This window comes from Barbus barbus, assembly GCF_936440315.1.
Source record: "Barbus barbus genome assembly, chromosome: 12".
Classification (NCBI taxonomy): Eukaryota; Metazoa; Chordata; class Actinopteri; order Cypriniformes; family Cyprinidae; genus Barbus; species Barbus barbus.
This window is the reverse complement of record NC_136740.1, coordinates 8,199,864-8,444,975: the sequence shown is the minus strand read 5'-3', so window position 1 is coordinate 8,444,975 and position 245,112 is coordinate 8,199,864. Positions and strand designations below refer to the sequence as shown.

General features: G+C 38.9%; 2 protein-coding genes across 2 annotated transcripts; one reads left to right on the top strand and one right to left on the bottom strand.

Annotated features, from left to right (window-relative positions):
* Positions 1-2,480: 2,480 nt before the first annotated feature.
* Positions 2,481-142,274, top strand: dnah5 (dynein, axonemal, heavy chain 5; the record flags this gene model as incomplete). Its single annotated transcript, XM_079429461.1, has 79 exons — positions 2,481-2,573; positions 11,997-12,131; positions 12,239-12,323; positions 12,491-12,630; positions 13,584-13,802; positions 14,171-14,308; positions 14,464-14,640; positions 14,890-15,003; positions 16,529-16,636; positions 16,728-16,850; positions 17,731-17,946; positions 20,887-20,994; positions 21,069-21,154; positions 21,694-22,015; positions 22,312-22,518; positions 23,245-23,416; positions 23,733-23,878; positions 24,612-24,780; positions 25,129-25,374; positions 35,116-35,312; positions 36,109-36,202; positions 36,710-36,852; positions 37,056-37,257; positions 37,613-37,848; positions 38,114-38,332; positions 38,599-38,661; positions 38,813-39,051; positions 39,562-39,802; positions 40,538-40,737; positions 41,355-41,508; positions 42,056-42,219; positions 42,449-42,605; positions 42,787-42,999; positions 43,087-43,311; positions 43,638-43,810; positions 44,067-44,245; positions 44,512-44,699; positions 45,125-45,319; positions 45,816-45,950; positions 46,289-46,396; positions 46,482-46,635; positions 46,739-46,885; positions 47,461-47,702; positions 48,525-48,701; positions 50,252-50,456; positions 51,096-51,238; positions 52,242-52,376; positions 54,065-54,187; positions 54,723-54,936; positions 55,747-55,970; positions 56,422-56,620; positions 58,982-59,154; positions 59,569-59,699; positions 64,016-64,169; positions 78,146-78,413; positions 79,339-79,570; positions 80,258-80,372; positions 82,733-82,909; positions 85,331-85,534; positions 86,284-86,463; positions 87,888-88,025; positions 89,098-89,233; positions 93,056-93,372; positions 94,039-94,194; positions 98,460-98,642; positions 109,636-109,879; positions 111,703-111,817; positions 112,276-112,466; positions 119,959-120,080; positions 120,535-120,684; positions 121,444-121,689; positions 121,813-122,032; positions 122,343-122,548; positions 122,963-123,166; positions 126,441-126,656; positions 127,619-127,831; positions 135,636-135,788; positions 139,027-139,258; positions 142,123-142,274. The coding sequence occupies 79 exons, from the start codon at positions 2,481-2,483 to the stop codon at positions 142,272-142,274; spliced, it is 13,920 nt and encodes a 4,639-aa protein (XP_079285587.1).
* A 1,241-nt stretch (positions 142,275-143,515) lies between these two features.
* LOC306877913 (adenylate cyclase type 2-like) lies at positions 143,516-181,323 on the bottom strand. The gene is made up of 22 exons (XM_079429952.1): positions 181,180-181,323; positions 159,741-159,889; positions 158,928-159,039; positions 158,628-158,755; positions 157,019-157,177; positions 156,746-156,878; positions 156,363-156,539; positions 155,370-155,413; positions 154,424-154,504; positions 154,254-154,323; positions 153,954-154,051; positions 153,582-153,666; positions 150,877-151,014; positions 150,307-150,426; positions 149,134-149,318; positions 148,100-148,184; positions 145,803-145,961; positions 145,215-145,361; positions 144,847-144,954; positions 144,550-144,664; positions 144,167-144,291; positions 143,516-143,905 (listed from the first exon to the last, which is right to left on the bottom strand). Exons 1-22 carry the CDS (start codon positions 181,264-181,266, stop codon positions 143,753-143,755), a joined length of 2,658 nt encoding a protein of 885 aa, XP_079286078.1. The 5' UTR covers positions 181,267-181,323; the 3' UTR covers positions 143,516-143,752.
* Between the last annotated feature and the right edge of the window lie 63,789 nt (positions 181,324-245,112).

Genomic DNA, 245,112 nt, shown 5'->3' with positions numbered 1-245,112 from the left:
GAAGGGGGTCTCCTGGAATCCCCTACTACCCCCCCCCCCCCCACACACACTCCCCACAGCTCACCTCAGCAGCAATATCACAATTACAAAACGTCAAGAAGCACATATAGGATTAAGATGCTTTTTCCATTAATTTACAAAAAAAAAAAAAAAAGTATAAACATCCCTTTATTTACAAGATTTGACTTAATAAAATGAAATAGGCTACTAACAGTGTTGGGGGTAACGCATTACAAGTAACGCGAGTTACTAATCAGATTAAGTAACTAGTAAAGTAATGCATTACTTTCAAAAAAGTAACGCGAGTTACTTTGTTTTCCCATTTATTGACTAACAAGTCTCCTGTCCCCATATTGGGAGAAATCAGAAGTACAGAGGCGTTGTGTGAACATGATGTTACACTAGTTCTAGACTAAATGTGAATGTGCCTTAATTCATCTCACTCGCAAAAAAACAACAACAAAAAAACAGATTTAGTATTCATCAAAATGAATTAAAACAGTGAAATGCAAACTCAGAGTATGACGCAAACCTGCAATAATTAAATATGTTAAATAACACAAATGTATCTAATCTCATTTTATTAACCGATGTCTTTGCTGCTGACCTTTGATGATCCAGTTCAACCATACTAATAACACTTTTTGGTGTGAAAGGGCTTTTACATTTGCTATAAATATAAATTTTTACATGAAAAACAAACAATCAAGCCCTAGTCATATTTAAAAAGTAACGCAAAAGTAACGTAACGCATTACTTTCCATAAAAAGTAACTAAGTAACGCAATTAGTTACTTTTTTAGGGAGTAACGCAATATTGTAATGCATTACTTTTAAAAGTATTTTTCCTCAACACTGGCTACTAAATACTTGCAGTTTGAATAGCCTACATGTGAGTAAAATTTTATTTAAAAAAATAAAAATAAATACACATTTCCACGCATCTAATGCATACGTTGTGCTAACTTTCTTAAAAAGGTTGATATAGGTGAGCTTGGCAGTCAAGGGTCTCATTACAATATACGGATCAACAAAATGATATATTTTATTACAAATTCAGCAGTCATTTATAAATTTTGGCTACACATTTGCTGATATATTTTTGATCAATTCACTAGGCTACTATATAAAATCTAACAAATTACCAGATTTTAAATTTGCCAGACACACAAATGACTGGATGTGGCTTTTTAAGCACTGATTATCAACATCCTTAAATGTTTCCTGAACCCACTCATGTGTAATTAATGCATAATTTACGTGCGAATACAATGAAATTACTGCGTAATATTCATCATTATCATCACCATCTTATTTTGGTCATCACAGACACCTTTTCACACATTTTTTTATAAATAAACAGAATTACCAACAACAACAAAAAAAGGTGAAGGCCGAAGCCTTTGCATCATGCCTATACATATTTAACTGATGAACGTCATTTTTTCGCTAGATTTGATACTACAAGATTAACAAAAGTTAAATAAGACATTTCCCAAAATGTACATAGGCTACATAATTACAAAAATACACATTTTAACTATTACTTGAATATTTTAAATAATACATAGCCTACACACATTATTCATATTGAGTCATATAATTATGTATCACCTTGTTTTTATACATTTTTTTACATTTGCAAAGTTAAATACATCATTTTAATTCCTTATCAAAATTATTCCATAGATGTACCCCTTTGACAGATATACTCTTACATTTTTAAACACATTCCTCTTAGTTTATACTGCCTTTCTCTTATTTCAAACAGCCTCTTGCTACAAATTGGAAGTGAATTATATATTATACACTGCATCAATGTTTCAACATTGACCCATCTGTTCAGTGACATGTTACAATGTATCATGACATGCTGTGAGAACTGAAACAATTGTGTCCTCTAGTGAAAGTGCTCAGGAATTACAGTGGAATTAAAATAGCGCCCTCTGTTATGAAAACCTAAGGAAGAGCACGACCTCGGGGCAGACGCTTCACAATCACACCGCGCTACTTTTAGTTGTTAATGGCACATTTCTAAAACAGGACTAAATCTGATGACCTGCGTTTGAGTAGCTTTATATAAATCTGCTACCTTTAGATGATTCGCCCCTCACATTCCTGAACATAACGTTGTTAACATTATGTATATTTATGCTATAAACTTTAGGAACCGTTCATGCAGCTAGTTGTTTAAATAGCAAAAAGTCGTGTGTGTGTGTATGGGATCAGTGAAATGAACGTGAGGTCTTGCTGCATCGGGGCACTTTCATTTCATTTTACCCCCCAAACATTACCCCTGCATCTCCATGGCAACTGCCAACAACAGTTTATAGTGGAGAAAGTAAAGTGTTGTCTGGGAGGCGCGTTCACAGCATGGGCAACACTAAAATCCTTCTGGACGCCGACAAGACAGCGTGGAAAATATGCGTTTAGCTTTAAGATGAGATTTACATACCTATAAACTTTTTAAAAGGTCAGATCATGGCTTTGAGTTACCGGTCAGTGAAGTCAAACATCAGGTCCAGAGGATCTCATCAGCCCTCTGCTCCAGTGGACAACATGAAGGAGATGCAGGTCTGCTTGATTTCAGTTAACACTTCATCTCTGACATTTATCACCTCACACGTGTTTGTGTGTGATCTCAATAATAAAAACATGCTCAGGATCAATTATGTTTGTCTTTCTTTCTGATCTTTTTGTTGTTATTTTAACATGTTTGTGAGTAAATGCACACTAGTTAGGGCTTCTAATACTTGTGGGATTTAAATTCGTGATTTTTAAGTGTTTAAATGCTGCTTAATGAAGTTTGAATGAGAAAAAAAAAAAAGTATGTTCATGTTGTTGTTTAAAATAGCAGTAATAGTGAAGTGATCATAACTCATAGACTACTAATAATGATGTCAGATTCGAACAAACTATCAAAACCCTGTTATGGCATTTGGAAGTATCGTTCAGATTCCAAATATATAATTTATTTATGCATTTATTTTTCCAAATGTTTTACAAAACACCAGATGACGGCAAAACTCGAATCGATTAGAATAGAATCTTTACTTGCTATTGTTACTGGTTTGGTGGAAAATGTACCGCTTAAGACACACATAATATAAGTACTGTGTGTAACGTACATGCAATATGATATTAACAAAATAATAGGCTGCATTGTAAAATATACAATACCGTCCTTCACAGTCATTCAGCAGAAATTAAGCTCTATATACCATGACATGCAATACAGTTTTGTTTTGCTTTGTTGCGATATATATATATATATATATATATATATATATATATTTGCTGTTTCTTTTATAGTTGGGTGGAATTCCCATTTATGTTTCGTATCAGCATGTATCAACATTTTCTCAGATATTTCACCTGAAATTGCAGGGGGGAAATACACAAGACAACTGACACATTACAGAACTGTAAAATTCATTTGGACCGCATATAGCTCTTATAATCTGGTTTTGGAAGAATTCATATTCATACTTTATATAACAAATGTGTGGATACACACTACTGCAAAAAAAAGCTAGAAGTTGAATTATCAGGAATGGCATTGTATGATGGTTACTAGCAGAGCTGTCACACTCTCGTGGCAATTTGTAACTATTTTATGTTTTGGCAAATTTGTTGGGAATTTGTATACAGTTTCATATTATCTGCTTACACCCCACTGATGACTACGTTTAGGGGTGGACCTTCAGGCTTAGACTTCGAGCCAAACCTGTTAATTAGAAGGGGATGTACTTTTGAACATAATTTGTAGCGTTCATATTGAATTCTCCAATTGTGACATTGCTGAGATCTCATTACTGTTTAGAGGAAGAGACAAGTATATATCCTTCGATGGTGGCCTGAAAAGAATTTATTCTGGCATCTAATGGTGTAGAAAATGAAGAAAACCAAGAACAGTCCAGTCAGCAATTTTTACATATTCAGGATCTGCAGACCCATATATCCCAATTAATGAATGCCTAAGCATCAGCCCCTATGGATTTTAGGATTGCAGCTATGGAAGTTTTATATGCAGCAAGCAAGTTCTCCTTATTAAATGACAAATGACCTTTGATTGCTTACAGCTGTGCAGTTAGAGGTATCTTAGAAACGATCGATTTGATGTAAATGTTCTTTACCTTGGTTCTTGTTTGTGCTGATGGAAAGCATTATTGGATTTTGCACAAAAGTTTTTCTTTTAGAGAGTGGCTGTTAATGAGACATATAGAGCCTGACTCAGTACTTGTACAAGTGGACTGAACTCTGCCTGTGTGTGCAAGTAAAAGTGTGTTTGATGGGGTTCATATGTATGTTGTCCACTTTGAAAGCCAGTTTGCAGATCCTCTGCATAATGCAGCAGGAAGATCTTGTTATGTAAGCCTGTTGTAATAAGAAGATCCTGTTAAAAAAATCAGTCAAAGCCACAGTGAAATATTAATGACCTAACTGCTTTTAAATGCAAACCTTCGGAATCATTTTTCTGGTATCCATGTGGGCATACAGTCATCTGTGATCATGAACAGATAGTACCGTACGAGTTTGATGGTTGTATGGTGTGGAAAGGCAGGCACTGGATTCAGAGAGTAATGAATAATAACAGACTTACTGTTCTCAGAAATCATTTGAATGCACATTGAGAGAGATTCAAGGGCTTTTTCTCTGTATCTAAAGTGATGTCTTGTATTACTGCACATTCAATGTATAATCAACCTTTAATGACTGTAAAGAAGATAGATCGGAAATTGATTACAATAGTTATGTCTGGTACCTCATGAATCATTATTAATATTACACATACATACGCTTAAGGATTTGTACAAAATATAAAGCATTGCATTTAGGCGCATTAGTCACCCCACATCATTTGTGTTATAAATATAAATCTAGCATTTCTTTTCTGTGCAATCAAACTTAAGGGCAAAAAACATAGACTGACATAGAGAACCAAGCCATATCTACCAACCAGAACATTATTGGCTTTGTTAATGTGCAGGGGGCATCCGGTTTTATTAGCCGGATCTGATTTTGTCAGGTCACAATGGTTATGCAAGAACGTCCGCATTGATTGCCAGCGTGCGCAGGTTTACCGTGAGACTGGTGCTAGATGATTGATTCACTTGAATTTTTCTTCAAATCTGAAAACTACATTAATAATTATAATAATATAACTGCAGATAACATAATATTAATGAAAAAAAATCCACTTAAGTGTACTCAAAGAGAGTACATATTCATAACTATGGGGTGTCAAACTCCACTCCTGGAGGGCCACAGCCCTGCATAGTTTATTTGCCTTTATTTAGTCTCAAAATGCACACCAGTAATGTTTTTTCTAAGGCACTTTTATAAAAATGACTTAAAAGTCGTAATTGAACTATGGCCTAATCCTGGTTTAGTCTAAACCCCGTCTGTGAAACCAGGCCTATGTTTTAATATTTTTTTAGCATGCTTAACTAAAAGCATGCTTATTTTAATGTCTTAACTGAATGATGTTACATTTAAAGTTAAATTTACATTTAAAGTTAATAGTTTAAATGTACTAAATTATAAAGTATATTTAAATACATGACATACAAGGGAAGTCGTGGCCTAATGGTTAGAGAGTCGGACTCGTAATCCAAAGGTTGCGGGTTCAAGTCTCGGGCCAGCAGGGATTGTAGGTGGGGGGAGTGAATGTCCAGCGCTCTCTCCACCCTGAGGTGCCCTTGAGCAAGGCACCGAACACCCAACTGCTCCCCGGGTGCCGCAGCATAAATGGCTGCCCACTGCTCCGGGTGTGTGTTCACTGCTGTGTGTGTGCACGTTGGATGGGTTAAGTGCAGAGTATGGGTCATCATACTTGGCAGTATGTCACTTCACTTACACATTTCAATAGAAATTAAAGTATATTTTAGGTTACTATAAATGTGTGTCAGTACATGTAAAACACTTTAATCATATTCCTAAGACGATAGAAGTAATTATACAATTAGAAATACAGATGTACTTAAGTCCTGCTTAAGCCATGGAAATTTGAGGGCTGACTATTTTTGACCTGGGCCTGTAAACAGCCACCTAACAACCAACAACACTTCCTAACAATGCATTAATCAACCACCCAGAACACCCTAGTAACGGCATAGAACCTTAGCATGTGGTTCACATAATTACGGTTGTCAAGATTCTAACCCAGTTTCTATCTGATTATAATACAGTTCATTTACTGTCATGAGCCTGTGGGTCAGTTCAACAAGCTGTGAATGGTCACTGGGGCATCCCATTATGTAGATGCTCCTTCACAATACGAATGAATAGCTGACTTGTATTGTCATTGTTTGACTGATGAATAAAGTGTTAGATTGTGAGGAAGTGTAAATATTTCCTCTCATCCTTCAGAGGGCCGGCGTTCTGTCTGTAACTGTAGACTTAACAACAATGGTCTATTTAGCCTCCTAGTTGATATCTGAGAAGCTACAAGACCTCTTCTGTTAACCACCCAGAGCACAGGTGGTTAGACAACACCAGAGAACTGCATAGAGAGCCAATGAAGGGGAAAACTATTTTAGAGCAAAATTTCAGGTGTTTGGCATACCACACAGCTCTATGATCTCATGCAGTATTTAATTAAATTGGAAATTATTTGAGCACTTGGCTGCACTTGTGGTAAAAATGCTACCCACTACACCCGACTTTCAAAACAAGGTAAGTTGAACCTTTGCTTTTCAGGTTTAAAGTGTCTGTCAGATATCACAACAGGGCAGAGCAGCATCCATAGTTAGTGCTACTTAGAATGTATTATTGTTTAACAGTTTTTTTTTCTTTCCCATTTATAAACACATAATTGATGATAACAAACCCAAAAACAAATTAATCTGAAGGCATAAAGCTTCTCAAGCTAAATGGAAAATGTTTGGAAAATGTGGAAGTGCATGTGTAGAGGATCCTCTAGTGTTCAAATGCAAGTAGCAAGTAGATTTTTTTAGGTATAGTTAATAATTGTTTTAACTTGTCTTCCATTGTGGCACTTCATGATCACAAAATTCCAGAGGCATTACATCCAGAATTCACAAACTCTCAAAAGAGGTGAAATGATTCCGATTATGTTGTATTTGCTTTGAAATCACTTGAACATGAGTAGCGTGCCGCTCTGTGTTGGCATGAAATGTCATATTTGTTAGGAGATTGATGGAAAATCTTCCTCCACTAAGGTTATCTTTTTATTTGTCTTGTGTGTTACGTTGCTAGGTGACGGCTGGCGTTCAGGCCTTATCATTTATTTACAGTTGTTTTGGCAGTCATGGTTGAGGAAACACTGATCTGTCATTCCCACGCTAAATGATCACTCCCATTAGCTACACAGGTCGATTGCTAATATGCTTCTGCTTGCCCAGGCTTGTTAGTCCCTGTTTGCTGTGGCATTTGACCCTACACTGGACTATAAATCTTCACACATTTCCCCTAATGTCATCCAGATGGCTTCACTTGACTTCAGAGTCTGTTACCTGTGTCAGACGTGTTTCTTTGGCAGTCATTTATCTCACAGTTTTGGCCAAAGCAACAGCACATTAATTGGGTAACACTTTACTTAAAACCTTTATTAATGCATTAATAATTAATGCATTAAAACTATTTTTATAATGCATTACATGTACCCTCATAAGCCCTGGGCCATAAGCATCAGAGCCTCTTGGCTAAAGACCTCTTTGCCTGAAGGACAGTCCACAGATCCGGCTTAGGCTTTGAGGCCCCCAACCGAGAGCCTCGCTTACCCACCGCAGGGGAGCACGGGCGGTGACACTCTCTTCTGGGCCTCCCTATATGAGGAGCCAGCACGCTGCAGGGGGTGCTCTCGCCCAGCAGGCCCTTTAGCTAGAGAGCGGCGAGGGAGAAACCGCTGGAATGTCGCCGCTTGCTTCCTGGCCTCCTGGTGCCTGTCGATGACGGCACCGACAGCGTCGCCATACAGGCCAGAAGAAGGAAGACAGGGTCAACCAGAGATGCCTCTCCGCCACCACCAGAGCTTCCATAGACCGCCCAATAGCACGGAGCACCAACGCCCTCGCCCGTGACGTCTCGCCCATCTATTGGACAGATTACACTTGTATTCAGAGCCGGTCATGCTGAAGGCGTTCCCCTAGCGTTTGTGGACGCAGCTCGAGTTCCTGAAGAGGAACTTTTATTTTGGATGCGATTAATCGTTTGACAGCACTAATTATAATGCATTATATGATCTCATGAATAATTGCAGTCTTTGAATCATTGTTTTGTTGCATTGTTGCTTGTATTGTTTCACTTTTGATGCCATGGACTATCAAAATATAATGATACCCTTGTGAGTGGGACCACTTTCTGAAATATAAAAGGCAGCTGTATACAGTATAAAAACCTGGTTTATACAATAAAAATAAAAATTATTATTAATATGAATTTGTGTGAATATTATAAGTATCGGTAAAAGTGAATATCTGTCAGTAGAATAAAATAATTGTGTTTAATCTCATGATTTATGACCACTCTTTAAAAAGCAAATATGTAACCCTGGACCACAAAACCAGTCACTAAGGTATATTTATAGCAATAGCCAAAAATACATTGTATGGGTCAAAATTATTTATTTTTCTTTTATGTCTGGTTTTGTGGTCCAGGGTCACATATAATGTTACATGTAGGCCTACATATGTAATGTTACGTATATGTAAATTATAACTTTTACATTTATTTGATTTAATATGATAATAAAAATAAATAAAAATTCTCTAAACTTGAGCTTTCTGTCACTGGCCATCATGCTGCCATTATACCAACACAAATAACACTGCAAAACCTCCATTTGTGTGAAATGCAAACACTGCAAAAACTGATATGACAAAAAGTGATGTGTTTTCACATATGAGAATACTGACGTAGGCATGATATTTGTTGCATGCTGCATCGGTCAAATAATTTGCAAGCAATTATGGCCGTATCATGCTGACATATCAGATAAGCAACAGCTGTCAATGCTTAATCTATGGACTTCATTATATGTATGGCTCCTAGACCTGAAATGCTGATTGTGTCCAATAAGTGAGACATCTAAAAGGTAGTATCGCGGGTTTGGAATTGATATTCAAAGCAAGCTCACCACTGCCGGGATAAAATGCATGAAAAATTCTGTGCTAAGCTGAGCTCTTATCTGCCACCTCTACAGCTGAAGAGTTGTGGTAGATGAGAACAGCATAGGGACAGTAAGATGTAAGGGAGATTCAATGGGCTGAATGCTGGTATCTCTTTTCTAGTAGTTATTTATCTGTCTCCTGGGCTCCTATCTCACCTGCAGTCTCTTAAACAATGTTGTAAATGAACAGCTTTGAAGGCATAAGAGGTGCTTTACTTAGACTTTACTTTGATCTTAATTATTGATATAGCCAAGGAGTGGACATAACTAAATATTCAACTACTATTTAGGAGTGTGCAATATTTTCTGGGATTTTGTTGATAATGATAATTAGACAATATTTTGCTTAGTGTGTTTATGTGCTGGTACCAGTTGTTGACAGCTGACTCCCGAAGCTTTTCATATTCTTCGTATTCTGTGTTGGTTAATTCAAAGCAGTGACTGAATCAAATTACTCCATAAAGGAGTAATATTTTCCCACTTAAACTGATTAACAGGTGCATTTTAGTATGCTTATCTCCTAAATCAGTACTGTCAAAATACTTGGTACTGATTCGATATGTATTGTGATTCTTAAAAATCAATGTTGTGATTCGATATTGCAATTTCTGTTAACTTTTTTTTAAACAGACCATGGGGAAGCGTTTAATCATGCAGACTGTATGATTAACAGGGGTCTCCAACCCTTCTTCTGGAGAGCTACCTTTCTGCAGAGTTCAGCTCCAAATCAAACACACCTAAACCAGCTAATTAACAAGGTGTTCAGGGTTACTTGATAATTACAGGCGGCTGTGTTCGAACAGGGTTTAAACTTAAGTCTGCAGGGTTAAAGATCCCTACTGTACACGATGTAGGCCTATAAAATGAGTCATATTTGCAAAAACTGTTTTTTCATTCTATTTTTTTTTTTTTTTTCCAGAAGCAATAATAGTATAGTGGTGCACTGAAGTTAATGTTTTACCTGTTGTCTCTTATCTAGAGGTTATGTGTCCGAAAATAGACACCGACAGCCATTTTTTAAAATTATTTATTATTTTTGGAAGCAAGGATTAAAATTCTGGAAATAAAAAAAAAATGGTTAGTTGAATCAATTATGTAAATCAATGTAATTGTCTTTGTTCAAATGACTACTTCATTCAGGAATGAAGCAAGCACTGTCTTTATGACTGACTTTCAATAACAGAGATATTGAAATTCTTTTAATAATTTGGCTGTGTCTATCTATCTGTCTGTCTGTCTGTGCTAGGATACGGTTAGTTGCTTTAAGCTGGTGAAATGAGTTACAGTATCTTGTTGTTTATAGGTTTCTGATTATTGAAATGTATTTGGTTTGATAGCAATGTTTTTTGTATAAATGAAATCTATATTGTATCAGAACAGAATAAATGCCCTGGAATGAAGATTGCATCAAATCCTCAGAAAGACCAAAAAACAAACATGTTTTTTTTGTGCATCTGTATCCGGCCCACAAAATGGCTCTTAGTTTATTGGCTCATTTTTGTGTTTTACAGTGTTACCTAGCACCCCAGCGAAGCAACTTTTACTGTCTCTCACTGCTTTGACGAGGGGCCCAGTCTGCTCTGCCCATTTAAGTCTTTGTTCAGTCCTCTTTCTTTTATTCTTTACAAAGACCCTAAAAGATTTCAGCTTTTACGGTCATGAGAAAAGTAGCGATACATCAAAGATACTGTGATTGTCAGTTGGATAGATGATTAGAGTAGTCCAGTCTGGACGACGATTTTCTCACTTCGAGATAATCTAATCAAAACTTTTACTTGATATTATTCTACACTTGGATGTATTTGCTTATGTGGGTTGGGACTGATACTCATTGTCTGCTTGGATGAAGATAAAGCTTGCTAGTCTGGCAGTTTTCATACATAAGATCTCATGGATAACATGCATGAAAAGAAGCCTGGAAGATATAAGCCTGAAGTGCAGTCATCAATAATCTCGAACAGTCAGATCACTGCTTTTAAAGTATGTATGACTCTGTATTCTAATGCTGATTTGTTTGCTTGCCTTTTCCTGAAGTGCTGTTTTTTTTCTTTATTTTTCTCATAATGCTCCAAACTATTTAGCAATGCTCTTGCTCAGATTTAAAAACAAAGTTGATAATTCAAAGACTTCTAAGCTGTGAAAGAGTCAGTTCATAGTTTATGTACATGAGGATACTGAGGTAACTTATTTTATTGATGTAATTATTAGGTGGGGTCCTTCCATTCATTCCTGTCTCATGAATAAATAAATAATAATGATAATATTTTAAAGGGTATATTAAAATAGTTTTACAAAAAAATCTTTTTTTTTTTTTCTAAAGGTTCTAAAAGATGACAAAGTTATTTTCAACAAATAATCACTGTCACCAATACAGCTGTCAATACTATATTTCCAAACATTTTAGTGATTTCTTTTTTGTTTGGTTATCATGGAAATATAAAGTGATAGGAAGTCATCTCTGCCAGTGATTAACTGTAGATCTCATTCATTTTATAATTGTTTGTTATGTTCTGATTTATTAGAGGAGGTATAACAGAATTCATTTTTTTTATTATTGTTTAATTATTTATTTATTGCTAGTTAATTTCTATAGTTGCAGGGTTATCAAATTTATATATCAAATCTTTATCAAATGTTCTAATATCTATTATAGAACATGTGATACATGTTTTACTAAGCATTAATAAACTTAGTTTGAAGGTGTTTGATTTTTCAACAATTCAAGAAGTTAAAAATTCTCCTGCAGTACTACAGTGTCCAGCTAAACCTATTCTATTTGATATTAATAGACCATGTATAAAAGCATGTCGAAACAAAATAATCAAATGTTGATGCTAAAGTGGGCACATCTTCTTATCACACAGCAAAAGCTGAAGGAAGAGCGTGAGGCCAAGAGAGCACAGCTGGACAGCAGACATGACTATATCCTCAGCATTGTGTCCTCTTGTGTGGGCCTGGAGAAAGCTGAAGTGGAAGATGCGATACTGGAGGGCACACAGGTTAACAATATTCCATATACACACTTCTAACAGTCTTTATTTGGATTTGGAGAACATTGGAGAATTGTTAATATTGTTATTTAACAATATTATGACTGATGTTTCAGATCGAGCGGATAGAGCAGTTCTTTGCTGCCAATGGCCTTCCTCACCTCATTTTATACTACCAGGACACAGAGCCTGTGGACACAGGTTAGTAAAGCCTGGGAATCATATTGTGAATCATAAAAAATAAATACATAAATGCTGTAATTATCTGAATGTAATTCTCAATATTCTCGATGATGATTCTCACAACTATTACACTGCACCCAAACAATACATGCGATGAGATCAATTTGTCTTTGTCTCTTTGGCAGCCGTATCCTCCTCAGTGATTCGCAGTAAGAAAGCCAAGGTCTTTGTGACGGAAGGCACAGATGTGGCCCTCAATGGCATTTGTGTATTTTTCACCCGCGAAAACACCTCCAGGCCTATCACATCAGAGAATATCCACAGGGTAAATTAAATCAAGAGAAATGTGTGAAAAGCAGCCCCTAATGTTTTTCCAGGAAAATCTCACCGTCTGTTAACCATGTCAATAACAAGATCTCTATTTGATTTTTTTCCTGTAAATATTTCTTGCCCTGGTGATATCTTTTATTTGATGGTAGATGTTTGGTTTCCTGTTTTAAAACTCTTTTAAAGCAAACTCTTTTCAGCAGACCAAGCTAAAATAATGCAGTTTGGTGCAATTGCTGATATTTATGTGGCCAAAGAGTGTGTGATTTTGATAGCTTGTAATGTAAATCAGTTATATTTTTATAACAGTACACCAGACTGCATCCAAAAAAAAATTAAAAAACCACACAAATATGAGTTGTGAGTCTATATCTCCTAATACAGGGCCAGATTTACTAAACAATTAACATTAGAGCGCAATTCCATAAAAGCACCAATGGGAGAGGAACAGTCTGTGGGTGATTCAGAGACACAGATTCAGCCAGATCATTTCCATAATGACCAGTGCAATCTACCAAGAGCAACGCAAATTACCGCTGCTTTAAGACATGCTTTTTTGGGGCCGTTAAATAATGATGCAAATACCAGTCATTTGACGAGCACAAATGTTAATAAATTGCGTTGCCTGATTCATTTTAATATTTTCCTCCCATAAATTTTGCGTCTGAAACGGAAACTCCTACAAATGCATAGGCTATTCAGTAAGGTCAGGCGCAAAAAAAAACTGTGCTAGTTCTTCACTTAGTAAATCCTGACAGTACTGTTTTAACGCAAAAAGACTGTTTGCGCTGGTGCAAGCTGTTAGTAAATCTGGCCCACCATGTCTTAGTTTTTTTTACTGACCATTTGCTGTGTGTGAGATCTTGTGCTTCGGTTAAAACAAACTGAAAACAACAACAGAAGTGTCTTGTGTATGTTTTCATCCTGTCCCCTTTGTTTGCTCTCTCATAGGATGTGAACTTTAACATGTTGGACACCACGGGTGTTGGTCTGCTGAAGAGTGTGGAGCAGCTGCTGTCAGAGATCTTCATCCCCACTCTGAGGAAGATGAACCACGGCTGGGGAGAGCTAGCAAGCCCGCAGGCTCAGGCTGTCAAGCAAGACTTTATTAGCTCTCTGGACAGCTTTGTCTCCGTGTTAGCTGGGGCACAGGAGAGCCTGCAGGAAAAGGTCTCACAAATACAAACACAAACTACTACAGTAACATAAACACACTAAAGGATGCACACACTCACACACTCCATTCTAGTGATATATTGATCCATAGCCTCTCAAAAATGAATTGGAAGGTAGATTTGGTCAGGCAGATGTAATATTGGAAATTTAAAGCTAGTTTTCTAATTTCTTTCAAGGTTTCAGCCGTCAAGGTCCTTTTTCTGGATTTATGAGATCTTGGATTGTGTTGGGGAGGGGGTTGACAATTTTTAAAGAAATTTGGGGGTTTTAGTTTCCCAAAAAAAAAAAGTTTCAGTGTCATCCAAGATGCTAAAATATCTCTGACTCAAAGTAACATCTCTCAAAACTGTTTGATATTTCAGGTGAACCTCAAAGAGTGTGAAACGTTTGACTTGAAGACATTGAAAGGTCCTTCAGATTACACTGCTGTGGCCAATAGCACCGAAGCTCTGGAGAAGATTGAAGCCTGCATGAAAACTTGGATCAAACAGATCGAACAGGTTTCAAATTGTTACTTTGTGGTGTAGAATCTATTATATGAGATGGTGTGCTTGTGAATAATGTTAGACTTTTCTCAAAATTTTAACTTCTTTGTGATGTCTTTTATACAGTATGTTGTATTAAAATTTTAACCACCCTGTCTTGTGCTCTGAAGGTCCTTGCAGAGAGTGACCAGCTAAGGAAAGAGGCAGATGACCTGGGCCCCCGTGCAGAGCTTGATCACTGGAAGAAACGCATGTCCCGTTTCAACTACCTGCTGGACCAGTTGAAGAGCCCTGAGGTCAAAGCTGTGCTGGGGGTTCTAATTATAGCCAAGTCCAAACTGATTAAGGTTAGTTGATGATTTATATATCATTATTAGCTGTTGAGTGAATGAGACAAAAGCTGGGGCATTTATCTTGCCACATAAATGTGAATGTACATTTGTTTTATAATTGAATTTTCTTGAAACGATGAGGTAAATATTCCTTCCTTTTTCACAATGACTTTTTAATTTCAGTCAAGTAATGTCCTTGATCGAGCTTGTTTTACCAGCCGGTTTGAGTCTAATTTTCAGCCCCTAAATTATTTGTCTCCCCAGGTTTGGCGAGAACTAGACATCAGAATCACTGATGCTGCAAATGAGTCCAAAGACAATGTGAAGTACCTGTACACCCTTGAGAAGTTCTGTGACCCACTGTACAACAGCAACCCTGTAAGGCTTATTCTGCAGTTACTATATTTGTGCCATTTAAAAATAGGAAATAAAATCATACTGCTCAGCATCTTGTGTGGATAATATAGAATGTTAGTGTACTTGACAATATTAATGTAGTTGGTCTTGGTAGACTAGATTTGCTATGCACATTGCCGTTGCCAAGCAATTATGGAATTTCAACTGCCAATAGATACAAACACACATTCCTGTGAGCTTGTACGATATGCTGCTGCTGAATGAATAAGCAAACATAAGCCGCTTTTCCACTATCAGGCCAGTGCGAGCCAGTGCTTTCAATGGGCTGGGCAGGGCTAATAGCCTCAGACCTGTAGCACAGAGCCCAAAATCATGCTGTGTTTCCACCGTCAGCCCAGAAGCTCTGCTGCGCATCACTAAATTCTGCCCTTTACACGCCTCTTTGGAACAACGTCATTCAACCCCATCATTTCACCAACAAAAAGAAGTTACCAAAAAAAAAAATCACTGGAACTAGCACAGTCACAAAACTAACATGATAAAAGCGGACATTTGTTTGTATGTTTTATTGTTTACAATAAATAAGCAAAAGCACCGAAGTTTTACTAGTTTTACAATAATAAGTGATACATTGATCATACTGAATTAATTTGTCAGGATTGACAATTAGTCACACAGAAATAAAGTGGTATTTACCTTTATTTCACAAAAGAAAGAGGACATTTATTCAGTCACGTCTGTTTCTGTTTATTTGTAGTCACAGTAACTTATACATCACAGTTAGAAAGAATTATTATTTCTATAATTTTCCATCAAAAATTTGACATGAGTAGCAGAGGGAGCTCCCGAACAAAAACTATGATTATGATATATTTTATGACATATGTGGAGCTAAATATGAACATCAGACAGTCAAAAACCCTGTGCGTTGGCTCAGAGGAAGCCCCGATGAGGCACGATTAAGCCCTGGAAGTGACAGTGGAAATGCGACTGGCCCTGGCACGCACTAGCACACCTGCTTTTGGCCCGACAGTGGAAACGTAACCATAAATGCCTTAGCAGGTCTAGACAGGTGGATCTGGGGGAGGTGGAGGGTTTCAGAGGGTTTCAGCGTGCTGCATGATGAGCTATATATATTCTGATCGACCACAACAATAAAACCACGGACAGGTGAAGTGAATAACATGGATTATATCATTATAGTGGGGTGGGATATACTGGGTAGCAAGTGAACAGTCAGTTGCTGAATTTTATGTGAGGAAAACTAGGCAAGTAAAAAGATCTGAGTGATTTTGACAAGGGCTAAATAGTTATGGATTGACGACTGGCTCAGAGCATCTTCAAAATGGCAAGACTTGTTGATGGTTCCCAGTATTCAGTGGTTAGTAGCTACCAAAATTGGTACAAGAAAGGACTGTTATAATATCACAGAAAAAATGGACGTATATAATGCTACATAGTCTATAGTAGTGTTATAACTAGTTTATAAAGAGTATATTATACAGAGTTTATTACGCCCTGTGATATTACTGTGTTCTTTATATAGGTGTCCATGGTAGAAGCTATTCCTGGGCTCATAAACGCAATACGTATGATCCATAGAATCTCTCGTTACTACAACACCTCAGAGAAGATCACCTCCCTTTTTGTCAAGGTAAGAGTGAGGTGACACCCAAGATAACAAAATTTCATTTCACAAACTTATACTTAATACTTTAAACTGGAAATATTATCTTTCTCCTTAGGTGACAAATCAAATGATCACCGCCTGTAAGGCTTATATCACAAATAACGGCTCAGCAACCATATGGGATCAGCCGCAGGAAGTGGTATCTGAGAAGCTTAAAGCTGCCATTCGCTTGAATCAGGTACAATGTGACATTTAGCTGGAGGATGGGCTTATATATGCTGATCAAGGGCTAGATACCACAGCATTTTTTAAAAGGCAAAATGTGTCACATTTTCCTTGGCATTTAATACGAGAATTAAAAAGATGTAAGTGACAAATAGGGGAAAAACTCTATGAGCATATCTGCTGAACACTGTCTTTGAACACAATGCTTAACCTTCATCCACAGCTTCATTCTTCTACATCTGTCTATCCCATTTTGCCAAGACACAGATTGTTCTAAGCTTTAAGGCTCTGATGTTGTAGGCAAAGATAAACACAAGAAGAACACATAACCAGATGACATAAATATTATACAGTATGTGCTAGCATGAAGACTAGAATGACTTTTAGTTCAACTTCAATGTCATGACCTTGTAAAGTCAAACTCTAATAACTCCAATAAACTCTGTAACTTTAGCTGCAAGATTACCAGAAATGGACATGACAGATGTTATACCTCAATATGGATAATTTAAACAATTCCACAGCTCAAATGATAAAGTTTTTTCTACTAATTTAATTATTTAAAATACAAGCTTCACATAAAGTTGTTCCATTTATTTATTTATTTGTTTGTTTGTATGTATGTATGTATGTGTGTGTGTGTATTTATTTATTTATGTTTTAGTGTTCATATCCTAAACACTGCATTTGAACACAATACTTAAATTGTATACCTTTTATAAATTTAAAAATTTAAAAATAATACAAGAAAACAACAAATAAGTTGTGGAACGGTAGATGAATATTACATTTAAAATATTTTGATATGTTGGAAATATTGATTGTTGCTTTAGAAAGAAAGTGATACCAGATGAATAACTCGTAAACACAAATCTTTCTGTTCAATATTTTAGGAATACCAGAAGTATTTCCAAAAAACCAAGCAGAAACTGGAGGAGAATCCATCAGAGCACCAGTTTGACTTTAGCGAGATGTACATCTTTGGCAAGTTTGACACATTTCAGCGACGGCTGAACAAAATTCTAAATATGTTTAGCACCATTACCACCTACAATGCCCTGCAGGACTCCAAAATTGAGGGACTGGAAACCATGGCAACCAGATTTCAGGTATCATGACCATGACGTAGTAATCAGAGTGGTCTATTTTTAGATTTGCACAGAAGACAAAAGAACATACCCAGAAGATAATAGTGTAATTACTGAAGTAAGAATAGGTTGCCTTCTTTAGCGGCACATAAATGTTTAATTTGGATGAGGCATTTGTTAGTGAACTAAAAGAACTGTATAAGCTGAGATTTAATGAAAGGTTGTCAAACACCTCTGTGTTTCTGCAGTCATTGTAAGATATTCACAAGAACCATATTATACACTGGGGGTATAATTAGAATTTATTAAGATCATTGTAATGTACTGTTCATAATGGTAATGTGTAAGTCTCATACGGTGAATACTGGTAAAGTAGGTTTGGATAATTCGCTATTGCTGGAGATCTACAAATGGTTACATGTTAGTCCATTATATTTTAGGGATAGTCCACCCAAAAATGAACATTCTGTCATCATTTACTCATCCTCATGTTGTTCCAAAGCTTTATGCATTTTCTTTGTCTGCTGAACACAATAGAAGATATTTTATGAAGAATGTTGATAACCAAACACCATTAACTTCCACTGCATTTTTTCAATGGGAAGTCAATGGCAACTGCAACTGTTCATTTTTTCAAAATATCTTTTTTCACAGAAGAAGGTTATTACCAATTTGTAACAATACGAAGGTAAGTAAATGATGACAGAATTTACATGTTTGGATGGACTATCCCTTTAATCCTGATGTCCAGTATTGGAAGAATATACACATAATGATACATATTAATTTATATTAATATTGTCTCACTTTACTTGTATCTTCATACATGTATACAAATGCTTTTGCATAAAAAAGTAACATTTTAATGGAGATTTGATTCAATGTATAACAATTTTCTGGCTAGAGTATAGCATTGTTGACATGGACTAAGTGCTATTTGTTCTTTCTGCTGCCTACCATGGACAGACTGCAGATATGCTGGGGAAATGGGAGGTAACTGTAAAGGAATAACCTGTTTTTAACACAATGCATGTCTCATCATGAAGCATTAATCAGCATGGGAACTAAAGCCATATATTTAAATTATAAGTAAAACTTGCCCTTTTACGCTGATCTGACATCAGTATTGTGGTTTATTTTTAAATCACAAAGGCTCTGATTTCAGTTGGCAGGCCGGTCCTGGATTTGCATTAAAGGGCAAATGTTACCTGTAGCTTTAACCTAGTATTGTCGTACTGTGAGTCCATTAACATTCATTGCATCTCTTTATTCCAGTCGCAAGTTTATTTATTCACTCTCATTTTTGTGTCCATAGAAACAAAGTTCAGACCTAGAGAACCCCATGCTCCAGGAGTACTGAATAATTGAACAAAAGCTGATAAAGATCTATCACTAACTCCTGTTCTTTGTGAAAGTTGACAGACAATGAATATTTTACAGCAAACTGCTCCTCTGGGCATTTAAGGTGTTCTGGTACACACAGCTTAGTGCTGGCTAGCAAACGACTGAATATTTATCTTTCCGACTGGGAATGCATTTGGTACAAGATCTGTTCATGGTTGTTCTATCAAAAGGCCTTGCAGGAACCCCTCACTCAATAATGAATATTCTATCATAATTTACCTACTCTCATGTTATTCCAAGCCTGTGATACTTTAATACTTTTGGGGAACACATGGCTTCAGAAGACTTATAGCAACCAAGCTGTATGGACTACTTTTATGGACTTTTTATTATCCATACATGAGCATGGCAGCCACTGGTTACTGTATTTGTTATATCAAAATAGCAGTGTGAACATTCTTAAACATTTCTTTTGTGATCCATATGCAAATTAACAAACAATCCAGAACAACATGAGGTTGAATAAACTATTGCACATTTCGGCATGTAATAAATATTCGGAGTGTCTATTTACACCAAGTGCAAATAGCCTGTCTTGTTGGCAAAGGCTATTTACACTAACTCCACCCACCGACATGTGATTGGAATAGTCAACACAAAAAAAAGACACACATTCAATAGCAATTTCAGTGGCGTAGATGGTATGGTGTGTGCTTTTTGACGCGATCGACCCGAGTTCAAATCTGCCTTTTGCCAAACTTTTTTTTTTCCCCCTTTTCAAATCTCATATCGCATTGGAAAGGCATTTATTTTTAATAAAAATGAAGGAAATAATCAAAAAGTTGAAAATAAAGTGTCCCAAGAAGGTGGCTGTCACGGTGCACACAGCGGGGAGGAACACGGAGACGAGGAGTAAACTCAAATCAACAGTCTTTAATACAAATCCAACAGGGTAAAACAAGGCAGGGCTGAGACACACAGGGAATGTAATGAGTAGGACCAGACGAAAAAGAACTAAACAGGCAGGAACTATATACACAGGATAAAACTAGATAATTAATAAAATACAGCTGAAGACTAATGAACTAATAAATCACACTAAACGAGGACAGGAAACAGGAAGGACCAAATAAGGGCATAAAGAAACACAGGGAAAACCTAGAACATAGAACACATGGAAAACAAATCCAAAACAGACCATAAACGTGACAGTGGCATCCATTTAATAATTTGAATTAAAACTATAATTTACACTCAAAATGTTATTATTGAGTACTGTTTTATAATGTACTACAATACTGAGGTGTAGATAATTGCCACTATTTGCAATTAGTTATTTTATAGCTATTTTAACATAGTGTAAATGGAATCTATAGCTATTTGCACATAGTGTAAATAGCATATCCTTAAAAAATACAGCTATTTTCACTTAGTGTAAATAGAATCCATTGCTATTTGCACTTAGTGTATATAGCATCCATCGCTATTTTGCACTTAGTGCTAATAGCATATCTCGCTAAGAAAATATGCTATTTACACAGTGTAAATAGCCGCTTCCATAAATATTTATGTGATTTATGTGTGTGTATTAGTGATTATATTGTCTTCTGTATCCAGGCCATTGTGTTGACCATGAAGAAAAAACAGTACAGTTTCCTGGACCAAAGAAGGACAGACTTTGATCAGGACTATGATGAATTTTGTAAACAAACAAGTGAACTTCATGTAAGTATGTTTTCAGTTTTGTAATGTTTATTTATTGCTATAAAATTGCTTATACTTTATATATTTCTTTCTAGAACCAACTAAAAAGTTTCATGGACAAGACCTTTGACAGAATTCAAAATACTGAGCGGGCTTTATATGTGCTCAAGAAATTTGAAAGGTAATATTTGAGTTTTTTTTCCTCCCTTTATTTTAAGGTTCAGTTCTAACTGTTAACTAACTATTAACTGTGACTTTTGCCTTAATAAACTTCTAATTACTACCTACTAATAGTCAGTAAGGTAGTTGTTACGTTTAGGCATTGGGTAGGATTAAGGATGTAGAATATGGTCATGTAGAATATGTGCTTTATAAGTATTAATGAACAGCCAATATGCAAGTAATATGCATGCTAATAAGCAGCTAGTTATAGTGAGAATGGGTCCCTATACAAAAGTGTTCGTGGTCACATGATCCTTCACAGATTCTAATATGTTGATTTGATGCTCAAGAAACATTTATTATTATAATGGTTTAAAATGGTTGTGCCACTTAATATTTTTGTAGAAATTATATATTTTTATGGTTTATTTGATTTGTTTCCTTGAATGTTTGAAAGAAAAACATTTAGTTGGAATTTTAAAATCTATTTATTTATTTATTTTCCACATTTTGCACAGCATACTCATATCTGTATTATAACTGTATTCATATCGCCAGGCTTGGCATCCCAGACTTGGGCATCAGTGAGAAGTACCAGAAAATTCTACAAAACTTTGGAAGGGACATTGACATGATCTCTCGAATTTACACCAAGCAAAAGACAGACCCCCCCATTGCTCCAGATCTCCCTCCGATCTCAGGGAAGATCCTCTGGGCTCAGCAGCTGTATAGCTGCATCCAGGAGCCCATGGATCTCTTCCAGCAGATGCCTGGGCTACTCAGCTCCCCAGATGCCAAACCCATCATTCGAAATTACAACCGGGTGGCCAAGGTGCTGCTGGAGTTTGAGGTGCTTTATCATCAGAACTGGATGGCACAGGTCAGTTGTCTTGTAGAATCAAAACAAGGTACTGTTGACTACTTGCTTCAGATGCGTTCGGCTCTTTGCTCATGTGCCACATGTGTTTTAAATAATTCATTTTCTTACACTGTAATTGTTAATTTATTTACTTTACTCTCTTTTTAGATTGTAGACATTTTGTTATTAATATTTGATAGATTTAATAGAAATCAATTCTGGTCATCTTTACAGATATACAATAATTAAATGAATTCAATAAAATGTTATCTTTCTTTTAACAAAACAACCAATCGTATTTATCTATTTGTCTGTAGGTTGAAGCAGTTAAAGTGGGCCTGCAAGCCTCTTTGCTCATCAAGAGTCCAGAAACTGGGGAGCTGTACGTCAACTTTGACCCCCAGATCCTGACCCAGATTCGAGAAACAGACTGCATTTTAGGAATGGGGCTGGAGATTCCACCCTTTGCAGCCATCTTGCAGCAGAAAAAGGATGTTTTAAAAAAGAACTACAATAAACTTCAGGTATATCTATTTGTAGCCCTTTTTTATTTGTGGCAGATCTATGTGGGTGGAGCTGGGTGAGGTGGAGGATTTCTGAACCAATCTACTAAGTTAAGTAGCAAGCTCACCAGCAGCAGAATCATCACAGAAAAATCTACTCGTGCCATGCTAGAGGATGTCATTGTTTGCAGATTGCATTAAGAGCCTATAAGCCTGCGCCATGTAGAGTTTCATGAATGAAATAGATATTTCACCCCCCATTTTTTTCCCAAACCTGTAAGACTTTTGTTCATTTTCAGAACACAAATGAAGATATTTTTATATCTCTCATCATTTTTGTCGATCTTTTGAAATTTTCAGACTTCAAAAGTTAAAGACATCATAAAAGTAATTCATATGAATAAAGTGGTTTAATCCAAGTATTCCGAAGAGACACAATCTTTACATTAAGTAAAGTAATTTTGGCTTTTATTCACAAATAAACATTGATCAACACACATACAGTGTGCCAGTGTTATTTTAGTTTATTTTTTATATTTGGTTTCAGTTGAATCTTCACATGATAATATTTATAATAATGTTATGTGTCATTTAAAGTTAAGTTATTTTATTTTTCATGATGATTTTTGTTTTTTCAAACCATTCAAGTAACCCCATCAGGTCAATGTACATACTGTGATTTGTAGCTTCATTAACAAGGTCATTTCCTTTGCTTGTGTGCTGTTGCATTGTTTGTTCCTTGCTTAGTTGATGGTGAGAGAGAACTCCAGGGTGCGGTCTAAGATCCAGCCAGCCTTTGAACAACTGCTCATGCCACATGTGGCTAAAGTAGATGATGCCATCCTGCCCGGTCTGACCTCCCTCAGTTGGACCTCTCTAAACATAGAGAAATACCTTAATCGAATCACTACTGCACTTGGTGAGAGACTCCACTTTACAGCAGATTTCCATGATCACATTAGGAACATACAATACAGTAAATGGCCACAAGTTCAGAATGTGGACACCCAATTATATACTTGCTGAACATTTAATGTCAAGGCCACTGCCAATTATTGGAAACTGGTCTATACAATGTCATTAAAACAGAATTTGCTGCCATGCAGAAACAAGCATTAGTGTGGACAAAGGGGTGCCCACATACTTACAGCCTTGTTGTGTACATGAGACATTTGTAAATGTGCCCTGTATGATTAGATATTTGAAATGAAAGGGTTCTTTCACCTGGTTCACAGAGGACCTTGAACTTCTGCTGCAAAGAGTGAATGACCTGGTGGAGTTTAGAATCGATGCTGTTCTCCAGGAAATGAGCACGACTACGCTGTGTGTGTTGCCTGAAGATGAGCCATGCACCTGTGAGGAGTTTGTACAGACCACCAAGGTACACATATACATAAAATATTTCACATTCCGTATTCATAGCAACATGCTGTTATTTCTCAAAGGATATTGAGGCAGAACCAGTTCCACTTGCTAAAATATGTTAATTCAGATCAGTAAAATTATAGGGCTCTTACAACCCGATCTCATCAGAAAACTATTTGACGAGGTTGTGATTTTGTATGAATTTGTATGATTTGTATGGAAACAAAATATGATTTTAATAAAGAAGCATAAACGTTTACCCCTAAACTGTCAGTGGAGCATCAGCAAATTGTACGAATGAGATGTAAGAATGAGATATTTCTACAAATTCATATGAATTAGATACCAGTTCACTTAACTGGTGTCAGTTTGACTCTCAATTTCAATGTGACAGCAGAAATTGTTCTTATTCACTTTCAGTCTTCTTTTAGTTTCATGAGGGCCGTTGTCAGGCAGGTAGAGCTTTTTATTTTGTCAGAATGCACACCAGATTTTTAGGGAGATCTGTTTGGGAACTGTATTGAGTCAGTACTGCAGATAAAGTATAAAGACTGGCATTTTTACTTTTTTCAATACATTTTAGTATAGCAATGGTACCAAAATACAATTTATTTTTTGGTGTCTTGTTACTGCTGCCATTTGCTATTACATCTTTTTAAAAACCTAATTTCTTGTTGTAACTACACCAGTAAAGTTTTCGGAATGAAGAAATAATCAGTTGTGCACACTCAATTTATTTCCCATTTTAGGAGCTTTGCATCAAAGGAGCCCAAATGCTGCATACTAAAAGCTCATTGGTGGAGGAGGCAGCCAATGAGCTGATTAATATGTTACTAGAATTTGAGCAGAAGGAGGAAGAAGAGAGAAACCGGGATGAGAGCAGGACAGAGAGCAAAGTGGAACAGATGGACAGTGATGGTAAGAACTGCTGTTCGTCATCCATTCAGTTGGCAGCGGAAATTAACTTTTTTAATGAAATGCAATTTTCTTTGGATGAAAGCATCTGCCAAATGCATATATTCAAATGAAAAGAAAAATAAAATCACAATTAATCGTCCTTGAGCATCAGTGAATGCATCTTTTTGAATGACTCCCTGAGTGGTCCTCAGTGTGAAAGGATAGATCTCGAAATCTTACTATCACTGTTAAAAAGTGTTCAGAAAATGCTAAAAAAACCAAAGCATGTGCAGGACTAGGCCTCATCAATTCATTGTAGCTTCTCAAATAATATTTTGTGATCATTTCTGTTATATTTATCCAAAGGAGAGGAGGAATGTAAATCTGAGGGCCGTCTCTTGTCACGTAGCACCATGGCCCCTAGTGTCGGCCCCTCTTCTCCAATGATTAGAAAGAAGAAGAAGAAGGATCTAATGAAGGTGATGGAGGAGGAGGCAAAGGAGCTACTGTCTCATTTTAACCATCGGAACGTGGATGCATTACTGCGCCTCACCCGTAACATGCTGGAGACTCTGCGCAAACGCATCCATGCGACATCACTGATCCATTTCCTGGGTTTGTGAAATCACTTCCTTCAGTGTTTACATTTATTTTTGGTTTATTTTTATTTAATTAAGTCAAAAAGTTTTTCTTACATTGTGTTCACATTAAGTCAAGTCAAGTCAATATTATTTGTATAGCGCTTTTAACAATGCAAATTGTGTCAAAGCAGCTTTACATCGGCTTGATATAAAGCTGGGTGGCTGCAGTGACCATCTGATCTGGATACAGTCTGGATCTGGGTGGCTACGATGACCTCGGAATAAGAAAGAAACAGACTAATATTAGCGTAGATGCAATTCTTCTAACGATATAACAAGTACATTGGGTGTTTTGGGAAGTGTTCCCGGTTCCGGTTGACCTAAATAATGCAGCCTAACAATCCTTTAACGGATTTGAATTATAGAAATGCGATAGTGTATTATGTGTAAGCCAGGTTAAAGAGATGGGTCTTTAATCTATATTTAAACTGACAGAGTGTGTCTGTTTCCCGAACAGTGTTAGGTAGATTGTTCCAGAGTTTGGGTGCTAAATAGTAAAACGATCCCCCGCCCGCAGTTGATTTTGATATTCTAGTTATCAAATCTGAACAGCTGATATCCCGGCAAATGAAGCATGTTATCCGGGATGTTTTCACTCAGCCAGGTTTCAGTGAAGCACAATGCAGCAGAGTTTGTAAAGTCCTTATTTGTGTGGGTGAGGAGAAGTAGTTCATCCATTTTGTTAGGAAGGGATCGGAGATTCGCTAGATGAATGCTTGGGAGCGCAGTTCGGAAGCCGCGTTCGCGGAGTTTAACCAGCGCGCCGGCGCGCTTCCCTCTTTTCCGTCTGAGCGCGCGTTTGACTAGGACCGCTGCCCCTCCGACCAATACATCCAACAAAGCGTCTGAATAATCAAAAACCGGAAAAAAATTGTCCGGTGTGTGTTGCCTTATGTCCAGTAGTTCGTCTCTGGTAAAACTGACAGTAGGAGAATAACTAAACACAGAACAAACAAACAAAAACAACAAAAGTACGGGAGCGTTCCACACCACAGCAGCCATACTCGGCGCCATCTTGGAGATTTTAATAAAGCAAATCTCTCCCGCGAACTGCCAAAATACAGACAGCACGTTACATGTCCCACCAGAGACAGTAATATATTGGATCATTGTTACACAATAATTAAAGATGCATATCACTCTGTCCCACGGGCAGCTCTGGGGCTCTCTGATCACTGTTTGGTTCATCTCATACCGACCTATAGGCAAAAACTCAAATCTTCGAAGCCTGTATTAAGAACTGTTAAGAGATGGACTAATGAAGCAGAGCAAGATTTAAAAGCTTGTTTTGACCTCACTGATTGGAGTGTTTTTGAAGCCGCTGCCACCGATCTGGATGAACTCACAGAGACTGTAACATCATATATCAGTTTCTGTGAGGATATATGCATCCCCACCAGGACATTCTTATCATTCAATAATGATAAACCGTGGTTTACTGGGAAACTCAAACAACTTCGTCAGGCCAAAGAGGATGCTTACAGAAGTGGGGATAAAATCTTGTATAACCAGGCCAGGAACAGACTAACAAAGGAGATCAGAGTGGCTAAAAAGAACTACTCTGAGAAGTTGAAAAAAGAACTTTCAGCCAACGATCCGGCGTCGGTATGGACTGGTCTGAGGAACATCACCATGTACAAGACACCACCCCCACAGTCTGTGGAGAATCAACAACTGGCTGACGATCTCAATGTGTTCTACTGCAGATTTGAAAAGGCCAGACTGACACCCAACACCCGCTCTGATCTGCACTTCACACATTCACCTTCCCCCCCTGCAACCCCCCTTACTCCCTCCCCCACCATTCTACCTGCGTTTAAAGTCTGTGTAGAGGATGTGAACCGGGTCTTCAGAAAACAGAAATCTAGGAAAGCTTCAGGACCAGACGGTATTTCACCTGCCTGTCTAAAAGTCTGTGCTGACCAATTGGCCCCCATCTTTACACAAATCTTCAACAGATCTCTGGAGCTGTGTGAAGTTCCCCGCTGCTTCAAACGCTCCACCATCATTCCCGTCCCCAAAAAGCCCAAAATCACTGGACTTAATGACTACAGACCTGTCGCACTCACGTCTGTGGTCATGAAGTCACTTGAGAGACTGGTCCTGGCCTACCTGAAGGACATCACTAGACCCTTGCTGGATCCTCTTCAGTTTGCCTACAGAGCAAACAGGTCTGTGGATGACGCTGTCAATATGGGACTGCATTACATCCTGCAACACCTCGACAAACCTGGGAATTATGCAAGGATCTTATTTGTGGACTTCAGCTCGGCCTTCAATACCATCATACCTGACCTTCTCTCAGACAAACTGAGACAGCTCTCTGTGCCCTCCTCCATCTGTCAGTGGATCACCAGCTTCCTGACAGACAGGCAGCAGCTAGTGAGGCTGGGCAAACTCACATCCAGGACTCTCACCATCAGCACTGGCGCCCCTCAGGGTTGCGTTCTCTCCCCACTGCTCTTCTCGCTCTACACGAATGACTGCACATCAAAGGACCCCTCTGTCAAGCTCCTGAAGTTTGCGGACGACACTACAGTCATAGGCCTCATCAAGGACGGTGACGAGTCTGCTTACAGACAGGAGGTTGAGCAGCTGGCTGTCTGGTGCAGCCTTAACAACCTGGAGCTGACCACGCTCAAAACTGTGGAGATGATAGTGGACTTCAGGAGAAACCCCCCTGCTCTCCCCCCACTCACCATCATGAACAGCACTGTGACTTCAGTAGAGTCATTCAGATTCCTGGGCACCACCATCTCCCAGGACCTGAAGTGGGACAATCACATTGACTCTATTGCGAAAAAGGCCCAGCAGAGGCTGTATTTCCTCCGCCAGCTAAGGAAGTTCAACCTGCCTCAGGAGCTGCTGAAACAGTTCTACTCCGCAATCATCGAGTCTGTCCTATGTTCTTCTATAACTGTTTGGTTTGGTTCAGCTACCAAAACAGACATCAGAAGACTACAACGGACAGTTAGGACTGCTGAGAGGATTATCGGTGCCCCTCTGCCCAGCCTCCAAGAACTTTACACCTCCAGAGTGAGGAAAAGGGCTAAGAAAGTCACTCTGGACCCCTCACACCCAGCTCACGCTCTCTTTGTACTGTTGCCCTCTGGCCGGCGCTACAGATCACTGAGCACCAGAACAGCCAGACACAAAAACAGTTTTTTCCCCCAGGCCGTATCCCACCTGAACAACACATAACACACCCCGGTACTGTACATCTGTAAATAACCCATCAAACCGTCATCTGTACATAGGACACATGCACATTCACAGTTCTGTCTATGGTCATGTCTCTTTTCTGTATATTTTTATTTTTATTACTATTGTTATCCTTAATTATTGTATATTCTCTTCATTAGTGTTCTTTATCACCTTAATTATATGTTGTCTGCACTATGTTTGTACTTTCTGTACTGGAAGCTCATAACACCAAGACAAATTCCTTGTGTGTGCAAACACACTTGGCAATAAAGCTCTTTCTGATTCTGATTCTGATTCTGATTCTGAAATGGCCAGAATTTTGAGTTCGCAGCGGACGTGAAGGATTATAATGCGATAAGAGCTCACTCAAATACTGAGGTGACAAACCATTCAGGGCCTTATAGGTAATTAGCAAGATCTTAAAATGTATACGATGTTTAATAGGGAGCCAGTGCAGTGTTGACAGAACCGGGCTAATGTGGTCATACTTCCTGGTTCTAGTAAGAACTCTAGCTGCTGCATTTTGAACCAGCTGGAGTTTGTTTATTAAATGTGTAGAGCAACCACCCATAAAGTATTACAATAATCTAGCCTTGAGGTCATGAACGCATGAATTAATGTTTCTGCATTAGACATTGAGAGCATAGGTGATAATTTAGATATATTTTTAAGATAGAAAAATGCAGTTTTACAAATGCTAGAAATATGTTTTTCGAAAGAAAGATCGCTATCAAAAAGTACGCCTAGAGCTGATGATGAAGAATTTGCAGAACAGTCATCAAGTATTAGACAGTGATTTAGGTTATTACATGCAAAAGTTTTTGGTCCAAAAATTAACACCTGTTTTTTCAGAATTTATCAGTAAGAAATTGCTAGTCATCCAGTTCCCTATCGATACTTCACTCGTACTGCGTCGCTAGACGCTATGGGAAAAACTAATTTTTCTCAGAGGACTGAAGACTTTTTCAATCACACAGTGTGACTGCACGGCCATTGGTTCGTGCAGTAATTAAAAACGAACCAATGGCTTGTCAGCGTCGCTGTACGAACCTATGGCGGCAAAGCCCGCCAGAAAGGGCGGGGCCATCTGGCTATATAAGCGGGTGCTTCGCCATAGGAAATCAGATAAATTCTCCTTCAGCGACGATGATCATCCCTTCGCTGACACTCGGGACCGAAGACGTTCCCGTAGACACGCCTCGCTACGGATAGAAGCTACCTTTTCCTCTGCGCCCTCTCGCTGTTCTGCATGCTCTTCGAGCTGCTCCAGCGACCTGTGCAGATGCCAGCCTCGTCCCCTGCGGCCATCCGGTGAGTCTAAAATCTAATTTCTCTGAAAGAGCAAATTTCAAGTGACGTTGTTGCAACTGTAGAAACAGTTCCTCCAGCTCAGAGCGAGTCAGGCTTCTACAGCCGTTATTTCCTCGTGCCCAAAAGTATGGCAGCCTCCGGCCCATCCTCAATCTCAGGCATCTGAACCGTGCCCTCATGAAACGGCCATTCAGAATGACTACAGTGACGCAGATTTTCTCGCAAATTCGCTCAGGGGACTGGTTCTTTTCGCTAGATCTGGAAGATGCTTACTTTCACATCCAGATAGCCCCCCCGTCACAGACAATTCTGGAGATTCACCTTCGAGGGAGTGGCTTATCAATACATGGTCCTGCCCTTTGGGCTGGCTCTGGCTCCTCGCACTTTTACAAAGTGCATGGAGAGAGTGCCCTCTCCCCTCTGAGACAGATGGGAGTCCGTGTCCTGAATTACCTTGACGATTGGCTTATTCTAGCGCAGTCGACGCCCGAGCTAATAGCCCACAGGTCCCTCCTCCTCAGTCACTTTAGAGTGCCTGGGACTCAGGATCAATTTTGCCAAGAGCTCTCTGTCCCAAAGCCAACGAACTGCGTTCCTGGGGACAGTTTTCAACTCAGCCCGCATGAGGGTAATAGTCGCGCCAGATTGTGCTCTGGCTATACAGCAGCTCGTGGCTTCCTTCAGAATTGGAGCCTCCTACCCTCTCAAAGCGTTTCAAAGGATGCTGGGCCTCATGGCCTCTGCATCACCAGTGCTTCGGTTGGGCCTTCTCAGAATGAGACCCCTTCAGTACTGGTTGAAACCTCTAAATTCCGCCCCATGCGTAGCATCATGGACGCATCCGCATCAGGGTGGACCAGGCCTGCGTGACAGCCCTGGCCACCTGGAAGGACCTACGGTGGTTCGAGTGGGGCGTGAGGATGGGTTTAGTTCACAGAAGAAAGGTTGTCATGACATACGCTTCCAACTCAGGTTGGGGAGCTCTGTGCGAAGGCAGACCGACCTTCAGCTCCTGGACAAATGCGGAAGGCCGGCTGCACATCAACTGCCAAGAAATGTCGGCAGTATGTCAAGCTAATTTGGTTCTTCCTGCCAGTCCTGAAGGGACACCATGTGCTAGTCCATTCAGACAGCATAACGGTGGTGTCGTATATAAATCGCCAGGGCGGACTCACCTCGAAACGCCTTTTCGAGATGGTAGAATGCCTCTTGGAGTGGGCACATCTCAACCTGCGTTCATTGAGAGCCCGGTGTACTGAACCAAGGAGCAGATATGCTCTCTCAGAACAACGTCCCCTCAGAGGAGTGGATGCTCCACCCACAGTCGGTTCAGAAAATCTGGCAGATCTTTGGCAGGGCAGAGGCCGACCTATTCGCCTCAAAAGACAACTCTCACTGCCAAACTTACTTTTCGAAGAGCGAGGACGCGTTGGCCCATGAATGGCCCAACCTCCTACTGTATGCTTTTCCCCCGATCGCTCTGGCCACGTACACACTGCAGTTCAATTCGGTTGTCAGTTCACCTTTTACTCCTTAACTTTATTTCATCAACAAAATAGTTCTCAACAGATCAGACAAGTGTTCCTAAAATGCAAGTCGCTTTATATTAACTTTTGAATAAAATCAATAATGTGTAAATCTGTTGTATTAATTAAATTTCACATTTGCAAACTCTTTATAATCATTAAGTTCATCGCGATCTCACAAACTTCTATTTTAGTGAATGAAGCTCTCTACACTGCAAACTGAATCTATTATTTCTACACTTTGTTTGTTACAATGAATGACAAACTGCAGTCTGCTTTCACGATCTGTGCTGTGAGGAGCAGCATGTGCAGCAATAGAGAAGCATTTCCATTGGCTGCAGTCTGCTCTTGATGGCCAATCAAAGACGGCATTGCCCAGAAAACCATAGACACAAATATCCCGCTACATTTTGTTTAGTCTGCACTGCACTACGGTTTATGCAGAACTGGGATCGCTTTTGTAGTCTTTTGAATGGATATAATATAGAAATCATTTTAATTTTCAAATAAATCTAACCAGTTGGAAATGAAACGCCGTCCCCCCTCGAAATTCACTCCCAGGACTCCGTCCCCCCCCCCCCATTTCCACCACTGGGTAGAAGTGATTGTTCTACCATATTTGTAACAAGTAGTTGGCTTTACAGCTTTAGCTATATGGAATATACACAAAACTAGATAATGATCTGAGATTTCATCTCTCTGCTGCAATATTTCAACGCCACTGACATCAATTCCACATGACAGTATTAAATCTAGAGTATGATTTCGACAATGAGTAGGTCGTGAAACGTGTTGTTTAACACCAATGGAGTTTAGAATGTCTGTAAATGCTGATCCAACGAATCTCTTTCATTAGCAACATGGATATTAAAATCACCAGCAATTAGGACTTTATCTGCAGCCAGCACTACCTCAGCAATCAGAATCAGCAAATTCTTTAATAAAGTCTGTATGGTGCCCTGGTGACCTGTATACAGTAGCCAGTACAAACATCACAGGGGATTTATCATTAACACTTAACGTAATATGAAGCACCATTACTTCGAACAAATTATACTTGAAACCCGACCTCTGAGAAATACTGAAAATATTGCTATAAATAGTAGCATCACTTACCCCTTTGCCTTTTAGACGCGATTCATGGGGTAATCATGATCAACAGTAATCATGGGGGGTAGACTCGTATAAAGTAATGTAGTCATCTGGTTTTAACCAGGTTTCTGTCAAACAAAGCACATCTAGTTTATGGTCAGTGATCATATCATTTACAAAAAGCCAAGCTTTATCATTTGTTTATCTGTATTATATCTATTTTTATTTGTTGAACATCAATTAAATTGTTACTCTTACTTTGGTTTGGACGTTTTCTGTATTTTCTAGTTCGGGGAACAGACACACTCTCTATAGTGTGATATCTAGGTGAAAGAGTCTCTATGTGCTGAGAATTAACTGATTTCTGTGATGTGAGGCAGCTAGCTGACGGTCTGTCTGCTTCCTGACCTGGGCCCCAGTTAGTCAAGTACAAACTCTTATTCTCAACACTTATTTTTTTGCATGTTTGTCACACTTTAATGTTTCAGATCATCAAACTAATTTAAATATTAATCAAAGATAACACAAGTAAACACAACATGCAGTTTTTAAATGAAGGTTTTTTTTTATGAAGGGAAAAAAAAATCCAAACCCACATGGCCCTGTGTGAAAAAGTGTTGGTTACACTTTATTTCGATAGTCCACTTTAGACATTCTACTAACTATAAGTAACTTTGTAACTACATGTCAACTACATTTTAACTAATTCTCATTAATTTGCAACTACATGTCTACTAACTCTCAGTAGGGTAGGTTTAGGGTTAGTAGAATAAGTTGACATATACTTGCAAAGATTCTAATACTAAGTATGTTGCATGTTGTGGACCCATCAAAATAAAGTGTTCGAAGATATTAAGCAGACAGTCTACTAATACTCTAATGACTGCTAGTTGACATATAGTTGCAAAGTTACTTACTATTAGGAGAATGTCTAAAGTGGACTATCAAAATAAAGTGTTACCAAAGTGTTTGTGAAAAAGTGTCGAACTTTTTGGAAGGTGTGTGTCCCATTACAGCTGGCGTAAAAGTAACACAGCATTTCAGAAAAAGAACATTATACCAACAGTAAAATATGGTGGTGGTAGTGTGATGGTCTGGCGTGTTTTGCTGCTTCAGGACCTGGAAGACTTGCTGTGATAAATGGAACCATGAATTCAGCTGTCTACCAAAAAATCCTGTAGGACAATGTCCGGCCATCTGTTCGTGGCCTCAAGCTGAAGCGAACTTGGGTTCTGCAGCAGGACAATGATCCAAAACACACCAGTAAATCCACCTCTGAATGGCCGAAGAAAAACAAAATGAAGACTTTGGAGTGGCCTAGTCAAAGTCCTGACCTGAATCCTATTGAGATGCTGTGGCATGACCTTAAAAAGGCAGTTCATGTGGCTGATTTACAACAATTCTGCCAAGATGAGTGGGCCAAAATTCCTCCACAGCGCTGTAACAGACTCGACAGACAGGGACAGACAGAAGCAATCGATCAGGATCAGGATTTCAGTGTAATTTTGCGTGCACATAGGCCTATTGACTATTGTCAATTAAAGGCGCACTGTTTACACAGAAGTTACTTTCAAACAAGGCAGCCTAATGTTGTTTAGCATGACAAATTCACTGATTTGAAAAATGTGCAAAATCAGTGTTGGAACTTTTTTGCCCTCACACCAAACTCTTGATCTTGTGGATTCTTATTAGAATGATTGATTTGGCCAAATAACAGTAAATTTAAATGCACCTTTTATATATTTTTTTTCCAAGCATGAAGCTTCATATAATGAAGCTACAACAACTATAACTCATTGTTATTACAGGGATAGTTCACCCCGAAAATGAAAATTCTGTCATTAATTACTCACCCTCATGTCGTTCCAAACCCGTAAGACCTTCGTTCATCTTCGGAACACAAATTAAGATAATTTTGATGAAATTTGAGAGCTCTCTGACCTTGAACTGCAATGTTCCCATTCCAAGAAACGTAGCAAGGACATTAGTAAAATAGTCCATGTGACATCAGTGGCTCAACTTCAATTTTGCGAAGCTACGAGAATACTTTTTGTGTGCAAAGAAAACAAAAATAACAATTTATTCTACAATTCTTTTGGAGAATACCATGGAGCATGTGCACACTTTCCCCAGTAGGTAATCGACGTAATCAGTGTTTTTCACGTTTTCTTCTGAACGTAAACAATGCTGATTACATTCTGGGGAAAGCGCGCACATGCGTCATGGTACTCTCCAAAATGGCAGAAGACGGTAACTTGGGGAGAAGAATTGTTGAATAAATTGTCACTTTTGTTTTCTTTGCGCACAAAAAGTCTTCTCATAACTTCGCAAAACTGAAGTTGAGCCACTAATGTCACATGGACAGTTTTACCGATGTTCTTGCTATGTTTCTGGGAACATTACAGTTGCATTGATGTCTATGGAGGGTATGAGAGCTCTCAGATTTCAGCATAAATATCTTAATTTGTGTTCCGAAGATGAGCGAAAGTCTTACGGGATTGGAACCACATGAGGGTGAGTAATTAATGACAGAATTTTCATTTTTGGGTGAACTAACCCTTTAAATTTCACTTCCCATTCAGCAGAAGCAGACGCCTCAAGTCGGCAGAAGGGAAGTGGGCAGCAGCCAATCATTAGGGTGGGAGTGTGTTTAGCCATCCCCAACATCATCATGGTTCCAGGGCTAGAAGAGGTTCAGCAAGCCTTGAACAGAGCTGTGGACTGTGTGGTCAGCGTCAGTAAAGGAGTTGGACAGTGGAGCAAGGAAAGAATTTCCAAGGTTTGTATTCATTCATTAAGACCATCTGACTCAATTAACTTTTAAGAGATAATACACATTAAAAGCAGACAGTGTCTATTTATACTGAATGGCCAACCTTGATGGCAAAGACAATTTTTCATTAACTATGCACACCATTAGTACAAATAGCATATTACTTCTATTTACACTTTTTGTGGATAGCATCTTTCACTGCTTACACTTAAACAAGATGCTGTTTGTTCATATTTACTCTATACTTGGTTTGAACACTATATACTCTAAATAGGCACTTAGGCTAAATAGCCATTCAGGAGAATGAAACAACATTAAAAATAGAATAAATGAAAGAATATAGTCAAAAGAATGTGTCTGAAGTAAGACATTTCATGAGGAAAATCTTCACTGCCATTCAAAATTGTTTAAGAATACTATGTAATGCATGTTATTCCTAACATATTCATGAATGTTGCTCTTCATAGTCTTTCATCAAAATGCAGTGCCCTGAAACACGTCCTTTTCAGCTGAGGTCACCAAGGCCTCTTATTTTTTTAACCAATCCTCTTGATAAAAAGTCCCACCTGCCATTCATTTTTGTGAAAAATCCTGCTTCGCTTCAAAATGTCACATTATATAAGTAAGTTTAAGTAGCCTATAGTGTACCTTACCTAGTATTTTATTCTCATACTCTGTAATTATTTTGTTTTCTTGAACTGACATGAACTAAAAAGTTGCTAGAAGCCTACAAAATCTATGTAGTTCTTGTTTGATTGTAATGTATGCAGAATGTCAGACTTGAGTATTTTTGCTGTCACAGAGGAAAATGAGTGAGCGACGCATGGCTGCTCTGAAACAGAACAGCCAAGAGAGTGAATCAGAAGACGGCGAATCAACCTATCGCAGCTTAGCCGGTACGACTCTTACTTACCCTCTGTAATTACACAGCTCAGCAGAGCAAATCAAGAACTAACGAGAAGTAACAAGAACTCCTTATAATGGTTGAAAATTGAAGCTCTGGATGGATAAGTTCATCTCCAATCATTTGATAAATAAAACTGGGGAATAAAGATGATGAATGCAGACAGTGGATGTGATTTTGCGAAGTGGTGACATGTCACGGTAACAATCTTATCCACATCATTTATTCTCTCTCTATCGCTTGGTCTCAGAATAGGGAAACTGACACAAAATTGACAGAGTACAGCAGTGTCACAACGACATATCTCTTCTTACTGTAATGAAGCAGCTCTGCCTGTAAACCCTTCATCTTCTGAAACAGATTAGAGATAAAGGGTCCTTCATATAACTGATTTGAGGCAAAACGATAATATTACTGAATCCTTCTCCCACAGCTCTCCTCTGCTCTTGTTTATTAACTTTGATTTCTCATCTTTGAATTGAATGTTTTGTTCCTCTAGAAGGCAGTACCTCAGATATATCGGCATCTGCAAACCAGACCATTCCTGTCCAAATTAAGAACCATCACAAAAGCATCTCAGAGAACAAAGAGATTGTCAAGCTGGTCTCTGTGCTTAGTACGTCCATCAATTCCACCAAGAAGGTCTGTTTCAGTTTGTTATTTTTTTAATTACTTGGGAGTTTAACTTATTTTGAATCTGGATATTCAAATCAGAAAAATGATTGTCCCATGGGAGCAAGTCTGTGTAGCTTTAACTGAATATGTTTTTTTTTTTATTTGGTTGTGTTTATAATGGGACTGTGATATTTTATGTAATGTATGATATTTTCATGTACTGTACACAGGAAATAATGCACGCTCTGGATCGCTTCAGCCGTTATCACCACATCTGGAAGAAAGATCGAGAGGAAACCATCCAGAAATTCATCCAAGGGAACCCTCTTCTTTCTGAATTTGAGTCTCAGATTCTGTACTACAGGGATCTGGAGCTAGAAATTAATACAGAGCCTGAGTTTATCTCAGTAGGAGCTCTGGCATTATATACAGGTAGACAGACTCTGAATCAGTAGAAACAAAGAAAGCTAATAGGGAAAGAGAGGTTACAGATAACAGGTTTGTTTATTTAAATGGCACAAATAATTATTGCAGCAATAGTGTGAACATGTTTAATATTACTGTTCTTGTTTCTAGGTTAGAATATATGCATATTACATTTATTTAAATTTGATTTAGGTTAATTATTTATTATTTCAATTATTTATTAATGTATACGTAAGTAGCAGTGTACTTATGACAGGTTTCTGGAGGAAAGAGTTGGTTATTTAATTTGATTATTATTATTATTATCTTTGTTATCTTAAAGACCTCTTTATTCTTTGTGTGTTGCTGAACTTACCTACAGCGGATATGAAATTAGCTCTTACTGCTGAGACAAAGAGTTGGATGGTGGATTTTGGTCACCACTGCAACAGGAAGTATCGCATGGAGATGGAACAGATCTTCACTTTTATAGATGAGGCGAGCAAGAAACTCAACAGGCAGATTAAGGACTTGGATGATATTCGTATCACCATGGCAACGCTTAAAGAGATTAGAGAACACCAGATCTCCATAGACTTTCAAGTTGGTCCAATTGAGGTACATACAAATATAAAGAAAAATAAAGCATGTGAGTTCTTTATTTTAGTTTAAAAATTTTGAAGAATATTAACACAGCTGTGTATTTACACTATAACTGACACCTGTCAAACTCCTATTAGGATAAAAATAATTATAAAAGGATTCCATACGACTTGCACAGAAGACTTGAAATACATTGAGAAAGTAAATAGGAACAGAATAAAACTTATATATTGTCCTGTGGTGTAAATTCAATGTCTTTTTCCCTGGCTTTGGCCTGCAGGAATCATACAGCATGCTACATAAATATGGATTGTTGATTGCCAAAGAGGAAGCAGACAAAGTGGACACACTCCGGTACACCTGGGAGAAACTGCTTTTCCGTAGCACAGAGGTGCAGAATGAACTGGTGTCCCTTCAACCAAACTTCAGGGGAGAACTCATCAGAAACGTTGAGATCTTTGTAGAGGACTGCCAACTCTTCTACCACAACTATGACAGGGTGAGTCTTGAGGAGCAGGTAAACTCTATCCATGCACTTTGAGATGTTTCCTCAGGCAATTACAGTTACAAGCCCAAGCACAGTTGTTTTCCTGCATTTATATTCCTGTGGGTGTTCTGTAACAAAACATGCCAGAAATCAAACCACACAAAAATCAAAGTGATTCTTTGAAGCTTCCACTGCACAGGGAAAACAAAGTGGTTGTTTATCATAAATTAACAATATGTGCATGTGTTTTTCTGGTTCTGTGCACTACAAATTCTCAGGATGGTCCCATGGTGGTTGGATTGGCTCCCCAGGATGCCAGTGACAGGCTTATTATGTTTCAGGTAAATATCCTGTAATTTATCATGTCTATTTCCATAAACATAATTTGATTATCATATTTTTTTTTTGCATTATGTTATGTAGTTTGTTTTATGTTCATAAAAATGAATTCTTGTTTGAAGTTATTTACTAAAATGGTCTGGTGCTCCACAGAATCGCTTTGACAACCTTTTCCGCAAGTACATCACATACACAGGTGGGGAGGAGCTCTTTGGCCTACCCGTCACCCAGCATCCTCAGTTGCTTGAGATCAGAAAACAGTTGACACTTCTCCAAAAGCTCTATGGACTTTACAACAGTGTCATTGACACAGTCAACGGCTACTATGATATTTCATGGGCTGACATCAATATTGACAGAATCAACAATGAACTACTTGAGTTTCAGTCGAGGTGAGAAGGTTACAGAAGTCAAACTAAATTTCTGAATATCCACTTTCTGGCAATCATATAATAAGTTACACTGAAAAGCATGAAAGCACCAGGGGATGCTGCTCTGTTCATAGTAATCGCAGAAGCTTCTCAGAGAATAGAATCATTCTCCATGCCTGTCAAGGGCTGAAATTAAAGTCAGCTGTGTTGGAGCAAGTACCAGTGTAACACAATAATCTTTGCAGAATAATAGGACGAATGAAGAGTTTTCTGTCTGATTCAATTTAAAGTATGCTTGAGTTCTATACAACAGGAATAAAGTTATGGTTTACAACAAAGTAATTTGCTGTCAGCAAGATTTACTTTATATGCAGTCACACAACATTATAGTGGACCAAATTTTACAAATCTAAAAATAGTTATCTTTAAACATGAAGCAGGCGCAACAATTAACTTTCAACCTCACAGCCAGTGCAATATTCAGCATATGCATTACCCTACTGAGGTAAATTGTTTCGTTTTGTTTTGCAGGTGCCGTAAGCTGCCAAGGGCCCTTAAAGAATGGCAGGCATTTCTGGACCTCAAAAAAACTATTGACGACTTTAGTGAGTGCTGCCCCCTGTTGGATCTAATGACTAACAAAGCCATGATGACCCGTCACTGGAAGAGGATTACTGAGGTCACAGGTCACACATTTGAGGTCGAAACTGATAACTTCAAGCTCCGCAACATCATGGAAGCCCCACTGCTAAAGTACAAAGAAGAAATTGAGGTCAGAATTTAGTTTTATAGATACTAGATAGATTCGATCAAAAAATCGAGTTTTGACCTTAAAGGGATAGTTCACCCAAAAATTTTAATTCTGTCATCATTTACTCACCCTCAAGTAGGTCCAAACCTGTATGAATGTTTTTGTTCTGCTGAACACAAATGAAGATATTCTGAAGAATGTGGGAAACAGAGCAGTTCTGGGGCACCATTGACTTCCATAGTATTTTTTTCTTCCTACTATGGAAGTCAATGGTGCCCCAAAACAGCCTGGTTACAAACTTTCTTCAAAATATCTTCCTTTGTGTTCGGCAGAACAAAGAAATTCATACAGGTTTGGAACTACTTGAGGGTGAGTAAATGACGACAGAGTTTTCATTTTTGGGTGAACTATCCCTTTAACCCTGATAGCACACGTACATCTCCGAGACGTCTATTTGATGTCTGCATTTACATCTGCAAGACGTATTTTTTAGGGTGTTTGCTCATCTGCAATACTTCTATAGGACGTTTCCTTTTAGATGTCAAATAGACGTCTATTAGATGTCTTTAAGATGTTTATGATTTAGAATGTATGTAAAACTGACATCTGAAAGATGTCTGCCAGACGTTTGTAGACAGCAGATGCTTTCCAGATCAAGAGATCTTTAACAGAAATCTTGCAGACGTACGTGTGCTATCTGGGAAAGTTCTTTATTTCACAAAATTGTGTTATAACTTTTACAACCCATTGGTGCAGGACATCTGTATTAGTGCTGTGAAGGAGCGTGACATCGAGCAGAAACTCAAGCAAGTAATTGCGGAATGGGACAACAAGACCTTTACTTTTGCTCACTTTAAAACCAGAGGTGAGCTCCTTCTGAGAGGCGACAGCACATCGGAGATCATTACTAACATGGAGGATAGCCTGATGGTGCTTGGCTCACTTATGAGCAACAGGTGAGCCATTAGACCAACATTTAATTTCTCTGGAACATTTTACTATCCATGCAGCCGTAGTTTATTTCTAGTAACATGACTATGAAAATATCCACAGCAGTTTTATAATAGTCTGTTAGGTAGTACTTTACTTTACACTTTAGATTTTCTACTAACTATAAGTAACTTTGACCTACATGTCAACTACAGGTCATTAGAGTATTAGTAGACTGTCTGTGTAATATCTACTAACACTTTATATTGATGCTCCCCCAACAGACGTTCTGCTGACTGTAAGTAACTTTGCAAGTACATGTCAACTTATTCTACTAACACTAACTATAGCCCTAACCTCTACAGTCTACTAATAATTCTCTGTGAGTTAGTTGAGATGTGGTTGCAAAGTTACTTATAGCTAATAGAATGTCTAAAGTGGACTATAGTAAAAAAGTGTAACATTATTCATTGTGAATTTTGCAAATTGACTGTGTTGTGGCATTGCAATTAAATGTACATGTCGTGACTTATGTCTTGTGTTCAGTACACTTAATAAAGTATAGGTCTATCAAATGGAATGAATCAATACCAATTATTTTGCATATCCTCTCTGATGTCCCTGACCTTGTGTCTCTCTATAGATACAACACACCGTTCAAAGCTCAGATCCAGAAGTGGGTTCAGAACCTCTCCAACACAACAGATATTATTGAGAACTGGATGACTGTGCAGAACCTCTGGATTTACCTTGAGGCTGTTTTTGTTGGTGGAGACATAGCCAAACAGCTGCCGAAGGTAATATCAGTAATTCGGTGTCACTCCCAAACACTGACACCTGGTTTTTAGTCATTATATCGGAAGTGAAGAAGCAATGGGGAAAAGAGTGCAAGAAACAAGACTAGGCCAAGACTGATGATTAATTTTAAATCCACATATCCCATATGAGCATCATAGCTCAATGTGAAAATGAATATCGTTCAGTTTTCTGCATATTTAAATGTGTTTTATTTAATAGGTTGTCTTAAACTCTATATATTTAAAAATAAGATATCATTAGATGAATTTTACAATTTGACGTTTCTCCCCAAAATAGAAAAACAAACTTATAATTACATACTTAAAATGGTTTACAAGTGCACTTTATGATTGAAATAATATATCCTTACACTGAAATAATTATATTGTTTTTGCATTACAGTTATGACATTTTTAACTTTTATTTTCAGCTCAGTGGTTTTTTTTTGTTTTGTGAAATGCCACAGATATGTTTTGACAGTTTTGAAAAATTCTATATTTAATGTGAAATCTTATTAACAAAGTCAAATGAATATTTCTGTTTTAGGAGGCAAAGCGATTCTCCAACATCGATAAAGCTTGGGTGAAAATAATGACTCGAGCTCATGAAATGCCTAATGTAGTCCAGTCGTGTGTTGGAGATGAGACTATGGGTCAGCTGCTGCCTCACTTGCTGGAACAGCTAGAGATGTGTCAAAAATCCCTCACAGGGTACGTCACACAACTGTTTATCAGTCAAGTCCTTATCAGGATTCAGCAATTTCTATAGCAAGATGCACCTGGGACTTGGGAACTAGGTTGAGGGGGAAAAAAAATCTGTGGTAAACAACTTTGTATGTGACTTTTGAAATCTCATATTTTTGAGTTGCATTTTTTGTCAGGTGGAGTAGAGCTCTTCATAATGCAGCTGATTGAAGCAATTTCTTTTTCTGCTTTACAGGTATCTGGAGAAGAAGCGATTGCTCTTTCCACGTTTCTTCTTTGTGTCAGATCCTGCCCTGCTGGAGATTTTGGGCCAAGCGTCTGATTCACACACCATCCAGGCTCACTTACTCAACATCTTTGACAACATCAAATGTGTCCGCTTCCATGAAAAGGTGATCACTACTTAAAATAAGCAGATATAACTGACCTTATGTTCCAATAATATAGACATGCTGAAACAGTTTCATGTCATTGTCATGTTTTCAGATCATTATTTTATAAAATATTTGCTTTATCAGTATAATATCTGCTTTTTGATATTAAACCAACTTTTCGCAACAAATTGCTTTTAAGATGTATGATAAGATTCTGGCGATATCATCACGAGAAGGTGAGACAGTTGAGCTGGACAGGCCCGTCATGGCAGAGGGCAATGTGGAGGTCTGGCTTAATGCGCTACTGAAAGAATCCCAGAGGTCTTTGCACCTTGTCATCCGTCAGGCTGCACTTGCCATTCAAGACTCTGGCTTTGAGTTGATTGAATTTTTGGACTCCTTTCCTGCGCAGGTATTCAAGACAGTGATAGCACATTGAACTGTAAATTAACCAACATGCTACAGTATATTAATCGGATTGCTGCTTTCTGTGGTTTAGGTTGGTTTACTGGGAATCCAGATGATCTGGACAAAGGATTCTGAGGATGCTTTGAGCAATGCCAGATATGACCGTAAAATCATGGCTAAAACCAACCATTTTTTTCTTGAGCTCCTCAACAATTTGATTGACATGACTACAAAGGACCTTGGAGCTGTTGAACGAACAAAGTATGAGACACTAATCACCATTCATGTACACCAGAGGGACATCTTTGATGATTTGGTGAGTACCTTAATCCAGATTCTGTTAATCCAGTTTATATGCTACATGCTACAATTGTTCAGGAAAAACCTAGTTAGTAAACAAACCTCAATTTTTTTTTAAAGCTTTATAATAGCCAGAGGCAATTTAGCTAATGACAGTCACCCAAATGATTTGTTTCTTAAGGTTTTTAATTTGGATATGTCAACCGGCCAACCTTGCCGAGTTGAGTGCCAAACAATTCCCAGGCAGTTTTAAGCATTCGTAGACATGTCTTTGAGGCAAACCCAAAAGATAACCACCCAGCAAAAATTTATCTCAGTGCAATGTCTGTTCTTGTCACACAGTGTCGTTTGCACATTAAAAGTCCCACAGACTTTGAATGGCTGAAGCAATGTCGCTTTTACTTTAATGAAGACTCGGATAAGATGATGATCAACATCACTGATGTGGGTTTCGTGTACCAGAATGAGTTTCTAGGCTGTACCGACAGGCTGGTCATCACTCCTCTCACTGACAGGTGCTGCTGGCAATTACAAGCTTGTTTACCTCAATTTTTGCACTGTGGGGCCATTTATGTATAATTACAAGGCAGATGTGATTTCGGTAACACTTTATTTCACAATGTCCTTGTTACACGTTATGTGTACTTACTATTATAATAACAATAAATGGCAACACTTTAGAATAGGGAACACTTATTCACTATTAACTAAGACATTTCCTTCAATAAATTCCTAATTTAAATCCTAAAACATTTTCAATACATTTCCCAGATGCTACATTACTTTAGCTCAAGCTCTGGGAATGAGCATGGGTGGAGCCCCAGCTGGGCCGGCAGGAACAGGAAAGACAGAAACCACTAAGGACATGGGCCGCTGCCTGGGCAAATATGTGGTGGTATTCAACTGCTCCGATCAGATGGACTTCAGAGGCTTGGGCAGAATTTTCAAAGGTGAGACGTGTGTGCTCAATGCACATTATAAAAACTAATGTAACTTTATTCTGCCAAGTTAAAACAAAAATCATATCCATGTAATATAATCATGAATGACAATATATGTGAGTTTGTAAGCATATGTATTTTCATTCATTGTAACTTGTAAGCAATCATCTCTAATGCATTACCAATTTCTTTGATTTTTCTCATTTTATTAGGATGTTCATGTTCTTATTGCACTCTTGAAGAAGATTTTTTTCTTTTCTTTTTTGTGTCTCTAGGTCTTGCTCAGTCTGGCTCCTGGGGTTGTTTTGATGAGTTTAACCGTATCGACCTGCCAGTGCTTTCTGTAGCGGCTCAGCAAATCGCAATTGTACTCACCTGCAAGAAAGAACGGAGGAAGAACTTCATCTTTACAGATGGAGATAACGTGGAGATGAACCCAGAATTTGGCATCTTCCTCACCATGGTGGGCTGGTGTCTTTATGTCTTCTTTAAAATATCACACATCTCGCAAAGATTTACCCTAACACTAGGAATCGGGAAGTAATAAATGGTATACATCAAAAGTATTGCAGTGGTTTGCACATTTTATTCACTGTAAGTTTAAACACATAATACACACAACGATTGCATATCATCATTATGAATTGGTGCTTTTTATCATATCTTAAAATAAACAATTAAATACAATTTTAACATTTCTAAAACAGTACAATGAGATGCAGAGATGATTTACTTTTGGTCAATTCCACCTATTTTCTATTTCATATTATATAGAACACGTGAAACATTACCGTTACTTACAGATATCTCATTTAGATACAGTTACTTATATCATTACTGCTTGTGAAAATTTGTAAAAGTTTAAACTTTTTTTTCCCCTCCGTACAGAATCCTGGATATGCAGGGAGGCAGGAACTTCCAGAGAATCTTAAAATTAACTTCCGCTCAGTGGCGATGATGGTTCCTGACAGACAGATAATTATCAGAGTGAAACTGGCAAGCTGTGGCTTTATTGACAATATTGAACTAGCCAGGAAATTCTTCACTCTATACAAACTGTGCGAGGAGCAGCTTTCTAAACAGGTGACTATCATTAGTAGCAATGTACTATTCAGTTATTCACTGAGCTCTGCCCCACTCATTGTGAACTAGATTAACAAATAATGCTAGGAAATACAGTACACTGTTGTTGCTGAGGAACTTGAGACAATGACAGTATCCAGGTTCCCAGAGGATAAACATTATTTTTTCCTTGCTTCCAAATCTTGAACTAAATCTTGACAAGTGTATGCTCTGGATTAAATGTGTCAGCCTTCATTCTTGAATAAATGTATACATAATTATGCATAACTTAATTAACATTTTGAATAAGGTTGTTGTAGAGGTGAAGTTTACTAAAGTAAAAAGTGCCATTGTGAGTATGTTAACAATGTTAATAATAGATCTGATCAGCAATTTTAGGTCATTTTAGTCAATTTTGGTCATTTTAGACCAGAGCTATAATGTTTTTTTGGATTGATTGATTGATTCGTTTATTTATTGCTGAGCTTGATTTGGGTTTCTTTTTCTTCCCTCTTAGGTCCACTATGACTTTGGTCTCCGCAATATCCTGTCTGTCCTACGCACACTTGGGGCAGCAAAACGGGCCAATCCTAATGACACAGAGTCCACCATTGTGATGAGAGTTCTACGAGACATGAACCTGTCCAAACTGGTAAGACTGCCATACATACATACAGTGGTGTGAAAAAGTGTTGGCCACGTTCCTGATTTTTTATTTTAATGCATGTTTGTCACACTTTAATGTTTCAGATCATCAAACAATTTTAAATATTAATCAAAGATAACACAAGTAAACACAACATGCAGTTTTTAAATGAAGGGTTTTTTTATGAAGGAAAAACAAAATCCAAACCCACATGGCCCTGTGTGAAAAAGTGTTTGCTATATCTTTGATTATAGATTCTCTCTCATATCAATTTGCAGTTCCGTATCAGAATTCCTTTCTAAAATCATCTGTCATAAAAATGAAATGTGTCTCTGTCATTTAAGATTGATGAGGATGAGCCATTGTTCCTGAGTTTGATTGAGGATCTTTTCCCTGGAATTCAGTTGGATAAAGCTGGATACCCTGATTTGGAGTCAGCCATAGACAAACAGGTTATTTGGTTGATAATTAAAAATTACACCAAAATTTGAATGAAGTGGGAATCAAAATTTTGTCTTTATGTTTTTGTTCTACTAGGTGACTGAGGCTGGTCTGATCAATCACCCACCATGGAGGTTAAAGGTCATTCAGCTATATGAGACTCAAAGAGTCCGTCACGGGATGATGGCACTAGGACCCAGCGGAGCAGGAAAAACAACCTGCATTCATACTCTAATGAAGGCCATGACCGGTGAGAATTAGACATTAGGCACAGAAACCAGGCCATTACCATTATTATTTCATTATTGATGTTTAATTAATTTGTGATTTTGATTGTAAAAAAATATGTCTAGATTGCGGCCAGCCTCACAGAGAGATGCGTATGAACCCTAAAGCTATAACTGCACCTCAAATGTTTGGTCGACTTGACGTGGCAACCAATGACTGGACTGATGGAATCTTCTCCACTCTTTGGAGGAAAACACTTAGAGCAAAGAAAGGTAGATCACCTTTTTAAAAAAAGGGAATAGAATATGCATGAAGCTTTTTCAACTCTGATATGAATAATCTCAGGAAATACAGTTTTCAAAGTAACTTCAAAGTTTAAAGCCCTGAACATTAAAACTATTAAGCAGACTTGACATGTCTGGTCTGAAATGTACAAAAACACTGCTATATTTAAGGGAGTAAATGTTTTAATATATGTGAGCAGAGCCCCTCAGGGCTTTTTTGTCTGGTCAGTTGTGCAAGAAAGCCTATGGTTTCCAAAGTGGTTGAAAAACCTCTCAAACAGGCAAGAGTGTACTATTCCCTCCCATTGCATAAAAGGCAGTGAGATCTATAACACATGAAAGAGAATGGTTCATTTAAATGGAAAAAACATCAAAAAGCCTATCGACTAGGGTTTTCAAATCAGTGAACAAGTGCAGACATCAAACAGGCCTTTAGATACTAATGGGCAAAGCAATCGGCCATAAGATGTCAAATGTCAATCATTGATCATAATGATTGATGGAAGCCACAGCATTATGCTTTTGTGTATGTGTTACATTTGTACTTCATGTTTTGTTTATAGGGGAACACATATGGATTGTCCTTGATGGACCAGTTGATGCTATATGGATTGAGAACCTAAACTCCGTCCTGGATGATAACCGCACACTGACATTGGCCAATGGTGACCGCATTCCCATGGCCCCCAATTGCAAGATTGTGTTTGAGCCACACAACATCGATAATGCCTCCCCAGCCACAGTGTCCCGTAATGGGATGGTGTTTATGAGCTCTTCTGTACTTAACTGGAGCCCTATTTTGGAGGTGGGTGATGAGGAACAAGTACCGAATTATATAGTATATTATTACATATAGTATATAATATATTACATATGATACATAATTTGATATAATGTACTTATTGTGTACATACATGTTTTTACAGTGTACTTATATTTGAAAATACTGTCCTTTAATTTACTCCATTGTTTGAGTTTTTTCCCTTTACATGTAACAAAATGAGATATTTAGCATATTTTCAAGTCTAAGTGAATGTATAGCTCTAAAAAGGAAATAAATTAACTATTCCATTCTGTTCTGTGTTTGACCTAATGGTTAGTTCAACCAAAAAGGTAAATTATCTCATAATTTACTCACCCTCATGTCAATCCAAACCCATAAAGCTTTCAGTCATTGATTTCATCATATGATTCAGTAATGCCTCTTATATTAAATCGCTAGATTTCAATGTATTTTGAAGCATCAAAGTTTTAGGGGCAATTGACTTTCAGTGGAGGGACAAAAATCTAAAAATATGTCCCTCCACATTTGCATCATAGAAGTGAAGAAAGGCATCTGCAGAACCCTGAATGTAGAAACCAGTGGTTCTGCTTGTTATTCCTTATACTCTACTCTCTATTAATGGAGTCTAAAATCCCCAAGGCATTTCTCTCTGTCTTTATAACAGACTTCAAAGTGTTCAACTGTTCAAGAGATGAAGAGTAAATGAGGGAGAGCCAGAAAAAGACTATTTTTGAGCTCTAAAGGATACTTCATTTAATTTCCGTGTGCGGATGTCTATCTCCCACTCTGTGTGTGTCCTTCCTAACAGGTTTTACATTTGTGTGTTTGTGTGTGTGCTTTTAGGGCTGGCTGAAGAATCGTTCCCCTCAGGAAGGGGTGGTCCTGAGGGAGCTCTTCTCCTCCTCTTTTCCTGAGCTCTATCGGTTCAGCGCCCAATCTTTGCAGTATAAAATGGACATGCTGGAGGCCTTCATCATCATGCAGTGCATAAACATGCTGCAAGGACTCATTCAGCCCAAGGTTGTGATTGTAGTCCTCATTAACCCAGATTTTGCAACAGTGAAAGACTGCCTACTAAATTGCCAATCAAAATTAAGTGTTTTAAACTTCAGCTTCTGTCATTGAAGAACAGAGCTGTAGTCCAGTGGTTCATTGCATACAGTATATACCAGGAGTCACCAACTAGCAGCATAACTGCAGTTATGACCTATTGGCACTATATCCTAAAATATTTTAATCTAACCCCAAACATTTTACACCCCTAGCACCTAGCAACCTTGTTTCCCACACAACTGCAAAATAATACCATTTCACTACATTTCATGCAGTGAGATTTGACTTATCTTGACTTATCTTCATCAAATTTAAATATTTAATTTGAAATATTTTTTGATCAGCTTAAGAAAATTAAATTTGTCAACTAATTATTGTTATAGTATGATGCAGAAAAATCATAAATCTGTCTACAAATATGAATATAATAAATTCCTGACCAATTTTAATCAGTACATGTCTTTTTGATATTCGGCCTATGCAGATTTTCCCTTATCTGAAAGTCATGAATATGATTATGAATTGTTCCCTGGAAATGTCACACATTATCCCTTGCACTGTCATTCGTAAAGCATTTAGTTAGAGATACACATTATAGAGCCCTATTGTCACCACACTATCATTCTGTGAGAATTCTAGCTCAATTATACATGAGCTGAATATACATTATACCCACTGGCTCTATAGAAAAGGACCTGTAACCTTCAGAAACGTTCTGGGCTTGATGTAATTTATTTTTGCACAATGTGTATGGAGCCCCAACAATGCAACCTACAAATGATTATGTGACATTTCTGTCAAGGACCATAACAAAGACAGAGTCAAAATATTGTTATGAATTGAATGTTGAAGAATATTAACACTTCGGGCTGTCGAACAGAAACATTTATGCCTAACTGCATGGCAACTGCATTGCATGCACCTTCTCTTTGACCTTTAGAAATAAACAGGCTTTTATTTATTACAGGTGTGATAAGTATAGTGAAATCATCTGTTATGATTGGCTAGCCTTCTTGCATGTGAAGTAGCTTAACCCAGTCTTGTCAAATGTATTATTGTAGTTTGCAGATACTAGCTAAGCTGCTATGGATAAAATAAGCTTTATTGGTGATGGTGTAGGTCACATTAACATAAACTACCGTTCAAAAGTTTGTCAATAAGTGTTTTTTTTTTTATAAATTAATACATTAATACATTTATTCACCGTGGACACATTAAATTGATCAAATATTACAGTAAAGATTTACATTTTCTACAACATTTTCTCTCAAATAAATGCCATGTTTTGAATGTTATATTAATGAAAATATTCTAAAAATTGTATTACATTTATTAAACTTGTATTACTGCTTACAGTAATAAATTACTGTTTAAAATATATTAGAAAAGTAGAAAAACATGAACTTAGTATAGTTTTTTTTTTTTTTTTTTTGGGGGGGGGGGGGGGGGGGGGGTATGCTTGATTAATGTGTGTGCTCTGACAGACTTTTGATGATGTCTTTGATGTATCCCATCAGGAGCAGGGAGGGGAGCTGTCTCGTGAGCACATGGAGCGTCTGTATGTCTTTGCTCTGATGTGGAGTGTGGGAGCCCTATTGGAACTGGATGATCGAATGAAATTAGAGAGATGGCTCCGTCACCATGACAACATTCGCCTGGACCTTCCCAACATCCCTCCCCACAGCGAGGACACTATGTTCGACTTTTACGTCACTAATGATGGTATCTAATACACTTACACACCTCCTTCTCCCCAGTGTTACATTTGCTTTATTTTTGCAACCATCAATCAATACATTTATCTTTGTCAATTATGGTTCCGTTGACTATAGCTTTTCCATTTATCTAAAGTAATTAGGCCAATTATTAACTAATCAATATAGAAACTTCAGCAGAGTATCTCTGATATTTTTGTGTAGAGAGGTGAATTTGGACTTATGGAGAATAGTGAAGTCTGTAGTCTCAGACAGAATCAATTTTAAACAGTTTTTTGTTGGGCCATAATATACATTCCAGGTTGACTTGTTGTTTTCACAGCTGAAGAATATAACAACATAGCTTAGACCCAAAAGTCTCTGGTTCACAAGGTCATTTAGAAATTTTGTCAGCAAAATGTTGTACACTTTGCAATTCAAATAGACCGCTAATTGGCAGCATTCATGTCTAAACAAGATAAAGTTTCCCAGCCTTGCATTTTCGTGCCAAAAACAAAAACAACGCTTGTGAGTCAGAACCAGGGCTAATAACCCTATTTAATTATAGAACACATTGGCTTTTCATTCTGGAATTTTAATGAAGGCGCTTGCATGATGCTCTATTCAGAGTGCTGACAATGGAATTTAGCTATTGTCTCTTTTGCAGGCCACTGGGTTCACTGGAATACCAGAGTGGAAGAGTATATTTACCCACCTGACTCCACACCGGAGTATGGATCCATACTGGTGCCCAATGTAGACAATGTTCGCACTGACTTTCTTATCCAGACCATTGCAAAGCAGGGCAAGGTGAGAGCCATTTAAAATTCTATGTGATTTCTTGTACTGCATCGTTACTTGTTTTGAGGGATTACATCATTTTACTAAAGTATGAATAAAGTATGAGTCATAAATTAAGCATCGCCTATTTTGTTTCCTGTGGGACAGATGCGCACCATAAACCGATCGTTGTCGTCGTCCACTGTTTTGTGCATTTGATTCCAATCTTCAGAATAAATGATAAAACTATGTGAGGAAAAGGTCCATAATGTATTCATTATGCATGGATAATTGTCCCTATCTGATATTACATTCAATATTGCTTTTGTTTAACATTCAAAATTGGGTGCATCAAGCAATTTACAACACAGATTTGCAGCAGTGATGCTAATTGACAACGACTCTCTTGAGAGGTGCATTCTGAAACTCATACAAATTGAACCTTTGTTGTCAGAGCACTGACAGAGTCATCATTTGGTGTATATTGATAAAGCTTTTTGCAATGTCTCGCATGTCACATTTATCTGCCTGTTACGTATTTCATATTGTCAAGAAATGGTGACAAGCAATGTGTTACGGTATGTACAACTGGGAGCATGTAGTATGATAAAGATGCTGATTCATTTATTTAGGATGCTAAAATATGTTCTCAAAACTAGCATTAAGATACCGCAATGTGCTATGTTTGTTAGAATACATAGTTCCCAACACCCACTATCACCAGCTCTGACATATGAACAAGCATCATTTCAGTGGACTAGGGTTATCTGTGTTTTTGAGAACTGGACTGCAATTGTAGATAATATTATAAAAGCCTTTGGATCTTATAAAAGCATTATAAAGTGTAGGTTCTCAACAACGAGACCCTGTAGCGCTGCATTATTGATTGTTCTGTGTGAGGCTTGTTTAAATGGACAGCTACTTTGTTTGTCATCAAGACTTTTCCTGTGCTGCCAGCACTACGATTAGCTGTACACAAGGACAGATGGTCGCCCTCTCTGGAGTCTACTCGTGTTTTCTTCATGTGTTTCAGGCTGTGCTTTTGATAGGCGAGCAGGGCACTGCCAAAACCGTCATCATCAAAGGCTACTTGTCTAAATATGACCCAGAGTCCCACACTGCCAAGAGTCTCAACTTCTCTTCTGCCACCACACCTCTTATGTTTCAGGTACATAAAGACAATGCCCCCCCCCCTCCCCCCCAAAAAAACCATGTTCAGTATTTTGCTGTCTTTTATCAGCAGGTATTGGGGTAACACTTTCTATGAAGTCTGCACATGCATGCACAGTGTTGTAATGCATTTATAATGAAATATAAATTTAAACCATTATCACTATTGGGGTCTTACTAACTAAAAGTAACTACATTTTAGTACCAAGAAAGTAGCTCAATTCTTTTTACAGTATGTAGCTTTTTTTAGGAATATGCCTTTTTTAATACATAAATAACAATGTAGCATGTCACTGGTTTTTATTTGTACACAAAGCATAAAAAATCCTAAACGGCCTAAACGTCCACTGAAATCTAATACATTATAATTTTAAAAACAATTAAAAGAGTCCCTGCACTGTATTTTACAACGTTTTGGTAGAATTTATGAATATACTGTATAAATTAAAAATGTAGGAAATTTATACTTTAATTCAGCAAGGATGCATTAAATTTATCAAAAGTGACAGTAAAGACTAAAATAAATGCTTTTGAACTTTCAACTATCAAATAATCCAGAAAAAGCATAACAGTTTCCACAAAAATGCATCATAATACAACCATTTTCAATTCTAAGTTACTTGAGCACCAATTTATCATACACTGATGAAAAAAACTAAATGTTAACTTAATGGTCTAAGTTAACTGGCTTTTACTAAACTGTATGGGTTAAATTGGGTAGAAATAGCTACAAGAAATAACAGTTGCAGGTTATCACTGTATATTAGAACTATTTCTGAAGGGTCATGTGTACAGTAGGGTCTGAAGGGTCATGTTAGTACAGTAACTAACATTACTGTATTTTGATCAGCATTCGTATAGTTTGTATTTTTTATCTTCTATTTTTTAGTTTGTATAGGGTAATATTTATGTGAAGCATTCGTATAGTTGTATTTTTTATCCTTTTAGTTTGTATAGGGTAAATACTTATATATATATAGTATACTTATAGTTAAATCTGTTAGTAGTGTATAGGTTTATAGTGTTTTTTTACTTCATTGTTGTAATGTCTGTATTTATGTAGCACCGTGGTCCTGCGAGACACGACATTTCGTTCCACTGCATGTCCCCACATGTAGCGGAATGACAATAAAGCTCAACTTGACTTGACTTGACTTGATGTGACGCTGACTGGATTAATGGCGGCTGAAAGTTCAGGCTTGCCATCACAGGAATGCATTATTTAGGAATAAAGGCTATTTTTTAAATAAATTAAAACAGAAAACTGAATTGTATATTTACAATATTATTATTTTGGATTGTATATATATAATATTTCATAATATCTACTGTATTTTGATCAAATAAATGCAGCCCAAAAGCACACATAAAAAAAAAAAAAACTTAACGACCACAATTTTGAATGGTAGTGTGAAATATATGTGTAAACTCACAGCATTTTGGCCAAATGTAACACCAAGAAACCCAACAGGACCTGAAAGCATCAGTGTGCATAGCATTCCACAGGCTCAGATGTTAAGGGTTATTCAGCCTGGCTAATGGTTCCATCACATTCCCTGCTTCATTATTGACTATTGCGTTATTGATCCAAATCTCATCTGTGCTTTCTGATTTATGAGCAGCTGTTGGATGTATTTGTGAGTAATCTTCATGTAAATGATTGTTTTGGTGTCTGGGACTTTTTAGCGTTCTGTGGAGAGTTATGTAGATAAACGAATGGGGACCACTTACGGCCCTCCGGCAGGGAAGAAGATGTCCATCTTTATTGACGACATCAATATGCCTGTGGTCAATGAGTGGGGTGACCAGGTAAGAAATTGCATACGATAAAGCTGCCTAAATAGTTGCTTTTAACTGCAGGATGGAACAACCACTATTTGTGTGTTTGTACTATTCTTTATGTGGTAAAGTTTCATTCCCAAGAAGCACAGGTGAATGTACAGCAATACACAAAGCGCTATATAAATGCCTCTTCATTCATTAAACAGTTTCAAGATGAACACCTGCACCCTATTCACTAACCACTGAAAATACAGCCCCCCCCCCCCCCAAATTATTCCCAAAATTCAGCATTATTTGCCTTGTACAATTTATGTACAATTTATATACGTATTTCCCCCTTGCAAAGCAGGTGGTAGACATTATTTGGTTTAAAGGAGACAGATGTGTAAATTTTTACCTCAGTCATTTATCAAATGATGATATAATAAATTGTGATTATAAATCAAAATGCTTGATTTGCATAATTAATTTGTGCTAAAACATCTACTCTCTCAATGTGGACTCTGTTTGCAAAGTTTGAACAAAGAAACATATTCACAGAATCCATTTACTTTCTTCACAGGTCACTAATGAGATAGTTCGGCAGCTGATGGAGCAAAATGGCTTCTTTAACCTGGAGAAACCAGGAGAGTTCACCAACATTGTTGATATCCAATTCTTGGCGGCTATGATCCACCCTGGAGGGGGACGAAATGACATCCCCCAGAGACTGAAGAGGCAGTTTTCTATTTTCAACTGTACTCTTCCTTCCAATGCCTCCATAGACAAGATCTTTGGTTAGTATCATTGTCTGCCAAGATCTGAAGGTCAATTTGAGGCACAATTGTTTCACCCCTTTCTGTCAAAATTGTAGCAATAACATACAATCACAGACAGTCTTTATGCATCAATATTAAGCACACTGCAAAATTCAGTCCAACTTGATATGTTATTCTAAATATGGCAGTATTTTGCTCTTTGTGGTTGTGTCATTGCTTCCTTCTAATCTTTGCAGTTCTTTAACTATAGAGCTGTAGGACATGCATCAAGTATGTTTTAAAATTTCACAATTTTACCATTGTTTGGTGAATTTTCACAGATGGTTTGATGACAGGTAGTATAGATATATTTTAAAATAATCCATCAAATGATCCATTTAGACATGCATTTTAATATGTTATAAAAGGCAGAAAAACAAAAGAAGTATGTGGAACATGCTTCGTGGCTTGGCTCAGAGAAATATTATTTATCACATCTCATTTAATTCGGTCAAGGTTGTCAACAGCTTTGCTTAAGCAGAACTGATTTTGTAATTGCATATTGATTCTGACTATGGGTTGCTGTTAGTGGTTCTCTCTCTGCCTGAAGGTCTGCATCTTTATATTGACCATTAAATGATATTTCATGCTCAGGTTAGCCTGCAATTGCGATATGTGTAATATTGTCATTTGTGTAAATTATTGTCATTCTTATTCAGCTCAGTATTCTGTCATTCATAAAGGCCACATTTTCTCATTCTGTCCTTCACTTTTGTGAATTTCCTGTCTGCTAAACGCAGTCCTTTCTCATTCACGTTCACATGTCGTATGTATCTTTTTGTGCTCCAGGCGTGATAGGCTCTGGTCATTACTGTTCCCATCGGGGATTTTCAGAAGAAGTACGCAACACAGTGGTCAGGCTTGTTCCACTGACCCGAAGACTATGGCAATTGACAAAGGTTAAAATGCTGCCCACTCCCGCCAACTTCCACTACATTTTTAACCTGCGTGACCTCTCCCGCATCTGGCAGGGAATGCTCAGCGTGACTGCAGAGGTCATCAGCTCATCAGATGTGAGTGGAACTGTATTTCAGCTCTTATTCAGACACTTAGTGAACAATCTGAGTAAAATTACATAATTACAGTTATTACACCATATTAAGCAATTTAACACACATCTAGCAATGGAAATTCTAAAGAATTTAATTACTTTAATTGCCATCCATCCATCCTTGCATGGTTTTTGATTGTGATTCCACTTAATAATTCTGATTCCTTAACAGATTCCTTAATTTCATTAATGATTCTACTTGGAGTATTACCAAATTCAATTTTTTCACTCTTATAACTCTTATATATTTAGTATGAATACAGTTGCTAACAACACATATGTTCAGATTAGCTGTAAATGGAGTAAAATGTTAATGTAAACAAATGTCAATAATTTTTGGTTCCAGTACTCTTTCAATGAAACCCTACATACATTGGTTAAACAGAAAACAATTGTATAATATATTGGTCCAGGTATTACTGCGGCTGTGGAAGCATGAATGCAAACGTGTGATTGCCGACCGGTTTACTGCCCCAGATGATGTGGTCTGGTTTGACTACATGCTGGCCAAGCTAGTTGAAGAAGAGCTTGGAGAAGAAGAACGAATGGTGGTGGATCTTGGGGGGGATTCTTACTTTGTGGACTTTCTCAGAGATGCACCTGAGGCCACAGGTAATGATCAGAAACAAATACAAAACCAAATACTATATATATATATATATATATATGTTAGTGCTGTCAAATGATTAATCGCATCCAAAATGAAACTGGTAACACTTTATTTTAGGGTCTCTTAACTAGTTGCGTATTAGCATGCATATTACTAGAATATTAGCCATTTATTAGTACTAATTAAGCACATATTAATGCCTTATTCTACATGACCTTATTCTACATCCCTAATCCTACGCAATACCTAAACTTAACATCTACCTTACTAACTATTAATAAGCAGCAAATTAGGAATTTATTGAAGGAAAAGTCATAGTTAATAGTGAATAAGTGTTCCCTATTCTAAAGTGTTACCAAAAGGTTTTGCTTGCATACTATTTTTATGTGTATTGTGTTTATTTATTATGTATATACACACACACACACACACACACACATACAGTATATATTTTGAAAATATTTACATGTATATACATTTATAAATTTATATTAAAAACATATTTAATATATAAACATAGCGTATTTTTCTTAAATATATACATGCATGTGTTTGTATTTATACATACATAATAAATATACACAATACACACTCTGTGTGTGTTAAATGAGCCAGTTATGTTAAATTCTGCTACTGTTTAGTGTAATAAATTTGTTCAGTAGCATTTTTCTTTTCTTAGCTTTTTTTATTTTTGCAATATGCTGACATCAGTAAAAATAGGTTGTTTGCACATGACGTCATTGCTGTGGCGCAAAATGCAGCTGGAGGGCAGGAAGTAATTTTTTTTCTCCATAGGAATCAGTAGCAGAAACTCAAGATGCCTGTGTTTTGCATTGTTTATGCTCAAATCGGTCAAATGGAGAAAACACAAGATTTTATCGTGTACAAAAATGTGTTTTTCATAAGGGGGGAAAAGTCAAGAAATTGACTGAAAAGCGCAGGAAAATGTGGCTTGTAAACCTGTGTCTGTGGTCTGGAGGAGCCGATCGGATAATGCTCGTGTGCAAATTGTTAATATAAGATATCATATTAAGATATTAATACAGATATAAATAGATAATCCAAGGCTGCCACCTCAAGCATTCAGCGTGAGACAGTCACTCAATGCTAAACGCCACATGTAGACACGATGTAAATAAGATATTATTTGCAGTTCAGAGAGCTTCATTCATTATAACGGAACATTGTGAGATTGCAATAAATTTAAGTGAGTGACATCTTTTTAGTGATTATATAGAAGTGCTATTTACTCGCAGCAAAATGTCAGGAGTGACTGAAAAAAAAGAGAACGGATGAGATCTCCATAGAAGTCCGTTCTGTACTGGTTTAGGTGCTATAACAATAGAAAGATATAAACAGAAATACACAATGTTACGTGATCCTTATGTTATAAACATGAGCAATTTTTGAACTAAATTTGAACTAAATACTTGCATGCCATTGAAGCGGTGGTTATAGGCTAAGCAACTAATCCTGATTGCAAACAAGCTATTTCGAAAATGAATCCTGTATCTATATGAGGAATATGGGATATATGTCACTCCTGAAACTTTGCTGCATGTACAGGGTTTGTGGCCGTGGGTCCTGTTAGCAGCATGTAAAACAACTTTTATTTAAATTCTGATTTGATTATAGCCTAGAAAACGAGCAAATAGCGCTTCCATGTAATCACTAATGCTGTTTATCGCAATCTCACGGTTCCTAATTAGTGAAGCTCTCTGAACTGCAAATAATCTTATTGACATCGTGTCTACGCGTGGCGTTTAGCACTGAGTGAATTCGGACTGGGTCACCTTGTATCTATTTATATATGTCTTCATTAATATATTGTTAAAACTTCTATTAACCATTTGCATACACGAGCATTATCCGATCGGCTCCTCCCGATCGCAGACGCAGGTTTACAAGCCACTTTTTCCTGTGTTTTTCTGTCAATTTCTTGACTTTTCCTTCCTTATGAGCAACACATTTTCGTACACTATAAAATATTATTATGAATTAATATTATTACAAATTATGTTTTCTCCGTTTGACCGATTTGAGCATTCATAAACAACACAAAACACAGGCATCTTGAGTTTCTGCTACTGATTCCCATGGAGAAAAAATTACTTCCTGCCCTCCAGCATCTTGCGTGTCATCAGAATAACATTGGAGTATAACTGCTTTCGGGTGTAAAAAGATGGTCACCATCTGAATTGCCTTAAAATGACTTTGAACAAATCAAATAAGGACACACCTAAATATTATTTATATTAATTTGATTTTCATTTCATTGCTTTCATAAAGTGTGCAGTAGTTTGGCAGCTTCTCTTCTGAGTCGAAATTAAATATCTAGGACTGACGTATTGTGTTATATACAGGTGAAGAGCCAGAGGAAACTGATTTCGACATGCCAAAAGTATATGAGCCCATCAAATCCTTTGATAGTCTAATGGAGAGACTGAACATGTTTTTGAGTCATTATAACGAGAGCATCAGAGGAGCAGGCATGGATATGGTCTTCTTCAAGGATGCCATGATTCATCTGGTTAAGGTACATTGAGTATCTTACAATACTGATGTTTCTTGTATCTCTGTATTGACAGGATGTTATCATCAGGGCCGAACACTGGTCAGTTTGATAATTCTGCACTTGTTATCATGTTTTCAAGGGGGGAAAAAAAGATTTCAATAATTCATCTGTCTACTGAAAAGGATAACCTTGCTATAAGATATTAGCATCCTTCTTGGATGAAAGAGAAAAAGAAATGTAATGCTCACAATAAATTTATATGATTCCAATTTACCTTCCATGCTGATTACAGGACCCACACAAGTCCTACTTTAGAGAAGAGTACAAATAAGTGCTCTGAGTTTCTTTATGTAAAGTGTGTGTATAAACGTTTTGCATGGTAATGAGGTGGCATCTGTCTGTCCCTCTTTTCTCTCTTGCACACTCTTTCCCCAGATTTCTCGGATCATCAGAACCCCTCGGGGAAATGCCCTACTGGTCGGTGTAGGGGGTTCTGGAAAACAGAGTCTGACAAGACTAGCATCTTTCATTGCTGGCTACAAGACTTTCCAGATTACACTCACCCGGTGAGTCACCTTCACATCAATCATTTATAGCCTCTTTATTCAAATTCACTTTTCCCTTCCAGGGAGACAGAGGAAATTTCATCTGTCGCTGTTGTTTGAGTAGCAGATCTACATCATCACATGTCTAGACAATCTTTACAATGCAACTCTTTTTTATTACACAGTAATAACTTAGTTCATAACATAGTTATAGCACAGTAATAAACATTTGTCACTGTTAAAGCAGTGTTTTTGGATTTCTTTTTCCCTTTTACCAAAAGCCAATAATTACGAAAATAAAAACAAATATAGTAGCTTATTAAAATAATACCAATGCTACTGATGGTATTACTGAATGCTACTTGACCATTCCTCCTACACTCAATAAAGTTAATACAATAAAGGTGCTTCACGATGCCATAGAAGAACCTTTTTGTCTAAATGGCTCCATAAAGAACCTTTAACATCTGAAGAACCTTTCTGTTTCACAAAAGGTTCTTTGTGGCGAAAGAAGGTTCTTTAGATTATAAAAAGGTAAGAAAGAGATGTTTCTTTAAAGACCCTTTGACTGAATGGTTCTTTGTGGAACCAAAAATGATTTTTCTAATGAAATATAAATAAAAAAGCTGTTTTTCTGCTGTAATGCAGTTTAGTTGTGCTCCAGTAGATGGTATCTGTGTATAAGAGTGTCCTGGCCTTCACTTTCCAATCCAGCTCTGCTGTTGCAGACTATAAAGAGGAAAGGACATATATCCAATCAACTGTGCAGTCTGATTCAGACAACGAGACTGGACATTTTCAATTCAGACCCGTCTTCAAATTCAATTGATAATTCAGTGGTAAAATGTGTAAATATTCGCTAATCATTAAAGTCTGTAGAAAAAAAACAGGGAGCCATCTGTCAAGTGATTCTTTTTTTTAAATATTGGCTTATTTCTGACTCTGTTTGGAGGGTATGTTTTTCTGATTGTGAAATGCACACACATTTGACTCGTATTTGGAGAGTGTTTTTCATTGCCACTTATATTTGAAAATGATATGAATGAATCTGGTGTTGATCTCAGACTGGATGTGAGAGTCCCCAGAGAAAACAGATGGATTTCACATTGTTGCCTTCGAAACACAAGCTGCTCACAATTCTCTACATCCAGGCAGACTTTTTACACCTAATACCATCTTTGTTTACTACAGTGTTGTAAAAAGGCAACATGTCAGTTTTGTTCACTTTCTCGCTATACACAACACTTGCTAAAAAAAAAAAAAAAAAAAAATTTGCAGGAATTAAAAGGACATTCTTAAGGGCATTAACAGCATTTTTTTATGCTGCTTTTAACCCACTTGTCATTTGTTTTTCCCTCCAAGTTTCTGGGGTCATCCTTACAGGGAAGACACTAGTGATTCTCAGACTGCTGTTTACTATACATTTAAATTTACATTTAATCTACAGCATGATAATTAAATACATTTTTAGTTTACAGATTTAGTTTAGAACTTTGTTTAACAGTTTGACAGTAAATTGAGAACATGAATGCTTTATGGAAACATTGTAATACAACGGAATTGCAGTAATGCATAAACTGTGTAATGTAGTAATTGTAGTAATAATCGTATTGATGCATAAAATACAGAATTTCGATTGGTTTCATATGTTCAGAGAAAGGAACACAGCAATAGGGCAGGAAGTAGGCCAAGAAGAAAAGTGTGCAATTGAATCTAAAATTGAGCATGAGCTAGGTTTCATAGCGATGTTAAAGGATAAAGAATAATCAGAATCAGAATTAGCTTTATTGCCAGGTATGTTTGCACATACGAGGAATTTGTTTTGGTGACAGAAGCTCCACAGTGCGTCAGAATGACAGCGACGGGACAGGACACAGATAATAAAAAAAAAATGGACAAATATACAAAATGCAAACTTCAGGAGCTTGACAGAGGGGTCTTTAGATGTGCAGTTGTTGGTGTAGAGGGAGAAGAGCAGTGGGGAGAGAACGCAGCCCTGAGGAGCTCCACTGCTAATGGTACGTTTGCTGGATGTGTATTTTCCCAGCCTCACTAGCTGCTGCCTGTCTGTCAGGAAGCTGGTGATGCACTGACAAGACGGAGGTGGGGACGGAGAGCTGAGTTAGTTTGGGCAGGAGGAGGTTTGGAATGATAGTGTTAAAGGCAGAGCTGAAGTCCACAAACAGGATCCTCACATAAGTCCCTGGTCTATCCAGGTGTTGCAGAATGTAATGCAGTCTCATGTTGCCTGCATCATCCACAGACCTGTTTGCTCTGTATACAAACTGCAGGGGATCCAGTAAGGGTCCAGTGATGTCCTTCAGATAAGCCAAAAACAGTTTTTCAAATGACTTCATGATCACAGATGTTAGAGCCACAGGTCTGTAGTCGTTAAGTCCTGTTATCTTGGGTTTCTTTGGGATGGGGATGATGGTGGAGTGTTTGAAGCATGAGGGGACGTCGCACAGCTCCAGTGATCTGTTGAAGATCTGTGTGAAGATGGGGGCCAGCTGGTCAGCACAGGATTTCAGACAGGCTGGTGTCACACCGTCTGGGCCTGGTGCCTTTCTTTTCTTGTTCTTTCTGAAGACCTGGCATACTTAATTTTCACTGATCTGCAGTGCAGGAGGGGCGGGGGGTTGCAGGAGGTGTGAATGGTGTTTTTTCAAACCTGCAGTAGAACTCATTCAGATCGTATGCCAGTTGTTGATTCTCCACAGTGCTGGGGGATGGGGTCTTGTAATTGGTGATGTCTTTCAGATCTTTCCACACTGAAGCCGTGTCACTGGAAGAGAATTGGATCCTTAGCTTATCGGAAATAATTCCTCTTTGGCACTCTGATCTCCTTTTCCAGTGTGTATTTGGCCTGTTTATACAAGACTCTGTTCCCATTCCTGTAAGCATGTTCTTTGGCCTGACGGAGCTGTCTGAGTTTTGCAGTGAACCATGGTTTGTCATTGTTATAAGTTACATGAGTCCTGGTAGGAATGCACATATCTTCACAGAAACTGATATATGATGTTACAGTCTCTGTGAGCTCGTCCAGATCATTTGCAGCAGCTTCAAAAACACTCCAATCAGTAAGGTCGAAACAGGCTTGTAAAACCCGCTCTGTTTCATTAGTCCATCTTTTTACAGTCCTTAAGACAGGTTTAGCTGATTTCAGTTTCTGCCTGTAGGTCGGTATAATATGAACCAAACCGTGATCAGAGAGTCCAAAAGCTGCCTGTGGGACAGAGTGATATGCATCCTTTATTGCTGTGTAACAGTTATCCAGTATATTACTGTCTCTGGTGGGACATGTAACATGCTGTCTGTATTTTGGCAGTTCACGGGAGAGATTTGCTTTATTAAAGTACCCTAGACTGATTAAAACAGAGTCCAGGTGTTGTTGTTCTGTGTCTGTGATCTGATCAGCGAGTTTCTGTAAAGCTGAGGTCACGTGCGCTTGCGGTGGAGTGTAAACACTCACGAGAATGAACGAGCAAAACTCCTGCGGCGAGTAGAAGTGCTGTTCAGATCTAGAATTACTTTATCAACTGTAATCCTTTCTTCTTTAAAACAGTTACATCTTTACACCACCTTTCATTGATGTAGAAGCATGTCCCGCCACCACACGATTTCCCCATTTATTTCTGTGTCGCGATCTGCTCTGATCAGCTGAAAGCTCTGCAGATGAAGCGCACTGTCCGGGATGGCGTCATTCAGCCAAGTTTCCATGAAACACAGAGCAGCAGAGTTTGATAAGTCCTTGTTTAACCGGGTAAAGCAGAAGGAGTTGTTTTGTTGGGTAGAGAGCGGAGATTCGCCAGATGGATGCTAGGCAACGGCATTCGAAATCCATGCTGTCTGATCTTCACGAGTGCGTCAGCTCGCTTTCCCCATCTGTGCGTCCTGAATCGCCTGAACAGCGCCGCAGCTCCGCCGACTACTATGCAAAACAGCAAAACATTCGAATAATCGAAAACCGGTTGAAGATTTTGTGGTGTGCTCTGCCGAATGTTCAGTAGTTCTTCCCAGGTGAAACTGATCATGTCTGACAAATGAAAAACTAACAAAAACACTAAAACCAACAAACAAATATGGTTAATATTTAATATTTAAGTTCATATTTTAATAATTTAACAATACATTTGCATGTTCATGATTATTTAATGTTTGTTTATTGGTCACATGACATGTAAACAAATAAAATATAGTTTTAGTAAACATTTTATTTATTTTTATTATTATCTTTTTTTTTTTTAAATGAATAAATTAATAGCTTTTTATCAACCCCAGTTTGGGAAACTTTGCCAGAGGAATAAAGACTACTGTTTTACATGCTGTGTTTTTAGCTCCTACAACACCTTCAACCTGATGGAGGACCTGAAGGGATTGTACAGGACTGCCGGACAACAGGGCAAAGGCATCAGCTTTATTTTCACTGACAACGAGATCAAGGATGAATCCTTCCTGGAGTACATGAACAACGTCCTTTCATCAGGAGAGGTCAGACAACCATTCTGACATCATGCTTATAGAAGCACCCTCCCCCACAAGCCCCACAGCATCCATTCTGAGCCATTTCATGATGTTTTTAGCACACACGCTAAAATAGCCAAGCTACATGTGTTTCAAGGTTACAACGTATGTCCCCCTAATAACTCAACCTTTATTTCACTACAAATAAGTCAGATTTCCTGAGGTGCCATAATGAAAATAAACAAAGGGAGTGTGTCACCCTCTGACAAATTACAGAGCTCATTCTGTGTGGTAATGACACAAATAAATGGAATCTGCGAGGCACGAGATGCATTGCTTCATATTAGAGAGACAGATGGGTTTGTCAAAGAGGGAAAAAAAATGGTAGCTCTGCGTCCTGGAATGTGACACCTGCCAGAGAGCATTGGCTGCACTCACTTGTTGTGGATTTCATCCATCACACTGAAACTAACAGAGCAGCATTGAGGAGGTGTTGCATTAACATGACCGCACCTCAGGGGAGAACACTGCACTTCTGCACAGCTGAAGGTGGAAAGAGGGATAAGTTGGATAGACAAACTGTTTATTTAGAATTACATTTATTGAAAGAGACGGGGCACATGAGTCAAATATTCCAAGATATATAATATTCTTGTGGCCCTTGTCCTGACTAAGCTTAATCTTAAACTAAAATAATTTCTTCTTAATAATAATAATAATGGTCACCCTTTATTTGAAGGTCCAATTCTCACCATTAACAAACCATTAACTTTTTAATGTTTTTTTTTTTTCTTTAATTGCTTTATAAGTACTAATAAACAACCAATATGTTAATAATAGGCATGCTAATAAGCAGCTAGTTAATAATGAGAATTGGTCCTTATACTAAAGTGTTACGAAAATAATAATAATAATAATTGATTGAATGATTGATTGATTGTTTAAGTTGACTGGGACAGGGGCCATATTCTGCAATTCCCTAAATTTAATTACTGGATAAAACAAATTTTTTATGCTTTTTTTTTTTTATCAAAACAATAATTTGTGACCTGTGCTGGCAAAATGAGTCAGAATGCACACAGGCTAATTATGAGCTACATGCAAAAAAAAGTTAAAAAAATGCCGATTATAGCCGAGTTTGAGGTTTTCACAAAAATAAGTTAATTAAGCCCTCGTCTAGCAATCCCAATGCTCCGAATAGTAAGTAAACATCTAAAATTATCTTTATTTGGACGTTTTCTGAGAGGAGTAGCTTTTCTCCTCTCACTTGTTGCGATGACTCTCATCTCAAGCACCCCCATAAAAACTTCCTGCAGCGATAAATCTACACAGAATTATAGTATTTAAGTAGGCTATTCATGCAAACATAACCCGTTATGTCTTAAATGAATGTTTGGGGAACTGTTGGGGAAAAACATCTGATGTGTAAATTTATATTAGATGCGTGCATTAGAGTAGGTCTTAATATATAGGCCGTCTGTCTCATTAACGTTAATGTTAAACAATAAAAGAAAGAGTGAATCACTTGCTGCTCTTGACTGAACTGCTTTTGTAGTTTTAATTATCAATTTATTTGTAATGAACACACTAAATAGATTTTTACATTTGATTATTTGTTTTACTTGAATTCTTTGGTTTAGATATAAAATGAAAACGGTAATGCAGTATTTGCTTTTCTTATATTTATTCTACTGGTTTTTTTTTGCATCTGTTCTTATTTATATTAAACAAAGATAAAATAAAAATTTATATATTACTTAATATAGTAATTATTATTTAACTAAATTTTTATCTTTATGGTTTTATTAAAATTTATCTCGATTTTTCTCAAAATTGAGTTTGCTGACTTTATCGACTTCAAACGGATGTAGCTCAGTAATTTTTCATCCGATTCCAACAAATTATACATCATTTTTAAGGACTTTTATTGGAGAATGTGAAAATAGAAATAACTCATTTGCTCATTGTGACTTATTTTTCTTCAATTAGTTACAATTACAGTTAGCTATAACTACTAGCTCTTTTAGTGATTTTCCTTTAAAATTAAAGGAAAATCACTAAAATTAAAACCATCATATTAATAGGGAAAAAACGATAAAAGTCATTTTTGTGTGGTAGATGTCCTGCTAAATGCTACAATTTTGCCAGCTTTTGTGAATAATAACGGGTTTCCATGAGAGGGTGTTGTTCGTGCTGATTTTGGGGGTATATATGTGGAATGACTGTGAAATGGATTAAAACACGGTTAAGATGTGATTAACATTATTATTGTATTGTTATTATGGTAGGAAAAAAACAATCAAATTTGCATAATATTTAATAAACAAAAAACTCAAAGGGTAAATGTTATGAAATACAAATTCTGTGGAAATCAGCAGAACAATCTGCAGAGATCTGTGCGAAAAGATTCCTTGTGGGCCGACAAGAAAGAGGAAGAGAGAGAGTAGGTAGCCACAGGGAAGGCAGTCAGAGAATAAGTACCAGGAAAAATAAAAAGCTTTACAAATGACTAAATGTGTTTAATTAACACTATGCTCCAATGTGTCTTTCTCACCGTCCCTGAATAAATAAAGGGGTTTGAGAATAATTGGCTATCATTTAAACTGCAGTGTGCACCTTTTGGAGTTTTTTAAGCTGTCATAAAGTCTTAGAAAGGTTTTCGGTCAGCCAGGTTTGGTGAAGGTTGTTATTTCATTAATCATGGTGTTAAGTACATAAAGGCAAGTGACTGCACTGGAGAAGAGTACTCGAGGACCTGGGGATAGATGGCCCTGCTCAAGAATATTAATGAAACGCACACACTCTCAGTTATATGGAGGATCTCAGGGTTTAGTTGAGAAACTGATGAGGCGAGACAGGTGTGTCGATGTGGAAGACAGAGGCAATAACAAATGGAGTTTAGTGCAAGTTTATTATCCAAGATTGTGAAAAGAGAGCAGAACAGCAAGATGAGTCTTTAGAGGACATGACGAGACAGACTCCAGGATTTTTATCTCATGGTAATTTGCTGTATTTCTGTGAGACTGAGAGAGGCCGGTGTAGTCAAACTTAAGTGAAATATATTGCCTTGTTCCAGTCGTGCAATAATCCATTTGTAGTCCTTCTGAGAGCTTTTTTCTCTACTGACGGACTGTTGTAGCATAGTCTAATATAATAGCATTGTCAGTGAGGCCCAGCAGTATCAGACAACATTGACAATCTGGGATTCCAAATGTAATTTAAAACCTGGAAATAAACTGTTTTAGTGTTTCTGAATATTTAGAACTAAGAAACAGTATGGTCTAAACTAAAAAAAAGAAATAAGATATTACACTATTTCTAAGTATTTAATCAAATGAGCAAATTTGTGACTATGTTAACATGTCAAAAAACTTCCATTGATGACCACAACATACTCCTTGGAACATACTCAAATCAAACTGGTATAACAAATACTTTTCAGTCCCATGCCAGCTCGGGTGCTGCCGTAAGTAAAAGGAGCACAATAAATCACACCCAACTTTTTACTACTAATAATATTATTTTTTTTAAAGAAAGTATTAAATTGGCAAAGCACAACATAGAAGTACTTTATCTATATTGGTTATAGATTTTTGCAATGCACAGTAACTTTTATTAACTAAATCCACTTCACCAGTTTATTACTCTTCAACAGTGATGCTATAGAGCTACTGCAAAAACGTCTTAGGTTACGTATGTAACTCCAGTTCCTCGAGGGAACGAGACACTGCGTCTGGAGATGCTTTGGGGAACGCCTTCAGCGTAACGTCTCTGAATACAAGTGAAATCTGTCCAAAGGATGGGCGAGACGTCACAGGCGAAGTGACGTAATGACCAACTGGGATAAAAGCACGTGCGGTGAAACGGGTGTCAGCTTCTAGAATGCAGCAAGCGCTGGCAGGGATGCCGGAAGTGTGGCCTCGAGACACAGCGTCTCATCCCCTCGAGGAACTGGGGTTACATACGTAACCTAAGACATTCCTCTTCAGGAACTCGAGCTGCATCCGGGGATGCTTTGGGGAACGAGATATCTATGCTGCCAGATTTACCAATCCCTGCCCAGTGTGTATCCCTGCGGAGCACATCTAGGGCGAGAGGACGGAAGAGCCTGGAGTGGCCCGCATGTCCAGGCCGTAGACCATCCCGCAGCGTTGCAGATTCGAGAAAGGCCTTTGAGGCCGCCACACTCCTAGTGGAATGAGCCTTGACTCCCATCGGCGAGGGGAGATCAGAGGACTCGTAGGCAATGTGAATGGCATCGACAATCCACCGACTGAGGGTCTGCTTTGAAGCAGGAAGACCTCTCTTAGGGGGACCATAGCAAATCAGCAGTTGGTCCGCCCTTCAGTACAAGGCCTGCAGTACGACAGGCTGTGGCATGATGGAAGGAACTTTGGGGATGTACCCTGCACGAGGGTACAAAAAGGCTTTGGCCATGCCGGGCGCAAAGTCCAAGTGAGTAGGGGCCACTGACAGTCAAGTCAAGTCAAAGTTTATTTCTATAGCACGTTTAAAAGCAACAGAGTTGCATCAAAGTGATGTACAACAAATACAAATACAATACAGCAAAAACAGAGCCTTAAGCAGGCATTATTCAAAAGCCAGGGAGAACAAATAAGATTAAATAGCAAATTTAAAACTAGCTAGTGAAGGAGCGAGTCTCACATTTACAGGCAGACTATTCCAAAGTTTCGGGGCTGCAGCTGAAAAAGCCCGGCCACCCTTGGTTTTACAGCGACAACGTGGGACCGTTAAAAGAAATTGATTACTGGACCTAAGAGCTCTTTGAGGAGAATAAGCAATCAGAAGGTCACTGATATATTTTGGTGCAAGGCCAGCTAGCGCCTTGTACACATAAACAGCTATTTTAAAATCGATTCTGAACTTTACAGAAAGCCAATGTAAAGATGCTAGGATTGGAGAAATGGGATCCTTCTTTCGTGTTCCAGTAAGAAGCCTCGCTGCAGCATTCTGGACAATTTGTAAGCGAGATAGATAGAGGCAGTCCCCAATAAAGGGAATTACAGTAGTCCAAGCGAGATGTTATGAAAGCATGTATTACAGTCTCCAAGTCTTTATGAGGCAACAATTGTTTCAACTTAGCAATGGATCTAAGATGGAAAAAGCTCCCCTTTACCACTGTACTAATTTGTTTATCGAATTTAAGAAACGAATCAAATGTAACCCCAAGATTTCTTACATAGGGTTGAACACTAGCGGAAAGGGACCCTAAATTAAAATCAGATGAATATCTAGAGTGACCTAAAATCCAAATTTCACTTTTGCTTTCGTTTAATTGTAGAAAGTTATCAGCCATCCAACCTTTTATCTCCTCAAAACAGTCATCAAGCACATCCAAAGAGCCACTGCCGTCAGTTTTTGCTGGAAGATAAAACTATGTATCGTCAGCATAACAGTGGTTAGAGATATTATATTTCTTAAAAATGGCTCCCAAAGGAAGCAGGCATAGTGAAAAGAGAAGAGGGCCTAAGAGGGAACCTTGGGGCACGCCACATAACAAAGGAGCCGATGAGGAAGAAAAATTCCCAATATTCACTGAGAAGGTTCTATTTTTAAGATAAGAGGCCAACCACTGCAGAGCGGTACCCTGAATACCCTCCCACTTTTCCAGCCGCTGTAGCAGAATACTGTGATCAATTGTGTCGAATGCTGCGCTGCACTAAGATCCAACAAAACAAGTACCGCATAAGAACCAGTGTCAAGAATTTGCAGAAGGTCATTACTGACTTTCAACAATGCAGTTTCAGTGCTGTGTAGTGATCTAAAACCGACTGGAAAGTGTCCAGGACATTGAACATACTAATGTAGGAATCCAACTGACTGTAGGCAGCTCTCTCTAACAATTTTGAGATAAAAGACAATTTGGAAATAGGCCTAAAATTACTGAAAATAGATTGGTCAAGATGAGGTTTCTTTAGCAGAGGATGGACTATAGCATGTTTAAAACTAGCAGGTACAACTCCACTTTCCAAAGAGTTATTAATGATAGCTGTTACATCCGGACTCAAGGTTGCAAACACTTCCTTAAATAGATGAGCTGGAATGACATCAGACTCACAAGTGGACAATTTAACCTTAGAAACAATACCAGCTAGCTGTACAGAGGAAATGGGGTGAAAGCAGGTTAACAACTCTGTAGGTGAACAGCTCAATGGAGGGTCAAATATCGATGGCTTAATAGAAGCTATGATATCCAGTACTTTGTTGTCAAAAAATTTGTAAAAGTTCTCACAGGTCTCCCGACATGGATCAAGAGACGGGGCAGGTACGGGATTTAGTAGCAAATCAAAAGTCTTAAACAGCATCCTCGGTCGATTCACATTTTCAGTAATAATATTAGAAAAGAATTCAAACTTAGCCTCTTTGACTGATTTTTGATAACTAGCTAAACACGCCCTTAAACACTGATATGAAACTTGGAGTTTGTCCCTTTTCCATTTTCGCTCTGCCTTACGACACACCTGTCTGAGAGCACAGGTGTTTGCATTTAACCAAGGCTGAGAAATGTTGTTTCTCTTCACTTTCCTTGGCTTAAGGGGAGCAACAGAATCAATAGAAATGGAACAGGAATTAGTAAAAACCTGCAACATCTCTTCCGTGTTTAATTTGTCGAAAGAGGCGGCATCTGCAAAGTTTGCTAGACAGTGCTCTGAAAATAAACTGGCAGTAAGTGGCTGAATAAAACAAGAGTAGCTTACAGACTGAGAGCAAGTAGGGGTGGTGGAAACACAGACAAATTCAAACAGAATTGGCAAATGGTCTGAAAAGGCAGCATCAATCACTCTCAAATGTGTTATTGGGAAGCCATAAGACAACACTAAATCTAATGTGTGACCCAAATTGTGAGTAGGGCTAGACACATATTGGGACAGATTCAAGGAATCAATAAGGAGTAAAAACTCTTTCACCAAGGGTTTGGATGGACAACAGAGGTGAATATTAAAATCTCCTAGAATCAATCAATCTATCACAACGAGACACGATATCAGCAAGAATCTCTGAGATTTGTTGAATAAAATCTTTGTTGTATTTTGGAGGCCTGTAAACCAGTGCACATAACACATAACCCCTATATCAATTCTCATTAACTGTACCTCAAAGCTGGAGTACACATCAGTGTGCAATTTTTGGTTTTTAAAATAACTTTTAAAAACAGTAACAACACCACCACCATGACCAGTATGCCTTGGAGTTCACCAAGAGATAAAAAATCATTCTGTTGCAGCCATGTCTCAGTCACAAATAAAAAATCATTTAAAATAAATGACTTGTTTGATAAAGACCTTGCATTGAACAAGGCCATCTTCACCGTCCGTGGCACATCATTTACAGCATTTGACGATGATAACTTAATTGAACAGAGATTTAGTGGATTTACAGACCGGGATTCCGTCTTTGATGAACGATGTGAAGAAATTAATACTGGGATACTGTTACTGGAGGCGAACTGCGCGCCCTTACAAATACTGCGACGAGATCCTCGGTGGACATATCGGGGACGGCGCAGAAATTCCAAGGAAGCACAGGATTTAAAAATGTCCGTGGGAAGAGGGTATGACAGGGCCTGCAGATCCCCAACTCTCTTTAGAGAAGAAATCGCCAGAAGAAACACAGTCTTCAGGGTGAGATGGTGATCCGAGATCTCCTCAATAGGCTCGAAGGGAGGCCAACAGAGAGCATCCAACACCACAGCCAGGTCCCAAGGAGGAATCCGGGACCGTACTGGGGGCCTTAGCCTCAGTGCACCATGGAGGAAACGTGTAACTAGGGATTGTCTACCCACTGACTGTCCACCAAGAGAGGCATGGTAAGCCAAATTCACCGCCAAAAAAACCTTCAAGGTGGAGTGGGTTAACCCTGCGGAGAGTCGAGCCTGCAGGAACTCCAGCACTGTACCAACCGGGCAATTAACTGGGTCGAGCTGGCGATCTCCGCACCATGAAGTGAAGAGTCTCCACTTCAGGGCGTACAGTTTCCTCGTTGAGGGAGCTCTGGTTTGGCGGATGGTCTTAACAACCTCGGTTGAGAGACCGGAAGCTATGAGTCGTGCCCCCTCAGAAGCCACACCCACAGCCTCCATAACTCCGGGCGGGGGTGCTCCTGTCTGTCTCCCATGGAGAGCCGTCGAGGAGGGAAATCAGGTCCGAGAACCATACTCGGCCCGGCCAAAGCGGGGCTACTGGCAGCAGCCGTACCCTGTCCCAGCGCACTCTCTCCAGAACTCTGGGGAGCAGAGCAATCGGGGGAAAGGTGTACAGACGAAGCCTCTGCCACGACTGTACCATGGCATCCAGCCCCAGTGGAGCTGGATGAACTAGAGAGTACCAGAGGGGGCATTGCGCTGTCTCCTGAGTGGCGAAAAGGTCCACCTGAGCCTGGCCAAACACTCTCCAGATCTGCTTCACCACCTCGGTCCCACCTTCACCCACTGTCTCGACAGTATGTCTGCTCCCACATTGAGATGCCCAGAGATGTAAACTGCTCTTAGTGAGAGAAGTTTGCCCTGGGACCACACAAGGATCTAGTGCGCCAATCTGTACAGGGGCGCGACTGCAGACCTCCTTGGTGGTTGATATAAGAGACCACCGCTGTGTTGTTGGTGCGCACCTCTTAGGTGATCTCTTAGGTCTGGGAGAAAGTGTTTCAGAGCCTGAAACACAGCCAGCATCTCCAGCCGGTTGATGTGCCAAGCGAGATGATGACCCCTCTACAGAACGCGGGCACCGGGCCCTGAGACAAGAACCAAGGTTGTCTCCCCATGTCTAAGGCACGTAGGCACCGCCACTTGACCTTGATCATGCGAAGCGGGTTTCCCCTCAAGGAGAAGCCCTTGGTCTTGAGCCACCACTGTAGGGGTCTCATGTACAGCAGGCCAGTAGGTATCACGTTGGACGCAGCTGCCATCAGACCCAGCAGTCTCTGAAACAGCTTGACAGTGAGTGACTGGCCTTCTTGCACTCTCCTGACTTCCGTGAGGATTGACTCGATCCAAGCAGGGGACATACGTGCCTGCATCGTGGTCGAATCCCACACCACACCAAGATAAGTGGTTCTCTGTAATGGAGAAAGAACACTCTTCTTGGCGTTCAGTCTTAACCCCAACACTTTCATTTGAGCGAGAACAACATCTTGATGTTGAGCCGCCATCCGCACTGATTGAGCGAGAATCAACCAATCGTCGATATAATTGAGTATGTGGACGCCCTGTAGCCACAGTGGAGCTAACGCGGCGTTCACACACTTCGTAAAAGTGCGAGGTGAGAGTGCTAGGCCGAAGGGAAGAACCCGATACTGGTAAGCTTTGCCCCCGAAAGCAAACCTCAGGATCTTCCTGTGAGTGGGAAGGATGGAGACATGGAAATATGCGTCTTTTAGATCCATTGCAACAAACCCGTCCTCGGACCTGATTTGAGACACGACCTGCTTGAGTGTAAGCATCTTGAACTTCAGTCTGCTGACTGAGCGGTTCAACTGATGCAGATCTAAAATGGGACACAACCCTCTTTGGAACTATGAAGTACTGGCTGTAGAACCCGGACTCTCTTTCGTGAGGAGGAGCCACCTCGATGGCCTCCTTCCTTAAGAGAGTATCTACCTCTTGTTCCATTACCAGAGCCTGCTCGGGGCCCACCAGAGTGGAATTCACCCCGTTGAATTGAGGCAGACAAGAACCGAACTGGATTCTGTAGCCTCTCTCTACAGTGCGCAGGACCCACTGAGACACATTTGGCAGTAGTTTCCACGCTGCGAAATAGTCTAATTAGGGAATCAGTCTCTCGAGACTGGCCTCTGGTGTAATTAGAACGGCACACCGGCAGGGAACGGCCGAACTAGCTGCTCCAGAGACCCCCGAAGGGGTGGAGACCATCTCAGCTCCTCTACGCTTCCGGCCGGAAGAGACTGAGATGTGTGCTCGCTGGAGATCGCTGCGCCCTGGCAGGGGTTAGCAGATCGATCTCCTGAGGGTACTGGGGCGAGACGGGCACCGTGCACTGCGGTGAACGCCGCTCTTCCCCAGTGGGGGCTACCCTCATAAGCCCTGGGCCACCAGCCTCAGGGCTTCTTGGCTGAAGACGTCTTCGTCTGATGAACGGTCCGCAGATCCGGCTTAGGCAGCGAGGTCCTCGACTGTCCCTTCTTACCGCCCCGGCCCCGATTTTTATGCGGGGGAGCACAGGCAGTGACACTCTCTTTTTGAGCCTCCCTCTACGAGGTGCCAGCACGCGGCAGGGGCTCCCCTCTGTAACCGCGCTCACTCGTCCCCATCACATTACCGTAGTAATCCGATGAGGGGACGAAGAGGTGGGCCGAGAAAGGTTTCCCCCACGACCTCGATACCTCAGTGTGGAGATCGGGGGAAAAAAAGGCAGGTTCCGATGTGGAGGTGGAGTCTTAAACCGCAGAAAGTGCTCATCTAATTTGCCCATCTGTGGTTCGACAGGACACTCGGCCGGCCAGTCAAGACTCAACTTGGCCACGGCACGAGTGACCACCTCCACAAGCTCCTCATATTGGGGTGAAAGAGGGGGCGCAACGTATTCAATGTTCTCCATGTCAACCTCGGAGGAGGAAGACCGGAGAAGCGCCGCGGCCGCTGCCCGAGGGGAAGTATCCGCTTAGCGGGCTTCCGATATCGGGCAGCGGTCATGGGATCTGACTGGTGAGGACGGAGATAGAGACTCGCTTGTCTCCGATCCCTCCAACAAATCCCATTGCGAACCCCACGAACGCCGCTGCCGCTCCACCTCGGCAGACGTGGGGCCAGTGCAGCGGGGAACGCTAATGAAAGAACCCTCGCTAGAGAAGAGGGCCTTTCGGGAGCGAAGCACACTCAGAGGGAGGCTCTCGCAGTGCGGGCAGTCAGCCCCCTCAAGAGCCGCCTCCGCATGCCTCGCTCCCAAGCAAACCACACACAAGCTGTATGTATCACCTGCACACAAAAAGCGTTTGCAGGGAGGAACACACTGCTTGTATTGTGATTTGCTCTCGTGCTTAGCCTTGTACTGGCTTTTTGGCATGTGTTTTTTTTTTCACTGCCTGTAAATACATGATTGTTAGAACAATGTTGTTTGAATAAAGCTTTTACATGTGTTGTTGACTTGTTTATTTATTGTCATGGTTACTTTTATTTACATTTTACTCATTTGTTCATGTTTCCTGTTTTCAGTAAATAAAATATAATTGTTTCATTATATCATTAATTCATGACTTGACTGAAAATTGAGATGTATTCACCTTGGCTGGATTTGTCTAGTGTACAGTCATGCATAGCTATGGCATATGAAAAAGCAAATTACATTTTGCTTGTTTCACTAAAAAATATAATTAATTATTGGTCAGCATTTATCATTATTATTGTTCATAAGTTTTGGGCAACCAATGCATTCTGAAGGAATCTTAATTTCTAAATAGTAATACTTACATTTTTCGAGTAAAATCAACAATACTCTCCAAAGGTAAGATCTTTGAGCAGCTGATTGACACAGAAATGACAAACATGGAGGAAAACATACTAGGTAGGTAGGGTTGTGGATTTATTGATGCTTTGAGATGTTTGTGCGCCTGTCGCTCTTATTTTATTTTTATTATTATTTATTATTACTGCAGAATATACAAGCTCAGGGAAAGATGGTAGTAGCTTTAACAATGAACTAGAGCCCTGTACGGGCCTAAAGTTTTGGCCCTGGCCCGAGAAGCTCAGGCCCTAGCCCGTCTCACGTCCGACAGTTTATCAGAATTACCGGCCCGTGTCCGACCCTTCTCCTAAAACAGTTTATACTACTGTTTCGGCTATTAAAATAGTTCAGTTGTGTGTGTAATGGCAAAATTATTATATTTGGTTTTGTTTTTTAAGTTAATTTAGAAAAACGTTTAGAGCATTTTTGTTCGTTAAATAGCCTATAAGTTTTTGTTTTTTTAAGTAACAACCAAGCGGCCTGCGGCTGCATGAGCTGATCATAGCCTATGTTTGATCAATTTAGCCTTCTCATATCATCACAACTTGCCAAAAATAAAATAGTATATAACAATGGTTAAACGTTAAACCTGCGCTATAATAATAATGTAGGCTATATATATAGCTATCTAAGTTTGTGCGGAGAGTGGAAGCTAAAGCGTGCTCTGCAGGACATCGAGGCACCAGCGCAAACACTTGCATTGTTTTCAGTGGAAACTAATTAAAATAGCCTATGCTGTCATTTTTTTTATTTTTTATAAAGGTAAGAGTAATACATCATTCGGACCTGTAAAGGGTGTACTTGTATTTGTGTGCACAAACAAAGAAAACAAACATGATGCGCTTTCTGTCGTCTTGAACAGGAGCACTTCACAAAAATGAACCGAAGCTGAGCGAATACATGCCTCACAGACATGATACATATATCTATAGAACGCTTTAAATTATCACTTAACGAAATAAAAAAATTGAAAACAAAAACTTTTATTATAATCATAATCATAATCAATAAAGATGCATTTCTCTCTAAAGGCGCGTCTAATGAGGAGACGGCGAGTCAGGATCAGGAACTTCATCCTTGCGACACGGACTCAGAAAACATCAAAATATTTACAGATAGATGAATTAAACCTGTCGCTCATATCTTTTTTTTTCGCACTTGTTATAACGTCATAGATCACATGATAACGTCAACATGGCAGATCTCATTCATACTCAACGAGATTTGGCTGTAAAGTACATACTCTTTTAGCGCTCGTTAAGTAAGTACTTCTTGAAAAAAAGTACCTACTCGTTGAGTATGCGGTTTCGGATGCAGCCCTTGTGTTTGCAGTCCTGGGCCGGTTCGTTGATGTTCGTTGTCTTTACCCGGTGTCCTGCCCTGCCCTGCCCGTTTTCCCCTACGGGGTAGTTTTTATTTGTTTATTTTATTTTATAATTAATAAAGCCCAAATTTTTCTCCTGCATTTGAGTCCTCGCTCTATCCCTGCACCCAACCATCATGTTTTTTCATTGTGCATTCCAATTAATCTCAATCAAACTGCAGTTCGGTTATTTTGATTAGGTTAAAAAATAACGAATAAATTATACAGCTAATTAACTCAATAAAACACAATAAAAACATGATAAAAAACATGATTTAAAAAAAAAAACAAAAAAAACTGTTTTTGCAAATAAACTCTTCATTTTTAAACTGTCACAATAGGGGTTCTATTACAAATAAAACACTTGTTTAAGTGTGATAAACTCAAGTAAATACTTATCAACGCTTCGAAGATCCCAACTCTAATGTACCCCAAATTCGTGACAGGGCTTGAGGGCCTTTTTTTCAATTCAATAAATAATTCCCAAGCAATATGATCACCTCAAAAGAAATTATTCACTAAATAATGAAAAATCTGAGACCCTTTATTCAGCCTCATGTCATTCCAAATCCATTCTTTCTTCTGTGGAGCATAAAAGGAGGTGTTTTGAAGAAACTGTTCAGACTGTTCTTTGCCATGCATTGCTATTCATTAACCAGGGGCTACCAAGGTAGCATAAAATCATATCATGAGCTGTATTCCAAGTCTCCTGATGCCATATGATAGAAATGTGTGAAAAAAAATTTCATTAGTTTATTTGAATATGTGTAGTTTTACACATATTCAGATATGGCGAATCACAACCAGTTGCTATTTTTGTTTACATCAAACAAGAAAATATGCAACAAACAACTTTCATTGTATGTAAAGGAGCACTGTCTGTAGAATGTCTTCTTCTGTGGTCCATGACAGAAAGACATACAGGTTGGGAAAGACGTGAGTATGAATAAATGATAACAGACTTTGTATTTTTGGGTGAACTATCCCTTAAGTGATTTAGAGAATGACTAAGAACATTTAAATGTCTTCTTCCCTCCCTTGAAGGAATAATTTTATCCCCACGGGTGTGTCATTTTGTCTAAATTGGACATTTGTCGTAAATTCCCAGAGAAACCAGGGCTAGGTTTAATCTAATGAGCTCTGAAATATTCTTTCTGCCACAGGTGTCCAATCTGTTTGCTCGAGATGAGATCGACGAGATTATCAGTGACCTCATTCCAGTCATGAAGCGAGAGTTTCCACGGCGACCACCCACAAATGAAAACCTACATGAGTATTTTATGAGCAGAGTGAGGCAGAACCTTCATGTGGTTCTGTGCTTCTCTCCAGTTGGCGAGAGGTTCCGTAATCGAGCTTTGAAGTTTCCTGCTCTCATTTCAGGGTGCACCATGGACTGGTTTAGCCGCTGGCCCAAAGATGCTCTAATCGCAGGTCAGTAATTTGATACATCAGACCCATAAAGGATCAGTATAACCCAGTGGGAGCCCGAAAATCTGGTGATTCTGATGCCCCAATATATTAAAAATATTTCATGTCTAAGAGGGGATGCAGCACATGTTTTGAGAGAGTGCATTTACTCAAACGTGTGCTGGATCAAACAAAATTTAGAATGGAGCAGATTGGTTTGATATAGTGGCAATATTATACTGCTGTTTCAAACAGTTTTGGACCCATTTGACCCCATTTGCTTCATGGGTACTGAGAGACATCCAGAGATTTATAACTGTAAATTCCAAATAAGTATATATTAGATCTCCCTTTCAGCAGAGGGGAAGAAAAAAGGGCATTTTATTTACAGGGGGAACAGTCTGTTTCAAACCATTAGGAGCTTTAAAAAATTGTACTGGTGAAGCATTTACTACAAAATAATAGCATTTTTGTGATTTGTATGCTGCTTGTGGAATAAAAAAATAATTCCAGAACCCCAGCATCTACAAACAATTTCTAAACCGCCCGAATCCCAGACCAAATTTACCTGTAAAAATCAACACTCAAACCAAGGTCTTATCATGCTAATTGTCTATTCTGAAAATAGTCACCATGATTTATTGTCAGAGTAAATGTGTGTGCCTGTACAATTCAATGGAGAAAACAAGTAATTTAGGGACGACACAATGTTCCACAAACAATTTAAATCAATCACGTTTAAGAGAACATTCTGCTCTGTTAGAACTGGAGGGTTAATGTAGCTGAGAATGAAACAATAATTTAAACATTGAAAGACAATCAAGAAGAGCATCACAGCAATCAGCCATAGCAAAATGAATGTGATTGTAGCTACTGCTAGATAAACAGTTTATATGCATATTGTGCAAAGAAATAAGAAAAATATTGTTGTTTGTTTGTTTTTCCTCAGTGTCAGAGAACTTCCTGTCCACGTATGACATAGACTGCACTCCTGAGGTCAAGGGGGAAGTAGTTCAGTGCATGGGCTCTTTTCAGGATGGGGTGGCAGAAAAATGTGCAGATTATTTTCAGAGGTACCGACGTTCCACACATGTCACACCAAAATCCTACCTGTCCTTCATCCATGACTACAAGGCCATCTACAAAGAAAAGCACTCAGAGGTTCAGACTCTTGCCGACAGGTCAGTGTAATCAGAAATAGAAATATAAGAGCTTGAATAAAAACAAAAAAAAGAAATATATATATATATATATATATATATATATATAAAATGTTTTGTATTATGTCCTGAGTTTGAGGGGTGAATTCACTAAAGATTCACTAAAGTGTCATGCTACTTTTATACGTTGCATTTATGCAGGAAAAAAAACCATTATAACCAGGTGCTAAACCTCGTGTTAAAATAGTGCTGCGCTTTGTATATTTGAATAAAGACATTGTCAATCCTTTTAGCCCAAACATGCCACCTTTCTATGTAAATTAATCTACATATTACACTTTATGCAAAAACCAGTCTATATTTGCCTGCTATTATTACTGTAGTATTACTGACCAAGGAAATGAGATGGTAGATTGGATGCTGTGGCGTAATACAGTAAAATCCTCTCAAAGTACGCCAGATTGCAGCAATGTTCTGCATCCTCCACAACCTACTGCAATATCTAATATTGTGCTGTGCATGGACCTTTGTGGGTGCATTTGTATCGTTACCCAATTTGCATAATTAATTTAGTCAATGCAAATAAACAGCACTATCATCAGGCGCAATTTATTCTTAGTGGATTCCCCCCTGACTTTCTGTAAAAATTAATTATAGAGTCTGGAACCATGTATCATAGTTTAATTTCTAAGTGTATTGTTTCATTAGGATGAATACTGGCCTTCAGAAACTCAAGGAGGCCTCTGAGTCTGTTGCTGCCCTCAGCAAAGAACTGGAGGTGAAGGAGAAAGAACTTCAAATAGCCAATGAGAAGGCTGATATGGTAAATGTGTTACCATGATACCATGTGTACCTCCCAATATAACTTTCAATTCAGTCAGATTATTTCATAATGTTACTTAATGTCTAACCATAGTTGGCTGGTAAAGGTCAACAAAAAAGTCTTCTCAAAGTCCTGGTCAATTTTAACAAAGGCCCCTCAGGAGTGTGTCCACTTCATTCTGTACACGACTGAGTGCATCATCCCAAAAATGAAATTTCTAGGCAATATTGAAGTTCTAGGTTTGTTGTACCAGGAGTACAAAGGCTTATTACTCCAATATCAACATGTTTGTGCCCTGGGGACAAAACGAGGGAAAGGATATTTGTCCTTAAAAGAAATAACAGACTACAGGCCTGTAGTTATTTTTGACAAATTGTGCAGGTCAGCTTGTTCAGATTGACAGAGCACAATTACATATCCTCTTCTCCAGGTTAAACTAGATCAGGGATGTAAAAGCTCCTGGAGGACCACTGTCCATCAGACTTTAGCTCCATCCCTAATCAAACACTCTTGAAAAATACAACCAAAGTCTTTAGGACTGCTTGAAGATTACAAGCAGGTGTGTTTGATTAGGGATGGAAATTAAACTCTACAGAACAGGTCTAAAATTGCCCATCTATGCACTAGATGATGTGGGGTTTTTTTCCACAGACTTTTTAAACTGTTCATACTGACAGCAATTTTCACATGCCAGGTCGCTGTACTGTTGGTTGGTTGTTTGTAGGTGTTCCTACTGTTCCAGGGTTCCAGAGAGAGGAGGATTCAAGTTGCAGGGTAAAATAATATTTATTTGACATGAAGAAACAAGGGCTAGACAGGATCAAGTTCACACAGCCATTAAAGGGAGAGCAGTCTGCACAGGAGGATAGGGGTGACGATTGATGAGGCAGAGGAGCAGCTGGCAATGGTGGCAGGTGAGGCAGAGAGAAGGAGAGAGGGAGATGATAGTGGGGGGAACAGCAACCAGGAAGCTGGGGAAACTGGAGAGAAAAATTAATAAATTAATAAAATAAAAAAGGAAAAACGAAACTTAACTGAAACTGAAGGTAAACCACCTTTATTTTAAAGACTTAAAATAAAAGGAAACAAATTCAATATAAATCTGAAAGAGGGATGATGAAGAAAAAAAAAAAAAAATAAATAAACTGGATGTGGAAGCAGGGGCTTTTTGATTATTCATGAATGAATAAATGTAAAAACACAATCTAACCCAGTTTTAAAAAATAAAAAAGTGAACACAAAAACTACAGCCATGTGCCCTGAATGAACAAAGAGACAAACACAACTGGACCTATGAAGCCAGTATCCTGACACTGGATGCCAAGTGGGTTGTGGCCATAGCTTTTGGAAATCTGATCACAAATTAAATGTATTGCTGGTAAAGGTAAGATCTCATTTTATTTAGACAGTAAATCAGTTTGTTTGTTTGTTTTTGTGACAAAGTTGTACATTCTTCAGGGAAAAGCATTTATATGCCTTATGAGCAGCACTCCATTTCGAGGCCTCTATAAGTTCTCTGTAAGAGGACTAAACCAGAAGTGCACAGTTGCCAACACTACAAGTAATATTCAATATGGGTCCAAGGGGCTGTGCAAATTTGTTAACAATTATTCACAGTGAATTCTGTGTATGTGGATGGGGATATATATGTATTTTGAGATTAACTGTTTGCCTTGATTAATGCTGTTGTGATTAATGTGCATGTGCTATCTCTATAGTCAGCAAAAACGGACAAACACTGTTTTCTAAATGCATGTTATAAATCTTATTGTCAAGAACTCATCAGTGCATAGGCTTTATTTTTTTCTAAATGTTATGTTTTTGTAAAATGTAATTAAAATATCATAACTAGACCTTCCATTGAAAACAGTGATGTATGCAGGACTTTGTCCAATCAATTAATCCACTTAAACCATGGCTCTGCAAACTTGCATTCATCTACCTCCACTTTTGAGTGTTATACACACAGCTCGAAATCCAATCAACAACCGATACATAGAACCAAGTCCCAACTGTACAGTTTTCACTTTTCCGATAGTTTGTTACACTCTGATGTACATCGCAATACAGAAGAAAATATATGTTGCTATTTCTGTTTTCTATTTCATCATGACTTGGCTTCATTATGCTGTTTGAATGGAATGTTGCATTCTACTGCATTCTATTCTGTTCTAAATGAAATTCATCATGCTGCATAAAGCTTGAAAGTATACTTTCGGTGAAAGAACTGCCTCCCAATCACAGGCTAATTAAAGATCAATACTGTTCTCTCAAGCATTAGGGTGACAAATTATAGCATGAAATGCTGCAGGTATTACAACATTGTTAATGTTTTCATATTTTTCTCATTTTTGTTTCAGGTGTTGAAGGAGGTGACTGTGAAGGCTCAGGCTGCTGAAAAGGTCAAAGTCGAAGTTCAGAAGGTCAAAGATAAAGCACAAGCCATAGTGGACAGCATCTCTGCTGACAAGGCCATCGCTAAAGAGAAGTTAGAGGCAGCAAGGCCTGCTCTGGAAGAGGCTGAGGCAGCACTGCAGGTCAGGAAAAATACGGAGCGATTACATGGCAGTATTGGAGAGGAGTGTGATGTTCGTGGGGCATTATGGTGCCTGCAGCTTCCATGTAATTACATGCTGCCTGTGAGGCTGTAAAAATAGACCGTGTGATGTCAGGGTTGCTGTAGGGGGTCTCGTAGCGAGCAGGGGTCTGACAGCAGCCACCTCTAACCAACCCCACACACCCACTCAATCACATAACCACCCAAACACATACCCACCTCTTCCCTCCACCACCTGCCCACTGTGTCCCTCCCATGAATCTGTCCATAATGCATCCCATCATTCCTGGGACCCTTTCTTTTTTTCTATTTTCATTTTTCTGTGCATATTTCAATATGTCTGCTCTAGATGACGCAGATCTACAACTTAGCTACATACTTTTAGCTCATTACTCTAGTTTATACAGTAGCTAATAAATGTAATATGTTAAAATATACTTTACTTATTTAGCATAATATTCTAACCAGATATTTTATACATTTTGAATAATTTACAGAGACACCCACATATGAGAAACGCTGTCCTACGTTGTTTTCAGTGAGTTTCCCAAACCATTAAAAGCCCTAAGTATAATCAAAGTGAAATCGAAGAACTTGTGTGATGTAATTTCTAAAATAAAATCAGGCCAAGACAAAGTCTGTATCACGGTTATGTGTTCCATGAGAAAGGAACAAGATGCTGCATCATGGTGTTGACACTGTGGGAATACCTTTAGTGTAACTGGTGTCTGAAGCACATGTGGTTATGACTGGGTGCATACTATAAAAGGGCATCCACATAAAACGTAATCGGCTTTGAATTGTCTAAAGGAGGATGCGCAAGCATGCCTGAAGTGTTGCAACGCAGTGCAGCATCTTGTTGTCAGGAAACCGGGTTATATACATCATCCTGAGATGTTCCCTTTCGAGAGAACAATTTGTCATGGTGTTGACATTACATGAACATTTATACCCACTATTCTATACCGAATAAATGCTGCAGTTCAATGCTCTTTAATACTTACCTACACTCTAAAAAATGCTGGGTTAAAAATAACCCAACTTGGGTTATTTGGCAACCCAGCTCTGGGTAAATATTGGACAAAACACATTCTGGGTTATTTTGACCCAGCTGGCATACATACATACATTTTGGCAACAACCATTCACACCTAAGTTTTGAAAAAGGCTCAAAAAATACTCAGGGGAGGTCTTCTGTGAAGTGCAATGCTTCACTTACTTCCAGACCTACAACACTCTATAGAGATGAATGAATATGAGTAATAAATATTTTTACCAAAAACCAAGATTGTTTGGGACATATAGCATATTGCAATAGTATTTACATTTACACTACCCTTCAAAACCCACTACCCATTTTTTTTATGAAAAATTCAAAATTTAATGAATACTTCTATTAATCAAGGATGCATTAAATTCTAGAGAATGCATGCATTAAAGTATGCATTAAATTCAATCAAGAGTGACAATAAAGAATGGTAAAAAAAATAAATAATAATCTTACAAAATATGTTTTAGTTCAAATAAACACTGAACGTTCTATTCATCAAATAATCCTTAAAAAAAATGTTCCACAAAAATATTAATAATATAAACATGCATATATTTGAACTGTGGTATATGTTAAAATTAGATCAAATAGATTAAAACAGATTAGCACTTGAAGCAGGGACAATAATAGCATTGTCTAGCAGTCTGTCCAATCTGTATTTTCATCTTGCATCATAGACTTAATAAGCCATCATGTCATTGTGTCCATTATCAGATGTAACCTTGCAATATTAACCACTTACCCCTTAATATTAAACATAAGGCATGTCATCATTGTTTTCCAAAAAGTGGAACACATGCATCTGTTTTAATGTGTATAAAACACATAAAAATGTGTTTTAGTGTTTCCGTGACACTTTGAGAACTTCTGGTCTGGTGTTTCTCCTCTATGCCTTTAGCTTCTGTCTTTTCACATCTGTCATCTCTGTTTTCCCATTCTTATTTCTCCTTTTCAGTGTTTTATCACACCTCTATTTACCACGTCCCTTTAATCTACTCCCACTGACACTCTCCTTTACCCTCTATATTACCATAAATACCTCATCCTCAGCTATTAACATCATAGCATACCCTCGAACAACTTGCTGCACTATCCCACTCCTTTCCACTGGTTCCCAGGTTTATACATCTTTCTACTTTATTCAGATGAGATAAGATACATCCATCATGTATTACTCATTAAGCTTAGAGTATGTGTGCAAACTTTGTCAACCAATGAGCCATAACAGCTGCCACTCGGATGAATAAGTTATTCACAGAGTAACTAGTTGGTATGTCAGAATGTTAACAAGATGTCTAATTCACTGTCACTCTGTTTCTTTCTGTATTTCTCTCCCTTATCTGTAAACAGACCATAAAGCCATCAGATATTGCCACGGTGCGAACACTGGGCAGACCGCCCCACCTCATCATGCGTATTATGGACTGTGTGTTATTGCTCTTTCAGAGGAGAGTGAACACGGTGAAAATGGATCCTGAGAAAAACTGCACCATGCCCTCCTGGCAAGAGTCACTCAAACTCATGACTGCTGGCAATTTCCTGGGCAGTCTACAGGTACAAGCCTTAATATCAGATAACTAGACCATTCTTTGCATTTTTCCCTTGTCGCATATAGTAAAGGTTTCTTACCCCAAAACAGTGATATTTTAGTTTTCATAACTATTTTTATAGATAACTAATTGTGTTACCCACACAATTAAACAGGGCCTTTTCTCTGTTCTGAATTCTATTTAATGCTCTCTTAACATGTGAAAAAGTAATAGTGACACCTGTGTTGTTGAAACAGTAACCATGTCTTTTAGTGTAAAGGATTAATCAAATCTATTGTATTTTGTTTATTACTCCACTGTGACTGAATGGACGAATCTGAACATTGTGTACGTACGTACACGTACGTACGTACGTGCATGCATGCATGCTTGCTTGCTTAGTTACATACTTACTTACTTACATGCATACTTTCTTACATACTTACTTATTGATTTTTGGCATTGCACTTAATTTCCAAAGCCAACAGATGGTGTGAAAGTAATTAGGTTTTAGTGGACAAAAATGCCAGAGCACAAAACTCAGTTAAAATATTGGCACAAACAAGTTGAGCTCTGACAGCTAATCAATACAGCATCTTACATAAATTATAGCAATATATTTTGTATAACATATTTTAAAAACTGTCTGTTTACAGACTTTTACAGAAGGCTGAGCTACAAATAATATTGCCATTTTCAAGAGCATAGTTTCAAATATGTTCCATATACTGTACACCAATATTGTTTTACTCTATCTTTTATTTTGTCCTCCAGCAATTCCCCAAAGACACCATCAACGAGGAGGTGGTGGAACTCCTCTCTCCATACTTTGACATGACAGACTATAACATAGAAACAGCCAAGAGGGTGTGTGGCAATGTTGCAGGGCTTTGCTCCTGGACCAAAGCAATGGCTGCCTTCTTCTCTATCAATAAAGAAGTGCTTCCTTTGAAGGTCAGATCACTTGATTAGTTTTACATGATGCAACCTTGTCAAGTTATTAGGATTTCTGGTAACACTTTAAATAAGGTTCATTAGTTTTGTTAACATTAGTAAACATGAACTAAGAAAGCACTTTGAATTACCACTGTGTATGAAATGTGCTATATAAATAAACTTGCCTTGCCTTAGTTAATGTTAATTTTAGAATTTAATGACACCTTATTGCAAAGTGTTACCGGATTTCTTTACTATCAGGCCCTAATTTAAACTGTCAAAAACTGTTAAACTATCAAATCTATTAGTCAATGAATTGCTATTAATATTTGATTATTCTTTACCTTTGGGCATGATTATTTTAGCATGTTTTGATGTATTAGTTTACTTTTAAACAGTTGTCTGATGCCTCAGATGCATGCTTTACAACTTCCACTAGAAAGTATTTTTTAGTTCATATTTGTTAGCTTCAATAGTATACTACTAGTACAAGTTAACTTTTAGTAGATACATGCATGTAAAAATATCTTATTTTTTTCCCTTGGGAAAACAGACTTTGATGCCTCTTGTATTAAGGAGCTCTACATTTACAATTCTGTCTACCACGGCCCCTGAAATATTTACCTTCTTTGGACTAGTAATAGCAAGTAAGAAATGATGGCTGTTTAAAAATATCAAACATTTCATGGGGCCTTTAAAATTGTAAATGTTTTTCAGATGTTAAAGAGCATAATTTAAGTTTATCATTGACAACTTCACAGCTGCACAAATACACAAGATCCCTAATTTTGCGATCATAATGTATTGAATTATTTTTTTTGTGATGCATACTTTATACATTTATATATTCTGGATACATATTTATACAGTGCAAAAATAATAATAATAAAAATAATACAAATCAAACATGCAATTTTAATTCATAAACAGATTATAATGTCAATGTGAAAGTTCACATCTTGAGGCTCTACAATGTGAACTGTAAAAAAAAAAAAAAACACCCAGTGTCAGTCAGGGCTGCATATTGCAATCACAATTACTGTGTGCAACTGTGATTTTGATTTATTTATTCATGTATGTAGAAAATTGCATGTAACCTGATTGCAGCTCATGAATAGTTGTATAGTGGGTCCAAAAATGTACACTCAACAACCACCAAATGTGAGTGAAAACCTATAAGACAAAATAATATAATTATTGCATTATGGTTATTGGAATAAATTGCGCATCCCTGCAGTCAAGCAGACCTGGAGCTCTTTTAAAACAAAAAAACAAACAAAAACAGTTAATTGTAGCAGAAATTTAGCAGAAAAATCACAATTTGATTTAGAACTGCATATTTATAATTAAGTAATGCAAATGCAGTTTATCACTGCCTTTTTGTTTTTGCACAACAGTTAGGCTTTCTTCAACACTGTTCAACACTTTTGCATCATCCTCAGGCTAATCTGGCAGTGCAGGAGAACAAGCTGGCCATAGCTAATGTGGACCTCCAGAAAGCCCAGGCAGAACTAGATGCTAAGCAAGCAGAGCTGGATGTAGTTCAAGCTGAGTATGAGAAGGCCATGATGGAAAAACAGGTAAACAACTGTGTTAGATAGATTACAGCAGGGGTGTTCAATCCAGCTTCTGAAGGGTCACTGTCCTGCAGAGTTTGGCCCCTAAATAAACACACCTGAACCATCTTCTCAAAGTCTTCAGAATTACTAGAAACTTCCAGGTAGGTGTTTTGGGGAAGGTTGGCACTAAACTCTGCAGAACATTCACTCTTCAGCAGCAGGATTGGACACCCCAAGCTTAGGGTCAAATCTTTGTCATCGTCATGACACAAATGATCTAAAAAATAAGGGTTTTAATTGGGTTTGATTAGCAGCCCTAAATTAAACCAGAGAAATCACTGACAAAATGTTTGCTATTAATCTAATTTGCCTTAAATTCCCGCTATAGCCCAAAGAAAATGAATCCAGATTTTCCACTTTTCTAATTATTCTGTAAAAAATGGTGAATCATCTGCCATTTAGTGCCTGAAGTAATACCCAATCGCTAATTAGCATTTTTGCATAAAATTGAATGTAATGAGCAATTTTGTAAACAAACCTAAAACCATCTTGCAGATGAGTCATTCAGGCTTGTACTCTGTGTACCGCTACCAAATTAATACAAATCTTATAAATGGTTTGAAGCAAACAAAATGTTCCCATTCACAATGTATAATGAGCCTTGCTCATTGATAATTGTGTGATTAACACAATTGACTGACTGATCCTTTGGTGTTGATTTACGTCAGGCCTAATCATACGTTCCTTAGAAAACAGATGTCGACTTTACCAATGATCGAATTAAAATATGAATTGGCTTTATGTAGCTTTTCTAATTTACCTGTTTCCACACATTGAAAGAAGTGGGCATATTTGCACTGGGAATTAAAATGAAGAAAGGTATAGTTTTTGTCTTTTTTTCTTTCATAAAATCTCCATACTTCCTGACAGATATCACTGAAGCGGGTGTCCTGAGAAACCATACCTGTCTGTTAAATAAGGCAATGTGAATTTTGTTAGGTCACATTAAATGTGAACAAGCACAGCTGCACAGTGTGCACAGTGACAGAATTCATCTTTTTTTCCCTTACCTTCTCTCCCTCTTTTTCCTCAGACTTTACTGGAGGATGCAGAAAGGTGTCGACACAAGATGCAAACTGCCTCTAGTCTGATCAGTGGGCTGGCAGGAGAGAAGGAGCGTTGGACACAGCTTAGTAAAGAGTTCGCTGCTCAGACTAAACGACTAGTTGGTATGTGTTTACATAAAACCTTCAATATTTTTTCTTTTAGAGTTTTTGCAATAACACAATTTGGTTGACTTTTTTTGTAAGTAATCAACCCCAGATATGCCTTTTCACCAAAAATGAAATTTTACAGACATGTTGATAATGAAATTTCATATACAGTGGGGGAAAAATTTATTTGATCCCCTGCTGATTTTGTACGTTTGGCCACTGACAAAGAAATGATCAGTCTATAATTTTAATGGTAGGTTTATTTTAACAGTGAGAGACAGAATAACAACAAAAAAAATTTAAATTGATTTGCATTTTAATGAATCAAATAAGTATTTGACCCCTTCGCAAAACATGACTTAGTACTTGGTGTCAAAACCCTTGTTGGCAATCACAGAGGTCAGACATTTCTTGTAGTCGGCCACCAGGTTTGCACACATCTCAGGAGGGATTTTGTCCCACTCCTCTTTGCAGATCCTCTCCAAGTCTTTAAGGTTTCGAGGCTGACGTTTGGCAACTCAAGCCTTCAGCTCCCTCCACAGATTTTCTATTGGATTAAGGTCTGGAGACTGGCTAGGTCACTCCAGGACCTTAATGTGCTTCTTCTTGAGCTACTCCTTTGTTGCCTTGGCCGTATGTTTTGGGTCATTGTCATGCTGGAATACCCATCCACGACCCATTTTCAATACCCTGTCCCTGACGGTACATCGACCCGTCCATCGTCCCTTTGATGCGGTGCAGTTGTCCTGTCCCCTTAGCAGAAAAACAAAGCGTGATGTTTCCATCTCCATGTTTGACGATGGGGATGGTGTTCTTGGGGTCATAGCAGGGCCGGTTCTAGACATTAGGAGGCCCTAGGCAAAATTCATGTTGGAGCCCCCCCACCCCACCCCATCCCCTCAAAATAGCACTTTAAACAAATATGATTCCTAACCTTTTTATGTATACAACATTTAATTTAAAATTTTGCATATTTTTACTTATACAGTACAAAAGATTGGCCACATTACTATTTTTTATGTTTTTGAAAGAAGTCTCTTATGCCCATCGAGCCTGGATTTATTTGATTAAATAATAATAATAATAATAATATTGTGAAATATTATTACAATTTAAAATAATGGGTTTCTATTTTACTATACTATACTATAATATATTTCTGTGATCAAAGCTGAATTCTCATCAGCCAATACTCTAGTCTTCAGTGTCACATGATCCTACAGAAATGATTCTAATATGCTGATTTATTATCAATGTTAGAAACATCGCCTAATGTTTAGTTTATATCCTGTGATACCTTTTTCAGGATGTATTGAAAAGTTGTAAAAAAAAAAAAAAAAAAAAAAAATAATTCTTTCAAAAACATTTTAAACAATTTGAATAGGTCCAAACTTTTGACCGGGACTGTAGGTACATATTAATCAAACTTTATCAAAGGTAATCTCTTTATTGTTTGATAAAGATGATATTGTTATTGTTGTTGTTATTATTATTTTGCTGTTTTATTCAATTTATTCACAGTTCCAGAATACCACTTCAGTAGATGAATCTAATTTTTTTCCTAGCTGGGTATGGGCAGGATTTCCCCCTCCCATTCGATCATTATTGACTACTACTAAGATTGTCATATTATTAATATCAATAATATGATAATGCATTGCATTGCTACCTTAAATACGATAGGCTAAGTGTTATTATGTTAGAGCAGTAATGTAATCATCAGCAGAAATTAGAAGATAGACACATCAGAGATCCTTTAAAAAAAAAAAAAAAAAAAAATATATATATATATATATATATATATATATATATATATATATATATATATATATATATATATATTTTTTTTTTTTTTTTTTTTTTTTAACAACTTTTCAATACATCCTGAAAAAAGGTATCACAGGATATAAACTAAACATTAGGCGATGTTTCTAACATTGTTAATAAATCAGCAAAAAGAAATTCTAGTGTGTTTGCTTTTTAACTTTGAATACAAACAGATCTGATTTTACCTTTGTAGCTATTTTGCTAGTCAGGTAACTTACACGCAAATTAAAAGTGTCGCGTCTGGGCGCCTCAAAGGCACTCGTGCTCTTTTAAACTCGTAATAAAGCTGTGAATGATCTTTCCAGAAATGCAATTCCATTGCAATCACTCTAAAATAGATGATGACAACTCACACACCTGCATTAGGAGCTGTACTTCTTTACGTACCTGTTTGCTTTGCACAGTTCGCAGCACCTGAAGGATGTGTTCGTCACGCAAACATTCAGAAGGCGGGGCCCTGCTTTGAAACTGCAAAATTAATTGGTTTAATTACAATTCAACTATATCCAATGAACAATGAGGCTAGTATTTGCTGCCAGTCTTAACTGGTGGACTGGCATATGTAGGGGATGCTATGGTTATGGAGGCCCCTCCTCAAAGCCAGAGGCCCCAGGCAATCGCCTGCTCTGCCTATAGCTAGCGCCAGCCCTGGGTCATAGGCAGCATTCCTCCTCCTCCAAACACGTCGAGATGAGTTGATGCCAAAGAGCTGGATTGTGGTCTCATCTGACCACAACACTTTCACCCATCTCCTCTGAGTCATTGGCAAACTTCAGACGGGCCTGTACATGTGCTTTCTTGAGCAGGGGGACCTTGCGGGCACTTCATGATTTCAGTCCTTCACGGCGTAGTGTGTTACCAATTGTTTTCTTGGTGACTATGGTGACTCCCTGTCTTGAGATCATTGACAAGATCCTCCCGTGTAGTTCTGGGCTGATTACTCACCGTTCTCATGATCATTGAAACTCCATGAAGTGAGATCTTGCATGGAGCCCCAGTCCGAGCGAGATTGACAGTTATTTTGTGTTTTTTTTCATTTGCAAATAATGGCACCAATTGTTGTCACCTTCTCACCAAGCTGCTTGGTGATGGTCCTGTAGCCCATTCCAGCCTTGTGTAAATCTTGTCCCTGACATCCTTGGACAGCTTTTTGGTCTTGGCCATGGTGGAGAGTTTGGAATCTGATTGATTGCTTCTGTGGACAGGTGTCTTTTATACAGGTAACAAACTGAGATCTCAGCTCCTTACCTGTATAAAAGACCCCTGGGAGCCAGAAATCTTGCTGATTGATAGGGGATCAAATACTTATTTAACTCATTAAAATGCAAATCAATTTATAACTTTTTTGAAATGCGTTTTTCTGGATTTTTTTTGTTGTTATTCTGTTTCTCAATGTTCAAATAAACCTACCATTAAAATTATAGACTGATCATTTCTTTGTCAGTTGGCAAACGTACAAAATTAGCAGGGGATCAAATATTTTTTTCCCCCACTGTATATCATTATTTTAATATAAACTGCAAAGCCAAGATATTATATCAGGAGTGCTTAATAGCAGTGTTTGTGTTATTAGCAGGCAAGCATCACTATTACTGTAGCTTTGTATAACGTGGTCTCTACCATTTGCACTATGAAAAGTGATGTCAAATCGTAGGATTTAGTGATTAAATCGTAGAAGTGATTAAGCATACTGTACTATTTCCACCTAGTAGATGATAAAACAGGCAAAAAAGATCCCAACTTGGGCCATATCTAGGAGCCAACATTGTTGTAGGAACCACCCAGAACTCCATAGAGCATGCACTCATCCTGCACCATCTGTGGTACAGAACTGAATGATACCTCAAATCTTTCGACATAGCTATCATACAGCACTCTAGCAACTACCTAGATCACCGTAGCAACAATGTGCTAAAACCATATAGCATCCATATAAAACCCTATAGCAGTGACATAGAGTTTCATCCTATTTATTAAGTCTTAATCTAATTTTACATTTCCCTTGCTTAGGTGACGTGCTGCTGGCTACAGCCTTCCTGTCCTACTCTGGACCTTTTAATCAAGAGTTTCGCAACCTCCTTCTCACTGATTGGCAAAGAGAAATGAAATCCCGTCGGATTCCTTTTAGGACCAATCTGAATCTCACCGAAATGTTAATTGATGCTCCCACAGTAAGTGAATGGAACCTACAGGGGCTTCCCAATGATGACCTGTCCATCCAGAATGGGATTATTGTTACAAAGGCTGCCAGGTTTCCCCTGCTGATTGACCCCCAGACCCAGGGAAAGATCTGGATCAAGAACAAAGAGTCCAAGAATGAGCTTCAGGTGACCACATAATAGGAATATGATTTGCGCAATGTGGTTCAATACATAATTTGAAGTATACATATTGCAGTGTTAAAGGTGTTTTCCATGTTAAATGTAAAGCTACTCATTATTGTACGTACCCTGTAACTACAGCTAAGCTATACCAGTCTGTTAATTAGCTATACTAATAAAAACTACAATCTAAAAACATGTTACAGTAAACCGCCAATAAATCATGAAAACACTATAATTTATATACAGTAAGTGCATTAAAAGCATAGTGATATTTTTTTGTAAAATCGTAATATGTTGTTTTTGTATATTGTTTAAAAAAATGCTACATAAAATCTACTTTATCATGCTATACTGTCAATGGAAAAAGCAGCTTGTTACTGAAATGACTAAAAAGCTACACTGTTTTTAAAATACGTTTTAATGTTGCTAAAGGTACAATAATTTGATGCAACAGACCTCTGCATATTTAAAAGTTCAACATCAATATTCTTGCGATTCATGTTCAAATATAATTGAATATGCACAGCTTACACTGATGCATGGTTTCTTTTTAAGAGGTCAGACACCCTTTCAGAGGTATGACCTCATAACAAATCACCGTCACCTCAGGTAATAGCTTTCCCCTGTAGCAGAACTTGAGTCAGTTATGAGGTCTTCCTGTTTTCACAGATCACCTCACTGAATCACAAATACTTCAGAAACCATCTAGAGGATAGTTTGTCTCTTGGGCGTCCCCTACTCATTGAAGATGTTGGGGAAGAACTGGATCCTGCCCTGGACAATGTCCTGGAGAAGAACTTCATCAAGACTGGGTTCACATATAAGGTATATTTAGAAGGGCTTAACCTTCTGGGTTCGAGGTTGGATTTTTAATGATTACAACGAAAAGAACTTAAAATGCTCCACCATTTGTTTTTAAGCAAATAAGTCTGACATCATTGTAGTAAATTAAAAAGGCGCCATCTATGATTATAGTACACTTTGCTGTCCAATATACAGGTCCTTTTCAAAAAATTAGCATATTGTGATAAAGTTCATTATTTTCTGTAATGTACTGATAAACATTAGACTTTCATATATTTTAGATTCATTACAACACAACTGAAGTAGTTCAAGCCTTTTATTGTTTTAATATTGATGATTTTGGCATACAGCTCATGAAAACCCAAAATTCCTATCTCTAAAAATTAGCATATCATGAAAAGGTTCTCTAAACGAGCTATTAACCTAATCATCTGAATCAACTAATTAACTCTAAACACCTGCAAAAGATTCCTGAGGCTTTTAAAAACTCCCAGCCTGGTTCATTACTCAAAACTGCAATCATGGGTAAGACTGCCGACCTGACTGCTGTCCAGAAGGCCATCATTGACACCCTCAAGCAAGAGGGTAAGACACAGAAAGAAATTTCTGAACGAATAGGCTGTTCCCAGAGTGCTGTATCAAGGCACCTCAGTGGGAAGTCTGTGGGAAGGAAAAAGTGTGGCAGAAAACGCAGCACAACGAGAAGAGGTGACCGGACCCTGAGGAAGATTGTGGAGAAGGACCGATTCCAGACCTTGGGGGACCTGCGGAAGCAGTGGACTGAGTCTGGAGTAGAAACATCCAGAGCCACCGTGTACAGGCGTGTGCAGGAAATGGGCTACAGGTGCCGCATTCCCCAGGTCAAGCCACTTTTGAACCAGAAACAGCGGCAGAAGCGCCTGACCTGGGCTACAGAGAAGCAGCACTGGACTGTTGCTCAGTGGTCCAAAGTACTTTTTTCGGATGAAAGCAAATTTTGCATGTCATTCGGAAATCAAGGTGCCAGAGTCTGGAGGAAGACTGGGGAGAGGGAAATGCCAAAATGCCTGAAGTCCAGTGTCAAGTACCCACAGTCAGTGATGCTGGTGTTGGTCCACTGTGTTTTATCAAGGGCAGGGTCAATGCAGCTAGCTATCAGGAGATTTTGGAGCACTTCATGCTTCCATCTGCTGAAAAGCTTTATGGAGATGAAGATTTCATTTTTCAGCACGACCTGGCACCTGCTCACAGTGCCAAAACCACTGTTAAATGGTTTACTGACCATGGTATTACTGTGCTCAATTGGCCTGCCAACTCTCCTGACCTGAACCCCATAGAGAATCTGTGGGATATTGTGAAGAGAAAGTTGAGAGACGCAAGACCCAACACTCTGGATGAGCTTAAGGCCGCTATCGAAGCATCCTGGGCCTCCATAACACCTCAGCAGTGCCACAGGCTGATTGCCTCCATGCCACGCCGCATTGAAGCAGTCATTTCTGCAAAAGGATTCCCGACCAAGTATTGAGTGCATAACTGAACATAATTATTTGAAGGTTGACTTTTTTTTTTTGTATTAAAAACATTTTCTTTTATTGGTCGGATGAAATATGCTAATCTTTTGAGATAGGAATTTTGGGTTTTCATGAGCTGTATGCCAAAATCATCAATATTAAAACAATAAAAGGCTTGAACTACTTCAGTTGTGTTGTAATGAATCTAAAATATATGAAAGTCTAATGTTTATCAGTACATTACAGAAAATAATGAACTTTATCACAATATGCTAATTTTTGGAAAAGGACCTGTATGTATTTACTTAAATTTTTTTGTAAGCATGGTCACACTTTAGTTTAAGGACCAGTTATTAACTAACTATTAACTATGACTTTTGTTTCAATAAACTCCTAGGCAGTTGTAAATTTAGGTATGGGGTAAGATTAAGGGATCTAAACTGTGGTCATACAAAATAAGGCATTATTATATGCTTTGTAAGTACTAATAAGTGATATGCACGCTAATAAGCAAATGTCAGGGCTTCTATGAGAGAGGACTCAATGCAGAATGACTTATCACAGGTTTATTAACAAAACAGCTGTCAAGAATGGCTGTCAAGTCCAACCCAGGATGAGAGTAGGTCAGAGAGCAGTGAAGGGAGTGCAGAGCGAAACTAGTGGAGAACAGCGATGGCCTGACCAGAACACAGAGCTCAAGCTTAAACACTTGAGGCCTCTCAGGCATTGCACAGGTATTGCTGCTTAGCAGGAGCAGAGAATGCCCAGGGAAACTAAGCCTACAGGACAGAACAGAACAAAAACCAGACAAGGGCAACTGCAAGACAAGACACAACGAGAGTAGGATAAATAGGTAGAACTACAAGCCACTAAAGGACACTAGACTCTACAGACTATGAACTGGGAAAACCACAGACGCTATCTGGATTGATAGTCAGATGAACTGGCAACACAACAGAGACATGAGGAACAAGTGACAACTCTCGAGGACTAAACGAGGACTAAACAAGGGGGCGTGGTAACGGGTAACTAGGTGGCAGGAGGAGAGGAGCACATGGCAAACACAAAGACAAAGCCATGTGCTCAAACACAACACAAACAAGGAAACACTGAACAGGTACAGGACAGACAAGACTGTCAGGGGAGATCCCTGACAGCAACTAGTTAATAGTGAGAATTGGTCCTAAAAAAAGTGTTATTGTAAACATTAAATGCACCGTTTCCATATATTTCAGGGAGAACTATGAGGTATGTGAGATTAAATTAACATAGCATGAAAACTAGCGAAATTTGGCTCCAAACTAGCTAGCTAAATGTGCTTCCAAGGGTTTAATTAATTATGGTGTTAATTGTTAAAATATGTTAAAATACTATGTCAATAATTCATTGTTAAAATATGTGCTAGACAATAATACAATTACACAAATCAGAATGTTAAATTGTATTTTAACATGTCAAAAATTTGGTATAAAATACATTTAAAAATAAATGTATGATTTTCTAATTACTTTTGTAATATTTATCATAATATTATAATCACTGTTAAAGATTTAATTACTTTTAGAATATTTTGAGGATCGCAATCAACAATTTCAGAAGGTAATGCGCCTCTTTTCACTGACACAAGAGTTTAAATGTTTTATTTCATACCTTATTTGTGAAAAAAGCCAAACGCATAATGATTATATACAGGGTTTTTTTTTCTTCTGTTTTTGCCATCAAAATTGATCATATATAAATCAACAATATAGTGCTTGCTTGGGAGAAAATAGGGACAGTATCATTAAAGAAAACATCATTGTTCTCAACGGTTCCAGTCATTTTGAAAAAGAAAGAAAAAAAGCTTTCTTTCTCTTTAAAATGTATGCTAGGAAATGAACAAGATTGCTTTGCGTAATTAGAAAATACTGTGCATTTGTACAGAACGTCTGCTCCTTCTCATTATTTTTGAAGTTAAATTATAGAGCAGATGCGTTGTGATTGCATTCAACATTCGCTCTGTCATTATGTATTTATAATGTGCAAAATCATAGACAAGTAGGACATAGCAAGTACTCTGAAAAAGCAGTTGTTTTACATAAGCTTAGAATTAAGATCCTGAAAAAGGACATAAAATGTACAGATCCTCTGTGCTGTTCCATTTCCTGGTTGAGGTGATGACAGCAGCTGCTCAATCTGTTTACTGCTAGTGCAGGACACGATTGTGAGTGACAGTCATGATCTTTTAGGCATCTTTCCTTGATCTCATTATCAAATTTCCAGTCACTCTAAAAATGTGACGCTGTTTCACCATCACACACAGCAGCTGCTTCACACGTTCAAAAAAGAAGTGGAAATAGCAAGCAGCGGAAAAAACTCTGACAAGTTTAACTAGTCAGCTCTATTAATACAAAGGTGCGAACACCTGATCACACGTTTTATATAGCAGAGTCTGAATGGGAGACATTGACGTTGTTTTATCATTGTCAAACCACTGCATAATGATCAAATCACAGCCTTTGCATTCTGTTTCTGCTAATTGGCACGGAAATAAAATAAGTTACTCCCTGTTGAGATAATCGTCTTATAATTTTAAACAACTTCAACACCTTTTATGTTAGGAAGGTCATTAACACAGCTCTATTTAGTAACTCCTCTCTAAGGCTCTCTTAAGAAGTATCTTGAGGTATGGAACTGTAGTGTGAACTCTAGTCATCCTCTAGTGTGTCTTTACTCTGCAAATACTTTGTTTTCATGTTGATGTCAGAGCAGCTCTTCACCTGGAGTTTTAAATCTCTGACTCATTCTTGTCATCAGGTGAAAATAGGTGATAAAGAAGTGGATGTAATGAAGGGTTTCCGTCTCTATGTGACCACCAAGCTGCCCAACCCAGCATACACTCCTGAGATCAGCGCACGGACATCCATTATCGACTTCACCGTTACTATGAGGGGCCTGGAAGATCAGCTACTGGGAAGGGTTATTCTCACTGAGAAACAGGTATGGGCCCTGTAAAAATGGGTGTAATAATGATCTGAAATGTGTGTTGGGAGGCTATTTTAAACTTTTATAGCTTGAATTATGAATAGCAATTAGGTGATGTAACATTTGACCATTAGTCCTTTCTGAAAGGCAGGTAAGTGGCCACTACTAGCCAAAGTAGATTACCACTCACCGCTTGAGCATCATTCAGTATACTGCCGAAATGACCAGTGGGTGTTTTTCTTTAACATAAATAGACTGTTTTTCTTTTTCACATTTGTAAGCCACTTAGGTTAATTGTACTGTAATTTTATATGATGCTTGATATGTAATATGAAATTGTGCAAAGCCATGCTTTAGAAAAGGCTATTTAACCATTTTGGCAGTGCATTCAAAGATATGCTTTTTTTCACTCATACCCTGGTGTTCCTCATGAAGCTCCCTACGGTCCTACATGAGAAAAAAGAGAAAATCTCAAAAGACATGTTTCTATGGCACAGATAGCCAGAGAGAGAGTGCATCGGCCATTTTTAGGGTCACTGGACAAAGAGCGTGAATTTCAAATCTTTGTACACTGAAAGACTACTAACATTTAACATAGTCATAGAGACTCAAGGGTTTTATCTAACAAATCTCTGTTGTTTCATCCTCAGCACTGCTAAAATGTATTCCCTGTAAAATATTGATTCAAGAATAATGGATTTATTTTTAGAAAATTTAGTACTACTACATATCCAACCATACCCAGAGTCACACAGTAATCAATACATACTATATAGCAAATCTCAACTGTTTGATTGTAATATCGACAAATCAACAAATGTATCATCAAATGTAAACTGTATTATTGATCACTGATATATAACTGCATATATTACTGGATATAGTACCTCTTATTTTACTTGCATACATAAATTATACCCAAGTAAAGCAATATATACTATAGCAAATCTTACTCATACAGTATACTTGCATAGGACGATATATACTGGTAGATAGTAGGGGCGGCACGGTACACGGATAAAAAAATTAATAAAAAAATCTCAAGATGGCGCCGCGCATGGCAGCCATTGTGCTTGGCTCTCCTGTTGTTTTAGTATTTTTGTTATTTTTTCCTGTTTTTTGTTTGTCAAACACGATCAGTTTCACCAGGGAAGAACTGCTGAACATTCGGCAGAACACACCACAAAATCTTTTCAATTTATTGAATGTTTCGCTGAACATAATAGTCGGCGGAGCGGCGGCGCTGTTCAGACGCTTCAGGACGCACAGATGGGGGAAGCGAGCTGGCACGCTCATAAATCTCAGATAGCACGGATTTCGAATGCCATTGCCTAGCATCCATCTGGCTAATCTCTGCTCTCTACCCAACAAAACGGGCAAACTCCTTCTGTTTTCCCGGTTAAACAAGGACTTTTCAAACTCTGCTGCTCTGTGTTTCATGGAAACCTGGCTGAACGGCGCCATTCCAGACAGCATGTTACATCTACCTAATTTTCAGCTGATCAGAGCAGATTGTGACGCGGAATCAACGGGGAAATTGCGCGGCGGCGGGACATGCTTCTACATCAATGAAAGGTGGTGTACAGATGTAACTGTGTCAAAGAAGGTGTGCTGTTCAGATCTAGAAATGCTTGTCAACTGTAAACCTTTCTACTCGCCGCAGGAGTTCTGCTCGTTCATTCTCGTGAGTGTCTACATTCCACTACAAGCGCATATGAGCTCAGCTTTACAGAAACTCGCTGATCAGATCACAGACACAGAACAACAACACTCGGACTCTGTTTTAATCATTCTAGGGAACTTTAATAAAGCAAATCTCTCCCGTGAACTGCCAAAATACAGACAGCATGTTACATGTCCCACCAGAGACAGTAATCTACTGGATCACTGTTACACAACAATAAAGGATGCATATCACTCTGTCCCACGGGCAGCTTTAGGACTCTCTGATCACTGTTTGGTTCATCTTATTCCGACCTACAGGCAGAAACTGAAATCAGTTAAACCTTTATTAAACAGGGATGTGCAACAGCGATTGAGTACTTGGCCGTGACAGCGTTGATCGATCATGAAAACAGGCCAAATTCACACTGGAAAAGGAGATCAGAGTGGCAAAGAGGAATTATTCCAATAAGCTAAGGATCCAATTATCTTCCAGTGACACGGCTTCAGTGTGGAAAGGTCTGAAATACATAACCAGTTAAAAGACACCTTCCCCTAGCACTGTGGAGAATCAACAACTGGCAGACGATCTGAATGAGCTCTACTGCAGGTTTGAAAAAACACCATTCACACCTCCTGCAAAGCCCCTCTCCCCCACACCTGAACTGCAGATAAGAAAAGATGGCGTGAGCCAGGTCTTCAAAAAGAACAAGATATGGAAGGCACCAGGCCCAGACGGTGTGACACCAGCCTGTCTGAAATCCTGTGCTGACAAGCTGGCCCCCATCTTCACACAGACCTTCAACAGATCACTGGAGCTGTGTGAAGTCCCCTCATGCTTCAAACGCTCCACCATCATCCCCGTCCCAAAGAAACCTAAGATAACAGGACTTAACGACTACAGACCTGTGGCTCTAACATCTGTGGTCATGAAGTCATTTGAAAAACTGGTTTTGGCTTATCTGAATGACATCACTAGACCCTTACTGGACCCCCTGCAGTTTTCTTACAGAGCAAACAGGTCTGTGGATGATGCAGTCAACATGGGACTGCACTACATACTGCAACACCTGGACAGACCAGGGACTTATGTGAGGATCCTGTATGTGGATCCTGTATTACTAAGATGGCGCCGGTGAGATCGGCTGCCGTCACGACTGCTCCGACCAAACTTTGTCTTCTTTTGTTATTTTTTCGTATTGTTAACTATAAACACCGGTTTCTTTTTGTAAGATGGCCATTCTTACATACGGCAGGGCCACTCTTATTTCTATTGGTGCACAATGCACTAACCTTTCGCCGTTTTTGAACCCGGACCCATCCTGGCCAAGCGAGATCCTGAGGAGGAACAAAGGACGCGACCCGTACCGGCGTCCTCGAGGGAAACGAGCCGGCGTCAGGAACAGGCTGAGGGCACGCGCACACCGCGCTCCCCTACCAAGTGTCCTGCTCGCCAATGTCCAGTCGCTGGATAACAAACTCGATGACCTCAGGGCAAGAGTCAGGTTCCAGAGGGACATTCGGGACTGCAACCTTCTCTGCTTCACCGAGACATGGCTGAACCCAGCGGTACCAGACCACGCCATCCAGCCGGCCGAGTTCTTCTCGGTTTACCGCATGGACAGAACGCTGGACTCGGGGAAGACTAGGGGAGGTGGAGTATGTCTGATGGTGAACAAACACTGGTGCGACAGCACGAGCATTGTACCCCTCTCACGCTCCTACACACCGAATCTTGAACTTCTGACCATCAAATGTCGCCCTTTTTATCTCCCTCGGGAATTTAGCTCGGTCATCGTCAGTGCCGTTTATATTCCACCTCAAGCGGACACGGATACTGCGATATGGGATTTACATGAAACACTACACCTTCACCAGACACAGCACCGGGACGCCGCATTCATTGTTTTGGGAGATTTCAACAGTGCCAACCTCAAGCGTGCACTACCGAACTTCCATCAGCACATCGGCTGCCCCACCAGGGGCGAAAGGACATTAGATCACTGTTACACCCCATACAAGAACAGCTACAAGGCACAGTCACAACCACCATTTGGGAAATCGGACCACACCGCCATCTTCCTCATGCCTGTTTACAAACAGAGGCTGAAACAGGAAGCCCCGGTGCAGAGGGAGGTCCAACGCTGGACGGACCAATCGGTGGCCGCTCTGCAGGACGCGCTAGATGACGCAGACTGGGACATGTTCCGGCGCAGCTCTGATGACGTCAGCTTGTTTACGGAAGCGGTTGTGGGATTTATAGAGAAACTAATGGACGATACGGTGCAGAAAACCATCATCAGGACGTTTCCCAACCAGAAGCCGTGGGTGGATAAAACCATCCGCGACGCCCTGAGATCCCGCTCCGCTGCCTACAACACAGGGCTCATCACCGGGAACATGGATGACTACAAGGCTGCATCTTACAGCGTGCGCAGATCGGTGAAGGAGGCGAAGCAGCACTACGGGAGGAAACTAGAGTCGCAATTCCAACATGGCGGCTCTAGGAGTCTGTGGCAGGGACTTAGAACCATCACGGACTATAAAACACCACCCTCCAGATCGGGGAATGCGGACGCTTCTCTGGCTGACGAGCTGAACACTTTTTATGCTCGCTTCGAGGCTGCAGCTAATCACGCTAGCGGCGCTAGCAGTGCTAACTGCATGCACGCTGAGGAAGCCGGTGAGGACAACGTGTTCACCATCACGGAGCATGACGTGAGGAGGGCATTCAGGAGAGTGAACATTAGGAAGGCAGCAGGACCAGATGGCATCACAGGTCGGGTTCTGAAGGCCTGCGCTGACCAGCTAGCACCGGTGTTCACCGAGATCTTCAACCTCTCCCTGGAACAGTCCATAGTCCCCTCATGCTTTAAGCAGTCCACCATTGTTCCTGTCCCCAAGAAACCGCAGCCCACCTGCCTAAACGACTATCGCCCTGTAGCCCTCACATCAGTGGTGATGAAGTGCTTTGAGAGACTGGTCAGAGACTTCATCATTGCATCACTACCAGACACACTGGATCCACTACAGTTTGCATACAGGCATAACCGCTCCACGGAGGATGCCATCTCACACCTCCTCCACACCACAACAAGTCACCTGGACTGCAGAAAAGGGAATTATGTAAAAATGCTGTTTGTGGACTACAGTTCAGCGTTTAACACCATAATTCCCTCCACACTCACCTCCAAGTTGGAGGTCCTTGGTCTCAGCACATACTTGTGCCAATGGATCTCCAGCTTCCTGAAGGACAGACAGCAAGCCGTACGGATGGGTAAACACACCTCATCCTCCATCACCCTAAGCACTGGAGCCCCTCAAGGTTGTGTTCTGAGCCCCCTGCTGTACTCACTGTACACTTATGACTGTGTGGCCACTTCCAACTCCACCACCATCATCAAGTTTGCTGATGACACTGTTGTGTTGGGCCTGATCTCAGACAACGACGAGACGGCCTACATACAGGAGATTAAGAACCTGGAGAGTTGGTGCCAGGTGAATAGTCTACACCTGAACATCAGCAAAACTAAGGAGCTGATAGTGGACTTCAGTACAAAGCAGGAGCGTTCATACCAGCCGATCACGATCAGCGGGACTCCAGTGGAGAGAGTGGACAGCTTCAGATACCTGGGTGTTCACATCACGCAGGACTTGACTTGGTCCTGTCATACCAGCACCCTGGTGAAGAAGGCCAGGCAGCGTCTGTACCATCTGAGACGCTTAAAGGACTTTAGACTTCCCTCTCGGGTGCTTAAGACTTTTTACACCTGCACCATCGAGAGCGTCCTGACGGGCAGCATCACTTCCTGGTTCGGGAACTGCACTATGCAGGACAGACGAGCCCTCCAGAGGGTGGTGCGTTCAGCGGAACGTACCATTCACACCGAGCTCTCTGACCTGCAGGACATCTACAGCAAGCGGTGCCTGACCAGGGCCAGGAAGATAGTGAAGGACCTCAGCCATTCCAACAATGGACTCTTTTCTCTGCTGCATTCAGGGAGGCGCTTCCGCTCCATGAAGGCGAACACAGAGAGAATGAGGAGGAGCTTCTTCCCGCAGGCCATTCGGAGTCTTAACCACTCTCCACTCTAATCACATCACCCCACACTTCCACGTTGCACATTTTCAATACAATCTGCACTAATTTGTAGAAGGTTACGTAAGGATAAATGAGTGGGACTTACATACCATTTGTCTTTGTCTTTAGTATTCCTTTTACTCACTTATACACTTTACTGCACTGCACAGCACACGGACACTTTATCACTGATATACACTTTACTTTTTATAGAATCTATTTAGAATCATATTCTATTTTTATTCTTCATATCTATTTTTATCCTCATATCTATTTGTTATTTTATTTTATTGCTAGTTTATTTCTGTATATATGTTTACTGTACTTTTTCTATTTGTATTTTTGTAAACTTGAGGTTTTTCTTAATTTTGTTGGACAATTTGTTGGACAGTCGTACAATACATTTCACTACATGTCGTACTATGTATGTATATGTATGTGACAAATAAAATTTGAATTTGAATTTGAATTTGAATTTGAATTTGAATTTGAATTTGAATTTGGACTTCAGCTCGGCCTTTAACACTATCATTCCAATCCTCCTCCTGCCCAAACTAACTCAGCTCTCTGTCCCCACCTCCATCTGTCAGTGGATCAACAGCTTCCTGGCAGACAGGCAGCATCTAGTGAGACTAGAAAAATACACATCCAGCACCCGTACGATCAGCACTGGAGCTCCTAATTGCTGCGTTCTCTCCCCACTGCTGTTCTCCCGCTACACCAACGACTGCACATCTAAAGACTCCTCTGTCAAGCTCCTGAAGTTTGCAAATGACACCACACCGATCGGCCTCATCGAGGACAGTGTCGAGTCTGCTTACAGACAGGAGGTTAAGGACCTGGCGGTCTGCTGCAGTCTTAACAACCTGAAGCTCAACACGCTCAAAACATTGGAGATGATCGTGGACTTCAGGAGAAACCCCCCTGCACTCCCCGCACTCACCATCATGAACAGCACTGTGACTGCAGTGGAGTCATTCAGATTCCTGGGCAGCACCATCTCTCAGGACCTGAAGTTGGTCATTCACATTGACTCTATTGTCAAAAAGGCCCAGCAGAGGTTGTATTTCCTTCGCCAGCTGAGGAAGTTCAACCTGCCACAGGAGCTGCTGAAACAGTTCTACTCTGCCATCAATGAATCAGTCCTCTGCACTTCTATAACTGTCTGGTTCAGCTCAGCTACCAAATCTGACCTCAGAAGACTACGGAGGGTAGTCTGGACTGCTGAGGGAATCATTGGTACAACCCTCCCCAGTCTCCAAGAAATATACACATCCAGAGTGAGCAAAAGGGCTGATAAAATCACTCTCCCTTCACATCCAGCACACTCTCTCTTTGAACTGTTACCGTCTGGACGACGCTACAGAGCTCTGAGCACCAGAACGACCAGATACAGAAACAGTTTCTTCCCTCAGGCAATCCATCTCATGAACAGCTGAACTCTTAACAATAAACATGAAACACACTACACTATCATACTTTTTATTTTTTATTTAACACACATATTTATTACATTTAAAATCTGCACCTAACATACCTGAACATACTGAAGTGTCTATTTTGTATATTGTGCTATTTTGCATATTGTCCACTTTGTATATTTGTACATTATTTTTTTATTATCTGTGTCCTGTCCTGCCGCTGCCATTCTGTCGCACTGTGGAGCTACTGTCACTAAAACAAATTCCTCATATCTGCAAACATACCTGGCATTAAAGCTAATTCTGATTCTGACTTCATGGTTCGGTATGTACCTCGGTTCGTACCGAACCATGAAGTCAGATGAAGTTGCTAACTTGACAGCGCAGTTGGTACTTTATCAAAATAAAATACAGTGAGTCAAACATCAGCGCACCTGCCTCTGTGTCACCACTGGAACGCGACTGAAGTACAAAGCCTATAATTTATATAATAAATAATAGTTTAGCGTTCAGATACGTTACATCGCAAATATGGAAATATTGAATATTTGGATTTGTGAGGAATGAGAGAGGCAGGATACACGAGCACAAAGCCCCATTTCGCAAACAGTTGAGTGCACAAGCCTTTAAAGTATACACCTTTGTCAGTCTATGTGAGAGACGCGTTCAGAATCAGCACATGGTCACTGTCTAGTGGGCTTTGTTTTCAAGTGTGCAACTCTAAAGGCCCCGATATACTTCAATATGTAATTTCGAACAAAATCAGGCCGAAACGAAGTTCGTTTTGTGTTCGTTTCGGCAGTTCGAAACAGCCCACCAAAGCGAACTTTCTGAGAGAGTTCATTTTGGCTTCTAAACACCTTTGAGCTACCATTGGTCTGTGGCAATTACGCAATCGGTGGGTGGGTTCGGGAACTCCACCTTCTTTGACGCACAAATGTTTTTTCCCGGTTCGTTTCTAATTCAACAATGGTCAAGCAGGAGAACAACATCTCCAAGTCACTAGCAACATAAATACATTGTGTCGAATAGCTGAGCTGCCATAAATATATCCGCAACTGTACAATCACTCGCGGGGAGACTTTAAAGATTCTGAGAAAGCATTTAATTCCTAGAAAGAAATTGCAACGAAGCTTGGTGTCGATGACCCGGATTTATGCAAAAAGCGACTTCGAGAAACATCAGATGCAAGTTTTCCAAAGCCATGAAAATAATTAAATGAAAGAGTAAAGATACAAGGTAGCAAGTACCAAATACATGTTTCAAATAAATGTTACACCATACTGCTGCTGCTGTTGTTGTTGTTCTTTAAGCGAATTTAAAAGGAATAGCCTACAATAAATGCCAAAAGAACATACAATAATAAACCTTTCTTTTTATCAAATTATGACAACACATAAAATATAAAAACGTGTAATAACTTATCCAGTTTAATAAGAGACCTATATACACCATTGCACCATTGTTGTGTTTAAGGCATTCGCGTGAGCGTCGCGACACGTTTACATTAATCTACAGTCTGCCTCCAGCAACGCGGGGGTGTTGGAATGTTCGACAACAGTATACCGTCGCCCAGCCTTTTCGAAGTTCTTTTTGCCACCAAACGAAGAACGAAAATGAACTTCGTTTGAAGTATATCGGGGCCTTAAGGCTAGAAGGGATATGGATGGCGCTACATGGCATTCACAGTTCTTCTGCTGGCGGTTATCAAACAGCGTTGCATTACTGCGGCGCCCCCTTCTGGATTGGGGGTGAATTGCCTGTATTTGTCGTAAGGCCTCATGCACCAAACCGAAATGTCCGTACCGTGACGGTTCGGTACGAATACATGTACCATGCCACCCCTAGTAGATTGTCACAAAAAGTATGTATGTATTGCCCAGCTCTAATCTGCCAAATAAAGCATTAGGGTCAGGTTATAATTTATTATTATTAATCTTATAAAAATATATTGCTCATAGTTAGGTCATGTTAACTAATGCATTGACTAATGTTAGACCTTATTGGAACATGTTGCTGATATAATAAAAAACATGATATACTGTAAAGCTGCTTTGAAATGAAGTGTATTGTGAGAAGCACTACACAAATAAATTTGACATAGTATTATTTGTTTTTTTATTTATTAAGGCTGAACTAATTTTTGTGAAGTTTATTCTTAAAATGAAAAGAAAGATAAACAATGTTATAAGTTGTATGGTGCTTGACATAGAAAATGCAGTATGTGCATAGCACCTCAAATTGGAGCCCACAGCTATGTCAAGCTTAAGAAGGAACTAAATCAAAGCTACAGGTATCTTGCAGTACTGCACATTGTTTCAGCCTTGCACACTTTGATAGCGCCTGCAGATTCCCAGGTAGAGAAAATTAAAGTGGCATTCAGAACATATTCACTGCTGGGCATTGATTTGTCAATCAGGAATAAGGGCCTGAAGCCCACATCACCTCTTTACACTCAGCTTAAGAGTACAGATCCACATGCCGCCCAGCACCGATCTGAATTATAATAGCTTCATGGCCTCTCCTGAGGCTAGTTAGTCATCTCTGCCTGATGGGGAACTGAAAAGGTACAATTGGACAGCAAGCAAAAAAAAAGCATTTGACTGGTTATGCTAAGATTGTGAAAGCTAACCAAGCAAAATTGACTGCACACTACACTATCATACTATTCTGAAGATGGAAAATTAGGTATTTAACTCTCTCGTGGCTCAGCACCTTGACACTGGTCTGTTATCTCAACGCTTTTATGTCAAAGGCTTACTAAACTGCATGGATATCTCTAAGTCATTGGCTTGTCATGTACTGTGTATTTACCAGAGAACATTTCCACTCAAGTACATTTTACAGAGGACGTATGTGTGTGTGCATATTTTAAGGTGGCCTGATTATTGAGGCTTCATTTAGAAATCAGTATTTTCTTTTGTCATGATGATAAAACATTCACGATTAAGATGTATTATCTTTTTTTCAGACAGCACAAATTTATTAACACTTAAATACATTATTTGTCATAGAATTTTTAAAACCTTTTGTTTAAAACAATATTACAATACAATAACAAAATACAATATTACAATAATTAACTGAAATGACTTTGAACGTTCAGGGTTTTACAAAATGCGTGTGTGTGTGTGGAGTAGAAACAGGACATGGCTGTTGACATACCTTTTATATGTTGCTTGGTTCTATTCAAATTCATATTTTTTCAATATGTTTGACCTTTTGTAAAACCCTGAACGTTCAAAGTCATTTCAGTTTATTATTGTAAAATATTGTTTTAAACAAAAGGTTTTAAACATTCTATGACAAATAATGTATTTAAGTGTTAATAAATTTGTGCTGTCTGAAAAAAAGATGAATGTTTTATCATCATGAAAAAATACTGCTTTCTAAATGAAGCCTCAATAATCAGGCCACCTTAAAATATGCAGAAAAGAATAATATAGGATTGAAATGTATTACTACGACATAATCAGATTTTAGAATTTATTTTAGAATTAAGATAACCATAATTGATATTACTGTATACTACTTCAATGTGATTTTTGGGTTGGGCTCCAAAAATATCAGTATGAATGAAAAGTAGATCAGGCTGTATAACCCCAAAATAACATTTTAGACATGTTAATATTATTTTATTTCATTTTGTTTGTCATTCTGTCCCTGTGCAGCAGGATTAAATGATTTTTTAATGTGTTTGTGTATTAAGCATACACTGCAAGTGACATAAACAAAACAGGCAATTAAATCGTTAATCACAAAAATGTGTATGCCAATTAATAGCCAAATTATAAAGATGTTTGTGTGGTGAGAAATGACTGTGTGATGTTTCTGGATTTGTCAGGAACTGGAGAAGGAACGGACTGACCTGCTGGAAGATGTGATGGCCAATAAACGTAAAATGAAGGAACTGGAGGATAATTTACTTTTTAGGCTGACTAGCACGCATGGCTCCCTGGTGGATGACGAGAGCCTCATCACAGTGCTGGGAAACACGAAACGCACTGCAGAGGAGGTCACACAGAAACTCCAGATCGCTGCTGAGACTGAGATCCAGATCAATGCGGCCCGTGAGGAATATAGACCCGGTGGGGGCTTAGAGCTTGTCTTTCCTTTGATTATTTTTTTAGTGATACATTGAGCATGGAGCATTTTTCCTTTAGTGATACATGGAGCAGTTGCATCCTCTCTAGTTTGTTAGTCTTACAATGTAACAATTATCAGAATAACCACAAGCTATAAAACGTAATGTAATTAGAAACCTTTGATCCAGTTGACACCTGTTATTAATTAATATATATCTCATATTATCCAAATAAGTGTACAATCGGACAGGCAAACCACTTCAGAAGTGATCAGAAATAATGCACCAAGCTGCTCCTGTCAATGAGCAAACAAATGCCTACTGATCTTTTAAATCAACCATTGCTGCTGACTGAAATTCTTTACACCCCCCCCCCCCTTTTTTTTTTTGCGAGCAACAGTTAAAGAAGTAAAATTTACTGTACTGTCTAGGCTTAATTTTAGATCCATTTGCTTATTATATCCTAATTAATTTAATGATTGCACAAACATTTTTAATCATTAAGCAGACTATGTGGTAAACAGAATATTTTATTGAAGATTTAATGTCACACTTGAGACTGTCAGTCTGATATTATGGTATCCAGATTTAGTGAAATTTATCCTTCAGATATGTGTGCACTTGCTGGCAAATTTGAAAATACAATTTAAAACTTCTTGAAACTTTTAATTGTTTACAATTGTCTGATTTTAATTGGTCACACAAGACTGAAACCAAACTAACCTAAAAATGAATTGTTCTTCCCAAGGTTAATAGTTTTGTCAGTAATATCTATCACTGGCATTGCATTTGTTGAAAGCTGTGTAAAAACAGCGGAACAATTCCACCTCAGATGCTTTTACAAACTTTTCCTACCAACCCCATCATGCTTATCAGTCATTGAGACCACACCATCTGTTTAAAAGCCTACGCATTTTTTTCCAATCAAGGCTATTCTGTGTAGAATAGTGATCCAGGCAATGGAAACACTCATCTGTTATCACAACAAAAATGTTGGTTGATTCATCAATTTGAATAACAAACGAGGGGCTTGCATGCACTCTGTCTAAAATTGGCATTGTCCTTGCTCATCTCAGTCATTTTTAAGCAACATTGTCAAGGATTTTTGGATTTTTATAGCAACACTTCCACGTAGGATCTCATGGCACGGGCCTAGCATGAAGGACCAATCAGAATCAAGTATTTCAGAGAGCTGAGCAGTAAGAAATCACTGAAGACCCAGCTAACAGGGAACGTTCTCGTAACTTTGGCTAACATTCTCTAAAGGTTCTCTCAAAGTTATCAAAAAATTTTCTTGCAGTAACGTTAGAATGTTTCCTTAACGTTATCTGCAATTGATAAACATTCTAAAAACGTTAACATGAAAACGTTATAATTGCATTGTTAGTGGAACATTCTAAAAATGTTAGCATTAAAAACTTTATATTTGCGTTGTTAATGGAACATTCTAAAAACGTTAGCATAAAAACATTTTAATTGCATTGTTAGTTGAATGTTTTAATAACATTTTATATAACGTTCTTATAACCAAATAAAAACAAAAGCTGGATGTTTTGAATGTTCTAAGAACTTTCAGAAATAACGTTTTTATAACTTAATGGGAACATTACGGATACGTTCTTATAACGTAAAATTGTAAGCTGGAGAGACTCAAAATTGCCTGAGACCCTGATTTTAATCATGCAGTCAGACCCAGATGCAATAAGCCACAAAATAAGACCCTTCTTTCGAGGTTCACTGACAAAGGGGCCATGTCTAGTATCTCAGATGGATGTTAATACCAGATGTTAACAGGGCCTTTGTTGACACCTTCTTTTCTTTGTGTAGTTGCCACAAGAGGAAGCATTTTGTACTTTCTGATCACGGAGATGAGCATGGTGAACGTGATGTATCAGACCTCTCTGCGCCAGTTCCTGGGCTTGTTCGACTTGTCCTTGGCCAAGTAAAACTCATTTGTCATTTCATACCCCATTTAAATTAGTTTCTCAAAATGGCATGGGACTAAACTGCTTTCTTGTCTTTATCAGCCAGTTATAATTTCATGGTGTGAAATGTAGACTTGAGGTATGGGCCCCAGATGTTTTTTTTTTTTACTCTGAACTAGTCCCAGTCAGTTTCTGTATGAGATATATGGGCTAATTCAGACTGGGACAAATTAAAATAAGGCCAACATGGTGAACAAACCCATTTGAGGCCTATACCTCAAGCCCATAGTGTGCCCCACCATGAAATGTTGGCTTGTCGATAATAAAATGTACATTCACATGATGCTGATGTCATAACATAGTGCATGTTGGTCATACTGTACATGTGAGATGTGAAAGTGCTGTGAGTAAGCTTCTACATGAGTTCGTTATCAGTAAATCCTTTGTAACCTTGTGTCTTTCTCTTGGGGAGTAGGTCCTCAAAGAGTCCAATTACAAGCAAGCGGATCGCCAACATCATCGAGTACATGACCTTCGAGGTGCACAAGTACGCAGCTCGGGGTTTGTACGAAGAACACAAATTCCTGTTCACATTGCTGCTCACTCTCAAGATTGACATGCAGAGCAACAGGGTCAAACACGAGGAGTTTCTGACCCTCATTAAAGGTCAGAAAGCTTCCCAGCTCCCACGAGTCTCTCTCACTCTTTTTTTTTCTCTGTTTTTCTGGCCTGGTCAAAATCTTTCTCCTTCTTCAGTTTCTTTTGTTTTCCAGGATCTTCAGTAAGAAAGAAATCGGTCTACCAATATTCTTGGACAACAGTTATGTACAAGTCTATGTGACTTGCTGCTGAATTTAACAGTACATCTCAAATACATAAGTTCAGGCACAGTTTATGTATTATACTAATGGATATATAAATCCATTATTAATGGGGTACAGAGAGAGGTGTTAAGGCAGTTTGTTGGAGCAGCAGGTTCAGGCAGAGCTGAACAGCAGGAACACATCAGGGCTAGGCATCTAGATCTATTAGTGTGCTATGAATGAGTCAAGTCAATATTATTTGTATAGCGCTTTTAACAATGCAAATTGCGTCAAAGAAGATTTACATCAGCTCGATATAAAGCTGGGTGGCTTTATATCAGCTTTACAGTATTTAGACTGGGAAATAGTTTGTCGAAATAGTGTCATTCTGCTCTGGACAGACAAAATCAGCAGTTAAAATCTAGGCTAAAGCAGAATCATATTGTGCAAAGGACTCATCTGGTTCCTGTGGTCTTGTCCTGATGGCCGTCTAGGAGACAGGGTCTTCACTGGGGATCAGTCTCTGGGGCTCATCTAGTTGTCCTGGTCTCTGCTGACGTTCAGGGCTGTAGAGGTCATCTCTAGGTGCTGATGCACCATCTGATCTGGATACGGACTGGATCCGGGTGGCTGCAGTGATCATCTGATGTGCATACAGTCTGGATCTGGGTGGCTACGGTGACCTCGGAATAAGAAAGAAACAGACTAATATTAGCTTAGATCCCATTCTTCTAACGATGCAACAAGTACATCGGGTGTTTTGGGAAGTGTTCCCGGTTCCGGTTGACCTAATTAATGCAGCCTAACAATCCTTTAATGGATTTGAATTATAGAAATGCGATAGTGTATTATGTGTAAGCCAGGTTAAAGAGTTGGGTCTTTAATCTAGATTTAAACTGACAGAGTGTGTCTGCTTCCCGAACAGTGTTAGGTAGATTGCTCCAGAGTTTGGCCACTAAATAGGAAAACGATCTCCTGCCCGCAGTTGATTTTGATATTCTAGGTATTATCAAATGGCCAGTTTTGAGATCGCAGCGGACCTTAAGGACTATAATGTGATAAGAGCTCACACAAATACTGAGGTGCCAAACCATTCAGGGCCTTATAGGTAATTAGCAAGATCTTAAAATATATACTATGTTTAATTGGGAGCCAGTGCAGTGTTGACAGAACCAGGCTAATGTGGTCATACTTCCTGGTTCAAGTAAGAACTCTAGCTGCTGCATTTTGAACCAGCTGGAGTTTGTTTATTAAACGTGCAGAGCAACCACCCAATAAAGCATTACAATAATCTAGCCTTGAGGTCATGAACGCATGAATTAATGTTTCTGCATTTGACATTGAGAGCATAGGTCGTAATTTAGATATATATTTAAGATAGAAAAATGCAGTTTTACAAATTCTAGAAACATGTTTTTCAAAGGAAAGATTGCTATCAAAAAGTACGCCTAGGTTCCTAGCTGATGACGAAGCATTTACAGAGCAGCCATCAAGTATTAGACAGTGATCTAGGTTATTACATGCAAAAGTTTTTGGTCCAATAATTAACACTTATCCAATAATAATTAATCAGAATTTAGCAGTAAGAAATTGCTAGTCATCCAGTTTTTGATATCAACTATACATTCCGTTAGTTTTGCAAATTGGTAAGTTTCATCAGGTCGCAAAGAAATATAGAGTTGGGTATCATCAGCATAACAGTGAAAGCTAACACCGTGTTTCCTAATGATATTTCCCTAGGGTAACATGTAAAGCATGAAAAGTAAGGGGCCAAGTACTGAGCCTTGAGGTACTCCATACTGCACTTGTGATTGGTATGATACCTCTTCATTTACTGCCACAAATTGATGGCGGTCAGATAAGTACGATTTTAACCATGCAGTGCACTTCCTCTAATGCCAACACAATTTTCTAGTCTATTTAAAAGAATGTTGTGGTCGATAGTGTCAAACGCAGCACTAAGATCAAGTAGCACTAATAGAGAGATATGAGGCACAGAGGTGTCATGCCAGAACATATTATGATTTACAAGGCTGATGCAGTACATTGTGTGGTGCATACTTCCATGAATTGAGACATAAATTTAGCCACATCTTTGGAAAGAATGTTCTTGGTTTAATCACTTATCTATTATAGACCACTGGGTTCACTACAATATGTGATACATTTCAAAAGTATAGCCACAAGACATTAAACATTAATATGAGACTGGGGTGAGAATAACATACTATAAAATATACAATTTTAGTATGTAAACCTGGTAAACATAGCAACATTCACGTGATACATGAGATAATAATATATATGGATATAGACATGCCTGTCTGCAGTGTTTGCATAGACCAGAAATTAATTGTCTTAATATCGTATTTCCATCACTCCAGGACTATTTAGAAAACTTGACCACATATCACATTTTTGTACAAAATATGTCTATATAAATTTTTTAACAAATGCCTATAGAAGTAATTCTGCGGTAATCAGTAGCATGTCACAGATTCTGCCGATGTAGCTTAACTTGTATTGGGCCCAGAATCAAGAACAAATTCACACATACAGACAGTGACAAGAGACTGTAATTTCTGAATGATATATTAAAAAATATGGTCTTTTGTACATTGAGATTTCAAACCAAAAGCACAATAACAAGAATAAGGGGAGAGCAGACTGTGGATTTGCCATTAGAAGCTTTTGTGAATTCCTTTTTGTCTGGGTAACATGCTTTCCAAAATCATATTTAATGACTCTTTTCAATTTGTGATCAGTACATCCTTGGCGAGTCTGCAGATTGATGAACTACTGTGATTATGTGGTTCATGTAGTTTTGCTTCGTAAAAGCATCAGATCCGAAATTTAATCACTGAGAGATCAGGTAGCCTTGTGGTCAGAGAAGTGGCCCATTACCTAGAAGGTTGATTTGTTTCCCTGTGCTAGCAGTGCACGTCAAGCCAGTTAATACCATTCTACTCTTTAATGTACTCTTGTAAGAGCCACTTCCCCCCTCTTTGCTGCACTGTAGTTTGTCTCATTCTGTTTCAATAAGACGTGAGCTTTTCTTGAGATCATCAAGTATTAGACAGTGATCTAGGTTATTACATGCAAAAGTTTTTGGTCCAATAATTAACACTTATCCAATAATAATTAATCAGAATTTAGCAGTAAGAAATTGCTAGTCATCCAGTTTTTGATATCAACTATACATTCCGTTAGTTTTGCAAATTGGTAAGTTTCATCAGGTTGCGAAGAAATACAGAGCTGGGTATCATCAGCATAACAGTGAAAGCTAACACCATGTTTCCTAATGATATCTCCCAAGAGTAACATGTAAAGCGTGAAAAGTAAGGGGCCAAGTACTGAGCCTTGAGGTACTCCATACTGCACTTGTGATTGGTATGATACCTCTTCATTTACTGCCACAAATTGATGGCGGTCAGATAAGTACGATTTTAACCATGCAGTGCACTTCCTCTAATGCCAACACAATTTTCTAGTCTATTTAAAAGAATGTTGTGGTCGATAGTGTCAAACGCAGCACTAAGATCCAGTAGCACTAATAGAGAGATATGAGGCACAGAGGTGTCATGTGACACTCTGCGAGGTTGACTGCCAGAACATATTATGATTTACAAGGCTGATGCAGTACATTGTGTGGTGCATACTTCCATGAATTGATCTTTTCTTGAGATCATAGTGAGATATTGTATTTGCAATAAGAGGTTCCTACGTATGTACCATTGCAACTTAGTGTTCTAAGAACAAGAACTTCTTTTTTTAGGCAAGATGATTGTAAGAAAAAAAGTTTTTTGTTCATTCAAAAATGGAATGAACTCAATATTTCAGTTAACTATACTCAAAATAAGGCAAGACTAAACCCAAAACTCAATTAATAACGAGTATAACAACAAACATCAGTATAGGAGACTGGGAATGGTTATAACACTTTTTGTTTTAACATCTTTCAACTTTTTTTTTTTTTACTCAACCTCTGTTATATTTTTTTTTTTTCCAAATTTATCTGATACCCCAAACTCTAACTCATTTAAAGTCAAACCGGTAAAAAAAAAAATTAACATTCAGTAACCTGTGAATCAAATTATAATTATTGTTAGATAATAATTTGTTAGGAATTGCATTGCCTTGCTGAATTTATAAGTTGTTAATTCTTACAAATGGAGCTAATAAGAATATAACTTTAATGAATAATAATGGCTTAAGTATTCTTTATTGTTAGTTCATATTAAAGGGGCTATGTGTAGGTTCCTCTTCAGGAACTCGAGCTGCGCCAGGAGACGCTTTGGGGAACGCCTACAGCGTAACCGCTCTGAATACCAATGAAATCTGTCCAATGGATGGGAGGGACGTCACGAGCGAGGTGACGTAATGACCAGCTGGTATAAAAGCACGTGCGGTGAAACCGGCGTCAGCTTTTTGTCATTCAGCTAAGCGCTCTGTGTCTTGTAAGTCTTATTTACTGTTGTCTGTCAGTTTTGCAAGGTCATGTCAAAAGGCTTTGTAAAACTAAGCATGGGAGAAGTGAGGCGCAATACGGGCTGTGTGTTCCTCTGTGCAAACGTTATTTGTGTATGGAGGATACGCACAGCTTGTGTGTGCTTTGCTTGGGAGCGAGGCACACGGAGGCAGCCCTCGAGGGGGCTGATTGTCTGCACTGCGAGGGTTTTCCTCTGCGTGTGCTTCGCTCCCGCTTCTCTGGAGAGGGTTCTTTCATTGGCGTTCCCTGCAGCGTGGGTCCCGCTTCCGCTGAGGCGGAGCGGAGGCGGCGCTCGTGGGGTTCGCAACGGGATCTAGCAGAGGGATCGGAGACGAGCGAGTCTCTATCTCCATCCTCACCTGCTGGATCCCGCGAGCGCAATACGAGCTGTGTGTTCCTTCCTGCAAACAGCTTGTGTGTGAGGCGGAGCGAGGGAGGCGCTCGTGGGGTTCGCATCGGGATCTGATGTCTCTATCTCCATCCTCACCTGTCAGATCCCATGACCGCTCCTCGAGTTCGGAAGCCCGCCTTGCAGTTACTTCCCCTTCGGGCAGCGGCATCGGCGTTTCTCGTGTCTTCCTCCGAGGAGGTTGACATGGGAAGCGTCGAGCATGTTGCACCCACTCTGTCACCCCAATATGAGGAGCTTGTGGAGTGTCTTGTCGAACCGCAGAGAGGGTTATACAAGCGTTTTCTGCGGTTTCAGACTCGCCTTCACATCGGAGCCTGGGGTGTCGAGGTCGTAGGGAAAACAATTCAGCCCGCATCTTCGTCCCCTCATTCGAGTACTACGGTAATGTGATGGGGACGAGTGAGCGCAGTTACAGAGCGATGCCGCGTGTGGAACAGACGCTTGCGAGCTATCTGTCCCCTGACGTTGCGTCATCTCTGAAGGCAAGGGGTATGCGGCAGCAGGTCTTATGTCTGCACACCATGGTGGTGTTGCGGGCATGCCAGGCTGACCTGCTCAAGGAGTTGGATGAGGGCGAGGGATTTAGTGCGTAGGACATCCGTTAACTCCGCAAAACCGCTGATTGCCAGGGAGACCGTCAAGGCGATCTGTGGCAGCCCTGGTGGCAGCAGAGAGGCATCTTTGGTTGACCCTGTCGGATTTAAAGAAAAACCGCGACAGGGTCTTCCTTCTGGACGCCCCACTTTGCCTTCTTGCCTTTTTTGGTTCCAGCGGTTTCTCCCTCGCCACTCTCTAGCTCACTGCCGCGTGCTGGCTCCTCGTATAGGCAAGCTCGCCCCTGCTGGAGCGGGTCGGGGCGGTAAGAAGGGTGCACAGTCAAGGACCTCCCAGCCAAGCAGGCGAAGAGGTCTTCGGCCAAGAAGCCCTGATATGAGTGGGATCAGGGCTTATGAGGGTAGCCCCCGCTGAGGTAGAGCGACAATCGCTGCAGCACACAGCGATCGTCGCCCCCCAGCACCCTCAGGAGATCGTTGAAACCCTGCCACCTATGGTGCTTCAGGACGCAGCGGTCTCCAGCGAGCGCATATCTCAGTCTCTTCCACCCCGGTATTGTAGTGGAGCTGAGATGCTCGCCACCCCTTCGGGGGTCTCTGGAGCAGCTTGTTCGGCCGTTCCCTGCCGGTGTGCCGTTCCAGGGCACAAAAGTAGCCGCTCCGGTTACACCAGAGGCCAGTCTCGAGAGACTGGTTCCCTAAGTAGACTATTTCGCAGCGTGGAAACTACTGCCAAATGTGTCTGGATAGGTCCTGCGCACTGTAGAGAGAGGCTACAGAATACAGTTCGATTCTCGTCCGCCTCAATTCAACGGGGTGAATTCCACGTTAGTGGGCCCCGAGCAGGCTCTGGTAATGGAGCAAGAGGTAGATACTCTCTTAAGGAAGGAAGCCATCGAGGTGGGTCCTTCTTACGAAGAGAGTCCGGGTTCTACAGCCGGTACTTCATAGTTCCAAGGAGGATGGAGGATTGCGTCCCATTTTAGATCTGCATCAATTGAACCGCTCAGTCTGCAAGACTGAAGTTCAAGATGCTCAGGTAAGTATCTCAGATCAAGTCCGAGGACTGGTTTGACATGTAAATCTAAAAGACGCATACTTCCATGTCTCCATCCTTCCCAGTCACAGGAAGTTCCTGAGGTTTGCTTTCGGGGGTAAAGCTTACCAATATCGGGTACTTCCCTTTGGCCTAGCACTCTCACCCCGCATTTTTACGAGTGTGTGGGCGCCGCGTTAGCTCCGCTGCGGCTACGGGGCGTCCGCATACTCAATTACATCGACTATTGGTTGAGTCTCGCTCAATCAGCGTGGAGGGCGGCTCAACATTGAGGATGAATGACACCTTGACTGTCCACCACGGTTGCCTCTATCAGCCTGTAGGCTCAGTTGTGTCTGGAGGAGTCGGGTCCGAATTGGTGCGAAAATTCACAAAATGTGACGTCTTGCGCGTTCTCGTCTACAGCGGCAATTGCTAGCGGTAGTGTTTGAAATGGACTCTGCGGACGGAAAGAAGCGACCAGCCTCCAGCACAACCCAGACACCCACGGAAACTCCTCGTAAGCTTAAAAAAAGAAAAAAAAAGCCTTATCTAGTGCGCACTGAGAACGAGCATGAGACTGGCTGCAGTTCCTCTAACGGCCACTGGTGTCAGTAACTGTTAGAAATTTCAGAACTTACGCAGTCCTCCTTTAATCTACACAACGTTACTGTTTCACGTAACACTTAAAAATAATAATATAGTATATTAAGTCAGCTGATATTCCATTCTGAACATAGTCAACAACATGCAATAATAGCTTCAATAAACAAACAAACAAGCTAACAAATAAATAAATAAAACATCATAATAAGAACAAGGCAGGAAGCACTGCATGTGATCTGTTTTCTTAATGTCGCTTAGGAGGTGCTTCGCTGGACCTGAAGGCCTGTCCACCCAAAGCTGCAAAGTGGATCCTGGACATAACATGGCTTAACCTGGTGGAGCTGAGCAAGCTGTGGCAGTTCTCTGACATTCTAGATCAGGTGTGTGGTCGCACTTATACACACATGGTTTCTTAAAGGATCAGACACATCAATGCATGGAACACACACACACACACACACACACACTCACACACAGAGAGTATCTGTCGCTTTGAGCTCCCTTTCCTCATTAAATCTATCTCACTGCTCCCGCTTTGCAGTAAACATGTCAATATTTGATTAATCTTGTCTACACACACACACACACATACACACAGAGGCACAAATACATTTACAGCCACTCACACTGATGGCTGATTGGCAGGCCATGACTGCCCAAGGGAACTTCATGCTCAATGCAGTGTGAAATGAGCTCACTTTGGCAAACTCTGAATCAATTACTTGTGGCTGAAATAAATCAGATTAAAAGCCTTTTATTTAATTAACCATTTCTGGAGCACTGCAACTACAGGAAAACTGTTACATGGGTACATGTGTGTATGTGTATTAACAGATTGCGCGTCATGAGAAACAGTGGAAGAGCTGGTTTGATCGAGAAGCACCAGAAGAAGAACCAATCCCAAATGCATATGACCAGGCTTTGGACTGTTTCAGACGACTGCTGCTTATTCGATCCTGGTGTCCAGATCGAACCATTGCTCAGGTATGAATGTAATCATAATGAAGCCAGCCAATATTTTTTATGACAGTTAATGGTGGTTTTTCCCTTTTTACCTCTGCTATCACCTAATGGAGTTTCAGCTCATTTAGGGCTTAAAAGACAATTATCACTATCGATGTGACTGCACTATAGGATGACAGCAAAACTTTAACTGTATTGAGTTTGATAATATTGTCTTCAGTAGAGCTGCCTTTGAATTAGTTTCACAATTGATGAACTCTGCAACAATAGCACTGCTACTGAACTGAACCAAATCAAATTTGAACTAAATTGAGCAGAATATATATCACTATTGTTTTCCTTAGAGCCTCTTTTTAGATGAAACTAATTTGTAATTGATGAATTTTGTAAGATCAACACTGCCATTGAAATGAACTGAATCAACTCTAAACTGACTTGAGTAATGGTACTATTGTCTGCTGTAGAGCTGCTAAATAGCTCTATTGAATTTGTTCATAATTAATATACTTCGTAATATTGACTCTGTTATTGAACTAACTGGAATCAACAATGTACTAAATTAAGCTGAGTAATATTTTGTAGAGCTGCTTTACAGCTAAAATTGAAGTTATGTTTTAACAGTTGAATTTTGCAACACTGTTTTTTCCTGTTTATTTCTGGAAAACTGCTTTATTATATAAATTATATAAATTATGTATTATATAAAGCACTATATAAATAAATGTGACAACGTTTGATTGCATCAGGCTAATTACTTGTTTTTTATTGTGTAATTGAAAGGCACGAAAGTACATCATGCACTCAATGGGGGAGAGATATGCTGAGGGAGTGATTCTGGACCTGGAGAAGACCTGGGAGGAGTCGGACCCTCGCACTCCTCTCATCTGCTTCCTGTCCATGGGTTCAGACCCAACAGACACAATTATAGCCTTGGGTAAACGACAGAGAATTGAAACTCGTTACGTCTCAATGGGACAAGGGCAGGAAGTTCATGCACGCAAACTTCTGCAACACTCCATGGCTAATGTATGTACATACTCAACCATTTTTGATGTTAAAACTTGCTCCTGTGCCAGCTTAATATATTCAAACCATTCCTAGGCTGATTCCCCTTTTTTATTGATTTATTATTATTGTTTTTATGTTTAGGGAGGCTGGGCCTTACTTCAAAACTGTCATTTGGGTCTGCATTTCATGGATGAACTCATGGATACAATCACAGAGACGGACAGCGTTCATGACACCTTCAGACTGTGGATGACCACTGAGGTCCACAGACACTTTCCTATCACTCTCCTGCAGATGTCAATCAAATTTACCAACGAGCCTCCTCAGGGGCTGAAAGCTGGACTTAAGAGGACTTATGGAGGTGAGCCTGGCATCTCTGGTCTTTCTTCAGCTGTCAGTTTTACATGTCTCTATGTCAAGCTCAGGCTATCTTAGCTTTTTTTTTACTCTGCCTGTTTGAGATGAAAGGTTCAACCATCACTTGAGGCTATTGATGGATTAGAAACATTAATGGAGCTATAGAAATCTGGGCTGGATGATTATTTATAGAAGAGCCTCATTATTCAAAGATAATCAAGTTAATGATCTGTCAGTTTCATGAATAAAAAAGGTGGGTTGTGTTAATAATAACAAAAGTCTTGAAATTGGTGTTGCCTAATAATATCTTCCAGGTATCAGTCAGGATCTTCTGGATGTGAGTAACATGGTCCAGTGGAGGCCCATGTTGTACGGTGTGGCATTCCTCCATTCCACTGTCCAAGAGAGGCGAAAATATGGACCTTTAGGTTGGAACATTCCATATGAGTTCAACCAGGCAGACTTCAATGCAACAATTCAATTTGTCCAGAATCACCTGGATGATATGGACATCAAGAAGGTGAGACTTGTATTGTCGAGCAGCAGTGTTACGGCATCACAATTATGAAATAAAAATAAAATCAACCGAATACATCATAAACACATTACAAAATGTTTTGCTTAATCTGTGCTGCGATTTAAAGGTAATTTCTATAATTATACACCTTTAATCTTGTCTCACAAACTCAAAAAACATGGAGTTCATTATGAATTATGTGGATTCTAGTTAAATGTCCTTCATCTGTTTTAGTATTGAAGTATGACATTAACATATCTGATTTTTCCACCTCTGTGGGAAAATCCTTTTACATAAATTGTATGAAACAAAAGTAGGCTGTATGATTTAATCTGTCAACTTTGTCAGGGGTCTATGCAAAAAGTTTCCAAATAGACTTAGCACCTGGCATTTTAATTTGAATGAGTATTTTTACAGGGTGTGTCCTGGAACACTGTACGATACATGATCGGCGAGATCCAGTATGGTGGTAGGGTGACTGATGACTATGACAAGCGTCTCTTGAACACCTTTTCAAAGGTGTGGTTCAATGAGAACATGTTCAGCCCTGATTTCAACTTCTACAAAGGCTACAGTATTCCCAGATGCAATAGCGTGGACCAGTACCTCCAATATGTACAGGTGAGATACAAGGTTCCAATGCTCATTTTGCCCCTTTGGAGTCAGTGCTATTCGTTATACAGGTTTTGTCACTAGATAGAGGTGAGAGATTGAGGTGAGACAGTGTGTTGGCAGATAGACAGTGGTGGTGTATTACAACACTGTAGGCTGTTGGCTAGTCGGATTCACAACAGATTGGCATCAGTAAACATTTGCAATAAAATCAGCCAATACTGATTACCAATACTTAAAAATAAACTGCTTAACTGCTCAAAGTAGAAACAAATTCCCTGTACATCCTCTAAATCAGGCAACCGCTTTGCATAATGCAAAGTACCTTGCCATAGAAGTGTATATGTATTGTATTTACATTTGCAATCATAAACTGTAAATCTAAGTGTCTCCATCTAAATCTAAATCAAGTGTTCGTTTCAACTTTAGTGCAGGTTCTTTTTTTTTCTCTCTCTCAGACGTCTCTGATAATCATGTTAGCAGTGGGCTTAACAAGAGCAGACAGTAAATGGTAATACCACTGTACAGGTCTACCAACAGCCCTCTTTTAGCAAATGAGTTGGGGCGAACATAAAATAATTAATATTCATGACCCAAGTCGCATCTGGCACAGTTTGTATATGCTAACAGAAAGTGAAGACCAAAAGAGAAGTCTGACAAAAATTTGTCTTTATACTTCCAATATAAAAAGGCCCATCTTTTGTCAACTGTAATGTAATCAGTATGTTTGTATATGTGTTAATAAAGCTAATTCATCAGCAATGAAAATATACACTCACCAGCCACTTTATTAGGTACACCTGTTCAATTGCTTGGTAACACAAATTGCTAATCAGCCAATCGCATGGCAGCAACTCAATGCATTTAGGCATCTAAATGTGGTGAAGACGACTTGCTGAAGTTCTAACCGAGCATCAGAATGGGGAAGAAAGGGGATTTAAGTGACTTTGAACGTGAAATGGTTGTTGGTGCCAGACGGGCTGGTCTGAGTATTTCAAAAACTGCTGATCTACTGGGATTTTCATGCACAACCATCTCTAGGGTTTACAGAGAATGGTCTGAAAAAGAGAAAATATCCAGTGAGCAGCAGTTGTGTGGACAAAAATGCCTTGTTGATGTCAGAGGTCAGAGGAGAATGGGCAGACTGGTTAGAGATGATAGAAAGGCAACAATAACTCAAATGACCACTCGTTACAACCAAGGTATGCAGAATACCATCTCTGAATGCATAACTCGTCGAACCCTGAAGCAGATGGGCTACAGCAGCAGACGACCACACCGGGTACCGCTCCTGTCTGCTAAGAACAGGAAACGGAGGCTACAATTCGCACAGGCTCACCACAATTGAACAATAGAAGATTGGAAAAACGTTGCCTGGTCTGATGAGTCTTGATTTCTGCTGCGACATTCGGATGGTAGGGTCAGAATTTGGTGTAAAGAACATGAAAGCATGGATCCATCCTTCCTTGTCTCAACGGTTCAGGCTGGTGGTGGTGGTGTAATGGTGTGAGGGATACTTTGGGCCCCTTAGTACCAATTGAGCATCGTTTAAATGCCACAGCCTACCTCAGTATTGTTGCTGACCATGTCCATCCCTTTATGACTACTGTGTACCCATCTTCTGATGGCTACTTCCAGCAGGATAATGCACCATGTCACAAAGCTCAAATAATCTCAGACTAGTTTCTTGAACATGACAATGAATTCACTTTACTCAAATGGCCTCCACAGTCACCAGATCTCAATCCAATAGAGCACCTTTAGGATCATGGATGTGCAGCCGACAAATCTACAGCAACTGCGTAATGCTATCATGTCAATATGGACCAAAATCTCTGAGGAATGTTTCAAACACCTTGTTGAATCTATGCCACGAAGAATTAAGGCAGTTCTGAAGGCAAAAGGGGGTCCAACCCGGTCCTAACAAGGTGTACCTAATAAAGTGGCCAGTGAGTGTGTATATACTACCTCATAATAGTTATTCAGGTACCAAGAGGAACATGACCAGCCCCAGCCCAGTCAGCCCACTGGCCTTATTCCAGTTGTGCATTAAAAGCAGTGAGTCATGTAAAGCAGTGGTGTCCTCATGAGAGAAATAGCACAGCTGCCGGCAGAGTAAGGCTGATCTTTATTCTGTCTGAGCTGATTGTAATGGATGTTTTTAGCCCTAACTCACAGCAGGATGATTCTCTTAGACTCAATGACAAACACGGTTCCTGGAGCCAGTCTGTACAGTCCCAGCATACACGCCACAGCATTGTTCAGTTTGTAGCACACAATGCTGTTATGACCATTAGTGAATGAAACCACATACACGTTGGCTCCTTGAGAAACATGCAAGATATTTTGCTTAAAAAATGAAAAAAAATGGGGGGGGGGGGGGCATGCTAGCTTTCATTCAGTTGTGTATCTCTCTAAGCACATGTTGCCTACTGGAAGCTTTGTGTTGAATGGAAATTATGATGAATGAATGTATAATGTGAGATGACATATATAGCTGGCACACAACGTATAGCTGGTACACAACGCTGAATGCATGAATTAATCAACTAATAAAAAACTTAAATCAGGATTGTTCTTCAAAAAGGAAGAAAGATATGGGAAAACATACATCCATTATCAAAATCATGCAAGATGCTTTAGCTTTCATAGCTAATGAGAGTAAGCTCTTATAATGGTTGTTGATATCATATGGAAATTAATTCCAAGACAGTTTACAACTTTATTATTAAAATATTTAAATTTAGAATCCAATTATTGACCTTTATGCACTCAAAAAATGAATCATGCAAGCATAGTTTAATTATTTGCATCTATTTTATATTATTTTAAAATATGAACATTGTTTAAATATTGCTAGCTGTGGAACAAGAAAGATTCAGTTAGTTAATCGATGTGATTGAAATAAATTGGATTTACTGATGATAAATTCATATCCTGGTTGTTGTGTATTTAGCACATTTGCTTTATTGGTACTATTAAATAATTCTCATTCAAAATGTGAGAGGGTTTTCAGATTAATGACAGCAGATGCATGAATGCGGGAAGTTGCTGCAGCGGACATTAGTCAGTGGATTGAAAACGGGATTAGAGGGATTAATGCAATTTTTATGTTTTTGGAGCCTTCTAAATGATAGATAGATAGATAGATAGATAGATAGATAGATAGATAGATAGATAGATAGATAGATAGATAGATAGATAGATAGATAGATAGATAGATAGATAGATAGATAGATAGATAGATAGATAGATAGATGATCTGTTTTTTTCTCTCCTGCAGGGTCTCCCCACATATGACACCCCTGAGGTGTTCGGCCTCCACCCAAATGCAGACATCACCTACCAAAGCAAACTTGCCAAGGATGTGCTAGACACTATCCTGAGCATCCAACCAAAGGACAGCTCCAGTGGAGGCGGAGAGACCAGGGAGGCGATTGTGGGTCGGCTAGCAGATGACATGCTGGAGAAACTGCCTCCAGATTTTGTACCATCTGAGGTAAAGCTTCAGACTGGGCAACAATGATGCAGCAAAATTTTGTATGGTTGATGGAGAGCTCAGAGCCCAATGGGAGCAAATGGCCTTTGCTGTCTGGAGCTCGAGTCCTAAGGGGACATTCTCAGGGTTGACGGATAGTGCTGAGGTCACAGACTGCCTGCACTAATGCATTTTCTTTTTTAAGGCTCACAAATGTTCTCACACCAAACTGCAGGTGCTTATGAAACATATAGGCAGTAATTGGCTGCTACTCCCTTCTGATTATCTGCAAATTAACAAGGCAGCAGGAAAAAAATGTGCCTTTGGGTGCACAAGGGGTTTTTGCTTTCATTATCTCTCACAACGGCGAGAAGCAGATTTGTCTCAATCATGAGCGTTCCTAAAATATTTAAAACTCAGTTATGGAAAAAATCACCATGCCCTGCTTTCTGAAAATGTTGTAACTATATTATTATAAACAACTGAAGAAAAAAAGAGTTGCTACATATAAATAAAACTGTTCTCTGCAGTGACCTGACAGTCAACTGAATTCTGAAATGTTTGTGTACATTTTCTATTGAGATGAGTTTTACAACTTCAGACATAGGCCTACTGTATAAACAAGCACTTTTGATATTTAAAAGAGCTTATTCAGGAGCTAGATCATGGTGGTGAATAATAAATTATAATACTAATAACAATAAAGTATGCCAGATTTTAGTCGTCTGCTGCATCCCCAAAAAAGCTAGGACACAAACTGGTGAACTGCACCCATGCAAACTGCATCTGAACTAATATTTGTTATTGTCTCCACCAGCAGATTAATAATAAATAATACCTTCACTGAACCAGATGCCAAAATAATGCATATAGCTTAAACAATGCTATGCAATGCAATCCAGTCTTAGCAACTGTTCTTAGGGCTGAGCACTTTTACAAAACAACATACTTCATTATTCATTCAAATTGCATCATTTATCCAGGTCAGAGAGAGATTGATGAGCATGGGTTCCCTTCAGCCCATGAACATTTTCCTGCGGCAGGAGATTGATCGCATGCAGAGAGTGATTGTTCTGGTCAGGAACACGCTGAGTGACCTGAAGCTGGCCATTGATGGAACCATCATTATGAGTGAGAACCTGCGAGATGCGCTGGACTGCATGTACGATGCCCGAATACCTGCACGCTGGAAAAAGGTTAGAGGTCGTTGCCTGCCTTTGAGATGTGTGAAATGTGTAGGACATATAATGTACACACCAAAAACATGAATGCTTCACTTGTTACTGCCTGCACATTAAAGTTACAAATTACAATGTTTTATAAACAAGTTTTATAAAAAAGTGAGTTGATTTATACATCTGTTTTCATTATTAAAGTGTAATTAAAGCATTAAAAATAGAATCGAGAAAAAAACACAAAAAAACAACAGAAAGCTGAATTTTTAAAAAATAAAATGGATTTCATAAGGCCCATAAAAATGTGAGGAAGTTCAATATAATGACTTGCCCATAATAATACACATTTTTTAATTGGCATATTATGCTATTTCATGTGCTGTCATGTGTGCATAAATACCAGTTGGACAATTTAGCTTTGAACTAACATTTTGGAGCCATTTATACACTGAACAAAATTATAAACGCAACACTTTTGTTTTTGCCCCCATTTTTCATGAGCTGAACTCAAAGATCTAAGTCTTTTTCTATGTACACAAAAGGTCTATTTCTCTCAAATATTGTTCACAAATCTGTCTAAATCTATGTTAGTGTGCACTTCTCCTTTGCCGAGATAATCCATCCACCTCACAGGTGTGGCATATCAAGATGCTGATTAGACAGCATGATTATTGCACAGGTGTGCCTTAGGCTGGCCACAATAAAAGGCCACTCTAAAATGTGCAGTTTTATCACACAGCGCTATGCCACAGATGTCGCAAGTTTTGAGGGAGCGTGCAATTGGCATGCTGACTGCAGGAATGTCCATGCAAGCTGTTGCCCGTGAATTGAATGTTCATTTCTCTACCATAAGCCTTGAGTGGTCAACAGCCCATAAATTATACTTATAAATTAACTTATGTGTCTTCTGAATTCTAACGCCTCGAGGCCTGTTTCATAAAACAAGTTTACCAAATAGGCCAGGCTTATTTCAGTTATTCTGACTCACTGTCAAATTATTTGGTTCCATAAAGCTAATTTAACAAAGATCAACCGGTCACTGTGGCTACTTATGCTGGAAAGCTAACCTGGTTCAGGGCAGGCTAACTGTAAGGCTAAGCTGAGCTCCTCTAACACTGACCAATAGGAATGCAATGATATTACCACTGACTCTCTCACGTACTATCATAGCCATGCAGCCTTTCTCTCTGATTTTATAACAGCTGTACCTTTTATAGTTAGACCATATAGCATTAGAAGAACATCTATCTAACATTGCTCTAGCATTAACAATCACTAAACTAAAAGTTAAAATCACTAAATAAAACTACATTTTAATTGCTATAAGAAACACACATTAACTCATCTGAGTTTAGTAATTAGGACTGTATTAGCTTACATTTTATTTACCCATTACAATAGTCTCTTTACAGTTACTGCTATCATAAAATGCATATTTAACTCAGAATTATTTCACTCCGTCTATTTAGCGCGCATGCGTGCAGCAGCACTCGTCCACTCGAGTGCCTCACCCACTCCTGACAGCAAAATGGATGTATTTGCTTGACTTTCTAACATTTACAGATGAAAAAATAGACTTGTGACATGTCAGTTATGCACTGAGGAAAATAAAACGTCTCAAATGCATTAAACAGCACAAATATATTTGCTGTTTATCATGGTGGATCGATCTGATCCATGATCAACATTAAGGGCTGCTTAAGAATAAGCAAGCACAAATTAGTTTGTGTTAACTTACATTGTCATTTATAACCGCTTTAGCCCCGATTGATTTGGTTATTTCAAGTCAGGTTTTGGACTTTAATCCCCGCTTTTCCTCAGGTCTCTGTAGTGATGTTGTGATTATTCAATCTACATATAAAATATTGGTCACAGATTTTGGTCACTTTCTAAACAATAAAAGTGTAGCGCATTCACTATTAATTATATATAAACAAATAATTTTTTACCAATGCAAATATGTTAGAAACGATGCATCGCAATACAAATGCCAACTTGTATCCGATGCACACTTTTTAAACCGATGTATCGCATCGTTAACTTTTTTTGCAGATGCACCGATCGAATCGGGGAATCTTCCCATCCCTAGTGTGTATGTATGTATGTATGTATGTATGTATGTGTGTATAAACAGGTGCTGGTCATAAAATTAGAATATCATGAAAAAGTTTATTTATTTCAGTAATACCATTCAAAAAGTGAAACTTGTATATTAGATTTATTCATTACACACAGACTGATATATTTCAAATGTTTATTTCCTTTCATTTTGACGATTATAACTGACAACTAATGAAAGTCCCAAATTCAGTATCTCAGAAAATTAGAATATTGTGAAAATTTTCAATATTGAAGACCCCTGGTGCCACACTCTAATCAGCTAATTAACTCAAAACACCTGCAAAAGCCTTTAAATGGTCTCTCAGTCTAGTTCTGTAGGCTACACAATCATGGGGAAGACTGCTGACTTGACAGTTGTCCAAAAGACGACCCTGACACCTTGCACAAGGAGAGCAAGGCACAAAAGGTTGTTGCTAAAGAGGCTGGCTGTTCACAGAGCTCTGTGTCCAAGCATATTAATAGAGGGGAGAAGGGAAGGACAAGATGTGGTAGAAAAAAGTGTACAAGCAATAAGGATAACCGCACCCTGGAGAGGATTGTGAAAAAAAAAAAACATTCAAAAATGTGGGGGAGATTCACAAAGAGTGGACTGCAGCTGGAGTCAGTGCTTCAAGAACCACCACGCACAGACGTATGCAAGACATGGGTTTCAGCTGTTGCATTCCTTGTGTCAAGCCACTCTTGAACAAGAGACAGCGTCAGAAGCGTCTTGACTGGACTGCTGCTGAGTGGTCCAAAGTTATGTTCTCTGATGAAAGTAAATCAAGGTCCCAGAGTCTGGAGGAAGAGAGGAGAGGCACATAATCCACGTTGCTTGAGGTCCAGTGTAAAGTTTCCACAGTCATTGATGGTTTGGGGTGCCATGTCATCTGCTGGTGTTGGTCCGTTGTGTTTTCTGAGGTCCAAGGTCAACGCAGCCGTCTACCAGGAAGTTTTAGAGCACTTCATGCTTCCTGCTGCTGACCAACTTTATGGAAATGCAGATTTCATTTTCCAACAGGACTTGGCACCTGCACACACTGCCAAAGCTACCAGTACCTGGTTTACGGACCATGGTATCCCTGTTCTTGATTGGCCAGCAAACTCGCCTGACCTTAACCCCATAGAAAACCTATGGGGTATTGTGAAGAGGAAGATGCAATATGCCAGACCCAACAATTCAGAAGAGCTGAAGGCCACTATCAGAGCAACATGGGCTCTCATAACACCTGAGCAGTGCCACAGACTGATCGACTCCATGCCACGCCGCATTGCTGCAGTAATCCAGGCCAAAGGAGCCCCAACTAAATATTGAGTGCTGTACATGCTCATACTTTTCATGTTCATACTTTTCAGTTGGCCAACATTTCTAAAAATTTTTTTTTTTGCATTGGTCTTAATTGATATTCTAATCTTCCGAGATACTGAATTTGGGACTTTCATTAGTTGTCAGTTATAATCATCAAAATGAAAGGAAATAAACATTTGAAATATATCAGTCTGTGTGTAATGAATGAATCTAATATACAAGTTTCACTTTTTGAATGGTATTACTGAAATAAATCAACTTTTTCATGATATTCTAATTTTATGACCAGCACCTGTATATATGTGTGTGTTGGGAAGGTTACTTTGGAAATGTAATAGGTTACAGATTACAAGTTACACTATTTAAAGTGTAATAAGTAGTAACTTAGTAAAGTAACTATTTCAGTTACTTTATTACAGTAATGCAACTGATTACATTTTAGTACCTTTTGAATCAGAATCAGAATGAGCTTTATTGGCCAGGTTTGTTAACACACATGAGGAATTTGTTATAGTGACAGAAGCTCCACAGTGCAACAGAAAGACAGCAACAGGACAGGACACAGAAAATAAAAGAATATATACAAATAGGCAATGTACAAAATAGAAAAAACACAATATATAATATAGACATTCATGTATATACAGGTCTGATATGTGCAAATTTGAAATGAAAAAATAAGTATGTGTGGTGAATAAATAATGTATAATAGTGTTGTGTGTTCCACGTTTAATGTCAGGTGTTCATGAGATAGATTGCTTGAGAGAAGAAACTGTTCCTGTGTCTGGCCGTTCTGATGCTCAGAGCTCTGTAGCGTCGACCAGACGGTAACAGTTCAAAGAGGGAGTGTGCTGGATGTGAGGGGTCCAGAGTGATTTTACCAGCCCTTTTGCTCACTCTGGATAAGTACAGTTCTTGAAGAGTGAGGAGGGTTGTACCAATGATTCGCTCAGCAGTCCGGACCACCCTCCATAGTCTTCTGAGGTCAGAGTTTGTAGCTGAGCTGAACCAGACAGTTATTGAAGTGCAGAGGACGTATTCATTCATTGATGGCAGAGTAGAACTGTTTCAGCAGCTCCTGTGGCAGGTTGAACTTCCTCAGCTGGCGAAGGAAGTACAACCTCTACTGGGCCTTTTTCACAATGGACTCAATGTGGTTGTCCCACTTCAGGTCCTGAGAAATTGTGGTGCCCAGGAATCTGAATGACTCCACTGCAGTCACAGTGCTGTTCATGATGGTGAGTGGGGGGGGGGGGGAGCAGGGGGGTTTCTCCTGAAGTCCATGATCATCTCCACAGTTTTGAGCGTGTTAAGCTCCAGGTTGTTAAGACTGCACCAGACAGCCAGCTCCTTAACCTCCTGTCTGTAAGAAGACTCGTCACCGTCCTGGATGAGGCTGATCGGCTGATCAGTGTGGTGTCGTCTGCAAACTTCAGGACCTTGACAGAGGGGTCTTTAGATGTGCAGTCGTTGGTGTTGAGGAAGAAGAGCAGTGGGGAGAGAACACAGCCCTGAGGAGCTACAGTGCTGATGGTGCGGGTGCTGGATGAGAATTTTCCCAGCCTCACTAGCTGCTGCCTGTCTGTCAGGAAGCTGGTGATCCACTAACAGATGGAGGTGGGGACTGAGAGCTGGGTTAGTTTATTTTGAAAGGTGTCCGTGATGATGATGTTAAAAGCATAGCTGAAGTCTACGAACAGGATCCTCACATAAGTCCCTGGTCTGTCCAAATGCTGCAGGATGAACTCCAGTCCCATGTTGACTGCATCATCCATATTTCCCAAGGGTAACATGTAAAGCGTGAAAAGTAAGGGGCCAAGTACTGAACCTTGTGGTACTCCATACTGCACTTGTGATTGGTATGATACCTCTTCATTTACTGCCACAAATTGATAGCGGTCAGATAAGTATGATTTGAACCATACCAGTGCACTTCCTCTAATGCCAACATCATTTTCTAGTCTATTTAAAAGAATGTTGTGGTCAGTAGTGTCAAATGCGGCGCTAAGATCCAGTAGCACTAATAGAGAGATACAACCACGATCAGATGATAAAAGCAGGTAGTTTGTAACTCTAATGAGAGCAGTCTCAGTACTATGATATGGTCTAAAACCTGATTGGAAATCCTCACATATATATTTTTTCTCTAAGAAGGAACATATTTGTGAGGATACTACCTTTGACAGAAAAGGGAGATTCGAGATCTGTAATTAATTAATTCTTTGGGGTCAAGTTGTGTTTTTTTTTTATGAGAGGCTTAATAACAGCCAGTTTGAAGGTTTTTGGGACATATCCTAATGACAATAATGAGTTAATACTCAGAAGAGGATCTATTACTTCTGGAAGCACCTCTTTTTGGAGCATAGATGGAACAGGGTCTAAAATACAGGTTGTTGGTTTAGATGATTTAACAAGTTTATATAGAGCATATAAGAGCTCTATAACTAGAGCACTTTCACCAGGTTTCTCAGTGGGTGCGTCACTGAGTGGGGAGAACCTGTTTGATGTTTTGATCGGAACGGAAGAGTGGTGTTTTGACCCACGGCCAGGGCGCCTCACAGTCACCCAGTTGCCCTGCTGCACGGGCTCTACCGGAACCAAACAATGTACAGGACTCCCTGAGCTAGTCGCATCCAAAGCAGAATCTACAGCCCTCATATTCTTACTGTCCTCAACTAAAGTTTGGATGCGTGTCTCTAATTCTGCAATCTTCTCTGTCAGCCTAACTATGCATTTATGAATCCCTTGTCGCCGACAGAGAGAGATAAACTGTACATGTGGCAAACAGTGCAAACAACAATAGCAGGTGAAGTAGCCATTACTCACCGTGATTGAAGAATGATTCACTTACCACTTTTATTTGATGAACTCGTGAAAAACAGAGCGAGAGAGAAATGAAACTGAGTGAGGGGAAAAAAGAAAACAATAATAGGCGCATATAGAAACGCGATAAAAAGAAAACAATAGGCACATATAGAAACGCAATAAAAAGAAAACAATAATAGGCGCGTATAGAAACGCGATAAAAAGAAAACAATAATAGGCGCATATAGAAACGCGAATGGAACCGCGAGTGACAAGCTAACCGGCTAATGAATGCTAACGTGCTGCACACGCGCTGCACTCGCGGTTTTAAAAAGTGAACGATCAAATTAGTTAAATTACCAAAAATATGGTGGGAATTAAGTTATATATTATCACTTTAAACAACACAGAGTGAAAGTAAGATAGAGATTCAACAGAAAAGCGAAGCTACACGGAGCTACAATCGCAAACCTCTCAGCAGCACGGCAGACAGAAGCAATCGATATGGGGATGCGTAAAAAAAAAAATCAGATGTATCCCCCTTTGCAATCGTTAACATTTTTATATATATATATATATATATATATATATATATATATATATATATATATATATATATATATATATATATACAGTGTGTGTGTGTTTATATGTATGTGTATATATATATATATATATATATATATATATATATATATATATATATGATTTTTAAAAATAACATTTTAAAAATAAGAAAATGAACCCGCTAGAGTTTAAGGGGTAGCTTTACTAAATGTAGGCAAATTATCATGAGACCGCAATACCATAAAAGTGTCAATGGGAATAGAAAGTTCTGCAGGGGATCTGCTGGCAATGTGCAAATTAAAGAACACAGATGTGCCAGCTCATTTCCATAATGACCATTACAATCTACCAAGAGCAGCACAAATTAGCGTGGGGCCAAAGATAATCAGGTGCGGGAAATCTGCTAATAACACAGGTGCAAAATTGGTTAAGACATGCTTCTTTGTGGTGTTAAATAATGGTGAAAATACTTGTAAACTGACTACCACAAAGTAAATCACCTTACATGGTTAATTTAAATACTCTTCGCCCATGAATGTTGTGCCCGAAAGGGAAACCTCTTACAAATGCATATGCAGTGAAGTAATTTTCATCACTAAATTTTCACTGCGTGTCTTTAGTAAGTCCTGACAGTAGGTTTTTAATTCCAGAAGAGAGTTTGCACTGGCTGTTAGTAAATCTCCTAAATGTCACCCTTAAACCCAACCAATCTGTGTCAAAAGATGAAAATGCTATTGCTTTTTGTATATCTTATCATTGAATGTAACATGCTAATTTATGGAATAAGTGCAAATGTGACTGGAGAGTTTCTGAGAAGGGCAAAATGTTTAGTGAATAATGACTTTTTTTTTTTTTTTTACCTGTTTCTCACACAAAGAGCTGTTTGATATAATTTTTTAGGGTGGTTTTTACTCGTTTTTATGCTTTATAGCCCAAAGCAGAATAAAAACCCTGTCTTGTGTGTATTACTCTAGCTTATCTTTGTATGTGTTAACTGTGGTTCCGCTTAGGTGACTTTTTGTGTGTGCGTGTGTCTGTATGCAGGCCTCCTGGGCTTCCACCACGTTGGGGTTTTGGTTCACAGAGTTGTTGGAGCGGAACTGGCAGTTCCACTCTTGGATTTTTGAGGGACGACCCAACTGCTTTTGGATGACAGGCTTCTTCAACCCACAGGGGTTCCTGACAGCTATGAGACAGGTGGATAACTATCACACAAACACTTCTGCTAAACTTACACTTGTACTTGTTCCCCTCCTGATGTCTTGAGCTGATCAGAGATGTTTCTCTTACCACAAAAGCCATTTTAAATTTGTCCTTTGTGAGGTAGTTTAAACCCTGCATCGTATTTGATACACAAATATCTAAGACCTCTAAATTGTTGTCATGATCATGCCTTAAGCCCTCTGTTTGATAGTTTATACTTTTTTTTTTTTTTTTCAAGTAAAAGACAATTTAGAATAATTCTATAAACATTACATAATGGGACACTTGTGTTTTTGCTGTGAAATCTTTTATGACTTTTATAAAGTAAATGTAAGAATAGCTTTTACATTTTTGAATTCCAAGATAAACACTTGTCTGAAGCAGTTTAGGTTTACTTGAATATCCATTTTATTAATTTTTTTCAGAAAATCATGTTAAAATCTAAGTATCAAATGCTGCATGATAACATCAAGCTTTTGTGGAAAATTTGTCTCAATCATCCTCTCAACATTGTGTTGCATTGCATTATATGTTTTGCCCCCACAATAAAAACTAGAGCTTTGGTCATAAAACTCAACATTCAAATGCCATCTTAAGACATGTTATTTGGAGGTATAAAGTGACAGCTGATTTTAATATGCATTTAATGAAAGTAGCCTGTTATACTGTTATAAAAACAGTATATATAAAAAAATTATATATATGTGTATATACACACACACACACACACACACACACACACACACACAGGACCTGTGATATATATATACAGTACCCTCTATAAGTATTGGAACAGTAAAGACAAAATTGCTCTGTTGGCTGTGGAGTCAAGACATTTGCAAATATGATTAAAAGATGAATATGAGACAAAACTACAGAATGTCACATTTTATTATTAGCCGTTTCAACACATATATGTTTTACCAAATAAAAAGAAAAGCACTTTTAGAGTTCATCCCACTCATTGATGTGAGCATAAGTATTGGGACAGTTGAACATAAGGCAGATATAAAAGATTAAAAGCTATTATTTAGTTGCAGATCCCTTGCACACAATCACAGCAGTGAGTCTGGGACACATAGACATCACCAGACTCTTGGTCTCATCCTTTGAAATGCTTTTCCCAGCCTTTAATGCAGCCAATTCCAATTGTTGCTTGTTTTGGGGAGTTTCTGCCTTTACTCTGCTCTTCAGCTGGTGAAATTCATGCTCAATCGGATTTAAATCTGGATATTGACTTGGGCAATCTAAGACTTTCCATTTCTTTGCCCTTATAAATTCCTTGACTGAACTGGCAGGGTGTTTTGGGTCATCGTCCTGATGCAATATGAAGCACTTCCCAATGAATCTGGTAGCATTTTCTTGAATATTGGTAGGCGAGATGGTTTTGTACCCTTCCAAATTCATTCTGCTACTGTCATCATACATTAAGTCATCAGCAAAGTTGAGAGGGCCTGTTCCAGAGGCAGCCATGCATGCCCATGCCATGACATCACCTCCACCATGCTTTACAGGTGAGGCTGTATGCTTGGGATCATTGCAGTTCACTTTTTTCTCTACATTTTTGCTTTCCCATTACTTAGATAAAGGTTCATCTTTGTCTCATCGGTCCATAAACACAGTTCCAAAACTCTTCTGGCTCACCTTTGTGCTTTTTTGCAAACTCTAATCTTGCCTTTCTATTTTTGGTGCTGGTCAGAGGTTTGACACAGAATTACAGATGCTACACAGCAAGATGCAATGTCTCCTGAGGACAGTAAATTGTCAGAGCATCACCCCAGCTTTCTGGAAGTTGTTGGTGATTTTACAGACACGTCTTTTAGGGTTCATTTTCACAGCTTTTATGATTTGTCTGTCATCAACTACTGTTGTTTTCTCAGTCGATCAGGTCGTTGTTGGATGCTGGTGTCGCTGGTGGTTTCCAAACTCTTGATTTCTCCATGCCCTCTAACTGACTTCCTCTTTTCTTTTAGCATCCAAATTGCTTGCTTTTCTCTCAGAGTCAGCTCCTTTGTCTTCATCCTGGTTTGTGTGTGTCATCATCGAATGCCAGATGCAGAATGCAGAAGTAATGGATATAACTGATACGACACATTCCCTGCTTTTAATATCTGAAGAATTAATGCAACAGGACACAGCTGATCACTTAGAAAGGCCTGTGAGGCAACTGTTCCAATACTTATGCTCACATCAGATAGAGGGATGAAACTCTAAAACTTCTTAGCTGGTAAAACATATATGTGTTGAACCACCCAATAATGAAATGTGAAATGTGATTCTGTAGTTTTGTCTCATATCCATCTTTTAATCATATTTGTAAATGTCTTGACTCTGTGTATATATATATATATATATATATATATATATATATATATATATATATATATATATATATATATATGAGGGCACTGTACATATATATATTAATATATATATATATTAATTTGCAAGTTATTAGAATTTTATCTTACTTTCTGGTTATATAAAATGCAGAAACTGCACCAAATTTGGTGCGTATTTATGCTCAATTTGAGCCTCTGAATAAAAACTGTTATTTCATATATCAGGCTTTCCAGGGTTAAAATGAATAATGATGCATCCTTTTATTTTTTTTGTTTTGCACCAAATATGATATGTTATGGCGAACATCTGGGATATATCTTCCCTAAACATACTTTTTTTGAGTGGCAGATTAGTCTCTATACGCTTGATATCCCTAAAGGAATCAGTAATAGTGAGTTTAGAGCTCTTTTGGGCTGTGAGGGATCTGCTCAGTGGGACACGTTCTAGCTAATGCCTTGGGGGTAAACAGCTTGCACGAAACAGGATTCTTTTAATTAAAATTGGGCACCCGTCCTGTTTTCTGTTCTCAGCTGTGTTTCTGTGCCAACACCTGCAGCTTTGAGAATAAACTTAGGGAAAGAACCCAGATGCTTCATATCAGTCACAGCTAAAAATGCTTGTTTTTTTTTCCAACACAGATCGGTTTATTGCTTTAATTGAGGGGCAAGAAGGCAAATTCAATTTGGTTTGAGCATTAAAACAACGAGAAGTTTTGTGTGAAATATATCAAATTACTTATATATTGTAATATATTTTAATAAAAAGATAAATTTTATCCTGTTCAGGTTTAAATATCTGTTACACTACACTTTTATTATATTTCTGTGGATGGACATGAGATTTTTCATTTAAGTTATAAGCACTACATGTTAATCATTTAACTTGACAGGAGATCACTCGTGCTAACAAGGGGTGGGCGTTGGACCGCATGGTTCTGTGTAATGAAGTTACAAAATGGATGAAGGATGACGTCACGCAGCCTCCTGCAGAGGGGGTGTATGTTTATGGCCTCTACCTGGAAGGGGCCGGCTGGGACCGCAGGAACTGCAAGCTCATTGATTCAAAACCCAAAGTACTGTTCGAGATGATGCCTGTGGTCAGGATGTACGCAGAGAACAATGGTAAGATGTGTGTGTGTATATATATATATATATATATATACACAGTGGGGCAAATAAGTATTTGATCCATTGCCGATTTTCAAGTTTTCCCAGTAACAAAGAATGGAGAGATCTGTAATTTTCATTGTAGGTACACCTCAACTGTCAGAGACAAAATATTAAAAAAATCCAGAAAGTCACGTTGTATGATTTTTGAATAATTAATTTCCATTTTATTGCATGAAATAAGTATTTGATACAATAAAAAAAATAGAACTTAATATTTGGTACAGAAACCTTTGTTTACAATTACAGAGGTCAGACATTTTCTGTAGTTCTTGACCAGGTTTGCACACACTGCAGATCTTTCAGCTTTTGGTGCTGTCGCTGGGAAACACAGAGTTTCAGCTCCCTCCATAGATTTTCTATTGGGTCCCGGTCTGGAGACTGGCTAGGTCACTCCAGGACCTTGAAATGCTTCTTACGGAGCCACTCCTTAGTTGCCCTTGCTGTGTGTTTGGGGTCATTGTCATGCTGGAAGACCCAGCCACGACCCATCTTCAATGCTCTTACTGAGGGAAGGAGGTTGTTGCCCAAAATCTTGCGATACATGGCCCCATCCATCCTCCCCTCAATACGGTGCAGTCGTCCTGTCCCCTTTGCAGAAAAGCACCCCCAAAGCATGATGTTTCCACCCCCATGCTTCACGGTTGGGTTGGTGTTCTTGGGATTGTACTCATCCTTCTTCCTCCAAACACGGCGAGTGGAGTTTATACCAAAAAGTTATATTTTGGTCTCATCTGACCACATGACCTTCTCCCATCCCTGCTCTGGGTCATCCAGATGTCTTTGGCAAACTTCAGACGGGCCTGGACATGTGCTGGCTTGAGCAGGGGGACCTTGTGCGCGCTGCAGGATTTTAATCCATGACGGTGTAGTGTGTTACTAATGGTAACCGTTGAGACTGTGGTCCCAGCTCTCTTCAGGTCATTGACCAGGTCCTCTCGTGTAGTTCTAGGCTGATCCCTCACCTTTCTCAGGATCATTGATACTCCACGATGCGAGATCTTGCATGGAGCCCCAGTCCAAGGGAGATTGACAGTCATCTTGAATTTCTTACATTTTCTAATAATTGCGCCAACAGTTGTTGTCTTATCACCAAGCTGTTTGCCTATTGTAGCCCATCCCAGCCTTGAGCAAGTCTACAATTTTGTCCCTAGTGTCCTTAGACAGCTCTTTGGTCTTGCCCATAGTGGAGAGGTTGGAGTCTGATTGATTGAGTGTGTGAACAGGTGTCTTTTATACAGGTAATGAGTTCAAACAGGTGCAAATAATACAGGTAATGAGTGGAGGATAGGAGGGCTTCTTAAAGACAAACTAACAGGTCTGTGACAGAATTCTTGCTGGTTGGTAGGTGATCAAATACTTATTTCATGCAATAAAATGGAAGTTAATTATTTAAAAATTATACAATGTGATTTTCTGGATTTTTTTATATTCTGTCTTTCACAGTTGAGGTGTACCTACGATGGAAATTACAGATCTCTCCATTCTTTTTCAGTGGGAAAACATGAAAAATCGGCAGTGTATCAAATACATATTTGCTCCACTGTGTGTGTGTGTGTGTGTGTGTGTGTATATATATATATATATATATATATATATATATATATATTTTTTTTTTTTTTTTTTCTGATTACACTTTGTTCCATACTTTTAAAAGCGCAAAGAAATAAAAATGCAAGGAAATAATGTGCTTCACAGGCAGGAACAGCAAAAACTTGGTAATGAAAACATTTGAATGGAAACGTTTTAAATGAAGGAACATAACAACTTGTCATTTAAAGATGTCGTTGTAATGATCTTCCAGCAGAAATACATGACAAAGAAGAGATTAAAACTAAAAGAAAAAAAAGCATATTGTGGACCTTTTGTGGACCCAGGCTTATAGTTCAAAGACTGTCACACTGATTAATCTTGAATACTGATCTTGGATACTCAGGTGTTAGACTGCACTTGACATAATATTGATTTTCTGACCTAACCAGCCACTATTAATATTTGGTTGAAATAGTAGTGTACACTTAGAATTTTATTACAAATTCAGCTATTGTGTGATTGAATTCTTGATTTTATGCACTTGATAGTAATCAGCAGTTGATGTGGCCAAAACACATGAATTAAAAGGAGGATATCCATATGCCATACAGAGTATATTTGATTTATTTTGCAATATTCAAATAAGTTTAAATCAAGGTTTCGGAATGCACACTGTGAGATGTCATATTTTAAATACCCAGGACGGATTCTTAACTCCAGGTAAATTATGTAAAACATGAATAACGATTTTCTGTTATGTACTAAAATAATTTAGGTCATTTAGGACATAACATAGTGTCATTTGCTTTTAGACAAAGTTAACAAAACAGGTTAAAGACAATATAAGAATGCACTTCAAATAAATTACATGGTAGTTTCACTTTTAGTTGAACTTTTCAGTTTTGTCAAAGGGAGTATTAACTGGAGGGGTGCCAATAGTTATGAAAAGTTATTTTATTTGATTTATTTAAGTGATTTAACTTTAATAAAAGGCTACATTTTATTAAATGTAACATTAAAAGCTAAAAACCAAATAATTTTTTTCCCCCATGGCTACGAAGTGTGCCAATATTTTTGGAGGGCACTGTATGTTAATTTCCCGGGGGGTTGAAATTATATTTTAGCCTAAACTAATGTGATTTGGACTCATTTAAACTATGCAATGGATTAACATTTGCAAGTAAGAATATTTCCTTTTATACCTTTATTTCTTAACTTTTCAGTTAATAGTCTTTTTAGTAAAAGCATGCAAAACCTAATTGCTATATAACTGTATCTTTCCTAAGGTGTCAAAGATCCTCGCTTGTACTCATGTCCAATATATAAAAAGCCTGTTCGAACAGACCTGAACTACATTGCAGCTGTTGACCTGAGAACCAGTCACCCTCCAGAATACTGGATCCTGAGAGGAGTGGCCCTCCTGTGTGATGTCAAATAATTGTCTTTTAAAATGATTGTGCACAAATGTAGAAATTGCCTTTCTGATCTTTTTCTGTATTTTAACTGATGTTTACCCTGAACACTTGAATAAATAAATATGCACAGCTGTCTGTAGCACCATACATAAGATCCTTCGAACCACAGCAAGAGCCTTGACGTCTAAACCTGTAAATCCATAATAAATATTGTCGTCGTACATTGTCATATGCTTTTCTGAGTGCCTCTCAAGACCATCTGCTGGGTCTCGTCTTTAAATGCATGAACCTGTGGATTAAAGGCCAAATGTAAGCCTGCTGATTAACAGCCAAGCTGAAGCGTACTGTCCTACAGTAAACACTCTCAGGTGTACAAGTCAAGGTTTATATGTCTGAACTGTGGAAGAGATTCACCTCAGCTCATTTTTTGCAGCTCAGTAGAGACCATGAGATGCAGTCTAACATTTAAAATTTAAATTCAGAATATGATTTTCAGATTCAGTTATTTTCCATCTGACCCAATCAGACATGGACATGAGTCGCCCAAAATTATTTTTGACAAATATCATCCTAGCACTTAAAAGAAACCATTGAGCAAGTTTGAGAACACAGGACTGTATCACAAAGAGAAACAAATTCAGGTTTTTGGTCAATGGATTGATTGCACGTTGCCATAAAATCTTCATTGAATTATTATTATAGATGTCCCCCCTCTCTCTCACACCTCGTTTCCTGTCAGTATATACTGTCCTATGAAGGCAAAAATGCAGAAAAACAAAACAAAAAAAACAATCATATGTCAGACTTTACAGAGTTAAGTCCCCTTTCATTTGGCGAACTACAACTGAACAATTAATACATTAAGGCATAAATGTAAAGTTCAGAAAAACTACTTTTTTTTTACTGCTGTTTTAGCCCATTATTTGTCCACTTGTGACAATAATGAAACCGAGAAAATATGCAAACACCTCTCAGGACTTGATGACAGTGGTCTAGTGCTCAAAGAAGATTTTCATTAGGAATAAAAACATGGAACAGGCATACAAACAAAGAGTACTATATTGCATTCACAACTCTCAAAGGGATATGTCCCTACTGTCAAAAGCTACATCTATATGCCCTTGGTGTAAATATGTGACATCATGCACAGCATGTTAGTGACACGACACAGGAACATTTAAGTACTAGCTTATTCCTGTAATTTGTCACTACAGTGTATCAAAAACTCTTAACTGTCTTAAAAATAAAGATGCCCTCAGAAAGACAAGTACATATAAAGTTTAATGAAGTTTATAAAAAAGAAAAAGAAAAAAACAATGGCATTAAAACATCAAAACACTTTTTGTTATATTTGATTTTCTTACAAAATAATTGCTACCATACTTACAGTAGTACCCTGTGCACAAACCCTGCCTATGAGACTAGGTGCAATTATTTACAAATGTCTCTTTTATTTCCGTTGGTGGATGTCTGCAGTTCATTGCTTGTTTGATGCTATGCTTCATGGCATTACATTCCCCTGGGATAAAGACCGGCTCATCTCAGTGTGGACGAAGTATGTTTTGAGCTCTCCTTTCCCTTTCACATTTATAATTCCTCTGCATGTGCACATATAGCCTAATGTCTGCAAGATACGACTCGTCTCTTCTGTAACCTGCAAACACACATGCACACAAAGGAATTAAATGGCTTAATGAGTCACCGCACTACATGTTGTTCAAAGCATGAGCATTCTCCTAACTAGAATCCCACTGGTTTTACACACAGAGGGTTACTTTAACTGCAAGCAAACATCTATAAAAGGATTTGAGGCAATTAAAAATATTAAAAACCAATAAAGAAGCAAACGATGGTTCTTTACACTTATTATTAATAATAATAATAATAATAAAACTCTTAATATAAACCTTCTTACCTGTATTTTTCCCAGAACTCCTGTGCTGTCCATTCTGCTTGCTACATTCACTGTGTTGCCCCAGATGTCATACTGGGGCTTCTGAGCTCCAATCACCCCAGCTATCACAGGTCCATGATTAATACCTGCAGATTATGATATACAGATTATTGTAATATGCCAAATTTCATTCATGCTGTTTGTATATATATATATATATATATATTTGACTTTCATGAGCTGTAAGCTCTAATCATCAAAATTAAAACCAAAAAAATGTTTGAAATGTCATGTAATGAATCTAAAATCACTTTTTGAAACAAGTAAAAAAAAGAAAGCAGTTTTTCACGATATTCACATTTTTGGAGATGTACCTGTATATAATCGTTTGAATTTTTACTCACCCACTCTGAGTTTGAAATCATTGAAGGAATGTTTATTGATGACATCAAGCTTCCCCACCAGTGCAAAGGCAAACTCCACCATGGTACCAATGTGCATGTACTGCCTGTCATGCTCCTATAAACACAAAAAAATCTCTTTATTCAAAGAGTAGAGTTGGACCACCAAACTGTTACAAGAATTGAAAGAAATTTATTCAATTATTAAAATAAATAAATAATCAGGATAAAAACTGCATCTGATTCCCATGAACAATTTGCATATTTTCACAGATGACTGCTTGCATACATTCCTGATACCTGTGTATATTCTGGTCCTGGTGTGGCATTAAGTCCAGTGGCTGCCATATATGTGCTTCCAATGGTCTTTATCTTCTCCACTCCACTAAACTTTGGCTTAGAGAGCAACTACACAGGAAAGACAACATAACCATAGCAGAGTTAACATCAAACAAACCATCAAAACTGCTTTGTAAAAAATGACTGCATCATGGTCATTTCTTTTTGACATAATAAGATGAATTTCATGGGCGAATGCAATTCCATAGCAAGCAAGCAGAATTTGCACACTACAGTAAGTTCAAAGTACACTTCAATGGGATAAAATTTAAAGAGTAAAAAAGGAAACAACTTTTTTTCTAAAAGTACCTGAAGAAGCAATATGTTACCTCATCAAAGTCTGCAATGATTTCGTTGAGTAGTCTGAGGCACTCAAGACCCTCCTTGTTTACATCTGATTCTGTGTAGAACTCTTTGAAGTCCGGGATAGAAGCAAACATCACACACACCAGGTCATATGATTGGTGATACAGATCCTGTCATTCACAGAGGAAAAGGCAGCTCAGCCATAAATATCCAAGAACTGACTTTCAAACAGACAGCATTAGTTAAAAGTTATAATCTCAAAAGGTTTTTCTTCAAAGCTATGATTCAACAGAACAAAACATCTGTCAATTGTCAAGTACTTCCAAACATCTAAATTGTGCTTTTAATAAATGTTTGTCTGCTAGTTAAGTATATATTTTTAGGTATGAAGTAAGCCAGTATTATTGAGACATATTAAGACATATTGCCATTTTGTAGTGCTAGAGTCTCTTTTTTCTGAATATATAACACAATATTGTGGTAGCTTTGAAGTAGGGAAGCTCATTCTGTTTTCACCTTGTGAATTTGGGATGCATACCTCCTAATGCAAACGGTATATAAATTGCAGTACAAGCTAGATCTTTAGTTGTTCTTTCCATCTTCATTCTTACCTCGTTCTTCCAGTTCCTGGCCAGAAAGTGCTCTGCTACATGGGCTGGCAGAACGTTTTCCAACAGAACACGATTAAGGTTCTCCATGGTTTCTATCTCCTCACATTCTTTCTTGAACTTGTTCTTCCACAGGAAATCCAACCTACAGTAATATTCATTCTGTTACAAGAGGACACAGAGGTAAAGAGACTGGAGGTCACATCGCTATTTCAGTTACAAACACGACAGAGCAAATCCATATGATAAAAGAAAGTCCTATTTTCATCACACAACATATATACAATTGTGTTCAAAATAATAGCAGTCCAACATCACTAACCATATCAATCACTGTTTTTTGGTAGAAATTATATTTCTACATGGCAAATATTTTATTAGTGGGTATGGTAGAATAATAGAAAACCAACAGACCCAACAGTCATGACATGCATGCTGTCAATTCTGTGTAATTGAATCATTAATTGAAAAGGGCATGTTCAAAATAATAGCAGTGTGGAGTTTAATTAGAGAAGTAAATCATTCTGTGAAAAAACTGGTGTCAAACAAGTGGCCCTTATTTAAGGACGAAGGCAGCAAATGTTGTACTGTGCATTTCTCTCTGAAAATCGGAGTAAAATGGGTCGTTCCAGACATTGTTCAAAAGAATAGCATACTTTGATTAAAAAGTTGATTAGAGAGGGGGAAACATACAAAGACTGCTAGGCTGCTCAGCTAAAATGATATCAAATGCTTTAAAATGGCAACCAAAACCAGAAAGATGTGGAAGAAAATGGAAAGCTACCATTCAAATGGATCGAAGAATAGCCCAAATGGTAAAGACTCAGCCAATGATCAGCTCCAGGGTGATCAAAGAAAGTCTAAAGTTACCTGTGAGTATTGTAACAATTAGAAGATGCCTATGTGAAGCCAAGCTATTGGCAAGAAGCCCCCGCAAAATCCCATTGTTGAAAAAATGAAGAAGTTACAATTTGCCAAAAAACACATTGACTGGCCTAAAGAGAAATGGTGCAATATTTAGTGAAATAATGAAGCAAGATTGTTCTTTATGGGTCTAGGAGCCGCAGACAGTTGAGATCAGTGAGATGATCTCCAAACACTGAATTCAAGCCAAAGTACACTGTGAAGACAGTGAAGCATGGTGGCGCAAGCATCATGATATGGGGATGTTTCTCATACTACGTGTTGGGCCTATTTATCGCATTCCAGGGAACATGGATCAGTTTGAGTACATTAAAATACTTAAAGAGGTTATGTTGCCTTATGCTGAAGAGGAAATGCCCTTGAAATGGGTGTTTCAACAAGACAACAACCCCAAACACACCAGTATGCGAGCAGCATCTTGGTTAAAGACCAACAAGATTAACATTATGGAGTGGCCAGCCCTTTTTTAATCACGCTGCTATTATTTTGAACACAACTGTACGTTCAAAGTACCAATAAACAGTGATGCATTTTCACAGTTTCACTTCAAAGTTTAGGAACTGAGTTGTTTTTTCTTCTTCTTTTTTCTTTTTTCTTTTTCAAAGCCGGATTAGTTTGATAAAATAATAATGATAAAAATAATTTCTTATGTGTATTTACTGAAAACAGAAATAATTTGTAACTGTATAAGTGTCTTGATTTTAATTTTTTTAACAATTTAATGTCAGTGCTAAATAGAAGAATTGATTTCTTATTAATTTCTCTCTCTCTCTCTCTTATATATATATATATTTTTTTTCCATTTAAAATTATACAAATATATTTTCATTTCAAATAAAATGAAAAGCTTGGTCCCACTTTATATTAGGTGGCCTTAACTACTATGTACTTACATTTAAATTAATCACTTGGTACAATGCACTTATTGTGTACATACATGCTTTTACATTGTACTTATATTTTTTAAAAATACCTATATGTAATTACATCTGTAATTAATTTCTGTAAGTACATTTATAATTACTCGTTTAACCCACCCTTAAACCTACCCATACCACCAAACCTGTCCCTAATCTTACCCATATCCCACCTCAATAGCAGCAATAGTGTTTTGTAATACAGTATGAACACAATAAGTACATTGTACTTATTTTTTGATGTAAGTACATAGTAGTTAATAAAGAGTGACCAAAAGCTTTTATATTTCCAATTAATTGATAAAACTTCTTTGTAAAATGTAATTAATGGATATCTTTAACTATTTTATTACAGTAGTCCAATCAGCTTTTCACTGCAGCAGTAGCATTTCTTCCTTCTGTGAACATGCACACACAATATGCAAATAATATAATGATAACCAACATAAGAACACTCACCTGTCTAGCTAGAACAAGCAGAGTGACGAAGAATATAAAGAGAGATACAGAGCCCATGGTTTTCAAGTCTTTCAGAACTCCTGGCCTTGTTTTGATGAGAGACAGAGAGAGAGAGAGAGATAAGACTTGTCAGCATGACTGTTTTTTTGTTGTTGTAACAAATCATGTCATCTGTAGCCCAGGATGGCTAGCAGACCATGTCCACCCCAGCTGTCAATTAGCAGGAAGTGTCTGTGCTGGTTCAGTGATTTATTTTCAACATTCAGCTCTGATTTCTAGAATAAAATCTGTAATCCTCAGGAAACTGATGAGCATGAAGTAAATCCAAATTTTCTTTTGCTGTGCTAGTTTTGGTCATAAATGAGCCAAATATATCAGTTTTTGGATTATTGCATGAATTGTTTGACACAAAAATCCTATCATCATTTATTAATCTGATGGTTTAATGTATACATATGGATACCTATGATTACCATATGAGAGCAGATTTGACTAGCTTCTGTACACCATAAGCATAATATACTAAATAAATAAATGTTTAACATTATAATTATAGAGACATATATAGAGAGAACATACATACTTACAATACTTAGCAAAAAGTATGTGGACACACCCTTCTGCTTAATAGGGCCTTAAATCCAGTGAAAACAAATCCCAATGCTACAACATACAATGACATCTGGATAATTGTGTGCTTGGCACATTGCAGCAACAGTTTGTGGAGAACTGTTTTCTGTCCCAGCGTGACCCGTGCGCACAAAGTGAGATCTTAAAGAAATGGTTTACCACGTCTGGTGTGGACATGACTGACTTGTATAAAAAAAATATATATATATAAAAGCATAGACCTGAAACCTACTGAGCATTTAAATGCTCACTGCACAATTATTTTGTCCGAAAAAAGAGGAATGTAAGTCGTTATATTTAGAAGTAAAGGAAGGACTGACTTTCTATTAATGTCAATGCCCAACCACATATTAGTGTATTGGTCCCTACATATAGACCATATAGTGTATATAACAAGTTCTCACCTATCCAGGATCTCTGTTTTGTAGAGGAATTTACTGTACTCGTCCAGCAGGGATGCGTGTGTTTGAAGTATGATGACGCTGTAGAGCACCACGGCTGTTAGCATGATGAGCATTTTCAGCTCATAGTTGATCCTCAGAAACACTGAGCAGGAAATCAGGCCAAGAATGCAACTGTAGATAAAATACTAATGGCAGAAACAACAGAAATCATAAATATTGTGTTGTGACTGTAAAAACCCCACTTATGTTCTTACTATATTTGAATCAATGGTGATAAAACATGGATAAAAAAAAAAAATCAGTCAGCTATTCTCTATCAACTAAAAAGCTATGCAACTTGTTAAACGGTAAACACTATGTGATGCTTTGAATTCATGCGTTTAAGGACTGTTCTTCAGGCTGAACTGCCTTTTGACTTCTGTATAAACAGTAAAAACATATTTCCAAAGTGTATGAAACAAAATTAAAAGCAAGATAATGTTGTATATTAGAAATATTTCAGCATTGTATAATTATGTAATTAAATCCCTGTTTGAAAAACTGGGTTAATCTGCATTAGTCATGAAATCATAATCCAATAACATCATAGATGTTCAAAAAGAAATCAGATGTGCAAACTGACCTTCACACTGAATAGTTTTCCATGAGTTAGAAAAGTAGCTATTGATACATTGATGCTATACTGTATTATGCATTGCGTATATGCTCAAGAAACCTCTTTTGGCTGAAATTCATTTGTTAACAGTAATTTCACATTTTGGAAACATTTTTTTACATTAAAATGTGAACAACCTCATTGCACAAAATCACAAATGAATGCCTTGTTGTTAATTACCAGCTATTTTATAATTTCAGCAGAAAATTAATTGCCCTTTTTCAGGATACTGTATTTTGAATAGAATTTTGTAAAAAATTAGAATTTGCATAATTTACACCTCAAGAAAAGAGAAATAAAGGCAGTTGAAAGTGAGAGGACGTTTCTGTTTTTGCCTAGTTTATAATGAATGTTATTTCACATGTTACCTATAATGCTGGTCAAAAGTCCAAGAAAGGACACATACTAGATAGTTTCCACATTTAATCTTCGGATTTACAGTCTGAAGGTCCATCAAAGGAACTTTTTGATTTTATTAAAAATGGCAAAAAGGACAAACAGCAATATAGTTAACTCACAGGAAGGTAGAATGTGTTGTTGTCCAGATAATATATGGGATGTCCATCAGGCTGAAGAAAAGTCTCATTTGATGCATTATAAACAGTATCTGTGGATGTTAGGTTGTCTTCTACAAAGAACTGCAGGAGATAATTAAAATGTAATGATTTTTTTTGCACAATAAAATGCACAATAAAAAATACAGAAAGTGTTATCGATAGTTATTGCACAGCGACAGTTACATCAGGTAAGTTAAAACACAGCAACATGTTTTGTTCTTTAAATGATATAAACATGTACAATACAAGATTTAAATCGACACATTTCTTTCATATTTGTTTACAAACAGTGACATATGCCGCAAGTGGAATGGCCAAATCTGGAGGCCAAACAGGCCTCTGCAGCCAGGGCACAGATGGACTCAAATATCTGCCAAGAAACTCTGCAATAACGCATGTCAGACTACTGCGGTCAAGGGCCCTAATGTAATGTGTGTGATCCAATTAGGGAGCATCTCAGTGTCTTATTTGTAAGACCATAAGCACAAAAGTATTCATATGAAATTTCCTGGATCATTGTGGTTGACATACCATATTGAAGACAGCCATGATCAGGATGAGGGCTGTGGTTGCCATGGTGAGGGTGATGCGTGGCCAGGGCTTGTTGGCGATGATTCCCGAGGATCTAAGGATCCAGAGCCAAGATGCGGAGGCTGTCTTATCGCAATGCTAAAGTTGGTCAACATGAATAAAAAATAAATAAATAAATACATGCATACATACATTCATAAAGATGCATATCAAATCAGTAAAATCTTTAATTCATAAAATTAAAAAAGATGATCAGAAAGAATGTCTGAACTAATTTGTCTTCAGTATAATTTGTTATTATAAAATAATTAAAATACACAATAGAACATATATATATATATATATATATATATATATATATATATACATATATATATATATATATATATATATATATATATATATATATACACTGTATACAGTATACACACACACACATTAGTGCATTACTGAATGATGTGGTTGGTTGTTTGGATGAATTGTATTATTGTGATATGCCTTAGGAAATCTGGATAACACATCCTCATCAGACTGTTATCACAAGGTCATGGTGGAGAATAAACATGATTCACTTCATTTCACGCACCAGTTTTCTTTCCTTGTACATTTGGGAATTCTTACTGCGGTTGATGCTTTTTTGGGAAATAATAAAAAAAGCTACCTAAGAGCTGAGTAAGAATAACTATCACAGTATTGAGCAAGCATAAGACCTTCCAAAATTTACACAATGAAATAAACGTCAGCACCAACCTGTACAAACATTAAACTCTAACCTCTGTTACCATCTGTTTCAAACTTCTTTATACTGTGAGAACAAAGATCAATTCGATTTTAATGGAAGATTGTCAGTGATTTATGTAAAATATATATAGCATAATATATTTAATTTAGTCTATGACTACCAACAGATGAGGAATTTACCAATGGCATCTATTTGTTGTATTTGGGTTGTGACTGAAAAATGAGTAGGCGATTTGTTTTCTTGGATACTGTGTTAACTTAATTAACCATACAAGCATTTGTAAAAATACAAAATTATATAAGGCAAAAGAAAATAATGTAACACTTTACAATAAGGTTCATTAATTAACATTACTTAACTACATCAGTTAACATGAACTAAGAATGAACAGTATTCTACGGCATTTATTAATCTTAGTTCATGTTAATTTCAGCAGTTAATAATGCATTATTAAAATCACAAGTTGTGTTTGTTAACATTAGTTAATGCACTGTGAACTAACATGAACAAACAATGAACTAACATTATCAAAGATTATTAAATAATGTAATAAATGTATTGTTCATTGTTAGTTAATACATTAACTAATGTTAACAAATGACACCTTATTGTAAAGTGTTACCGAAAATAAAATTAAAAACTCCATTAAACACAGTTTACATATATGTCCAAAGTGAAATAGGGGCGAAACCAGTTGAGAACCACTGCGCTTCCCTTTGTGAAAAAGACATGTTTTTGTGCTAAATCTACATGCTCGGTTCACTTGTTGTTGTTTTTTCATGGCCATGACATATTAAACTGTGGGTTTATTTGTCATGAAAATGTGTTGTGGCCACAAGATATTAAATTGTTGGAATGTCATAGTATGCCGAGGCCATGACATACATACATTAACTAGTGGCCACAAGATCAATATATAGACAGGATTCAAATGAAGTTTATTGCAAATCTCACCCTACTTTCTAAATCCATTATTATTATTATAATATTAACTGTTATGTCACCTTCATATTTCTCTATATCTAACTGACGTTCAGCTTTATTAGGTTACTTAAAGTTGTAAAGTAAAGTAACAATTTGTTAATTTTTTAAATAATTTTTTATTTTGGATCTTAAATATTAGGCTGTATTAGTAAGTAAAATTATAAACATGTTCTGTTGAGGAATGAATCTATCACACTCCCACAAATTAATAGCTTGTGGCTATGACATCGTATCATGTTCCTACTAGTTACAATGTCGTGTCCATGACAAAATGAAGTGAACCAAATATGTCCTCTCTAGGTCACTGACACTGTATACTTAAGAAATTACATAAAGATGGCTCAGAAAGCTCTCTTAAGTTCAACTAATTGTATTTAATACACAATTGAACTACAATACAGTTTCATTTAATTGTAAACAACATGCAATTAAGTGTTCAAAACCATTACATTCAACTTGCACTTCAATTTATTATTTTATTATAATAAGTATTATTTTTAAAAGTATACTGAAGTGTACGTCTTTGTACCAAATCCCCCAAACAATAGCAGACATTATGTGTTTCTTCCAAAAAGATTTCACTATAATTAAACAAGAATCTAGTTAGCTAAAGTAAACAAGTTTGCCTGACGAAGACCTTGTCAAAACAATGTGTTTATTTTAATAAATTGATCTTTGGGAACAGCAGGTGCAGTGTGCCGATTCTTGTTTACTTATAGTGAAGTGCTTCATTTGATAGAGCACCTGCCTACAATTTCTGGATGTGCACATATTATATATATATATATATATATATATATATATATATATATATATATATATATATATATATATATATATATATATATATATATATTCTCCCAAAAAGAACAAACAGCACTATAATGTAATGTACACTGTGTTAAACGAATGATTGGGTTTTGCTAAAACAGTGTTAAAATAATTTTTCAAACAATCAATAGATTATATTGGTACTTACCAAGAAATGCCCAATGAAGCAAATGAGCAGAATCACAGACAGAATTAAGAAAGACATTCCAAATGATATTCCCAATATTGCAGTTCTGAAATAGACAGAAAGCACATGGAGTCTAAAATCACAAACGGAAGAAAGTGAGAACAGGTGTTCTCGCTCACAAATTCATCCTGGCATCTCCAGTTCACTACAGTGAAGACTTAAATAAAGACCTTTTGTAACAGAAATGAACATAAGTCAGTAGAAATGAAGAATTCTATGTTAAAAAAAATATTTATATGTATTTAGATACAGATTGCATTCTTTAAACCCTTCTATGGCATTTCCTGTGTTGTCATGCATTGTGAAACAGGTGCAGAATATGAACAAACTTACTTTGGCAGAACCAGGATCTGCACAATGAAAATGCAGAAGAATATCAAGCAGGCACAGGTGACGTAATATTTGAAGGCCGGCAGGGTCGTTGCTCTATACTGCAGGGAAAGGACACACTTTTCTCATACTGAATCTAACAATTTGGCATTTTTAATTTAGTTGACTGATTTGTCTCATTCTGTCTTGTCGTGGATGACAAACAGGTTTACATTTCAATTACTGATATGGTGATGTATCATTAAAACACTATGGATGACTCTAGTTCAAATTAACATAAGCTTACAAAGTATCAGTGCTTACCTCTTTTTCCAATGTTTTATTGTGGAAAAACAAAGATATTCTCTGAATGTCCTCCGATTTGAGCCATTGTCTATGGAAATAAAAAGACACGTATAGATAAAACCTATCAACAAAGAACTGGAACATTAAACACCATGGGAAAAATAAAGCAGAGATATGAGATGACCTACTTTTGAGAATTGATGCCATCAAAAGTTCGAATCATCCTCTCGTTGAGTTCCTCCTCAAAACGCTTCTTCTGAGATTTTGTTCTGAGGAGGACACTGACTTATTAATGACTCTGTCTAGGTGGCTCTTAGGCATGCATTCATAAACATAAATAACTTTACCATTTCAATTAATTCTATACATATTAATTGTACTGTATGTATTTAAATACTATGTTTACTGCAAAAAGGTCAAAACTAGGATAACTAGGATTTAGAACAGATTCCCATATGCGGAGTGTCTATTTACACTAAGTGCAAATAGCCCATCTTGTTGGCAAAGGCCATTTACACTAACTCCACCCACTAACGTGTGATTGGGTTAGTCAACATTAAAAAATGAAGCTAATTCAACATCAGTTTCAGTGGCGTCGATAGTAACGCGCATGCTTTTTGAGGCGAGCGACCCGAGTCCTAGCCCACCTTTTGCCAAACATTTTTTTCTCCCTTTTCAAATCTCATATCACATCAGAAAGGCATTTATTTTCAATAAAAATTAAGGAAATAATCAAAAATTTGAAAATAAAGTATCGGGTAGGGTTAGGGTAGGTGTAGGGAGGGCTTTATTGTCCCAATAAGGTGGCATCCATTTAATAAATTTGAATTGAATTTATAATTTACACTCAGTACGTTATTATTGCGTACTGTTTTATAATGTACTACAATACTGAGGTGCAGATAATTGCCACTATTTGCAATAAGTAGTATAAATAGCACAAAATCTTGCTATTTTAACATAGTGTAAATAGAATCTATTGCTATTTGCACTTAGTATAAATAGAATCCATCGCTATTTGCACTTAGTGCAAATAGCCGCTGCCTTAAATATGTCACCTACTGTAGCATAACTGTCCTTTAGTATAGGCTCAAAAAAGGTTACTGTTGGAAAAAGATATAGAAGTTAAATCACCTCTCTGAACGCCTCTGAAAGTGGTACTGGCCCATGGGGACATCCTGTAAATAAGAAAAGAGTAGGTGATGAGTCATTTTAGCAGTAGGGACATCTCAAACAAATAAAAGCCACAAGAACAAAAGCTGTTTTTATATGTTTTTACGTCATGTGACAATCTAGTTCTATATTACGGAGACCCTAAGAGCTCATGGTGGTGGAAAGATTTCGGGGTGGGTGAAAAAAATTTGGGGTGGGAGGAAAAAATATTTTTCAAATCTTTTGCGTTCCCTCGCAAAACTTTGCGTTCTCTCGCAAAGATGTTTGCGTTCTCTCGCAAAACTTTGCGTTCTCTCGCAAAGATGTTTGCGTTCCCTCGCAAAACTTTACGTTCTCTGCTTTGCGAGAGAACGCAAAGTTTTGCGAGGGAACACAAAGTTTTGCGAGGGAACGCAAACATCTTTGCGAGAGAACGCAAAAGATTTGAAAAATATTTTTTCCTCCCACCCCGAATTATTTTCACCCACCCCGAAATCTTTCCACCACCATGAGCTCTAAGGGGCTCCGTACTATATAGTTAAATCTAGTAGTATATGTACATATATTATATTTGCGTATGGGCCTGGTGGGTCTTGAACGGTAAATAGGATGAAAATACGATGAATACAAATATTACAACTAACTATATAATTGTGCATAGTTAGAATAATATTTGCATTTATTTATTTATTTTTATTTTACATCAAAAACTGATTTACTTCAATATATTAATTTTACCAAGTGTTTACAAGAATGAAACTTCTGCTGCTATTTATGAATTTTAAAAAGTTATTGGTAATTTTTAATATATTTAAAAAATTATAATTTAAGGACATTTTTATTTACTTTTGTACATTAAGCAGTTTAACTTTAAAATCACCGCTCTAAAATCTAGACCCTGAAAAAAAAGAAGAAGAAAGAGGACAGTTGAGAGCTTCTATTGTAGAGTTCACAGTGTCTCATAGGTAAGCTCACAGCGGTGTTGATTTTTCCGTTCTCATTGGTCATGCTGTCTCTGTGGTGAAGGTTGGCAAAAGGCTTGGCTGCACCCCATGACTCCAGGTATCTGGTCATCCTCACTGAAGCTCTCATTTTAGCCCCATCGATGGTGTGTCTGGGTCTGTAGTGGTGCTGAGGACTTTTTCTCTCTGCCTGAAAAACAAAACAGACCACAGTCTAGACAAACTTCACTAAACCTACTCAGCTGCATTTAGTAAGTGCCTTGGATAGCTTAGCAACATGATACATATTACCACAAGATTTTGTAACGACAGCAGCACTGGCAATAATAGCTAGGTTTTGAAAGAAAGCTTTAGACTTGAAGGAAACATAAGCGACTGTTCATTTGTTTTTCATACCTTTGGGTTGATCACTAAGTAGGTTACAACTCCATGCTCTTTTAGATAAGGATCACGCTCCTGGCCATCTCCGTCTTCAACCTTATATGCCCCATTCAAGTGCTCAAGAGTCACTGAGGTAATGTGGACTCGTCTATTCATCAAGAACTTGCAATTACTATCGTTTATCTCACCAGATTGTCAACAGTTTCACATCTTCTACAAACTTAAAATGCATATTATAATTATGAAAAATTAAACAAACAATAAAATAAAAACCCCACAATGGCTTACCCGGGTACACCACCTGCTTCCATGTGATTGGCTAAAGTCACATCATGAGACCAGACATCATATTGCCATTTCTGGAGGCCAATCACACCACAGAGAACGTTTCCAGAGTGAACACCAACTCGCATGTTAATGTCCACTCCTGTGGCGTCTCGCACTTTCCTATACAGAAAAGGAAGAAGAAAATAACAAGACACCCCATCACACACAAGAGCATCGATTTAACCTTATACCATAACATGATTAGAAACACATTGAGACAAGAGACATGGCTTTGACCTTTTAAAAGGCACAACCTTTTGAATGTTGTTTTTGTCACTCCAATTCACAAGTTGCAAGAGATGCATAAAAAGTGGTGAGCATAACCCTGTTGAAAATTAATCATTTAGTCACCCTGTTGTTCCAAACCTGTGACTTTCTGTCTTCTGAAGCCATACAGTTGCATCATGTGGGGACAGACTAAAATTTACATTAACTCGTAGCTCTTAAATATTTCTTTAGCACATTCAAACCTGCAGTTTCGTGATCAATCACAAGTGATAACAGACCCTGATCAATATGATTTTGTAATTTATTAAGAAGTTTAATTTTTGTGTTAATTATTCATTTTATAAAATGGTGCTGATCTATAACATATTTATTAGCACTTGGTTTCTACACTATGGCTTAGAATAAGTACTCAAAACAATATAGCATTTTCATAGAATATTCATAAAATTTACTTTTTTTTGAGTTGATAATATGTTATTTTACAACACTGTGATTCCGATGAGTTTTCTTGCAATCCTTTAACAGGAATTCACAGCATATTTTCCATCACCACAATTTGACAGCAACTACTAATAGAGAGATTTAATTCTTCCAAGTTTCTGCAGAATAGGTAGAGATGAGAGAAAGACAGCTCTCTCGTCTAGACTCAGCACCAGTCATTTTCCACAGTCTGACCTCTGAGGCCTCCGACTCATTATCGGGATGGCCAGGTATCATGTCCTTCACAGCAGCACTGGGCCGAGACCAATCAGCCCCTCTGCGCGGAGGATTATAGGACTGGAATAGAAGCTTTGCTGCTGGACTGACTCTACCTAAATTCTATCATAGAAATAGAGCACACCGTTTACTTAAATCCTGGTCTGTTTACTGTATAATAAAATTCTTTTAATTTGATTCAAATTGAAGTTACATGTAAATAGAAACAGAATGATGATTTAAATCACATATGTTCTAATCTCCTGTGGTAATGTGCAATAAAGCCAGATGTTCACAGTGTTGTTCTTTAGAGACAACGCATGAAGAGGTCTTCAGAATATATAAAAATTATGAACCTAGAACAGATGTTTTCAAGCTATAAAATAAATAAGATTATAAAAGATATAAATAATCTTTCAGCAAAGTTCGAAAAAACCCCACAGATGTACAAGCTCTTTGGAAATGTACAGTTTGACAGCTGTTTAGACTGGTGGTTCTCAATTGATTTTGCTGCAGAACCCAGATTGTAGACCTTAAGTACCAAAATTGTTTATTGTAGTATTTAGTAGTAGTAGTAGTAGTACAAATTAGTATTAAAAACACCAGCTGAGAACCACTGATAGCAGACATGTGGGGCTGAACTTACTTAATAGCTTCGCACATGTCAAGACCCATCTTCACACAGTTTTTGGCATGATTTGGCAAGGATTCTGGGAGGCCAGATACACAGTAATAACAGTCCCCTAAAATTTTTATTCTCATACATTCATTTTCCTGAAACACACAGAAACAATCAAGAAGGTCAACAGCCATAAAAAAATTGAAATTAAGTTTGAAATTATCTGTTACATTTGGTTTGAGTTTTACAAAGTAATACATTTTCCAAACCAGAAGGTTTATATCAATAAAGTGCATGTCAGTGACTGGACTAGGAGATCCAGCTTACCTTGGCAATCTGGTCAAATTTTCCAAATAGCTCATTCAACATATGGACTAGCTCTCCAGGTGAGCAATCGCTGGCCAAGCGGGTAAATCCAACAATGTCAGCATACAAAATACTGTAAGAGAACATAAATTTGCATGTGTGACTCAGGACTGGAAAAATAAATTTATTTAGATTAACGTTTTTTATGCATCTGATGCTGTTTAATTGCTTTGGGTTTATTGTATTTCCCATGCAGCAGAACAATAGAATAATCCTAATGGCGATGTTCCCCTCAGACCATAACAGAATGAACCACCACAAGAAAAGCATCCTCAGAATATTGTGTTTCTCAAGATCTCTGCGTGTCTGAACGTGTGTCACTTCATGTGATGATTATTTTGTATTCTTTTAAATCTCTGACCTTTTCATTTCTGTGCATTACAGACATAGAAAAGATTTCCTGCTAATGCTGCTGTCTCTCAGGGAATGAAAGCAACAAGTAACAAGCACTCCAAAATATTATGTTAAAAAAGAAAGTCCTTTAAAAACTGTGAGACATTGGAAATTGATGGACTTGGTTACTTCATTGGAAGTCCACCATTTTAAAAAAATAATAATAATAATAACATGTTGGCCGACTAAATTTGTTTAATCACAAACAGTCCAAATGGGAGAAATACAACTCATCTGCTCATTGCTCTGCACAGCAAAACTGCAAGAGTCAAAAGAGCTCAAACCAACATACATTCTTAACCCCCACCTCCCAATGCCCCAATCTCCCCCTGCCACCCCTGTGGTGGAAATTCTTATTTTCTATTTATATTATCAACACACCTGACATTGGTGTGACGTTGTACATATAAATTATGGAAGTTGTTGGTGTTTTCCACCTGACCAAACTTTGGCCCCTGTAGTCTCTGTATGATTTCAGCTTTCATCACACGGGCAATGTGAGCAGGAAGCAGAGACAGCAACAGACGTTCCTGTAGCAAAAACACACCACAACAGGGAATGAGATAATTAAATCTCACATACACACTTGTCTGGCTTGTCTCTTTGATATGTGCAGCAGAGATTTGAGTCAGATATAAAAGCTTATGTTACCTAAAAGAACTGCGCACACACAGTCTTCTGAACAAAAAAGTGCAAAGAAATAAGTGAAGAAACACATCCACTGTATCATTTACATGCTCTGTTCCAAAACCTGGAGAGCATTCAAAGGCACCATATAGATGTGTTCCCAACACAAAGGCAAAGTGCAGTGACTACGCAAACACTCAAACTGAGAAAAATGTCTTTAAAGTTTTTACATGTTGTGGGTAGATTAGTGGCAATGCATTCATTTAAAGCCTTTTTAGGATGAAGTGTTTTATAGATAAAAACCATGACCACTGAAGTGACCTTTGACCACCAAAATGCAGATACTGCACTCTGCCTTTGGATGACCTTACACAACTAAAACACTATTGCAAAAGCAAAGTGCAGTATCTACAAACTAAATGTGCTCATCCAGCTTTCTTGTTGTGTTTCTTACTACATGTTGATTGTTTTTAATAATTTTAATAGTGTTATTAATGTTTGCATGTTGTGAAAGTTCAAATTGCTCAGTAGTAAGCCTCAAAATCGTCTTATCGCAATGCTCCTTTCACCATAAAGAGTGTTTTGCTCATTTTATTTAAAAAGTAATTCATTACAGACCAAGTAGTTAAAAAGCAGTTAAAAAACAAACAAACACACAATTTAAACTTTGCCTAACAATATAACTAGGGATGCCATAAAGGAAAATAAGGGATAATTGTGAGTCTTTATAGGAAAACAAGGGACAGAATAAGGGATGCTCAAAATATTTGTACTGTGCCACATCATTTCCATGTCTGCGGTTAAGTATATGTATATAAGGTGTATAAAAGGTTCTCAGAAGAAAAAAACAAACAAACAAAAAAACATTTGTTTGCTTAACGCAGGCTATTTATGTACAATTATTCTAAAAGGAATTTTAATGTCATACAAAAAATGTCACACACATTACACACAAACCACTGTCCTGTGAAATAGTGAAAGTAGATTGCACGTTTTCTTGCCTAGATGGATGTTGTGCTCATGATAATCACGTTGTTTGCATTCACCCAAACTGATTTGCCGAAATCAAAACACAGACGGTGAGGGGAATCGCAGTCAGCGCGAGTCCCACTCGCTGTGAAGCGGGAGCGACCAGGCAGCAGAGGATTCCGCTTGGTCATAAAAGCCTTCCTCGAACGGCTATGTTAACAAATGAAATGGTGATTTGTGCAAAACAAATTTATTATTTGCATGGTCTGGTATGGCGTATGCCTACGAATAAGGGACAAACTGCGTTCTGTATAATGTTCATACAGAATGGCTCTTTGATGAATAATAATAATAATAATAATTCCTTACATTTATATAGCACTTTTTTAATCACTCAAAGCACTTTATACAGTAAGGGGGTATCTCCTCATCCACTACCAATTATATAACTTTACCGGAGCCAGCTAACTTTTGAAGGAATAACCCCTACAATTGGATTAGTTACTAAAATTAGATTAGCTGCCTGAAATGTGGAGAGATGTCCGAATCAACAAATCAGATTATCATTACGTTGTCAGAGTGGATATAGAGCAGTGTAGGTAGGCTGTTTAAATTGCTAGCGGCTGGCTAGTTAATGTTAACTGATTATAAAGCTGTCATTTGCTTTGCTAGGAGTTAATATTTTGCTATCTTCCTTACCTGTCTTTGGATATTTGCGTTTTAACGCGAGTTCAACCATCATTTGGGCGCGGGATACCAAGGCAGACTGCGGTGGCAAACAGGAAAACAAAGACAGAACGCAGTAACTTCACTTACTGCGGTTTACCTTGGTATTAGCTTGGAGTTTGTAGTTACTGCAGTTTTTACACTCTCGTTTCTCTGAAACGGGACAAAATTAAACCAGGAGACTTTGTCACAAGACAGATGTCACAAAGCCCATTTTAAGACTTAACTCAATTTTGACCAGATGTGTAGTTACTGCGCTTTGACTTTGGATGGCAGAGGGTATGTAACATTATTATGACCCCTAAGAATTTTTTAGTCAATAGGCTTTGTAAATAAATAAATATATTAATCAATCAGCCAACTGTGAGGTTTCATGAGGTAGGGTCAGCTACCTACACCATAAAACATGATAACCTGCAATTGTTACCTTAAAGAGCCATTGTTTTACCTGATTTAACCCATAAAAGTGAGGTTTGCTGGTATAATTAGTTTGATTCAGGGATACTGAATAGTATTCTTGGATTTGAATAAAACCAGTTAAAATTAATATTTGCCATTTTTAGGTTAAAGTTTTAATTGGTTTTATGACTTTTGGAACTTGGATGTTTGTTTGGTGTATACAACAGTATCTATAATAAATGGGAAACTCTTAACTTTTGTAATGTCACATTAAAAATGAATATTAAGCAAGACCAAATCAGCAGGGGGTTAATCCGCATTTAAGCATCACAGAAAATTCCTTCTGCACATTTGTTCTGCCATATTAGCCTTTCCTTAAAGGAGCTCTTTAAGCAAATTATGCCTTAGCTCACATTTTTCACAAGAGATGTGAAAATCCATGAGTCAAAGGCTTCTGTAATGTCATATTCTTCTGGGATTGATATAATTACGGTGGACTTTTGTGACAAGGTAAAACTAAGATTACCACATTCAATTTTAGATTTTATAAGATTTCCCCACTAGGCATAAAGTGTGAATGAGTTTAATTAGATCTAACAGGGATGGTCTGGAGGGTCAAAATGAAAACGTATGATAGCTTGACTCTGTGCTACACGCAAGAGAAGGTTAATTGCCCAGCATGTCTGGTAGATTTCCCCTAATCAACTATAATTTAGTTTAGTTTAGTTTTATTGTCCTTGTATTAAAATACAACAAAATTACAGTGCAACTCCCCTTAGTGCAATTTAGAAACACATAATACAACCTTAAAAACACCATAAGACATTTCATAATAGGTTACTACAATAAAAAGTATCCAAAATATAAAAATAAATAACTATATCAGCATAACCATAAATAAATAATTCATTGGATAATTTAGTGTTCTTAATGAACTTGAGCATCTACATAAAAGCCATATACATTAATTTACAATGAATGTAGTATCTATTACAATAACAACAACAGCAGAAAACTGTGCAACATTGCAGTGGTAGCTGAGACCACTGTGCTTTGGAAAGCACAATTCATCACCCGCAGCCTGAGAGGATATTCTTAAGAGGTTAATCCAGTGGAGAGCGGAGAGGCAATGTTTGACCTCTCGCAGAGCATATAGTCTGATGGAAGACAACCAATATGCCAGCAGCGGCCTTCAGACTTCACAGAGACAGCAGTGGGCTTCAGTCACACCATCTGCCTTTGTGGCCCTGTCTAAGAACCAGCATCACAGAAGCGTCCTGTTTCCACTCATTAGCAATTGGGCAGAGAATAGGAGACTGTAAAGTTTTGCAGTATCTCAAAAGGGACCCACTGATAACTTCATGTCAAACTTTTGGAAAAGTAATATGGCTGAGAGTCTAGGCAACAACTCAAATGCAATAACATTGTGTCCTTAATAGGCATTATATGGTAAAATAACAACTTATAAAAGCTGTGTGAATCTGTGTAAATCTAGGTTTTTTGTTCTAACCAGGAGCAACTATTAAAATTGACAAGAAGCAGAACAGGTAACACTTTATAATAACTTCTCGCTATGAACCATTTGTTAAACATTAGTAAATGGTCAATTCATCATTTATGAAGGATTGTCCCACATTAATAGACAGTGGTATGCAGTTTATAAATGCAGCTATAAATGCTTTGTCCTTGATTTATGAGCATATCAATAATGTGTTTAATAATTATTTTCATAATTTCTTAATCATCAATTCACCATTTCTAAATTATTAAACTATTAACAAACAAGTTATTTAGGCATGGTTCATAAGATCATTTAGAAAGTTTAAGTACATGATTAATAAACTATTTAAAACATATTATATGGACATATAGTAATACTGTGTTAATAAATGCTTTATTAACACGTATTCCTACCGTAATTAATGATTAATTCAGATTGTTATAAAACATAGTAGTTGTCAGTTAACAATTTTTGTGAGCTCATCTAAATTGAGGACTATTTAGGCCTTGTAAATATCTTCTAAATAGAAAAAGGAAACAAACACAACAGAGTAATACAGAACATTTAATAACAATTTGTATAGCGCTTTTAACAATGCAGATTGTGTCAAAGCAGCTTTACAGTATTAAATAGGAAAAAAGTGGGAAAATAATCAAGTTTCAAGTTTAATTTATTCATATAACACCATCTACAACAGCAGCAGCTGACCAATGTGCTTTACAGCATCAAATAAAATAAGTGGCAAATAAAGCAAAATAAGAAAATAAAAAAAAACCCCAATAAAATCACAGCTAAAAACCAAATTACATAAATAAATATATATATATATATATATATATATATATATATATATATATATATATATATATATATACACACAAACACATACACACATACATACATATATATATATATATATATATACTATATATATATATATATATATATATATATATATATATATATATATATATATATATATATATATATATATATATATATAGTATATATATATATATATATATCAAAATATAAGAAATAGAGCCGGGAATTGCCATCAAGTCGAAACCGGACATGAAACATCAAAGAACAGAGTAGAGATTTACAAAAGTAGGAGAAGATCTAACATGAACTGGTAAGCTATTCCATATTTTGGGGCCTGCGGGACCCCCCATGGGAGGTTAGCAGCTGATGACATGTGGGTGCCTAGTCGAACTGAGATCCTCCGGTCCTTTAAATAGGAGCTAAACCAACTTAAAATGGTTCCTGTCAAGCCCACATAGGACTTGAGTCGGGCAATGAGAATATTATGATCGATCATATCAAATGCAGCAGAAAGATCTAATAACCCTAATGCAATACTATCACCCTCGTCAGTTACCATATAGCTATCATTTAACACCTTTAATAAAGCTGACTTAGTACTATGACATGTTCTGAATGCTGACTGAAATGTTTCATAGATAGAGTTTTTTTTTTACAAAAAAGAGTTTAATTGAAGCTGAACGATTTTTTCAAGAATCTTAGCGAGAAACTACAGATTAGAGATAGGCTTATAATTAGCAGGATCCGCAGGGTCAAGATTAGGCTTCTTGAGGGTTGGAACTACCAGTGCATGTTGGGCGATAATATCTTGTAGAACAGACAGTGAGGTGTGTTCAAAAGCACTCCATGTAGGAGCACACAAAGGAGGTTTGATAATGTCACAGTATGTTATTGCAGACTTTGGTCTCTGATCGGCAATCTTTTTGAGAAAAAAGCTAAAAAATGTATTCTATGTTAAGGAAGAGGATACAGTATGAGACTTTGCATGAGGATTGAGAACAATAATAGAAAAGAGAGTCAATAATAGAAAAGAGAGTCAATAATAGAAAAGAGAGTCTTGGGCTTATGACAGTTTTGATTAATAATATCAGAGAAATATTTTGTTTTAGCAGCCTTAGCTGATTTTTGAAAATTATCCAATGCAGTCTGCAATACTTCATAGTCAACTTGAAGTTTGGACTTCTTCCATTTTCGTGTGTGGTCGTTTAACCAGGGCATAGGTTTGGCTTTAATTTGTTTGAGTTTCAAAAGGGCGACAGAATCTTAAAATACTAAGACAAGTGGAATTAAAAAGAGCAAGGTGATCCATGTCTAAATTAGTCAAGGGGTTCTCTAGCAGATCAACAGAATAACTTCCTCTGTATAATTGTGCAAAGTTATTGATAGCAATGGCATTAAACGTGCGAGATGATCTGACAGCACCATGAGGTCTATCAAACCAAGCATGCAGAATGCAGAAGGACAATAGTAAACACTCAATTTTTAATTAAAGGCAGTTCCTCATTGAATTCAGTGATGTCATCGTCCAGCTCAGTTCAGTTTAAATAGTTTCTGTGTAAACAAGTCGAAGATATCACTGGAAATGAAGTGTCCCCAACAGTGGCGGCTGGCCAATAGAGAGTGCTAGGGCGCCGCCCTCCCTGAACCACACACACGAAATAATAATTATATAAATTATTTAAATGTATATTTGTATGATGTGATATATTAGAAAATATTCTGTGAAAAATATGTTTTCACCATCACCATATGACCTCTCTGCCTGTCAGCACGTCTCAATTTCAGCTGAAGGGCGATCGAGAAATCGCCCACAGGAGGCAGGTCTTTGTAGAATTTAGTCAAATGCTGATTCAAGATATAAATATATTCAAGATGTGACATAAAATTTTGCCAATCAGCGTCCTCAAATCTTAACTAAAATGGCCGATTTTTCTGTCCCCAAAGCTGCTAAAATCAAGGCTGGTCTGTAGTGGCGCAATTTTCAATTACGTGACAACGGCAGACTCAGGTGTTAGTAATTCCGGACACGAACCTAACTCTGTACAATCTCTACTCCAATGTCCGTTTGAGAGGAGAACATTAGCAGGAAAACTGAAGGTAAAGGAGCTGGGTCCAGATCAGCCTGACCTCTTAATCAGACAAGCGAAAAAGGGAAGAAGTACACGCAAAGCTACTCTTCCCATTGGTACACCAAAAAGGCCTGGCTATGTGGATGCGTCTTTGCTAATGCCTTATTTTGTTTCCCGTGCTTGCTGTTGAAAGCAACTGGGGCAGATTCAGCATGGACAGTTGCGGGAGTGAGAGATATGAAGCACCTGTCCGAGAAAGTAAGAAAACATGAGAACACCAGGGCACACATGGATAATTCTGTCAAACTAGCCATTTTGGGAAGAGTAAACGTTGCTACTCAGTTAGACGACAGTCACAGGATTGCAATAAGAAAACACAACGAGGAGGTGGATAAAAAGCAGGTATATTTTATCCAAGATAATTGATTGTGTTAAGTTTTGTGGGGCTTTTGAGTTGGCCTTGCGTGGGCACGATGAGACTGACTCGTCAGACAACCCTGGCATTTTTAGGGGTTTAGTGGATTTTGTTGCCTAGCTAGACAATGTGCTAGAGGAGCACCTTAAGACAGCAACCATTTTTAAGGGCACATCAAAGACAGTAGAAAACTAGCTGTTGGACTCCATGCTATCTGTGGTAAAGGATTACATTCTGGAGGAAGTAACTCCCGCTGATTTCATCTCCATTCAAGCTGACGAGACGACTGATGTTTCCACCTGCTGTCAGTTGGTGCTTGTGCTACGTTACATACATTCCAGTGGTAACATCCAAGAGCGCTTTTTTGAGTTCTTTACCATCCAGAACGCAAACGCCGACTCCATTGCTACAGCACTTCTGGACAGTCTAAGTACCATTCTACCAAATGGACAAACAAATAAAGTAATTGCCCAAACTTATGACGGGGCTACTGTGATGAGAGGAAGCACCGGCGAAGTGCAGCGTAAGATAATGGACGTCTGCAAAAATGCTCACTACGTTCACTGCTACGCACATCAGCTGAACCTCATCATGCAGCAGGCGACATCACACATCCCCAGAATCGGCACTTTTTTTTCTGACCTTGGTGGATTTTCTGCCTCCTTCTCCAGGTCACCTAAGTGAATCGCCGTACTTGACCAAGTGGTTGCGCACAGACTTCCCAGGGCCTCTATAACACGGTGGAACTTCCAAAGTTGTGCTGTAAACACTGTGTACGAACACAAGGATGACCTTTTAACATGTTTTCAGATCATCAGAGACAGGATCTTTGATTCCGCAACTGTCAGAGAGTCAGGGGGTTTTGTGTAAGATATCACAGCTTATCAAAGCTAGTCAAAATCACCAACTCTCTAAGCTATGCCTTCACAACCCAGCTGAAACTGAGCAACAAGCACGTCATCCACCTTCAAGAGGAGCTGACACGTGCTCAACGCCGCATAGACAAGCTGGAAGTGAAAGTTCAAGATCAACTCAAGGTACCCAACGAGAGGGAACAGGAAACAATGGAACAAGTTAAGGAGCTCCAAGCAACCCTGACAGCAGCTCAGCTCGACCAACAACATGCAAAGGCTGCCCAGAAAGACCTGGTAAACAGACTCCAGTATGCCAAACAGCTACTAGAGAAAGCCAAGAATGACATCAGTGACAAGAATGCTGAAATCAGTGCCTTGAAAGACCACCTTGAAAGGTACAGTTCTAAAATAGGCAATGTGACCCAACAAAAAGACGATACCAACGATCAGCTCTACATGGTCAGAAAAGAACTTAAACATGCTTATGAGCAGAAACAAGAGCCAAGGCGAGAGAAATAGCTCTCAGCCTCACCTCTGCTGAGCAGAGCAGAGTCCCACATCCAAGAACTGGTACGTAAAGAAAGAAGCGAAGGACCACAACCCAAAACCTCACCTGCCTTCGCCACAGAACTCTTTCCTGTCAACGAAAGAAAACCTCTCATCCAAGCAGACCTCGGAGCTGCACATGGGATGACCATCAAAGACCTTGACAAGCTGTCTAAAACCATCAGCAAGTTCAACCTGAACTCCACAGAGGGCCACACCATCCAAGCCCATCTTCAGGATATCGACTTCTATCTAGAAATGAGACCTCATGCGACTGACAGAGACAGATTATACCTCCTTAGAGCCACGTCCAGTTCCGAGGTATGAAACTTTCTAGATCGACAGCCCAGTCGAACGAAGTCAGACTACCAGTTCAATTAAAGTCCTGATTAAAGAGTTTACAGACTCTGAATCTGAACATGGACTGTTAACTGCCTTAGAAACCAAACAAGGTCGACAAGAGGCTCCACAAGCTTACTACAACCGACTCCAACAAGCCTACTTCGGTGCACACAATGAACCTGACCTTGAAGAGGATGTGAACTTCAAAAGCCTCTTCCTAAGAAATCTGCACCCTGGAGTCAGCCACCATCTAGGCATCATGGCCTGTCCACGCTCCATGACCATCCAACAGTTGCGTGACCTAACACAGACGGCCTACAACAAGCAGAAGATGGCCTCAAAAAAGGTAACAAAACCTCCACACTCTTGAACTCTGTCAAACAAGACTCAAGCCTTGCACTGGACGACACCCAGTTGTCCAGAGTCCTCCATCAAGAGCACAGAAAACGTGACCCCCTTGTCCACGACAGCTATCAGCCCAACCTATGGAAAAATCCATGGGACCACGCTTCTCAAGAAACCACAACAACTGGAAACCTAACCAGACATCCAAAGGTAATCGCCTGACTCATCCAAGAGCAACTCATGTGGGTAAGCGACAACGAAACCCACCTCAGCACCACTCAGACATGCACAGTGCTGAGTTTGCACAAGAACAAGACAGCTTACCATCAGAAGACATTGAACAAGTCATGAGACAACTGAAAGAGTTCCTTCAAGACAAGCTGAACACGGATGACTACAAAATTGAGTCATGCTCGCTGTGACCAGCGACAGAACGGAAGGCCGGTGATCACATGGTACACCACCATATCAGAGATGACAAGCACCTGTTCAACAACCACCCAGAATGAACAAGTCTCTCATGGCCAACGATTGATGAAAACTGAGGTACCAGAGAACATCACCTCAGTCACCCATCACTCACTAGCAAACTGCTAAATGAACTCCAACTTCAAGAACCACATTCATGTCTGTGCAACAGCAACCACCAAAGCACAGAAGGTCAGAAAGTCTGCCACATCCAGAAGGCAGCACAAGAGGAATGCAACATAGGAGACAAAGTTTGCATCCCAGCTTCACACAGCCATGCCAAACTACCTCCGACTGTCTGCTAAAGAACTTCCTGCCTTGCTGGACTGACCCCCATTAGATCATGAACATGCCCTCATCCAAGCCAAGGATGCAGAGAGCCAGTCTTCACTGACATACCCGAAAAGGGGGGAGATAACGCAGACTGAAACATATCTGACCACACCTACACTACACCATTAACACGCATAGCATTACCCAGAGGTAACCACATCTACTGATAACACATTCCACAAACATATTCTTCTCACAAGTAGAATATAAAAATTGGAGCATAACAAAGTTACATACACCACCATGAAGTAACATGCAGCTATCCTCACAATAGGTAGAGCACCTGACACTAAGTTAAGGTACATGACTCCCTAGCTGCACATGACATCCTAGCTCAACAGAAGTTGCAAACCACGCTAGGAAAACCCGCAACGGCTTTGTTTTGTTTTGTTCTTCTTTTACCTATCCTTTTCCTTCCGCTCTTTCTTTAGTAGGTGAAACACCTAGACACCCTGCAAGGGTCAAAGGTCTGATATTAGGATTGACTCGCCACACCTAATATCCGCAAGCCACTCCAAACTGAATGGAAGCCAGAGAGCTCCATGCACGATAGGTCAATTCAGTTTACCACAAATTATATCACTAGAAACTAAAGGTGAACATTCTTAAGTTAAGACAACTTAGAAGGAACAAAGTAATTTAATCACAAAACTTGATCGAAGAATCAAAGTATTGAACCGAATTTGAACAACAATTTCCAAAATTGAACTAAAACTATTCAGTTTACTAAACTATATTGACTAATTGAATATAACCGCCTGTACCTAAATAACCTGAGGCCCTGCACCAGTACAGTAACTGTCATGGAGGTGTTGTCTTGTTGTTTGCTGTGTTTTTGTTTGCTTCTTCTGCCTTTGTTTTTCCAGCGCTCAACATCAATATCAGAGACTGAATCAGACAAAGTTAAGATTCCATCAGAACATCGAAACATGAGAAGCTGAGATTCCACAAAGAGGGGCCTCAAAGCTGTAACAGGACAACATCATAAATCTGTCCAAATCCTAGCTCCAACTAGTCTGAAGCAAACTAACCAGCAAGCCTCTTTCACAGAATAGCTTACAACCTTGAGACAAAAGAACACTTATTGATAATTCCAATTCAGGAAAAGGACTGTCAAATTTGGGGTAAATAATCCAGACTGATTGTCAAAGAGATGGCCATCACGTGTTCCACTATTTAATTCACGAGCTTCCTTAGACTGACTTCTCCCCCACACAGATGACAGTCCAAACCAAAATGTCTTTGTCTAAAGAACATGCCTTCGTTCTCCATAGAACTATACAAATACTTTATTTTTCATATGCACATAAAATCCTCCTAAAAAAGGACATTTCTATGCAGAACCCCATATTATGTTTGTAACCCACACATTTGACTATCCATGTTTTAATCACTCATTGTGTTTTAATAAGTATTGAATAGCTGAAGCCTTAAAGGGTAATATTCATGTTTGGTATGTATGAGTTTGAATATTCATGCTTTAAATGTGTCACAGTGCACACAGCAGGGAGGAACAAGGAACACACATACGAGGACGTAACTCAAATAATAACCTTCTTTAATGAAGACAGGGCAGGGCAGGGCAGGACAAGGCAAGGCAGACATCAAACACCGGGGAGTAACGAGTAGACCAGACGACATCTCACAACACAGACAGGACTTAAATAACAGGATAATAAACGAAACACACACCTGGAACAGAATAAACTACTAATTACATTAAACGAGGACAGGAAACAAACCAAATATGGCCATGGAAACACGGGGAGCACGTGGAAACACAAGACACACACAACAGAGGTCTGACATAACTCCCCCCTCCCGAAAGGCTCGACCCGAGCCTAAACAGTTCCATCAGGGGGGGGGGGGCGCTCTGGAGGCCCCTCAGAACAGACACAGATACATACACCGGACGGGGCCTCCAGCGCGGAACAGACAGCCGCAGGCCGAGGTGGAGTAGAGAGCTCAGGAGGCCATGGCAGGTGGTCCTCGTGGCCGTGGCCTCGTTCCTCGGTCCGGCCACTCCAGCCGGAACCCTTCTACCCCCCCAAAAAATTTCCATGGGGCAGCTCGGGGGTATCAGGAGCCCTCCGGCTAAACACACTGGAAAATGTTAAAAAGACCTTGGTCACTGTCTGGTCAATACGGCGGCAACCGGCCGGCTTGACCACTCAACGGCGGGGACCGGTGGGCTGGAGGGAGCCACAGCCGGCGACGGGCAGCGAACTAGAGGGGCCGCAGATGGCGGCGTGATACCCCGCGAATGGCGGCGTGATCTCCCGCGAACGGCGGGGTCGGAGAGCTGCGAACGGCAGCGTGATCTCCCACGAACGTCGTGGTCGGTGAGCTGCGGACGGCGGCGTGATCTCCCGTGAACGGCAGGGTCAGTGAGCCGTGGACGGCGGTGTCGTACCCCGCGAACGGTGGGCATGACTCAGCGGCGATCCGGCGGGCTTGACTCAGGGAGCCGCGGACGGTAGGTGGGCTTTCCCCACGGACCACGGCGGACTTAAAAAACTATTAGAAAAAACTAAACAAAACAAGGTGAAGGGACGACGCTTACTGAATGGTCTGGTCTTCTGTCACGGTGCACAGTGCAGGGCAGGGCAGGACCAGGCAAGGCAGACATCAAACACCGGGGAGTAACGAGTAGACCAGACGACATCTCACAACACAGACAGGACTTAATAACAGGATAATAAACGAAACACACACCTGGAACAGAATAAACTACTAATTACATAAAACGAGGACAGGAAACAAACCAAATATGGGCATGGAAACACAGGGAGCACGTGGAAACACAAGACACACACAACAGAGGTCTGACAAAATGTTTCTTCCAATCTTTCATTCTTTGTCAAATGTATTATAGTATTTTTATAGAATTCATGTTCAAATAAAGTATACTTTGGAAGAGCCTGTAAAGTTCAGACTTTTAACTGAACCGATAACAATGATTTATTAGTGGGGTGGAGAAACAAAGCAATACCCCAAGCAAGGACAGTATCTAATTGGTAAAGACATCCAGATGGGACGGTCTGAAAGCTGAGTTTAAAAACTCAGGACACCATCAAACCCACGTGCCAGCTGCTACCATAATTAGAAGAAAACCACCTAGTCTCATTACCTCCTTTTATTCTTATTCTTTTACTTTAGTTTCTTTTCTTTCCATGGAGTTTCGTGTTCTAATGTAAGTTTGCTGCAAAGTCCAGCTCCGACTGCACCCGCTTCAAACTTCAACCAGACCAATTCCGCATCCTCAGCCAATGCCCAAGACATCACTTCAAAGACTCCTGAACTCTCAACCAATCAGACACTTCGGGGAACCCCCTTTCTGCAACGACTACGACAAAAGAGATTCCCTTAGCAAAGCAAGCAAGTACACCTCCAGGTTCTAACTGAATCAGGTGCAGTTAATATAAATTTTAGCCTCACTGAGAAACTCGAAGCGAGGGTTAAATAAGTGATTGATGGTTGTTCAGGTCTATGCAATTGAACATATTGCTATAAACTTGGGTTCCCTATCGATACTCCACTCGTACTGCGTCTTGCTAAAGACGCTATGGGAAAAAGCCTTTTTTCTCCTTTACTGAAGTGAAACTGCACGATCATTGGTTCGTGCAGTGTTAAAACGAACCAATGTGTCGGCAGCGGAGCTGCACGAGCCTATGCAACGGAGCCCGCCAGATCCCGCCAGAATGGGTGGGGTTATCTGGCTATATAATCGGCCGTCTCGCCATAGGATCCTCAGATTTCTTCTCCTTCAGCGACGACATCTCGCCTTCGCTGATCCCAAGAAGCCGCCTCGCCGTTGACACACCTCGCAGCTGAGCCAGAGACCTCCTGCCAGCTGAGATGCTGCTTTCACCGCGCTCCAGCCCCGCAGAAGCCCCGGTCTGTTCGCTGCCGCCATCCAGTGAGTGCTATAAAAATGCATATTTCTCAGCGTTGTTGCAAATGCCGCAACAGCGAGTATGAGCGTGCGCCACCTGTCTGGGTCTCGCCCACGCACTGACTGCGCGCTTACCGAGACGGAATGCTCGTTCGAGTATGAGTCTCGCTCTTCCGCTCGCTGTCCGCCTCTGTGGAGGCAGCTCCGCTCTCCCGTTTCTCCTCTCTCAGCAGAGCCACGGAACTTCCTGCAAAAAACACCGCCGGCGTGGTGGTAATGGCGCAGTGGATAAGACGCATGCCTTTGGTGTGAGAGACCCGGGTTCGAATCCACTGTGAGACACCAATGTGTTCCTGAGCAAGACACTTAACCCCTAGTTGCTCCAGAGGCGTGCGACCTCTGACATATATAGTCGCTTTGGATAAAAGCGTCAGCTAAATGAATAAATGTAAATGTAATGTAAATGTGAGAATCAGAGCTCCTCCTTCATTGAGCGGCTCTATTCTCTTTGGCGGACCGGAGTGGAAAGCTATGTGTGTGCTCACACAGGCAGCCTGCTTTCACAGAAAGCCGGGCTTTGCCCTGATTTGCTCGCGGTCCTCTATGTAGCAGGCCCCGCCTCCCCCGCTTCTCTTCTCCCAGTCACCTCGGAGACAGGAACAGCAGCTCGCGAGGCTGAGCAATCAGGTTTGAGTGATTTTTTGCGCCGGCATAGCCCCGTGTATTTCACTCTGCATACAGCGCTTGATCTGCCAACGCATGTGGATTAGCGCCTCTCATTACATTGAGTGGCTCAATCCTTCTGTGCACATTGTAACATTGGATCTGGCGGGCTCCGTCGCCATAGGCTCGTGCAGCTCCGCTGCCGACACATTGGTTTGTTTTTGAATAAGGCTTCAGTAAAGGAGAAAAAAGGCTTTTTCCCATGGCGTCTTTAGCAAGACGCAGTACTCGTTCCGTATCTCAGGGAACCGAGGTTACGATAGTAACCGAGTACGATTTCACATTTTCATTCTCTTAAACTCATCCTTTCCTTACTTTCTCTCTTTCTGCAAGGTGTGAATGTGTGAATGCTTGTGTTCATGTGTTAGATTAGTTTATGTCTTAGGTTTATATAAATAAAATCTTATTTATATTAAAAGAGAAGTATCTTGTGTTTTGTGCTCACAAGTTAATGTCTTAATCTGCCGATCTTGTTACTGTGCTATTTAATAGTGTTTTCACTATATTTTGGATTTTAATATCCAGTGCAGAGTTTGTTATACGGCTCGTTCAGTGATCAGCTGTAAAACAGTGATTCTGTTCAAATCCCTATAAAATCATAAATGATTCCCTTTGAGCTAAATTCAACTATTTCTTTAAATTACATATTAATATTATTTTTTATTACGTTACATTTGTGAGGATGCTTGAAGACGAGGCTTTCTGTTTTTTCCTGGCATTGTTTCCCAAGATCATGCCAAATGTAGACATGCTATTCAACCAGCTGCAGAAGAGGAACATCGACCCTGTCTACATCAACGCAGCTGTCCAGGGATTCACAAACAACATTCAAGCAATCAGGTAAATACCCTTTACTATTGGCTGATAAAGCTGTTGTTGTTGGAAAGAATCATTGTCTGTGAAATCTTAATTGTGCCTTGCCATCAAAATTAATAATTGCCAGGGGTGTAGCCATCATTTCAAAAGTGTGGGGGGGGGGGGGGGGGGGGGCGGAATGTCTAGTGTTATACCTGTTTTTTTTTTTTTGGTTTTGTTTTGTCAGTTAACCCTTGTCTAATTGACAGGTTTTATTTTTAATCATACCTTTTTGCTTAATATGCTTTATGATTATATTATTATATATGATTATAAAACAGAAGGAAAGAAAGAGAGAAAAAAGAAAAAGAAATACAACAGCTTGTCACTGGGACAGTACCCTTAAAAGGACATCTTTGTACCTTATTTACCCCAAAATGTTTCATAGTAGTACATTACGGTACATATTGGTACTCTAAGGTACTAATGTGCACTTTTTTGAGTAAAAGTTACAAAGATGTCCTTATAAGGGCACTATTGTTTACATATTTCAGATTGTATTTTGTGTGTGTTGTATGTACAGTGCATGGCACACAGTAATGGATACTTGCACATTCACATACTTCTTTATTCTGTTCTGTTCTATTATACATTAGTCTGATTAGTCTATGTTAAAAGAAATATCTTATCATAGACAATGCTGTAAATAATCTTTACCTCTGAAGCCTCACTGAAACCTTCTGCCTCATTCACTCTCAACTGTCAATTTACTTCTGCCTCTGTCTACAGCAAATAAAGTAGTGTTTGAAACATGTACATACAGGGAATAGTGACATACAGAAGAAAATAACACATTAAGTGCACTGCTGGACAATAACTAATAATTTGTATCCTAAATTATTTTTTAACACTTTAGAATGGGGAACACATATTCACTATTAACTATGACTTTTGCTTCAATAAACTCTTCATTTACTGCTTATTAATAGCTTGTAAGGTAGTCGGTGTAGTTGTTAAATTTAGGATTATGGGATGCAGAATATTATCATGAAGAATACAGAATTAATATGTGCTTAAGTACTAATAAACAACCAATATGCAAGCTAATAATTACCTACTGTAGTTAAAAATGATAGCTGAGAAGTTGTTCATCATACTAATGTTATTTTTAATTTTTCTATATTTGACTAATTATGTGTTTTCTATGATTGGTCCATATATAATCCTACAAACTCTTGTGTATTAATAGATTTTATACAATGTAAAAACAGCCAGGTGTTAAAAGCCACTCTATCAGTTCTTCTCACCTGTGAAGTTTGTTTTTCTTGTGTATCGTCCTGATTCTGCTCTAACAAACCTAGGCTGACTGTTTCTTGTTCATTCTTGACAACACATAAAAACGTCAAATTAGTGCAATAATGACAGAGCACCCCTAAATTAAGATTGTCAGTGCTTGCATACTTGATTGAAATATATCATGTCACAATGCTGCAAACGCTGTAAAATCTCAGTTCAACATTATCTTTATTCTTATTTGAAGGGTTCTGATAACATATATCCGTGTTAAAATAGAAGACGTTACAAAAGAGTTACGGAAAAATACACTGAAAATAAATAAGTGCATGTTTGTCCAGGCAGCTTCAACATCAAAACTTGCTAATTATTCAACAAGTGCAATAGGCAGAGTCACTCAACATTGTGCAACACTATTCGGATCCCACATGCCAACTTACGCTGCTTGACTTCTTCGTTTTTTGCCGCTTTGAACTCATCTCGACCTCTAATGAATGATGATGAATACAGCGCGGGTGCGAGCCTGGGCATGTCGTGACGTCACAAACTGAGTGACTGATTGCCATGGAAACATAAACGTCATGTATAAACTATCTTGTCTCTTTGAATTTTAAATCATTCTGCATTTATATACATTGCTCCATTAAAACCTCAACATGTCGAGAACAAAACTGTCCGATGAAAAAATGCGGGGGACGAGTTTACTTTTTATAAAAAGTGGGGGGGACACGTCCCCCGCGTAATCTACGCCCCTGATGATTGCCATAGAGCACATCTATTTATTTATTTATTTTAATTATTATTTATTAACATCTTTCGGACCAGGGACTCAATTCCCTTTCTGTGTGGGGACAGTGCATCATCTGACCAGCAGCACCAGCCCAGCAAGTGACCGAGGACACTGGGACCAGGAGAACAACGGAGGCTAGCTACAGAGGTAAAACACAGACACACAAACCCACACACAAAAAAACACAGACAAAAGATGACATATAGATTATAATTATAAAGAAACAGATGATTAAATACCAACAAGGAAAGAGAGTGAAAAGTATTATGTTTTCCCAAAAACAAAAACAAGATCCATAATGTTTGAGGTTTAGTATGGGCGTTATATTGTAAATAATTATTCCATAAAATGACAATTAATTTTTTGTTCATAAGCATTCTTGCAGTTACTCTTTGTAAATGTGTTATTTTGTGAATATAGTATAACATAGTATAACACATGCCATTATCTTGCCTCTGTGGGTAAGTGGATATAACATCATTTGGTGACAAATAAAAGGAATTTATATCAGACCAGTCCAGTAGCATAAACCTAGCCACTGTATTAAGATATTAAGCACTAGTTTGAGTAGCAGTCAGCCAAACAGTAAACTTAAGTCTACTTTTAATTTAACTGACTAAAAAAAGATAGGAACTGTAGAAGAAAACAATTATACCCATTTTCCACCAAAGCAGTTCCAGGTGCTAGTTCAGAGCCAGTGCTATAGCCGGTTCTTAGTTGGTTCGACTGGCGAACCCTTTAAGAACCAGTTGCTTTTCCACAGGCTAGAGAGCCAATACAGAGCCAAGGCTTACGTCACTGAATACGTTTCATGTTTCGGTTCGGTAGCACGGCACAACAGTCTTGTTCGAGGTGCATCAGTGCCACGCAGATCGATCGATAGGCACACAACACACTAAAGCACCGCGAGAGCGATCCAAAAGCATAAAGAGCCATCTGCTTTCCAGTCGCACCCACAGCACCCCGATATGCCTCGCACCGACCGGTCCGCGCAGCGCCAATCCATCCCAAACAAGCCTAAACAAACGATCAGCAATGGCGGACGTTGCGTTGCTATTGATGTTCTTGGCTTTGCGAACCTACATCGGCATCCAAACACGGCGAATCAAACGTGTTCGCGTTTAGCTGCTATTTCAAATATGGCGGTCCAAGTTTCTGTTTGTCTTGTTGGTCACGGTAACCCCGCCCCCAGTCCCTGACGCAAGCGGTTCTTCCTTCTAGCCCAGCAATGTTTTGGTGCTACTTACGAACCACTTTTCCTGGTTCGGAGCTGGCGCTTTGTGTGTCGAAAAAGAAAGAACCGGTTTGAAACTGCCTTGGTGGAAAAGGGGTATTACATAACTAACTTTTAAGACTAATCTAAGAAAGCTATGTAGCTGGCCTCAGTATATAAAATGTATAGATCACAGTTATAAAACAGATGGGCCATGTCATGTACAGTACCAAAAAAGTGCTGATCAGTCACAAGTAGAATGATGACATTTCTTTCATCCATACAAATGGGAAAATAATTGAGTACATAATATCCTTACATGTAGCGGAAAATAGGTGGTTTATTTATTGAAATGCTACTGTAGACCTTGTTTTGTTTAGGAAACCAATAGCAAGTTCAAGATCAGGAGAAGTAAAAAGCAATGAGGAATACTGGAGTTATACATTAGTAATAATATAATGTGCATGTTATGTTCACTCAGAATCACTTTGATAAAAATGTTTTACAGGTATGTGATACCATCCTGATTCATTCCAAGGAGCGGTTTTCTGAATCAGCACTTGAAACAACAGTGGAGGCATACCCCATGCTGAACAAGGCCAAGCTTAAAACAGAACTGTCCCTCATCTATGAGAACCCTGAGTTTAGGGTTGGCAGTGATGCAGTTCCTCTGAAGATTGTTCTCAATGAAAAACTGGTACAAAGTACTTTCACAGAGACTGTCAGTCTTCTCAAGATCATAATCGCCACGCCTATGACAACAGCAGAGTCAGAGAGGTGCTTTTCTACTTTGAAGAGGATCAAAACTTTCCTAAGAAATACAATGACCCAGGATCGCCTTAATGCTCTGGCAATGCTTTCTATTGAGAAGAAACTGATCAAAGACATTCCTGACTTCAATAAGAAAGTAGTTGAGAAGTTTGTCAATCAGAAGGAGAAAAGAGCAAAATTCCTGTACAAATAAGTAAAAAAAAAAAAAAAAATGCAGGTTTTTTTCACCACATTGATTTTCTTGTACATGGTTATCCTCAGATTTGTATCAGTCATGGAAGTATCCAAAATTTAACTGAGACTGGTAAAATAACTTGATTGAATGAATGAATAAACAGGTAACCAGAAGTTCGTTAACTTTGTCTGCATTGCAATAAATCATATTGCTTTGATTTATTGTGAATTGTTATTGTGAAATTGTTTGCTGTGCCAGTGTGCCACAGCCCCACCTCAAAATGTTTTCACCAGCCGCCACTGGTCCCCAACTAAGCAGGCTAGAGGCGGCAGCAGCAAGGAACCAAAACTCCATCGGTGACAGAATGGACAAAAAAACCTTGAGCGAAATCAGGCTCAGTCGGGGGGCAAAAAATGAAACCGTACACTAGATATAAAATGAACAAAAACGCCAAAATTTGACATAAAATCTTAGTGTGGCAAATTCCAAATAAATTCTACATTTCAAACTGAAGACTCAAAATGAGCTGAAATAGAAAAACAAATATGTTCCACAAATGATCAAGCAATATTTGAAAATTACATTTACAGCCATCTCAGTTATACTGGTTACAGTGACTGAATTTGACTTTGCCAAATGCACAATCATAGTGTTTCTTTGCCACCATTCATTCCACTCAATCACTACAAGGTGTGTGTTCTGTCTTACTCTGTGTTTGTTTCCTTTTTCTGTTTAGAAGATTACCAAGCCTTTAAATCTCCTTTGTAAAAGCTTTTACGAGGCATAAGTAGTCCTCACTTTAGATGTGCTCACAAAAATAATTAACTGACAACCACTAAATGTTTTATAACCACCTCAATTAATAATGAATAACAGTAAGAATATGTGTTAATAAAGCATTCATTAATGCACCGAGTAACTAATAAGATGTATAAATGTACATTTAAATAGTTTATTAATAATTTACTTACTCTTTCTATATTATCTTATGAACCGCTGATGACAATTAATAAATAACTGGTTTGTAAATTATGTAAAACTTAATTTTGAAAAGAAAGAGAAATTCATAATTAATAAAGTATTAAAATACAATTATTAAACATGCACTGACCTGCCATTGGTGTTCACTGCATAGTTGCATAAAGTTCAACAGTGGCCGTTGTGACGCCAGAAATTTGTTACTGTAAATCGTTGTCAGCGTCTGCAGTTCTATCTCAAACCTAACATTTGTGGCCTACATAACATTGCATTACACTTGTGGCACAGACATGACAAAATTGACCTTTAAAAACTTCTTAACATGACCGACTATGAACTGTCAAAAAGAGGTAACATCTATCATAACACTTCTGATTCACTTCACAAAAGAAGCCATATTAAAGAAGCTTCTGTACAATCAAATATACTGTATTTTCAAATTCCTAAAGACATTTGCAAAATGCATGAAGATTAAATAAACTTTATATTTGAGGAGGTTGAGGAATTATTATTTTTTACACTAATCTAATCTAGTTCTGTCATTCTTTCAGCAAACTGGCACACACCACAAAAGCTTTCCAGTGTTCCAGGACTAAACCCAATTCACTCCTGAATTCACCAATGTTAAGTTACCCTGAGCATTGAGTGCTTTGCCAAAGGAAACATGGAATATCTCGGTTTTGGCAGGTCTTTCAACTCCAGCCACAGACTAGCTGAAAGATCATGACTTCAGAACTGATAGATAGTAAAGCAAGACTGATATATAACCTGTTGTCGCTTCTCAAACTCCAGTTTGATGGGTGATTTTATACAGTTGCAGGTGTCTTGATATGTCTGCTTTAGCGCCAGTTCCATCAGATGCTTATGGTATGCTCCTGCCAGGTTCCCACATATGAAAATTATGATATTTGCCAGGATCTAGAGAAATAAAACAAATAAAAGTGAACAATAAAGACTATGATATATAGGATAAAACCATAAGAATTTACAAACCTGCACTGTTTTTGTGGCAAAGTTCTGACATCTATCAAGGGGAATTACTTAACAGGAAAGGTCAGATTTCCTTGCTTTCACTTAGACATGTTTACATGAAATTAAATAAAAATTAATATCATTTATTATTTCTGAATTCTTTATGCTGATTATGTAATTTGCATTTTAAAAACATAATTTAAACATAATACAGATACAAGTTTGGGCCTCACTGTACACAAATATATGTAAAAAAAAAAAAAAAAAAAAAGTTTTGAATATTAGGCAATAAAAGCAATATATTTCTACAGTATTTCACAATAACCATGCCCTTTTGAACAGTGGAACAGGATTGTGCAAGGAATCAATATACAGCCAAAAATATTTCATTGACACCAGCTTATAAAGCATGTACACACAGCAACATGACAACAGCTCCTTCAGTTTTCCATTTCATTCCCAAAAAGCTCTTGGAGAATGATTTTTGACAAGAGCTCTGCAAACCCAATCAAATGTTCAAGCAGGGAGCAGAATTTGGTCATTGTAGTCAGTATTAGCAGCAGAAAGAAATACTTAAATCCCCAATTCCTAATGTTAGCTTTCACACTTCTTTTTCTAACTTCTCTTTCATATTCCCCTCGTTCAATTACCAGCCCAGTGTTGCAAAGCCATGTCCCTGTCTTTCAGCTAAGTCCTTCAGTTCCCCATCTTTTTAAAGCTCACTATTCAACATACTATTCAACATTCGGATGAGAACAGTGCATCAAAAGCTTGGCCGCATGAGATTTTTAAAAATTTCTCTTGAACATCCATTTCATTTGGGTCACTGTGGAAAGAGTCTCAAACTCATCTTGGCTTGTCACACTTTGAACCATGAAAACTTCAAAAGACACCAGTCACTAACATGGATGGAATGAATGTGAAGAGTCATTCACAATGACAGAAAGCACAACATGAAATGAAAACATAATTTTTTTGACTTTCATTATTAAAAAATTTCTAAAACCTTTTTTCTCCAAAAAAAATAAAAATTATTATTTATTAATAATCCCCATTTCTGATTATTCTATGCAAACCTGTGTTTATGCATTGAACTATTGGCTGGTTATATACCCTATTAAACATAAGGCTGTAAAATCTTTCTTCTTACAGTAAGGCTGATGATACACTGGGCAACTTTTTGAGCAATGTTGCCGGCAACTTCGGGCAATGCTGCTGTCAACGGGCAACCAGGTGAGAAACAGGGCCAACGAACAATCGAAAATATCCAGATAGAAATTTGTTACCCATTCTCAAAAAGTTGCCCCGTGTATCATCGGCCTAACAGTATGCTTTCACAGTACATCAAGTTTTAATTTCCTTAAAAAATTACCCCTTTGAGAAAGAAAGAAAGAAAGAAAGAAAGAAAGAAAGAAAGAAAGAAAGAAAGAAAGAAAGAAAGAATACACTGATGTATAGTAAGTGCTGAGACCAACTCAGTGGTAATAATCCAAGAGAGAGTGAGTTTATGCATTTACCTGTTTGTTAGTGAAATGCTATAATCAGATTATCCCAGCCAGCATGTGGGAATATGCTTAGAGAGGATTTTGAAACTCATTAAAAAGACTAATTTAGAAGCAGCTGCTACTAAAGGTCATGACTATTGAATTTTTAAGACCTCACAGCATGATATACAGTAGTACTGTTGTAAAATTATACTGTATGTGAATAGTACTTTAGATGTACACAAACAGAAAAAGTATTCGTTTTGCAAGCATTCGTTTTTCTAGGTCGCAAAAAAATTCATGAAAAGCTCCTGAATATGACCCCTAACACAAGCAGGTAAGCACTGTTGCTTTCTAAAGCTTCCCTAATACCTTTTAAAAGAAATCAATGAACAACTCATAGGTCATACCTCAATTTTCACAGCACACTACAGCTGTGGCTTACAATCTTTTCTTTTGGAATCTAGTCACACACATACAGATTGTGCTTAATCCTGAAAAGCACATGGATTTCTGCTTGAGGCTCATTAAGCACCTGTGCTCGCTGCCTCTCCACAGATGTTTACACAGACACATACAATTTCAAGAAATGTTAAAATCTGAAAGACGACAAAATTACAGAAGGGAAGAGAGAATTCAAAAGGTCACAGACATGCTGCATGCCTGCAGATGAAAGAAGCAAATATTCATAAATGGTTGCTATTGTTTTATCCTGTAATAAAGACAATGTAAGCTACATGAAAATTTAATTGCTTGGATGTTGCACTTTCAAAGCTCAATGTAGTTCTCCTATATGATATTAAAAAGTTGTAAAATGTGAATGTGCTTTAGATGCGCATAAACACAACGTATTTCATTTGTCATTCACTACACATGGTTTTGCATGACGTTACAGATGGGGATTGCCCTTAAAATCAGGAGTAGCTCCTTAAACTGATCCATAACACATACATGTAAAAGGCATTGTTAATTCCTAAAGCTTTCCTACCTTATTCAAAATGAGTGAACAAGTCAAGTCAAGTCACCATTATTTATATAGCGCTTTTAACAATAAAGATTGTGTCAAAACAACTTTCCAATATCAAAATAGGAAAATGTGTGTCGATAATGTAAAATGACAAGATTAAACACAATTAAAGGCATTTCATTATTGAATTCAGTTATGTCATCGCCCAGCTCAGTTCGGTTTAAATAGTATCTGTGCAATCAAGTTGACGATATCGCTGGGAATTAAGTGCTCCCAACTAAGCAAGCCAGAGGCGACAGGGGCAAGGAACCAAAACTCCATCGGTGACAGAATGGAGAAAAAAACCTTGGGAGAAAACAGGCTCAGTTGGGGGGCCAGTTCTCATCTGGCCAGACGAACCAGCAGTTCAATTCCAACTGCAGTCAAAGTCAACTGAACAATGTCTCACAATCTTTTCTTTTGGAATCTATAGAAGAATCTGATTAGAGATGTTTGAGTTCTCAGACCTTTGACTTCTAATTAAATTTGATTCTTGCAGATCTAAGAAAAAAAAAGCAGAGACAGCAGGCACTGCGTTTGGACTCGTTTTAATCTCAAGAGAAACATTTCAGAATCTCATTTGTGATTTTGGTTTGGTAATCTGGAGAAGCACAGGCTGCATCATTCTGTGGCCCAGCTTCATCTCTTGTGTTGAATAATCTGGAAAAGCGGAACTTCATAGAAGCAAAGTTTAATGACTTCTACAAGGAGGTCGGAGTATGTGTACACTTCCCAAGTGTGAGTGTCACTCTGAAGAGCGCATTAGCATTAAATCGTGTTATTTGCATTAATACCCACTGGGCTCGGAGAGGGGATGCATTTCTTTTCCAGCTGGTTTTGGCTGTGAGAGAAACACATTTATTTTCTATACATGTCTATATAAAATAGATATATGGATGGAAGGATGGATGGATGGACAGATGCATGTGAGTAGTTGACAAATAAAAATTGGACTGTGTCCTATGGTGTGACAGCAAAAATGCAGAAAAAAAACTTAACATACAAATAACATAAGAAAAATGTATCTTAGAGTTACAAATAGCATGAGAGAGGTTTATCTTCATAGTTAGAGTTTGTTTTTTTTTTTGTTTTTTTCTTCATTTTTCCATCACACCATAGGACACATTGATACGTCAACTACCCATGTACACCTTCCTGGACTCACTGTTTATACAGTATGAAGGTATTTACAGGTATAAGGGCATACTTTTTATTTATTTGGATAGATACTAAAATATACAATACAATGCATAATTATATACAACAATTAATCTAGATCCTAGATTAAAAAGTATGTTCATTCTTACTTGGTTAATCCTTATTGTGTGGGGTGGTGAACATCTGTCAACTGTTGCCACGTAAACCGATTACCAGCAATCGGTTGCATCGGTGGCCGAGATTCTAATTAATATTTGTGAGATTGCATTAGCATAGTGTAGTGACTTCTACCTAAAGTAGTAATGATTGTATGTTTATATCCAGGTAGAGTGTAAAGGCTGGTGTGCTATTTATAGCATGGTAAAACACTGTTGTAAAATTCATAATATGGCAGGCTGTTTGAATTAATTTCATCAACACCCATACTGACCCAAATAAACAATCACTTACATGGTAAGGATTGTGATGCATGATACTTTTAAGTAGGCATGAGATAAAGTTGTGTCCAAAGTGTGCTAAAGCCTAGGTCAAAGATTTTCATTCAACTAACCAAAGTTCACTGAGATACTTAACTCGTACTGCATCTTGCTTAAGACGCTAAGGGGAAAACTCATTTTTCTCCAATGACTGAAGCCTTTTCAATAATGCAGTGTAACTGCACGGCCATTGGTTTGTGCAGTGAATTAAAAACAGACCAATGGCTCGGCAGTGGAGCTGCATGAGACTATGGCGATGAAGCCCGCCAGAGCTCGCCAGAATGGGTGGGGCCATCTGGCTATATAATCGGGCATTTTGCCATAGAATCCTCAGATTTCTTCTCCTTCAGTGACAACTGCAAGATCTTCACTCTACTAGACTCGAAGCCTTTGCTGTGAACAAGCCTCACAGCAGATCAAGAGCCCTTCCTGCTCAGCTGATTTCAGCCGCCTTCAGCTTCTGCAGCAGCTGTGATCCTCCAGGTCCCCTGCTGCCATCTGGCGATTTTTTTATTACAGAACATTTCTAAGAGCAAATTTTCTCTGCGTTGTTGAAAATACCATGCCGTTATTGTCGCTCATGCAGGTCTGAGCGACAATAACGGCCGCTGACAAACACGGCGAGTGTGTTTCATGCTTGGGCGCCGCCCACACTGAAACTGCCCTCACTGAGACAGAATGTCCTCATTGCGAGGATATGAGTCTCGTCTCCCTGCGCTCGCGGTTAGCTTTCTTTTCAAAAAGGGACTCCGCCCCTCGGGCCCTCCCGCTTCCTTCCTCTCAGGACCCTGGGAGGAAACAGCAGTGGGGCAGAGGAACTCGGCGCTCAGAGACAAGTGGGCCAACGCCAGCTGAGCCCCCGCGTGCCTCACTCTCTCCTCATAGAGAGGTTTCTCCAGTCCTCTTCACTCACCCGGACCAGCGTCCCTCTGTGGCTGCGAGCGATCTGGTCTCGTTTGGTGGGAGCGAGTGTGATGACATGGAAGACAGCATGTCTCTGGCGGCTTCAGATGTGGAGGAGCTGTCGGGCTTGTCTCACGACCCCTGCCGTCTGCACAGCCCAGCGCATGGATGCCGAACTGTTCCACGTCCTGTATAAAGCTGGGTTTGGAGTGGTCTCCTCCTGAGGAACCCACCTGGATGAATGGTTCATGCCGGGGTGCCGTCAGGCCCCTCGTCAGCAGTCTTCACCATTCTTCCCAGAGGTCCATGACGATATCACCAGATCTTGGCGTGCCCCCTACTCGGCCCACCTACGTGCCTCTTCTTTGTCTGCCCTCACATCGGTCGACAGCGCCGAAGAAAAAGGGTATGACAAACTGCCTCCCCTGGATGAGTCAGTGGCCGCGCATCTTTGCCCGCCCACGGCCATCGGTTGGAAGACAAAGGCTGCCCACCTGTCCAAGCCGAGTAGGATGACTTCAGCTCTCGCTGGACAAGCCTATTCGTCAGCTGGCCAAGCAGTCAGCTGTCAGCCCCTTCATTGCTTCGCTCGGCCAGATGCTATCCATTCCCTAAGCGCCAGGGACCAAGATAGTGCTGGATCCGGCATCTCAGTCATCTTCCTGATCTGCGGGACAGAAAGAGGAAAGGGGCAAGTCTTGCTACAGCCGGACCACCTGCCAAGCAGCCTCTGTTGTTCCTCCAAGCACCCCGTTCAGTTCCGGGTGCCGACGGCAATGTGTTCGTGGTAAACACCGTTGTGAACTCTGGGCCCGTTCAAATAGCGCCCACACAATGGGAAGCGCCTTTGTGTCGAACCAAGACCATTGGTTCGTTTTTAATTTTAATTCTCCGCACGAACCAATGGGCATGCAGTTACACTGCGTTACTGAAAAGGCTTCAGTCATCGGAGAAAAAGGAGTTTTTCCCTTAGCGTCTTAAGCAAGACGCAGTGCTCGTTCCCGTATCTCAGTGAACTGAGGTTATGTTAGTAACTGAGTACGTTACTCATCATTTAGCACTCTTATTGAGTGCAATGTACAATACAGCTTCTCTTTGGTATTTCACAGTGAAGTGTTTTGCCTAGAGACACAGTAGTGATACAGGAACTCAGTAATATATGACCTCTAAATTATCAGCCCTGATCCATTCAAGGTCCTCTGAAAGCCTACAGGAATTATGATTGATTGAACATGTAAGTAACCATGACGCAAAACTGCGTAGAATACACAATGAAATTACTCAAATTTTCTGTATTAATTTTCACTGGCATTTTACCTGTATTTTAAATTACACCTGGTACTCAGATAGAAAGATAAGATGAAAAAGATTTATTTTTGATAAGCATAAGCAATTAATAAGTGATATGCTAACAATTTGTGTATGTTTTATTAATTTGTTTACAAGGCATTTACAAGTAATTAGTTTATGATGAACTAATCATTTACAAAAACATGACTATGCATTCATAGATGATTAATATGATGTTAATATTTGTATCTATAATTTGTAGATTAAGTAATAAATCGTTTACAAGTGATTAGATGATGATGAACTAATCATTTACAAAACATGACTATACATTCACAAATGATTAAGTAATATGCTAACGATTTACAAATCTGTCAAGTTATCTTTAAAAAATAGCATCATGAAATAATCAAACAGATCCTCGCTCAATCAGGCTTACCCACAGAAAAATTTTCCAGCCACTCATTTTGCATCGGGGCTGCAACTACAGCAGCTCAAAAAGGCCTCTCACAGCATCAGATACAAGCCCTCGGTCGATGGTCATCAAACGCTTTCAAAAGCTACATCAGGTGTAATCATCTCCACATAAAGGCAGCCCATCTAGCCCTGATCAGTTGAAAAATATAAAATAATAATAATAATTCCAGTACAGTGAAACGCCGCTCTTTTTTGGTCGCAGTGAATGCCCGCCATCAGTCGCTTTGAATCTCCTTGCTTATTCAGCATCTGACAGGTCTCTCCCTTCCAGTGCAGTGCTGCAGCTCCCTTCGGTCGCAGTGTGAGCCCTTTGACTGTCGTTCTGAGTTATGCTGCTCACTCAGCGGCCTCTCGGTGCAGCAGAACCGCAGCCTCCATTTGGTCGCAGCGAGAGCCCTCCATCCGAGGCATCAAACCACGCCTCGTATTCAGCTGCAAAAAGGGACTCTCCCTTCTGGTGCAGCAGAGCCACAGCTCCCTTCGGACGCAGCTTGAGTCCCTCATTTGATGACTGCGATCGTGCTCCTCTTTTTGGGGCAAGTAAGGCTCGCCAGTCAGACGCTGTGAGCCGCAGCTCCCGTCGAGCACTGCATGGGCTCTCTCGGTCACCTTTTTCACGATTTGCTCTCTCGCAAATTCTAACCCATATCTCTTCACGGCATGCATATTTCGGGGGGCAACCAACAAATTTTGCTCTCCGGCTGCTGTCCCATGCTTATAAGCTTCTTTTGGGGAGTTATCTGGGCACAGAGCCCTCCCCCAGGACAGCACGCCAAAATATGCTTACTATTTGCTCAATCAGATTATAAGTAAGGGTGAACTCGTGAAATTATGTTTTATTAACAAGGTTCGGGAGGAGCACAATCAGATAATTAGCCAATTTGGCACAGGTGTAACCCGTTTAGCTAATCATCCTAACTAGCACAATACGTGTATATATACTATGTGTATACTGTATATGTATATGTATATGTATATATACACACGCTACTCACCTCTATCCTACAACAATTCCTACGGAATCCCTCCTCCACCCCAACTCCTCACTGTTAAGCTACAGGTACATCTCAAAAATTTTGAATATTGTGAAAAAGTTCATTTTTTCTTGTAACTTATTTCAAAAAGTGAAACTTTCATATATTTTATTTTCATTACATGTAAAGTAAAACATTTAAAAAGTTTTTTTGTTTTAATTTGGATGATTAGAGCTTACAGTTCATGAAAGTCAAAAATCAGTATCTCAAAATATTAGAATATTTACATTTGAGTTTCAATTAATGACCATCCCTACAGTATAAATTCAGGGTATCTCTTGTTCTTTGAAACCACAATAATGGGGAAGACTGCTGACTTGGCAATGATCCAGAAGATGAACATTGACACCCTCCACAAAGAGGGTAAGTCACAGAGGGTCATTACTGAAAGGTGTGGCTGTTTACAGAGTGCTGTATCAAAGCATATTAAACGCAAAGTTGACTGGAAGGAAGAAATTGGGTAGGAAAAGGTGCACAAGCAACAGGGATGACCGCAAGCTTGAGAATACTGTCAAGCAAAGCTGATTCAAACACTTAGGAGAGCTTCACAAGGAGTGGACTGAAGCTGGAGTCAGTGCATCAAGAGTCACCACGCTCAGACATCTTCAGGAAAAGGGCTACCAAGTAACTTCTGAACCAGAGACAACGTCAGAAGCATATTACCTGGGCTGTGGAGAAAAAGAACTGGACTGTTGCTCAGTGGTCCAAAGTCCTCTTTTCAGATGAAAGTAAATTTTGCATTTCATTTGGAAATCTCTGGAGTCTGGAGGAGGAGTGGAGAGACACAGAATCCATGTTGCTTGAAGTCCAGTGTGAAGTTTCCACAGTCAGTGATGGTTTGGCTGCCATGTCATCTGCTGGTGTTGGTCCACTGTGTTTTCTGAAGTCCACAGTCAACGCAGCCATCTACCAGGAAATTTTAGAGCACTTCATGCTTCCTTCTGCTGACAAGCTTTATGGAGATGCTGATTTCATTTTCCAGCAGGACTTGGCACCTGCCCACACTGCCAAAGGTACCAAAAGCTGGTTCAAAGACCATGGTGTTACTGTGCTTGATTGTCAAGAGGAAGATGAGAGACACCAGACCCAACAATGCAGATGACCTGAAGGCTGCTATCAAAGCAACCTGGGCTTCCATTACACCTGAGCAGTGGCACAGGCTGATTGCCTCCATGCCACGCCGCATTGATGCAGTAATTCATGCAAAAGGAGACCCAACAAAGTATTGAGTGCATAGAAATGAAATATGGGTTTCACTTTCTGAAATAAGTGACAATAAATATTGACCTTTTTCATGATATTCAAATTTGTTTAGATATACCTGTATTCTCATCCCATACTAGGGATAGGGGGAGTTCTCTGGGTTCAATAGGGCTGGGCGATATGACGATATTATCGTACATCGACGATGTCTTGTAAGTATCGCGATGTCGATGTCAACAGTCAGGTAAAAGAAGATTATCGATTTTATCGAGAAAAAAAAAAGACAAATGATAAACCTAGTAAAAAACAAAACAATTTTTACATGACCCCATAGTCACCATACAGGTCTTTTTGCATTCAAGAATTAATTTAGTAGGAGGGTTGGGAATCGAAAAGCTGTTCCAATTTTTGAAAATCAAATCAGATGGAAGGTCCGGAACCGAATTATAAAACAAAATTTCGATTCTGCTTCTCGATTCCTGTATGTTCATTTATTGTGATTTCAAAAGATTCAACTGCAAGAAGACGAAATAAAACTGGCTTCTGCACTCGCGCACTGTTTTCCGTGCTCCATCCACAAAAGCCGCCTCTTACATATGCGAACACTGGACTCAGCGCTCTTTCTTGCATTCTCACACATTCGAATGGACAAATACAAACAGAATTATATCAGAATATCCCATAAATACAATCGGTTATGTCTTAAGTGAACTTAAAGATTTGAGAAATAATACAAGGGTGTATGGACATGCATTGACAGCAGTCTCTACCAACAGTCATTAATGTTAATCAAAGAACAAAAGAAAAGAAAATCCCTCACTGATCTTGACTGAATCACTTTTATAACCTCGGTTTATATTTTATTTGCCTGTTTTTCGGTGCTGACTACCATAATGGTAACGTGCATCTTTGTATGCGATTTTGGAGATGCGTTCCAATCATATTTATCCTTATTTAGGGTATAGACCTATTCTATTTTGACCTGCAGTTTAATGAAAGTTAAACAGAAAAAAGAAAAATAGTAGCACTGCATGTGTTTCTGAATATTTAATTAAACAGAATGTATAATGATGAATAACCACAAACATGACAGTTATAATTAAAATACACAAATTCCTTCACAGCCTATTCATACAGCGCACATAGTGCCCTATTTTTACAGATTTTTCTAAACAGTGTATACAGTTTAATTAAGCTGAGATATAGCACTATAAATTCTTAATTAGTTTGCAACAAAACTACGCAACAGTTGTTATAGTCAAGGAAATTAAACTTACCATCATGAAATGTCTATACATTTGAAACTCATAACCTTATGCCCAGACAAACTGTTCAAACTGTTTGGAAAAGAAGAGGAGATGCTACACCAGGGGTAGGCAATGTCGGTCCTGGAGTGCCGATGTTCTGCAGAGTTTAGCTCCGACCCTGAAAAATACCTCACCTGCCTGTTGCCCTAGAAATTCTGAAGACCTTGATTAGCTTGTTCAGGTGTGTTTGATTAGGGTTGGAGCGAAACTCTACAGGACAGCGGCACTCCAGGACCGACGTTGCCTACCCCTGTGCTACACCATGGTAAACATGCCCCTGTTCCAACTTTTTTGAGACCAGTAGCAGGCATCAAATTTTAAATGAGCTCATTTAGTGGATAAAAGTGAAAAAGGTATCCGTTTAAACATTTGTTATGTTATCTAGGTTCTATTGTGAAAAAATATATATTGGCTCATGTGATTTGAAAGTCTTTTAGTTTTCATTTTATTCAAATTTAAAAAACGTCCCAATATTTCCGGAATTCGGGTTGTCTATGTAAGGGTGAATTTGTGAAATTATGATTACAGGGCAGATTGTTAATGAATACATGCTTATTTTTGCAAGGTTCCTTGAACTTTGCACGGTTTGATGTGATATGAGCTAACTATAGTTAAACATAGATATCGGGCACTACATATTTTGATTCCGTGAAGCACATGCTATTAAACATAGGCTATTTCGTAGTAATGTATAGGGAGATTGCGTGCTCTGGGAGAGGTGCATCTTATGCGCTTTGCACATGTCAGTCAGCACGATCGTTTTGTTTTAATCAGCATGGGTTTGAAAATCATATTTCACTGGTTTGGACTCATGTCATCTAGAATTCGATATGATTATTCGCAAAGCCGGAATGCTGCGCTTTGCAAAAATATACCTACAACTTGTGCTGAGAAGCAGTAGCAGTCATCCAGAAGTGAGCAGAGAAAAAGGTACTCCTCTCATATAACATGCAAATAAAGATCATTTTAGATGTTTAATTACTATTTGGAGCATTGGGTTTGCTAGAAAAGGGCTTAATGATCAAATTTTTGTGAAAACCTCAAATACGACATTTTTCACTTCTTTTGCCTGTAGCTCAAAATTATGCCGTGCGCATTCTGACTCATTTTGCCAGCACGGGTCACTTTTGTATCCACAGGCACATTTTTTAATAAGACTGTTTAAAAAACTCGCATCTGGCTCTGACATGGACATGTCATCTGATAAGTGCAGCGAAATGCACATAGAGAAAAATGTATTTCAGGTTTTGCAGAAATGTAGGCCATCATGTAATTCCAATGAGCCTGGGTTGACCTTGCCTGAAAGATTTTTTCCCCCTAACAAAATTCTATTATATAAATGATATAGCACAGCAATATACCTGAAGATATCGGCTGTTTGTTGTAAGAGTTATAATATTTTTTTTACCTACAATTTATTGTTCAACTTAACTAAAAAAGATGTCAAATTAATTTTAAAATCTAAGAATGTTTATACTTCTGTGTGTAATTCAAAGGAAGAGAGAAATTGAGAGGGTCAACAGATTATTTGCAATTAAATGAAATTGGCATTCTATAGTATCCATTCAGTTAGAATTGCATCAACCCATTCATCTTTTGGATTGTATTGCTTTCCTCCCATTCAACACCCAGTTGAACCGGTGGCTCTACCATCATCATTGCACACTAAAGTGCATGAATTGTTATTTACTGAGTGCCCCACAGGGAAACGCTAAGCCATAATGAAATTTAACCTGCCAGTGACACCAAGATTAGATCCAATCAACTCACCCTGAGCATCACTGAGGCAGAACACTATCACAGCTAATACAAAACAGACAAAACTGTAATTCTAATTTAGCACCTGAAGGCATCCGACAAAATAAAAAGGTTCTAGAAACATATCAGATTTGAAAAAGGTTAAGAGGTCACAAAAATAGCTATTCAGGCATTCTGTCTGTATCTGATTCAGACCTTTAAAAGCTCCCAGCATTAAAACATTAGTCTAGCAGTCTTTTAGCTATGTGAATTTTGACCTTGCAATTAACAGTCAGATACATAATAAAAAAGGGATCTACCCAGAATAATAGCAGCTTCTCTATTCTCATAATAATTCTCATAACAATAAGAAAAACAAAATAATGAATTGTATTCTATTTCACACAAAATTATCATAAGTTTAATACATGCAAAACATGTCTAGTTGCACAAATAACAGGTCATGCTGTGTGGTTTAGTTAGCTAGTACAGTTTTGACTAGCTTTTAGAGCTAATTTATCTCTTCCACCAGTAATATGGCATGTTAGACATAACAATCATTGAAGAATTAATAATAATCATTGATATTTTTATTACATCTGCGTGGATGTCAAACCTGCAACTTTAAAAAAAAAAAAAAAGTGTTAACCCAAAAATGAAGTCTGCCATTATTTATGAGTTATTTATGAGCTGACTGATTTTGAAAGGACAAACTTATTGTATGCCCCAAAAGCTCATCCTATAAAGCATGTGCTTCACGGAATCAAAATATGTAGTGCCCAATATCTATGTTTAAGAGCTGGGAAAGGAAATATTATTTCATGTAATCAGTATTATTATTAGCTGTCCCATACACATCCAGCATAAGGTAAGAAAAGTGACACTTTGCTCTTGCAGTTAAAAAATGGCTTTGGGTGCAGTGGTTGAGATGCTGACTGGAAGAGCTGGCAGAAAGATCACACATGCTGCAGAGATTCTAGCACAGTTCTGTGTAAGAGCCTTTACACCCTGGCGCCCAAAGGGGCAAAAATCTGTTCTTTCACAGTTAGTATGCTAACACCTCACAGAGCAGGACAGAGTCAAGCCTTTTCTCTATTTCAGAAATCAGCAAACCTTGTCCGTTGTGAATGCATTCACATTACACTTAGGACTATGAAGTTTAGCTAAAAAAAACGAATATTGTTTATATTAACATATCATTAATTAAAGAAAAACCAAATTTCTCTTTGCAAACATTATTTTCAAACCACTTTTTACTCAGTAATAATCATTTACACATTGGAAATGTATTACTTTAGTGTCCACAAGTCCATATGATATGCATAAAACTGCTAGGGAAGCATATGAATGTCTTTCTCATTGCACTGCCAAACTAGAGTTTGCCAAAATGCCTCTCAGTCCTGTGCCTGAGGCACTACAGATGTTAAAGGATACACAGCTTTCAAGACTCTCTCTACCCAGGAACAAAAGGCATAGCAAGAAAGGAAGTGAAATAAATCGAGACAGTGTGAGAAACAGGGAGTAGAAACAGCATTTGGCAATTGTGAGAGAGCCATGTATGGTTCTTTTTGAATAATCTAAGGCAGTAAGGAACATTTGCACTGAATACAAGAAATGGACACTGAAAACCAAACATTCCTTGACTTTTTATAATGATATTAAGGGTTACTGTTCATATACAGTTTGACCTTTTATACAGAATTTTAAATGCATGCTATTACTGTATGCCATTTACAAAAATTGGCTTTTACTGAAAGGTCATATTTGCTTGTTTACGCATTCATTTCTAAGATGGGAGCAAGTTAGCTTCCTGAATTTTCAAAACAAGCAATCTGACTGATAATGATATCTGACACCATGGGTAACATGGTTCACAACAAGGGAAATGAGGAGAGATTAAAACAAAAATGAATACAGGCAAATTTGCCTTTCATTTATGGAATATGAAAATGCCTAAATAAGGAACATTATACCAAGGGAAGGTCAGTCTCTAATATTTACAGATATATTCGAAAATTTTAAGTTATATTTAGTCAGAGAACAGACATCCTCATTTTCTAAGGTACTCCCTGTTTTTATGTTTTCAGAAATCTTCCCAAAGTGAGATTTATTTTTATATAATTATTTTCTCTGTTTATTTCATTTAGGGTCGTTTATGATTCTTTTTTTTTTTTTTTTTCAGTTTTGATTTAAATGTGATTTAAATGTTCGCTATATGGATGTTGAGTGACATGGTGGTGCATGTGCAGAGGAGAAGCGCAGCAGTTTATGTGATGTTTATGTAGCACGGAAGAGTTATCTCTGACAATAAAAGTTACTGTTACTGTTAAAGTTCTGTTTTTCCTGTGTATGAGACTGGACGTTTACCATATTTTCCTCAAAAATATTTTAATAACGCATTTGTCATTGAATTAAATCTTTTTGAAATTGAAATCTGTTCACCTTACGCAAGACTGATACCGCCTGAATATCAATATCCATGAATATCAATTATCAACACACCCATACTAAACTTTTCAAATATATCAATATGTCAATGAGCATTCAAACTATAAATCACAAAAATCATCTATGATTTAATAATCAAATATAATCTGACTCATAGACACAAGCAATTGGCAAGGATCCTTCTCAACAGACAAGGCAAACTTCAACAGTTGCCGCACAGGGTAAAGCTCACAGCTCTTGGCAAGCACATAGCAAGACAGATGGGAGAGCACTGACCTGCCATACTAGGGGCTCCACATGGTCGACTGTAGAGGAGAGGCAGACACTGAGGACGACAGTATGAGAGGACGCGGTGAGCACGCTGGCTATGATGGCATCTCTCATGGAGAAGGGGAGCATGGTGTATACCACAAAGATGATGAACAAGAAGAAAGACACCTAGAATAAGAGTAAACAAAACAGATTATTTTGGTTATTTCAGGTGTCAGTTGTCTAAGCAAAAATGTTCAACTGTTTTATTTTCTGCCAAATCTTGCTGAAAATGTTTAAACACTCTTTGTCACAACTTTACTCATACTGTATGGTGTTATAACACACTAATGTGTGTTCATTGAACCTTATGTTTTTACTGGGTAATAACAATCATTTAAATGGTTCTGAATCCCAACATAACTGAACATAAAACAATACCATGTCTCCCTTTTCTCATCTTTCTCAAAACCACAAAAATATTCAATTTAAAATTTTAACCCTTCCCAAGTCCCATACACAGCATGCTGAGAACAGTTTTAGTTATGTCAACATCAAAAAGAATGTGTGCTCTAGTGAGTCTGTAAATGTTAGAGTATTACATTAATTGAAATCATTAATTAATCAGTGGAGCATAATCAGTCTCTTGTTCTCTGACTTGGGGGTGACAAACTCTCAAGGCCAATGATTGAAATGATTAGTTTCATTGTGTTGGTTTAACCATGTTTATATAATGGGATTTTATTTATACAAAGATTTCAGTGGCACCTGCACACTCGAAACTTTAGAATTTTCAGGTACTACGTTAAATGCGGATGTACACACAGCTGCAAGCAGTGTTGGGTAACCAATACAAAAAGTAATTTCTATTTTATTTATTATTTTTTAAACATGCAAAACACAAAAATGCTTTTTGTCTCATCAAATTGAATTATGAATTACACGAATCACATAAATGAGAGCCTATGTTGTCAATTCAAAAGACAAAATGTGAAAAAAAAAGTGAATAGTTTGCAAACAGTTTGAAAACTGAAGCACCGTGCTGGAATTTCTGTGAAAAGTAAACCCCCTCTTCTATGATTTGACTGGCCATCGCAGTCGTTTTGACATTGATGAGCACCTGTCAGAGTGCTGAAGCAAACCAGCCTAAAAAAAAAAATGTACATTTTAAAACTTGTCAAATATCAAATATTTGCCAGGACAAGTGGCCATTTGTAATTATAATGTCCCCCTCAGTGTCTATAGTGCTTATGGCCCTGCTGCTGTTTGCATGTTATAATCAGCCTGTGTTTTTATTTCTCCACTCATCTAAGCATTACACCCAGCACCACACATTTCTGTTGCAATAGACCAGACTGCGTTGGATCCATTTGCCGCTTTTATTAAGATTGGTCAAACAGGCAGGGTCAATCACCAGCAAACTGAGCAATAGGGGGCGAGGCAGAGACAGAGTCGGGAAAACAGACGGAAGGTTGAGGCAGGCAGCGAGAATCAAAAGTCCAATAAACAAATCCAAGTCGGGGCAGGCAGAGAACAATCAGCAACGATACACAGTCCAGGGTCGAGAGGTATAAAACAAACACGGGTAATAACGCTCAGAAATGACAGCCGGGGCAAATCAAGACTTCGCAATGAGGTATGATGGGAATTGTAGTCTGAGGTGGCGTGCAACAGTTAGTGTAGTGCAAGAGTTCATGTGGTGAGCGAATGACCTCTGGTGGTGAGCTAACGGAAGTTCATGGCCAGGATTCCTGACAATTACAATGAGTCGCTCTTCATCTGTTGTAATAATTAGGTTTCCTCAAGTCTGCACCTGGAAAGCCACTGCCATGCAAAGTTTAGCTCAAACTCTGATCAAACTCACCTGACAGTAATTTTTGTATTTAGACCTTGAATAGCTTTCTCTAGTGTTTTTGGGCTAAGAGAGAGTTTGTAGGGCAGTGGTCCTCCAGTATGGAAGAATATTCAGGACTTTTTTTCAAAAGGAATTGCAATTTGTATTTTAAATTTGCGTTTTGCATATGTGGACGCATACATTGTGACATTACCATTTACGTTTTCACTTTCGCGAATGCACAGTGACGGCCAAATTTCAAATGAAAAAGTCCATTTGCAACTGTATTTACCATGTCTTATGAGTTATGAGCCTGTCATATTTAAATAGCAATATTAATTACCACATCTGCTTTTTCACTCTCTCTGTGTCGTGCATGTAACCTGCCAAAACTCAAATGGAATCGCAATTCCTTTTGCATTTGAATTTCCGATGTCACCGCAGAAACCTGTCAATCAATATAAGGGGCAGAACTATAATAAAGGCTCCTCTAAAGGCAGCTGTCAGTCAGTTCGTGCCTGTGTGAAAGAACAGACAGTGCAACCTTCTTGGCGCAATAAATAATTCTGTCTTTTTTTTACCCCAAATGCAGCGATCATATCCTGCTAATAGCTGGAGCCACAACTATACGCACAATAGGTCAATATTCACTATTAACCAAATGCTTTTCACCTGCCTCAACATCTCTTATTGTTTACGCTTCAGCTGATGTCAGTGAGTAAACAGACAATTCTACACTCATGACCGTGTATTCCTCTCTTTTAATCCGTAACAGCATGTGGCGCCAGCCTCAAGATCTTTTCTGTTTGTACTCCAATGCACGCAAGCATACAGACAGTGCAAATCTACACGTATTTACCTATTTGCCACCTATATCTTATTCCTATCTTATAATAGAGCACCTGCCTCAACACTTTTTTATCACTTCTGCTGACTGTCGTATGCAGAAGCCTTCCAGGTGGATGACATAGGATGTTGGCGTAGTGTGATTTGTGACGAACGTGAAGAGAGAACAAAACAAAACGCCGGTCACGAATTAGAAGCCCAAAACAAGGATTTGTAAAGAAAATGTTGAGGATTTCGATATAAGCCAAGAGGAGACTGGTTTTCCTTTGCTAAAGTAAGGAAACGTTTCTTTTGCTCCTGCATATGTCAGAGGCACGCGCACGATGCCTATGTCCTACGTCATCCGCCTGAATGGCTTCCATGTATGACAGTCAGCGGAAGTGAGAAAAAAGTGCTTATTATGTTTGAAATATGGATATTTATCTTACAAAAACACATGGATTCGCTACAGGAGGTCTTTATTCCCCCCTGAAGCCGTGTGAGGGACGTTTTATTACGGATGTGTGCACTTTATTTCACGTCTTCTGGACTGTTGACAAAAAGCACCCGCTTACCCCATTGTAAGGCTTGGAGGGGCCAGGACAATTTTTAATATAACTCCGATTGTATTCGTCTGAAAGAAGAAAGTCTTATACACCTAGGATGCTTTGAGGGTGAGTAAAACACAGGCTAATTTTCATTTTAGGGTGAAATAACCCTTTAAGTTTTAAGGTTTAGATTAAGGGGCTTGAGTTACTAATAATCAATGTTTAACCTGGTAAAACAATATTTATTTAATTTCATCTGCATCAACAATGTGAAATTTTCTAAACATCCGTTTGCCATTTGACAAACTTTAAAATGCATTATTATGCAAAAAAAAAACCTCTTTCAAGTGAAAGAGTTATTCACATGAAAGAACCACGGTTGCTAGATTAATTTGCTACTTCTTTTCTCTCTGACACAGTAGGAAATTAAAGCTGCAGTCCGTAACTTTTTTGTGTTCAAAATTTATATAATAAGCGAGTACACCATGAATCTATTTTCCAAACCTTGTTTTTGGCTTGTCCTGAAACACATGCGATGTGATAGCAACTGGCTCTTTAATTATAAGGCGGGACTATTCCACCCTATTGCAAAATTGCACTTTCGCTCATTCAACTTAAGTGATATGAGTGCACCATCATTGTATATCAAAAGTCTTTATTTAAGATCAGTGTGAGTCTATCAGTTATTTGATTTCATAATCATTGCATACATTGTGTTTTCACTATGTAAGTTGTGATGAAAGAATTCGTGATGACAGAAATCGTGTCGCAATAGATGATTAGATGTGTTCAGTAGACATGACTGTTCAGCTACAGCGCAGTGCTGCAACCTTTGATGCAATCAGGGCCGGAGTATGATGTAGCGGTATAAGCAGGCCACTTGTAGATTCTGAAAGGGGGGACTTATGAGCACAACTATATTGCTTACTCACTAACCAATTACATATTCTGTGATATCATGACATCAAGCACCACTAAATCAAGATTATTTTCTTGACCAACAAAGTAAAAATAATAAAAAACATGGACTGAAAATACAGCCATTGTCAACTGTTATTAGATAGCATGGATGTGTTAAAACTGTCCCCCTCTAGGTGCTGTGCATTTTTGGTTCAGTGAAGTGGAGTATGATTTCAGTGTATGTTTTTTTCTGGTGGTGTAATATCATACCATATTCAAAACACCACAGTCAAGCAACATGAGCCATTGCTGTATGTGCACATGTAAGACCTCTCTGATTTCAATCATAACTGAGACTATTTCCCACTCACTGCCTCTCTTTCCTCTTGGTTATTAGAAAGACATCACTGAGGTAGGACAAAAACAAACAAACGAAAAAACAACAAAAACAAATAAATGTATTGTATATTAATTGTCTTTGTAGTGCCTGAGCAGATCGCTCTAATTTATTGATAATTAAAATATCTTTAATGTAATACATTTTTACTGTTTATATTACAAGTTTCATGTGATGTTTTCTTTCTTCATACAGATCGGACCATTCCAATCTAAAAATGTCTATAGAGTTGTTATCTTTACATCGGAGTGCTTTAGATTTCTCAAATGGAACCAGGAACTATTTTACACTTTGCACTGATCAGCCTGCAGTTCCTTTGTTCTGGTCATGTCTCAGTGCATTTTGTTTTCTTCTGGGTTTCCCTTCCAGTGTCACTGTACTTTGGGAACTTTGTCAAAGACATCGACAAAACATCTCTTCTAATGACTTCTTTGTGTTTAATCTGACCATCATTGATCTTGTTTTCCTAACCGTTTTGCCTTTCGGTGTCTATAACTACATGCTTTTGCACAACACAGAATTTGAATGGTTTAATAATTTCACATATTCCCTAACCATATGTGGGAGACCTCTCTTCATGGCTTGTGTCTGTGGAGATTACTATTTTGCTGTGGTTCATCCCTTCATCTACATGACCAACAAGAAAACTGCCATTATCAGGAAGGTAATTGCTGTGACAATCTGGTTGTTTATCGTTTGTTTTGGAAGTCTTATGGTTATATATCCTTGGGTTTTTACAACCATTTTTGCATCTATACCTCTGTTCATTTCCCTCCCTGTGATTGGTTTTTGTGACATCTCAGTTTTACGAGCTTTGAAAAAAACTGACCCTTCAGGGAAAAGTAATATACATCCCCAAAAGAAGAGAGCCCTGCAGACCATTATTAACAGTTTTGTCTTGACGTTTACAGCTTACCTCCCACCAGCACTTATCTTTTCACTTGGACACAATTTACCACTGAGTTTTGATGTGCACTACTGTGTTTTAATCTTCATTGCAATAAGTTCCACCGTTTCAGGAAGTGTCATTATGCCAGTTCTATATCTGAACAGTATAGGTCAGCTCAGAATACAAAATATTATAGAAAAAATAAAAATGGGGAGATGAAAATGGAATGGAAATTTACTTTTTGCCTAGTCTCTCTTTATGGTTTTACTTAGCCATTACTGAAATTGTGTGAAAATGTCACATACAAATGGTCTTTTGGAGGTTACTAGGCATATTATTTGAATCTATATAGCCTAGAAACACTTGCTTATATATATATATTCATCATGTACAATAAAAATGATAATATCTTACTTGTATATTTTACCATATTAATATTGCAAATCCAAATGGTGAATGTGCTTTTGGTGAATTTGTGACCTTTATTCATGTAAATAAATGGTAATTTCTTCATTTATCATAAATCATTATACTCATATTATATTTATGTACACATACACACACACAATTATTTTTTAAATGTGGCTAACGAAACTTACATAGTTTCATTAGTTTGCCATTGACTTACATAGTATGGAAAAAAAGTTGTACGAAAGTCAATGGTTATTGTGAAATGTTTGGTTAGCCACATTTAAAAAAAAAAATATCCTCCTTAGTTTTCAGTAAATAAATAAATACATAGGCCTACATACATACATACAGATTTAGAATAATATCAGGGAATTGAGGAAATTGACACGAGGGAATGACAGTCCCAGTATCAAAAGTTGCAGCAGTAAGTAGCAGTCAGTATGTGGTGTGTCCACCAGCTGTTTTAAGTACTACAGCCAGTGTTGGGTACGTTACTTTTAAAAAGTAATTAGTTATAGTTACTAGTTCCTTCTAACAAATAGTAACTGAGTTACATCATTATAAAAGTAACTAATTACTGGGGAAAGTATCTATTGTGTTACTTTTTTTTTTTTTTTTTTTTAAATGTTCAAATATATGTCAAATAACTTGTATGCCCCCAATATTAAATATGTGAAATGAATGAAATGGACACTAAATAAATTATTATAAAACATTGTACATTAATCTACACTATTTATCTACTAACACGTAGCAACAGTCAGTCAAGCATTATAATATGATATTATGATAATTTAAAGCTTAAAGATCTGTAAAGCTTATTCAGATTTTGCAATATTTGCAAGTATACGTAAGTATGATTTTGTACCTCTCCAATCACAACCTAATCTCACACCCAAGGCATCAAAAATGACACTTTGACTGTTACAACTGTCATGACAGCAACTGAACGTGAAATGTGCCATACGGGACAGGGCCTATGAACTAAATTGCTTTCAGTGAGAAACCTTTGATCTCAAAACACAGACACAAAGGGCATAGAAATGTAATGTACTGGGGTGTAATTATGTCATTATGACACATTTTTTGGGGTATAAGCAGCCACATAATTAATAATTTTATTTCCGTTACACTGTTTAAACATTTTGTGCACCTAACTTGATCACTGCCCCTAAACATTACACTTACATTTACATAACAAAACCTAAACTTTTCTCAATGTCAAACAATATAAAACACAGCATATAGAGCAGATACAAATACAGTCAAAATTTATACAAAAATGACAAATATTCCAAGTCCAAATGAGACCAAATGATTGCTTTGTGTGAGGAACAAAAGGGAAAGTGACGTGACATACGGCCAAGTATGGTGACCCATACTCAGAATTTGTGCTCTAAGTGGACACACAGCAGTGAACACACACACACAACGTGAACACATACCTGGAGCAATGGGCAGCCATTTATGCTGCGGCGCCCAGGGAGCAGTTGGGGGTTCGGTGCCTTGCTCAAGGGTACCTCAGTCGTGGTACTGAGGGTGGAGAGAGTGCTGTACATTCACTCCCCCACCTACAATTCCAGCTGAACCTGAGACTCGAACCCACAACCTTTTGTATTACGAGTCTCTAACCATTAGGCCACAACTTCCCCTTTGTGATTTCAAATCACAAATAATAATAAAAAAAAAACTGATGGCTAAAGAAGAATTATGTCAGCTGCTATTGTGAAATGCCATTAGCTCTTGTGTGTCTTATGACCAATTGTGTCATGGTAAATTTCAGATTTATGGAACATTCATGGAGGGGGATCATTTTCAGCAATTATAATCTCAAAATTCCCTTTGTTCCTCATGATATTGTATGGCTTCAGAAGACTTACACTCACCTAAAGGATTATTAGGAACACGTGTTCAATTTCTCATTAATGCAATTATCTAATCAACCAATCACATGGCAGTTGCTTCAATGCATTTAGGGGTGTGGTCCTGGTCAAGACAATCTCCTGAACTCCAAACTGAATGTCAGAATGGGAAAGAAAGGTGATTTAAGCAATTTTGAGTGTGGCATGGTTGTTGGTGCCAGACGGGGCGGTCTGAGTATTTCACAATCTGCTCAGTTACTGGGATTTTCACGCACAACCATTTCTAGGGTTTACAAAGAATGGTGTGAAAAGGGAAAAACATCCAGTATGCAGCAGTCCTGTGGGCGAAAATGCCTTGTTGATGCTAGAGGTCAGAGGAGAATGGGCCGACTGATTCAAGCTGATAGAAGAGCAACTTTGACTGAAATAACCACTCGTTACAACCGAGGTATGCAGCAAAGCATTTGTGAAGCCACAACACGCACAACCTTGAGGCGGATGGGCTACAACAGCAGAAGACCCCACCGGGTACCACTCATCTCCACTACAAATAGGAAAAAGAGGCTACAATTTGCACGAGCTAACCAAAATTGGACGGTTGAAGACTGGAAAAATGTTGCCTGGTCTGATGAGTCTCGATTTCTGTTGAGACATTCAGATGGTAGAGTCAGAATTTGGCGTAAACAGAATGAGAACATGGATCCATCATGCCTTGTTACCACTGTGCAGGCTGGTGGTGGTGGTGTCATGGTGTGGGGGATGTTTTCTTGGCACACTTTAGGCCCCTTAGTGCCAATTGGGCATCGTTTAAATGCCACGGCCTACCTGAGCATTGTTTCTGACCTTGTCCATCCCTTTATGACCACCATGTACCCATCCTCTGATGGCTACTTCCAGCAGGATAATGCACCATGTCACAAAGCTCGAATCATTACAAATTGGTTTCTTGAACATGACAATAAGTTCACTGTACTAAAATGGCCCCCACAGTCACCAGATCTCAACCCAATAGAGCATCTTTGGGATGTGGTGGAACGGGAGCTTCGTGCCCTGGATGTGCATCCCACAAATCTCCATCAACTGCAAGATGCTATCCTATCAATATGGGCCAACATTTCTAAAGAATGCTTTCAGCACCTTGTTGAATCAATGCCACGTAGAATTAAGGCAGTTCTGAAGGCGAAAGGGACTCAAACACAGTATTAGTATGGTGTTCCTAATAATCCTTTAGGTGAGTGTAGAATACTATAAATAATCATTTGTAATATTTTTATACTTATTTATTATTAAATACCTGTACTTGTATCTGCCTGTTAATCTTTTATATTGTTTAGAAATTGTTAGGTTTAGGGTAGGATAGGAATATTTTGTTTCATATTTATATTTCATTATTTTATTCATGTTATTATATGAAAAATTATTTCAACTTTTCCAAATACAAGTAAATAATTAAGGCAAGCAATATTAATATAATGATGCCTAGGTTTCTTAATAGTGATGCTGATGCCTCTTGACATTGCTTTAGTTTTTGATGCCTGTATTGCACTAGCGATGTGGAGCACCTGGGTACAAGCCCTATGAAACATGAGTCATGATAAAAAGAGCTCAAATACTTGAAGGAGCATGCTAAAATCTCATGATTGTTTCAGTAGATGTGTTTTATCTCACATTTGCTTTTGTTAACACTATTGATTATGGTTTAGTATAGATTGTAGCCTACTTTATTTTGAAATGCTATAGAGCATTAACCGTTAACTGTCATTCAATGCACATTTAGTTTCTGTCCTACTGCAATATGTACAACAACCAGTGTAATGAAACAATAATAGATTCATTTTCATGTTTTGGATAAAACAAACCATTTTTAGCAACACTCACTGGACATTTCACCTTGAACATGTTGCAAAACGTGCAAAAAGCAATGTAGTATCATTTTGCAGAAACTTTACCAAAGGTGCATTTTTGAGTTTTCAGTGACTTAAATTTCAATCCATTCGTCATACTAAGCTGTATAGTTGGATAGTAGTAATAGATTAGGAATTACTTTCATTGAAAAATAGTAGCCTGGACATTCTGCTTATATTTGACAGAATTATAATTTTGAGGTCAGCTATCTTTTATGTGAGTATGTTTTGTTAAATTGTGTCATGTATTTTGGGTTGCCCCAATTTGCGGTTGAGGAATTGCACTGGGGTAAATTATGTGGAGAGAGAGAGAGAAAGAGAGATGGCTAGTGTAAACATGGTACCTTGTATTAGTGTGTGTCATTGATGTTTAAATGGTGTACATATTCAAAAACCTTGACTCTCACAGGTGTGTATAGCACCTGTGTTCAGTCACTCACAACAAGTTTGTTTTGCTTGTTTTTCTATGGACAAAAGAAAGAAAGACAAAAACATTTTGTTAGATATCTTTGTTTACATATATTATATATGTAAACAAAAATATCGAACAAAATGTTTTTGATATATATGCACACATGTATATATACACATGATATATATACACAAAAATATCTAACAAAATGTTTATGATATATATACACGTTTGTATATATATATATATATATATATATATATATATATATATATATATATATATATATATAAAAAGGTTACAGTGCTGCTTGAAATTTTGTGAACCCTTTACAATTTTATATATTTCTGCATAAATGTGACCCAAAACATAATCAGATATTTGCACAAGTCTGTATATATACACATGATATATATATACACAAAAATATCTAACAAAATGTTTTTGATATATATACACACATGTATATATACACATGATATATATACACAAAAATATCTAACAAAATGTTTATGATATATATACACGTTTGTATATATATAGATATATATACACGTTTGTATATATATATATATATATATATATATATATATATATATATATATATATATATATATATATATAAAGGTTACAGTGCTGCTTGAAATTTTGTGAACCCTTTACAATTTTATATATTTCTGCATAAATGTGACCCAAAACATAATCAGATATTTGCACAAGTCTTGAAAGTAGACAAAGAGAACCCAATCAAACAAATGAGACAAAAATATTTTCTTTGTCATTTATTTATTCTGGAAAATGATACAATATTGCATCTATGAGTGGCAAAAGTATGTGAATCTCTTGGGTTAGCAGTTAATTTAAAAGTGAAATTAGAGTCCATCTGTGCAGAGGTGTTTTCAGTCAGTGCAATGACTATCAAATGTCAGTACGTGTTACCTGTTTTATTCAAAGAACAGGGATCTATCAAAGTCTGATCATGTCTGTGGAAGTGAATCACATCACGAACAAAAGAGATTACTGAGGACCTCGGAAAAAGAGTTGATGTTGCTCATCAGGCTAGAAAAGTTTACAAAACCATCTAAAGAGTTTGGACTCCACAAAGCCACAGTCAGAGAGACTGTGTACAAATGAAAATTTCCGAGAAGTGGTCGACCAACAAAGATCACTCCAAAGCAGAACGTGTAATAGTCTGCGTGGTTGCAAAAGTTCCCAGGGTAACTTCTAAGCAACTAAAGGCCTTTCTCACATTGGCTAATATTAATGTTCATGAGCCCACCATCAGGAGAACACTGAGCAACCATGGTGTGCATGGCAGAGTTGCAAGAAGTAAGCCAGTGTTCTCCAAAAAGAAAATTGCTTAAAACGTAAGGACATCTGTTTAAGAACAGAGTCTCAAGAGAACGTGGGTCATGCAGCAAGACAACAACCCCAAGCATACAAGTCATTCTACCAAAAAATGGTTAAAGAAGAACAAAGTTAATGTTTTGGAACAGAGTCAAAATCCAGACCTTAATCCAATTAAAATGTTGTGGAAGGGCCTAAGCAAACAGTTTATAGGAGGAAACCCACCAACATCACAGAGTTTAAGTGTTTCTGCACTAAGGAAAGGGCTAAAACTCCTACATATTATTGTGCAGGACTGATCAGTATTTACAAGAAACTTTACCTTCAGTTACTGCAGCAAAAGGGTGTCACGCCAGATACTGAAAGCAAAGATTCACGTACTTTTGCAACGCACAGATATGTAACACTGGATAATTTTTCTCAATAAAAAAGAAACAAAATATTTTTCTCTCACTTGTTTGATTTGGTTCTCTTTGTCTACTTTCAGGACAAAATCTGATGATGTTTTGGGTCATATTTATGCAGAAATATAGAAATTTCTAAAGGATTGGTGATGAGTCTGCTTACAGACAGGATATTAAAGAGCTGGCTGTCTGGTGCAGTCTTAACAACCTGGAGCTCAACACGCTCAAAACAGTGGAGATGATCGTGGACTTCAGGAGAAACCCCCCTACTCTCCCCCCACTCACCATCACGAACAGCACTGTGACTGCAGTGGAGTCATTCAGATTCCTGGGCAGCACCATCTCTCAGGACCTGAAGTGGGACATTCACATAGACTCTATTGTAAAAAAGGCCCAGCAGAGGTTGTACTTCCTTCGCCAGCTGAGGAAGTTCAACCTGCCACAGGAGCTGCTGAAACAGTTCTACTCTGCCATCATTGAATCCATCCTCTGCACTTCAATAACTGTCTGGTTCAGCTCAGCTACCAAATCTGACCTCAGAAGACTACGGAGAGTAGTCTGGACTGCCGATCGAATCATTGGTACAACCCTCCCCACTCTCCAAGAACTGTACTTATCCAGAGTGAGCAAAAGGGCTGGTAAAATCACTCTGGACCCCTCACATCCAGCACACTCCCTCTTTGAACTGTTACCGTCTGGTCGACGTTACAGAGCTCTGAGAACCAGAACGACCAGACACAGAAACAGTTTCATCCCTCAGTCAATCCATCTCATGAACAGTTGAACACTTAACAATAAACATGAAACACACAACATTATCATAAATTTATTTATTTAACACACATACTTATTACATTTCAAATTTGCACCTAACATATCTACATACTAAATTGTCTATTTTGTATATTGTGTTTATGCCATTTTGCACATTGTCTATTTTGTATATTGTATATTATAATTTTTATTATCTGTGTCTTGTCTTGTCATTCTGTCACACTGCAGAGCTTCTGTCACCAAAACAAATTCCTCGTATGTGCAAACATACCTGGAAATAAAGCTAATTCTGATTCTGACATATATATATAGAGAGAGAGAGAGAGAGAGAGAGAGAGTCTGCAATCTGCAAATATATACTAAAAACTATATTCTAGATCAGGGGTGTCAAACTCAGTTCCTGGAGGGCCGCAGACCTGCAGAGTTTTGTTCAACCCTGCTCCAACACACAAACCATGTAGTTTTCAAATAAGCCTGAAGGACTTGATTAGCTGGATCAGGTGTGTTTAATTAGGGTTTCAGTTAAACTCTGCAGGGCTCCGGCCCTCCAGGAACTGAGTTTGACACCCCTGTACTAGATTACACATATTAACATTAAGTCTCAGTGTGATATCGTCTTCTTTATTCATCTTAGGAAACTCAAATCTTAAGAAAGGTGACAGAGACATTATCCTCACTTCAGAATTCTTCAGATTTCTCAAATGGCACTGGGAACCTAAATTACTTTATGATGTGCACCAATGAGACTTTAGGACCATTGCTTTGGACTGGTTTTTCTGTTTTCCTCTTAGGTTTCCCCCAGTAAGTATTGTTGTACTACAGGAACTTTGTCAAAGACATCAACAAAACTCTAATAATTTCTAACCATCATTGATGTTGTTTTCCTAACTGTTCTCCCATTCACATTCTCTAATTACATGGTTTGGCACAACATCGAATTTGAATGGTTTTGTAATTTCATGTATTCACTAACCATATCTGGCAGACCTCTCTTCATGGCTTGTGTCTGTGAAGATTATTATTTTACCGTGGTTCATCCCATCATCTACATGACCAGCAAGAGAAGTGCCATGATTAGGAGGGTCATTTTTGTGATAGTATGGGTGTTTATAGTTTGCTTTGGATCACTTGCAGCTTCATATGCCTGGATCTTTTCAACCACTTTTGCATCTATACCTCTGTTTATTTCCATGCCTGACATTGGCTTTTGTGATGTCTCAGTGTTTCAAGCTTTAAGAAAAAATTATCCTTCAAGGAAAACGTCTCAGGTTACGTATGTAACCATGGTTCCCTGAGAGGGAACGAGACACTGCATCCTCTAGAGGTCGCTATGGGGAACTCCATCTACGTGACCCGTGTCTGAAGCATATATACAAAAACACCAAATATTGGCCGGCGACAGCATATGACGTCACTCCCGGAGCTCCAGAGAGCGGAGAACTTAACTCTCAGTTCATGAGTAGAGTGGGGCCCAAGGAGACCGGAGCCTAACCAACTCAAAGAATGGGACGAAGCCTCAGCGCGTAACCCATACCATTCAGGATTTTTAGAAAAGACTACAAGACACTCGGTGTGCGATCTTACCACAGCGTGGTTTTTAGAAAAGTGCACAGAGACTAGCGTGCGCACTTACCAAATATGGATTTTAGAAACCGTATTTGTCAGATGACAAGGAGGCCTAAAGAAAGGCCTGACGTGCTGAAATTTCTGAATAACGGAGCTCTAAGAGCGGAGACTCGACTCTCATAAGAGGGGAAAACTCAGACGCTCAGCAGGGAGCGGCATGCTCATAGGCAACCCTCTAACGAGGGGACCAATGCCAGCTCTACCAAGACAGAGAGCGGAGAACTTAACTCTCAGTTCATGAGAGGATACTAGCACATACATGAGTAGAGTGGGGCCCAAGGAGACCGGGGCCTAACCAACTCAAAGAATGGGACGAAGCCTCAGCGCGTAACCCATACCATACAGGATTTTTAGAAAAGACCACAAGACACTCGGTGTGCGATCTTACCACAGCGTGGATTTCAGAAAGTGCACAAAGACTAGCGTGCGCACTTACCATAATCATGGATTTGAAAATTCTCTTCTCCAAATGCTCTAGAGGGAGCAGCATGCTCATAAGTGACCCCCAAAAAGAGGGGAGCGATGCTAGCTCTACCAAGGCATAGCTCTGAAGAGCGAAGAACTCAACCCTCAACGTAAGAGGGGACTCAGACGCTCGTAAGGGAGCGGCATGCTCATAAGTAATCCTCTATAGAGAGGAGAGAAATGCCAGCTCGACCCACAAGAAGAGCAACATGCTCATAGGTGACCCTCTATAATGAGGGGAAGCCATGCTAGTTCAACCAAGGCAGAGCTCTAGATAGCGGAGAACTCAACTCTCAGCATGAGAGGATACTCAGCACATACATGAGTAGAGTGGGGCCCAAGGTGAAAACCGGGGCCTAACCGACTCAAAGAATGGGACGAAGCCTCAGCGCGTAACCCATACCATACAGGATTTTTAGAAAAAGACCGCAAAACACTTGGTGTGCGATCTTACCACAGCGTGGCTTTCAGAAAGTGCCCAGAGACTAGCGTGCGCACTTACCATAATCATGGATTTGAAATTTATATTCTCCAAATGCTCTAGCTTTAATAACGTTACTCTCTATCAGATGCTCTCTGGAGTGAGCAGCATGCTCATAGTCAAAGTGACCCTCTAAGAGAGGGGAGCAATGCTTTCTCGACCAGCAAAGAGAGCTCCTGAGGGAGCAGCATGCTCATAGGCGACCCTCTAAAATGAGGGGAGCAATGCTAGCTCTACCAAGACAGAGAGGATACTCAGCACATATATAAGTAGAGTGGGGCCCAAGGAGAAAACGGGCCTAACCAACTCAAAGAATGGGCACAAAGCCGCAGCGCGTAACCCATACCATACAGGATTTTAGAAAAGACAGCAAAACACTTGGTGTGCGATTTTACCACAGCGTGGTTCTTAGAAAAGTGCACAGAGACTAGTGTGCGCACTTACCAAATATGGGTTTTTGGAAACCGTATTGTCAGATGCTCTCTGGAGGGAGCAGCATGTTCATAGATGACCCTCTAAATGAGGGGAACAATGCTAACTCTACCAAGAAATAGCTCTGGAGAGCGGAGAACTCAACTCTCAACATGAGAGGGAACTCAGACACTCAGAAGGCAGCGACACGCTCATAAGTGACCCTCTAAATAAGGGGAGCGATGCCAGCTCACCCAACAAAGAGAGCTCAGAAAGGGAGCAACATGCTCATAAATAACCCTCTAAAGTGAGGAGAGCAATGCTAGCTCGACCAACTATGAGAGCAACCTGACAAGGAGGCCTAGAGAAAGGCCTGACGGGCTGAGGTTTCTGAATAACGGAGCTCTGAGGGCGGAGACTCGACTCTCATATGAGAGGAAACTCTGACGCTCAGCAGGGAGCGGCATGCTCATAGGCAACCCTCTAAGTGAGGGGAGCAGTGCCAGCTTGACCAACAGGGTATAGCTCAGAGGGGTACAGCAGCAACCAGGATCAGGTTGTTAAGTAACAAAGCTCTGGGAGCGGAAACTCTACTTACAGCAAAAGGGTTTCAAACACTCAGGAGGGAGCGGCATGCTCATAAATAACCCTCCACATTCTAGGCGAGGGGAGCAAAGCTAGCTCGACCTACAACCAGTTTTAGGGATACCTAACAACCCGAACAAGCTGCTGGAAATAGTATCAGGGTAATAGGTAGCTGAACAGAAGGCAACAAGGGGTCAGGGAAACTGCTACTTAAAACCCTAATAAGGGTGAGCAGTTCTAACCTAAACCTCTATGCACCTATCATGGCCTCGTTTGAAGAACAAAAGGGCCAGACTAGAAAATGCTGCTCCTCAGAGCCAAAGCATTGTAATAAAGTTGCTCAGCACTACACCTGATACTAGCCTGTAGTACTGGTTTATTTTAGGTTAGTTCGAATGGTATAAAACACATACCAGCGAATCTGATAAAATTGGATCGTACTCACCCATCCATGGATCCCGCGCAGAAGAACGGTCCAGTGTAGGGGCTGAATAAGAGCTTTTTCGCAGGGGGTGCTCACCTAACCTCGGTCAGGTGGTAGAAAAAGAAAACTGAGGTTGCAGGGGAATTAGAGAGGGGAAGATGAGGGCTTTAGATGTTTTTTGTTTTTTTTTACAGGCCCCCTGAGGGAAGGAGAGATGTTCAACTCTACCCTGGCCTGGGCGAGAGCATCGCAACGCCTCGTCCGGACCACCTCCCTCAGGTCTTGCTACCTCTCTTTGACCCGCGCCACCCTGAAGCCCTACCCGCAGGCGGGGAAGGGCGCGAGTCGCGACACTAGCCTTCTGTGCCCATTTCTGATACTCAGATCGGGATGGGCCAGGACCCCTGCGCTGTTTGAGCTCAGACCTGGACCTTCTCGTTTAAATGAAGGTTTAAAAAGCCGCTGAACGCGCCTTCGCCTCCCTAAACCTTTCAACCTTTTTTTGGACGGGGGTACCAAAAAGTACGGAAGGCGAAACCGGAGCACTGAGAAGAAAGCCCCTCTCTCTCTTCTCAATATCTGCCAGGTTCACCCACAGATGTCTCTCCGTTACCACCATGGTCGCCATAGAACTGCCATAGCAGAGGCGGCCTGCTTAATGGCTCAAAGAGCTAAATCAGTGGTGCGGCACAGCTCAGCAACCTCGTCAGGTAAAATTTTTTTTTTTTTTACAAACCCTGACTTTTATCCAGGTCTTTCAACAGATCAGCCTGATATGCCTGAAACACTGTCATAGTGTGTAATGAGGCGACAGCCTGACCTGCTGCTGCGTATGTATCACATTCCAGCGTTTTTCTTTTCCTCAGATGACGTCAGCAAAATCGCGTCATTGTCATCCAACAGCTCGCCCTCGCTCGCGGCAGACGAGCGCGAGAAGGAAAATCCCTTCTGTAACTCATTGGCGAGAACCACCTGCAAACCCCATGAGCTCATTTTCCTCCGTGCTTCAGCAGCGGAGGGTCCTGAACCGCGGAAAGCAGACGGCTGCCCCTCTTTCCTCGGAAAGAGAGACAGACGAGAGCGGAGCTTTTGGAAAAACGCTCGCAGTACATGCAGCGTGCAAACCAAAGACGCAAAGATCATGTGAGTCATCAAGCATCCGATAACGTGGACACGGATGCACACATCTCTCAAACGCCTTGCTAGTGCTCGCCATTACAAAAGTAAAGCATACTTACCTCGTAAGATGCACGCTTCAAACAAAACAGTCATTGAAGACGAAGAAGAGGATGATGCTTTCTCCCGGCGCCCTTTTATACTGTGGCGCACCGGGAGTGACGTCATATGCTGTCGCCGGCCAATATTTGGCGTTTTTGTATATATGCTTCAGACACGGGTCACGTAGATGGAGTTCCCCATAGCGACCTCTAGAGGACGCAGTTCGAAGTTCCCTTGATAGGGAACTTATGTACACCCACAGAAGAAGAGAGCATTGCGCACAATCATTCACAGTTTTGTAACGACTTTCACTGTTTACCTGCCACCGTCAGTCATCTTTACATTGGGGCACAATACATAATTGAATTTTGAATTGTACTAATGTATCTTAAACTTTATTTATATGTGTTTCAGTTTCTGGTTGTGTCATTATGCCAGTTCTATATTTGCACAGCATAGGCCAATTCAACATACACAAAATATACAAAATGAGAGCTTTTAATCTATTCTGTATCTGATCTTCTGTATTTTATCTAGTTATGAATCCTGTTTGGGGTTGAAAATGCTGTTATTTAATATATTGAAATCGTTAAGGTACATTTTTTTGTGCAATTTTATTTTTACAATGCACAAAATTATAACTATATCAACACATGGTATGTGAGACTTTGTGACCTACATAAATATATAATATATAAATAATATAATAATAAATAATATAATACCAAAAATAAACCCTCGCAATAAACTTATTTATTGGTGCACAGATCCCTCATAGTATTACACTGTTTTGTAACCAAAAAGAAGACAAACTGCACAAGCATAACATGTTTTTTCTGGGTAGACCTTTGTCAGGGTTATGTTCTTTTTTTATTTTTGTTTTCACTATGTTCTGTTCCTGTTTGCCTGTTTTCCCAGGTACCTGTGTCTTCTGGTTTGATTCCTTGAGTACTCTTGAGTTAATTTATTGCATACCTGCTCCCTGTTCTGTTGATTACATTCCCAGTTTATTTAAGCCTTTAGGTCCCTCAGTTCTGTGTTCCGGTCTCATTTGTGTTAATGTGAAGTGGTATTGAGTTATTTCCTGGTGAGTCTGCTGCGTGATTTCTTGGATTTTATTAAGGGACTATTGTGACTTTTCCATTGTCAATGCAATGGAATATATATATATATTTGCTTTATGTATTTATTTATTTTGGTCCTGCTTCATTACAGCCACACATGCATGACAATAAATAATACAATTATTTTAAATTGTTTTTAAAAAATGTTACCCTTAATTTGTAACACTTCCCAAAAAGATTAATTGTATTTCAGTAGTAATAGCCTATCTGTATGCAGTGAAAAGTTTAATGCTGTACTAAAGGTGTTGACAGGTTTGTAATGATTAAGCAACTTCACATTCAAAACTTTAGGAAGTATTTGACTCATTAATTTACACACCTGTTACACCTATTATTCCCTCACAACTAAAGCTTGTTGCTTTTCATGGTCAAGTTAATATGGACTTTATTGAGGTAAGACAAAAATAGTAACTTCCTTAAATATAAACTGCTGAACTATGATGGCACTGGAATTAGTCCAACTTCAATTAAGTCCATTTAGTGTCCTTCAGTCTTGAATGCTAATTAAAACTGTTGTAGATTAAATGTCAATGCAATGCAGTTTTAAAATTTACTGAACATATACTAATGATTATTATACAGTATATTTGACACATTAAGTCACACTAAGGTGTTTTCTTCTCCATTAATCTCAGGGACTTCATGTTAAAAATGCTGACGAAGACATTATCATCCACTCAGAATTCATCAGACTTTTTAAATGTCACCATGGACTATTTTTGCACTAAACATTCTACAGCCTCTCTGTTCTGGTCGGGTTTCTCTTTTATTTGCTTACTCTTGGGTTTCCCAGCCATTGTCAAGGTACTTTGGGAACTTTCTCAAAGATATCGACAAAATCTCTCTAATGACTTCTTTGTGTTTAATCTGACCTTCATTGATCTTGCTTACCTAAGCATCCTCCCATTCAGTGTCTTTAATGACATGGTTTGGCACAACATAAAATTTTAATGGCTTTGTAATTTCATGTATTCTCTGACTGTATCTGGCAGACCTCTTTTCATGGCTTGTGTCTGTGGAGATTATTATTTTGCCGTGGTTCATCCCATCATCTACATGACCAACAAGAGAAGTGCCATGATTAGGAAAGTAATCTCTGTAATTGTCTGGTTGTTTATAATCATTTTTGGATCATTTGCAGCATCAAATCCTTGGATCTATTTCACTATTTTAGGGTGTACACCTCTGTTTATTTCCTTGCCTGTTTTTAGTTTTTGTGATGTTTCAGTTTTTAGAGCTCTGAGCAAAACCAGTCCCTTTGGAAAAAGTAATGTACATCCTAAGAAGAAGAGAGCCATGCGTACCATCATCAACAGTTTTATCATGACGTTCATTGTTTACTTGCCACCATCAATTATCTTTTCACTTGGACACACTTATTACTTAACTTATGAAGTACAGTACTGTATTTTACTCCTCGTAGCAGTGTGTTTTACTGTTTCAGGCTGTGTCGTTATGCCAGTTCTATATCTGGAGAGTGCAGGCCAGCTCAATCTAAGAAAAATTCTGAAATAGAAAAAAAAAAAAAAAAAAGTTATCTCTGTCTCTCTGAAAATTCTGTCAATTTTAATTGACCCCCCCCCCTCTGGAAATGATTACACTGGGTACCGAAAAGTGTTTTGTATTTGTCAAAAGATGAAGGGGGACTTGCTTCTTGAAGGTTTCTCTTTGCAAGTATTGAAGGTTTAGGATTGGACAAAGCCTTACTCTGGTTGGACCATCATAGATTAAAACTATGTGATTATTCAGTCTTTAATCACAATTTGTTTAAAGAAAAGACTCTCTTTCATGCATTTATGTATTGTGAAAGGTTAACATTTTTATTTAATATATATCTATATATCGTCCTTTGATGTGTGTTTATATGATTTTAAATATGTGGAAAAAAGTGTTGTCATAAGTCTCAATTGATTAATTTCTTGTTGCGTCAAGAAAACATGGTGATTTATAGCACACAAAAAAAGAGCAAAATGTTTGCAACTACTTTTGTAAAATTAATAAAAGCAAGTTTGTTTTTTTGGACATATTATCAATATTGTACCATATGGCTAAAGGCACACCTCAAGAAAAAATTAGCTATTCATTGCGCCTAAAATTTATAATTCATAAAAAAATATATAAGTTTGTATTGAACATTAAAGGAGCAACAGATTTTGTGTGAAAATAAATAATTCAAGTTGTTTATTTTGTTTAAAAATAACGGGATAAAAGACACACTGTATTGATACAAATACTTCAGCTAAAATAATTAATAATAATTTTTAATAATGTCTAAGTTAATATTACTTCAAAACAATCACTTTAGCAAAGTTTGTACTATTTTCTGCTTATTTTGAAAAATAAAAATGTATTTTTGTTCAATTAATATATTGTCATTAAAATATGTTAATATAAAAAATATATTTTAAAATACAGAAACAGAATTATTTGAATAAGTAAGGATTCTGAAAGCATTGAAGGAAATCCAATAATAATTTAATATATATTTACAGTAGAAACAACAAATTATATTTTATTATATGATATGATTAATATTGTTTAATTGTTTTTAAATATGATGGTTTCATTCTAAACATGGTGATTATGTCTAATATGGACACCCAACATAATATGTGATATTTACCATCTGAATCTAACAATGTCATGTCAACAAATGGAAAACTTAGCCATCTATTAAGTGAAAGTGGCGTGACATACGGCCAAGTATGGTGACCCATACTCAGAATTCGTGCTCTGCATTTAATCCATCCAAAGTGCACACTCACAGCAGTGAACACGCACCCGGAGCAGTGGGCAGCCAATGCTGCGGCACACGGGGAGCAGTTGGGGGTTCGGTCCCTTGCTCAAGGGCACCTCAGTCGTTGTATTGAGGGTGGACATTCACTTCCCCCACCTACAATCCCTGCCGGCCCGAGACTCGAACCTGTAACCTTTGGATTACGAGTATGACTCTCTAACCATTAGGCCACAACTTCCCACTTGTAATTATCATGTTAATTACTCTGCCTTTTAGCCTCAACAGGAGGAGTCCTTTTTACCCCAAATACCATAATTTTACATATTCTTTCGTCATTTAAAAACTGTTGCTTTAATTATCTTAAACAAAACTGAAAATTGTTTAGAAGACCTTTGTCTCAAAATATATGCATTCATTTTAGTGATTCTAATTTGCTACTTAAATCTACCACATTTAAAAAAAAACATAAAATATTAGATCAAGTAAGTACAGAATCAACACGATCGCATCAAGGATCAGACAAATATACACATGCATCTTGAAAAGCAAATGTTTTGGAAAGTGCTACACCTCTAGTAGCACATTTGTGCCCTCTAGTTGTTTAGATGAAAATAATATGAAAGACACCTTTTACCCCGTTGTACCCTATATTAATGTATGAGCTTTTATCTTTTGAGGCAACTTGGTATTTAAGTGGGATCCTTGGTGAAATTGTTAAAGATGAGTTGTATTTTAAATTTTTGTTAGGATGAATTTTTTTTATTTTATTTGCGATGTTGTTGTCACACCCATGGACCTTTTGTTGTGTTTTCATCCCCCATGTGCTCTGTGTGACCTTGTGTTTGATTATGTTAGTCAGTTCACCTGTATCCTCATTAGTTGATCCTCCTCACCTGTCGGTCCCTCATTAGCCCCCCTACTTGAGGTTCTAGCCTGTTCAGTTGTCCCTCGTCATTAGTTTATTAGTCTCCAGCCGTGTTTTATTAATTATCTAGTTTTCCCCAGTGTTTATTAGTCCTCTGCTTCCCTGCCTCTGTGTCCGGTCTTAATCGTCATTCTGTGCATGTCTTTCCGTGTCTCCAGCGTTCTCAAAGTTTTGGTTAATAAAGTCAATGTTTTGAAGAAGTTCCTCGCCTCCTCGTTCCCTGGCTTCAACGTGTTGTGACAAATACATATTTAATTCTCAATTCAAGACACATTTCACATTACCTACATCTTATGTTTTTACACATACAAAAAATGCAAGCAATACCTTTTTCTTCAGATCACTACGTGTCACCAAAGCAGTCACAATACATTGAGAGAGTTATCTTCTGTTCATCTAAACAGAATTCTCATTTGCTCAAATTCATTAATTTCAATGTTTTCTAGCAACATAAATACAATCTGGCCATCCACTGGTAATGGAACTGTTAGTACAATACAGTCCCTGTTCAAGCTCAACCTCACCATTATTGATCTATCCTTCACATTAATAAATCATCATATAGACCTATATCACTTGTTTTGGCATGACATCTAAGCTGTTTTCAATAGCTTTGAATAGCTTTATATCATCTGGTTACCTTCTGTTTATAGGCAGCTGTTGTGTAGACAGCTAACAAAACAGGCAGTTTAATCGGAGCAGTAATCTCACCCATGGTTTGTGTACCTTTGATATTTTGGGAAATAACTTAAAAAAATAAATTGTGTCCTCTACCAGTGTCCGCCCATGTTTAGTTTTTTAATGTTGATATGCAACAGAATCACCAGTTCATAATGTGTGTACCAGCAGTGATCTTTTCATTAGGGAATTTGATTTTATTGTTGTGGTATAATCATCTTTTATCAGGACAGGGATAACTGACAATGGCATTTGTTGCCAAAATCTGAACATTATGACATCCTGCATCTCATCCCTAAATGCTATGGCATCTCTATTATTTGGCCAACTTGGTTATACATACATTGGTTGTTAATTCAGTTACTAACAGGACAAATGGAAGAGTTTACAGCCGGTTTAAACAGCTCTTTTGTGTCTCTGTACAGACTTCAGAAGGACTCCAGCATCAGGATGGCTTATTTTAATGATGTCCCAGATCGCGTTGGAGGATTATGTTTTTATTTGGCGCATTTGTCTGCAGACAAGGCACAGTGTAATGGAGAGTTTGCACTTTTTGGGGTACTTTTGGGTAACACATAAGTATAACCAATTCTCACTATTAACTAGTTACCTATTAGCATGCCTATATTTAACACATTGGCTGTTTATTAGTACTTATAAAACACATATTCTGCATGACCATATTCCACACATTCACCTACCCCCCTTGCAACCCCCCTCCCTCCCCCACCATTTTACCTGTGCTTAAAGTCTCTGTAGAGAATGTGAACTCGGTCTTCAGAAAACAGAAATCAGAATCAGAATCAGAATCAGAATCAGAAAGAGCTTTATTGCCAAGTGTGTTTGCACACACAAGGAATTTGTCTTGGTGTTATAAGCTTCCAGTACAGAAAGTACAAACATAGTGCAGACAACATATAATTAAGGTGATAAAGAACACTAATGAAGAGAATATACAATAATTAAGAATAACAATAGTAATAAAAATAAAAATATACAGAAAAGAGACATGACCATAGACAGAACTGTGAATGTGCATGTGTCCTATGTGCAGATGAAGGTTTGATGGGTTATTTACAGATGTACAGTACCGGGGTGTGTTATGTGTTGTTCAGGTGGGATACGGCCTGGGGGAAAAAACTGTTCTTGTGTCTGGCTGTTCTGGTGCTCAGTGATCTGTAGCGCCGGCCAGAGGGCAACAGTACAAAGAGAGAGTGAGCTGGGTGTGAGGGGTCCAGAGTGACTTTCTTAGCCCTTTTCCTCACTCTGGAGGTGTAAAGTTCTTGGAGGCTGGGCAGAGGGGCACCGATAATTCTCTCAGCAGTCCTAACTGTCCGTTGTAGTCTTCTGATGTCTGTTTTGGTAGCTGAACCAAACCAAACAGTTATAGAAGAACATAGGACAGACTCGATGATTGCAGAGTAGAACTGTTTCAGCAGCTCCTGAGGCAGGTTGAACTTCCTTAGCTGGCGGAGGAAATACAGCCTCTGCTGGGCCTTTTTCACAATAGAGTCAATGTGATTGTCCCACTTCAGGTCCTGGGAGATGGTGGTGCCCAGGAATCTGAATGACTCTACTGAAGTCACAGTGCTGTTCATGATGGTGAGTGGGGGGAGAGCAGGGGGGTTTCTCCTGAAGTCCACTATCATCTCCACAGTTTTGAGCGTGTTCAGCTCCAGGTTGTTAAGACTGCACCAGACAGCCAGCTGCTCAACTTCCTGTCTGTAAGCAGACTCGTCACCATCCTTGATGAGGCCTATGACTGTAGTGTCGTCCGCAAACTTCAGGAGCTTGACAGAGGGGTCCTTTGATGTGCAGTCATTCGTGTAGAGGGAGAAGAGCAGTGGGGAGAGAACGCAACCCTGAGGGGCGCCAGTGCTGATGGTGAGAGTCCTGGATGTGAGTTTGCCCAGCCTCACTAGCTGCTGCCTGTCTGTCAGGAAGCTGGTGATCCACTGACAGATGGAGGAGGGCACAGAGAGCTGTCTCAGTTTGTCTGAGAGAAGGTCAGGTATGATGGTATTGAAGGCCGAGCTGAAGTCCACAAATAAGATCCTTGCATAATTCCCAGGTTTGTCGAGGTGTTGCAGGATGTAATGCAGTCCCATATTGACAGCGTCATCCACAGACCTGTTTGCTCTATAGGCAAACTGAAGAGGATCCAGCAAGGGTCTAGTGATGTCCTTCAGGTAGGCCAGGACCAGTCTCTCAAGTGACTTCATGACCACAGACGTGAGTGCGACAGGTCTGTAGTCATTAAGTCCAGTGATTTTGGGCTTTTTGGGGACGGGAATGATGGTGGAGCGTTTGAAGCAGCGGGGAACTTCACACAGCTCCAGAGATCTGTTGAAGATTTGTGTAAAGATGGGGGCCAGTTGGTCAGCACAGACTTTTAGACAGGCAGGTGAAATACCGTCTGGTCCTGAAGCTTTCCTAGATTTCTGTTTTCTGAAGACCCGGTTCACATCCTCTACACAGACTTTAAACGCAGGTAGAATGGTGGGGGAGGGAGTAAGGGGGGTTGCAGGGGGGGAAGGTGAATGTGTGAAGTGCAGATCAGAGCGGGTGCTGGGTGTCAATCTGGCCTTTTCAAATCGGCAGTAAAACACATTGAGATCGTCAGCCAGTTGTTGATTCTCCACAGACTGTGGGGGTGGTGTCTTGTACATGGTGATGTTCCTCAGACCAGTCCATACCGACGCCGGATCGTTGGCTGAAAGTTCTTTTTTCAACTTCTCAGAGTAGTTCTTTTTAGCCACTCTGATCTCCTTTGTTAGTCTGTTCCTGGCCTGGTTATACAAGATTTTATCCCCACTTCTGTAAGCGTCCTCTTTGGCCTGACGAAGCTGTTTGAGTTTCCCAGTAAACCACGGTTTATCATTATTGAATGATAAGAATGTCCTGGTGGGGATGCATATATCCTCACAGAAACTGATATATGATGTTACAGTCTCTGTGAGTTCATCCAGATCGGTGGCAGCGGCTTCAAAAACAGTCCAATCAGTGAGGTCAAAACAAGCTTTTAAATCTTGCTCTGCTTCATTAGTCCATCTCTTAACGGTTCTTAATACAGGCTTCGAAGATTTGAGTTTTTGCCTATAGGTCGGTATGAGATGAACCAAACAGTGATCAGAGAGCCCCAGAGCTGCCCGTGGGACAGAGTGATATGCATCTTTAATTATTGTGTAACAATGATCCAATATATTTATGTCTCTGGTGGGACATGTAACGTGCTGTCTGTATTTTGGCAGTTCGCGGGAGAGATTTGCTTTATTAAAATCTCCAAGAATGATTAAAAAAGAGTCCGGGTACCTTTGCTCTGTTTCAGATATTTGTTCAGCCAGCTGCTGCATCGCGGCGCTCACGCACGCGTCCGGAGGCACGTACACATTCACGAGAATGAAGGAGGAAAACTCTCGGGGTGAATAGAACGGCTTACAGTTTATGAAGAAGGCCTCCAAATTAGGAGAACACATCTTCTTCAGAGTTGTTACATCTGAACACCAACCTTCATTTATGTAGAAACATAGTCCACCACCTCTCGTTTTCCCCGTTAGCTCCGTGATGCGGTCTGATCTGAACAGCTGATATCCAGGCAAATGAAGCATGTTATCCGGGATGTTTTCACTCAGCCAGGTTTCAGTGAAGCACAATGCAGCAGAGTTTGTAAAGTCCTTATTTGTGTGGGTGAGGAGAAGTAGTTCATCCATTTTGTTAGGAAGGGATCGGAGATTCGCTAGATGAATGCTTGGGAGCGCAGTTCGGAAGCCGCGTTCGCGGAGTTTAACCAGCGCGCCGGCGCGCTTCCCTCTTTTCCGTCTGAGCGCGCGTTTGACTAGGACCGCTGCCCCTCCGACCAAAACATCCAACAAAGCGTCTGAATAATCAAAAACCGGAAAAAAATTGTCCGGTGTGTGTTGCCTTATGTCCAGTAGTTCGTCTCTGGTAAAACTGACAGTAGGAAAATGACTAAACACAGAACAAACAAACAAAAACAACAAAAGTACGGGAGCGTTCCACACCACAGCAGCCATACTCGGCGCCATCTTGAGTTATCCTAGAAAACCTAGAAATCTAGGAAAGCTTCAGGACCAGACGATATTTCACCTGCCTGTCTAAAAGTCTGTGCTGACCAACTGGCCCCCATCTTCACACAGATCTTCAACAGCTCTCTGGACCTGTGCGAAGTTCCCTGCTGCTTCAAATGCTCCACCATCATTCCTGTCCCCAAAAAGCCCAAAATCACTGGCCTTAACGAATACAGACCTGTCACTCTCCCGTCTGTGGTCATGAAGTCATTTGAGTGACTGGTCCTGGCCTACCTGAAGGACATCACTGGACTCTTGCTGGATCCTCTTCAGTTTGCCTACAGAGCAAACAGGTCTGTGGATGATGTTGTCAATATGGGACTGCATTACATCCTGCAACACCTTGACAAACCTGGTACTTACGCAAGGATCTTATTTGTGGACTTCAGCTCAGCCTTCAATACCATCATGACTGACCTTCTCTCAGACATACACAGCTCTCTGTGCCCATCCCCATCTGTCAGTGGATCACCAGCTTCCTGACATATAGGCAGCAGCTAGTGAGGCTGGGCAAACTCACATCCAGGACTCTCACCATTAGCACTGGTGCCCCTCAGGGATGTGTTCTCTCCCCACTGCTCTTCTCCCTCTACACAAATGACTGCACATCTAAAGATCCCTCTGTCAAGCTCCTGAAGTTTGCAGATGAGACTACAGTCATCGGTCTCATCAAGGACGGAGACAAGCCTGCTTACAGACAGGAGGTTGAGCAGCTGGCTGTCTGGTGCAGTCACAACAACTTGGAGATCAACACGCTCAAAACAGTGGAGATGATAGTACACTTCAGGAGGAACCCCCCTGCACTCCCCCCACTCACCATCATGGACAGCACTGTGGTTGCAGTAGAGTCATTCAGGTTCCTGGGCGCCACCATCTCCTAGGACCTGAAGTGGGACTTTCACATTGACTCTATTGTGAAAAAGGCCCAGCAGAGGCTGTATTTCCTCCGCCAACAAAAGAAGTTCAACCTGCCACAGGAGCTGCTGAAACAGTTCTACTCTGCCATCATCGAGTCTGTCCTGTGTTCATCTATAACTGTTTGGTTTGCCTCAGCTACCAAAACAGACATCAGAAGACTACAACGGACAGTCAGGACTGCTGAGAGGATTATCGGTGCCTCTCTACCCAACCTCCAAGATCTTTATATCTCCAGAGTGAGGAAAAGGGCTAAGAAAGTCACTCTGGACCCCTCACACCCAACTCACTCTCTCTTTGAACTGTTGCCCTCTGGCCAGCGCTTACAGATCATTGAGCATCAAAACAGCCAGTCACAAGAACAGTTTTTTCCCCCAGGCCATATCCCACCTGAACAACACATAACACACCCCAGTACTGTACATCTATAAATAACTCATCAAACCTTCATCCGTACATAGGACATATGTACATTCACAGTTCTGTCTATGGACATTTTTTCTTTTCTGTACATTTTTATTTTTATTACTGTTGTTATTTATCATTTATTTGTCTATTCTCTTCATTATTAGTATTTTTATTACCTTAATTACATGTTGTCTGCACTATGTTTGTACTTCTGTACTGGAAGCTCCTAACACCAAGACAAATTCCTTGTGTGTGTAAACACACTTGGCAATAAAGCTCTTTCTGATTCTGATTCCGATTCTGATTCTAGCATCCTTAAACCTACCCAATACATAAACTTAACTACCTGAATAACTATTAATAAGCAGCAAATTAGGAGGGTTTTTTTAGGAAAAAGTCCTAGTTAATGGTTTGTTAATGTTGAAAACTGGATCTGACAGCAGCTGCATGAAAGCAAATAATTTTATAATGTTTTTTCTGTAAATTATGGTTTTATTTGAATGTTTTCAAAACCCTTACTCACATGCAATTGCTAGGGGGCGTTGATACTTTTTTATATGCAATGATATTAGCTGTAGGATATCAGAGACCGAATCAGACAAATTTAAGATTCAATCAGAACATTGAAACCTGAGGAGCCAAAATTCCACAGGGGCCCAAGAAAACAGGACAACGCCATAAATCTGTCCAGATCCTAGCACCAGCCCGTCTGAAGAAAGCCTAACCAGTAAGCCTCTTTCACAAAACAGCTTGCAACATTAAAACAAAAGGAACACTTATTGATAATTCCAACTCAGGAAGGAGACTGTCAAATTTTGGGCAAGTAATCAAGACTGATGGTCAAAGAGATGGCCATCACATGTGTTCCACGATAGAAATCACAAGCTTCATTAGATTTACTTTTCCCCCACACATAGAAGACACAGACCAGACCGAAATTCCTTTGTCCACAGAACATGTCTTTTTGTTCTACACAGAACTTCAGAGACTGTCTTTTCCATATGCCCCTAAAATCATCCTAAAAGGACTTGTGAGCAACTAATCATTTCTATGCATAACTCCATATCATGTATGCAACCCACACAATTAACTATCATGTATCACATATTGTGTATGTTTTTAAATAACTACTGAATAGCTTAAAGGTTAATAGTCCTGTTTGGTATGTATGAGTTTGGAAATTCATGCTTTAAATGTTTATATCAATCAATTCTTTGTCAAATGTATCATAGTCTTGTTATAGAAATAATGTCCAAAATTATACTTTACAAGAGCAGTAAAATTCGGGCCATGTGACTGATACAGGATTTATGATGGTGAAGAAACAGAGCAACACCCCTAGCTAAGATCATTTCTAATTGGTCAAGATATCCATTGGGACGGGTCCGAAACCTGAGTTTAAAAACTCAGCACACCATCAAATCTTCAGTCTCTTCTCTTTTGCCACCGCGTTTTGACGTTGTTTTTTTTTGCGCTCTTTGAGCGTGCTCTGGCCTACATGACAGCTGCTACCACGATGAGACGAAAAATCACCTAGTCTCGTTACATCCTTTTACTTTAATTTCTGTTCTTTCCGTTGAGTTTCGTGTGCTAAGTTAAGTTTGCCATGTTTCCGAGTCCGACCCCGAGCGCCCGTCTAAAACTTCAACCAGCCCACAACTCCACAACTTCAGCCAAGAACCAACGCCCAAGACTTCACCACGAACGACCACTGAACTTTCAGCCAATCAGTAAACCTCGGGAAACCCCCTTTCCTGCAATGACGATGACAAAAGGGAATCCCTTAACTCCCAGGGCAACGCAAGCAAGTAACTTCCAGATTTTTGCTGAGCTGGTGCATTTAATAGAAATTTTAGCCTCATTGAGAAACTCAATGCCAGGGTTAATTAAGTGATTGATGGTTGTTGAGGTCTATGCAATAGCACATATTCCTGTAAACTTGGGATATCACATTTTCATTCTTTTAAACTCATCCTTTCCTCACTTTCTCTCTTTCTGCAACGTGTGAATGTGTGAATACTTGTGTTCATGTGTTAGATTAGTTTACATGTCTTAGATTTATCAAATAAAGCCTTATTTATATTGAAAAGAGAAGTATCTTGTTTTTTATGCTTACAAGCCGATCTTTGTTACTGTGCTATTTAATAGTGTTTTCACTATATTTTGGATTGTAATATCCAGTGCAGAGTTGATGTTATATGGCTCGTTCGTGAATCGCTGCCAACTCAGTGTTCAGCCGTGAAACAGTGAGTCTGTTCAAATTCCCCATAAAATCATAAATGATTCATTTGAGCTAAATTAAACAGTTTCCCTTTAAATTACATATTACCTTTACATAGCCAATCAGAACAATGATAATGGCCTTCACTAACAAGCCTTAATAAAGCTGCATTTAGTGCTCATATGTGAATAAGCTCGTTTAGTCATGTTTACTGTTGGCTCAGACAATCATATAGTTCTCTATGGAGTTCTTATTGAGTATATAGTTTATCTTTGTTTATTTGCCATTTCATAATATAACATGTATATTTATCAGATTTATTTTGTTCTCTGACAGAAACCACATTTTTTGTGCATATCCACTCAAACAAATAAACATTGAGATTGGATATGTTCACTGCTGCAGTTCTTTCTAATCAAAGAATTAGGCCAGCTGAGTTCCAACCAACCAACAAACTGCGGACAGAATATCCCACACAGATGTAATATATCAAACAAGAATGGCATGCCTATTTTTCAGTAGGTTCACTAGGTACACTTAATGCTATTTTTTGCTCTCACTCTTTACAATTGTGGTGACAAGTGCCCCATAGCTTTTTGAAAACTATAATTATATTTAGTTAAATATAGTCGTGAATCTAATTTATTACACTGCTCGACTGGCATACTTTTTCTCAAGCATTGCTTGAAGTGAAGCCTCTTATCTGTTTAATTTCTCCCATGACAAAATCTTGTTGCTCTCATTTTCAATTTCAAATTCAACTTCAAGTTAACAATCACTGATATTATTCTGATATAATGGTTGACGTAGTTTATCATTTGCACTGCCGGATCAATTTGGATCAAGGACCACATAAGGAATCCTGTGAAACCTAATAAGTGTGGAAGATCATATTGCAAATTGTTCAAGTAAATAAATTAAAATTGTAATCTTTGTCATCTTTAATTTTTAAACGAACACTAATACGCTGTGTCAGTGGGAACACCCTCCAGCTGTGATGATTGTCTTAATTGCAGAGCTACGCAGCATCTTGCTCCCTACTCATGGAAACATGGTAAAATACATACTTGAGACATTCTAGGCTCACTCAACAATGTGTTAGTAGCTGGCACCATGCATCACCTAACACTGCGTTAGTAGCTGGCACTATGGGGGCATTACATTACCATAGACTTGTGCTGTCAACATTCGCAACCTCCTCAGAGGACAAAGCCTGTGCAGTCTCTGTGGAGTCCCTTTTGGGCTTCCTGTGACAAAAGGGCAGAGGTGAAAACAACTGCAACACCACAATCTAAAAGTAAAATGAAGTGGTAGCAACCTTAGGTACTGTAGGTAACCCAGCTTTGGTCGCAAAACAAACATTTATATATTTTTTTGTCTGTTGTAAAAATGTCAGGCAGTATGTGCGTGTAACCATTATTAAGATGTGAAGATGCCAACAGGCATAAATTCCTTGATTGTTGACCCTCCACTGAAACAAATCTCAAATGAAAATGTAGTGGACAGCACATTCCAGGGCCCAGTTTATGGCAGGGCCCCTCTCTGACCACAATAGTGGACAAAGGTTTGCTACATTTTGATTTGGATCGTAAGGAAAGAGACAGCAACAGACACAACTGTTCTGAGTCTCCGGCCTGCAAAGGTGAGACAATAACAGATACCAAGTCCTGAGTCTCCAGCTTGTGAGGTAGCAACAGATACGACCACGTTCTGAGTCCAGCGAGACAACTACAGATTCAACACGTCCTGAGTCTCCATCCTAGAGAGACAAAGTGGATGGACCAAGTTCTGAGTCTCTAGCCCAGAGAGGCAGAAGACACGCAGATATTTGCAACAAGCTTAAGCTCTGCCGAGCAAACCTTCACTTCAAGGTACTTTGCTTGAATGTTCCAGGCAAGGACCTTCTGCACCTACTCCAGGGTCACATCTGCGTGTTCCAGATTTTAGGACACTTAGGTGCTCCAGGAGATCAGCATCCTACAGTGCTTCGTGTTCAAGACTGTTGAATCGTATTCCTGCTCATTTCCCCACCAGCATAACCAGTGGATGAAGTCACCACTGCTCACTCAACCACAGGGAATGTAACTATCACTTATCCAAACCTCTTCCAGAGACCTTGGCATTGTTGTGTATTATCAGTATATGATTTTTCTAATCGACATTAGATGTTATATAGCTGATTCCAGTTGATAACAAATAATATTTCATATATTTGTTTGTTGCATAATAAGGTCCTTCACCTTATTTGTTTCAGAGTAGCAACAATTTATCTTTCCAGATAACATAGCTCTGACAAAGCAACACCCAACATAATCACTTGCATTTTATGCATCTTATGCACTTTATAACTACTTAATTTATGGTATGCATTTAGCAGTTGTTGATTACTCTTGTCTATCTTTTGTTAATAAAATCTATTTTATTACACTTGTGTCTTTCTTGTGTTGATGATACAGAAAGAGGTTCTACAACTTAGAGATCCCACCAATCTTTCTTACGTAATGTAAGAACAAAACACACCTTAAGTGACACATGATCCAAAAATCATAACGTCACTGGTGACGTGAGTACCCATCACTACACTATTTCGTCTCCCTAGGATGGCGTGAGCAAATTCACTACAGTGCCAACAATGAAACCTCTACCATGAGACCCAAAATTGTGTGAAGCAGACCTACAGGAATGAAAGATATACCACAAGGGTCATTTCAGGATACCCTTGCGCCACCAAACTGGAAACCGTGGTGAAGTCAGAGGCAGCTTGATTAGCAATATGTGCCGAAAAGGGTTGTTTCCAGGAACTCAAAATATCCTGAAGGAGATCCTGGAAAACGTTAAAGCGGCCTGCAAGGCGAATGCACACTACAGCAAGCCAAGAAGTGTAATTTAGCTTCTTTTACTTATCCTTGGTACGTTAAACCACACCCAAATGCTTTGAAAGCCCGAGAGGATAGCCGTCTGACGTCACAAAACTCCTCAGAGTTAGAAACAGCAGTTTCACAAGCTTCTGGGTTTGAGCACAGCTCATTACATGCAAATTCCACTAGAGAATCCGGTCACTGCAGGTGATCCAGAGAAAGTGAAAGAGAGGGGGAAAAAATCTTTTGGCTCACTTTCCATATCCTCGAGCTTAGCATCAGATCCCCAGGACCCTAGCTCATGCAGCACCACAATAACCGCAGAAAATGGTCAGGGGAAAGACGATTTTTCTAATTTCATTAATAAGAAACTTCACTGTTTCTTTCAGAAACTTCACAAACTTCACTCTGTGCAACAGCAGTACAAAACCAAAAAGCAGCCGTACAAATCTAGAACCCACCCCCCCGGTAGACCCCCCCCCCCCAAAAAAAAATATTAATATTAATAATAATAATAAAAATATATTAATTAATATCAATAGATAAACAAATAACAACAAAATAACTTCTACAAAGACTTTAGAAAAGAAGACACAACATTAAAAGCTGAATGCCATGAATTTACAGTTTTCACGTTAGATCCATGTATACGAGAAGTAGAGAGTTCCATCGAGATAATATCCAGCAAATACACAGTCCAGGTTCGTCTGTCCATTGTGTGAGGAGGATTCCAACGGTTGACCAGCAATGGTTTTGCTGCTGTGAGAACAGCTAACAGTAAAGATCTTTGTTGGACGGACAAGGTGAAGTCCCAAAAGTCATTCATGAAAACATGGCACGGAGTCAAACATATCTCAGTACCCAACAAATATGATAGGTCCAGTGAGAGCTGAGTCCAAAAAGGTGAGAGAGAGGGGCACTCCCCAAAAAAATGCAAAAACATGCCTAAAACTCCTTGGGAACAGAGATTACACTTAGGAGAAGACAACAGATTCATATAAAAACGTTTCATTGGAGTCAAGTAAACCCTATGCAGCAATTTCCAATGGGCTTTTAGAAGACAGTTAGTAAACATACTCCATACCTGATCGGGAAAAAAAACATGCACATCCTCATTAAGATCCTTAGCCCAAACAGTAGTAATAGATAAAGGTTTGTATGAATTCTCAAGAAGAAAGAGATAGATGACTGAAGCAGAGGAGGGAGATTCCTCAGAAGGAAGGATTAGTTTGCACAAAGGGTGAACAGGCATTTGAGAGTTCCAAGGCATATCCAATTTATATGGATAAACAATAGATCCCTCAATTGCACTCCAAGACACAGAAGCGTCAGGATCAAACCAAACTGCTAAAGGGCGGAGGGAAAAGGCTTGAGCATACAGTCTAAAAGTAGGGAAAGAAAGACCTCCATGTAATACATCATTGTAAGGTAGTCAGTTTAATACGAGGACGTTTCCCATCCCATATATACCGTTAAACACATGCATCTAGTTTGTTCCTGTAGCCAACCGGTGGAGCGAGAGGAATCATGGAAGAAAAGAAATTGATACGTGGGAGAACATGCATTTTAATCACCTATATACGGGCCTGAAAAGAAGTACCTGACAAGTACCTCGATGTATAAAGAATGGGTTAGAGTGAACAGCATCTATGAGAACAGTGGCTGTTGGATTGGCATACAGAACTTTTATCATATTTGTGAAACTTGATCCTAGAGCCAGATGCTGTAGAACCGCCCATAAATAGTTCCATTCTAGCTGGTCAAACGCTTTCATCGCATCTAGAGATAATACTGCGCAAGGAGAGGACAAACTATTCTTTGAATTAATAATATGATATAACCTGCGTAAGTTATCTGAAGCTGAGCGAGATTTAATGAATCCTGTTTGGTCACGATGAACTAGCCTATTCGTAAATTTCTCTAGATGATGAGATAGTACTTTAGCATATAATTTAACATCAGTCCCTATCAAAGAAAGTGGCCGGTAACTAGAACAGGATTTTTATCTTTTTTTAACAAGAGAGAAATAACAGCTATATTAATGGATGGGTGAAATGAGCCTTGAGTAACTGAAAAATGTATCATATCTAACATGAGGGGGCCTAAATCCAACCAAAAAGTAGTATACAATTCGATTGGAATGCCATCTATGCTTGGGCATTTCCCCTTGTTCATAGATCGAATTGCTGACTCCAGCTCCTGAAGAGAGATCGGTTCAGACAGGTATTCCGAATCCGAATCTGACAGCCTAGGTAAATCGAGGTTGGACAGAAAAGATGCAAAAGAGTCAGGGTCACCATCAGCAGAAGAAGTATAGAGGTTAGAGTAAAAAGAGTGAAAGGTGATATTAATGTATTTTGGGTCTGTCATAATGAGCCCAGATTGGGATTTCACAGCTGAAATATTAGCAAACTTTTCATTGTTGCTTAATCTTAGGGCTAAAAGGTGGCTTGGTCTACTCCCTTGAAAATAGTAATTCTGCCTGGATTTTGAATCAGGAATTCTGCCCTGAATCTCAGTAATGAATTGAGTTCGGACCGAAAAGCCATGATTTTACTGAGTGTATTGTCTGAGAAACAACGCTGATTATCTCTAGTCAGATTCTGGAGCTGTGATTCCAGTGCAATTATCTTTTTGTGTCGGTTTTTCTGAAGGAAAGAGGCATATGAAATTGAGTTATTCCTTATAAATCCTTTAACTGCATTCCAAATTGTTCAAGGATCATCCACTGAACTTTGGTTAATTTCAATAAACTCAGCAAATGTATTTCTGAATTGACTGCAAAAGTTTTCATCCTGTAACAATTTAGGGTTAAATCGCCATCTAGGCCGAGGGATCAAAGATAATCTGCACAAATTTCCATCATGATCTGACAGAGATAAGGAACAGATATCGGCATCACGAACAGCTGAAGATAAAAAAGTAGAAATTAAAATATAGTCAATTCGCGAATAGGATTTATGAGTAGCAGAAAAGAAAGTGAAAGACTTAGCAGAAGGGTTTAATAAATGCCAACTATCCACCAACGAGGATGAGGTTACACATTGCAGAAGTTTGTCGGAACACAAAGCTTGAGAGTGTGATTCCTTTGGTCCAGATCTATCTAGGATATGCAACATTACATGATTCGTATCTGCACCCAAAACAATTTCAAAATCTGAAAACTTCAAGAGATAGATTGACAAAACAGAGAAGAAAGTAGGGTCAGGAGTACAAGGGGCATACACTGAGAGAAATACAATATTCCTATTCTCCTACTGTTTTTATATGTGTTATTCTACCATTTGTATCACAGCCTTTATCTAAAATAGTAATATTCTAAGTCCTCCGCACCAATATTAGGACACCCTTGGTTTTAGTATCCGAAGAGTGAGATACCACTTCATAAAACTTATTATTACACCTGCGTATATACTCCTCTTTCAAATGGGATTCTTGAACTAACACTATATCATTCTTTCTTCTTCGCAAAAAATCCAGATAGCCTGTACGTTTGTGAGGGCCATTTAGCCCATTAATATTACAACTCAGAATATTAAGGTGAGTCATAGGTATCAAACAGAATTACTGCATAATAAGACAAAATACAAGTTTGAAAATAAAACCAGTTGAGTCTACCATTAAACCACCCCCACCCTTCCCATTACCATTCAAAAAACATTAACACATTCCCATGAACTATGGCAGATCAAACCAAGAACAAACCTTGATCTGCCAGCACCCCCGTGGTCCGTGGCGTCAACAAAGACCTGCACATTACTGTAGCACCAACATTTGGCCCCATAGTCACATATTGACTAGGTAGTATTTATATTTAAAAAAAATTAAAATAGAAGAGAGATAAAGAATACAACTAAAACAAATAAAATATCATAATCAGTAAGTAATACTGTATGCACAATGAACTATGAATTAAGAAGTGAACATTAAAGTGAACAGTGAAAGATACAGTCACCCAACCATTTAGAGCATCTCTTCTCCGATTAGACAGCAAATGTCCAGCTGGAGTTCACTGAGAGTTGGTGGATGAATGGGATCTGAGAAAAACTCTTGCTTCTTCTGGGGAGTGTAGCATTTTAGGTTCACCTTGGTTGCTCCGTCGGACGTTTTCACCGAGGCATGAAGTCTGGCGGCCCGCGGAATGAGCTCCCTGTCCATGTACCACAGCAGTTTAAAGATGAAAACCCATGGTTTAGCACGATCTGAGGAGAGCCTTCTGTACACGCGATGCGATCGCTCCACTTCAATTTCTTTGACCACCAGAGATGGAAGCCACGTCGGTAGCAATCTTTTCAAAAAGCCCATAGGGTCGTCCTTTTCGGAACCTTCAGGCATTCCGACCAGATGCAGATTGCTGCGCCTATTGCGATCCTGCAAGTCCACAACCTGTTGCTTGAGCGCGGCTACTCGCCTATCGTGATCTGCAACAACTTTCTTTTGTTCTTTCATCTCCCTTGTAAGAAGATCGAGTTTAGAGCATAGCGACTGAACAACTGACATGTGAGAAGCGAACTCGTTCCGCATCGCCGTCAACTCGGTTCTTACAATGTCCTCAAGGTGTGTAACAGTGTTCGCCATCTTGTCCATCATATCACTCGCGGTCGGTGGCTTGGATTTCTTCTTAATCGGAGAAGCCGATGAAGACAACTCCTGCTGTTTACGACTGCATGCCATCAGGTAAAGCACCACCAATGAATAAAACTTAAAACAAAACGAACAAATCAGCAAAAAGGGGCCAAACGTACGGAGCTCTACTCGAGTGTGACTAGGTTCATGAGCACGTCACGTGATTCTTTAGTTTTTTATGTCAGTACAGTGTGTTGGGAGAGCAGCCACACTTCCCTAGGAAACAAACAGTTTTAAACCTTAACAGTACTGAATTTTTTAACTCTTGGTACGTAGCTTCAGTGTAAAAATTAACAAAATCCCTTCTCCCAAATATCCCTGAAACTAATTCATATATTGTATAGAATTGTATGAATAAACTACGGTGGCCGAGAAGTGCAAAACAAATCTCGATTCTGAAAACAAAATAACAAATTACAAATGCAAATGCAAATCTAAAAAACAAAATAACAATTCAGAAAACACAACAACAATTCCGAAAACATTATAACAATAAGAAAACACAATGACAAATCCGAAAACAAATTAACAAATCAGAAAACAAATTAACAAGTCAGAAAACACAATGACAAATCCGAAAACAAATTAACAAGTCAGAAAACAAATTAACAAATCAGACAAAACGGAAGAGGTAGGTATAGTTTGAGAGAGCGCCATTGGTTTGGGAATAGATTACTCATCGCTGATTGGACAAGATATCTGTCAATCAAGGTGTACAGGAAGAACGAGAAGAAGAACAGCAGAGTCAATCATTTACAGTGTCAGCTCCAGTGGTGCAGATGGTAGTGTGCATCACTGAGTTTTTTTTTTTCAAAAAATTATTTAAACATTATTTTTAAGGAATATCATGTTTGTCCATGTTTTAACTTAGAATACCTCTGTTGTGCAGCAATTTGCCAAAAATAAATGTTGTTAAATTTTCATTTGATAACATTTTAAAACATTAATTAAAATGTTAAAAGTGTGATATAGATATACATAAGGCTTATGGCTTTATTTTTTAATAGTTGTTTTGTTTTTTTTCCTCAGAAGGGAGGCTTACTTTCATTAAAATGATGTCAAGTTTGTTGCAATAAAGGATTTGTTCACTCAAATAACTTGTTCTTATTCTTTTAAGAGTCATTGTTACTGATAATAATTATTGTTTAATATATACCATGAAACTGTGATATATTCTGAGACTATTATCATACCATGAAAATCTCATACCGTTACAACCCTACCTAAGAGCAAGTTAATGTGCCTCAACTTGACCATTTCAGTCCATTTTTAGCACTCAGGCATGAATAGTTATATGCAATTGTTTTGATAGAGTGAAACAAGCTACATTTTTAGTTTCAACATTATTCTTCAGACATTCCACCTTAAATACAATAAATATCAGCTGTATGCAAAGTGACCCACATGGTTTTCAACCACTTACAATGGGTAATATTCAACAATTTGAACATGGAGCCACACTGAGAGCCCTGTATATGGGTATATGAGTCACAGACATACAAACTTTGGAACAGAATATTTATGTCACTTAGATAGGTATGTTATATGTTCTATAGACACCAATTTCTGTGTAAGAAGTACCACAATTCTGTTGTTATTTTTTTAAAGTTGTTTTTACCCATTTTGGCTCCAAATCTCAAGTGAAAATTGTTATTTTGATATTACTACTTATTATAAGGCCCTTAACGGTCTAGCTCCTGTGTAACAAGTCTTCAATCACGCTACAATCCATCACGCAACCTAAGGTCATAAAACTCTGGACTCTTGGTAGTACCTAGGATAGCAAAGTCCACTAAAGGAGGTAGAGCTTTTTCACATTTGGCTCCAAAACTCTGGAATAACCTTCCTGATAACGTTCAGGGTTCAGACACACTCTCTCTGTTTAAATCTATATTAAAGACAAATCTTTTTAGCCAAGCATTCACATAATGTATCCCATAACTTTGTGTTTCAGCTATATCTGATCAAATGCACATTTTCATTCTTTTACTTGGGTTGAACACATCATCTTTGCTTGGTTGGAACAGCAGCTACGCTAATTTAGTCTCTATTTGCTTCTGTTTCTGCCACGGGACTTGCATCCCGAGGCAACTAGGAGTTACACAAGCTTCAGTCTGAATCCAACCCTTACGAAGATCTGAGATGACCGAACACCTGAGAAGAGATGATGCCAACGTCCTAGAAGACCTCAGATGATGCTAATCCTGGAACAACATATAAAACTACCAAAATTTAATCGCAACATATAATCATTGATGTTAATAGTGTTCACCGTCTGTTTAATTACGTGTAATTTGTAACTGACTGCAAGATTCTTACTGTACATTTCTGCCATAGTCACCACTAATAACCTACTCCTAAATATAATATAGAAACTTAAAATTTTCTGTAAAGCTGTTTTGCAACAATTTGTATTGTGAAAAGTGCTTTACAAATAAACTTGAATTGAATGTAATTGAATTCTTTTTGTCTCTTTTAAATTTTCCTTTCCAAAAATAAAAAACTACTGTGTGTCATACCGTTTAGCTTTGACTATACTGACAATTGGCTGTGCTTTTATCTGCCTACATGCCTGTTACAAAATTAATTTATACTGGTTAGGTTTAGAGTCAGGTTATATGCTCAAAAAAAAGAAAAGAAAAAAGAAAGGAAAAAAAACTGTTTATTGAGGCAATAAACTTTGTTTATTGTTTGGACACCTTTTGGATTAAATAAAGATGCACATGGGTTCTAACTGTGCTCGCCTCCAGGGTAATCTTTACGGGGGGTGTAAACTTTTTACCTCAACTGTAAATACCTACTTAACCTGATGTATAACAACATTTATTCATCTTATTTAATTTTTATTAAATTATATATTAAGTTTATTTTTTATTTGAGTGAACAACATTGGTGTTCCTGGATCACATGATACCGTAACAAGATATGCAAGATGTTTATCAAGATTTGTTAGTCTGGTGGTAAAGTTTATATTTGGTGTGTGTGGGGACCATATACAATTCCTGATCTTATATACAATTTTAAACAAAATGCAACGGAGCTTGACAGCTAATGATCACACAATGGTTCCACTGTATTATGCAAAATATTACCTTTTGCGTTCTAAGGGAAAAAGTAAGAATAAGTGCAAGAGTTTCAAGTGATCTCAAAGTAGATAAATAATAAAGCACATAATCTGCCGTTTGTAGACTCGATAGGACTGACCAAATTTAGACAGTAATAAATGGGTGATTTCTGCATCTGTTTTTTTTAGACTAACACTTTCAGAAATAGTTATCAACTGCTGATTATTGCTGATCAACCATTTCTGGTAATTGTCATCAATTGTCAATTTCCAACCAGACTCATCTGTAATTAGATTTATGTTGAGTAAGCAGCACACATTTATAATGTCAAGACGTCTTGTTTCTGACCAGGACGCAATTTTCAGTAGGTTCCATTAGGTTGGTAATGAGCTCCAGCAATCGTTTAAAATTCAGATATAATTTGTTTTGGTCTGTGGGCTACTTTAGACCCCTGAAATCCAACACTGGTGACTCAATTGTGTTTCAGGTATAATGGGGGTTGAAAAAAGAAGGCACAGATAACCTGTATTCTGAAAAGTATTTCAGCAGTTAAACTGAGCATCCTGGGAAGTGTTCCAGTACATATGACCACTTAGTGGTCGCACTTTTGGTCCATTTCTGGATTTACACTCAATAGTGCCTCATTGTAATAACTAGTGGCAGGTCCATAAAACAAATTACAGACATGCTGTCTGATTATCTCAGTCTTTCAGCTGACAAGAATTTGCTCCATACCACCCATATCAATGCTATCAACCAAAAGACAATGTAACAAAACATTAATGCATTCAAGTTTGACCACATGTGTGAATATAATAGGCTGACCATTTGATTGCTCAGTTACAGGAAGTATATATGTTTTTGCGGGACGTGTGAAAACTACTATTATCATAAGTAAATACTGTTTTGAACATATGTGCATCACGTCATTTATTTAAAAATGATCCAGTGTTACATATCTGTTCATATACATATATACAGTTGTGCTCAAAATCATTCATACCCTTGGTAAATATGATCAAAGAAGGTTGTGAAAATAAGTCTGCATTGTTTATCAATTTGATCTTTCATTCAAAAAAAATAATTAATAAATAATAATCTAACCTTTAATTGAAGTAAAAAAAAAAACAAATAGTGAATATCACATGAAATAAATGCTAGAAATCGTATAATGGGTCGTGATTGGATCTTCCAACAGGACAATGATCCACAAACACCAAAATCAAAATAAAAATGGGTCACTGAGAACAAAACCGAGCTTCTGCCATGGCCGTCCCAGTTCTCTGACCTGAACCCTATAGAAAATGAGTGGGGTGAACTGAAGAGGAGAAGCACCAACATGGAGCTGGAAATCTGAAGGGTCTGAAGTGATTATGGATGAAGGAATGGTCTTTGATCTCTTGTCAGATGTTCTCCAAACTCTTCAGGCATTAAAGGTGAAGACTTATATTGGTTACACTTTATTTCGATAGTCCACTTTAGACATTCTACTAACTATAAGTAACTTTGTAACTACATGTCAACTACATGTCAACTAATTCTCATTAATTTGCAACTAAATGTCTACTAACTCTCAAAGTAGAATGTTAGGGTAGGTTTAGGGTTAGTAGAATAAGTTTACACATACTTGCAAAGTTTCTCATACTCAGTATGTTGTATGTTGTGGACCCATCAAAATAAAGTGTTAGAAGGTATTAAGCAGACAATCTACTAATGACTGCTAATTGACATGTAGTTGCAAAGTTACTTACTGTATGTCTAAAGTGGATTATAGAAATAAAGTGTTACCCTTATATTTATATAAGTCTAGCTCGCTTCGACTGTGCTATCTTCTGTCCACGTGTGTTGTAGTGTTCTGTGTAGCACACTGTTCATGTTCATCTGCGTGCTTTTTTCATTGTCTTGTGTTGTCACATGTGGCTCATGATTTTATTGGTCGTGTGCTTACATGTTATGTTTTGTCTTGTTGTGGTGTGTAGCACGCAGCTTGTGTTTTTCACAGGCTGTGTGCATGTCATGTTTTTTGTGAACACGCTTATGAGTTTTTTGCTCGCCATGTGCTTGTGTGAGCACATGTTTTGTTTGTTTCTGTGTGTCATGTGCTCTCATGTCTATTGTTTAACCCTGCCCACCTTGTTACCTGATTACTGGTTCAGTTGCCCCGACTGTTGTCCCTCCTTATTTGCTACCTATTTATTCTCCTTGTGTTTGCAGTCCTGTGCCAGTTTATCGTCGAATGTATCCTTGTTGTTTCCAGTCTTGTCCTGCCCTGCAGACTTTTTCATGACTCAGAAAATGATAAAAACGTGTTCTCATCTCGTGCAGCAGAAGTAGAAGTGGTTCAGTCACAATGCTACATTTATATCTGCATGAGAGGATAATATATGAGCTGTAAGTTTCCCGCTGATATGTTGCTTAATTTAACATCACAAATGACAAATGTATGGAATACTCTGAGTCAGATACGCAAATTATTATATTTTGACTTCACTACAGGGAAATAACCTGATTTATTAAAGAAGTTATGTAAATGCAGCTCACTTGCGTTGTCAGGTAAATGATGTGCATGTAAATGGCGAAAACTGCTTATTTAAATAAGCTGATATTTGTGAGTTATCAGCTTACCAATGTGCATGTAAATGTGCGCAATGTACAATCGTTCATGTCAACAACACTAGGCATCATAAATATCTCTGATATACAATATGCACTCAATTATTAATTACTAATGAAAAGTATTATTTGTAGCTTAGACAGTTCAATTAAGGAATAAACAGACTTTTCAGTATTGCCTGATGGATAAGCATTTTTGTGTCATGATCTTAACTTTGCTCTGGTTGGGTATTACCATTTGTAAGCAGTAGAACCTGAAGAGAGCCTTCCCTGAACACTCCTCTCAGCAGGGGTGCTGGACTGGCCTTAGCAGATAAGCCCTTTTCCCACTTCAGTGAGACAGAGGAATTTGTAGGCTCAGGATAAAAGATCTGTTTGACTTAAAATGAAAATGTTTGTATGCATAGTCACATGGAGATAAAACCCAGCTTACAGTAGCTCTGCCTCATATTAATGGGTAACATTTGGGTCAATCATCCTGTCACAGAACATTCTTATTGTCATGATGCCGGTCTATGTTTCCCTGTCTTGGTTTTTTGTTTTGTGTATTCTTATTTTTAAGTGTTCTTGTTCACCATTGTTTCTGTGTTCACTTGTTTAATCCGTGTTCTCCCTTGTTCGATTGCCTACTTTGTTAGTTTCCCTGGTGATTGATTGATTAGTTCCTCCCCTAGTTATCTTGTTATCCTGTCTATTTAAACCCCTGTGTTTGCCATGGTTTTTTGTCTGGTGTTATTCCTGTATGGCTGCTTTGTGTGCCCATGTCCTGCCTTTTCTTTTGCTCTGAGCCCGTGCCTTTGTGTTTTTGTTTTAATAAACTTTTGCTGCATCTAGATCATCCGATTCTACTTCCCTTGACCACAAATAACAGACTTGGCTTGAACAAGAACTTACCAACAGAGGTTACAGGGACAATACTCGACAAGAGACATTAGGTGCGCTCGACTTGAACCACGGCTACAGACGGCAGTCAACGAGAGTAGCCGGTTGCTGTCGGGGGGGAGGGGTGGGGGGTTGAAAGTGGAGCCGTCAGGTCAGACACTTTCTGCTCCCATTAGTGACGCTCATGCAGTGTCGATTTTATCACAGATGAAGTGAATAAACTGCAGCAGCTGAGTCAGCTGGCTTCTCTCGAAATGCTCTTGTGGTGCTTTGATGCCACACGTGACAGTCACGTGGCATCAGCGCCGTCTCATGTCGGACAAAATTTCTAACTGGCATGCATTGCTTCAAGTCAGATTGCGATCGATCTGCGTAGTGCTGCATGAAGTCGAACACCCATAATGGCAACATGAGGGCTATAAATATTAAATAATAAGAGTCACATGACATAAACCAACCAATGAGGAACAAGCCACATGACTAAAACAATTAATCAGAACTTGACACATTAGGTGCGTTCGACTTGAACCATGGTTACAGTCAACGAGAGTAGGCACTTGCAGTCAGGGGCGGAGTTGAAAACGGAGCCGTCAAGTCAATGTAGCTTCTGCTTAGGATCATTCATGAACGTTTAGGCTTTGTCATAAAGACCCTTTTAGCCTTTTGACATTTGCATTTAAATTACAGACATGGCCCCACATTTTACATTTATATGGGTGCTAAATTGCTAATGCCCCCCCCCCCCCCCCCTACTATCAAGGAGATGCTAAACAGATTAACACTCTGGCCTCCCCATCGGACTTCAAACACATTTCAATGTCCTAGGAGACAGTCAACCTCAGTACCTGGCACCAAATGTCTGATGGTCAGCGAACTACTCCTATGCTGACAATACACATAACACACACACAAAGATATTTTCTGGTATATGCATGTGTTTTTTGTATGTTTCCCTATTATATTAGCCTAGTCACCACTCGTCATTTGTATTAGTTAAGCTCTAAATGCTTATATTCAGGTGTATGAATGTATCTCTGATTTAATATCTTCTAGATGTTTCTTTCTTGGTATCAAAATGATCTGCTCTTTATTCCTCAAACAATGATGTACACTATGTGACTGTAAAATGCATCATACTATTTGTAGCATATTTTGGGTAAAACTGCACCAATCCTCCAGACCAGCCATAAACATGGAAATAGAGGAACAAATCAGCGTCAAAAGGAAGCAGGTGCCGTCCCAATCAGTGCGAGCGCAGAAGTCTAGGAAGCAGAACAAGAAATAGAAAGGAAAAGAAAACTGGAATCAAACCCGGCTCATGACAGTACCCCTCTCCGGAAGAGCGCCTCCTGGAGCTCCCGAGGGAGAAGACTGGCGAGAGCGAAGGAAGTCCTCGATGAGCGAGCGGTCCAGAATGTCCTGAGCCAGGGCCCAGCTCCTCCGGGCCATACCCCTCTCAGTCGACTAGGTACTGAAAACCCCTTCCCCGAGGGCGGGTAGCCAACAATCTCTTGACTTTATAGACTGGAGGACCCTCGACAAGGATGGGGGGAGGGTGGGGGAGGGGCGAGAGGGCAGGCGAATAACGAGTTTAATACACAAGACGTGGAAAACCGGGTGTACCCATTGTAAATAGTGAGGTAGTTTAAGACGCACCGCCATCGGACTTTGATTATGGAAAAAGGGCCAATAAATATAGGTGCTAACTTTCGCGACAGAGACTAAAGGGGTAGGTTACGAGTGGACAGCCACAAACATGTCTAGGGGCTTTAGAGCGATGGCGATTAGCGGCCCGACAGGTACGTCTTCTAATCTTATACAATGTCTTCTGCACCCTCTTCCAGGTAAGCTGGCAGCGCTTAATAAGTGCTTTGACAGAGGGGACAGGAATTTCAGATTCTTGAGCGGAGAATAGCGGCGGCTGGTAACCTAGACAACAGTGAAACGGAGATATCCCGGTGGATGACAACGCCATTATAGGCATATTGGGCCCAACCCAGCTGCTCACACCAGGAAGTGGGGTTGTGAGCAGCAAGAGTACGGAGCAAACGCCCCAGGATTTTATTGACGCGTTCGGCTTGTCCGTTAGTCTGTGGGTGAAATCCCGATGACAGACTAGCCGTAGCTCCGATCTGTCGGCAGAATTTCCTCCAAAACTGAGAGACAAATTGAGGCCCTCTATCAGAGACAATGTAAGTGGGTAGCCCATGGATCTTAAAAACATGATCGAACACTGCTAGCGCCCTCTCCTTGGCCGCAGGGAGCTTGGGAAGAGGGATAAAATGGGCTGCCTTAGAGAAGAGATCAATGACAGTAAGAATTACCGAATATCCGGCGGAGGGAGGCAGCCCTGTAACGAAATCCAAAGCGATGTGCGACCAAGGACTTGGACTGGGCACAGACAGGACAAGAGATTACAAAACGGCATACGCCACCAAAATCGCTGACGGACGGTGGCCAGAGTACCCCTAATTCCAGGATGCACGAAGAGCCTGGAGGCGTGACTCCAGCGGTGAATGGAACTGGGGCCAAACAGTCTCTGTGGCAGAGCCATCCTCAGAAGAACCGAACTGACGAGAAAGCGCATCAGGCTTAGTATTCTTTGAGCCGGGTCTGTAAGAAATGGTAAAGTCGAACCGCCCAAAGAATAAAGTCCACCGTGCCGGTCTAGCGTTTAATTTTTCAGCCGGTGATCAGTCCAAACAATGAATGGCTGGGCTGACCCTTCTAACCAATAACGTCACTCGCCTAGTGCTAACCGAATGACCAGGAGTTCACGGTTACCAACATCGTAGTTACGTTCTGCCGGTGAGAGGCGATGAGAGAAAAAAGCGCACGGGTGAACCCGGTCGTCCTGTGATGAGCGCTGCAAAAGCACCGCTCCCACTCCTACATTAGATGCGTCAACCTCTACTATGAATTGTCTTGAAGTGTCAGGGGTAATCAGGATGGGTACGGAAGTAAATAATTTCTTTAGACAATCGAAAGCCTCCTGAGCCGCGTTGGACAACGTGAAACGGGACTTGGTCGACGTGAGGGCCGTAAGAGAGGCGACTACCTGACTGAAATTATGAATAAAGCGACAATAAAAATTAGCAAACCCCAAAAATCTTTGGAGAGCTGTACGAGAGTCGGGGACAGGCCAGTCCATAACTGCGCGCACCTTAACTAGATCCATACTGATGCCATCAGCGAACACGACTGAACCCAAAAACGAAACCGAACTGGCATGAAAAACGCACTTCTCAGCCTTCACAAAAAGACGATTCTCTAACAGATGTTGTAGCACACGACGCACATGCTGGACGTGTTCCTGGAGGGAAGGCGAAAAAATTTGAATGTCATCCAGGTACACAAAAACGAAAATATTAAGCATGTCCCTCAGGACATCGTTCACCAACGCTTGAAAAACAGCTGGGGCGTTGACGAGCCCAAACGGAAGTACCCGGTATTCAAAGTGGCCTAAGGGAGTGTTGAAAGCTGTCTTCCACTCATCTCCCTCATTGATGCGCACTAAGTGGTACACATTGTGGAGGTCCAATTCCGTGAAAATCTTTGCTCCCTGCAAGATCTCGAAGGCCGACGACATGAGTGGCAGCGGGCACTGGTTCTTAATAGTCATGTCGTTAAGCCCAAGATAATCAATGCAGGGACGCAAAGAGCCATCCTTCTTCTTCTTCATCCGCCCCGACAGGAGAGGTGGAAGGGACAATGGTACCGGCGGCAAGCGAGTCAGCTAGGTATCTCTCGAGCACCTCGTGTTTGGGAACGGACAAGGAATAAAGTCTACCACGAGGAGGCGTGCTACCCGGGACCAGGTCAATGCTACAGTCATACGGTCGATGGGGAGGGAGAGAAGCGGCCCGTGAACGATTGAACACCGCTCGCACATCGTGGTACTCCTCCGGAACACCTGACAAATCACTGGGCTCCTCCTAAAACACAGAAACAGAAGACACAACAGGCATAGCCGAGACAAGACACTTAACATGACAAGACAATCCCCAAGACAAGATGGTCCCTTCTACCCAGTTAAACTGAGGGTTATGTTGAGTTAACCAGGGGTGTCCCAAAAACGATAGGCGAAAGGGGGAAACAAA

Coding starts and splice junctions, on each gene's coding strand:
- LOC306877913 (XM_079429952.1), bottom strand. CDS start 181,266: ATGGAACTGGCGCTAAAGCAGACATATCAAGACACCTGCAACTGTATA. Junction 154,052..154,253: donor ATAAAACATTGGAAAAAGAG/GTAAGCACTGAT, acceptor CTTTCCCTGCAG/TATAGAGCAACGACCCTGCC. Junction 149,319..150,306: donor ACAACACATTCTACCTTCCT/GTGAGTTAACTA, acceptor TTCTGCCATTAG/TATTTTATCTACAGTTGCAT.